General features: G+C 38.4%; 2 protein-coding genes across 7 annotated transcripts; both read left to right on the top strand.

Moving 5' to 3' along the window:
* Positions 1-129,638: 129,638 nt before the first annotated feature.
* On the top strand, positions 129,639-148,085 carry HTATIP2 (HIV-1 Tat interactive protein 2). Of its 4 annotated transcripts, none has more exons than XM_010388225.1 (6): positions 129,639-129,697; positions 130,187-130,382; positions 132,038-132,145; positions 141,277-141,414; positions 146,488-146,549; positions 147,288-148,085. In XM_010388225.1, exons 2-6 carry the CDS (start codon positions 130,188-130,190, stop codon positions 147,511-147,513), a joined length of 729 nt encoding a protein of 242 aa, XP_010386527.1. In that variant the 5' UTR covers positions 129,639-129,697; position 130,187; the 3' UTR covers positions 147,514-148,085. The 4 variants fall into 4 exon arrangements, with proteins under 4 accessions (XP_010386527.1, XP_010386535.1, XP_010386522.1 ...); XM_010388233.1 differs by having other exon boundaries at positions 129,649-129,745; XM_010388220.2 differs by having other exon boundaries at positions 129,691-129,862.
* A 3,800-nt stretch (positions 148,086-151,885) lies between these two features.
* Positions 151,886-287,699, top strand: PRMT3 (protein arginine methyltransferase 3). Of its 3 annotated transcripts, XM_010388252.1 has the most exons (16): positions 151,886-152,096; positions 152,344-152,479; positions 154,038-154,120; positions 156,486-156,535; positions 157,157-157,259; positions 160,051-160,210; positions 161,819-161,963; positions 167,181-167,246; positions 175,434-175,555; positions 195,498-195,597; positions 228,254-228,332; positions 239,279-239,466; positions 242,083-242,169; positions 271,901-271,951; positions 272,149-272,236; positions 286,682-287,699. In XM_010388252.1, exons 1-16 carry the CDS (start codon positions 152,069-152,071, stop codon positions 286,789-286,791), a joined length of 1,596 nt encoding a protein of 531 aa, XP_010386554.1. In that variant the 5' UTR covers positions 151,886-152,068; the 3' UTR covers positions 286,792-287,699. The 3 variants fall into 3 exon arrangements, 2 of the variants coding, with proteins under 2 accessions (XP_010386554.1, XP_030773385.1); XR_004053540.1 differs by lacking the exons at positions 151,886-152,096; positions 286,682-287,699 and adding an exon at positions 266,185-266,356 and having other exon boundaries at positions 152,350-152,609; positions 272,149-272,209; XM_030917525.1 differs by lacking the exon at positions 151,886-152,096 and having other exon boundaries at positions 152,350-152,609.
* Positions 287,700-288,358: the final 659 nt, after the last annotated feature.

Genomic DNA, 288,358 nt, shown 5'->3' with positions numbered 1-288,358 from the left:
ATATGAATAAGCCACAACTTGTTTATTCATTCTCCTGATGAAACATCATTTGAATTGTTTCCAGTTTGAGGCTGTTAGGAATGAAGTGGCTATGAGTCTTCATGTACAAGGGTTGTTTTTTCTTTTCAATCTTGGACATACATTTTTATTGAGTAAACATCTAAGAGTAGAAATGTTGTGTTTTATGTAAAGCATATGTTCAAGTTTGTAAGATACTGCCAAATTGTTTTCCAAAGTGGTTGTATTACCTACAGTGTATGAGTTTCAGTTGCTCCACATTCTCATCAGGAGTTGGTATCTGATTATGGCTTTAATTTGCATTTCCCTGATTATGAATGATGACCAGCTTTTCTTGTGCTTTTTGGCTGACAAAGTATGTGAGTACAAATTGGATGTTTATCTATGTCTTTTTGTGAAGTGACTGTTCAAATCTTTTGTCCATTTAAAAAACATTTATTCTAAACACAAGTTCTTTGTCAGATATCTGTATTGTGAGTATTTTTTCCAAGTAAGGGGCTTGCTTTTTTTTCCCCTAATAGTGTGTCTTGAGGAGCAGAGTTTTTCATTTCGAGGAAATCCAATTTGTCAATATTTTTCTCTGTGATTAGTGCTTTTCTATCATATTTAACAAAATTTTGCTTATCTCAAGGCAGTGAAGATTTTCTTCTATGTTTTCTTCTATAAGTTTTATAGTTTTATTTTTTATATTTAGGTCTATGATCCATTTGGAGTTTATTTTTGTATATGGTGAGAGCTGGTGGTTAAGGTTCATTATTTTCTCTCATAGGGATATCCAGTTGTTCAGTATTACACTTTTAGTTAAAATGACTTTCCTTGGGGCCGGGTACAGTGGCTCACGCCTGTAATCCCAGCACTTTGGGAGGCCAAGGCGGGCGGATCACAACGTCAGGAGATCAAGACCATCAATTAACTGTGATGTTAGCAAAAGGTTTGTAGAGATGCCCTTTATCAGATAGAGGAAGTTAACCCTTATTCTTAGTTTGTTAGAGTTCTTTTTCATGAATGTGTGTTGAATTTGGTCCTGTATCTTGCATTTTGTTTTCTTTGTGTTTCAATGGTTCTTTTATATGTTTTTTTTTCCCTTCTCTTGTTTTGTTTTTGACTGAGTATTTTTTAGTATTACATTTTATCTCAGCCATTGGCTTATTAGCTATACCTTTTGTTATTGGTTATGTCATGATTTACAATATGCATTTTTAACTTCTCACAGTTACTAAATTATATATAAGTTAATAATGTTATCATAGGTTAATAGTATTCTATTGTTTCACATAAACTATAAAAATCGTTACCATTTCTAATACTCTTCATTTCTTCATGTGGACCTAAATTTCCATCTAGTATTGTTTTTCTTCAACCTAAACCACTTTCTTTAACATTTCTTGTGGTGCAGTTCTACCAATTATTTCAATTCTTCTTTGTCTAAAAATGTTTTCATTTTGTCTTTATTTTTGAAGTATATTTTAGCCAGATATGGATAAAATAGTATAGTTATGCCTATAGAACAGAATAGAATACAGATTTAGATAGGTCTAAATATTGAATTGAATATAGCTTTATTTACAGATATAAAGTCATTTCTTTTCCTTTTAGCATTAAAAAAACTCACTTTATTATCTTTTGACTTGCATTGTTTATACTAGAAATTAGTAATAATTCCTATCTTCATTCATCTGTCTATGTATTATGTCCTCTTCCCTCTCTGGCTGCTTTTAAGATAGTTTCTTTATTATTGGTTTTCAGCAATTTTATTAAGATATGCTTTGGTGTGTGTTTTTGTGTTTATCCTTCTTGAAATTTATTGTGTTTTATGAATCTATGGTTGATGGTTTTCATTAAATTGGGAAAATATCCAGTAATTAATTCATCAAATTGTATCCTTTCCTATCTCCCATTTCCTTTCCTTCCAGAGTCCAATTGCCACTTAATGTTTTTCCATAGTTTATGGAGGCTCTGTTAAATTTTCAAGCCTTTCACTTTAGTGCGGATAGTTTCTGATGCAATGTTAAGTTCATTAACCTTTTATTCTGCAGTATCTAATCTTCTATTAAACCCATCCAGTATGTTTTTTATTTCAGAAGTTATATTTTTAAGATTTAGAATTTCCTTTTGTTTTATTTTTATAATGTCCATCTGTCTCCTCATTGTGTTCATGTTTTCCTTTAAATCCTTGAACATATTTGTAATAGGTATTTAAAGTTCTTTTTTACTCCTTCCATCATTTCTCTTATATCTGGGTCTGTTCTAGTGAGTTAGTTTTGTACCAATTATGGGTCACATTATCCTGCTTCTTTGTAGGCCAGTAATTTTAAAATTATATTCTGGACAACGTGAATGCTAAATATTTGAGTCTGGATTTTGTTGTCTTCCTTTAAAGCGTGTTTAGTTTTGAGTTTTATTATTATAGATAATTTTCTGTAGATCAGATTTATCCTGTAAAGACTTAAAAAAATCTTTATTAGGGTGGGACTAGAAACCTCTTTACTCTTAGGCTAACTTAACCCTATAGTTCATTATACATTAGATTATAGTACCATATTATACCAGATTATAATATCTTATTTTTACTGTACTTTTTCAATTTTTAGATACACAAATACCACTATATTACAGTTGTATATGGTAGTCAATACAGTGACATGCAGTACAGGTTGGTAGCCTAGGAGCAATAGGCTATTCCATATCACCTAAGTGTGTAGTAGGCTATACCATCTAGGCTTATATAAGTACAGTCTATGATGTTTGTACAATGAAAAATTGTCTAATACATTTCTCAGAATGTGTCTCTATCATTAAGAGATACATGACTGTACTTTGAAGCTGTGGTCTTCGTGGGGTCTCTGTGAAATATTCTTGATATTCTGTCAGGTCCATTTCTCTGGAGAAACTCAAATGTCTCCGATCCCTGTGCAAGCTCCTATAATTTTTCAGCTTATAACACTCTAGCAGTGGTCCTTTGCCTGATTTTGTGAAGTCTCACTCTACGCATGTCAGCTTAATATTCCATCAGAGACTCTTAGGACCCCATGCAGATTTATAGCACTCTTCCACCAAGTAGCTTTCTGCTTTCCAGTGCTGTTCCCCATAAACTTTTGTTGTCTCAGCCTCACTGAGATCTGGCCTCCGTCACCTCTGTTAAGTGAGGCTACTGTACTCTGCTTGTGCTCTTCCTAACTGAGGTTAGGAAGGGCCAGGTATTTTTATTGACTCCAATTTTGCAACTGAGGATGAGAGGTGCTGACAATGCCTCTTAACTGAGCAACTTAGAAGGGGCACTGAGGAGCAGATAGAGAAGCACGGGGAAATGTTGCAATTCCTTTTCCCTGATCCACCCATGGGATTGAGGCTGCATTCAGAAAATGGGCAGGAGGTATATTCCTTTGGCCCCGCCCCAAGAAGGACCAATCTCATTAACCCTGGAAGAATAACCAGGCTCCCTGGGCACTCTGAGAGACGCTGTCTCAGAGGTTATGTGATCATTATTTTCAGCTTGGAGAAGAAACCATCTTTAAAGCACTCACTTCCCCTGAAAATATTTTTTTATTTCTGATCTACAGATGAGGGTGAACCAAAGCTTTAGGGTTAATGGCTCTGAGTATATCAAGATAAAGATGGTTCATTAAGCATTATAATAATGACCACACATCAAGTGTTTACTATATGGCAGGCTTGTGCCAAGTGTGTTACTTGCATTATTTCATTCAGTCTCTTTATAAAACAACCCAATGAGGTGAGAACTATCCCTATTCCTAGCTTACAAATGAAAAAAACTGAAGTTCAAAAGGGGATAAGAGGGGCAAATGTTAATCTTCTTTAAGATAAATGAGAATGAGGAAGATGCTGAGAGGTGCCTTTCTGACTGGAGAGAAATGCTGACTTAGGATGCTGTGCCACCACAAGCACATTGCTTGACCTCTCTGGGCATCAATTTCTTAATATGCCAAGTGAGAGAACTATATTAGATAATCCCTTCTGAACAACTTTCTATATTTCAATATCCTCCTCTTTCCATAAAATCAGATCCTAAACATTTCTCAATTTCCTACCTTATAATTCTTAATTTACCTGCCACCAGAGGGCTCTGTGCAGGGGAGTTTTCACGCAACATAGGTTTTCCTCAGATTTGAAGCCTGGCCTCTATAGAATAGGCTCTCAAGAAAAAAAATCTGTTGATATAAGTAGGAGACCAGGTGATGTAGTGGTGGAGGAATAAAAAATCAGGGTTCTGGGTTCTCATTCCTCTGCCAAGTGGCTGTCAGATGCGTCACACAGCCTCTTTGGGCTTCCATAACTCTTCCTGTAAAATGGAAATAATGGAGTTATTAGGAGAAATGAAATAGTATCAGATATTTAAAAGCATCTTGAAATGTATAAAATACTGCATAAATATGACAGGTAAAGAAATACATCGATGAAAACCAAGACTTTTTTCTTTAACTCATTTGTCCATTACCCATTTTTGTACTGTCTCCCCAACACCCTAACATCATACGGTTATTACCGAGGACCCCTAAATGTGTTTGCCAACACAGTGAGGGCTGCTTTCCTTCCTAGATATTAATGCAGAGGCAGTTTTTATCCTGGTTAACACAATTCTAGGTAGGGGTGGTGGTGCTTATGGATTGGCCAGCAGTTGTATATCATGATTGGGGCTGAGATCTGGGATGTATCGAAATTCAAATTTATGCTATGATGGGGAAATTACATATGCCCTTGGAGGTGGTTACTTTCAGTCCCTGGCATTTATCACCACCCCGCCCAACCAGTCAAGAACTTGCTCCTCTCTCTGAGGAAACCAGGGGATTTGCTCTGAGAACACCAATTGGTCAGGACCTTCACTGTCCATTGATAAACCACATGCTCTGGCCAGGCGCATTGGATCACACCTGTAATCCCAGCACTTTGGAAGGCCAAGGTGGGCAGATCACGAGGTCAGGAGTTTGAGACCAGCCTGACCAACATGGTGAAACCCCGTCTCTACTAAACATACAAAAATTAACTGGGCGTGGTGGTACATGCCTGTAATCCCAGCTACTTGGGAGGCTGGAACAGGATAATCGCTTTAACCCGGGAGGTGGAGGTTGCAGTGAGCCAAGATCGCACCATTACACTCTAGCCTGGCGACCGAGTGGGGACTCTAACTCAAAAAAGAAAAAAAAAAAAAAAAAAGATTAAAAAAACACATATTCCTCAGTGGCACCTCTTACTGCTTTTCCAGTTAACAAGAAATGGTAGTCTTGGAATTTAGAAATACTTAACTCATAAATATGGCTTTTGTACATAAATATGGCTTCTGTACTTTCTAGTCCAAGAATTTAGACCTCTACATTTTTGCTGTGTTGAAATATATTCTGCTAAGATTATGTTATCTTCTTCCTCTTCTAGGATGTCTCACAATTGTTGTCAAATTAACCTTTGGGCTGAGCGCAGTGGCTCACGCCTGTAATTCCAGCACTTTGTGAGGCTGAGGCGGGCTGATCACCTGAGATCAAGGGTTCAGGACCAGCCTGGTCAACATGGCAAAACCCTATCTCTACTAAAAATACAAAAATTAGCCGGGCGTCAAGGCAGACACCTGCAATCCCAGCTACTTGGGAGGCTGAGGTAGGAGAATTGCTTGAACCCAGAAGGTGGAGGTTGCAGTGAGCCGAGATTGTGCCACTGCGCTTCGACCTGGGAGACAGAGATGCCATCTCAAAAAAAAAAAAAAAAAAAAAAAAAAATTAAAATTTTATAAATAAATTAACCTTTAGCGTCATATTATTCTTGGATTCCAAAACCTCCAGTGGAAGGTTTCTTGCTTTCCATAGAATTCAGCCAAACTCCTCCAGGCCTCTTACCTTTCCAGCCCCCACTGTTCTCACATAGGAAGCCAGCACTACTATTCAGCCTGAAGTGCTCCCTGGCTTCTGTGTATAGTCTAGTGTCCTGCTCCTGAAGTTGCCTCTGCCAGCTGTGTTTTCCCATTCCCCCCTCCGTATGACCAAGTCCTGCCCTTCTTCAAGGCATAGTTTAAATGCCATCCTCTTTATGGAGTGAGTTCTTCCACTTCTAAACTTTCTGCTTTGTGCTCTAGGGAACTATGACTTTCTTCCTCTAGTGGCTCATTTATCTTGGTATTCCCACGATATCAGCAAATTATGTGTCCCCTATAAATATGGGTTAGACAACATGAATGAATGGAATTTAATCTAAGGGGTCTTTTAGGGAGTATCCCATCTGAATACGTGTTTATCCAAAATTTAAAATTTCTTTTCCTTTCAAGGTGGCGATTTGTGGCCATTTCTGCTGTCCCAGGTCTCTGGCTGACCCTTTACTGAGGTCTGTGCTTACTCTTGCTAACTTTTTACATTTCTCCATATTAAATTTACAGCTTATATCAAGCCCGCTTGTTTAAATTTTTTTCTGTTCCCACTGTTCTCATGTTCCTTCACAATGTATGCAATTACATGAGCTGCCTTTGAAAGCAAGATTAGATTTTAAATCTTGTGATTAACCTTTCACATTGCAAGACACCCAGCTCCAAGTTTCTTGAGCAATTTTCTTGTTTTGTTGTGAACTAATTTCTCTGTTTCATCTCTCCTGTTGTGTGTTACTTTGCAACTTGATTCTTGGCTGCATAGGCCCTGTTGGGAGAATTTTTTGTCTTGCTTCATTTCACCAAATGACTCTTCTGCACAAAACCAAACAAATCTGTAAATGTGGAAAACACTATGTGAATCTGCCAGAGTACTGAAGAGGCTATCAAATTTGCAAAGGTTTTGTTATTTTTATATTTTGCATACAAGATCTTAGAAGAGGAAGTTTTTAAAATTTACTGAGAATACAAATTACATATATTTACGTATAGAAAATTTTCTAGAAAACAACTTAGCTTTAAACTGGAACATTAAATTGGTAGTCTTTTTGAACCTATAAAATGCTGCGTTTTAGGACTACATTTGTTAAGTATTTTTATCAAAATTTTTTAATTAAAGAAACTATTTTGAGTGTAGAAGAGCACTTTAGCATTTTAGAGTTCAATAGAAAATTATTTTGCCAGTTACCCAGGAAAAATAGAGAAAGTTTGTATTTTAAAATATTCGCAAAATACATTCCTTCAGGAAATAATTTATGGCTGGTCTTATAAGTAAATAAGATATTTGATACATCAAAGTATTTTATTAAGGTAATTTCTAACAATACTTGATTTCCTGGAAGTTAAAATAAAAACTAACATGAATAAATAATAAGTATTTAGACCAATGAAAGAGATGTGTTTATAGTAATTGGTTATAGACAACATCCTAGGCATGAAATTAATTCAATCCCAATCTGAAAACCCTGATAGTATTAAAATGGATGTTTAATGTGTTATTAGTTAATGATATTTCATCTGAAGACCTTATCAAGTTGCACACAGCAAAGCTCTTGTCATTATTTTTTACTCTCCCAAAGTGACACTTTAATGAAATGTGTCAGCACACCAGTGTTAGGATACGTTTCATTAATACCCAGCACTTTTGTTCTATTCTTTACATTTGGAAACAGATTTAAGTATTAAGTGCCTCTAATGTCTGCAGCCAGGGAATCCTTTCCGAATTTGTAACAGTGACCAGAACAGACCGCATTACACTCTCCAAATGGTGCGGTTTTGCATTTGAATGTCTGAATTATCCTGGTTTCTTAGAGACGACCACAACACCAACATCTTAAATCCTCAAAATACTGTCCGCTTCATTGAATGCTCGTGATCTAAGCATATGTGTAATTATTCTGTAATTCTCCCCAAAATGTGATTCCTTGGAAATGCATACTAGGTTTCCCCTATTGTAAATCCAATGACTATTTCTTTGTGGCCACTTCTTTAAATACGGTAACAAGCAAGTCTGTGTGTCTGGGTGAACCGCCTTGATAATGATGATTTCTTCCCAAGCTCTCCTTGGGACACCCATCAGGGGAAATATGCCTTTCATTTGTTTAAGGGTAGAGACCATGGTCACAAAAAGACCATTTAAGATAGTATACATTACAACTAGAGGATTTCTTGCCAGAAATGGGCCTAATGTCACTCACAATAGCCTTAGAAATAGCCTTAGATAGTTTAGAATTTGCAAATGTTACCAGAACCAGCTGTGGTAATCCACGACTGCATATAGATTTTAGAGAAGAATAGAATCCCGTGCCTCTTAAAACAGCTTTGGATGTGGTCAACCGTGGAAAATTAAAACATACACTTTAAAAACTGACAGCTGGAAAGAAAAAAAGGGAGGAGACAGTAGAAAGGAGACTTAGGGTAGTATATTAACCTCAGTTTTATTTTAAAGTTTTGCACATTCTTTGGGAAAACTCATTGATGGCAACTTTCCCAGGAAACAGCCTAAGTGTACAGTGATTACAAAGTGTAAGTGAGATCCTGCGTGTGAAGTCCTTTGCAAATTGTTAATGCACCATTCAAATGTTTCTGGGCTGTTGTTATTACAACCTATCATTAACTCCAGTATGAGTTGTTTAATTTGGCCTTTAAGTTTAGCAAAGTGTAGTGGGTCTATGGGTGTTTACTGATAAACGCAAACAACTACGGAGTAGGAGTAAAGGAAAGTCAGCTTTCAGGGAAGTCAGCTTGCAGGGTCATAGCTAGGCTGTGGATAATTTGATGATCACTCTGAAGCAGGTGTTTGCATTGAGTAATTCCTCGTCTTAACATAATTTTGCAAATCGCTTGGCTTTTACAGCCCATATCGCTCCCACAGCACCATTTCTAATGGTAGCTTTAAAAATGATTTCAGCATCAAGTGAGCTTGAAGTTTTCAAGTCCATCTGTTTACTTGTTTGTTTTTTGGTGACTGTAGTTTTAGAAATTTGGAATCTGGGAGAAAATGCTGTGACAAGAGGAAAAATCAGTCTTATCAATCATTTAAAAGAAAGATTGTATGTTAAAGTTTGGATGAGGGGAAATATTTTAAATTTTTTCAAAAACACACAAGCAACAAGTGAAGAAATGAAAACATTGGCAGAGGGAAGATAGCAGCTGCTAGGAAGAGAAGCAGCCTCAATGTTTAGAGATATGTCCTCCATACTTGCCACTCTCTCATGAGTGATACCTTGGCTGAGTTTCCATTTACTCTCCATTTGAGTTTAGAAAATACCACTTTTAAGTTGGAAAGTGATGTTAGAAATCTAAAAGAAATGAAAGAAATAACTTAAAAAACCTGGGAACCACTCTGTTGCTTGGAGATTTGGTTCTCTTCCCAAGGAAAGACTGATATATATAAATAAGCAAAGGATGTCTGCATTTTTTATGCCTATTTTTTAAAGTACTGTCCTGTATCATTTATCTAGACATCATTTATTTGCCAATCTAAAAAGAAAATAAACTTAACGAGGATTCTGAGTAACCAAAATATATGTCCCTAAGTCTGCTCACCAATTTTATGACCCTCAGTTCTCACTCAGAACCTACTTACTCTTATATTACAAATGCTTCTAACAAACATGAGTATCTGCTTCCCCCGCACATACAGATTAGAAGCAGCATAGCAGATGGGAAACAAATAAACAGAAGATCTCGGACATACTGGGAGCAGCAAGAAATAAGAGCTGACAGCTTGATTGTGCAGGCAGAGACAGAAAATCCATATAAAGCAAACATAAAACTATAAAAGCTTAGCGGTCTAGAGCAGTTCAGGGTTTTACCAATTTACCAATCCCAGAAGGTCTCACTGTATTATAGCACAGAATAAAAACTGTTGCTTATAATTTTGAGTCATCAAGAAACTGTTAAATGTTACTGTGTGCCTGACCTTCAAAAGGTATATTTAGAATAATTTTCGCTGAAATGTGTTAAAGTTAAGATAAAAGTCATTGGGCTTAAGGGAGCTCATCTTTAGGTGTTTAGAAATTTGGATTTATGTGGAGATCATTTCTTTCCCCATAATGCCAAATTGGTGCGTGAAAATTGCCCGTGCTTTGAGGACATAGCCAAATGTTCTTACTCAAATGGAATCTTATAACTAGAATTCTTTCTGTAGTGAGACAGCTGTTAAAACGAGGGAAGCTACACTAAATGAGAATCAGAAGAGTTTCATACCCTCCGCTCTACTGCTGAAATGCCAGGTGATGGGGACAGTCAGCCACTCTCTGATTCTCAGTTTCCTCATCTATTCATGGGGTTTACAGACCCCATCCAGTTTCACAAACTATAATTTTTTAAAAAAAATAGTAGCTCAGTGAATTATAGGTGATTCTCTCTGTGCTTAATACAGAGCTGAACCACACAGACTACCTTCCATTTTATGGGGATTAGAGGGACTAATCTCAAAGTTTGCCCTCATCAGCATCCTGCTGAGACATTCTTAAATAACTCTAAAAGGAGCCTACAGTGTTAATGACCTTTATCTCTTAGTGGCGAGAAGAGAGGAGATTTTAACTTCTGTCTTTATGCTTTTCTTGTATTTTCAACATTTCTAAAAGAAATATGCATTACTTTTGAAAAATATCCATAAAAGCTACATTTAAAATATAGACACGAAAGAACAAAACTTGAGACTTAAGGGCTTCCAAATGCTAGGTCTTAAAGCAAAGTAGGTTTGAACTATTACTAGAAGGTGGATAGTGCTGCCTCCCAGAAGCAGGACATCCACTCTGAGAGATAGCTCTACAACCATTATTTCTGCTACACGCAGATCTCTCAAAATCAGTGGCAGTTTTTCAGACTTGAAGAATAAAGGTAGTATCTGCTGGTAAATCAGGAGAATATGGCATTGAAAGAAAAATCCCCAAACAACTATTTGTAACGCTGGGCTCCTGACTGCACTCTGTCTTCTAGAATGTTATGGGAAAATATCCTCCTTGCCAGAAGTAATCTCACTGTGATTTGTCAACTGGCAGCTGATAAGGAAGGAGCATTTTTCTAAACTTTGAATCTCTGGCTACTATCCCAAGGATCATTTTCCTGTACAATTGTTATAAAATCTGCAGCCTGCAAAAAACCTGTCTAAAAATATTGGAGAGATAGAAAATGATCCAGCAGGCTGAGGAAGCTCTGAATGTTTAATGTTCTGGGGCAACTGGCTACCCGGATACTGCCAGCAATTTGGAAACAGGTCGATTGTGACTCAGGAAAATGGGCCTGGCCTGGGCAGCCCCAACTTGGCAACAGCTTGTGGGGAGTAAATCCTCTCACTGAAGGTTTTGCTTAATCTGAATAAATTCAATTTCAAAATCTGCCCTTGATCTAAGCCCCTTAATCTGCTGCAAAGGACTAAGGACCTTCAGGGTCAATGCCAATAACAAAAGATAGAAAAAAATCACCCTTTCTCATATCTCACTGCTGTATTCTATAAGCTGTTAACTCACTGCAAAAAAAAAAAAAATTTTTTTTTTCTTTCAATAAAGTTGTCTTTGGAGAATCCCTGCCCTTTATTTTAAAGGTGACATTCAGTACTTCCTTTCTGAATGTTCAACATGTTTAGTAGAAGGAATGCTGGACACAATGTTAGGAGACCTGTGTTATAGTCCTGAATGTAGTACCACCAGTGGATTTCGGCAAAGCAATTGCTTTGGACTTCCAGACATATTTTTCTCTTAACTGTGGTCTTTGCAAGACGTGTTTGCAGAAGTGCTTTTTCCAAGGGTAAAATGAATATGAGTAAATAAGCTTGGGAAACATACCAGACTACATGCCTACTTGGACATTCACAGCATGCATTAGCATACTAAAGGCTCTGAGAAGTCCTGTAGTAGGGAAACTTTTTCAAATGTTTTCAACCCAGTGTTTTCCAAACTTCCTTGCTAAACCATGAAGCTTCTTTTGTGTGGTAATTCCTACTGTGAAACTAGCATCCTACAAACATATTCTGACAATGCCTGGGCTGGCAATGCCTGTGGTCTTGCATCTGGTCTACATTTTGGCAGTTATATGATTCTACAGTATATATATTTAATAGAAGACATGATCAAGATCTTTTACATTGCTGATGGCTTAAAGTTGGGGAGATACAATTAATTCATTGGATTATAGGATCCAAAACTACTCAGCATTAGTGTTAGTTTATTGTAGTGCTGTAACAAATTATATAGACATGGTGGCTTAAAACTACAGAAATGTATTCTCTCATAGTACTAGAAACTGGAAACTGAAGTCAATTGCACTGGGCCAAAATCAAGGTGTCAGCAAGGCTGTACTCCCTCTGGAGGCTCCATGGGAAAATCTCTTCCTTGTCTCTTCCAGCTTCTGGTACCTGTTGGCATTCCTTGATTTATGACAGCCTGATTCCAACATGTGCCTCCCTGGTCACATCGCCCACACCTCTTCTTTCTGTGTGCCAAATCTCCTGCTGCCTCCCCCTTATAAGACATTCGTGATGGCATTTAATTCCCACCCAGATAATCTAGGGTGATCTCTTCATCACATGATCCTTAAATTAATCACATCTGTAAAGACTCTTTTCCAAATTAGATAACATTACAGGTTCCAGGAATTAGGTCCTGATATCTTTGGGTTGCCATTATTCAGCCTACTACAGCAGTCTAAAGCCAGGAGTTGGATCTGACAAAGTTAAATATTTCAGGCATAAATGTGAAGTCCTGTACTTGGGCAAGATAAAACAAAAAAAAGGACAGGTATGGCTAGAAGATGTACCTGATTTTTTTTTTTAACTATTTATTGATACCGAGTTGTGCCAGGCACTGAACTGGGGACCTTAGCAGTACCATGATTGAAAAAGATGCAAGTGAATGAATCACTAGGATTGTGCGGTCATCTATCTATAAAAATGCAATATGATGTAGAGTTATTACCCAAGTTCCAGTTGTAATAAAAGGCCCCTTGCACAGGCCATAAAAGCAATGTTACATAATAGTTATGAATTCAGTTCAGGGTATGAATCCCAACGCTATCATTTAACAACTGTATAAACCTAGGCAAGTTATTTATTCTTCTTGGCCTTAGATTTCTCATCTGTAAAATGGAGATAATAATAGGACCCACCTCATAGAATTGTTATGAAAATTAAGTGAGATAGGACTTTTTAAAAACTTAGCACAGGGGGGGTGCAGTGGTTCACACCTGAAATCCCAGCACTTTGGGAGCCTGAGGCAGGGCTGTAGTCACTTCTGTGGTCCTGAGATCACTCCTGTGGTCAGGAGTTCCAGACCCGCCTGACCAACATGGTGAAACCCTATCTGTACTAAAAATGCAAAATTAGCCAGGCATGGTGGCACATGCCTGCAGTCCCAGCTACTTGGGAGGCTTAGGCAGGGGAATCGCTTAAACCTGGGAGATGGAGGTTGTAGTGAGCCTGGGCGACAAGAGCGAAACTCTGTTTCGAAAAAAAAAAAAAAAATCTTAGCACAATGCCTGGCTAATAGTAAATGCTTAATATATCTTGGCTATTATGGCAATGATCACAATTATAGGGTTAGAGATTCTGGGAGACCCCCAAAGGAGTAGGAGCGATATGATAGCAATCAGCAGTCTGAACCATGGCGTGTGAGAATTACTGAAGGAAGTGAGGGCCTAGAGATCCATCTTCAAATCCACAAAGCATCATCATGAGGAAGAGCAAGCTGGCTTGTTCTGCATGGCTGCAGGGAGCTGACCTGGGATCCATTTGTAGAAGGTACAGGGGCTCAATCAAAGGAGAGTCTGAGTCTATAGCAGTGGATTAGATTTCTTCAGAAAGTGAGTTTCTCATCACAGAGAGAATTCAAGCAGAGATGAGGCAGCTGATGGTCAGGAAGACTATGGAGTCCATTTCTCACCTCAGAATCGGCTTTATTATCTATCTTCCCCAATAGAACTTCTGCCCCATGAGAGACCACATGGCCTGTTTAATGAGTGTCCACAAAATACATAGTGAGTGTCCAAAAATGAGTGAATGAATGAATGAATGAATAGTGAGCACTAAAGAACTACAGTGCGGTAGGATTCAATTAAACTAAGTTTAGGGAAGATTTGAGGGTTAGCCTGTGCCAGGCATAGTGCCAGGCACAGTCTGAAACTAAACACGTGATGGTAAGTGCTAAGTAGGTCAACAGAAGTGAGCACAAAATGCCATAGAAGACACGGGAAGAAGTGGTTTATTCTACCTGGTTCCTGGGGATAGAGAGGGTATAACATTTTCACTGGGTCTAAAAGGATGAATGAGGTTTTACCTTTGGCAAAATCAAGGAAGGAGAGTGGAGCTGAGAGCACAGTTGAGGCAGAGGGAATTCCATGGGCAAAGGCATGGAGGTGTGAAGAACAAGCCAGATTTGGGAGAAGGCAAGACAGTCTAGATCTGGAACAGGTGGCAGGTGTTGACTAGAGATGGAGCTGGCAGCACAGGATATAATCAGATTATGAAATGCCTTGGAAGGTACACTGAGAAGCATAATCTTCATATTGATGGCAGTAGGGAGGCCTGGAAAGTTTGGGAGCAAGAGACTCTTGTGGAAACTTTGTGACAACCTGCTGAATCACAATTGTGGAGGTAGGATTGATTTGGTAACAAAGGGCTTCCTGCCTCAACATTTCTACCATCAGTCTGCCACAGCCTCTGAAACGCATTCTAGGATCACTCCTAGAAATGAAGAAACATGCAAATATATAATTCTGTGATTCAGTGTAGCAATGTGTTACCCTTGACACCCATTGGCCATAAGCATGGGACAGGATTTCTCAACCTTTGCGATGCTGACATTATTTCTTGTAGGAACTGTCCTGTGCATTGTAGGATGTTTAGCAGCATCCTTAGCCTCTATCTACTAGGTACCAGTCACATTGCCCCCTATCCCCCAGCTGTGATGACCAAAAATGTCTCCAGACATTCCCAAATGGCCCTTGGGGCAAAATTGCCCCAGTGAGAACCACTGATATGAAGCAATTCGTCATATCATCTGGGGGCATCAGAAGACCAGCAGCTCCTCATTCAGTTCCTTAGGTAGGGTGTAACTTCCCTCACCATTTACATTTCTTGACTTAAGATTTAAGCTCTGCTTGACTCTCTGGTCACACTGAGCTGTTTTTCAGCTTCTCATTGTTCTAGCTTTCTCATTGAAAATGAATCATTTCCAGGATGTGAATGCTTGCATTCGTGGAGAAATTGATAGCTCTTATCTGGAACTGTGAATAGTGTGTTGATGCATATGTCTTCTGTGGGCCACTCTGTACAGGAACAAACTGGCTATGATATAGGGAAGCAAATGTTTGGTATGGTGCTTTGTATACTTTAGTACACCTCTAGGTGAGGCATACTCTCCAATTTACTGTGGTATCAGGGTCTAATACCCGTCTAGTTCACACATCGATATTGCCTGCCCTGGCTGCTGTAAGCACCTGAATTAATGGCCCATGCTTTAGACATAGAAGTACTCATCCAAGTGGAATAATCTATCCCCAATTTATTCACCAATAGAAAATGGTGCTGTTGAAGGTGGAAGATGGGATAGTTATGTGGACAATTTTATTTGTATTTCTACTGTGAGGTCAACCATTATAGACTCCAACTATAATTTATTTATTTTCTCCCCTAGCTAGGCAGCTTGGAACTGAATGGAAAGTGTTCTTTCCCTCCTCACATTAGCTCCTGCTCATTTCCATGTGAAGTCTTACCTCTGAGTTTAGGGGACTGAGTGAGTATCATAAGATGAACCCAGGTGCCCTCATATGATTTGAGTGACCTGTTATTTGAAGACTCCTCAAATCCTTTCTTAGATATCTTACTTTGTAACAATGAATTCTTGATAAATTCACTTTTATCAGTTCTTTGGGAAAATAAGGGGCTCACTAGGTTGGGCCTTAATTTGATAGGAGACATTCAGTGAATAAAAGCTAAAACACTACCCATTTCCAGTGGTATAGTCTATGCAGACTCTTACTAGATTAAAATAGTCCTATCAATTGTTTATTACCTCAATAGCAGTTCTTAAGGGATTTGATAAATAGCTTAACTTTCACATCCTCATAGAAACCTCCTCTGTTACCTTCTATGGCATTTCATTTGTTCTGTTCTAAGGACCCTTTTCACATTACTGCCTTTCTTGGTATAAGGAACAATTTCTCCCTCTAGAGTGTAAGTGCTTTAAAGCCTAATATATTATATATATATTTCTGTGTCTCCACTGTGTCCAACATAGTACAAAGATGCACAAAGATACACAGGAGATACTAAAAATGTTTTCCTTGGGTGAATGTATTTATGACTTGAATTTGAGAGAAGAGCAAGTACTGCAGGTTTTAAAAATATATATTTTTAAAAGAAAATTAAGAAAACTTGGAGGGGCAAAGAAAACATAAGTTATCTATACTGCCATTGCTGACAACCACTGTAAATACTTCAATATGTCTCAGTTGTTTTTCTTTGTTTGAGATATATTTAGGGAATATATTTCACTGTAACGTTACAATACTTAATAAGATACAAACTTAAATGTAAGTTTGGGTCAGGCGCAGTGGTTCATGCCTGTAATCCAAGCAATTAGGGAGGCCAAGGCAGGCAGATCCCTTGAGGTCAGGAGTTGGAGACCAGCCTGGCCAACATGGTAAAACCCTGTCTCCACTAAAAATACAAAAATTAATTGAGCCTGGTGGCATGAACCTGTAATCCCAGCTACTCGGGAGGCTGAGTCAGGAGAATCGCTTGAACCCGGGAGGCAGAGGTTACAGTAAGCCGAGATCACATCACTGCTCTCCAGCCTGGGCAGCAGAGTAAGACTCAAAAAAAAAAAGTGAAAAAGTGAATTTGTATCTTGCTTTATTTTTATTCTTTACAACATAATAAGAGCATCTACTAAGTCATTAAATATTTTTCCAAAACACCATAGTGAATGGCCACACAGTATCTCATTGATGGCTAGATAACGATTTATTCATGGATATCGGATTGGTTTTAATGGGGGCTATTATAAACAGTGTTTTTATGGATGTCCTTATGTAAAATATAGGATACATATTTTGATATGTTTTTAGAAATAAAATTCCTGTGCCAAAAGTTATGAATTTTTTAAACATTTTAATATACATGTCTTTTGATATATATGTCTGAGATTCCCTTTCATTTTTTTCCATAGGCATCCAAAACAGTAATATATTAGAAGGCATTTTATTCACAATATAGAAGATCAATTTATGAGCAGCAGCAGCACTAGAAGTATTGTAATAAATAATAATGACATCTCTACAAGTTAAAGCTTAGAAAGTGCTTTCACATTCACTTACCTCCTTTAGTACTCAAGTAGATATTATTTCCATCTTACACATGAAAATAACTAAAGCTTGGGAAGGTTAAATGACTTGTTTGTTCAAGTTCACACACCTCCTCAGAGGTCTTTTATGTATTTTTGACTGCACCAAGAGGGCTAAAGACAAAAATGAAGAGGAGGTGGGGAAATGGAGGGACAAATGTAATGAACCACTGGAGGTTATAAATATAACCTCAAAGAACAGCGTGGAGGATTTTGTGAATAGGTCAATAAAAATTTTAATGGAACTTGAGGTGTACATTTAAGTTCTACGAAGATTTCACAAAGGTGGTCCCTTAAGCTCCTATACCTCTGAATTATTTTCTAAAATATCTTGATAAACTTGTACCTTTGTGGGCTCTGATTTTGTGTGGTTGGAGATAATGTTCAAAGCTGGAGGTGATTTTATCATTGAGGAAACTTGTTTTAGATACCCAGAGAATGTCAGGGTTATAAGGAATTTTAGAGATCATCTTCTCCAACTCCTTCATACAAACTAAGAGATGAGAATAACTCATTCAAGCTCACACAGAGATTCAGTGTCAGGGTTGAGGATACTTGAGCAATACAATGTAAATCCAGACAAAGTATAGGAAGGAACCAGGTTAAAATAGAGCAAAGCAATTATTTTTAGTTCTGGACCAAAGGAAGTCTTAATTTATTTAATATAAATGCTTTTGTATTACATCCAAATACAATCTCAGTTTACAAGTAACACAAGGAAACATTCATGGAAATCCCTCAAATAAATTTTCCTGTTTTTGTTATATTTTTTGCATTTTGTGAAGAAATGTATTCAATGGGATCGTATGAGTCATATGAATAAGAAAATAGAATCATGAAGTAGGAGGCATTTTATTAAGGTGTAAATAAATCTGATCAGGTATTTCTGAGCCTCGTTGATTCACAAAATCACTTGGGGTACTTTTTGAAATACAGATTCTCAGAACCCCACCCCGGAGATTCTGATTCAGTAGATACAATGAACTTGACTATCTGCTCCCAAGTTTGCTTGAAAAAAAACCCCAAAGTATGCAAGCCTTTTCAATTTTAATGGAATCCTTGAAAATAAGATTGTGTATTCTTAAGAATTCTTAATACATGGAATACGGAATGATTCTTTTTTTCAAATATCAAAGTCAAGTGACCATACCTGCTTAAAAAATAATTTGAGGAGTTAAACTTCTAAATGTGTGTCCAAATTGACCTCATACTTAGAAATGTCTGAAAAAATTAAGTTAGGGAGGCAGTAATAGTCAATACATGGATTTTCTGTTGTGTAAATGTTTATACAGATGTTGTAAGTGAGACTTTTCAAAAAACTCCTTAGGTTGCTGACAGCGGACAACTTTGCATATGTGTGTTAACAGGAGAATGTGCTGTGTTTCAAATGAATGGGGAAGCGGGTCTAAATGACTTTCAGATTAGCTGGAACAGATGGAAGGGTCACAGTTGAACAACTTGACACGCCGGCATAAAGGCATCGTTGAAGTGCAGTTCATTGCCTCTGACAGATACTGTCAATCAACCCTGGTTTTCTCTCAGTTAACCAACAGCCTGGACCTTTAAAGATTTAAAAAAGAATTTTTAAAAAAGTATCTTGGAGCAAGAACTTATTTCAGCACTTAACCCCATCTCAGACTAAGTTTAGAAACAGAGCACTGGATTGTAGACATTTTGGAAACTAATACGATATAAACTTGACATTAAGGGCTGTCACTCACAAATATAAAAAGTTCAGCCACATTATGTCTTTAGAGGGTCCTGTTATCACACTAATTAGAACACTGTGCAGAATTTCAGAATGAAGAAAATGCTATTTTTTTAAACTGTCCAACTTGAATTTTGATCAGCTGTTATCAGAAAGACATGTCCAAGCAAGTATTAAAATGTACCACATTTAAGTTTTGTTTTTTTTTCCCTGGGCCAACTTGATGTGTGGCCTAGAAAATGTATTTGTAACTCGACGTGTGTTCAACACTTATATGTGGCCCAAATGATAAAAAGTCAATTAACCAGGTTCTTGTCCATTGCAAGCTACTCTTCAAGAAGGTGGGGCTGGAGGTTTGGCTTTGCCCCCTTCAGACCACTAGGGGACCTTTGAAAGTCTGAAGACCCGTCCAGAATCAGCCTAAGGTGGACTCTACAGAAACCAACTGTTTGCTTTCCTGCTTCAACACAGTTGATTGATTCAAATTGACATCCTGGTTCCTGTATGCTTCTATATAGGTTGCTAGAAGACTGGAATGCTGGAAATTTCAGAAAGGGGGTTGGTATTTGCACTTCTCAATCAGGGAGGGATGCTGAATCTTAATCATTGGCTGCCTGTGGATCTAACTGTTTAACCTGAGAGTGCTCATGGGTCCAGGGATGCTAATTTTTAGAAGCATAGGGAATCTTGGACAACATGAGTCATCACTGCGTGGTTCACCCTATAGCCTGATCTCCTTCCTTGAGGCTTACATTGTGGCTTGAAAAACAGAAGCATCTTGCTGATGGGATTTCTGTGGCAATGGTGGTATTTTATATCCTAAAGGCATTTTCATAGGACCATAGATTGTAGCAAAGCTTTGGAGGGTGGAATGCTTGACCTCTTAACTCTGTGCTTACCCATGTCATGGCCTCACTATTTCCTCCTCAATGATGCCCCATCTTAGAACGCTGTCTCACTCACAGTCTAGAAGAGGAAGCCCAAAGAACTGCATGACTCCAGCCTGGTCACAACTGCTTAGACTCATGGGGACACAAAGCCCCAACTTAGCCAATTAAAGTCTCTCTCACAGGAGTTTGAAATTTAGGCTGAGAGAGCCAGTTAGTTTTGGTCATGGAGTAGTAGGTATGTTGGGTGGTCAACATGGTTCTCCAAAGCAAGTAGAATTTGGGGAAAAAATAAACTAAAAGCTTGGCAGAGGAAGCTGACCTGTAAAGAGGAAAAGTCGATTACACAAGGAGAAAGGAGCCAAGGTAAGAGATGCCCATGGCTCCAGGCAGAGGGAAAAATATAAATATTCTTTCTGTTCTCACAAGACCCTGCTCTACATTGAATAGTTGGGTTATAGGCAATTCACCTTTATCCGCACACTAAACTCACTTTTACCTAAGTTAATTTCACAGAGTTTTTATTCTTTATAAACTAAGATTCTGACCCGAACACCATGGAATTTTCATTTATTTCTTTAATGTGAAATATATATTAAGCATCTACTATGTGGCTGGCATTGTGCCAGCCTCTGGGGAAACCACAAGGAATAAAGAGCAGGATATACTCCTGAGGAGTCTACAGTTCACGCCAGCATCGCATGCATTCCCACCACCACCTCCACTGCCGCCTCCAAGCTGCTTATGAGATTTCTGCGGAGCATAGGGAAAGAAACCAAAGTCGTCCTCCCCTCCATCCTCTCTTCCTTTTTTCATCCATTTCTTTAGTAACCTGCCCTCTAGGTGTCAAAATGCACTGACTATGGGTGACTGCAAGGTGGCTCTTTTCCTCATTGTTTGTTCCCTGCCTCTCCATCTTAAAACATCTTTCCCCAAGTCCAATTTTTATAGATTCCCACTAAGAAATAGCTGTATATTAATTGATGACTATAGTTTAATGTGGTGTTTATATTACTTACATATTCCTAAAGCAAGAAAAAGCCCCCTCCCCCACCAAACTTAGTGGCTTAAAACAACAGTGATCATTTATTTTGCTCGTGAATCTGCAATTAGAGCAGAACTTGTTAGGAACAACTCCATCTATGATTCTATGATTCCAGTGGCATTAGCTGGGACAGCTTAACTCAGGACTAGAAGATACACTTTCAAAATGGCTCATTTACTTGGCTGGCAAGTTGATGCTGGTTGTCAGCTGGGTTTGGGCCTGGAGCCCTCATTTCTCTCTACATGGACCTCTGCACTAACTACTTGAGCTTCCTTACAACATGGTGTTGGGTTCCAAGAGCAAATGTCCCTACTTAGCTATGTAAGATAGTGTGGCAAAGTGTATTTTCCAAAGATAGACACCGTAATATCCACTTGTATGATCTAGCCTTGGAAGTCACATGGTGCCATTTCCACCGTACTGCATTGGGCAATACAATTATTAAGAGCTACCCAGTCTCAATGGGAGAGGACATAGACTCCACCTCTTATCTGAGAAATAGCAAGGTTCTAGAAGAGCATGTGGTATGGGGGATATTATGGCGTCTACCTTTGGAAAATATACTTTGCCATAATATCTTCTCTAGTTAAATAGCATTTTAATCTTGGCTCTATTTTAATTAGGGCTCATCTAAGAAAGACAAGGACACCAAAACCAGCAAAAGTTAAAAGGGATTTTCAAAAGAAGGCAAGGATATCTCCCAGTAACAATATATAGGAAATATAGTTCAGCCTTGTAGGAACTCTGTTGTCCTCTGTCTCAGGAGCCATGGTGGCCTGTGACACCGCATCTCTCTTTGCATTTGGTTCAGCCTCTCACAGGCTGCATCATCAACATTCCTGAGGTTGGGAATGGCTGCCCAGAACAGCTTCCACATAGCCTTTCTATACAAGTGCCCCTACCCCTCTAATGTCTCAATATCTCTTGTTCAAAATAGATAAATAAATGATTCGACCTAATCTACGGATTGTTACCCTGGGTCAGAGGCCTAGCCCTATTTCCATTAGCCCTATTCCCATCACTGTGATGAGTACTGCCATGTCATGCTATATGAACATGACTTCCCAGCAGGGGACAGAGGAGGAGATACTGCCAAAGATGGAGGTGGTGGTCGGGTATGCAGAGTTGGAGAATGAAGTGGTTAAGTGTGTCAGGTCAGCATCTTTCTGTGAGTATTAAATCATTTAATATAAGTAGGGCTTTAAAAACAGATGTTAGCATGTAGAAATGTTAAATAAGCATTCAGTATTTTTAGGTTTTGTTTTTTTAGGCAGTTATCCAAAACATAATCACTCCTCTGTCTTTTCCCCAATGACTAAATAATATAAGCATTTTGGATACCCTGACTGGAACATGAGAGGAAATATTCTGGGACAAAAGTAAACTTAGAATTAACACTGAATGATTTCCATAAAAATAGTTGTTTTCATACTGAAAACAACTGCAAAAGTAATCTAGGAAGAAAAGATAATGAGCAAAATCATGCTTATTCCCTTGTTTAGCATGTGTTCAAAATTTAAAAAGTATTAAATTGAATATATATTAATATAAAAATTAATTCACAAGGAAGAATTAATAGTCAAAGATTTCTGTGCATCAACTAACCAAGGGTGAATACACCTAAAGCTGAAATTAGGTAAACTATAAAGAAAAATTGAGAGATAAAATTATTGGGAAAGATATTGGTATCATTTTCTTATATCAACCAGGCAAAAAATCTGTAGAATAAAATTAGAAAAATGTATATAACAAAACTTTTTAAGCAACCATGGGTCTTATAAAATATTGAAAATACACTAGGCTGCCAAGAAAAGCTCAACACATTCCAAATAGCTTTAAGTGCTCTATACAATTTTAATGTAAGTTTTATATGCAGTTTAAAATACTCTCCTAAAAAATCATTGGGTTAAAAAAAAAAAAAAAACCCTCCAACTAATGACTATTTAGAAAGAGGTGTAAATGAAAACACTGCATATCAAACTCTATTAGATGTGGAAAAGTACCAAGCAAGACTAATGATCTTAAAGGGGTCAGCTTTTAAACACAACCAATAATTACATGAAACATTATGTTTAAGAATAAATGAAAGAGGCCAGGCATGGTGGCTAACACCTACAATCCCAGCACTTTGTGGGCAGAGGTGGGAGGATTTCTTGAGCCCAGGAGTTGGAGATCAGCCCAAGCAACATAGGGAAACACTGTCTCTACAAAAATAAAAAATAAAAAATTCTGGGTATGGGGCACATACCTGTGGTCCCAGCTACTTGGAGTCTGAAGCAGGAGGATCACGTTGGCCTGGGAGGTAGAGGCTGCAGTGAGCCATGATCCCACCACTGCACTCTGGCCTGGACAACAGAGTGAGACCCTGTCTCAAATAAATAAATAAAAAATAAACAAAAGAGTATATACACAAGAGAATTGAAAACCTAAATTCACACAAAAATTTGTACACAAATGTTCATAGCAGTATTATTCATAATAGCCAAAAAGTAGAAACAAAATAATAATATCCATTTATATGAATATGCAACATTTCATTTATCCACTCACAATGAATGGATAATCATTTTTATGGGTCAACTAACCAGAAACTATAAAGAAAAATTGAAAGACACAATTACTGTGAAATATATTGATATCATATTCTTTTTTGTTTTGTTTTTTTTTTTTGAGACGGAGTCTCGCTCAGTTGCCCAGGCTGGAGTGCAGTGGTGCGATCTCGGCTCACTGCAAGCTCCGCCTCCCAGATTCATGCCATTCTCCTGCCTCAGCCTCCCAAGTAGCTGGGACTACAGGCGCCCGCCACCACGCCCAGCTAATTTTTTGCGTTTTTAGTAGAGACGGGGTTTCACTATGTTAGCCGGGATGGTCTTGATCTCCTGACCTCGTGATCCGCCTGCCTCAGCCTCCAAAAGTGCTGGGATTACAGGCGTTAGCCACCGCACCCAGCCGATATCATATTCTTAAACAGACAAAAAGAACACAAAAGATGAATCATGATGAATGGATAAATAAAATGCTATATATTGACATAAATGGATATTATTCACCCACAAAAAGAATGAAGTACTAATACACGCTATAACAAGGATGAACCTTGGAAACATTACGCTAAAGTGAAAGAAGCCAGATGCAAAAGGCTGCATGCTGAATGATTTCATTTATATGTCCAGAATAGGCAAATCCGTGGAGACAGACAGTAGATTAGGAATGGCCAGAGGCTGGGTGGGGCAGTGAGGAAAGAGAAATGACTGCTAATAGGTATGGAGTTTCTTTATGGAGTGATGAAAATATGGAATTAGATAGTAGCAATGGTTATGCAATATTGTGACTATACTAAAAACCACTGAACTGCATACTCTAAAAGGGCGAATTTTTTGGCATGTGAATTGTATTTCACTAAAAACTATGCCAAAAAAAAGAAAATGCAGAGGAAAGAACAAACAAGAGTGAAAAAGGAAGGTGTGCAGGCCATTAAGCTGTGGTCTTCAACTCCAACCCCATCCTTTTATACCTGCCGTGTGGTGCTGAGGCTGGGAAACTGCAAGCCACATCCTCCTTTGCTAGCTAGGTGCCAATTAGGAGGGATTAGAGGGGAACTGGGAAGTGGAAGAGGAAGAGGGATATGCTTCTGTGGTTTGCTTGCTGTTCCTCTTTATACCACCCTGGCAACAGTTCTTGACCATGGCAGCAACATTGGTTCCAGCATCCTGATGCTTTCCACAATGTCCCCTCAAAAGATGCTAGCAACAGCCAGAGAGCAGGCCCTCCTCCTCAGAGACTGGGCCCTGACTTTACAGGCTCTCTTCTCCAAGATTCAGATTCTAAAAGCCCAAGCTCTGTCCTTTGTTTCCCCAGGGGTGGGAGCTGTTTCCAGTATTTACTAGTTCTGTATTACCTGAGTCCCCTTTCAATTTTCAGCGCTCTGATCGTTATTTCACTCATTCCTTATGTTACATTTTCTCTGGCCACATAACTGCTATGGTTTCTGTTTTCCTGATAGGATATGGATGGATACAGATGGAAATAACAAAGATGGAAACAGAAATCACCAAATTAGAGAGCAGAGAGACTGAATTTACAGATAGACCCTAGTAGTTCTTTAATAAAATTAAGAGACAGAACTCTGGAAAATCGTATTTTGAAAGGGGCAGGGAATTTATATGTTTTGAAGTACAGGAAAAGATGAAGATATGGCCAACTTATCTTATAAATTAAGCATAGTATGTTCAAATTTAGTCCCCAAAAATATAGCCAGGTTCCTAATGACATTTTGTGGAACACACTTCCACATTAGGGAACTCTGTTCCATTAACAAATAGGACTTGAATAATGTGTCTATGGTCAAATAAATGTGGGAAATTCTCACACTGTATCTTCCCCTTGAAGATTGACAATATACATTTGCATATTAAAGGATCTGAGGAACTCTGCAATAAAGAAACACCTTAAATGAATTTACCCAAATTTTTCTAAATCTGTTTGACTTTGGCAGATACCCTGAGACACCTACACATGGAAACACTACCGTAAATCATCTTCTTTCTTAATATGGATAGACGAGTCTGAAGTAAAATGTTAATATGTAGAATTCAACAGTACATTATGACCAAGTAAGATATATAACAGAAATGCAAGAGCAGTTTACTATAAGGAAATATACAAATAAAATATATCATGGCAGAAGGTCACATAATTAAATAATTATTTCAACCAATGGGTAATGAAAAGGTGCTGGATAAAATTCAGCACTTATTTCTGATTAAAATTCCTGGAATATTAGGAATAGATTAATGTTTCCTCAATCTAATAAAAGCATATGCATCAAATTAACAGTCATATTGAGTCAGATTTAATGAAAATTAGTTTTATTGTAATATTAGGCTAAAAGCAAAATTTAAATAAAATTTAGACAATAGAGAAAATAAGTAAATTATGGCATAACCATACAATGTTATCTTTTGTAGTCACTGAATATCATTTTTTTTATTGTGGTAAAATATACATAACCTAATGTGCCATCACCACCATTATCTAGATCCAGAATATTTTAATCACTCCAAAAGGAAACCCCATATCCATTAAGCAGTTACTCCTTTCCCCTCACCCCTTATCTACTGGCAGCAATTAATCTACTTTTTGTCTACGGATTTGCCTATTCTGGACATTTCTTATGTAGCGAATCACACAATGTGTGATCCTTGGTGTCTGGCTTCTTTCACTTAACATAATGTTTTTAAGTTTTATCCATGTAGTAGCATGTGTCAGTACTCCCTTCCCTTTTATGACTGAACAATATGGTATTCCATTGTATGTCTATACGGCATTTTGTCTGTCCTTTCATCAGCTGATAGATAATTAGGTCGTTGGCTGGGTGCAGTGGCTCATGCCTATAATCCCAGCACTTTGGGAGACCAAGGCAGGTGGATCATTTGAGGTCAGGAGTTAGAGACCAGCCTGGCCAACATGGCGAAACCCCGTCTCTACTAAAAATACAAAAATTAGCCAGGCATGGTAGCATGCACCTGTAGTCCCAGCTACTCAGGAGGCTGAGGCAGGAGAATGGTTTGAACCTAGGAGGCAGAGGTTGCAGTGAGCCGAGATAGCGCCACTGCACTCCAGCCTGGGCAACAGAGTGAGACTCGGTCTCAAAAAAAAAAAAGTTAATTAGGTTGTTTACACATTTTGGCTGTTGTGAGTAGTGCTGTTATGAAGATTCATGTATACATTTTTGCCTGAACAAATATCATTTTTGACAAATCTGATATAGAAAAATTGCAAAATACTGTATAACATGAGAAAAGCTTACAAAATTATAATTGCAGTAGGATTCAATTTTATATTCTAATATATAAAAACTGGATGAATTAAAAAATCTCTAAAACATTCACAGTAATAATCAGTGAGTCACATAACTGTGAATGATTTATTTTATGTATCATTTTACATTTTTCAAAATTTTTATAATTAAAAATTATTTGTAACAATGAAAGCAACTGATTTAAAAACAGTGCTAGGGAAATGAGAAAATAGAGATAGTATCACCTGTTCTTTTGGGGACCATGACTGAGACAGGAGATGATAGGTGATGTGGTACCCATGGTGGATGAAGAATGGCAGAGTTTTTTAAAAAAAACAGGTAATTTTAGCATATTTATAATTTGCATGAAAGGACTCGGGAAAGGATTAAAAGGTTATAATATAGGGGAGAAAGAAAGGTACAGGTTCCTGATCTTAGAGAAATCAGAAAAAGGGGTGACCAAGGATGCAGATTAAAGGATTAGCCTTAGGACAGGGAAGAATATAAATATTTCTCTTAGATTTAGAAGTTATTTTGGTGAAGATGCAGGCAGGTGGAGATGAGGTATAAAGTATAATGAAAAACTTGATGGATTTCATACCTAATAGACCTAATATTCTTAATGAAACAAGTTAAGCCAAATGTTGGAAAGAATAGAATGGATTTGTGTTGTAAGCTTCAGAAAAAATAGTGTTAAAAAAGACAAAATTACAACAAATCTAACTTTGCAGACCTTAGTTGACTTTTATTTGTGATTTTAGACTCAATTACAGTCCAGATCAAAAGTAGTTCAGAATGCTCTGCCCTACCACATGTGCAGGTTATATTTATTGACAGAGAAAAGAAAGTGATATACAGAAAATGGAAGTTGGGGTATAGAGACAGCTTAGTTGGTTAAAGCTGGTGTTTGCCTTAATTTAACCTGGTTTGAACAGTTGGCTGCCTATCGTTGACTGAAGCTCAGCTACTGTGATTGGCTGAACCTCAGCTATTTGATATAAAGTCAAATTCCTAAATTAGGTTTTCAGTTTGTTTACATACTAAGTTAGGTTGCAGTTCTTTACTTAGGACTCATACTGAAGCTTCTAAAGCCCAAATTTAGTTTGATTTAGCACTTGTTATAAGTTGAAATGAGCAAGGTAAATAACCAGGAGCACACAGATTTCTGCAATACTCTATCTGCTGTTTATTGCCTTCATTGTATTCTAAAATTCATTATTCCTGTTTCCTTCCCTCCCTCCCTTCCTTCCTTCCTTCCTTCCTTCCTTCCTTCCTCCCTCCCTCCCTCCCTCCCTCCCTCCCTCTCTCTCTCTTTCTTTCTTTCTTTTCTTGCTCTGTTGTCCAGGCTGGAATGCAGCGGCACAGTCACGGCTCACTGCAACCTCCACCTTGCTCTGTTGCCCAGGCTGGAATGCAGTGGCACGATCATGGCTCACTGCCACCTCCACCTCCTGGGTTTGAGCGATTCTCCTTCCTCAGCCTCCTGAGTAGCTGGCATTACAGGTGGTGTGTGCCACCATACCTGAATGATTTTTGTATTTTTAGTAGAGATGGGGTTTCACCATGTTGGCCAGACTGGTCTTGAACTCCTGACCTCAGGTGAGCCACCCACCTCAGCCTCCCAAAGTGCAGGGATTATAGGCGTGAGCCACCACACCTGGCCATGTTTGGTTTCTTTAAGAAAACTTTCCTCTAAGCAGATTTTTTTCTTGTTGCCAATTTGATCCTGTTTTATAGATCAATAGCTTTTAGAGGTTATTGACAATACAAATTGTAGACGTTCCTACAATTTTCCTTTGTTTCTCATTCCTCATACTAACCCTCTTTTGAATTGCTGAATATTTTTATGTATCCAGGGGATTCTCTCTTTTTGTTTATCATTACAATGTGATGTGTTTATTTTATTTGTTGAGTATCGAGGTTCTGTGATTATATCTGACCTTTATATAGCTCTTTAAACTCGGATAAAGGGGAAAGTGAACACCTCAGATTTGGTGTAGTTTTATTTTTTGAATCAGAATTAGGTTTGGTTGTATCAAAGATATGAAATAATACTATTTTAAATGGAACAGAAACAAATTTCTAGAGATTAAAAATCCAGAGAGAATCAACCTGGAGCTGGTAAGGCAGCCCTTTTCAAGCTGTCAGGGTGCAGGCTCCCTCTAGCTTTTTGCTTTGCCATCATAAGGGTGTGTTCCTTATTCCCCTGGTCCATGATAGAGTTCCAGTCATCATATCCACATTCCAAGGGGCAGGGTGAAGGAAAGGGGGAAGAAGGGACTAAGGGAAGCTTATGGAAGCTGCCATATTGTACTTTCACTTGCATCCTATTGGCCAGAATTTAGTCACATGGCTGAATCCTACCTGCAGGGAAGGCTGGGAAACACACTTTTTATTCTAAGCAGTTGTGTGCTCCACTAAACAGTTCACTACTTAGAAAGAGGCATAGAATGGCTCTGAGGGGAAACCAGCAGTCTGTCACTCTCATGGATCATGGAGAAGGAAAGGGCTACAAGAAGTGTCAAAGCCAGAGTATTTACCTTTGTGTATGAGTTGTTTCTTCCTTGGAATTGATTGTCTGAATTAACTGTGCCCCCATTCTCTTCTCTAACTTGCAGAGCTGCTCTTGCCAGGGACCACCTGTGGCCAATGTCTGCATACTTTGACAGACTATCCATCAGTGCTGGGTACAGCCTGTGGCAACAGGATCCCTAATTCCTTTAGGATTATAGCACGCTGCCTCTTTAGAGTCTTTAGGAGGCTTGAAATGTGTCCTTTCACTGATTTCCTGCCCCCGCCCTCCCCCAACAAAATGCTGCAAACTACAGATTGTTATGTGGGTCTCACTGGGATTTCTTCCATTTACAGCTCAGACAGTGTTATTTCCCCATACAGTGTATTGGTAGTCCCTCTGCCAATTCGGTACTGCCTGTGCTATAATCTGCAGAAATTCCGCAAAATTGCTGGCACGTGAGTTTCCGGGGATAAGGTGGATTTTTAACTCCACACAGTTGATTTTCTTTGATAATTTTAGTGGAAATTTTGTTGAGGCAGGGAACATCAAGCATTAGGTCTATGATCACAGTCTTCACCAGAATCCATTCTTTGTCTTTCTTATGGTGTCATAGATTGCAACTTAGCATATCACCTCCACAATTAGGCTACAAACAAAGTTGAAATATTAATGTGCATAAGGTTTTTAAAGGATTGGAATCACTTTATCCACGAATTTCCAGAAGAGATAAACACCAGTGTGCTTAGAGAAGTTTGGTTATCTAGGATCATAAACTAACCTTAAGGAAAGGGGAATTTTTATAAGAATGTGTGTAAACTGGCCTGGCGTGGTGGCTCACACCTGTAATCCCAGCACTTTGGGAGGCCAGTGCGGGCGGATCACGAGGTCAGGAGATCGAGACCATCCTGGCTAACACGGTGAAACCCCGTCTCTACTAAAAATACAAAAAATTTGCGGGGTGTGCTGGCGGGCGCCTGTAGTCCCAGCTACTTGCCAGGCTGAGGCGGGAGAATGGCGCGAACCCGAGAGGCGGAGCTTGCAGTAAGCCGAGATCCCGCCACTGCACTCCAGCCTGGGTGACAGAGCAAAACTCCGTCTAAAAACAAAACAAAAAAAACACATAAACTGAATCTGGATCCAGAAAACCACCAGTACAAATGGTAGGGTGCAGCTACTCTCTCAGCCTCTCTAGGGGCCATGCAGTTTCTCATAATGATGTTTTTGCTTTTGTCCGTGTTTGATCCAGTCCTCAAGCCCTCTGTCAACTGGCCTCCTCCTGACTTCCCCATGACCCCAACTAAAGTCTCCAGCAACAGGTCTGCTTGGCTCTAGCAACTGTCTCTTTTCTTTTCAAATTCCCGAAAGAACAATCTCATTGTCTGATTGTTCCAGCTCAACTTTGTAAGCTAGGTAGGGGTGTTTGTTTATGTGTTTGTTTTTGATATAGGGTCTTTATCTGTTGCCCAGGCTGGAATGCAATGGCCATGATCATAACTCATTGCAACCTCAAACTCTTGGGTTCAAGTGATCTTCCTTCCTCACCCTCTTGAGTAGCGAGGATGATAGGTGTGCACCACCATGACTGGCTAATTGTTGACATTTTGTTTGTAGAGACAAGGTCTTGCTATATTTCCCTGACTGGTCTCCAACTCCTGGACTGAAGTGATCCTCCTGTCTGGGCTCCCCAAAGCTCTTGGATTATAGGCAGGAGCTACCACATTCAGCCACAAGGAAGCATTTAAGAATAAATTACAGATTACCGGACAGGCTGCTCTCAAGTCTGAGGCCACCCCATTTCACATCAGCTGAGGTGTAGGGCACTGTGAGAAAAAGCCTGTGGTATGTAACTTGGCTGAGAAGCAGATGCTGTAGCTCTCACTGGGTTTGTCTGCAGTTAGCTTTAACCTAGCTTGTGTCTAGGAATGCTCCATGTTCACTGACTCTCTCTAGTCAACAAGAATAAATGCCAGACTCCTTAGCCAAGCATCTAAGGTTTTACACTCTTAAATGTGCCCACCTTTCCAATCTTGCCTCCCACTCTTACCCTCTTTGTTAGCCTCACTTACCTATTTAGATTGACCAAAAACCCACCTTGGATATTCCTCCCCCTAAGCCTTTGCTCATGCTATACCTGCCTTGCACTTGCTGACCCCTGCCATCCTTCAAAGGCTGGCTGAAATTGCTCTTTTTATACCAATACTAGCTACTGTTATTAAGCATCTGCCATATACCAGGTATTCTCCTAGGTAATCTTACTGAATTCCCTCTATTTACCTTTCAAAGTGGGTACCGTTGCTCACATTCTGCAGGTGGGAAACTGGAGGCTTGGAGAGGTTAAATTATTTACCCAAATTCCCATAGGGAATAAGTGCCAAAGTTAGGATTCTGAACTCAGGGCTTGTCTGACTTGACAGTCTATACTTTTTCTGACACCATGCTTAGTCATGAAGACTTTCCTGATGACTTATACCCATGGTGACTTGCCCTCTTTTGAAGAGTACTTGGTGTCTCTTCTGAATGGCTAATTTGTCATTTAATCAATGATTACTTATAATACAAATTGTCTTTTGTGATATAGACCTTCCTTTGGGATGTAGACCTTCTTTCCCCAGCTAAACTCTAGGCTAGTGATTCTCAGTGAAGGTGGTACTGCCCCTAGGAGACATTGTAGAAATTTATATGTGTAGAGAGATTGCTCATCACATTGACTGGGTAGAACCTATGTCATTTACCCAGCAGGAGTAGTGCACAGGACAGCCCCAGGCAACAACGAATCATCCCACAACTCGTTAGAACTTCTGATGTCCCACTAGATATCCAAAATTAAAAACCTGTTTATAATTATCCAAGGCTCAAACCAAATACTATTTTACATATAGACACTAAATAATTTTTGCATAGCTTAAACTGACACAGAGAACTTTCCAGGAAAGGAACTGACATTGCTAACAAAATTTTGAAAGACAATTATACTTTGTTTAGTTTGGTCTTTAAAGGGCCAAGAGTTTTTCACTATTGCAGAAAATTACACCCACCAATGGCAACACTGCTTGTGGCATTTGAGTCTCCCACAAAATATAGCTATGTCAGTTTGCTTTTATAGCTATTGCATTTACGATGATTATATGTATAGACAAAAATTGCTGACCTCTCATAACTATTAGAGTAAGTTTCCTCAAGCACTTACGTATTGAAATATATTCTGTTTTATTATAAATTATTTTCCTTATGTTTCTCCTTTAAATTACTGATAGGGCATCACACTGCTTTTTTGAAATCACGTATGTAGGTAGGTTATATCACATATGATAATATAGAGAGGTAATTTCAATGTAGTAGCAAATTAAACGATGCTATTGGAAGGAGAGGGCTGGGAAGCAGGGCTCTTATTCCTAGGAGAGTAAGGACCAAGTCTCATGTTGGTTTGACTTCTCAGAACTCCTAGTGTAACTTTCTGCCCTCTGGAAAGAGGTAAACATTTGTGGTACTTAACCAAGAACAGGAAGGCCACACTAAACAGGCCTGCTGACTGCTAAGGCTATGGGTAACGAAGACCCCTTTCTCCGAGTTCATTCTTATTTGAGAACTTGATGTGTATGTGCCAAGCTGTTGGCTCCTGAACATGCGCCTTGATCCCACATTTCCTTGCTTTGATTGTTTCTCCACCTGAGAGCTCCCTTCCTCCCCCGGCCAAGCTCAGCAAGGACAAATCCACTTTATCTTATAAGATGCAACTCAAGAGGACTTTCATGACCCTATCCTCTCTCCTTCCTACACTTCAAAATTGAACTGATCTCTCTTCTTCTGGACACCCACAGTATTTTATCTGCACCCCTTTTGGGGCATAGTGTCTTCAAAAAAAAAAAAGGAAAACAAAATATGTATTAGAGTTTTTTTGTATATAGTCCCATTATCCCACCTAGACAGTGAGTTCTTTGCCCTGGGGATCTGTTCCTGACTCATTTTTATATCCCCACACCTAAACAGGACTGGGCACAGAGTAGATGCTCAATAAATAGTCGCCGAAGAATAAGTGGTTACTGAAAAGCAGTCCTGCTGTATGAAACTTGGAGGAGAGATGTTTCAGAGGAATGGATTCTTCCGGGTGAGTTAGAATTGGGGCAGAATTTCCTCTGAATAGCCCACTATGTGTCTACCTGGGATATTTTGAAGAGTTGAATTGTAAGTAATAAGGAGGAATTAGTGTCTCCTTCAAGAAGCCAGTTTAGAAAGATCTGAATGACAGTAGGTAAATGATAACTTCAGAGGGTAAGGACTGGCCCTAAGGGGCTCCTAAGAATCTGATAAGTCAGAAGAATAATGTAAGAAAAATGTAATAATTATATATCATAAAATCTACTGGGAACTATGCCAAATATGTTACATACATTATCTATTTTAACCTTTGGAGAAAAAGCCTTTGAGATAGGTTATTAGTAGCTATATTATATATGTGTGTGATATGTGTATGTGTGTGTGTGTGTGTGTATCTATATATAATTTTTTTTTTTTTTTGAGACAGAGTCTCACTCTGTTGCCCAAGCTGGAGTACAGTGGCATGATATCACCTCACTGCAACCTCCACCAGGTTCATGCTATTCTCCTGCCTCAGCCTCCTGAGTAGCTGGGATTACAGGCACCCGCCACCACACCCAGCTAATTTTTTGTATTTTTAGTAGAGACAGGGTTTCACCATATTGGCCAGGCTGGTCTCGACTCCTGACCTTGTGATCCACCTGCCTTAGCCTCTCAAAGTCCTGGGATTATAGGCAGCTCTGTTATATTTTATAGATGAGAAAACTGTACCTCAGAAAGTCAAGTGAGTGGGGAGCCAGATTCAAATCCAGCTTGGCAGAACCCTGAAGCCCATGCTCTTCTATGACATCCTGACAAGCATGCCCTGGAGTCTTTTTGCCCTGTAGGGAGGCCCTTCTGTTTTTAAAACCAAAAGAGACAGACTTGAACCACAAACAGAGGGGTTTTTTTCTTCATAGAAAAAGATGCCTCCTGCAACCAAAATAAACCCATAAGAAGAGCAGGAAGCAGACCAGAGTCGCTGGGAGTTGGCCCTCACCTGCAGAAGAAAGCACAGAGATTCTTCCTGGGGACTGATGGTCTGCTTTTTTCTCTCTTGTTTTCAAAAGAGGCTTGGCTGTCAGGCTTTGATTCAGAACAGGAGTGCATTCAGAAGCATCCTCTGGTGAGGCTGGGAAGCTGTTCACATCCCCGGAAAATTCAGTGGGAGAAAAAGTTTATGGAAGCGAGTAGGAGTTTATTCAACAGTGTCTGAGGCCTTTCAGAGCCATGAGTGAGTGTCTATAAAGGGGCAGTCAAGCATAGGCTGGGAATTATCTCTGTTGGGTGCCTACCTGTGACAGGCCCTCAAGAGCTGCTAAGAGGCTCATTCAGTGCCCAAGGGACAATGGCCAGTGGGACAAACAATTCGAAGGAGTCTATCATTCTGGTGGTGTTATCTTTAGCACTGAATAAAACCGGAGTTCCCCCTTTCTGCCTCCTAGTCAGCACCATTTTTAGGAGCCAGTGGTACTTTTCAACTCTCTTTCACTATTTTTCAACAGGTTCACAAGGGCACGAAGTGCAGTATATAAAAAGAGGATAATGACTTGACTTCAGTGCAGGAAAAGGCCCAATGAACAGAGCAGCCAAGCTTGCCGGGACTAGAATAGATGAAAGTTTGGAGAAGAGTCGAGAAGAAATGGCATTGTCTGAATGGAGAAACTCCCCGTTTTACATACAGTACTTCTGAGATGCTAAAGTAGACTTTCTGAAGTTCAAAGTTTAAAGAAGAAAGAGTCAACTTTGAACAGTTCTGAGTGAGAAACTGGAATAATGGTAGGCAGCCTTCTGAACTATTCACAGTTGTCTAGTGTGTGCCTTCACTACACGGACACTGATGCATTAGCTTTCTCCTCAGGGCTGGCTTCGTGGGAGTGTAATCCGTGCAGTCACACAGGAGCTCATCCTTAAAGAGGTTCTCCTGCACCAGGTCTAACACTCTGCATAGCCATCTTAAAATTCTTAATGATTTTTGAACAGGATATCCCCACGTTCTCAGTTTGCATCAGGCCCAGCAAATTATGCAGCCAGTCCTGGGTTAGAAAGACAAAGAGCTGTCACTTTATACAGTCCCAGACACCAGGACTTTGCTGTGTCAGAATTGTATGAGGAGTTAAGAATGTAATTTACATTGTATAAACCTTCAAACTACACAGATACATCTGTTTTTGTTTATTTGTTTTGTTTGCATTTTCACTTCATGTCTTGTTCCTGTTACAGGGAGAGAAGTGCTGCATTTTTTGTTTTTATTGCTTAATGCATGCTATTTTAAGATTTCTCAAGAAGACAGCAGTCCCTGTCCAAAACTGTGTCTGTGTTCTGTGGTTAATTCTATTCTCCATATTCTACATGGAATTCCTGATTCAGGATTCCCTCATGTGATTCCATGACCTGAGAGCCTCAGGAGCAAATGAATCCCTTATTGAAGTCAAGAAAGAATTGGATGATCTTGGGGAGATTTTTTCCTTCATCTGCTGGGTAAGGAGAAGAACAAAAGAGAGGTCGGCTTTCCTGTCTCTCAGAGAACAGAGATCATAATGTCTGCTGTTTCGTAAACCCACTCACAGTGCCCGTGTTAGTGACAGCCAGAAGACGACATTCACGAAAGTAGACCAGAGATTCAGCTTAGCACTGTGGGCAGTGTCTCCTCCATGAACTGGGATTGGAAATGTGTCATATTAAACCCGGAGTGGGACAAAGGGCATACCTTAGATGATGCCTTGCTTTAAATAAAAACAATGTCTTAATGACACTTTACCCAACTGACTCTGGAAAGTAATTCCCTGCCCAAGGATGGAAGAGATACATCATGCCAAACTGTATGATGTGTAAACTTTCCATCCTTTCAAGTTTTTCTAATTCTAAGAAGAAATTATGATTAACAGTAATAACGACCACAAATATAGGAAACATACTGGGATAATGATCACAAATAGAGCTTGAAATCCTGATTCCTGCATTTCTAACTGTGACCACAGGCAATTTCCTAACTTCACTGGTCTATAGTTGCTTCAACTCAAAAACAATGGAGATACTAAGGCCCAAGGTTTTTGTTGTGCTCAGAGTTGACTAACGTATGCCTTAGATGGCCAAGCACTCTCCTATGTGAAAGCAGATAATGTTGTTAAAGGCAGCTCTCAGCTTTCCACACTTATTTGAACACAGAGCCCTTCCCACCTCTACCCCCTCCCTCCCATCTTCTCTTCCAGCTTTGGCCTCTCAGTCTTACTGTGCCTTGGGAGCGCATCTGGGGCCCACAGCTGGAATGTCCGGGCTGCTTCCGGGAGGTGGACCCTCAGTCTCAGGCGGGTTCTGGAGGACCCACTCCCAACCCCAACACCCAGTCACCTTCGTGGGGTGATCGTCCCAATGACTGTCACTCCCTCACCACCGGAGTGTTACCTCACAGATGGAGGACCTAGCCTGTGGGAAAGAAGAGACCATGACTTATCGGAACATATGGTTTCTTAATTCAAGTTAAAATGTCTGAACCCTGTTGCATCTGGTGCCATTTTAGTTTGTTAAAAATGCCACACAAGGCTGTGACTAAAGGGGAAGAAATGGAGAAAAATACAGTTATTACACACTCAAGAGCCGGGTTTTGCGGCTCATTACCCAGTGGCCTCCGTGACTAATTAGGTTTTGTCACTGTTGCCGGGTCATTATGCCTTAATTTTTTTGCATAGTTATTCAGCCGTCACTTGAGGAAAAATGAAGTAGAGAAATACCCTTCTCTGTCTCCCCTGCTCTGAATCATTCAGGCTAAAAAACTCTCCAGGCAGAGAGTACCCGAAACTGATGAAATGATCATTTTGCCACAATGGAACAAAGAAGTGTTAGTGGATTAAAGAGGTGCTTCTTTATCTGATGGCAAAGACCTCATTGAGCTGCAGAGGGCACAATTCAGTGGGGGAGATCATTAACTTTGAAGTCAGTCATCCAAAGATAATGTTTGTCCCTTTGCTTCCTTTGTTGCCCAACTGGCCTTAGCAACATCTATTTTTTTTACTCATCCTTGAAAAACTGGGGAAAAAATGCATAATAAAATAAAGCCCATAGGTCTTCTACGGGCCGGAGGCCTAGGTTAATTTTTGCTGGCTGCAAAGGAAATTGAAGACACCATAGTATTAGCACAGTGGGGCTTGTGTTGGGTCTGGGATAGTAAAAGGACCCATGGTGAGAGGGGAGACATTGGTGTCAATCATGGGGTGGGACACCACAATGGCCGGTAATTGGCGTGGGTCCACCTTCTACGTCTGTCCTGCTGAGCCTGCAGCCCCCAGCCCACTCTTGAGCCCCATCGCTAACAAGTAAACAATTTATCAGGGTTAGATCTCCTGCGGGTTGCCCCATCACACGCTCCATTCAGCCCTAGCACCCCCACAACCCCCGTGCCAGCCCCACCACACACACAAAAATTTACGCACACCGTGCAATTTGGGGCAGACGCACCATGTAACAACAAATTTACAACAGGCCTACCATGAAAATGGCTGTGTCAATATAGCTGCAAACTGGGTAGCAGAGCAGCTGTGTCGGCCCAGAACTGGTGGGCCCCAGAGGGTGTCAGGAGCAGAGGGTCACAGGCATTGGATCATATCAGAGCTGATTATGACCCCTGCATCTTCGACACAAGAACTCACACAAATGTTCGCTAGAATCAATCAATGTCTTATAAGTAGCCTAGCCGTTTTAATGTCATTCTCTGGATTTGTTTATTCTGAACTTTGTTATTGAATGGGTTGTGGCTCTTCAGGAACCAGAATATTCCTAAATAATGGGCTTGCTGGAGACCCTGCTCTGGAGAGTGAAAATCCTGTGATGAGGATTTTGAAGGAATTGGCTATTGTATAGAAAACAGGGCAGTAGACTCTTGGCTCTGGAAGATCTGTTGGAGACACTACTAGCTCTGACTCTTTCACCAGTTGCGTGATCTTGCTCAAGTTCCTCAGTTCCTCACCTGATTGCAGATCGAATGAGCTTTGTTAGAATTACATATAAAGAGGAAAGTAACTTATTAAATATCTCTTATGTGCCATGCTTTATTTCATTTAATCCTACAGCAACAACAAGGAAGGGAATGTTGTCATCTACCTTTTATAGATCAGGAAAATAAGGCTTCAAAAAGGAAAAGGAATCGGAGATACCTGAAATGAAAGTTAGAACGAAGTCTGTCTACTGACTTGTTGGCTCTGTTGTTCCACGCAATTTCATCAGGAACAAAATACTCTTAGATAATTTTAAATACTCAATCTCATATTCAGATTGATAAGGTATAATTCTGTCTTTTGGAAGACGTATCTTTAAAGGGTTGGAATGGGAAGGAAAATTTCTGTGAGATGGGCAGAGCTTTAAAACTATGAGGCTTTTTTGTTAGTTTCTCAGTTTCCACCATTCTGTTATTGCCTTTCACTGTAAGATTTTTATCCAATCCAAGACACCCTCCATTATTAGACATGCCTTTATTTTATGTGCTACTGATTTCAGAGTGCTATTAATTACGGGATTATCCCTATTTGAGAGGTATTACAATGTAGAAAGTTGTACATTTTAGAATCAAATGTATGTACCTGGATCTCAGCATCATAAGGCTGCTGTATTTTTCCAGGTTCTTGGAAAAAGCAATGGCTTTGTTTGCTGTTTCTCATTTCTTTCTCAAGTGCCAGGGGTCTGGGCAAATCAGTACTTAGCAAGTGGCTGGGACATAGTAGCCACTGAATAAATATTGAAAGACTATATGAATGAAGTTTCTGACGTCTTTCCTGAAGGAAAGCAGAAGCTTTACTTTATGGAAGAGTATTTTCTCTCCTGTCCAGGTCTCTAGGTCATATTTACACTTGTTTATACATGTTGATACCCTCACCTTGGGGTGAAAGAGGTCTGGCCAGGTGGCCCCCCTTTAGGTGTTACAGTAGAAAGTGTGGCTGATGCTGGTTTGCTCTGCGGATGGGGTCTGTGTGGGGTGGCTTGCTGAGCTCAGGGTGGAGGAAGGGAGCGGGAGTAATAATCCCCCCAGGCAGGAGTCTCAGCACCATTGTTCTCCCTTGAACCCGAGACAAAGGAGCAATTTTATGCTAATCAGTGTACATGAAATAAGCTTTTTTATTTTTTTCTTTCTACAAATTCTACTTCTTTCACTTGGAGACACGATAAATGAGGGGAGTCTATACAGCCACATTCCTCGGCTGAGGCACACAGCCAGTGGGGCGATATCAGGAAAGAGTGCAGCAGTGGAGAGCTGGACAGAGCCTGTCGGACCTGCTCATCTCTTCAACGTGAAGCCCTGCACATTTCTGGGCAGTGTTGGAGTGGGCTGTGTTTGAGGAAATGAAACTAACGTATTGCAGGGGAGAGAAAAACTTTCTCTCTATCCTCTGAAGGTTTGAGAACTGAGTCTATGAAATAAACTGAAAGTAGATAGATTAACAGGAAAAAAATCATTTTAATTACATGCATAACCATGGGAGTCCCACAAAATATGAGACTCAAAGAAGGGTCAGATGACTGAAGTTTCTGTAGCATCCTGAGTTACAGAAAGAAATAGAGGCTTTGGGTTTGTGGGTTCAGAGAGTGGCAGACAGCACAAGTTATGGGAAGGTGAGGGGAGGAATTGTACAGTGAATAAAAGTTGTCTTGTTATGCAGCTGATGTCTCTCTCAGGTAATATACATTATCTCCCAGCAGCCCTCTTCCTGATACAGATACTTCAATAATGTAGATTTCCGTTCTAGATGTAAATTTCCTTTACAGAAGGACAGCGTTTTAGAGCTACTCCTATGTGTGCAGTTTCTTAGAATAACCAGTTCAGAATATGCCAAAGAATTGCTAAATCAAACTACATTTGGGCTTTAGAAGCCTCTGTACAAGTCCTGTGTAACTAACCGCAACCTAACTTAGCACATAAACCAACAGAAAACCTAACTTAGGAATTTGCCTTTGTAACAGCGAGTCTCAGCCAATTATAGCAGCCGAATTTGAGCCTGGGGCAGGTGGCCAACTGTTCAAACTAGGTTCAGTTAAATGCAGAGATTTAACCAACTGACTGTCTCTATACCTTATTTTTGTTTTCTGCATGTCATTTCATTTCCTCTGACTATAAATATAACCCGCATATATGGTGGAATGAAGCATTCTGAACCATTTTTCTGTTTGTTTTAGAGATGGGGGTCTTGCTGTGTTGCCCAGGCTGGAATGCAGTTGCTATTCACAGCCACAATCATAGCGCACTGCACCCTTGAACTCCTGGGCTCAAGTGATCCTCCCACCTCAGTCTCCTGAGTAGCTGGGACTACAGGTGCACACCACCATACCTGGCTTCTGAACCATTTTTGATGTAAAATGTTGCCCAATTCTAGAATTGCAAATAGAAGCCAATTAAGATCTGCAAAACTAGTGTGAAAAGAAAAACTTTAAACAAATTAAATTTAACAGAGTTTAATTGAGCAAAGAATTCTTGAATGAGCAGCCCCCCAAACCAGAACAGGTTCAGAGCAACTCTGGTGCTGCTGTGTGGTTGGAGAGGGTTTATGTATGGGAAAAGGAAAGTGACATAAAGGAAACAGAAGTGAGGTACAGAAATAGCCAGATTGGTTACACCTCAGTCTTTGCCTTATTTAAACATGGTTTAAACAGTTGGCTGCAGTTTTGCTGCAGTGTGAGAGGCAAGGGTGATCTTTCTCTGAGGTCATTTCCAGAAGACCCAATCTCTGGGTTCTAGATCATGATGGTCCTCTGCTGATGGATCATGAAAAGCTTTCTTTACCTTGTAACAATACACTTTGGCATAATGCATTAAAACTTGCAGCATTTAGTCATATGGGAGTTTAAGAGCAGGAGATACATGAGGTTCTATTATTAGGGGCATAAGCCTACCAGTGACTATTTATAAAAGATTAACTTTTAGTTTCCACTGGAAGTAGATCTGATTGTCATCAGTCTGCAATACCTTTGACCAAGGCAATCCAGTTGATTCAATTAGCCTTACCTAATGCCATTGTATCTATAATATCTTATTTAACTGTCCTGCAATTTGTCCAGTGAAACAAGTACCTTTATTGTTAGAGATTTTTCCAGGAATGTCCTATGAGGGAATCACACTTTCTGATAATCTATTAGCTACTGTTATAGCACCAGCCTTCTTCCATGGGAAAGCTTCTATATTGATACTTAAAAGGATATAAATCCTCTTAAATTGATATTTAAATATCCTCTTAAATATCAATTTTATTTCTCCAGGTACATAACACTGTTTATTAAATGGGTTATCATAGGTAATTTAACTTGGATATGGAATTTACTCAAATTATCTATCTTAACAATTTCAGTACTGGCTGATTTAGCACGAAAATCTGGCAAAGTATTTCCTTGGTATATAACTAATTATTGTTCTGCTTGGTTAGCAGTTTTATAAACCAGGCAGTTTCTTTATTAGAGTTCCAGGAATTCTTACCCAGTCCAAATGATATGATCCTAAAGTTATCAAAAACCTCTATTCAGCAGTGCTTCTCAGGGTCCTTTCCATCCTTTCCATGAACTTCCTTGAAGACACAACACTCTAGGATTTTACTTGCTTGCAACGAACTTTCAGGCAATGCATCAGAATTCGGCAATTAACTGTGGAAATGTCTTAGAATGGTCATGATTAAAGACACAGTTGACAAGAAAATTTGGTTATTTCTGTGGCCTACAATAATTTAACATAATACCCATAGTTATGACTGGTAACATATAAAGATCTACTAGAATTTTAGGAATGTCATGCAATTTTGAAACATGTTAATAACATATTCATAAAAATGTAACTTGAAGAAGGTTAAACATCATTTGTTATTTGACAAGGTTTCCCATATAATTTAACATATCTAATAAGCCTATTTATTATCTCTTTTAGATGCTGCAGGGGCCCTCCGTTAGTTAGTTTAAGGTGAAAAGCCTTAATTCTGATTTTGAAATTTGATTTTTGGAAGCCTGTAAAATATATCAAAAGTTTAAAACACTTAATCAAAACAGAGGCTGGGGGTGGTGGCTCACGCCTGTAATCCCGGCACTCTGGGAGGCCGAAGCAGGTGGATCATTTGAGGTCAGGAGTAGGAGACCAGCCTGACCCACATTGTGAAACCTTGTCTCTACTAAAAATAGAAAAATTAGCTGGACATGGTGCACACCTGTAGTCCCAGCTACTCAGGAGGCTGAGGCAGGAGAATCACTTGAGCGCAGAAAGTGGAGACTGTAGTGAGCTGAGATTGCACCACTGTACTCCAGCTTGGGTGACAGGAGTGAAACCCTTTCTCAAAAAAAAAAAAAAAATCACAGGTCACTGTAAAATAAAAGTCATTCACTTAGCCAAAGACATAATCAATGATTTTAAAAAAAAAAAGCAAAAACCTTTATTCTTTGATAAAGAGGAGACTCAGTTTTCCAAAAAAATCAAAAGACTTAATAAAAACAGTATGAGATGGAATCTCCCCCTTCCCCCCTTTTTTGTGGTTTATACAAATGTGAATGAAAGTATTTCACTGTCTCTTCTTAATACTACATAAACTTTTTTAAAAGTAAAAGCCAAATTTTACTTTTGTATTAATGTGTTATTAATACTAAAGCTAATTTTAATAAAACCTTATAAATATATCATCCAATCTCAGTCAACTTTTTTTTTTTTTTTCCAGAGAGTTTAGGTAATTGTTTATTGTCCCAATTGTACTCTGGTTGAATTGTAACTCAACTTCAGGACTGAATAAATCTTGCACTTCTTCTTCTTTTTTTTTTTTAATTATACTTTAAGTTCTAGGGTACATGTGCACAACGTGCAGGTTTGTTACATATGTATACATGTGCCATGTTGGTGTGCTGCACCCATTAACTCGTCATTTACATTAGGTATATCTCCTAATGCTAGCCCTTCCCTTTCCCCCCTCCCTACAATAGGCCACGGTGCGTGATGTTCCCCTTCCTGTGTCCAAGTGATCTCATTGTTCAGTTCCCACCTGTGAGTGAGAACATACGGCGTTTGGTTTTCTGTTCTTGCAGTAGTTTGCTGAGAATGACGGTTTCCAGCTGCATCCATGTCCCCACAAAGGACGTGAACTCATCCTTTTTTTATGGCTGCATAGTATTCCATGGTGCGTATGTGCCACATTTTCTTAATCCAGTCTGTCACTGATGGACATTTGGGTTGATTCCAAGTCTTTGCTATTGTGAATAGTGCTGCAATAAACATACGTGTGCATGTGTCTTTATAGCAGCATGATTTATAATCCTTTGGGTATATACCCAGTAATGGGATGGCTGGGTCAAATGGTATTTCTAGTTCTAGATCCTTGAGGAATCACCAACTGTTTTCCACAATGGTTGAACTAGTTTACAGTCCCACCAACAGTGTAAAAGTATTCATATTTCTCCACATCCTCTCCAGCACCTGTTGTTTCCTGACTTTTTAATGATTGCCATTCTAACTGGTGTGAGATGGTATCTCATTGTGGTTTTGATTTGCATTTCTCTGATGGCAAGTGATGATGAGCATTTTTTCATGTGTCTGTTGGCTGTATGAATGTCTTCTTTTGAGAAGTGTCTGTTCATATCCTTTGCCCACTTTTTGATGGGATTGTTTGTTTTATTCTTGTAAATTTGTTTGAGTTCTTTGTAGGTTCTGGATATCAGCCCTTTGTCAGACTGAGTAGATTGCAAAAATGTTCTCCCATTCTGTAGGTTGCCTGTTCACTCTGATGGTAGTTTCTTTTGCTGTGCAGAAGCTCTTTAGTTTAATTAGATCCCATAAGTCAGCTTTTAACCACGTAAGATTTTCATAAACCTGTTATAATTTCTTACAAGATTTTTCTTTTTTAAGCTTTTTATATTTTAGTTTTATTTATATATTTTTTTATTTTTGAAATTAAAAATTACCTTTAAATAACTTTTAAACTGGACAAAATTATTTTTTTAACAAACACACATTTTTATTCCTTTACAACTTTCCTCACCAAAAACATATTTTATTTTTATATACTTTGTGTACAGAATTTTAAAGTATCTAGTAGTTTGAATTATATATATTAACTGCAATTTTAACTCTAGAAACCCAAATTTCTAGTGAAAACCTAGGATTTAAGTTTGAATTATTTTATATTATTATTTATAGATAAAAACCATGTTACATATTTTTAAAAAGATATGCTTTCTCAATTTTTTTATTAACAGATCTAAATATATTTAGCTTTTGTATACTACATAAAAATAAAATGCCAAAGTATATACACTTAAACGTATGTTTAATAATGAATGTTTCAGCCGGGCATGGTGGCTCATGCCTGTAATCCCACATTTTGGGAGGCAGAGGCAGGTGGATCATTTGAGGTGAGGAGTTCGAGACCAGCCTGATCAACATGGTGAAATCTCATCTCTACTAAATACAAAAAAAATTAGGCAGATGTGGTGGTGCGTGCCTGTAATCTCAGCTACTCTGGAAGCTGAGGCAGGAGAATCACTTGAACCTGGGAGACTAAGGTTGCACAGAGCCAAGATTGCACCACTGCACTCCAGCCTGGGCAACAGAGTGAAACTCTGTCTCAAAAAATAATATAATAATTAATGTTTCAGTATTTTAACTTAGAAATGACTCAAACACTATATGATTATTACTTAATTTAATTTATTAAATTGATTTAACATGACTAAGATTTTAAGTTACTAAAGAGTTTTGAAACTATGACATAGATAACCTCCCTAATGTCTTTCCCAGTTTTCCTGGGTCCCAAGTAACCACATGGCACCCAGAAGAGCTATGAAGGGTGGGGCCCTTCTATGTCCTGAATTTACACTCCAGATGCAGAGCTCAGGACAGAGAACACAGTGGTGAAGAGGATGCTTGGAGGATCCAACCAATCCCAAAATGGCCAGGAGGCAAAGCTGGACCAGGGAGGATAGGGCCATATGGGGCTTGGCTCTGCCTTGCAGCTGGTGATCCAACTGTTGAGACTATCTCCCTAGGCCTCTGCATAGTCACCTGTCCAGACCTCAAAAATCTAGAGGCTCAAACCTAAGACAACTCACAGTAAGATGTGTGCAAGGCTTTAGGAGAGCCTAGCCCAACTCTTACAGCTTTAGCTCACAGACAAGTCAAACAAGTGTCACAAATATTATAGAAATATCAGTTTTATGACCTCAAAACATGTAGCTGAGACAGAATAAACCTGTCTGACCAGTAGACTCAGGCAAAAATGTCTCAGTTATGCTTAACTGACAATTTTGAAGCCTTTTATATTTTATTTTGCTAACAATTTGAAAACTATCTTCATTTACCAAAGATTATCACATACATATAGCATATATAGATGTATAGATATACAGACATACCAACAATGATTTTTGAATGGATTTCTTAAAGTACAGTGTTGTTCATTTGGAACATTCCACTATAATTTTAAATTAGCTTTAGTAAGATTTTGCCATTTTATAAGCATTTGCTACTTTCAGGGTCTAATACTTATATGCATATAGGTAGATGTAGCCAGAAGATGGAGTACTCAGTTTTTCAGAAACTAAAAATCTCATTTTTACATCGAATCTTGGCTTTGACTCTTGGATCCCCTTTTGATCAACTTAGTCAATGATTTTTTTCCCTACCTAAAGCATGCAACAAAAGGAAAAAAAGGGGATAGAACACAGACATCTCTGCAAATTTTTGAAAGCTGAAGTCCACACCTCCTGCAGTACTGACATTTGCTGCCAGTTTCTGTCTATAAACCAGTCAGACATCTAAACCCTCTATCTGGATCCAGGCCAGTTAATTATCAGATTCGATCAAATCCTGGACCCAGTCCAGTTTCAGTCTTGACTTCTGAACCAAGTTTGGATGAAAAATTTGCTCAAACAAACTTGGATAGCCCAAAACACAAAGCCATGGAGCTTCAGAATCCAAGAGAGAACTTATCCATGATCTCCAGTTGCCATGAGAGAGCAGTGGACACAAGAGGCCTGGCATGTACCTCATTTGGCCACTTGATGCTTTTGGGGGTCACTGAAAGCTCTGCTTCTAACAGTACTTCTGACATCATCTGTTAAAACACAAACAAAGAAACAAAAAACAAACTTAAATTGAATTTAACAGTTTCATTGAGCAAAGGATTCATGAATTGGGTAGCCTGTCTCCCTGAATCAGAGTGACTTTTGCACTGCCATGTGGTTGGAAAGGATTTGTGGACAGAAAAAGGAAAGTGACATACAGAAAACAGAAGTGAGATACAGGCTGGGTGTGGTGGCTCACTCCTGTAATCCCAGCACTTTAGGAGACCAAGGTGGGCAGATCACCAGAGATCAGGAGTTCAAAACCAACTTGGCCAACATGGTAAACACCATCTCTACTGAAAATACAAAAATTAGCCAGGCGTGGTGGCTCACGTCTGTAGTCCCAGCTACTCAGGAGGCTGAGGCAGGAGAATCGCTTGAACCTAGGAGGCGTGTGTTGCAGTGAGCCAAGATCGTGCCACTGCACACCAGCTTGGGCCCCAGAGTGAGACTCCGTCTCCAAAATAAATAAATAAACAATAAACAAACAAACAAACAGGTGGCTGCTAGGCTCTCCTAAAGCCTTGCACACATCTTACTTACAGAAACAGCCAGATTGGTTACAGCTCAACCTCTCCCTTATTTGAACACAGCTTGAACAGTTGGCCACTTCTGACTGCCCAAAACTTGGTGATTGGTACAAGTATAGGTGACTCTCTGTTTACACATCCAGTTAGGTTACAGTTCACTATATATGGGTAAATCTCTAGGCGAAACATAAAACATGTAAGGAGGCAGCTTTAGGCTAAACTTAATTTAATGATAGATTTGTTGTAATTCTGTCTTTTAACAGAAGTATATTTTGGGGTGGCATATTCTGGTCTTCTATAGTCAAATTCTGGGGTGGTGTGTCCTGAACCTACCAATACTCACCTATTTGAGGAGAGGATGATCCATATGGAGGGTACAGGGAAAACTGACTCCAGAATCAGGGGCAAAGGCAAATAAAAGAGCCTTCATTAACCAGACCTACCCAATGCAACTATAGGTGAATGCTTCCAGAATAAGGCAAAACACACATACTCTGGTGAGCATTTTCAGTCCTTCACAAGGTATCCCCAACCTCCTTAGATTTCCTACAAACCTCCTAGGCCCTGTGCTCCTGCCAAGCAGGCTATGATCTCACTAGATTCCATGCTGTTGACTTTGCTATCACTATGTTTGGCCTTTTCATTCATTAATGTGATGTTTCCCTTCTTTCAACTCCTACAGCACTATCTTAGAGTTTGTTTTTTTTGCTGTGCCTTATGCTATGGTCATTTTGTGCCACTTCATTTATAGAGTTTAGAATTTCCCAATAGTTGAGGGGCTGCGGAGCAAGATGGCCGAATAGGAACAGCTCCAGTCTTCAACTCCCAGCGCGAGCGACACAGAAGACCGGTGATTTCTGCATTTTCAACTGAGGTACTGGGGTCATCTCACTAGGGAGTGCCGGACAATCGGTGCTGGTCAGCTGCTGCAGCCTGACCAGCGAGAGCTGAAGCAGGGTGAGGCATCGCCTCACCTGGAAGCGCAAGGGGGAAGGGAATCCGTTTTCCTAGCCAGGGGAACTGAGACACACAACACCTGGAAAATCGGGTAACTCCCACCCCAATACTGCGCTTTAAACTGGCACACCAGGAGAATATATCCCACACCTGGCAGGGAGGGTCCCACGCCCACGGAGCCTCCCTCACTGCTAACACAGCAGTCTGCCGCGATCTATCCGCAAGGCAGCAGCGAGGCTGGGGGAGGGGTGCCCGCCATTGCTGAGACTTAAGTAAGTAAACAAAGCCGCTGGGAAGCTCGAACTGGGTGGAGCTCACAGCAGCTCAAGGAAGCCTGCCTGTCTCTGTAGTCTCCACCTCTGGGGACAGCGCACAGCTGAAGACCAACAGGGGAAGCAGCGGGGGCCGGTGCAGACGCGAACGACTCTGTCTGACAGCTTTGGGGAGAGCCGTGGATCTCCCAACGCAGAGGTTGAGATCTGAGAACGGACAGACTGCCTGCTCAGGTGGGTCCCTGACCCCTGAGTAGCCTAACTGGGAGACATCCCCCACTAGGGGCAGTCTGACACCCCACACCTCACAGGGTGGAGTACACCCCCGAGAGGAAGCTTCCAAAGTAAGAATCAGACAGGTACACTCGCTGTTCAGCAATATTCTATCTTCGGCAACCTCTGCTGCTGATACCCAGGCAAACAGGGTCTGGAGTGGACCTCAAGCAATCTCCAACAGACCAACAGACAGTCCTTCTGACTGTCAGAAGGAAAACTATCAAACAGGAAGGACACCTATACCAAAACCCCATCAGTACGTCACCATCATCAAAGACCAGAGACAGATAAAACCACAAAGATGGGGAAGAAGCAGGGCAGAAAAGCTGGAAATTCAAAAAATAAGAGCACATCTCCCCCTGCAAAGGAGCGCAGCCCATCACCAGCAATGGATCAAAGCTGGTCAGAGAATGACTTTGACGAGATGAGAGAAGAAGGCTTCAGTCCATCAAACTTCTCAGAGCTAAAGGAGGAATTACGTACCCAGCGCAAAGAAACTAAAAATCTTGAAAAAAGAGTGGAAGAATTGACAGCTAGACTAATTAATGCAGAGAAGATCATAAACGAAATGACAGAGATGAAAACCATGACACAAGAAATACGTGACAAATGCACAAGCTTCAGTAACCGACTCGATCAACTGGAAGAAAGAGTATCAGCGATTGAGGATCAAATGAATGAAATGAAGCAAGAAGAGAAACCAAAAGAAAAAAGAAGAAAAAGAAATGAACAAAGCCTGCAAGAAGTACGGGATTATGTAAAAAGACCAAATCTACGTCTGATTGGGGTGCCTGAAAGTGAGGGGGAAAATGGAACCAAGTTGGAAAACACTCTTCAGGATATCATCCAGGAGAACTTCCCCAACCTAGTAGGGCAGGCCAACATTCAAATTCAAGAAATACAGAGAACGCCACAAAGATATTCCTCGAGAAGAGCAACTCCAAGACACATAATTGCCAGATTCACCAAAGTTGAAATGAAGGAAAAAATCTTAAGGGCAGCCAGAGAGAAAGGTCGGGTTACCCACAAAGGGAAGCCCACCAGACTAACAGCAGTTCTCTCGGCAGAAACTCTACAAGCCAGAAGACAGTGGGGGCCAATATTCAATGTGCTTAAAGAAAAGAATTTTCAACCCAGAATTTCATATCCAGCCAAACTAAGTTTCATCAGTGAAGGAGAAATAAAATCCTTTACAGATAAGCAAATGCTTAGAGATTTTGTCACCACCAGGCCTGCCTTACAAGAGACCCTGAAGGAAGCCCTAAACATGGAAAGGAACAACCGGTACCAGCCATTGCAAAAACATGCCAAAATGTAAAGACCATCGAGGCTAGGAAGAAACTGCATCAACTAACGAGCAAAATAACCAGTTAATATCATAATGACAGGATCAAGTTCACACATAACAATATTGACCTTAAATGTAAATGGACTAAATGCTCCAATTAAAAGACACAGACTGGCAAACTGGATAAAGAGTCAAGACCCATCAGTCTGCTGTATTCAGGAGACCCATCTCACATGCAGAGACATACATAGGCTCAAAATAAAGGGATGGAGGAAGATCTGCCAAGTAAATGGAGAACAAAAAAAAGCAGGGGTTGCAATCCTAGTCTCTGATAAAACAGACTTTAAACCATCAAAGATCAAAAGAGACAAAGAAGGCCATTACATAATGGTAAAGGGATCAATTCAACAGGAAGAGCTAACTCTCCTAAATATATATGCACCCAATACAGGAGCACCCAGATTCATAAAGCAAGTCCTTAGAGACTTACAAAGAGACTTAGACTCCCATACAATAATAATGGGAGACTTCAACACTCCACTGTCAACATTAGACAGATCAACGAGACAGAAAGTTAACAAGGATATCCAGGAATTGAACTCATCTCTGCACCAAGCGGGCCTAATAGACATCTATAGAGCTCTCCACCCCAAATCAACAGAATATACATTCTTCTCAGCACCACATCGCACTTATTCCAAAATTGACCACATAATTGGAAGTAAAGCACTCCTCAGCAAATGTAAAAGAACAGAAATTATAACAAACTGTCTCTCAGACCACAGTGCAATCAAACTAGAACTCAGGACTAAGAAACTCAATCAAAACTGCTCAACTACATGGAAACTGAACAACCTGCTCCTGAATGACTACTGGATACATAACGAAATGAAAGCAGAAATAAAGATATTCCTTGAAACCAATGAGAACAAAGATACAACATACCAGAATCTCTGGGACACATTTAAAGCAGTGTGTAGAGGGAAATTTATAGCACTAAATGCCCACAAGAGAAAGCAGGAAAGATCTAAAATTGACACTCTAACATCACAATTAAAAGAACTAGAGAGGCAAGAGCAAACACATTCAAAAGCTAGCAGAAGGCAAGAAATAACTAAGATCAGAGCAGAACTGAAGGAGATAGAGACACAAAAAACCCTCCAAAAAATCAATGAATCCAGGAGTTGGTTTTTTGAAAAGATCAACAAAATTGACAGACCGCTAGCAAGACTAATAAAGAAGAAAAGAGAGAGGAATCAAATAGACACAATAAAAAATGATAAAGGGTCTATCACCACCAACCCCACAGAAATACAAACTACCATCAGAGAATACTATAAACACCTCTACGCAAATCAACTAGAAAATCTAGAAGAAATGGATAATTTCCTGGACACTTACACTCTCCCAAGACTAAACCAGGAAGAAGTTGAATCCCTGAATAGACCAATAGCAGGCTCTGAAATTGAGGCAACAATTAATAGCCTACCCACCAAAAAAAGTCCAGGACCAGATGGATTCACAGCTGAATTCTACCAGAGGTACAAGGAGGAGCTGGTACCATTCCTTCTGAAACTATTCCAATCAATAGAAAAAGAGGGAATCCTCCCTAACTCATTTTATGAGGCCAACATCATCCTGATACCAAAGCCTGGCAGAGACACAACAAAAAAAGAGAATTTTAGACCAATATCCCTGATGAACATCGATGCAAAAATTCTCAATAAAATACTGGCAAACCGGATTCAGCAGCACATCAAAAAGCTTATCCACCATGATCAAGTGGGCTTCATCCCTGGGATGCAAGGCTGGTTCAACATTCACAAATCAATAAACGTAATCCAGCATATAAACAGAACCAAAGACAAGAACCACATGATTATCTCAATAGATGCAGAAAAGGCTTGTTGACAAAATTCAACAGCCCTTCATGCTAAAAACACTCAATAAATTCGGTATTGATGGAACGTACCTCAAAATAATAAGAGCTATTTATGACAAACCCATAGCTAATATCATTCTGAATGGGCAAAAACTGGAAAAATTCCCTTTGAAAACTGGCACAAGACAGGGGTGCCCTCTCTCACCACTCCTATTCAACATAGTCTTGGAAGTTCTGGCTAGGGCAATCAGGCAAGAGAAAGAAATCAAGGGTATCCAGTTAGGAAAAGAAGAAGTCAAATTGTCCCTGTTTGCAGATGACATGATTGTATATTTAGAAAACCCCATTGTCTCAGCCCAAAATCTCCTTAAGCTGATAAGCAACTTCAGCAAAGTCTCAGGATACAAAATTAATGTGCAAAAATCACAAGCATTCTTATACACCAGTAAAAGACAAGCAGAGAGCCAAATCAGGAATGAACTTCCATTCACAATTGCTTCAAAGAGAATCAAATACCTAGGAATCCAGCTTACAAGGGATGTAAAGGACCTCTTCAAGGAGAACTACAAACCACTGCTCAGTGAAATCAAAGAGGACACAAACAAATGGAAGAACATACCATGCTCATGGATAGGAAGAATCAATATCGTGAAAATGGCCATACTGCCCAAGGTTATTTATAGATTCAATGCCATCCCCATCAAGCTACCAATGAGTTTCTTCACAGAATTGGAAAAAACGGCTTTAAAGTTCATATGGAACCAAAAAAGAGCCTGCATTGCCAAGACAATCCTAAGTCAAAAGGACAAAGCTGGAGGCGTCACGCTACCTGACTTCAAACTATACTACAAGGCTACAGTAACCAAAACAGCATGGTACTGGTACCAAAACAGAGATATAGACCAATAGAACAGAACAGAGTCCTCAGAAATAATACCACATATCTACAGCCATCTGATCTTTGACAAACCTGAGAGAAACAAGAAATGGGGAAAGGATTCCCTATTTAATAAATGGTGCTGGGAAAATTGGCTAGCCATAAGTAGAAAGCTGAAACTGGATCCTTTCCTTACCCCTTATACGAAGATTAATTCAAGATGGATTAGAGACTTAAATGTTAGACCTAATACCATAAAAACCCTAGAAGAAAATCTAGGTAGTACCATTCAGGACATAGGCATGGGCAAGGACTTCATGTCTAAAACACTAAAAGCAACGGCAGCAAAGCCAAAATTGACAAATGGGATCTAATTAAACTAAAGAGCTTTTGCACAGCAAAAGAAACTACCATCAGAGTGAACAGGCAACCTACAGAATGGGAGAAAATTTTTGCAACCTACTCATCTGACAAAGGGCTAATATCCAGAATCTACAAAGAACTCAAACAAATATACGAGAAAAAAACAAACAACCCCATCAAAAAGTGGGCAAAGGATATGAACAGACATTTCTCAAAAGAAGACATTCATACAGCCAACAGACACATGAAAAAATGCTCATCATCACTGGCCATCAGAGAAATGCAAATCAAAACCACGATGAGATACCATCTCACACCAGTTAGAATGGCAATCATTAAGAAGTCAGGAGACAACAGGTGTTGGAGAGGATGTGGAGAAATAGGAACACTTTTACACTGTTGGTGGGATTGTAAACTAGTTCAACCATTATGGAAAACAGTATGGCAATTCCTCAAGGATCTAGAACTAGATGTACCATATGACCCAGCCATCCCACTACTGGGTATATACCCAAAGGATTATAAATTATTCTACTACAAAGACACATGCACACGTATGTTTATTGCGGCACTATTCACAATAGCAAAGACTTGGAATCAACCCAAATGTCCATCTGTGACAGACTGGATTAAGAAAATGTGGCACATATACACCATGGAATACTATGCAGCCATAAAAAAGGATGAGTTTGCGTCCTTTGTAGGGACATGGATGGAGCTGGAAACCATCATTCTTAGCAAACTATCAGAAGAAGAGAAAACCAAACACCGCATGTTCTCACTCATAGGTGGGAACTGAACAATGAGATCACTTGGACTCGGGAAGGGGAACATCACACACTGGGGCCTATCATGGGGAGGGGGGAGAGGGGAGGGATTGCATTGGGGAGTTATACATGATATAAATGATGAATTGATGGGTGCTGACTAGTTGATGGGTGCAGCACACCAACATGGCACAAATATACATATGTAACAAACCTGCACGTTATGCACATGTACCCTAGAACTTAAAGTATAATAAAAAAAAAAAAAAAAAAAAAGAATTTCCCAATAGTTGCAATAACCCCGTGGCCTGCAAAGGACTACCTCAGGGAAATGGAACCCCAGCTAGGTGAGACACTAGACAGATACAGGTGTAGACACTTAGAAGTACAGTTCACCAGCTGAACACAGAACAATTTTTATAACTTTCTTAAAATAAGAAAGAGCATACTTAATGTTTATACATTTTTGTTTTTACAGTTATGTTTATACACTTTTTATGTAATATTTTTACATTAATGTTTATATATTTTTATATATAGCTCTATTCTTAGATTTTTGTTCTCCATAGTGGTTGCACTAATTTACACTCCCACCAACAGTGTACAAGGGTTCCCTTTTCTCCTCATCCACACCAGCATTTGTTATTGCCAGTCTTTTGGATAAAAGCCATTTTAACTGGGATGTGAAGATATCTCATTGTAGTTTTGATTTGCATTTCTCTGATAATCAGTGATGTTGAGCACCTTTTCATATATCTGTTTGCTATTCGTATGTCTTCTTTTGAGAAATGTCTATTCAGATGTTTTGCCCATTTTTAATTGGATTATTAGATTTTTTTTTTTCCTATAGAGTTGTTTGACCTCCTTCTTTATTCTGATTATTAATCTCTTGTCAGATGGGTAGTTTGCAGATATTTTCTCCTATTCTGTGGGTCATCTCTTCACTTTGTTGATTGTTTCTTTGCTGTAGAGAAGCTTTTTAACTTGATGTGATCCCATTTGTCCATTTTTGCTGTGGATGCCTGTGTTTGTGGGTTACTACTCAAGAAATTATTGCCCACTCCCAAGTCCTGGAGAGTTCCCCAAAGTTTTTTTATTAGTAGTTTTATAGTCTGAGGTCTTAGATTTAAGTCTTTAATCTATTTGGATTTGAATTTTGTATATTGTGACAAAAAGGGGTCTAGTTACCTATGTGCAACAAGAACATTCCCATAGTCATAGCAGGAGAGAGGCAAGTGTTAACAGAAAAAAATGAACTTTAACATATTTTAAAGAAGTTTATTCTGAGCTAATATGAGTGACCACAGCCCAGGGAAAACACAAGAAGCCTCACGTAAGCAGTCCCAAGGTGGTTGGATTATAGTTGCTTTTATACACTTTAGGGAGGCAAGAGTTACAGGCAAAGACAAATCAGTACATGGATGGTATATATTGGTGTGGCCCCAAAAGGCAGGATATCTTGAAGTGAGGGCTTACAGATTAAGGTAGATTCAGACATTCTTTAATTTACAATTAGTTAAAGGAGTAAGCCTCTGTCTAAAACTTGGAGTCAGCAGAAAGGGTTGTTTTAAGTAAAGACAAGGATCCTATGTAAGAAGATTGATGACCTACAGGCATCAATTTAACCCTTGCCTCGTATGGCCTCAGGTCATGTATACTTTGGTATCTTATTGCCACAAAGAATCTGTTCTGTCAGTCTTATGATCTCTATTTTAATATTAATGCTGGTCAGTGTGTCTAAACTCCAAAAGGAAGGGGGTATAATGAGGTGTGTTCAACCTCTCTTCCTTCCAGTCATGGCCAGGAATTCAGTTTTTATTTTTTTATTGGATGCCCTTGGCTAAGAAGGGATCCCATCAATCTGTAGGGGGCTTAGGATTTAATTTTTAGTTTACATGAGCGTCTTTCCCTAGTAGTCGTATATCCCTGAGCTTTATCTAGGCTCTTATTTTACCTCTTAGAACTTCAGTTTTCTCATCTACAACAGGAATAATAATACCAGCCAAAGCTAACACAATGTAAAATTATTGTGAGGCTCAAGTGAAATGTAAATTGTCATTTTCTCATCATGTCTCTGTCTGTCTACCAACTGTCTCTAGATTCTCAGAATCACAAGTTAATTGATGATTGAAGCTCTATAAGCTCTGAAAATGAGAAAATAGGCTTAATCTCCAATTTAGACTCTCTATGACACCTAAATGTGGTGAAAAATGAAATTAAGTGGAATATCTGTTTTGCTCATGCGGGACTTGATACTCATATATTTCAAAACATCCTGATGTGTTTTTGATTCCCCCCCCCCCCCCCGCCCCAGATTTCAGCTGAATGCTGAATAGGCCTGGTCTGAGCTTTGGTTTGGAAATTAAGCCCTACTAATTAACATTTGCCTAATCCCCGCTGTGGTTCCAGGGTTGTGTTTTCAAAAAAAGTGAAAAACAGCTAATTAATAGTGCTTTGATATGAGATTCCAGACATCCAGAGTTTTCCCCCTATCTCAGAATCTTTGGTGGTGCAGAGACAAAGCACTTAAGAGATTAATGTTTCAATACCATGTTTCACCCTTTGTTGTGCAAAAGGGAAGGTTTTGATTCTTTTACCAAGGATGGAAACCTCTTTCCTCAGGAAAGGCACTCAACCAAGACCACCTCTTATTGCATTAATTTGAACAATTTTACTTTGGACAGTCTCCTTTTTGCAATTTTTAAAAGTAGAACAAAGTCGTTTTGAAATTGATATTTCCTATTTATGCAGTTTGTTACTTGCTCGATGGATCCATGTCCTTAATCCATCAAAATAGACAAAGTGATTCCCCACTCAATTGACTCATGGAATTTGTAATAACAAATTAAGTATTTGAAGTGAGCCAGCTTTGGAAAAGGAATTCTAAAATAGTTAAGCCATAAACTATAGTGTATACATGAAGTTTTCATTTGTGAATTTGTATCTTTATGTATTTGTGAAATTAAGTCAACAAACATGTATTGAAAACTTTCCATCTGATAGGTACTAAGTGAATAAAATATAGTCCTTGCCATTAAGGAGAGTTTTTACATGCTGAATACAGACTGTTCTCTTACTTCCCCACTCCTTTTTTTTTCTAACTGCTTCCTTTTTTTCTCTCTGAATCTCATCAGTGTTGTCTCAAAAGTGAAACAAACCCAGCCTGTGTTAGCTGGGCTCAAGACTGAAGTACCAAAGATTAGCTAACCTGCTGATGTGATTACTTACTGTGAGGGAGAAAAAGTAACAAGCATTGGTGTTTCTGGATTCATTCATCTATAAGAAAAATTCTTTCCCGGCAATGCAAAGATGAAAACATTTATAATATCTCAGTGTATCAAATATTAATGGCATAAATTCATACAAATGTTTTTCTGTTTAACTCAACTGATATTTATTGAGTGCCTACTAGCTCTTGAGTGATTACAATTGCATGGTTTTATTGTTTTCTTCTTTCACAAAGGCAGTGGACATTGAGTGATGAATAACACATATAGTTCATGCCAACATACCTGGATATCCAGCCTACACAACACTAATCATATGTATATTTGGAAGGCATTGCGCATAATTTATTTCATATTGGCAGTATGTCTGGATTATTGATTTGTTTCTTTTTTGAATCAGATAAGCAAAACAGAAAGTAAAACAAAACAATAACAAAAATAAACAACAAAAGAAGGGCGATTTTGTGATTCAAAAATTGTAATGTGCCCTGGAAGCCATTCTGCCCTAAGAACGCTGCTACAAATGTGATATTGATGATATATTCATTATGTGGTTTCCAATGTTGCTAAAATGCCTGCCTCTGGGTATCTGTTCCCTATGTAATTGATCTTTGAAATCCTTCCATTGTGAAAATTATATAGTTCTATTTCTGTTCAATTATCAAGTTTAAATGAAGAACTACTTTATTGTGGAACTGCATTTGTAAGGGAAAAATCTTAATTTTGACATTTGATACTACAGAGTCTACTGCAGTAATTGGTTAATTTCTTCTCCTGGTGACAATGGCAGTGTGACCTTCCAATTAAGGGCCATTCATTCCGGTTCTTACAGCAAATTGATATTGTTATCACAGAATTAAAATGTTGTGTTCTTATGTTTTCTACTACCTCCTCCTGCCTCTCTGCAAATGCCTTGACCGTCTGGATTTCATAAACTTTCTTGAAGCTCTTTCCATGACTAAGAATTGTAGTCCCTATTGCAATTGCATCCAAGGAACATCTGCTCAGAGAAGCCAGTCAATATTGTGGAAAAGTTCAAAGAATGTAGATCATTACTAGTGTCAGCTTTACAAACAGGAGGTAATGGCATTAAAGGGAATGGTCATAATACCCAACAATAGTAACCTCATTAACCAGTGATTTATCATGATGAAAAGACCTGTTTAACCTTTGGTCTCCACAAGCTTTCTCCTTTTAACAAAAAGGTCTATTATTTCGACTTGTCAGGAGATAATTTGTGAGTTGTTAAAGGACAGATTCAATTACTCTTAAGACAATTATATGGAAACTGTACTCACTGCAAGGTGCCTACACAACAATTTTTGTTTTCCTCAGTCATCTTCCTGGAAACAACAAAAAAACATGAGTTTGGTGACTTTTGTCCCAAAAGCAATTGTAATTGTGCCGTCTTATGGCCCTGCTGTTGATGTTTGATTACAAATTTGGCTTTCTTTGAAACTTCTAAGGGAGTTTTGAGTTAAATGAGTTCATTGGCATTTAAGGCAATGTGTCAAGCTCCTCTGTCAATTCTATTACCAGTGATGAGGGACTGTTGCAGTATCTATTACCAGTGATGAGGGACTACTGCAGTATCAACTGACTCACACACTATGGGGGAATACAGTAATAGGTCAGGCAGTGTTCTGCATTCCATAAGCTTGTGGACTTCTGTTAGGATGTTCTCGCAGCTTGTACCTTTTAGAGCTCTTTTAAGAGTTTATGAAAGACTGCATTTTTGCAGGTCTCCTGGTTGGGTCTGGCAATGGCTGGGAAACTACTTCTCTCATGCTAAGGAATCTGATCTCAAATAACATCAGAATAATAGGAGAAAAAATAGAAAACACTTTATATTTTGGGTTGGTCAGATTGCTTGGAATTATTGACTCTCCTGAGTCTCTCTGGTCCAAACTGAGGAAGGATAGAAACTATAACATCTGTGCCACTCCAGATTCTTTAGAGCAGAAACTGTCAATTGTGACAAATTGAACCCAATTGTACAGAGGCTTTTGTGAGGTAGACAAACGTCTATCAGGGTCTCAACAAACCACCAAACTCAGTTCGCTTGTGCCTTCTCTCTAATTTACACCCTGGATCCCTGAGGTGAGAGACCCTGCCATTTGATTATCTGACCACAGTAAATAAGACCAACTGGAGGACTTTTAACTGAAGGGAGTTTAGAAAGAATCTAGCTTCCTGAATGTGATGACAGGCATTGAAGTTGCTTGCTCGCATGGTTTTATTACTGACACAGGGGTATAAGAGATGTTTGAAATAAGGTCATCCTTCATAAGACTTGTATTCAGGGGTAAACCTGAGCCCCAGATTTTGGTTGTAAGTTAAATCTTTTATGCTATCTTTAAGAAAACGTGTTGCTTTTATTTATGTCATCCAAATATCAAATATCTTGCATGTTGCTTTGAATAGTTTCAAGCTGTCATCCTGCCTCAGCTTCCTGAGTAGCTGGAATTACAGGCATCTGCCACCACACGTGGCCTGAATTTTTATTCTTAAAGACTAATTTCAGATGCTTATTCTAGTACTTTCTTGAGGAACACCATTACTCACTATCTCACTATCTGAGTTTAGTGAGTTTAGTTGCTTGCAACATTTTTTATCTTTGTTTTAAAAAATTATCTTTTCCAGAAACCCAGTAAGTTATTTCTGATTTCATTAGGTGAGAAAGAGTGAATAATATCCAGTTTTAATAAATATTTTTACCTGATTATATTATTACATGGATTTAATTAAAAGAAAGAAATTTAGAGTCTTGAAAGACCTCCAGATCTAAGTAATTAAACAAAATAATAGTGAAGGAGGAGAAGGACCTCACAGAAAATCCATTCTTAAACTGCCATTACTAGGTTAATCAGCTTATTTTTGAGTGCTATATACTTTCTCACTTCCACAGAAGTTCAGAGGCACCTTACATAAAGGTGCAAGACAGATAAAGAGAAACATCACAGGATAGGAAGGGTTAAGTAATTGTGAACCAGAGAAAAGTGTTTGGCTTAAACCAAACAGGGATATGTGATAAATCATGTATCTCCCATTTTATGTTAAATGTAGTTATATAGGTTTATGAGGAAAGTAAGACCTTTTCCTGAAAAAACATTCTAGAAGGATGTTCTTGATAAATGGTTGGGTTTTAAACTATTTGCTCCAAAATGAAAAGCCTTCAGATCATTATTTCTTAAGGTCCAAGGTTTCACATTTTAGCAAAAGAAAAGCCTGGAAATTAGATCTCTGCATAAACCTTGCATTCCAATATTTGAAAATATCAACAAGCTACAGGAAATTAATGCCATGTCTATTATCTTACTTCAAAAAATCTCTAAATGTAAGTATTTTTATGTTACCTAAATACATAAAATTGTAAGCTAAAAAGCTAAGACAATGGAAGAAACGATGGTGTATCAGAATCAAGCTAATTATCTGATTGACTGTGACTGTTTTGCAGACAGTGGTTCAGTCCTTTAGGAGTGAAGGTACTACCCTGCTGGGATAACAGTTTCAAGTGGGCAGTGAAAACTTTAACTAGTAGGGGTTGGGCACGGTGGCTCATGCCTATAATCCTAGCACTTTGGGAGGCTAAGGTGGGAGAATCACTTGAGGCCAGGAATTCGAGACCAGCCTGGCCAACATGGTGAAACCCTGTTTGTACTAAAAAATACAAATATTGGTCGGGCGTGGTGGCACATGCCTGTAATCTCAGCTACTTGGGAGGTGGAGGCTGCAGTGAGCCAAGATAGCACCACTGCACACTCCAGCCTGGGCAACAAGAGCGAAACTCCATCTAAAACAAACAAACAAACAAAAATCTTTACCTAATAGGAATAAAAATCTTGAGGAATTTGGGGTTTTGGATGGTTGGATAAAATAAATGCTTAGTTTTCTGAAATTTAAGGAAGAAGCTGTTAATTTTCATGATGTGGGTATAAAACCTCTCTAGTATTTCTGGCACCACTTTATTACACAAGAAGGAAAACACAATTGAATGTTTCATGATAGTTATAGATCCTTCTGACCTTGGGACCGTCATTTTGAGAGCAATTCTTATTATAAGGTAAGCTATAAATCCTTGTGGGCACAGATGACCTTGTTCATCTTCCCTACTATAGGGCTGGGCAGGGACCTTATGCAGCCCAGTCACCTGTAACTGTTTGCTAGTTTAGAAGGAAGTGCCCAAAATTGGCAAAAATGACTAGTGGAAAGAGACTTCTCTGTGCACTGGCCCTGGCAACCACCCTTGAGCACTGTTTGTTTCTTAGGAACAAAAGTTAGGATTTTAAAACTGGAAGGAACTTCATGTTGAAGTTTGATGTGGCCAATCACACTCTCTTTCCTCCAGTTTCAGAAAAAGTTGAGAATTAGCTACAGATTGCCAATAGAGCTATATTGGAGAATTTATCTTATATTTTAAACCATTGGAATTTCTAAAATTGTTACCTTATAGAGAGGAGATTGGGTCTGAAGAATGGACAGTCAATCCAATTGCAAGGGAAATAACTAACACACAAACTCTCTCTCTCTCTCTGTCACACACACACACACACACACACACATACACATTCGCACGAACCTCTAGACTTGTCTCTAGAACAATGCTTCTAGAGACTTCTAGAAGCTATCTATATCAAAGGACTAGATTTTTAAAATTTCCAATCCATAGCATACCTATAAATTTTCCAAACGCAGTAAATATGAATTACTAGACAAATGAAGAAAGAAAAGACATGTAGAACACAAATGTTAATGTTTATTATATTAAACACATATAAAATTATATTTCAATTAATATAATAAAATAAGAGCTGCATGCAGTGGTATGCACCTGTGGTCACAGCGACTCAGATGGCTAAGGCAGGAGGATTACATGAGCCTAGGAGTTCGCGGCCAGCTGAGCCACATAGACTCCCATCACTAAACAAACAAAAACCAAATCACATAGATAAAAGCAAAGAATTACAAAGCTGTATATACATTTCATTGTAAATGTGCATATAGGCAATTAAAATGTAAAATTACTATTATACTCACAACTTTTTGCCACTTGTAAATCAGAACAAAATTTAAAATTATGAGTAAAATAGCAATTCCCCACATTTAACACCTATTGCATGCTTTGCATGAACATTATGTATATCTATGTTATTTTTATAAGTCAGGTTTTTGGAGGTATAACTTATATTTATTATAATTTATATTATAATTTGCCAGCAAATCCACCCCTTTTAGGTGCACAGTTTGACAAGTACAAATACGTAAACTCATGTAACCCAATCAAGATATAGTATATTTCAACATCCCAGAAATTTCCATTGTGCTCTCTTGCAATTAAACCATTTTCACTACTACTAGCCTCTGGCAACCAGATCTAATTTCTGATAGTATGATTTTTTTCTTTCCCCAAATGACATATAAGTGGAACCAAATACAATGAAGCTATTTGTGTCTGGCTTTTTTCATTTGCCATAATGCTTTTAAGACTTAGCCATGTTGTTGCATGTATCCATAGCTCATTAGTTTTCATTGCTGAGAAGTATGTCATTTGTATGGGGTATAATACAATCTGTTTATTGTGTCTATAGTTTTGGATAATTACGAATACAACTGCTGTAAACATTCACATATTTTGTGTGGACAAATTTTTTTGTAGCTCTTGAGTGAGCTCTGAGAAGAATTTACATCTTCATAACAATCAGCCTTATTGAGAGACAAGCAGGGTCTTACCATTTACTCATGTTTTCACTTATGTTCTTCAGTAAAGTTTTTTTGTTTTGTTTTGTTTTGTTTCTTGAGACAGAGTCTCACTTTGTCGCCCAGGCTGGAGTGCTGTGGTGCAATCTCCGCTCACTGCAACCTCTGCCTCCCGGTTCAAGCGATTCTTCTGCCTCAGCCTCCCAAGTAGCTGGGATTACAGGCATGCACAACCACGTCCGGCTAATTTTTGTGTTTTTAGTAGAGACAGGTTTTTACTGTGTTGGTCAGGTAGTTTCAAACTCCTGACCTCCTGACCTCAAGTGATCTGCCTGCCTGGGCCTCCCAAAGTACTAGGATTACAGGTGTGAGCCACTGCGCCCAGCCAAATTTTATAGCTCTTTAATAGGTTCTCTATGTTTTGGGTTATGCAAAGAATTATGTTGTTGTTGTTGTTGTTATTTTTACTGCTGGCACCTGTTTTTTCATTATATTTTCCAACTGATTACTATTTTTCTGTGATATTGTATTTATAGATTTTTATTTAAAACTAGAAAAATAAGTATTCTAATTAGTTTCCAAAGTATTTGAGCTTATTTTGGGGGGGAGGTTTCCTAATAGATAGTTATATAATCTGTAAATAATTATAAAATAGGTAGTTATATAATCTGTAAATAATTATAACTTTATCTCTACTTTTCTGATTTTTATACCTCATTTCTTTGATATTTCATTATTTAGAAGGATTTTGGTTGATAATTTTAGGCATTTCCTCATAACATTACATTTTAGACATTATTACTTTTTTCATTTATTGAGGCATTTTAAAATCAGGAATAGATGCCAATAGATTACCTTATGTTGAACATTTAAAAAATTCTGAAGGCCAGGTGTGGTGGCTCACACCTGTAATCCAACACTTTGGGAGGCAGATCATCTGAGGTTGGGAGTTCAAGACCAGCCTGACCAATATGAAGAAACACAGTCTCTACTAAAAATACAAAATTAGCCAGGCGTGGTGGTGCATGCCTATAATTCCAGCTATTCAGGAGGCTGAGGCAGGAGAATCACTTGAACCTGGGAGGTGGAGTTTGTGGTGAGCCGAGATCATGCCATTGCACTCCAGCCTGGGCAACAAGAGTGAGGCTCCATCTCAAAAAAAAAAAAAAAAAAAAAAAAAAAAAAAAAAAAAAAAAAAAAAAAAAAAAATTCTGAATAAACTCTATTTGGCTATACTACATAATTATTTTTAAATAATGCTCAAATAGGTTTGCTAATATTTGATATATTTGTATCTATAATTATAATTCTGGAGTTTAATTGATATCATTGTTAAGGTATGTTATCAATTTTGGGCTATTCTCAGCTGAGAAACTGGGAAACTCTTCATCCTTTTCTATTGTCTAGAAAACTTTAACTGCATAAGCATACTTGTTGCTTAAAAGATGGGCTTCACTCATCTATATGCTGGTTTTCTTTCAAGACTTTTACAAACATATCAGCCAAAATATTTTTTTAAATCAGATTTATTGATTCAAGTACTTGGAATGGAAAACATCAGGTTTATTGAGTTATGATTTAAATAGAGTGAAATTGACCCTCTTTTCATATATACTTCAATGAGTTTTGCTACGTATGTGCAGTCAGGTAGCCACCAACCAATTAAGATATAAAATAATCCAATATTCCCCCAAGAGTTATTTCAGGGTACCCCTTGGTAACTCTGAGCCTGTTCCTGTAGTTTTTCCTTTTTTTGTAATGTCATGTAAATGGAGCCACACAGTTTGGTTCCACAGTCTTTTGTATCTGACTTTTTTGACTTAGCATAATGCTTTTCAGAATCATACATGTTATTACACGTATCAGTAGTTTATTTCTTCTCATTATTGAGTGGTATTTCATTGTATGGATATAGCAAAATTCATTTATCTGTTTACCAGTTAATGGACATTTGGGTTACTTTCAGTCTTGGGCAATTATGAATAAAGTTACTATAAACATTTATGAACAGATTTTGTCTCTCTATATATTTTCATTCCTCTTGGATAAATGTTAGTTGGTGTTGTTCTTTTTAAAGTTGTTCTAGCTATTTGGGGGCCTTGATTTTCTGTACACATTTTAAAATACAGTATACATTTTGTTTAAAATATTATTTTTAAAATATACTTATATATTTCTATATTATTTATATATAATTTTTATAAAGTATTATTACAAGTAATAATACTTATTTAAAATAAATCATACATTTTAAAATAAGCTTGTGATTTCTACAAAATATCCTGGTATTTTGGTTGGAATTGATTGAAATCTATAGATCAATTTGGGCAGAATTGACATCCAATATCAATCCATTAATATAGTATATCTCTCTATTTATTAAGTCCTCTTTAATTTCTCTCTTCAATGTTTTGTAATTTTCATTATACAAATTTTGCACAGATTCAGTTAGATTTATTCCTATGTTTTAGAAGCTATTGTAAATAGCATTTAAAAACTTCAACTTTCTGACTGTTCACTGTTAATATGTAGAAGTATAATTGATTTTGGTATATTGAGTTTTTATCCTGAAATTATCCTAAACTCACTTATTATTTCTAGTAGCATTTTAAATAGTTTTTTTTTTTAAATTTTGTATATTGGTGATTATAAATCTTCTAATACAGAGAGTTTTATTTTTTCCTTTCCAATTGTATGCCCTTTTTATCTTGACTTATTGCATTGGCTATAATCTTTAATGCAATGTTAAATAGTAGTAGTGAGAACAAACATCCTTGCCTTCCTCTTGATTTTAAAGGGGAAAGAATTCAGTCTTTTACCACAAAGTAAGATACCAGTATAGGTTTTCATAGATGTCCTTTATAAGGTTAAGGAAGTTCCTTTCTATTCCTAGCTTGCTGAAAGTTTTATCATCAATTAATGTTGGATTTTGTCAAATGCTTTTCTGCATCAATTTTTTTTTTTTTGTATTTTTTGGTAGAGACAGGGTTTCACCATGTTGGCCAGGCTGGTCTTGAACTCCTGACCTCAAGTGATCCACCCGCCTTGGCCTCCCAAAGTGCTGGGATTACAGGCATGAGCCACTGCGTCCGGCCTTCTGCATCTATTGAGATGAGCATGGGATTTTTCTTTTTTGGTCCTTTGACATGATTGTTTATATTGATTGATGTTCATATGTTGACTCAACTTTGGCTTCGTAGGATAAACTCTATTTGGTCGTGATATGTCATCATTTATATATTGATGAATTCAACTTAATAAATATTTTGTTAAAGATTTTTATTTACTATTCATGAGAAATATTACATTGTTTTATTTTCTTATAATGTTTTACTGTGGTTTTGCTGTCAAGGTAATGCTGACCTCATAAAATGACTTAGGATATATTTCTTTCTCTTCTATTTTCTGGAAGAGTTTATTTAGGATTGGCATCATTTCTTTTTACATGTTTGGTAGAATTCACCAGTGAACTCCTCCGGCCCTGAAGTGTTCTTTGTGAGAAGGTTTCAAATAATGAATTGAATTGCTGTAATAAATAAAGGACAATTCAAATTGTATTTCTTCTTGAGTAGTTTTTGTCTTTCAAAAAAGTCTATACATCTACCTAAGATTTCAAATTCATTGGCATAAAGATATTCACAATATTATTTTATCTTCTAATTTATGTAGTATGTATATTAATATTCTCTTTCATTACTGATTTAATAACTTCTGTCTTCCCTCTTTTTTCCTTGATCAGCCTGTCTAGAAGTTTATCAATGTTATTGACCTTTTCAAGGAAACAACTTTTAACTTCAAAAATTTTTCTCCTTCATTTTCTATTTTAAATTTTATTGATTTTTTTTTCCTCTTTATTATTTCCTTCATTTTGCTTGACTTCTTGCTTTGGTTTGCATTTGATTTTTATTTCTTCTTCTTTTTTTTAAGTTTCTTTTCTTTCCTTTTTTTTTTTTTTTTGAGACAGAGTCTTGCTCTGTCACCCAGGCTGGAGTGCAGTGACGCAATTTTGGCTCATTGCAAGCTCTGCCTACCGAGTTCACACCATTCTCCTGCCTCAGCCTCCCGAGTAGCTGGGACTACAAGCACCCACCAGGTTAATTTTTTTTTTTTTTTTTTTTTGTATTTTTAGTAGAGATGGGGTTTCACCATGTTAGCCAGGATGGTCTCGATCTCCTGACCTCATGATCTGCCTGCCTTAAAGGGGAATCTTAGATTATTGATTAAAGGACTTACTTTTCTAATACAAACATATAATGCTATACATTCTCCTCTAAGCTACATCAAGAGTTTTAAAATAAGCTTGCTTTATGATTAATTTATCTAGCATGGATTGAATTGATGTATTTTTAAATGCTTAGTGACAGTGTCTGCATTACTTATCTTGGATCAGTAATAAACATTTTGGTCAACAGATCACATGTTTAGTATCTCTGCATTAGAAGATGTGACCAGGGGGCTGGGCGCAGTGGCTCATGCCTATAATCCCAGCACTTTGGGAGGCTGAGGCTGGTGGATCACTTGAGGTCAGGAGTTTGATAGCAGCCTGGCCAACATGGTGAAACCTTGTCTCTACTAAAAATACAAAAATTAACAGGGCATGGTGGCATACACCTGTAATCCCAGCTACTCGAGAGGCTGAGGCAGGAGAATCACTTGAACCTGGGAGGTGGAGATCGCAGTGAGCCAAGATCACACCACTGCACTTCAGCCTGGGCAACAGAGTGAGACTCCATGGGACCAGGGTTTTGATCCAGCTTTGCTCATCATATGGATGAAGATGTATAGGCTGGAGGGAGAATATTGTATCTGTGACCACTCAGGCAGCCAACCAGAAAGAGAAGAGCAGGCCCTTAAAACTGCAAACTTTAACACCCCACATGGTGTGTTAGAGAGGTGGATCCACAGGATAGGGCTCTAGTCCTCTCCCACCTTAGAAAGGAGTCAAGATGAGGAAGAGTTAAATAAAGTGCCTTTTTAATACCAAAAAGAGAGTAGGAATTCCTATTCCACGAACCTGCTTGAACATGAATAAGGAGAAAAGAAAACAAGGGTTCCATTCTCCTTTTTTTTTTTTTTTTTTTTTTGGCTGCCTTACCTAGGCTGGCGTGCAGTGGCATGGTCACAGCTCACTACAGCCTCAATCTCCGAGGCTTAAGCAATCCTCTCACCTCAGCCTCCCAAGTAGCTGGGACTACAATCATGTGCCACCACGCCCTGCTAATTTTTTTGTTTTTAGTAGAGATGAGGTCTCACTATTTTGCCCAGGCTGGTCTCAAACTCCTGGGCTCAAGTGATCCTCCCTTCTCAGCCTCCCAAAATGTTGGAATTACAGGTGTGAGCCACCATGCTCAGCTGTTACCATTACCTTTCCCAATTTACACACCTTAGAGATAAAATAATTTACTACAATTTCATAACTAAGGCTTGCAATGCTTAAGCGATATGCCTAAGCTCAATCAGCTGGTTAGTATTAGAACATAGAAAGTTACCTGACTCTTTCTCAAATGTACTCTTTCCAGAGTGTTAAGATTGAATCATTTCCCCCTTGCCTTTTAGCTTATAACTAAAGTATAGAGGTGTGGTGTGCTGTGTGTGTGTGTGTGTGTGTGTGTGTGTGTGTGTGTGTGTGTGTATAGAGAGAGAGGTAGATTTTAATTACTTAAAATTTTTGATTAATCAACTTCTGGTTAATAGAGATAGTTGTCATATCAAAGATTTCTGTTTTAAGAAATAGAAATTTTAATGTAACATGTTGTTAATAGTGAGTTATGTCAAAGGCAGTTAACTTTGGAGCCACGTCTGTCTGATTCAAAACTCTGTGCTCTTTTTACTTTGTCTCATTTCTTCTCACATGTGAGTACAAGCCTCAAATCATAAAGGGACTTACTTTTGCCTCCCAAAGGCTTACTTTTCTTGCTGTTTTTCCAATTGCATGATACCTGCCCCCAGAGTACTGACCCTAGGACATAGGGCTCTTAACTAACTGCCCTTCATACAAGAGGAATGAAGGCTTTCATGGAGTTGAGGTCTGTTTGAAGCAGAAACTAGTGTTGAAAGAGCAGTTGCTCCTCATACTAAATTGTCCCAAGAGCAAGAAGTGAGCCTGCTCTCTCTCCTTCCAGCCAGCCGCCCATCTCTGTTACACACCCCCTTTACCAAGGCAAAGGGTTGTGTGTCTATCTGCATATTCATTAAAATGCACCAAGTCTCAGAACTGGCTTTCTCTCCCCCCATTCTACTGCCTGACAAAGGATTTGTCACAAAAGACCTTCTTCCCAGTTTGTAAAACAGTTGTGTAAAACTCGGACTGTAAAGTCACAGTTGACTGCTTTAATGTGGAACAGCTGGGAGGGTGTAGACACACTGGCAGGTTGAGACAGGGACTGGGAATGGTCCCCCATTCTGCACAGGGTCGACTTAGTCACACCACCTGCTGCCCCTATTATTTCAAGAGCAAACCAGTCATGACAGCCTCAACAGACGGACACACGGCACCAGACGGTGCAAGGGAAGTTAAGAAAAGACAAATTAAGTGATCAATAAAGATAAGGGACCTGCTCAGCAGTAAATGGTGCTGACAGACCAGACAAAACATGAAGCAAAAGGGCATTTGATAATGTGGGGTGTGCGAAGCTTAGCGTCAACCTTCATAGTATTGACATTTCAGAGACCACTGGGACCTTGGCAGTGGATTTTCCTAGCTGGGCTGACTTGAGTTGTAGGTGGTTGCCTTCATCTTTCCATTGAACTCAGAGAAGGGTCCAGGGCCCAGCTCGGAAGTGTAGTAAGCCATGTACATGGAGGAGGTCACCACTGGCATTGCCCCAGGCCAAACTAGACAGTGCACGTGGGTGAAATCCAAGGTCTAAGATCCACAAAGCTACCTTTCTTTTGATGTTATGAGGGGCATTCATTTGCTGAACATTAATTCATTTATTCATTCCATCTAATCTTTAATGAGTGTCTATTATGGACATAGGCATAGTGCCAGACCCTAAGGGAGATGGGGGTATGGTGGTTTTGTCAGTGGTGATGGTACAAAAATGAAGTAATTTTTCTGGAAGATATTGCAGACTCATAGAGAGCCCATCCCACCCCAACACCTCCCCACCTCAAAACCATTTTAGATACAATGTCTTAAACACCCATAGTGTACGGATATACAACATGCTAGAGAATGACCAAGTCTGCTTTAAGAAGTCAAGAACATTTTTACAGAGGAGTCTAGCAAGGAGAAAGTTCAATGAAAGACATTTCTGGCAGAAGAAGCAGCATAGAAAAACAGAGATGTGGCAAATTTGCTTTTCTTTCCCAGATCTGGATCTCAGAGTTCTCAAAGCTACAGGCTACCCAAGGGTGAGTTATTTGAACAGTAAAGTTTTATTCATGTAAACAGGATATTAAGAAAGTAAAAATTCAAATTAATTTTTTGAGATAAAAATCTAATACGTCCAAGAAATTTGGGGCTTTTGTCTAGGGCTGCTTCAGATTCTGTCCCTAGATCCTCCTGGGATTTGTGCTTTTGCTTCTCTGCCATTGGTAGAAACATTTGAGACTTGTATATGAGATATCCAGTTTGGTGCACCTGGAAAATAAGGTACATAAAGACAGAGTTGGGATGGGCAGGAAAAGAGAGTGGGAAAAAGGCTGGTCAGAAAGGCCACAGTCAGGATGGGAAGGGCCCCGAGACTTCCTACCTAGATAGGACTTTACAATGTACAGAGTACTTTTACAGAATCATTTCAATTGAGCCTCATTATAATCCTGCCAAGGACTTTGAAATGGGGATAACACGAGCACATCAGTGGAATGTGTTGTTTAATATTTGAATTTAAGAAAGGTTCTTTGACTAGAGCAAGAAGAATGGATTTGATGGGAAGAAGAGAGAAACTAAAATTTCTCTAAAATTTTCTTTGAAAGTGCCTACAATACACCAAACAGTTGAACATTCATTATTTTATTTAAAGTTAGCTCTACGTGACAGAAAACTTAAAATATTAGTTTAAATAAGGTTGATTATTTTTAATCATTCACAGAAGATGTTAAAAGGTAGTTGTTACAGGGCTACTATGGGGACCCCACTATCTCAGGGTTTTGGCCTGTTTCCAGCTATTCGATTGTGCCCAGGGACCAAGCTCCAGGCATCATACCTTTGTTCTGAGAAACAGGAAAGAATTCAAGAAGGGCCATGACAAATTCCCAATTGTATCTCACTGGCCAATACTTAATCATGAGGTCACCACTGGAAAGCTGAGAAATATAGTCTTCTAACCAAGGAGCAATATGCCCAGATAAAAAGGAAAAGAATGAATATGAGTGTGGACAATTAGAAATTTGGTCACAGAATTATTATGTAAATAAGGAAGCAGTTCAGAGATTTAAATAATTTGTCACAAGTCACAAAACTAGAAAACTGACCTGGGCTTAATTCTAGTCCTTCCTAAATCCAAATTCAATGATACTTCTATTACGATGCTCCACCTGGACATGGCACTGTGGGGCTAGGGGGTGAGAGTGGGTAAGGAATGATAAACTTCAAGCTGAAAAAGTAGGAGTACATTGAGTAACATAATAAAGATCAGAATTAATGAAAAAGAATAATAGTAAACTACCACTTGTTGAACCTTGACCATATACAAGGCTTTATTCTATATGAGCTCATTAATTCTCCCAAATTTGGAAGATAGTTATCATGAGTTCTTATTTACAGATGGGGAAACTAAGACTCAGAGCAGTTAAACAATTTACCCAAGTATGATTTTCTCTTTGTGCTCTATTTTTATGGTATTCTCTCTTTCTCTCAATGTACCACTAGAAAATAATGAATTTTACTTACCTACAGTTTTTCTAAAATATTACCGTCATTAATTTCGAGTTGAAAATAACTTTAGCCCTTACTATTCAATTTCTCTGTAGCTGTTGGTGGGGACACTAAAGTACAGGCATATTTCAACAACAACAATGACAACAGTATGGACAATGACAACATAGTGGACACGAGTCTTCAGCCTTGTATCCCAATGCCAAGCCTACCTCCACCCACCTTTTTCCATGATCCCTGTCAAGGGAAGAAGAATTGCTAATCTGAATAATGACAATCTAAAACACTGAGTGAGTTATGGTTACCAAAAGGCAGTATCACTGTGTTAAACAGCCTTTCCATTTCTTCCTAGCTCTGTGTGGTGAGCAAACCTAGACAAAGCCTGGCACATCAAAGGGGCCAGCCATCTCCTTTTCTTCCTCCTCCTTGTCCACCACTACCTCCTCCTCCTGTCCTTGTCTTTTTTTCTCTCTCTCTCTCGCTCTTCCTCCCTTAAGGAGGTCAACATGCCCACTTGTCCTTCCTCTTCTCTTGGACAACCTGGTCAACCTGGAGGACAACCTGGTCAACATGCCCACTTGTCCTTCCTCTTCTCTTGGACCAGTTTCCTTCATGAATCCATCAGAGAGGAGGCAATTCTGAGATTTCCACTTTAAAGAAGAATGTGAAGGCCCTGCTTTGTCCTCAAGTTAAAACTCTGAGTTCCCCCACAGCTTTTCCAGAACTTAGAAAAGGGTGTATAAGCAGCTGAATGCCAAAATGGAACCTAAATTTCCATTCTGTTCATGTTCCTATGTGTTTAGCTCCTTCAGTAGGAAAGGTGATTGCAGGGCAGGATTTGGGAATGCCTGGGTTTTCCTCACTCTGACACTATCAATTCATCTTTCACCAAAAAGAAGCATTCTCCCTGTGCCAGGCACTATGCTCAGCACTTTATGTGCAGAATCTCACATAGTTCTCATAATAGCCATCTGAGGAAGCTGCTATTATTATGGATGAGGAAATTGAGATTCACAGGGTGAAGGACTTGCCCAAGGTAACACAACTAGTAAGAGGCAGTTCATCAAAACTGAGGTCTGTCCAACTCCAACTCTTGCTTTTTCTGATGGCTGATACTGGATCCCCTCCACTGTACAAAAAGAGACTCCATGTGCCAATCTCACCTTGACCAGGAACTATGACAATCCTAAATTACGGAGATGATCCCCAGTTTTTCTAAAGTTGTTCTCATAGTGACCATCCTAGTCCTTGATTAACGCTTTGCATCTGTGAGCTGATTACTCATCAAGCCAGCTATCGAATGATTTCCTTTTATGAACTGGACTATACATCTAGTCCTGAGAAGGCCATGGTACATTAGTGTTGCTGTATCAGCTTAAGAGGCATACCACATCCAAAATGATTTCAGCAAACAACTGGAAGTGTTATGGCAAGACATGGAATGCACCAGGGGCAGCCATCATATGCTTCATTTGGCAGTTCTGCCTTCATCTAATCAGTGTCTGGAGATCTTCAACAATTTCTGGAGATCTTTTCCCTCCTAATGTGTTAAATGCTTATATAAATAAGAGAGACATTGGGGCATCATGGAAAAGCCTAGAGCTGGAGATATTGGTCCTAGTGCAGGCTCTTCATACTAGCTGTGTGACCTCCTGATGCTTCACTTCTCTGCACATCAGTGTCTTCAGCTGCTTCATAGGCATGACAAAAACATGAAGCTCCCATGAGTTAATAACGTATATGAGTGTGTTATAAAATTACCAAACAACTGTTATCTGTAATGTTTTCCACACTCTATGAACTTTTCAAGAAAAGAGACACTATTTACATGTAACCAGGGAGAATAACATCTACCCTACTAAATCCTTCTAAGAACTTAAGAAAATACACTTATGAAGCACCCAGCATGGTGCCTACATAAATAGGTGGTAAAAAAGTATTAAATCTTTCCCACCTAACTCTTTGGTTTTGGGTCCCCATGTCAGCACATGCTAAACATTAGTAAATATCGAGGAAGACAGTACAACATATGAGTGAATGATGATAATAATAGCAGTCACAAACACACTGTTTTCCACTGTGTGCAGACTCTGTGCCAGGCAGCATTCTAAGTGCTTTCTGGAGAGCCATTCATTTAACCCTCATAACCACCCTCTGACTAAGGTACTATTATTATCCCTGTTTTACAAATAAAGAAACAGAGACAGGAGTTTGTTAACTTTCCCAAGGCATTGCAGCTAAAAACTAGCAAAACCAAGATTTGAACATACACTATCTGGCTCCAGAGTTAAGTGAATAGAACCCAGATAATGTATTCAGTTGCAAATGTCCTTTTTTTTTTTTGCAGCTACTGCTATCAAGAGGCAGAATCTGTTTTTCCACCTCTTGAGCTTGGGCTTGTCTTGTGACTTGCTTTGGTCAACAGAATGCAAGGGAATGACTGTGAGTTCTGAGCCTAGACCTCAGCAATCTCGCAGCTTCTGCTCTCTTGAAATACTGCCACCATATGAGCACGTCTTCATTAGCCTCCTTGAGATGACATGAAGAGAGATCCAGCTGTCCTACCCATTCCTGCTGAGGCCCAGACCTGTGCGTGGGGCCTTCCTAGATCACCCAGCCAAGCCAGTCCAGAACAGCGTAACATCCCTGCTCAACCACAGGATTATGAAAAGTAATAGAATGATTGTTGTTCTAAAACACTAAGTTTGGAGTGGTTTGTTATGTAGCAAGCGATCAGATCAGGGGCCAATCTGCTCAGGGGCTATGTGTCCATGGATAGGCTGCTTAGTCCTCTGGAGCCTCCATTTCATTATCTATGAATGACAATATTTATTCCCACTTCCCAGGATACTGAATGTTACTTGCTCTATGGTAAGTAGGTCCTCAAAAAATGTGAAATTCCTTCTTTATGAAGAGTATGTTACCTAAAGATAAGCTTGAGAGGAATGCAAAGTGGCTGGAAGATCAGTTTGCAGATCAGGATTACAAAAATTTAGGAACATGATAGGTCACAAATACTTGGAATAGGTAAGTAGATATATTGAATTTTTTTACTAAGAAGGGATATAGAATGCAGTTTGCACGGATGGAGTTAGGGACCTGTTCTTAAGATTCCAGTAATCTCTAGTTCTAAGAATCATTACATGAGCCGGGATAAAACTTTCTCCTATTCTCTTTTCCTCACTATCTTTACAACTACATTGCCTTTCATGCCCACTGGTAATGCTGAGCTGTGGTTGAAATCTTGCAGGCTTTGTTAGTGGGCCTCTTTCTAACCCCAACTTAAGCACAGCAGAGTAGAGGATCAAAAATGTTAGCTGAATTGAACAATAAGCACAGGGGATTCCATTGCTTTTACTAAAAGTATTAACAGGAGCAGAAAAAAGTCATTATAATAAAAAAGGCAGAGAGAGATAGAAATGGAAAAGTTTTGTTTTAATGATTGGTAAAACACACATAAATATTCTCATGAGATTGTTATTGCATTATTGCTAGTGTTTTTATTTGTTTGTTTGTTTTTTGGCTTGCTTGGTTTTGTTTGTTTTGTTTTTAAACATTTCATCTCAGTTTCACTATGGGAAACTTTTTACAATGACCAGTATTGCTGTTTTTCTTTCTATTCCCTCTGGGAGTCTCATTAGAATTCTATAATCTTGCTCAATGATTTCACTACAAACCTCACAAATGACCCAACTCTGAAACTCAAGAGTTGCATGTGGTGGGTGTTTTAATTTGTTTCTTCACTAAAGACATTTAAAAACATAAACCAAATTAAAATGAAATATTTCAGCAAGTGATAAAAATACTTGCACAGTTTCACATCAGAAATTTTTGGTGGGAGAAGGGGAGCTGTGGCTTTTAATGAAGCAAATTGAAAACATAAAATAAACCTTCACGGAACGTAAGTGACCTGAAATATTCTATGCTTCCGTAATATCCTTATGGAAGGAAGATAAAATTTCCAAATCCACATTTTCCCTGTATATTCCCTGGCTTCAAGCTTAGGCCACGTTTTTCTTCACTCTTTGCTGGTTCCAGTACTCATCTCCGGGCTTTGCAAACCCAGCCCTGCTGATGAATAAACATCGTTGTGTCTGTGGCGCCCCATACACTTTGGAGACAATGTTCAGCTTCAAAGTTTTCAGAATTGCCCAGTCCGGTTTTGTTAACAACATTAGTGGGACCGCATTGTCGGGGTGAGGGGTGAGACAATGGCGCATCTCTTGCATCATCAAACACAAGGAGCTCTGTCTCCAGCTGTACAAACAACACAGGAAATGGATTTTTTCTTCGTGTTATTTTTTGTCTATTAAAATTATGCAAACCCGGCAAATACAACAATTGCTTTGTTAAGTCTCCGAAATGTCTAACCATTCATTTCTCAAATAAGGAGCCTGCGGTGCGTTTGATGCTGAGGACTGTTAATCCCAAATGTGGAAAACTAATAAAATAATCAAAAAAGGCCTCAGAAGTGTTTATAAATTTCAATTATCTTTTGCTTTCTATCCCAGGATTGGAATAGACGGGATGAGGTTGCCTTCAAGTAGTACTTGAGTCAGGGCTGCATTTTCTCCTCCCTGGGCCCCTAGTCACCGATGTCTCTTCTTTGAGGCTGAATCGCCTTAGCGGGACTGGTGTTCGGAGGTGCTCAGGGCTAGAGGAGACAAAGCAGGCCTGCTTCACAAAGGCAAGGGAGCCAAAGAAAGCAAAATTGAATCTCTAGCACCCTGCTCCTGAGTAAACAGACAAAACTAATGGGTCTGCCATTTCTCCTCCCATCCAATTACTGGGCTCCAGTAGAGAGAATATGGCAACATCAGCTCACACAAATTCTAATACTCTTAATCCCTTCCATACATATAAACCTCACATCCACCCACATGACTTCATTACCAAAGCCACCCAGGCAGGCAGTGTGAAGGAATGGGCCCGCCAGCTGCAAAGACCTGCCTTCTTCAAGTTTTAATCAGCTAATGAGGGACATGCAAATGAAAAGCTTATGGGATTATTGCTTGTCGGACAGCAGTGCACCCCTAGTGATGGAGGACTAATACAGGTGTTAGCGAACGGGTTATTAGGCCCTGCCTAATTTAGGCCTATTCATGCTGCGCTTGCACTCTTAGCCTGGACATTTGTCCTCACCCTGGGGGCCAGCAGGAGCCATCTTTAGGCCTGTGGTAGGTCTGACATGAGCTCCTCGCTAAAAGATACAAAGTAATAAATCCGGCCATTGGGTGTTTAGGCATACACAGCAACATGAGAGTGGCCTCGCTGTAGGGGCTTTCTTTCTCTCCCCACATGGGGAAGGGCCTGAGAAACTGCTGTGGAGCAGTGAGCGGGCATTGTATCCAATATTAGTCACCACTCGCTGCTGCCTCTGCAGCCTGCACCAGGAACGCTATCTGGGAGTTGCACCTAGCCCCTCAACTTTTTTTTTCTTGTGGCCTGAGGCAAGTACTTACTTACAAAGGATTCCTATCTGTGGAATGTGCTGCTGAAGAGAAGGTCAGAGAGAGACTGGCTGGCTGCAACTGAGCAATTGTTTTTGGAGAGGTCACTACCAGGCAGGTCGGATCCCCAGCTCCACCAGCCCAAAGCCCAAAACCAGCCTACTCCCCTTCTCTGCAATTCTGAAATCCTCAAAGATCAGAAAAGCCAAAGAGGTTGTTTTTTCATAACTCATTTAACAGCAAAACCTTACATGAAGCTACTTATAACCTATCTCATTAAGTATAAGTATTTATGTATTTTATTGCATGAATGTTATTAATATGTCTGATTTTGAGGTGCTTATAATATCAATATATACCATACACTAGATAAAACACACAGTTTTATCTAAATTATGGTATATACTTGATGTTATTCTAAAAATTTGCTTTAAAAATCTGAATCCTAAAACATATCTGACCCAAGTTTTTCAGGAAAGGAGTTAGAAAACTGAATAATCAGTTAACCCAAAGGTAATCATGCACCAGAGGAACATTTCACCAAAACACTACATTATTATCTCTACCAAAATAATTTTCTGATGACTAGCATACTGGTAATCAGTACAGGTTAACTATTCCTAGTCATCAAGTTACCTTAAAAAGCAAAATAGTAGTCAGAAGTTAAAAGGTAAGCATAGAATATTTTGAACAACCAATAACAATAGCTAGTATTCGTAAAGTATTTCCTATGTGCCATGTTTTGCAAACACTGAGTTGTTTAGCACACACAAAAACCTCTGAAGCCGGCACTATCATAATTCCCATTTCATAAACAAAGGAACCAAGACTAAGAGGTAACTGCCTACTATTCTCAAAGTATTTTGAGGGATATTTAATCCACACTTAAGTAAGATATAATAAATTATAACTACCCCAGAATAGAATTGTTTATTCTAGTAACTAGAACACATTCACTTTTCCTCTCCCCTTCAGATGACGTAGCAGAAACTGGCCAAGTATTACCAGAAACTTCTGTTTCTGAAAGTTATTTTGCCTCACTATTTCCTCAAATGGGTCAGTTACCTATTTCTGTTTTCTTTTCTATTATCCTCACCTTCTTGAGAATAGAGCCTTTCATCATTTCACCTTTACCATCTTGTGGAGCTTTCTACCTTCTTCCTTTCTCATTTGTGTTACATGTGTGCCTTTCTATAAAATATCTTGAGGTTAGAATTCCAGACTTAATTTATTCTCATAAGCAACTAGTACAAGGCTTGACACTATGGGATGTATTCAAAACATATTTAATGAACCTCTGCTATATATCAGATTCTAGGAAGATAGAATACATGAAGAAATAGTTGATGTAGAAGAAATCGAGACCATCCTGGCCAACATGGTGAAACCCTGTCTCTACTAAAAATACAAAAATTAGCTTGGTGTGGTGGCACGTGCCTGTAGTCCCAGCTACTTGGGAGGCTGAGGCAGGAGGATCGCTTGAACTTGAGAGGTGGAATTTGCAGTGAGCCAAGATAGTGCCACTGCACTCCAGCCTGGTGACAGAGCAAGACTCCGTCTCAAAAAAAAAAAAAAGAAAGAAAAAGTTTATTGAACTAATTTACTGTTCTCATTGATAGACATGTGTTAATCTGTTTAATTCTCCCCCAAATGCCTGGAAGGATAAGCTAATGTGATCTCTACTTTGATCGTAAAGCCCAAAGAAGAGGCCTCAATTGCCCGGTGATACAGCTAGCATGTGGCAAAATTGAGATGAGAACTCAGGTGATTTCATGCCAAAGTATCTATGCTGAAATTTGCTGTTTTGCCACTCCGCAAGAAATAGTCTCTTGAGACGTTCTCCCACTGGTGGGTAAAACTGACTTGTAAAATAAGTATGGCTCAATGTAATCAATGTTAGAATGTTAGAACACTGAGAACACAAAGGCAAGATTGACTCTTCCTAGAGAGCCTGGGAAACCATCCTGGAGGGGGTAGCATCAATAGGTTGACTTATTCATTTTCTCTTGTTTATTTAACAAATATTTAGTAAATGCCTATATGTGACAAACACAATGGAAGATGCTAATTCACAAAGAAGTAAAGACATAGATAGTGGTATGTTGGTAGATGTTTAACAATAAGCTTTTCAGAAGAAAAAAAAAAAAACCCTGATGTGTAATGCCTGCTGATTTCTATAAACACTTCCACCGTGGCTGATGCCAGACAGCCAATGTGACATCAATAGCCTTGCAAAAATCACTGAAAAATTAACAAGTTCTTGCAAGCCACTATGAGCTGACTCTGGCATGCCACTGGACATAGGCCTTGCCTCCATAACACTTACAGTCTAGGGCAGTAGTTCTCATAGGGTGTCTGTGAGGTTAACACTATTTTCAAAACATTATACTAAGGTGTTCTTTGCCTTTTTTCACTGTGTTGACATTTACACAGTTGGTGCAAAAGCAATGGCAGGTGACACTGGAGCCTTAGCATGAATCAAGGCATGGCACTCCTAGCACAATCTTTGTGTTCTTCACCACCACACAGTTGCAGGAAAATTAAAAATCCCAGATTATCTTGAGAATGGCTTTGATGAAACAGCAAAAAAAAATATTAATTTTATTAAATGTTGACCCTTGAATACATGTCTTTATTAATATTCTATGTGATTACTTGGGAAATGCATATAACATACTTCTTCAAACATGATAATCACCTCAAGGTAAAGCACTGTGGGATTGCTCAGGTTCTGAGCTGAAATAGCACTAGCTGCTTTTTCATGAAACTTTTTTATTTCAAAGAGCAAACTGTGCTTATTCAGACTTGGGTACTGGACAGACATTTTCCTGCAAATGAATGAAGTGGGCCTGGTCACTTCAGGGGAAACAGCTGAGATTATTTGTTGCCAACAATAAAATTTGAAATTTCAAAGCAAAAATTAAAATCTTAGAAGTGTATGTATCCTCCATCATGAGTTTGACATCTCCCAATATAATGACTTTTCTTTTTAGATTAGTGAAGATATTAAAGAAAGTGATGTTTTGGTGTTGCATGATGAAATGTGTCAACGTTTGAAAGATCCGCATAACTCAGTGAACCAGTGTTTTCCAAATGACCAGTGCATGGTCTCACAAAATCAGGCACAGGTAAAAGATCCATTCAGATGCCAGATAGAGCAACAAATTTTAACATGAGAGAGTATGAAAATTTCATTGAAATGGTTTCAAATTACATATTGTGACTAACCTTTAAGAAATCAGCACTTGTCAAGCTAGGGTATAATGGCAAAGAATACAATCCAATTATCTGAAATGGTTATTAAAACACATTTTCTCCCCAACTACATATCTGTGAGGATGATTTTCTTCATGTACTTCAGCCAAAACCACATATTCCAACAAACTGAATGCAGAGGTAGCTATGAAAATCCAGCTGTCTTCTACTTAGACACTAAAAGGATTTACGAAAATGTAAAATAATGCCACTCTTCTTACCTAATATGTTTTCTTTTGAAAAATGGTTATTTTTCATAAAAATGTTGTCTTTGTTAATATATAATGCATTTATATTCTTTTTAATGAATTAAATATTTTTTAAACTTCAGTTATAATTTGTAATACTGCAAATATCAAGAGATATAATTATCATAAGCAGAATCCTCTGGAGTTCTTTATAATTTTAAAGTGTACAGGGATTTTGAAACCAAAAAGTTTGGAAACTACTGATGTAGTAGGATATTATTCTTTGTCTTGAAGAATGAGTAAGAGTTTGCTTAATGAAGGTGATGTGAAGGGGAAGCTAGGCAGGGTATGTAAGCCAGGAGGGCACGTGCTTTCGTTACCATAAGAAGGTCAGCTTGGCTGGACCTGCGATTCTGTGGGGCAGCAAGGGAGAAGGGCAAGGGATAGCTTGTGAAGCTGGGATGCCTTGTCTGCTTTGCCTGGCTAGGAGTTTCTGTTTATTTAGTGGGCATCTGGAAGCCACAGGAAGTTTTTAAGTAGGGTCATGATCTGATCTGATCTGCAATTTAGAATGAAGACTCTGGTTGCTGGGGTCTGGAGCATATATATCCTGGGACTGAAGGCTGATGTGTTAGAGCCCAGCTCCGGGAGTTTTGTTTAGCTGGCACTGTGTTTGGAAAGTTGTAATTATTCCAGGTCCAACTACTCCCCATTCATACACTCCCCCTGATTCCCACATTTATGTTGCCTTCCTACTCCTTATGAGGGTGCAAACTTGAAAACACTGCAAAAGAAAATGGTGAGATCCTCACCAGAGAGTACTCTCTTGATTAGGGAAAACTGGGGACTTATCAGCACCTCTGTGAGGTCCTCTTTGGCCTGAGGGCCTTTGAAATGTTGGTGATCTTTGGCACAAACAGAAAGAAAAGAAGTGTGTGTAATGCAAAATCGGGCTTAGAGAATTTTAGATCTTTCTAATTTTTAGATTTCATTTACTTTTAGTGAAAACACACTGCTACATGTTTTGACCTGACTTTCTACAAACTATCACTTTTGGAAAATAGCAAATCTACACCCCCATTATCATAAGGGATAGCTATTATCTTCTGGGGAAAATCATATGATGAGTTAGACTTTAAGAGTTAGACTTTAAAAAGTGTAACTCTTGGCCAGGTGTGGTGGCTCATGCCTGTAAGGCAAACACTTTGCGAGGCCCAGGCGGGTGGATCACTTGAGGTCAGGAATTCGAGACCAGCCTGGCCAACATGGCAAAACCCTGTCTCTACTAAAAACACAAAAATTCACCAGGCACGGTAGCACACACTGTAATCCCAGCTACTAGAGAGGCTGAGGCAAGAGAATTGCTTGAACCCAGAGAGTGAAGGTTGCAGTGAGCCAAGATCGCACCACTGCACTCCAGCCTGGGTGACAGAGTGAGACTCTGTCTCAAAAAAAAAAAAAAAAAAAAAAAAAAAAAAAAAAACCATTCTTTTTAAAAAGTGTTATTCTTATTTACTTCCCAAGGAATATTGCAACATAATAAGCCTTTTTAAATAAAAGGAAAAAAAAAAATTACCTTTAATCCCCCAGCCCACCCCCACACAGTTTTTTTTTTGTGTGTTTGTGTGTTTAATGATCTCTTTCAGTCTTGACCCACAAGTAGACATAATGATTACATGTTGTCATCATAGCATAGAAATCATTTTCTATTCTACCCTTGCTTTTTATTAAGGTAAGGAGAAAAATAAACACAACTGGGTTCCTGCTGACTACCAGAGACTGCTAGATGTTGTTACATAGCTTGTCTTATTAATTCTTATGATTACCAAATAAAGTGGGCATTATACAGAATTTTACAGAGAAGTTGAGTGACATAATAAGAGATTAGGCTATTACTAATTGGTTATTGGGGTAATTCAGCTCATGAAGGACCAAGGAAGGAGTCAAACCAGCTTTCTCTGGCAACAAAATCCCTTCCTACTACCCTTGTATTTTCCCCATGTTGTTTCATCGCCTCCGTTGCAATAAGCTGTCTGGCTTCATAGTACTTTGGTACATTACAATCTTCCTGAAAACAAGAACTGGGTCTTACTTGTCCCCAAAACCAGTACAGTGTCTGGCAGTCATAGATATTTAATGAGTGTTTGTTGAATAGATACAGCCCCTGCATCTGCCCTTTTTTCAACGTCCTGAAAAGCTCACGACTAAGGAGGAGCTCCTCCTGGCTTTTCTTCCTTCTCATCCTTGCTTACTTTACTTGACAAAATTTGATCCAACTTCTACTACATGTTGTGTCCTTGGCTAGGTATAAGGAAACAAAGACAAAAAGCCCCTGCTGCAACTCAGCAGGAGGTCATGGTCTAGCAAGGAGGCAGGCAGGACACCGGGAGGGAAGGGCTTGGAAGCATCTATCTGCAGGGAGGAGCAACTAGCCTGGCCTGGGCTGTGGGGTCACCTGGGATGGTTCTCCAGGAGAAAATGACTTTGTTCCAACTTCTACAGATAGCATCTAAACCCTAGCTAGCCATCTTTTGAGTATATGTGCTTGGTTACAAGAGGCCTAAAATGAGAAGGATTTTACAGAGCTGAAGATTGATGTTTCAGGCTGGGCATGGTGGCTCATGCCTGTCATCCCAGCACTTTGGGAAGCCGAGGTGAGCAGATCACTTCAGGCCAGGAGTTTGAGACCAGTCCAGACAACATGGCAAAACCCCATCTGTACTAAAAACACAGAAAAATGTAGCTGGGTGTGGTGGCACATGCCTATAATCCCAGCACAGGCAGTTTGGGAAGCTGAGACGGGAGGATCACTTGAGCCCAGGAGTTTGAGACCAGCCTGGGCGATATAGTGAGACTTCATCTGTACAAAAACATTTAAAAATTGCAGAGCACGGTGGTGTGCACCTGTTGTCTCAGCTACTTGGGAGATTGAGATGGAAAGATAGCTTGAGCCTAGGAGGTTGAGGTTGCAGTGAGCCGAGATCACACCACTGCACCCCTGCCTTGGCAACAAAGAGAGACCATGTCTCAAAAAAAAAAAAAAAAAAAAAAGACTGGTGTTTCAGGCTTGTCCTTGCTTTCATGGCATTTTATTTTATCTTATGCAGAAGGTATGTATGAAACTCAGATTTTTGTTTTGTATACTATATCATTTAAATCCATTAAAGCATATTGCTATATGTGTAATTTCTCAGTAAAGTGAATAATTGCTACCCTCTCCCTCCCAAACTTACCTTTTATCCTGTTCCAAACACCTATTTTTCTAAATTCTGTAATTTATAGGCTTTAGTCTCACGTACAATGACTTTGCTTTCTAAAATTATCTTGCCTGTCATTGCAGAATGAAGGTAAATCCTTATTTGATGGATTGGCATCTGTTTCTTAGGGATTTGCTCATATGATCCTTTGTATTCTATCTATGCCAACATCTTCAGAATTTAGAAAGATGATATGAGAGTTCTGGCACTAGATAAAATTCAGCAGAGGTCTTTTCACAGTGTATCATATAAACATCTAAAGAAATGCTTTTCTCTCTCTTCGAAAATGCCATTTTCCAGGTCTGTGATCTAGTTGCTATGGAATTCCATCTTTGGATAACAACATAGCCAAAAGCCAGTGCTTGTGTACCTTGCAACTTGATAGGAGAAAATTTTTCTGGCCTTGGAGTGCATGGGGACAGGTGTCCAGTTACACTTCTTCCCCCGGACTCTAAAATCATCTCCCACTTCTTGCCTTGCCCTAGCCTAAGCTTTACTAGAGAATTCATTTTCTCTGAAAAATAAAAAATAAAAAATAAAAATTATTAGGTTGAAAGTAATGGCAAAGACCGCAGTTACTTTTGCACCAATCCATCGAAGTATTGAGATGCCAGGTTGCCAGACAACCATATGTACTTCTTGGTGGTTCTGGTTGGTCTTTGGAAGAGTAATTCCAAATGAAAGTTATTGAGCACAGAGTCTTACATATGATATAGGTTCTCAGAACACAAAATAGGTTTCAATCTATAACTGTCTCCTTGAAATAGAAAGAAAACTTTTTTACTTTTTTGATTCCCTTGAAGAAGAGAGGACCCAACTGGATTTCTCAAATTCTTCCATACAAAAGTCTGTTTTTGTTCCCTAAATACTTTTGCTGTTGGAAATAAAGAACTCAGCTGACTAAGTCCTTCAGCAAATGTTCTAAATACTTAATTTGGGCCAACACCTTGTCCTGGGATTGGCCTGTTAACCTTTCACCCTTTACCCAGCCTGCCATGGGGAAGTGATCCTCTTAGTATCCTCTCCAGGCAAGGCCCACAACATGGGATGCTTAAGTCTATTTAACCTGGGGATTTGGGGAGGCAGCTTTTCCACGCTACATTGTTCATCACTGCCATTTGTTTTCTGTAGTTCCTCCCAATTAACTAGCCAAGGCTTTGAAAACCATGTGATTTTAATGCCTTGTAGTCCATTTCTCTGTTCCCAGTGGAGAGAAACAGAAGCAGGTTCATGACATTTTACAAGGTATTATCATGTTTACATATTCACACATATTGTATAAAGAAATAGTATCCCACATATTATGACATATGTGAATAATAACAGCAGACATCTGTAACACCCTTTAGATAGATGAACTGTGTTACAATTTCTGTAGCTTGTCACAACAAACCCAGGGAGTAGGTGTCAATTATCAACACCCAGTTTAGAGATGAGAAGACTGAAGTTGAAGAAAGTAAAGGACATCTCCAAAATAGCTCAGTTAGGTAAAACTAACTTATTGCTTGTTTTAATTTTTTTTCCATTTGAGTAATAAGCTTTTTAATTTAAATAATTTGACTTTTTACTCAATTCTTTTTTATCAAAACATGACAACTAACTAAGGCAAGTAAAGACTTATCACAAGTCTACTGTTCTCACAGTATAGGATTGGCACAACATAGAAAAAAACTTTTTAAGTAAATGAAACAATGGAGCCAAATAGAAAATCTAAAGATCGCGTGCAAGTGAGAACTTAAAATATGAGATATGGCATTATAATTCAATACAAATAGATGGTGCATTATAGAAATGGTACTGGCTCTCCACCTGGAAGAAAAAAATTCCCTAACTCGTATCCTATGTAAAACTTACAGATTGATAAAGTATTTCAGTGTTTTAAAGATAAAATTAAAAATTTAGAAAAATATTTGTAGAAACATTTTATGTGAGAGACCTTCTTAATCTAGACAGGAAACCTAGAAGCCATGAAGGAATAGAAGTGTGTGTGTGTGTGTGTTTTTTAATATGGCAGAATATGCAATGACAAAATCAAAGTGGTAGCCTAGAAAAAAATATGAAATATATGACAAATGAAAACAATATCTGTACTATGCTAGGTTCTCCTACAAATTTTAAAAGGCAAACTATAGAACTGGATAAATAACATAAACAAGAAACATAAGAGGAAATCTAAAAGCCCTAAAACACATGAAAAGAGACTTAACCTCAGTAGTGAGGGAGATGCCAAATGTAGTAATGATATGGTACCATTTTATGCCATCAAATTGGCCAAAACCAAAAATAGCAATACCATTGTTAACTGGAGAAGATACTAGGTTTTATCCATTTTAAAGGCCTAAATGCACCACATTTAATCATTTGAGCATCTCAGAAGGCAAGAATCATAAAATCATAAAATGTAAGTGTCTGAATGGATTACAAAGTTCTAGTCCATTCATGCAGTTTTTCTAGCTAGAAAAACTGTGACCTGGAGAAGTTTTATGATGTTTTACTCAGGCCACATGGCAAGAAGGCTCAGCTGACATCATCACATCCAAAGGATTGTCTTAGCATCTTTTTACCAACTTACTTTTTTGTGCCTTAAAAAGGAATTAAGTTCAAGCAGAATTTGCTTTGCTTTGACAGAAAAAAATACTCTTAATCCCAAACACAACACAAAGACGTCTTTCAGAAATTTACTCATGTGTTGAGCATGAATCAATTATTGCAATGACAAATGCAAATTTCCCTGAAAAAATGTGTCATCTGTTGGACCAATTCATAGATGAATCTTTACTGCACAGTGTTCATGAGCTTGTGCAAGTCTTATGCAACCCAGTGAAATCAATAGTAACAGCAACAACAACAAAAAAAACCTACAAAGTATCTGAGGTCTGACAATAAAAAGAAAGGCTATGAACCACAGGCTCTGCCTTTCCACTGATCTCTGTTTGGGGGAATTGTTTTGGGAGGAAGAAGTGGTATTTTGTTTTTAGTATGATGACAATAACGATCCCTTCCATCCCTTGAAAACGCCTTCAGAGTTTTCAAAACGGTGTCACGTACATTCTCACTTTGATCCTCACAACAGCCCTGTGATAGAGGCTTGCAGTTTTCTAAGAAACTCCACTCATGTTTTTCAACTGATCTTCTCTTTTCTTTCAGGCATATTGCCACTCAAGGAGCTGTAAGTCTCAAGTGCAAAGAGTCAGAATAATTCACAAAGATAAACATAATGGTCAAGTTCTTCTAAAGGAGCTGTGTGTGTGTGTGTGTGTGTGTGTATGAGAGAGACAGAATGTATTCCTGTGAAGGATAAAGAAATAACAACTAAATAATGTGAGAGTTGGTTGGTAGAGAATAAGAATTCCAGTAGTGTATGGGAATAGAATATCTATAGCAAGTGGATGTACTACTGTTTTAAATTTTCCGATTATATGCTCCTCTTAATATAAGGCTAAAGACATTGTAGCTTCAATTTTTGAAAATTGTGATGTTTGTCGTAATGGTGGTAATTGTTGTTGAATAGTTTTCTCAAAAACCAGTGTCACCAGCTATGGGATAACATTTGAGACAATATAGGACACAATTCTGAGATTATTTTTTTCCTCTGTCTTTTTCTCTAGCCAGTCATTGTCAGCAGGCCTGGATTTGTGACACTTTAGTAAGAATGCTAACAAAATGAGAACTGTGTCAGCTTCTTCAACGATTTTTGTGAAAACATCAAAGGCTCCATCCTGTGGCCCTCTAGAGAGGATGGACTTTATGCATTGTACTGCTAGGACATGCCTCGTATAATCAACAATGTGTTTACTTAGCAGCCCTCCCTCATTGATTCAGTGGAAAAAATACAAACAGGGAATAAAAATGAAGAATTTCTCATTTCAGATGGTACTGCATCTTGGACTCTGAATTCTTGAGAAATTTATTTGTTATAACCTCAAGCCTCTTGTGAGAGTGAAAACTGACTTACGTAGATAAACTGCTGGCCTGGAAAGCAATCTGATTGTTTGAAAACATTGATCTTTCTTTTGCTCAAAAGCACTTCCTGGGTTGTATGTATGCCTCTTATGGGTAATGGTGTGTATTTAATTTAATAGGTAGACATTATAGGAATTTTGACTTGGCTTTATGCTTTGTTTTCACATGTAAAATAATACGGATAATGAAGACATCGTGTAGCTGAAATTACCTAGACCAGCACTGCAATGATAAAAATGTTGCTTCCACTGACTGCAACTAAAACCTTAGACAAAATGCATAAAGCAACTCTCAGAGGATTCTGGAAGGTACACTGCCTAAAGAACTCCGTACTTGAACGACAAACCAGCTGTGAATTTCCTGGGTTGCTTTTCCTTCTTGTACCTCCTGTCTCAGGCTCCAGGGAAGCCTGAAACCTAGAATTACAAGTGGTTATGGACAGAAAAAGCTTGAGAAAAGCCCACACTCTCTAGCCAGAGGACCGGCAAGATGCAGGGGAGTGCTGCAATATGAAGGTCTTTTGACTTTTTCTGGCCCACTCCAGGTAAGAGTCAGCAAGGAAACAGCAAACCTGTTCTCCCTACCAGTGGCAGCAGCAGCACTGAAAGTAACCCTTTGGCTGGGCGCAGTGGCTCACACCTGTAATCCCAGCACCTTGGGAGGCCGAGGAGGTAGGATCACTTGAAGTGAGGAATTCGAAACCAGCCTGCCCATCATAGCAAGATGTCTTCTCTACAAAAATTAGCTAGGTGCAGGGGTGGGTGCCTGTAATCTAAGCTACTTGGGAAGCTGAGGCAGGAGGATCTCTTCAGCCCAGGAGTTCAAAGCTGCAGTGAGTTTCCTTCCTTCCTTCCTTCCTTCCTTCCTTCCTTCCTTCCTTCCTGCCTGCCTGCCTGCCTGCCTGCCTGCCTGCCTGCCTGCCTCTCTGCCTCTCTTTCTCTCTTTTTGAGGTAGAGTTTCACTCTTGTTGCCCAGGCTGGAGTGCAATGGTGCGATCTCAGTTCACTGCAACCTCTGCCTCCCAGAGGTGATTCTCCTGCCTCAGCCTCCCAAGTAGCTGGGATTATAGGCATGCACCACCACGCCCAGCTAATTTGATATTTTTAGTAGAGACGGAGTTTCACTATGTTGGTCAGGCTGGTTTCAAACTCCTAACCTCAGGTGATCCATTGGCCTCAGCCTCCCAAAATGCTGGGATTAACAGGCGTGAGCCACCGCGCCTGCCAATGCAGTGAATTATGACTGGGCCACTGCATAGCAGCCTGGGTGACAAAGCACGAGGGAAGGAAGGAAGGAAGGAAGGAAGGAAGGAAGGAAGGAAGGAAGGAAGGAGGGAAGGAGGGAAGGAGGGAAGGAGGGAAGGAGGGAAGGAGGGAAGGAGGGAGGAGGGAGGGAGGGAGGGAGGGAGGGAGGGAGGGAGGGAGGGAAGGAGGGAGGGAAGGAAGGAGAAAAAGAGAAAGAAAGGGAGAAAAAGAAAGAGAGAGAGAGAGAAGAGTAGAGGAGAAAGAAAAGAAAGAAAGAAGAAAGGATGGAAGGAGAGAGGGAAAAAAGTGACCTCTGTTGGGTAAAGGCCTTGGGCAGAACCCACCCTAGCAATGAAAGGTGTCAACCTAAATAACAGAGAGAGGCTGTCTAAGAGAAAAAGTATTTATTTAAGAATAAAACATTGCAATGGGAATACACATGCCATAGTAAACTGTGCATATTCAGGGAGGTAAAGGAAGACAAAAGTTTTTATTTGTTTGTTTTTGAGACACTCTGTCGCCCAGGCTGGAGTGCAGTGGCGCAGTCTCGGCTCACTGCAACCTCTGCCTCCTGAGTTCAAGCAATTCTCCTGCCTCAGCCTCCTGAGTAGCTGGGATTATAGGCACCCACCACGAGGCCCAGCTAAGTTTTGTATTTTTAGTAGAAATGGGGTTTCACCATGTTGGCCAGGCCAGTCTCAAACTCTTCACCTCAGGTGATCCACCCATCTCGGCCTCCCAAAGTGCTGGGATTACAGACGTGAGCCCTTGCCTGGCAGACAAAAGTTTCTATTTTTTTATTTTTTATTTTTTATTATACTTTAAGTTCTGGGATACATGTGCAGAACATGCAGGTTTGTTACATAGATATACATGTGCCATGGTGGTTTGCTGCACCCATCAACCCGTCATCTACATTAGGTATTTCTCCTAATGCTACCCCTCCCCTAGCTCCCCACCCCCCGACAGACCCCACTGTGTGATGTCCCCCTCCCTGTGTCCATGTGTTCTCATTGTTCAACTCCCACTTATGAGTGAGAACATGTGGTGTTTGGTTTTCTGTTCCTGTGTTAGTTTGCTGAGAATGATGGTTTCCAGCTTCATCCATGTCCCTGCAAAGGACATGAACTCATTCTTTTTTATTGCTGCATAGTATTCCATGGTGTATATGTACCACATTTTCTTTATCCAGTCTATCATTGATGGGGATTTGGGTTGGTTCCAAGTCTTTGCTATTGTGAATAGTGCTTCCATAAACATACGTGTGCATGTGTCTTTATAGTAGAATGATTTATTTTATTATTTTGTCTTTATTTTTATTATTATTTTTTGAGACAGAGTCTTGCTCTGTCACCCAGGCTGGAGTGCAGTGGTGTAATCTCAGCTCACTGCAACCTCTGCCTCCCAGGTTCATGCAATTCTCCTGCCCCAGTCTCCTGAGTGGCTGGGATTGCAGTCATGTGCCACCATGCCTGGCTAATTTTTTGTTATTTTTAGTAGAGACAGGGTTTCACTGTGTTGGCCAGGATTGTCTCGATCTCCTGACCTCATGATCTGCCTGCCTCAGCCTCCCAGAGTGCTGGGATTACAGGTTTGAACCACCTTGCCCCGCCATAGTAGAATGATTTATAATCCTTTGGGTATATGTCCAGTAATGGGTCTGCTGGGTCAAATGGTATTTCTGGTTCTAGATCCTTGAGGAATCGCCACACTGTCTTCCACAATGGTTGAAGTAATTTACACTCCCACCAACAGTGTAAAAGTGTTCCTATTTCTCCACATCCTCTCCAGCATCTGTTGTTTCCTGACTTTTTAATGATCACCATTCTAACTGGTGTAAGATGGTATCTCATTGTGGTTTTGATTTGCATTTCTCTAGTGACCAGTGATGATGAGCTTTTTTTCATATGTTTCTTGGCCTCATAAATGTCTTGAGAAGCAGACAAAAGTTTTTAAAGGAAAGAAAGGAGGAGGATTACATAACTGTTTGGAAATAATTATCCTTGGCTATGAAGATCAGTAACAAGGGTGAGTCCAATCCAAGGTTGGACAGGCAGTTGCTGGGCAGATGTCCTTGCAGAAGTATTTTTTTGGTGTAAGGTTATGATGACCTTTGTGCAAGGTTGTGGTTTTTGTAGTTTTTTTCATTATCAGGCATACAAGTAAGAATCCACTCTTCATGGCTTTCTCTGGCTCTATTTGTCAGGGTTTTCTTAACATTATTGACTCCATTTTTATTCTGACAACTTTCACAGGGGGCATGCCTTCCCCAGCATAGGCATGGTGGAGGTGGCCATTACAGGGCTGAGTCCTTTTGAGTCTCCTACATGCTCCAGATGAGAGCATTAGCAACAGAGGGGAATTGTTGAGATACCCTTTCTGCTGTGGTCAGTGATTCAAGATGGTTGTATCTTCCCTGAGTTGAGAAGGCTGAATCCTTTACCCCACCCTATAGTGCCAACAAAGGAAAAAGATGGAATACAGAGCAGAAAATACTTTTAGAATTTGGGCATAATCTTGGAACTAGGGAAGCCTGACCTTCCTTATTTTCCCAAACATCTATGCCGTGTACTCCCTATCTGACCCTATTGCAGGGAGCCCTCCACTGGGATGCAGCCTGGAGGCAAGAGAATATCAGCTGTGTTTTACCTCTCAGACTATTGTTTTGCTCAGCAGAGGCTAAGAAGCACTTAATGATCAGAGTGGGGAAAGGTTAGCATGGCAAGACTGTTGCTAAGAGACAGAAACCCCAAGGCTGGACTCTACATTCAAGAATCATAAACCAGATATCTGGCTTTGGACATTAGCCCACCATCCCTGACACCTGACATAATGCTAACAGTCTAGCATCTGACTTGAAGTTTTAAGGGTTGGTATTTCCAGAGAAGCCCCAAGCTTGCAAAATAACATCTTGTAATTGATCACCTTCTTTTGCCATCCCTAGACACTAGAACTCAAACCAACAGAAGGAGAACTGCGAAAGCAGCATAGTCTTCAGAATAAGAATTTCCCCAGAATATCCCTCCCAGGAATGACCATGAAGGCAAAGGACAAAGAGGTTTCTGTCATTTGCAACTTAAAAACCTTGACTAATACAAACAGAACTTGGGTTCTCTCTTTTCCTGGCTAGGCTGTTTCAAGAAGCCTTGGGTACATATCCCACCCATACCTGCACAACCTGGAGATCCCCTCCATGGATCATCCTTCTAAATCTACCCCAGTCCCAAGGGAAGAATTGAAAGCAGAGTAGAAGGGAGACCTTATTTCCTTTGGACTCAGCTGACATCTTGGTGCTCTGAGCTTGACCTGACACCTTTCTCCCACCCTAAGAAATACTCTAGCTTTGATAAACTTCATCACCACTGATGGCATTTTCATTATTATCTGTTAAAATGAAGATTTGAACTAGATGAGTGTTCGACTTTTTTCCAGATTCCTCTGGGGTATGGAACGTGTGCATCTCTTTAACAGAAGTGCCCCTATTTGAGGAACTAGGACATCTGAATTGGGTTCTCTAATTCCCCGGCACAGGACTCTGCATATAGTAGGTTTCTTAGTGACTATTCCACTGATTGGTAATCTGGGTCAGCCAACACAGTTAAACCTTTCTCCACATAGGTCCATTTTGCCTTACTATTCTTGCCTTGGGCTGTTGTAGTCTTTTGATGAAGGTCTTAAATTAACAAGCTCATTTTACATCTAGAACTAAGACAACCCTTCCTCTTCTCCCCATTCTAAATGAGAGCAATTTCATCCCTATCACTCTAAGATCCCTTGCCTCCAAAAGCTCAGATACCAATTAGCCTCCAGTGGAGATTAATAAACAATACAATAATGACAGATAAAAAGACTAATTCTTTGGCCAAGAGAATCATTTTAATTAATTTAATCCTAGCTGAAAGATCAGCTGTGCTCAGGCCTGCTCACCAGCAGGGCCCATTTATCCCAGTCTGCCCCTGCCTTGAAAGCCAGGGTGTGCTTGGGAGCCAGCACTTAAGCAACAATGAGAAACAGATTGTACTGTCAGGCTTCATTAAAGGTCATCATTAGTATTCCAATTTGAAGACTGTCGCTCTAGCTCAACCTTTTACCAATTCTTCACTGGCACATTGTGAAGTTTGGTTCAGCTGTGAAACGTAAAAATTCTCCCTGGGCTCCCTGGTGGCAGAGGATGGGTATCATTTGATGCCTGTCGCTCTGCAGCTTAAAGGGTAAGTCCCCAGGGAAGTGACGGTCCCGGGATTCTATTTGAAAATCAAGACATGTGCAGCTGCCTGGGATTCAGATATTTGCAAGGAATGGAACTTTCTAGGACTCAGCCATAGCAGTCAGAAATAGGATGGCTTTGTCATCTTCCCCAGAAGCTTATTTCAACTTGCAAAAGAGCTGAAAAGGATTTTTTAGTGGAAGCCTAGCTAGGGACAAACAGGAATCATCATCAAAGTGGGAAATTGTTCTGGGCCAAAGGCTCAACAGAAGGACCAGCAACTACCCTGATATCATTTAAAGCCAACAACCCTCAGAGCACAATTCCTGCTGGCATTAGGGAGACAGTTTTCAGCCTACTCTGCACAGGATAAGAAATTTTAATTTGCTTTTTCTACAAACTGTCAATTTTAGCTACTTTTCCTTTGCTGATGCAATTTTTGTTTTTGTTTGTGCAAGGAGGTAAATTTTTACACACTTTTAATCTTTTTTCCTCGTAAGTAGACCAACAGCCTAGTCTTTTGTGTCTGTTTTGGAATTAGGTCATCTCTGCTGGGTATACTCCACCACCACTCTTTTCTGACTTATTCCTGTTGGGTCTTTTTGGGTTGTTATTCTTTCAACTCCCATCATGCTTGCCTCATACTTCATTTGGTGCCAGGTCATGCTGTTTCTTTTAAGAACTGATGTCTGTTTTGCACTGGATTCTAATCTCCAAATGAATATGCACCCAGGATCAATCTCTTTCTTTCCTTCCTTCCTTCCTTCCTTCCTTCCTTCCTTCCTTCCTTCCTTCCTTCCTTCCTTCCTTCCTTCCTTTCCTTACTTCCTCTTTCCTCCTTTTTTCTTCCCCTCCTTCCCTCCCTCTCCTCCCTCCCTCCCTCCCTCCCTCCCTCCCTTCCTTCCTTCCTTCTTTCCTTCCTTCCTCCTTGTTTTCCTTCCCCCTCTCTCTCTTGCTTCCTTCCTTCTTTCTCTTCCTCTTCTTCTCTTCCTTCTTCTTTCTCTCCTTCTTCTCTCTCCTTCTTTCTTTTTTCACTTTGTCATTGTCCAAGTTGGTAAGCAATGTCTAGAAAAGATAAAATATTCATAGAAAATAAATGAAAAAATTGCGTGTTAACCACACACTACCTTATAAACCCCAAACACCTGATACCCAGAGTGATATGTCACTAATGACAAGGTCTCAATGGGAGGGCATTTTAACAAAATCAAGAAGAAAACTAATTTTTAATCCAATTGTGTTTCTAAATGAGCCAAGTTAAGACTAAATGTACTTTGCTGCAGTAGTTTCTGTTTGTTTCCTGAAACTGTGTATTTTGAATGGTCTAGTGTCAAGCTAGATAAAAGGATAAAATCTTACCCACCATTCACAGATCCACTGGTGAACTGCACCCTGTTCTTCCAAGCTCTGCCCAGGTCAGTGTTTCCTTATGGCTTTCTTTGACTCCCTGCTACTCCCCAGTTAAAAGCAATGGCAGCCTCATCTGTGTCCTGTAGCTCTAAAGGTATAAAAAAATTGCTATCTTGGATAATAACAATTTTAACATGTTATTCTAGTTGCTTGTGTAGGGGCCAAAGGAAAACTTCCTCATCACCTTCTGAAAGTTCACTGAAAATCATAGACAAAGGCAGATATAAAGGAGAAAAGGCATAGAAATTTATTTGATCATAGTTTTACATGACATGGGAGCCTTCAGAATAAAGACCCAAAGGTAAAAAGGAATGGCCCATTTTTATTCTTAAGTTCAATGAAGTGTAGATAGCCCTGTAGAAATATGATCGGCAAAAAGGGTATGTTTGAATACTAATGGACCGAGTAGGCAAACCCAGCAAGGTGAGTCTTTCTAGATTATTCTTGGCCTCTCTGTGCAGCTTTCCTTCCTCCCAGGTATGGGGCGGGACTGTCTGTGGAATGGGAGTCTTATGACCTATGCTTAATTAAGGTTGGTCAGATGATTTCCTTATGGCCAGTTTTTACACAGAAGAAAAGAGAGAAAATTAGAGTAATATTTTTAGGTTTTATGGCTGGCTCTGGGGAAAAGGGTTCTGGTTTCCATGAGCTGCCTTGGGGAACAGGGATTCTAGTTTCTATGGCTGGCCTTGGGGTAGAATGAGAGGCCAGGGCAGGAGAAAGTAAGAGAGAGCTACTTCTGAGATCTTCATTTTGGGGTGTAGTTTTATGAGCCCCAGCATTTGCTTATACCCTCCATGCAAGGATAGTTTTTTGTAGTTCTTTCTTTCTTTTTTTTTTTTTTAATTCATGTATCCCTAGCACATGGCCTATTACAGGAAGAACATTCAATAAAGACTGATTCCAAGAAATTATAACCACCACATGTTCCTATGCCCTTAATCCTCTGGGGACTGTAAATTCTAGAGGCCAAACTGTAGGTGTGGCCATACCTGTGCATGGTTCCTGCTGCCTAAACTTCCAGATCTTTCATGCTTCCTTCCGTGTCTCCAAATGCTGTTCCTCAGCTGCTTGTCAATTCTGTGAGCACCTAATATTTATATAATAAATTCTTTTCTCTTTTTTGAGATGGAGTCTCTCTCTGTCACCCAGGCTGGAGTGCAGTGACGTGATTTTGGCTCACTGCAACCTCTGCCTCACGGGTTCAAGCAATTCTCCTACCTTAGCCTCCTGAGTAGCTGGGTCTACAGGCACTCACCACCACACCCAGCTAATTTTTTGTATTTTTAGTAGAGATGGGGTTTTACCATGTTAGCCAGGATGGTCTCGATCTCCTGACCTCATGATCTGCCCGCCTGGGCCTCCCAAAGTGCCGGGAATACAGGTGTGAGCCACCGCGCCCAGCCCTAATAAATTAATTTTTCCCTAATATAGCCAGAGTCTGTTTTTGTTGCTGTGATAAAAAATCCTAATGGTTCACCTTCCACCTGCCTCTCCCTCTATAGATTCTGCTGAGAAGACAGTGGTGTACATGTCAAGTGTCTGAAAGGAGGCACACAGGAAAGAGGGACTTGAGCTAAACACTGTGTTTATAGAGTCTCAGACCTGAATTTCCCTTTGAGTGCCTCCAGTATAAGAATGAAGGGACTTGGGTTTTACCAAGTAGTTAGCTAATGCCCTATAATCATTGGCTTGTGACTGAAAAACCTGGAATAAACAATGTCCTCTCAGCTTCTTCCTCTTTCTGGGCTATCCAATGATTCCCCATCTTTAACATGCCTAACAGTCACCTGGAATCGTGTCAACAGATTTCTGGACACCCACTCCCAGTCCCATACTCCAAAATTCTGATTTAAGAGGAGATTCTGATAAGGGTGATAAATGCTTTGAAAAACACTAGAAGTCAGCCTGCGGATAAAGCCATTATACAAAAAATAAATAAATAAATAAAGGAAAAGCTAGAGAAATTCATAAACAGAGATATAGAGCTCTCATGAAACTGTGTCTAAAGACCGATCCTCTATGGATTTACAAAGAGAAGACATTCCTTGTATTTATTTAAGCCAAACTTAAAATTGGTTGTCTGTTACTTACAACTGAAAGCTTATAACTGATAGGAAAATGCCTTCATTTTATACATCATATGATTAGATAATCACAGCCAATCTCTGAAGACAGTTTTTGTTGCATCCCCATTTTACAGATGGTGACACCAGCTGAAAAAGCAGGACCTTTGCCTGAAACAAGCATAATTTATAGTCAGATCTGTAGAGGTAGGTCTTGTCAGGGTATAGTGACCCTCCATTAAGGAAAATGGGATACCCCTATTCTTACTGGATTTCTGTTCTACTACCTTCTCGAAGCCTTTACTGAAAACTGGGCCCACCCTAATATTCCCTATGTGGCTACCAAGTGTAAACAGATTTAGTGTCACAAATGTGTAATTTTTTTTTTTTTTTTTGAGACGGAGTCTCGCTCTGCCGCCCAGGCTGGAGTGTGGTGGCCGGATCTCGGCTCACTGCAAGCTCCGCCTCCCGGGTTTACGCCATTCTCCTGCCTCAGCTTCCCCGGTACTATAGGCGCCCGCCACGTCGCCCGGCTAGTTTTTTTGTATTTTTTAGTAGAGACGGGGTTTGACCGGGTTAGCTAAGATGGTCTCGATCTCCTGACCTCGTGATCCGCCCGTCTCGGCTTCCCAAAGTGCTGGGATTACAGGCTTGAGCCACCGCGCCCGGTACAAATGTGTAATTTAATTGTTCTTGAAGAGCTTGATGTTTCATTATTTTTTCTCTACTGTGAGTTCCTCAAAGACGAACACCACATCTTGATTCTCTCACATTCCTCTAGAAGGCACTCAATCAATAATAGCTAATAATAATAATAATAGCTGACTGAATTAAAACAAAAGGACAGGCAAACCTGGGGTAGAATAAACTATGGTTTATTCATATGTATAACTGGGTTCCAGTAGTTTCTGACACTTAGTTTGTGCTCAACACATTTTTGCCAAATAAATGAATATCAGTTGAGCCTTTCTGATACAATGAGACTCCATACCCATGACATTGGAAAATGGGCTTTTCAGGAAATACTAAAAAACAAACAACAGGATAATGTAGCATCTCATCTTGCCTTCAAAGAATATGGTTTTGAAATTGGTAACAATTCAAAGATTTTTGCTGGACATTCTTAACTGCAGGGCCAGTAGCACTAACCATAAAGGTGGATAATCCCAACTTTCACATAACTGAAGATCATCATTGCTGCCTTGTTGTACAGTACAGAGCTAAAATTACAGTATATTCAATGAAAGTTACAGCATATTCAGACACAGGTTAGGGCCCATATGTCAAAAGGATTTTTTAAATTAAGGAATCCAACCACTGCTGCAAACAAAAGATTCAGATTTTAAATTTTGTAATTTGTGCCTGCCATTTTTTAATATTAATAATTAAACAATCTTATATGCTTTCTAGGTCATAAAAATCCAAAAATCTGCCTTTAATTTGGCTTTTCAACATGACATGGTAGAGCAGAAAGCAATTGCTCTTAGGCTAGAACACCCGATTCAATTTCTGGCTCCAACACTTGCCTGGTATGGCCTTTATGCAGGTCATAAACCTCTGAGATTCCCTTCCTCTTCTGTAAAATGGGAATAACAGTGAAACTCACTCCACAGAGTCATTGTGAATGTACAATTACACAATATATGATGCAAAAGTATTTTACGGTTGGGGGTGGTGGGCCTGTAATCCCAGCACTTTGGGAGGCCAAAGCAGAAGGATCACTTGAGCCCAGGAGTTCAAGACCAACCTGGGCAACATAGTGAGACCCCATCTCTACAGAAAAATTTAAAATTGGCTGGGCTTTGTGGCATGCATCTGTAGTTCCAGCTACTTGGGGGGCTGAGGTGGGAAGATTGTTTGAGACCAGCAGGTTGAGGCTGCAGTGAGCAGTAATGTACCACTACACTTAGCCTAGGTAACACAGAGAGAGACCCTGCCTCAAAAGAACAAAACAAAACAACAAAACCAACAAGTACTTCGTATATTAAATATATCATTTAAGGTGATTTAGGTTGCAAGTAAGAGAAAATCCATTTCAAAGTAGCTTAAATATGCAGAAAATGTGTTGGCTTTCATACTTGATAAGCCCTGAGATGGTTTAGACTCCACCTCTTTTCTCCACACACCTCTCCACCCTGCTCTTCAGTGTGGGTGAACTTATCATCAGGTGGGCTTCAGGCATAGTCTTAAGATAGCTGGCAGCAGAAGACTGGGCTTTCTCCTTCACATCCTGGAAAAGAGGATGCTTTCCACATCTTTCAAACACAGGTCTGAGTTTCACTGTGCTTGGACCAATCCTGAATAATGTCAAAGAAGTAAGGATCAACCAGATTGATTGAGAGAAATCAGAGCCCACCCCAGGACAAAAGTATAATGTCTGTAACGCCCAAAGTGTATGGATGCTAGGCAATGAGTGATGGTTTTCCAAAGGAAAGTTAGAATGACAAAAAGGAAACAAATGAGGAGTAGGTGCAAATCTCCACTCCACTGCATAAATGGTACAGCTTTGTATTCTGATGGATGTTAGTATCACAGCTGAGTTTGGATACACACTTTTTACAACTGTGTTTTTAATCTCCCTTACAGTTTTGCCTTAAGATATTTAAGTGGTTGAACTTATGACATTTACTTCCTTACTTTTTGTTGCCACTTCTCAAATTACTGAGATTATTCCAATGATGTAAGTCATATTACACATTCCATTTGTAATATATGGAAGAACTTAGAAAACTGCACTATACAAATGGCAGATACTCTCCTTGCTTCTTTGATTTCAATGGTCTTTTGAGTTGGGGAGGCTGACAACCATGTTAGGATCAGATGATTCTCTATATAGTCAAGTTCCTTGCAAACTAGATTTATTCATAAAGGATATGCCTTATAGTTTCCAAGAAAAACTGCTTAGCCCAGTCCTCATAAAACAATGTAGCCTCAGGATTTTCTGAAACAGGTGGTTCACTGGCTCTTAATAGAATAGCACTAGCCATTTTTGCAACAGCTTAATTTATATGACTTAACAGTTCACAATATGCTTAAAAAGAATCTAAGCGATGGATAGATGTTGAAATTTTTTAGATGTTAGGCCTGGGGATCAGACCCCTGCGTGAGTGGTATGTCTAATGTAAACTGAAAACAATCATAATCAGAATTCATAGCAAAATAAATACTTAAGACCTAAAGTTTTACTTATTTCTATGCTTCCTAAATATCATAAAACTTAAGATAAAAGTCTGCATCTTTACAGTTATTATATGTTTTTACATATCTTTGTTCATTTGATTCTCACAACTTCCTCTGAGATATATTAGTGAAGAATTACTAGCTTCACTGTTCCAATAAGGAAACTGAACCCTAGAAAGGATTAAGGAGTTGCCAAAGGTCAAATAGGAAGTATCAAATCCAGGTCTTTTGCTTCCAAGTTCATTGCACTTTCTACAACAGCACGGTGTACACATTTGGAAGTTTGTGGGGACTACTACAGAAATATCAGATTCACTTTGGGCTCTGGGAAAGAACTTAAACATCTGTGTTAGTAAACTCTTGAAATCAATTAGTAAGATTCAGCCGGGCGTGGTGGCTCATGCCTGAAATCCCAGCACTTTGGGAGGCCAAGGCAGGCGGATCACTTGAGGTCAAGAGTTCAAGACCAGCCTGGCCAACACAGTGAAACCCCTGTCTCTACTAAAAGTACAAAACCTAGTCAGACGTGATGGCACATGCCTGTAGTCCCAGCTATTCAGGAGGCTGAGGCAGGTGAGTCGCTTGAACCTGGGAGGTGGAGGTTACAGAGAGCCGAGATCGTGTCACTGCACTCCAGCCTGGGCAACAAAGTGAGACCTTCGTCTTAAAAAAAAGACAATAAAAAAAAAAATAGAGTCTTCATCTCTGGTGAGTTTTACAAGATCAGAAGAGTCTCCAGCTTAATCTGGGCAGACACTACAGGAAGAGCTAAAAAAGACTCGAAGGTCTCTCCAACACTGAAATTCCAGAACTCTGGAATCCATAATTGAAGGGCAGATAATCATTCCAAGATCTTTGAATACATTGTCAAAAATGACTTACCCATCTTCAAGCATCTGTTTTTGACAACTAGCATGTTTTGCCAACCATTAGGTCTGCTTTTAAAACATGACTACAAACAGGACTAATATTCTCTGGCAGTTTATGTTGCCCAGAGAAAGAGAGTAATACCAACCAAAGGAATTCATGTTGACCTTGTTGGAAGGGTATGATCTCCTCCTTGTAATTTCAAGGGAAAGAGCCATCCAATTTTAAATTGAGGAATCTGGTTTGCAGATGAAGTCATTCATGTGGCCACTGGCCACAGTTGTCCAACTGATTACCATTTGTCTCTTTGGATTGCAGTAGATTTGATACAAATCATTAGTTAGAAAAGTAGAAACTAATCAAGCTTTCCTAGATAAAACACATTTTTGTTCTTTGTTTTATATTCCTTTAGCTATAGTCCTTGCATCTCAGATACTTGCAGTATGAATTTCACTACAAAAGTACAATACATTTAAGAGAATAATTTTGATATCCATTTTATGGATTACCATATCATATGGATTATGGATATTTTTATAATTATGATATCCAGAGCATTAGAAAAAAGAATGATGCTTTTGTTATAAGCAGTGCTAATTAAAGCAGATACTTTCAAAGTTACTGTGGAAGAGTGAATCATCATCTCCAACATAACATGCATTTATGGGGGTGACTTTTTATTGGATCAGCATAATAAAAAAACTGTTGCCAAGTTATATTACCTTCAAATAAATGCTTGTGTATTGGACTTTTTTCTTAATAAGTATACACAATTATTTAACATAATAAGCACATGTTATTTTAAAATGCAATTAGTATATTTTCATTTTATTTTATTTATTTACATGTAGCTGGATTTGTACCAAAAAAGGATAGGAGGCAGAATGCTATATTTTAATTTAAATGTAAGATTTTTAAAATGTATGTTAATAGACTATGCCAGGTCAACAAAAGAAACTTAAAATGTTAGCCCCTAACTTCACTCTCCTCTTCCTGTTTATGTACAATTTGAGGATAGACTTAAGTTCTTCAACTTTCAATTCCCTAATAGATTTTTGTTTTAGACTGAATTAGTCCATGCCAATAGTGGTGATCAAAATTTTTCTGAACATGCAGAATACTGCTACTTGTATTAAATGTTACATTCTCACACAATCACTTCCAGTGGAGTTGGGAGCTTCAGTGACTCTCCAGTCCTCGGTGTTCTTTTCTTTAAACCTTTAACAGCCAATATTTATTTTCTGAGTGCTTCATCTGCAGCCTTGCAATTTATTATGATTGACATTATGGCAGGGTGACTGTTGGATCACCAGGTGAATTCTTTTCAATTAAGGCTTGGCAGTCTTGTCAATTGTAAAAATAAGGGCTGTTATTATTATGGTTACTGTTGTTATTGGATCAGGTACTGAGATTTGACAAGAAAAATGGGTTTATAAATTCTTGGCTTGCTAGTCTCTACTCATAAATCTTTCTTTAACATCTTAACACGTAACAGGACATTTTCATTTGCTATGGCTCCACAGAACACTAATTTCTATATTTGAATGAGTTATACTGATTTCCATAGTCATTAAATGATTTTCAGCAGGAGAATAAATGTGGCAGAACTAAACTAATTACACTTTTCACACTTGAGGATGAAAATGAACTGTCTGCTATTGTCATCACATTGTGTATTACCTGTCTTGTTCAGAAATGGCAAGCATTATGAAAATAGTTTGGTGATAATAGTAATCAATTATCAAATAGTTATCAATTATTAACTATCAAATTAACAATTATCACTAATAGTTACCAATTATGGTACTGCTATTATGTCCCAAGAGCTTACCATAAATTGTCTCATTTAATCTTCCCAAGAATAATATGTCCCAAGATATCCACTTTACAAATAAAGAAATTGAGGCTCATATTGATGAATATTCATCAATATTCAGCTACTAAATAGCCAAGCTGGGATTAAAATGTGGTTCTGTCTGCCTTCATAGTTTGTGCTCTTGAGTTTAAGAGTAACACAGCATAAAACCAAGATCTGCAATCCAAATATTCTAATAATCCTAAATGGTCTATTAAGAATACAACATTTATTTACTCTTGCTTTAAAAAATATAAAAAGTTACTTCTAAACATTATGAAGAATCAAACAGGCAAATCCAGAATCTGGATCTTTCTTGAATGTACAGTGGCATCAGAAAAAGTATGAGGGCAATGGAAAGGGTGACTATTGTTCTATCTAGATTAAAAAAGAAAAGAAATAAAACAACCAAATACAATTTATGGACCTTGTTTGGTTACTGACTAAAACAAAACTAGAAAATGATATTTTGGAGACAACTGCAATTATTAGAATATGAATTGGATATTTTAAAATAACAAGAAATTTTATTGAGAGTGAGAATGGCCCTATATTTATGTAAAATAGAAAAATCTCCGTGCCTTTCAGGAATGCAAACTGAACTAGGTAGGGGCAAAATAACATGATGTCTGAGATCTGCTTTAAAATACTTCCAAAAAAAAGTTAGAGAAAAGAAGAAAGGTGAGATGAAACACAGGTGGTGAACTCTTGCTCATTATTTTGTCTGGGTGATGGGCATGAGAATTCAATATACAATTCTTGCTACTTTCGTGTATATTTCAATTTTTCCTAGTAAAAGCACTGAAAAAAACCTACTTGCAAGTATTTTGTTGATGGCCTCGTAAATAGCTGTTATAGTTCTTATCTCAAGGTTTTGAATTTTAATGTAATGCTTAGGTCCAAGTGTTAGGATTTCAAGCAGTCGGGGTCGAAATATTTAGCGTTACACTGCCCTCTTGCGCTTTCCACAGAGTTTACGGCTTGATGCAAATCCCCTCACTGCCTTCCTCCCACCTAATCTTTCCTCTTCCACTTCAACAGTTGAGTTTGCCCGCTAGTTTTAAATTTAAATGGAGGTTTTAGAAGGCTCTTAGCAGATAATAGTGTCTTTGTCCACACTGGAATCCTGAATGCTTCCTCCCCTGCACTCAAGATTTGCTCCCCTTCATTGCTCTCTCTTAACAGCAAATTGCATAAAAGTGGTAAAAAAGACCCAAAAGCAGCCAGTTGCCAAGGGTCCATATGTTTGAAAGGGAAACTCCAACATTTATCAAGCTGAGAAGTTAACTGTGTTCTGGCAATCTATTTTTTTAATTATTCAATTATGAATTCACAGTTACAAATAATTAATGGATGTTAGTAAGATCTCCTGAGAGGAACATTTGATGCATGGCCAAAGTGATGAAAGACCCACTCAAAAGTGTCCTTAAAATGACTTAAACAGGTAAAATGTTTTAAAACTCTAAGAAATTCTTTAAGATAAAAAATAATACCAAAGGATGGGAAAAGACTTCCCCATCAAAGTAAAAACAAATAACCAATTATTATAAAACCAATAATTGAGAAAATCAAGTTTTCTTTATCAAACTGTTATTTTGACCAATCTGTTCTATGAGCCAACTAATTTCAACCGGATTTCTTTCTTCCAAATCATATTTGGTTAAATTGCTTTCAATTTGCATTCAGTCATATCCTATGCTACCCACAAAGTCAATAAATATAAGGGATTCAGGCATCAAAATTAGATTTTTAACCTCTTTTACCCAGAAATGGTATGAATCCAATTTATACTTTCTCTTAAATATCCTGTTTGGTTTTTCAGTCTTCTCATAGCCATATAATTTGATTCTCACAAAAAGCTGGGAGATAAACGGGTCTGAATTATTATTCCTGTCTTATGTCCAAGGAAATGGAGGTACGATGATGTAAAAGGCTCTGCCTAAGGCCACAGAGCTAGTAAGTGGCAAAGCTAGGATGAGACGTCAGATCTCTCAGGCTCCTCTGCTGGGGCCACTTCCACCACAACAGTGCCAAGAATGTAGACCCTGCTTTGCTCTTAGGAAAGGAGCCTAGAACAGGGTTTGAGAACATTCACATTCAGTTTCAAGGCACTAACCAGATGCTCTCAGATCCTGCTGTGGAAGCTGAGAGAAACAAGCGAGTTTTAAGAGTGCAGTTGACATCTCTATCTGTTAACATGCGTGCATACCTGCCTGCATGTGTGTATGTGTGACCAAGTGCATTTAGCCTCTACAATGTGAAGATATGGAAGATATAAAAAGGATTTTGACCACTATTATCAAGCGTGTAACATTCTCAAGTATTCTTTTGCTCTCCAAGTTGTCCAGTATAGTCAAGGAAAGCTAATCTACTTTTGTTCATTCACTCATGAAAGAAATATTATTTAATGCCTTTGGTGATTAGGTACTGTTCTAGGTGTTAGGGATGCAATGGTGAACAAAACAAAGTTCCTGTCTTCATAGAATGTTCATTCTAGTAAGACAGCTGGCAAGTAATATAGCACAATATGTAACTGAGTGATAAATTTTGGTGGCTCCGACTATGGTGACCCTGACCAATACCCAGTGAAAGGAGATATCAATGAAAGTTTGAATGGATAGAAACGTGCTACTCTTACACAGAGCGACAACCAACCAAGGTCATATTTTTTAAAGCATGTATTACATTAGGGAATAGTTGTGTCACTTCTGGGAATACTAGTTTTATAAGAAAAGCCTGAAACTGGATTCAAATTCTGATTGTTCCGTTTACAAATTATGTGATCTCAGATGAGTTATTTCATGGTTTTTACACTGTTTCCCCAAAATAGTAGTGCCTATCTCATTTCTACTTAATAGAGCTATTATGAGAGTTAAAAGATAAAACAGATAGGACATGGAAAGCACTTAGCACTGAAATAGACACAAAGTAAGAAATTAATAAATATACCTGCCATGTCAGGTTGGATTACTTCTGTTGCAAGAGATCGCAATGAGAAAAGAATTTACTGGCCTGCATAATCATAGCAAACAAGGCCTTAGGACCCAATTTCTCTCCCTGTTTGTTGACTATGCTTTACTTCAGCTCTGCCTTCACTCCTTGACAGATCTTCCCAAGGTGGCATGATGGCTTACATGAGATAATGGAGTTCAGGATGCCTACCCCAAAGACACATTACCCCAAAATATAGGACCTTGGCATATTGAATATTTTTAAGCTGAAATAATTTGAGAAACAGTAGGAGGAACTCTCTGACTTGCCCTTGCCCTTCTATCCTGAAGCAGGTTATAGACCCTCAGATGAGAGGTACCTTCCTCTATACTTGGAGGAAAGGAGTATCCATATTCCTAAAGATGAAGGGACACCCAAAGAAATATGAATGAACAGGTCTTGCTAAGTTTCCCCCAGTTTGTTACTCTTAGCTCATACCCTTTGACCTATCATATTTTTCCACAACTTTCCTAACTTTCCATGACTTTTCAAACCTAGCATAAAAACCCTCAGGTTTGGTCAGGAGCAGTGGCTCACTCCTATAATCCAGCACTTTGGGAGGTCGAGGTGGGTGGATCACTTTGAGGTCAGGAGCTCAAGACTGGTCAACATGGTGAAACCACGTCTCCACTAAAAATACAAAAAAAAAAAAAATAGCCGGGCATGGTGGCAGGTGCCTGTAATCCCAGCTACTCAGGAGGCTGAGGCAGGAAAATCACTTGAACGTGGAAGGCAGAGGTTACAGTGAACCGAGACTGTGCCACTGCACTCCAGTCTGAGCAACAGAGCGAGACTCCATCTTAAAACAGAACAAAACAAAACAAAACAAAACAAAACAAAACAAAAAATGCTCAGGTTTAACCACTTCTGGTCTTAATTTCCTTGTAAAGTCTCCCTTGTCACATAAAATTTACATTAAATAAATTTGTATGCTTTTCTCTTCTTAATCTGCCTTTTGTTACAGAGGCCCCAGCTGAGAACTTAGAAGGGTAGAAAGAAAAGATATTTTTCCTCCCCTACAGTTTCTGGTGACCAGAAAGGGACGGCTGGATACCTCACTCTCTTCAGATCCTACTGACGGGATCCTGGGAAACTGACAAAAGCCAGAAAAAGGTAAGCATTCTCCCAAAGTCGGCTTTCTCAGATCTCTGTTTGTAGCACCCAGTTAAGAGAGGAAGGTAAAAAATTTCTCCTTGTGACTTTTTCTTTTCCATATTCATATTTGCAGAAGAAAAACTTGGAAACATTAGTTCTTTGGATTATGATTCTTGCGCATTTGACTAACTTGGTTTTGAGGTACATCTTGTTTACTGATTCTTTCCATGCCGGAGACAGCTACTGCTTTCCTAGTTATCTCATTTTGCATCCTGAGAGCTTGGCTTGGCTTTCTGCCTGCCAGGGAAATGTGCAGACAGTCAACCATCAGGTTGTTGGCCCTGAGAATATGGCCCGATGGAAATGCAGGTTGCACCTCATTCTCCGCTAATGTTCTACTGACTGTTGCCAGCCCCAGGAAGGGCCATCTAAGTCTTTCTTGTGGCTATCTTTGGGAGTGGTCAGGATCTTGAAAGGCTGCCTTTTTTGCACTCTCTTTGAAGATGGGTCTTGCGTCCACAGTTAAGCCATAAAAGTCTTATTGGTTTCAAGTCATAAAAGGCTTATCGGCTTTTGTTTTCAGTCACTTGAAATAGATACCTTCAGTTTCGAAAAAATTATTTTAAAAAGAAGTTCAATATTGCCAGAGATATTTACTGTTTGTCCCGGCTAAAACTTGATAATAAGATATTTGAAAGAATTTTTTTTTTAAAGATCTATGGTCAGAAATTGGCCTAATTGGAAGCTGATATTCAGGGCCTAATGGAACCAATTTTGCTTAAGTCTTCTCTGTTTTCTCTATTTAATCCTGCTCTTCCCGTGGGAACTTCTCAGTTCACTGAAATCCCTTTCTCAAGCCCCTGTTGACTAGATGTCCACCTCTTTCTTGTTGGCACAATTTTGCTGAAGATAATTTGGAACTCCATTGGCTCCTTGGGGAAACTTAAGATCTCTCAAAACTGGCCCCTCTGAGATTTCTTCCTTCCCTTTGCTTGTGCTCCTCCTTCATCCTTTTGCCACGTTCAATCCTCCATTTAGTTTCCTGAATCCTTTGATATTTCCTCCTTCAAGCTTCTACCTCCTCCATTCTTCCGTCCATCTCTGCCAGACCTTTTTCTACCCCAGCCCTTCAGTCACTTAAACCTTTAGCTCCTCTACTCTCAAGAGACTCGAGGGCCCCCAAAAGCAAGTATCTGAGGCTGAAAAGGAAAAAGCCTAATTGGAAATGTCTATTTTATCCATTCACATTTGCTTTGAAAATATCCAGATTAGAGTCAGGAGTAGTGACACATACCTGAAATCCCAGCTACTTGGGAGGTTGAGGTGGGAGGATGGCTTGAGGCTAGGAGTTCAATACCAGCTTGGGCAACATAGTAGATTCCATCTCTTGAAACACACATACACACACACACACACACACACGCACACAGATAACTGCTAGATGTCTCCTAGTCATTGCCTAGAATGTAGTTCACAGCCTGTATAAGATTACATGTCAGGGCAAATGAGAATTTAAAAATATTTTTCCACAAATATTGGCTAAAAAAATTCCTGGGGGTGTGGCCAAGACGGCCAAGTAGAAGCAGTGGCAATCGGAGGTTCCCATTGAAAAGAACCATAATAGCGTGCAAATCCTGCACCAGCAACTGAGGTTCTCTCATTAGAACTGACTAGGTGGCTAGCATGACCCACAGAGAGGAAGGAAGAGCAGTGTGATGCAGCAGCCCACCTTAGAGCCACAGGGGGCAGGGGAGCAGCCATCCCCCAGCCAAGGGAGGTGGTGAGCGAGTGTGCTACCCATCGGGGAAACAGTGCTTTTTCCACAGAACTGTGCAACCCACAGATCGGAAGATCCCACTCGTGAACCCATGTCACCGAGGCCTAAGGTTCCAACCATGGAGCCATGCAGATTCTCAACAGCCAGTAAGCTAGAATCTGCTTAAGCTTGCTGAGTTCTTGCAGGGCGAGGCAGCCAGCACCACAGCTGCGGCTGCCTGCTATCTAAACCCTTTGAGCTCCTTGAGGGAGGGGCAGCAGCCAGCACTGGGACTGATAACTGCCTAACACACTAAGCTCCCTGGGCAGGAGTAGGACGGCAGCCATCTCTATAGCTCCAGGCTGCGCCTCTCTCCCACCCCCCACTCACCCAGCTTCCTGGAACCAGGGAGGCAGGACGGCTTGCTCCCAAGAGGTGTCCCCTACAACGCAACACACCGGCTGAAGCAGACTATAGCTAGACCGCCTTTTCAGGCCTGACCCTGACCCATTCCTCCTCACTGGGCGGAGCCTCCCTGCAGGAACTCCAGCAGCTCCAGCCAGGGTCTCAGAGACAGAACTCTGATCTCCCTGGGCCTAAGCCCCTATGGGGAGGCTTGGCCACAGTCTCTGCAGACCAGCAGACTTAACCTTTCCTCCTGCTAGTTCCGAGGAATCCTGGCAGCCCAGGTGAGTGGGTTTCTCCCCAGAGAAGCACACTCCCTCCACCAAGGGACAGTCAAAGTGCTTCATTAAAAGGGTCCTGTTCCCCTTGCCACCCAACTCGGTGAGACACTCCAATAAGGGTTGTCAAACACCCTATACAGGAGCAGTCCTACTGGCATCAGGTTGGTGCCTCTCGAGGTCAGCGATCCCAGAGGAAGGAGCAGGCACCCATCTTTGCTGTTCTCCAGCCTTGTTGAGTGACATCTCCAGGCATGGGAGCGAACCAGATGAATAGGACCTGAAGTGAACCCCTAGTAAACTGCAGCCGCCCTACAGAAGAGGGAATCGACCATTGAAAGGAAAACAAACAGAAAGCCATAACAGCATCAACAACATAAAAAAGTCCCCACGAAAACTCCATCCAAGGATCAGCAGCCTCAAAGATCAAAATTAGACAAACTCATGAAGACGAGAAAGAATCAATGAAAAAACACTGAAAACCCAAAAGGCCAGAGTGCCTCTTCTCCAAATGGTTGCAACACCTCTCCAGTAAGGGTACAGAATTGGACAGAGGATGAGATGGATGAATTGACAGAAGTAGGCTTCAGAAGATGGGTAATAACAAGCTGATGAGCTAAAGAAGCATGTTCTAACCCAATGCAAAGAAGCTAAGAACCTTGATAAAAGGTTAGAGGAGCTTCTAACTAGAATAACCAGTTTAGAGAGGAACACAAATGACCTGACGGAGCTGAAAACCCCAGCATGAGAACTTCATGGAGCATACACAAGTATCAATAGCCAAATCAACCCAGTGGAAGAAAGGATATCAAAGTTTGAAGAACACCTTGCTGAAATAAGGCATACAGACAAGATTAGAGAAAAAGATGAAAAGGAACAACGCCTCCAAGAAATATAGGACTATGTAAAAGGACCAAACCTACAATTGATTGGAGTACCTGAAGGCGACAGGAGAATGAAAACAAGCTAGAAAATACACTTCAGGATATTATCCAGGAGAACTTCCCCAATCTAGCAAGACAGGCCAATATTCAAATTCAGGAAATACAGAGAACACCACTCAGATACTCCATGAGAAGATCAACCCCAAGACACATAATCAGCAGATTCTCCAAAGTCGAAATGAAGGAAAAAATGTTAAGGGTAGCCAGAGAGAAAGGCCAGGTCACCTACAAAGGGAAGCCCATCGGACTAACAGTGGATGTCTCAACAGAAACCCTACAAGCCAGAAGAGAGTAGGGGCCAGTATTCAACATTCTTAAAGATAAGAATTTTCAACCCAGAATTTCATAGCCAGCCAAACTAAGCTTCATAAACAAAGGAGAAACAAAATCCTTTCCAGATAAGCAAATGCAGAAGAATTTCATCACCACCAGTCCTGCCTTTCAGGAACTCCTCAATGAAGCACTAAATATGGAAAGGAAAAACCAGTACCAACCACTGCAAAACACACCAAAATATAAAGACCAATGACACTATGAAGAAACTACATCAGCTAGTGTGCAAAATAACCAGATAGCATCATGATGACAGGATCAAATTCACACGTAACAATATTAACCTTAAATGTAAATGAGCTAAATGCCCCAATCAAAAGACATAGACTGGCAAATTGGATAATGAGTCAAGACCCGTTGGTGCTGAGAAGACCCATCTCACTTGCAAAGACACACATAGACTCAAAATAATGGGATGGAGGAAAATTTACCAAGCAAATCCTAGTCTCTGGCAAAACAGACTTTAAACCAACAAAGATCAAAAAAGACAAAGAAAGGCATTACATAATGGTAAAGCGATCAATTCAACAAGAAAAGCTAACTATCCTAAATATATATCCACCCAATACAGGAGCACCCAGATTCATAAAGCAAGCTCTTAGAGACCTACAAAGAGACTTAGACTCCCACACAGTAATAGTGGGAAACTTTAACACTGCCCTGTCAATATTAGATCAATGAGACAGAAAATTAACAAGGATATTCAGGACTTTAACTCAGCTTTGAAACAAATGGACCTAATAGACATCAACAGAACCTTCCACCCCAAATCAACAGAATATACATTCTTCTCAGTGCTACATGGCACTTATTCTAAAATTGACCACATAATTGGAAGTAAAACACTCTGCAGCAAAAGCAAAAGAACTGAAACCATAACAGTCTCTCAGACCACAGGGCAATCAAATTAGAATTTAGGATTAGGAAGCTCACTCAAAACCACACAATTACATGGAAATTGAATAATATGACTCCTGAGTGAATAATGAAATTAAGGCAGAAATCAAGAAGTTCTTTGAAACCAATGAGAACAAAGAGACAACATACCAGAATCTCTGGGACACAGCTAAAGCAGTGTTAAGAGGGAAATTTATAGCTTTAAATGCCCACATCAGAAAGTGAGAAGGATCTCAAATCAACACCTTAACAACGCAATGAACCATGGTGAAGTTGAATCCCTGAATAGACCAATAACAAGTTCTGAAATTGAAGCAATAATTAATAGTCTACCAACTAAGAAAAGCCCAGGACCAGACGGATTCACAGCCAAATTCTACCAGAGGTACAAAGAGGAGCTGGTACCATTCCTTCTGAAACTATTCCAAACAATTGAAAAGGAGGGACTCCTTCCCAATTCATTTTATGAAGCCAGCATCATCCTGATACCTAAATCTGGCAGAGACACACACACACACAAAAGAAAAGAAAACGTCAGGCCAATATCCCTGAGAAATATCAATATAAAAATCCTCAATAAAATACTGGCAAACTGAATCCAGCACAATCAAGTCAACTTCATCTCTGGGATGCAAGGCTGATTCAACATACATAAATCAATAAACGTAATCCATCACATAACAAAACCAGTGACAAAAACCACATGATTATCTCAATAGATGTAGAAAAGGCCTTTGATAAAATTCAACATCCCTTCATATTAAAAACTCTCAATAAACTAGGTATTGATGGAACATATCTCAAAATAATAAGAGCTACTTATGCCAAAACCACAGGTAATATCATATTGATTGGGTAAAAGCTGGAAGCATTCCATTGGAAAACCAGTACAAAACAAGGGTGCCTTCTCTCACCATTCCTATTCAACATAGTATTGGAAGTTCTGGCAAGGGCAATCAGGCAAGAGAAAGAAATAAAGGGTGTTCAAGTAGGAAGAGAGGCAGTAAAATTGTCTCTGTTTGTAGATGACACTGATTGTATATTTAGAAAACCCCATCGTCTCAGCCCCAAAACTCCTTAAGCTGATAAGCAACTTCAGCAAAGTCTCAGTCTCAAAATCCATGTGCAGAAATCACAAGCATTGCTATACACCAACAATAGACAAGCAGAGAGCCAAATCATGAATGAACTCCCATTCACAATTGCTACAAAGAAAATAAAATACCTAGGAATACAGCTAACAAGGGATGAGAAGGACCTCTTCAAGGAGAACTACAAACACTGCTTAAGGAAATAAAAGAGGACACAAGCAAATGGAAAAACATTCCATCCTTACGGAAAGGAAGAATCAATATTGTGAAGATGGCCATACTGCCCAAAGTAATTTATAGATTCAATGCTATTCCCATCAAACCACCACTGACATTCTTCACAGAATTAGAGAAAACTACTTTAAAGTTCATATGGAATCAAAGAAGAGCCCATATAGCCAAGACAATCCTGAGCAAACAGAAGGAAGCTGGAGGCATCATGCTACCTGACTTCAAACTATACTACAAGGCTACAGTAACCAAAACAGCAGGTACTGGTACCAAAACAGATATATAGACTAATAGAACAGAACAGAGACCTCAGAAATACCACCACACATCTACAACCATCTGATCTTCAACAAACCTGACAAAAACAAGCAACAGGGAAAGGATTTCCTATTCGATAAATGGTCCTGGGAAAACTGGCTAGCCACATGCAGAAAACTGAAACTGGGCCCCTTCCTTACACCATATACAAAAATTAACTTGGGATGGACTAAAGACTCACATGTAAAACACAAAACCATAAAAACCATAGAAAAAAACCTAGGCAATACCATTCAGCATATTGGCATAGGCAAAGACTTCATGACGAAAATGCCAAAAGCCATTGCAACAAAAGCCAAAATTGACAAATGGGATCTAATTAAACTAAAGAGCTTCTGCACAGCAAAAGAAACTATCATCAAAGTGAACAGGCAACTTACAGAATGGGAGAACATTTTTGCAATCTACCTATCTGACAAAGGTCTGATATCCAGAATCTATAAGAAACTTAAACAAATTTATAAGAAACAACCCCATCAAAAAGCAGGTAAAGGATATGAACAGACACTTCTCAAAAGAAAACATTTATGCGGTCAAAAAATTATGAAAAAATGCTCAACATCATTGATCATTAGAGAAATGCAAATCAAAACCACAGTGAGATACCATCTCACACCAGTCAGAATGGCAATTATTAAAAAGTCAAGAAACAATGGATGCTGGCGAGGCTGTGGAGAAATAGAAAAACTTTTACACTGTTGGTGGGATGTAAATTAGTTCAACCATTGTGGAAAACAGTGTGGCAATTGCTCAAGGACCTAGAACCAGAAATATCATTTCACCCAGCAGTCCCATTACTGGGTATATACCCAAAGAAATATAAATCATTCTACTGTAAAGACACATCCACATGTATGTTTATTGCAGCACCATTTACAATAGCAAAGACATGGAACCAACCCAAATGCTCATCAATGATAGACCGGATAAAGAAAATGTGGTACATATGTACCATGGAATATTATGCAGCCATAGAAAGGAATGAGATCATGTCCTTTGCAGGGACGTGGATGAAGCATGAAGCTGGAAGCTATCATCCTCAGCAAAGTAACACAGAAACAGAAACCAGCACTACATGTTCTCACTCATAAGTAGGAGCTGAACAATAAGAACACATGGACACAGGGAGGGGAACAACACACACCAGGGCCTTTTGAGGGGTGGCGGGCAAGGGGAGGGAATCTACAGGACAGGTCGATAGGTGCAGCAAACCACCATGGCACATGTATACCTATGTAACAAACCTGCACGTTCTGCACATGCATCCTGGAACTTAAAATAAAATAAACTAAAATAAATTCCTTCAGCCATCATTGTGTAGGTAATCTTAACTTATTCCATCTGCTGAAAACATAATTTGCATTACAAAAATAAGGCAAAAATGAGAATCAACTCTTTGGTAAATTAGCGAATTTTGTGTTTCCGTGTTTATATCCAGCTCATGGCTAACATTTAGAATGAAAGCGATAAAATCTTTTTGAATCTGTACGTATGTTTACATATGTATGTATGTGTCTGGCATGTAATGTTATGTACGTGTGATATTTTTCTAGCTCTGAATGGTATTTCCAAAATTAATTTGTAAAAGAGCTCTATTTAATCGGCTTTAAAAAACACTCATGTAAATTATGTATTCTCTCAGAAATACAGGAACTAACTCAAATGATTTTCAAGTTCATGTGCCTTGGGTAATCTTTGGTAAATAAAAATATTGTTGGTTTAGTTAAAGAAAATAAATATGCCTTTAGAGTTGTCAGCATTAAATATAATGCAGACATGTTTTCTACCTAGCTTTTCTAGTCAAACAAGCTTTAGTTATCTTTACTAGATTAGTTAAGATTATAAGACTATAAATCCAACCTCAGAACAAAATGTACAATAGAAATGAATTGCTTGATGTATATCAAGTACAGCAGTAAAATTTTAAAAAGCTGTATGTTTAACTTCTTAGGTTCTTTGCTCCTGTGATATTTTTGATATTTTTGATATTTGCCTGATTTGTCAGCAAAAACAAAAAATAATTTGAGGTAGTGGTTGGCTTTGTTTAATATCTCATGAAATTTTCATGAGCAATTCAAGCATAATTACTAAGAACAAGTAAATTAATGTAAGTGGGATAAAAATTTATAAATGAACTTTTCAGCAATAATTATGATTTATAAATTATGATTTATAATATGTCCACTTAAAAATAGTTTCCACTTTTCTTGATAATTTGAAATGTTAAAGCGTTAGTAAGTTAAGTTAAATTATGAGTATTCATTGAATATCTAGATCATTTCTAAATAAGATAAAACAATGGAACATTAATTGCTGAATATAGATTTCAGTTTGTATACTTCTGGCATCTTGTTTTTATGCAGTATAGAGAATCTAAATATATTTGAGTCTGCTAATAAATATGAGAAATTGTACTGTGAGGAAACAGCATATACCTATAAGAAACGTGAGATAAGGCTGGCACGGTGGCTCACGCCTGTAATCCCAGCATTTTGGGAGGCTGAGGTGGGAGGATTGCTTGAGCCCAGAAGGTTGAGGCTGCAGTGAGCAGTGATTGTGCCATTGTACTCCAGGCTGGGCAACAGAGCAAGACCCTGTCTCAAAAAAAAAAAAAAAAAAAAAGAAAGAAAGAAAGAAAAAGAATGTTAGTGTCATAAATGTATGATGCAACATTAAAATGACGGTTTTTTGGATTATTGGTCTGATCTTAAAATGAAATTGTAAAATGGCTTTTCTTTACCTTTTAAGTAACCTGCCTAGAAAACAAAGATTTGCGTCTTATCAAAATAATTTCCCGTGCTTCATGTTGTCTTTTCAGTTCTTGCAGGCCCAGGAACTTCATAATATTGGGGAACCTTAAGAAAATAGGAATTTGCCTAAATCTACAGAGACTGCAGGCGAGGTCTGATGGCAAGTCCCTGGCATGGTTTCCTAGCCTTAAGAGGCTTTTAAAAGTCTAATCTGAGATTTTTTATGCAGTTTTAGCAAAGTGAACTAAAAGAAAGGGACCTATGTGGTCAATCACTATTCTTGCTGCAGTGATGTCAACAATCAGACCAAGTTTAATGAGACTAGGCTTCTTTTGCAAACAAATTAGTTTTACTTTGATTATCTTTTATAGAAATGGAGGTGATTTTAGAGAGAAAAATTATGTTTCAATGGAAATCTGTAGCACAGCTCTGTGGGTATTCCATTTTTTTAGTCTTGTTCATTTCTTCAAGGTTTTGTTATCTACCTATAAACTGAGTCCTAAATCTTCTCATTTCCTCCAATAGTTGTCTACAACTCTTCAAATTAATGTTTCACATTTTTCTCTAGCCTCCTAAAATGGCACCACTGAGAGCTAAAACCTGACTACTCATATTTTTATTGGGACTGTCTTTAACCATCTTTTTGGGTCTTTATTTCCTAATGAAGGCTTCCATGTCACATAAAAGATAACATACATTCGCATGATGTTCTCTTGTTAATCTGTCATTGGTTACAAGGGCTTCAGCTAAGAACTTAGAAGGATAGAAGGAAAGGATGGTTTTCCTCTCTCCATAGACAAATATCCTCAGAGCTCCAGCTCCAGTAGGGAAGACAGTGCATCTCTTTTCATAGTCACAGTCAAATAGGAATTATGTTACATGAGGTCTGATTGAGTAATGTGCCTAACCCTAAAACAATCACTGTTGTCGGGGAAGGAAATGTTCAGACTGGCTAAAGTGAATCATAGGCCCAGCCTTAGAGATGAAGGTAGAATTGCTGCTAGAGTCACCTGCAGGATGGGGAATGGGAAGGGGTGGGTCACAAGGGAAATATGAATCGATACTGGGTAAAAAAGTACAACCGTCCACTACAAGTGTTGTCACTAATTTATGTAAAAATAAACACTAATAGATGACACAGCACAAAATTTGCATGAATTTTTAAGAAAATATATTTTCATAAAAATTTATTTTTGCCTTCCCCAAGCTCCAAAAATATGTTTGCACTTTTCCCTACTATAAGGAGTGTTTCAATATATTTACTCAATATTTATTGAGCATCCACTAAGTGCCAGGCACTAATCTAGGTGGCAGGAATATAGTAATGAACCAAACAGATACGACTCCTGTCTTCATGGAGTTTGCTTTCTAATGGGATGTTCACCCGCATGCACCCAAGCTTCTGCTCACAATCTGAGATAATTGAATAGGGCGCTCATTCCTCAGCTCTTTTCCCCGACTTTCTGTTAAACTGGGAGAAAAATGTGTTTCTTAGCTCAGCTCTTCTTATGTCATTGCTGAGAGGGACTTTTAGCCTCAAGGGACGTTCCATGTCTTTTCCTCCTCGCTGTCTGCCTTACAGTCTCTAGACTCTTCTTCCTCCCTAGAAGGGAGGGATCTAGGCTGTGTTTTTATTTCTAGGCTCTTTGGTCCCCAGCTGCCACCTTGAAGTTTGAGGTATGAGGGGGTGCCCTTCCTTTGTGTGAGTACAGCCTGCATAGTCTTTCTGGGTGTCATTTGTTTGGTTTGGTGGGAAGGATGATTATAAAATCTGAAATTACTTGGCCATCTTTTCTTGAAAGCCTAGGGTTTGTAGCTGGCTGGAGTGTATGTTTTTTTGTTTGTTTCATTGGTTTGGTTTTGTTTTTTTACCACACCCTAGTATGGAAGAACTGAGCACTGACTTTGTGTGATGTTGATAGTTTTATGTACATTACCTCATTTAATTCTCTCAACAGCATCAAGAGGCTGCTGAGGCTCATTATTCCCTTTTATAGGATTGGAAAGGTTAAGAACTTTTCCATCTTACACAGCTAGCAAGTGGCAAACTTTCATTTTCTCATTTATAAGATGAGAGAGTTAGAGCAGGTATTATTTCCTTTCCAGCTCTGTGGTAGTTTGAATTTATGATTGCAGTTGTAATTCTAAAAATGTGTAGTACCTGAACAAGAACTAATAGCAGGCCAGGCACGGTGGCTCAGGCCTGTAATCCCAGCAGTTTGGGAGGGCCAAGGTGGGAAGATTGCTTGAGTAAAGGAGTTCCAGACCAGCCAGGGCAACATAGTGAGACCCTGTCTCTATTAAAAAAAAATTAGCTGGGCATGACGGTGCCACCTATGGTCCCAGCTATGCCAGAGGCTAAGGTGGGAGGGTCCCTTGAACCTGGGAAGTTGAGGTTGTGGTAAGCCATGATCAAACCACTGCACTCCAGCCTGGGCCGTAGAGCAATACCCTGTCTCGAGGAAAAAAAAAAAGGCCAGGCACGGTGGCTCATGCCTGTAATCCCAGCACTTTGGGAGGCCGAGGCGGGGGGGGGGGGGGGTCACTTGAGGTCAGGAGTTCGAGACCAGCCTGGCCAGCATGGTGAAATCCTGTCTGTACTAAAAATACAAAAAATTAGCCGTGCGTGATGGCACATGCCTGTAATCCCAGCACTTTGGGAGGCCAAGGCGGGAGGATCACCTGAGATCAGGAGTTTAACAACAGCCTGGCCAACATGGTGAAACCCCATCTCTACTAAAAATACAAAATCGAGCCAGGCGTGGTGGCTCATGCCTGTAATCCCAGCTACTCAGGAGGCTGAGGCAGGAGAATCGCTTGAACCTGGGAGCCTGAGGTTGCAGTGAGCTGAGATCAAGCCACTGCACTCCAGCCTGGGCGACAGAGAGAGACTGTCTCAAAATAAAAAGTAATAATAATAGAGACTGCACTCTTAAATATCACACAATTCCAAGCACTTTATATGGATTATCTAATTTAATCTTCACACCACCCAGTGAGGTTGGTACTGTTATCATCCCATTTCACAGATGAGGAAAGTAGGGCACAAGGAAGTTAATCGCCAGAAAGTGAAAGAACTGGGAACTGAACTCAGCTGTCTTCCTCCAAAGCCTTTGTGCTTAACTATTACAGATACTTCCTCTGAAGAGATTAATAGATGAAGAGGTGAAGAGGATAAGGAGAGTTTCAAATAGGGAAAAATAAGGTATTATGAAATTTTAACTTCTGATGTTTCAATGAAAATTTGTGGGTACATTTTGTCTTTCTACCCATAGCGTTTAACACACAACTGGGCACCCAACCAGTAAATGTTAATTTATTTAATTAATCCATCACTAGCAACTTCTTTCCCTCCTGCATTCTCCAAAACTGCTTACTTGTTTTAGCTTTTTCACTTGTGAACTATCCCACCCCCCAACTCAGCCAAGTTTATTGGCTAATAAAATATACTTATACTTACATACCAATAAACTTATGCTCATAATAAAATATTAGCCAATAAACTTACTCTCATAGTCATTCCATTTTTTAAAAAAGTCAGGAGAACTAATAGTAAGCATTTCCACCTTCTCTGGCTCCCTCTTGTGCTTCCTAGCTGCAACTGTCAAGACTGTGGATGTTTCCAGGAGTGCAGGACGGTGAAGCTGAATCTGGATTTATGTTTTGCGTTGTACGCACAAACCTTTTTAGACTAAACTTGTTTTTCTTCCCTGCATGTTACTCTAATCAGTGCTTATGTCAGGAATTGTAAAATATCTGTTGACCTGGGTTTCCTAGGCTGAAATTTTCCGTATCCATTTGAAGACCCTTCAGCTCCTTCTCCTGAAGACTCACACAATCTATGAAATGCATTTTTGGAAGTATGTCTCCCTGTCTGACCGTGTTATTTGATAAGACTGTTCTCATTGCATTCTCTCTCTCTCCCTCTTTCCCTCTCCCTCCCCTCCTCCATCTGCCCACTTCCTCCTTTCTGAGGCCAAGGCTCTGAATTCCTTGAGGATTTAAAACTGCCAAAAATTCCCTTTGGAAGAACAAAATATAGCCATTGTCCTTCCACTTCCTCCCTCCAAGCAGTGCTGCTTGTTCTTAAATGTCTTGCAGAGCTGTTTGTTCATTTCTTAGTAAAACAAGCGTTTTGATTTTTCAGGTTTACTGTGTGTGTACCACAGGACTGTTACACGAGGCCATGGGAAACTAGCAGAGGCTCAGGAAGTAAATGTAGTTAAGTGACAGATCCTACATTGTCTTGGAATCACCCTTCTTTCTGATGGCTAAATCTTCCTTATGGGGTGAAACTTTTCGTTCCTGGATCTTTCCTTTCTTTGGAGGCATTATTTCCCAAGAAGTTCCTCAGACCCCAGCAAATAGACTTTGGGTGTCCTGTCCCAGTGACTGGATAAACAGGCTCAGATATTTCAAATTCTTAGTTAGACTTAAACTGGAATTTGTATTATATTTACATAAAACTGACTAATCAGTGATAATATTAAAATTATTAATAATAATGGCTTTCTTTTAGTGCTTGATATGTACTAAATACACTGAGCACCTCACATCCCATGACTCACTTAATTTTCACAAGTCCCCTACTAAGTAAGTAATGTTATAATCCTCATGTTACAGAAAAGGAAATCCTCATGTTACAGAAAAGGAAACTGAGGGTTAGAGAGGTTACTTGCTTTGAGAGACACTATAGCTTTAAGAGAATCTGTTTGATGTGGTTGTTTAAGCCAGAGCACTGCAATTCAAATGCTGGCTCTCCTACTTTCTTTTTTTTTTTTTTTTTTTTTTTTTTGAGGCGGAGTCTCGCTCTGTCGCCCGGACTGGAGTGCAGTGGCCAGATCTCAGCTCACTGCAAGCTCTGCCTCCCGGGTTTACGCCATTCTCCTGCCTCAGCCTCCTGAGTAGCTGGGACTACAGGCGCCCGCCACCTCGCCCGGCTAGTTTTTGTATTTTTAGTAGAGACGGGGTTTCACCGTGTTAGCCAGGATGGTCTCGATCTCCTGACCTCGTGATCCGCCCGTCTCGGCCTCCCAAAGTGCTGGGATTACAGGCTTGAGCCACCGTGCCCGGCCGGCTCTCCTACTTTCTAACTGAGTGACTTGCAGTGAGCTGCTTCACCTCTTGGTGCCTCAGCTCCCTTATCTGTAATAATCATAATTCCTGATTTATAAGGATGTTCATAATTTTTTTTTTTAAAGGAGGAGGGTCGAAACACAGTTCGCTTCAGGCCTCTATATGATCTTTCTAAGGTGAAGACTATGTTCATTCTCTTTATGGATATTGTATCCTAATACCACATCCTTCCACAGTGAATTTCTCCTTTAACTGGGCAGCAGTGTGACTCAAGGAGCTTTAAAAAGTGCTGTTCCTTGCCGGGTGTGGTGGCTCACGCCTGTAATCCCAGCACATTGGGAAGCTGAGACTGGTGGATTTCCTGAGGTCAGGAGTTTGAGACCAGTCTGGTCACATGGTGAAACCCTATCTCTACTAAAAATACAAAAAAATTAGGCAGGCGTGGTGGCATGTGCCTGTAATCCCAGCTACTCAGGAGGCTGAGGCAGGAGAATCACTTGAACCAGGGAAGCAGAGGTTGCAGTGAGCGGAGATCACACCACTGCACTCCAGCCTGGGTGACACAGCGAGACTCCATCTCAAAGGAAAAAACAAAAACAAAAACAAAACCTGCTGTTCTTGATTCAGTAGGTCTAGGGCAAACTCAGGCATCTTTATTTTTCAGAAGCTTCAAGGGATGTCCATGTGTAATCAGAATTGCAAATTGCTGCCATGTGGCCATGTGGTATACTGCCACAGCACACTACCAGTGCCGTGTGGTATCTAATTTGAACTTTGCCATAAACCTATGCAATAAGCAGGTTTTGCCATTACCTTCAACTTATAGATAAGGAGACTAAAACTAAGGGCTTGATCAAATGTACACAGCTAGTCAGTGTATAAACTGGGGCCTATACCTGAGTCATATAACTCAAAAACATGCTCTTTCCATGTGGTTGCAGAACAAGATTAATTTTTTTAAAAAACAAGGTATTTCGTATGTATTACTTCCTCCTCTTTCCTGCAGTGACTACTTCGGTCCATATTTTCATCCCATAGGTTACTTTGGCAACAGCTTTCACCAGAAGCCCTCTCCTATCTTTATCTCTTCCCTGAACACTACCTTCAGCTTAATCATTAACCATTAAGTGCCGTGTTCATCAAGTAACTCTTCTGTTTAAAACTGACCAATATTCGACCTGTTTACCAACTATATTAGTCCATTATCATGTTGCTAATAGACATACCCAAGACTGGGTAATTTACAAAGGAAAGAGGTTTAATTGACTCACAGTTCAGCATGGCTGGGGAGGCCTCAGGAAACTTACAATCATGGTGGAAGGGGAAGAAAATACATCCTTCTTCACACGGTGGCAGGAGAGAGAAGAATGAGAGCTGAGCAAAGGGGGAAACCCCTATAAAACCATGAGACCTTGTGAGAACTTACTATCATGAGAATAGCATGGGGGAAACTGCCCCCATGATTTAATTACCTTCCATGTGGGGATTATGGGAACTACAATTCAAGATGAGATTTGGGTGGGAACACAGCCAAACCATGTCATCATCTGTAGTGGGTTGAATGGTGGCCCCCAAAAAGACATGTCCTCATCCTAACCTCTGCAACCTATGAGCATGACCTTATTTGGAAAAAGGGTCTTTGTAGATGTAATTAAGTTAAGGATATTCACATGAGGTCATTCTGGATCATCTGGGCAGGCCCTAAATCCAATGACAAGTGTCCTTGTAAGAGACAAAAGACACAGACACCAGAAGAGAAGACCAAGTGAAGACAGAAGCAGAGATGGGAGTTTTCCAGCCACAACCCGAGGAACGCCTGGAGCCATCAAAAGCAGGAAGAGGCAAGGGAGCATTCTCCCCTAGAACCTGCAGAGGGAACATGGTCCTGCTGACACTTCAATTTCAGACTTCTGGGAGAGTAAGTTTCTGTTGTTGTAAGTCACCCAGTGTGTGGTCATTTGTTACAGCAGCCTTAGGAAACTAATACACCAGCTCATCACCTCTTTTTGACTTTCAGGGACCATGACATCTGTGGTTTCCCTGCTAATCCAGCCCTGGTCTTGCATAAATCCTCTGCTCATCTGGTTGTTCCTTCACTGTCTCCTCCCTGGGACCCTCAGGTCTCCTTGTGTGCCTTCCCTCATGTTGCCTCCTCATCAGAAAGAAGACATGCCCTCTCAACAGAGTCTCCCTTCAGAAGGGAACTGGCTTTTGAGGTGGCATGATACTGGGGGAGGACATGATCTCTAGGGACATGGTGGTGGGGTAGGCAGGGTGCTCTTTGCCAGTCAGTTCCTTGACATGTTTTCTAATTTTTTTACTGGCCTCAACCCTTCCTTTTGTTGCCTGCATTAAAGAGTGTGTCTAAGACCCACTACTTGCACAAGTCTTGCTACATTCTTGGGTGTTATCCATAAAGTATATTTGACTAGTTGACCTGTTACTCTCCTAGGTCTCATGCATAAGGTATGGTGAAATCTACCCATGAAAACATTTTTCTTAAGCACCTACTAAGTGCCAAACACTGCCCCAAAGCTGTAGCTGTAGCAGTGAGATAGATGCAGTGGCTGACCTCACAGAGCAGAGTCTTCTTGTTTTGATAAATACTATGCTTATCTAGTTGGACTTGACTAAGGTCACACAGCTACTAAGTGGGTGGCCAGGATTCAAATCTACTTTTGTCTGACTGCAACGTTGCTTTCTACCACATCATGTGTATCAGTTTGAGTCCTGGCAAGAAACAGAGAATGTGTTCCAACAGAGTAACTGAGGGAGAAGTTAGTGAAAGATTATTTACAAGGAAGCAGGAAGGGTTAAAGAAAACCCAACAAGGAATGGTGCTGTGTCCCAATGCCAGCAACAGCGGGGAGTCATTTCTACTCCTAAGTCTAAAAGGTTGAGGCAAGGAGGTGGTTACTGGAACCTGGAGAGAGTGCCTGTAGCTGTCAGGGAGGCTGTCAGACAGGAGTGAGGCTCTTGGGTTGAGGAATAGCAATCTCACAGCAGGGATTCAGTGGAATAAAGCCCCTAACCCCATACTCCTCCTCTGCTACAATTTCCTGCTGGTGACTCTTATCACCAAGGTAGCTGATAGGTCAAGGAGGACAAGGTAGACTGGATGATGCAGGCCTTAGAGGTCAGCTGTGGAGTCACAAAAAAGGATACAGAGAGTGGAAAGTGGATCTGGAGGGGCAAATGAAAAATGTGCCTGTAATCCCAGCACTTGGGAGGCTGACACAAATGATCACTTGAACTCGGGAGTTCAAGACCAGCCTGGGAAACATGACAAAACCCTGTTTCTGGAGAGAAAAAAAAAAAAAGCCAGGCATGATGGTGCGTGTCTGTAGTCTCAGCCACATGGGAGGCTGTGGGAGCTTGAACCAGGGAGGCAGATGTTGCAAAGAGCTGAGATTGTGCCATTGCCCTCCAGCCTGGGTGACAGAGCAAGATCATGTCTCACAAAAGAAAGAAAAAAGAAAAATGCCCAACATACCAGTGTTTTCCAAACTTTACTCCTTCAGATACTATTTTCATGAATTTACCATATCCCATGTTTACTATACACTCAACTGTACTTAATATTTTATGAAAATTTCCTCTTTGTTTATGTTAAATGTACTACTAGTAGCAGGTACTAATAAATGTATTAATAGTAATTAAGGTGATATTTCACTACCTTGAATAGAAGAAAACCGTAAAAAATAAATCTAATAAAATCAAGTTTGCTAAATTTTAAAACCTAAAATTTAACAATAATTATAAATGATAATGTATCTTATGATGTCCTTCACAGGCAGGTCCCTACCTGCTTCTCTAGTCTCCCCTCCCCTTCCCTACCTCTGTCCTATGCTTCCATCCCTCCATTTCAAGCATATTGGTTTTTGGCTCTTCAAAACCAGCTATACTTCTACCTACCACAGTGCTTTTACATAGGTTATTCATTTGGTATATATCAGTAAGAGGACATACCCATGAGTGCTAGGGATCCTGAAGAATTCAACAAGTACCGTGCTATCAGCTAAAAATAAGAAGAATTATGCTTTCCTGAATACATTCTAGAATAACACAGGTAGCATTCATGATTTTGTTATTGATCTGGATATCCAGGTTCTTGTCCTGGCACCAAAGTTTAATCCCAAGATCTTAGATGATATATTTAATAAATGTGTGACTCAGTTTCTCCATTTTTAAAAACAATTAGCTATCAAGAACATGATAGATATACTAAATCACCTACCTAAACTGTCGAATGCAATTCATGGCTGTATTTGTTATGTGAGAGCAGAAAATTACAATACTTTCTTTCAGACACCTACCTTTACCAAATCTGACCTTTCATGTGCCCGACCAGATATCTTAGTCATGCTACAATTATTTAAAGCTCTCATTTGTGAAAAAAAAAAAATTATCCAGCATTCATATTTATGAATAAATGAGATAAATGGGGAACAAGGATGACCACTTTAGATGCTATTTAACATCCATTCTCTTTTCTTTCTATAATAGTGACCGCTACTTTCCTTGGGAACTTTACCTCCTTCCCTACTCCCAGACATGTGGGAAGAGATAGCCCCACCCAGCTTCATTCCCAGAGTCACAGTGACAGTCAGGAGGTTTAATCAGAACTAAGGAGATACAGCTGGGGACTTCTGCGTACAATTATGCTCTTTCTGCTGGACGTGAATCTAGGAGGATGTACTTGATAGCTTCAATCATCCATTCTCCCCATTTCTCCACCTTACTGTATGTCCTGAAGAAAACTGGTCTGCACAGTATAAGTTCCCTCTAGCTTCTGGTTGAATTTAGACAATGAAGAGTATGAGCAAGAGTACAGCCTTTGGGTCATCTTTACAGGGTCTGAGAGTAAGACTGACATGAAGGAAAGTAGAGCCATGGTTGGGAGAGGGACTGGGTCCTGGCCCCATTGGCTGACTGGCTGATTCTGGTCACATCCACTGATTCTTTAGTTACATGAGCCAGGACATTTCCTTTTTTTTTTGTTTTTGTTTTTGTTTTTGTTTTCCTCAAAACATTTTGAGTTTGGGGCTTCAAACACATGAAACAGTCTTAATGAAGGTATAACTAAGAATATAGCTCTGAAGTGAAGATGCATGGATCTCTGATCCTGAGGACTCTAAATCTGACCTAAATACAGTTCCAGTCTCCATAAGGCCCCATCCTACAGCAGATCCTGTTTTGAGATTTCTCTGAGATTCTGTCTCTCTTATACATGATGTGTAGCCTTACAATATTCACCATCTTTACTCAAGTTAATGTGAGTCAGTCTGTTCCTTGGAGCAAAGTGAATGTAATGAAACAGTTCCCATCTTACAGATAGGGAAACGGAGGCCAAGATACATGAAGAGACTTCATGAAAGGCAAACCTGAATGTGGCAGGCAGGTCTCTGGCCACGGATCTTTCCCTGTTACTTCCGTTTCCTTATGTCCCCTTTCCCTCTTTCCCTATGCTTTCCGCTTCCCCTTTGCCCTGAATTTTTGTGGTCCGGTTGCTCTAGGAGGGTAGGTCTTGTCACATTATCTCAGCACCTGCATGAGAAGGTTCCAGCTGTCAGAGAAGGAAAGGCATGGACTTGTTTTTCTCTGAGTTTCCTTCTATTTCTGTATGCTCATTTGGCATTCAGCACGTGCTACTCTATGAAAGTTTGGGGGATATTTTATAATGTTGTTGAACTTTATTTAGCTTCCCAAGTATTTATGACTTGCCTTCAAGATGAGAGTGAGTTTAGCTGGTGTCCCTGATTCATCTTGGAAAAATCTATAGTACCTAGCACAGTATCTGGCTCGCATTAGATAATCAGTAAATATCCATTGACAAGATTGACTAAAAGAATCTTACATTAGGCAAAACACTGGCTAAGCTGCTGTAACAAAATTACAGTGGCTTCAACATGACAAAAGTTTATTTTTCTGTCACTGCCCAGAGGCGTGCAGGCAGTCTAGGGTGGGTAGGCAGCTCTGTTCTATGAAAGTCATCCAAGGACACCTTGCCCTGCTATCCTCTAGAGAGTGTCTTTCTCCTCATGGTCAGAGCTGGTTCACCAGTACATTCACATTCTGGCCTAAGGAAAGGGGGAAAGGGAAAGTGAAGGGAAAGAAGGTAACTTCCTTATAAAGATGTGATTCAAATTTGCACATATTACCTCTGCTTGCTTCTCATTGGCTATATCACTGTCACGTGCTCATGCTAGCTTGCAAGTGATACCAGGAAATATAAAATCTGAATGGGCAGCCACATGTTCTAATAAACCTATGGACCATATTGCTAAAAGAAAGGCAAGGATGGGCATGATGGCTCATACCGGTAACCACAGTACTTTGGGAGGCCAAGGCAGGAGTATGGCTCCAAGCCAGGAATTCAAGACCTGCCTGAGCAACATGGAGAGATCTTGCCTCTACAGAAAACTTTAAAAAATTAGTTGGGCATGGTGGTGTACACATGTGGTCCCAGCTACTCAGGAGGCTGAGGCAGGAGGATCACTTGAGCCCAGGAGGTCAAGGCATGATAGTGCCACTGTACTCCAGCCTGGGTGACAAAGAAAAAGAGAAAGAGAGATGAGAGATAAGGAGCTATTTGACCCTGATCAAAACTAAAAGACTGATGATACCAAGTGGGTGAAAATATAATGTAAAATGGCACATCTATCTTACAGAATTCTTTGATCATTCTTCTCCTAGGTATCTACTGAAAAGTAATAAAAACATATGTCCATAAGTAGTTGGGCATGGTGGCTCATGCCTGTAATCCCAGTACTTTGGGAGGCCGAGGTGGGTGGATCACCTGAAATCAGGAGTCCAAGACTAGCCTGGCCAACATGGCGAAACCCCGACTCTACTAAAAATACAAAAATTAACCAGGCATGTTGGTGTGTGCCTGTAATCCCAGCTATTCGGGAGGCTGAGGCAAGAGAAAAGTTTGAACCCAGGAGGTGGAGGTTGTGGTGAGCCAAGATCGTGCCATTGCACTCCAGCCTGGGCAACAGAGCAAGACTCTATCTTGCTCTGTTGTGTACATACACACACACGTATATATATATGTATGTATATATCCACATATGTATATGTATATATACATATGTACATATAAGGTATATATGCACATATGTATATACATTACATATGTATATATGGGGTGTGTGTATGTGTGTATATATGTGTATATATATGTGTGTGTGTGTATATATATGTCCAAGAGTAATGAAAACATGTTACTGAAGAAAGACTGGTCCAATAATGTTCATAGAAGCCTTACTCATAATTAGCCAAAAAGTAGAAACAAACCAAATGTCCATCAACAGAAGAATGTTTAAACATGTTGTGGGATATTCATACTGGAATACTGGAAGGCTACTCAGCAATAAAAAGGAATGAGTTCCTGATACATGAAACAACCAGGGCTGATTTACTCATTTGGCATAGTAGGCACAGTTCTGGGGCCTGTGAAAATAAACTTGTAGGTGGAAGAAAATGTTTGAGGTGGAAGAAATTGTCATGTTCATCTTTATAGCAACATAGTCATAAGACATAATTTTTGATTATATAAATAGTGTGTGTGCATAAAATGAAGGGGCTCATGAAGTGCTTAGGGCCCACAGAAATCATAATGCAGCCCTACAAACAAGAATAAATATTAAAATATGTGTTAAGCCAAACACCTGAGACACGAAAGAGTACATGCTGTACTCTTAAATAGAATTCGACAACAGGCAAAACTATGTTGATAGTGACCAGAAAGTGACTGCCTCCGGAGTGGGGAGAGACTGTCAAGAAGGGAATGAAGGCACTTTCAGGAATGGCAGACATGCTCTATATCTTGTTTTTGGTGGTGGTTATTTAGGTGTATATACAATCTTCTGAAATCGTGGAACAGAACCTTTAGGATCTGTACATTTTAATGTATATTAATTATGCCACAATTTTAAACAAACAAAAGGGGAAGAATAGACAGTAGGGTAGGGTACAATGAATAATTTCTGTGACAGATTTGATAAATGAATTACTAGGACAGTGTTTGCTGACAAGGTTTAACATTGCATTCTTGTAGAAAAGCTTTAGGAACTCAAAGGGAAGAGTCCAGGTGCTGTGACAGGCCAGTGGGGAATGAACCACACTGCTCTGTATCAATCAAGCTTTTTTATTGCCAATAACAGAATATATCTGGTAAGCTTACACAGCACAGGAATGTATCAGAAGAATAACAGGAAGTACTGTGTTCACAACAGTCTCTGAAAACAGACAGGAATTAAGGCAGGAATTTAAGACAAGATCAGACCATCAGATGGTGGGTGGATCATATGATGCCATAATCCTGTACCCTTGCCCCAACAAACCAACATATATCTCAGGCCTTCACTGCATCTTTTCATTACTCCTCCAAAACTGAAAACCTATGTGTGAGCCTCTGGTTGGCTGAGCCTAAGCAAAGCCTACATATAAAAACGCCCATGGAGATGGAAGAGGGAAAGTGTTTCATTGGCTTCTAGATGGGAGGTGGGGCCCCCAAATGACCAATGTTCCCAACACAACCTGAACAATCTGAAATTATTCAGATTTCTGCTTGTCATTCTAACCTCTGTTCAGGACTTCCAAGATCCAGGACAGGCAGAGTGTAGATAGCTGTGTTCCAAACCACTGATCTGGTTTAGCAAGCCTGAATCACAGGCGTGGAAGGTCACCCGGGTTCAACCATCTAGAAGACCGAATTAGGCCAGGACCTGGGCAGGGAGACCAGTTATGCTGGGGAGATATGATGAGAGCTTGAATTACATGGGAGAAATATTTGTAAGGCAGATGGGATAACAGGACTTGATGAGTCTGTAGTGTGGAAAGGCTAGGAAAAAAGGAATCAAAGGAGATAGTCTGGTTTCTGACTTGACAGGGCGGAAGGAGGTGTGTTTGTGTGTGCATATGTGTGTGTATGTGTATGTAGGGATAGTGACACCCAAGAGAGGCTAGGAATAGGTTTGTTTTATTCCTATTTGGGGTGGTTGGGTGGGCAGGGTTAAGTTTTTGACATGGTGAATTTGAGATGATAGCCAATATACAATTGACATTCCAGTTTGGGTGACCATTGAAGATCAAGTCTGGCAAGTCTATTAGCTGAGCGCGGCAGGTGAGGGAAAACGCGGGGAGAGTGTCCTGCAGATTCCTGACTTAGGAAGGGTCGCGGCTCCGCGCACGTGCTCTCAGAGTCACCTTCCCCGCGCCTGTGAAGGTGCAGGGAGTTTGTCCTCAGGTCCCGCCCCTGTGGGCGGGGCGAGGCAGCGTCGCAGCGAGGCCACCCGGAAGACCAAGCCGGGTAGGCACTGGCTCCGTCGCCTCCAACGCCCCGGGCTGACAAGGGAAGGTGGGATGCTCTGATGGCCGGGCCTGCGGCGCTGAGCGCAGCGGCGGCGGCGGCTGCTCTGGTGGCCGCCTTGCTCCTGCTGCGTCGTGAGGACCCGGGGCCGGGGGCTAGCCCCAGGTAACCCCTCCGCGTATGGGACCGAGCTGGGCCCGGTCTCCTGGCCGGGCCAGGGATACCGTGGGGGATGCCCAGTGGTGCCAGCAGCTTGTGGCATCTGGGCTCACCCTCCAGCTCGGGCCCCTTCCGATGGGTCTGCTGGCTCAGGTACGGGGGATGGCCCGGGAGCCGCGCCCCGCACGTGAGTCAGCACTTTCCCCAGGGCCTAGACTGCGGAGAACAATATCCTCTTCCCGAACAGATAAACAGCCCTTGTTCCTCGGGGTAAAGACGGGCAGTCCCCTGACACCCTAAGACAGGCACCTGTCGATGTTATTTCCTCAGCATGGCCGAAACAGAAGCACTGTCCAAGCTTCGAGAAGACTTCAAGATGCAGAATAAATCTGTCTTTATTTTGGGCGCCAGCGGAGAAACCGGCAGAGCGCTCTTAAAGGAAATCCTGGAGCAGGGCCTATTTTCCAAAGTCACGCTCATTGGCCGGAGGAAGCTCACCTTAAACGAGGAAGCATATAAAAATGTGGTGGGTATTTGAGCTGGGGCTCAAATGGACCCCCAGTGATTCTGCGAGGTGAACATAGTTCACGCCTAAAGGCTAAATACTGCCCTGCCAGTAGTGGGGGTAGTGAGAGGCCATCAAAATTTGGCCAAGATTGGTGTGTGAGGGTCCCTCCCAGAAGTCCGACTCCTGGATTGTAGCCCAGGTGTGCCTCCCTCCTGCTCATTGTGTGTTCTTGGGCAAAGCCCTTCTCTCCATCTGCAACCCTATAAAGCTGGATCTGACTTGTAATGGGGGTGGGGGCTGGTGAGACAGATGAGCACTGTTTTCAGGGTCATACAAGCTGGCTTTTAGAGGCAGCCCTGGTGACCTTGAGAATTTTCTCAGCCACTTTGCTGATTTTGTCAACCTGCGCACTTCACACTAATATTGTCAGGGATTCTGAAATTGCTTTGCAGAGTGAGAAAGGTCTATGGCAGTGAAAGGTGGGGTTATTCACTTACAAGAATTTGCCCTGCCTGACTTCCCAGACTTGTGTCTGTAAATTGAATATTCCCTTCACTCTAAGTTAAACCTTTTTTTTTGTTTTGTTTTTGTTTTTTTTTTTTTTGAGACAGAGTCTCACTCTGTCACCCAGGCTGAAGTGCAGTGGCGCGATCTCGGCTCACTACAAGCTCTGCCTCCTGGGTTCAAGCGATTCTCCTGCCTCAGCCTCCCAAGTAGCTGGGACTATAGGCACCCACCACCACACCCGGCTAATTTTTTTTTTTTTTTTTTTAATTTTTAGTAGAGATGGGGTTTCACCATGTTAGCCAGGATGGTCTCGATCTCCTGACCTCGTCATCCGCCCGCCTCGGCCTCCCAAAGTGCTGGGATTACAATGAAACCCTATTTGTCTTTAGTGTCATAGGCAGTGCCAGAAAAATTCTTTTCAGAGTTGACGGTAAGGATGGAAACCAACATTTTATCTGAATTCCTGCATGACAGGAATTTATCATGCTTTCTTTTTAAAGTTACACAGCAAACTTAAAAGGTTAGATGGAGGTTCTTAAACTTCTGTGTGCATGAGAATTACGGTGGGTGCTTGTTAAAAGTGCAGATTCTGATTCAGAGCTATTGGCATGGGATGTAGGAATATGCCTTTTTGTCAAGCACTCCCTGACTAATTATAATGCAGATGGTTCATGGATTGGATTGAAGGAAAGAGATACCCCATTTTACAGCTGAAAAAAAAAAAAAAAAAAAAAAAAGCTGTAGTGTCTGATGAATAACTTGCCCACAATTACATGCCTAGTGAGTAGCAAGCCCAAGATTTGCAGGTAGGTCTTCTTTAAGATGCCAAACGCCATCTCTTCCCCTCACATCATACCTCAGTGGTCTCCTTGCTGGAAAGCTACACACAGTTCTTTTATTTTTCCAGCGAGAGATTATAATTGAGCCTGACTTCAGAAATCTGGATCACCCCTAGTCCTCTTATATAGACTGTGGACATATGTGTGTGTTGTTGATTTTCAATTGAGGCTGGTGGCTTTTTGGTTGGAGAAAAGGAATTTGTAAAATTTGATGTTAAGTGGACAAGCCTATCAGTAATGTTCTGTAACTTAGTCTTTAAATCTAGGGGGATTTTTGGTCTGTTGTGTAAATAACACGAAACTACATACAACTGTGCCCTTGCCTAGAACCAAGAAGTGGTGGACTTTGAAAAGTTGGAGGACTACGCTTCTGCCTTTCAAGGTCATGATGTTGGATTCTGTTGCCTGGGTACCACCAGAGCGAAAGCCGGGGCGGTAAGGAAGGCATATGCTCTTTTCCCCTTTTGCTGGCCAGTAACATCAAGGATTCTTTTCTTGCTCACTCTTTTTCTTTGTGCCTGTTGCAATGCTTAAATGTGAATAAGCCCTTATTGTTTAAGATTCTATACGCTGCACTAACCTTTGCTATCCTTTTCATAATACTGATAAGTTCATCTTTCAAAGTAATCCTTGAGTTCAGGCCCCAGTGCTGGAGACATCGTAAGTATTTACATGATTTTGCCTATTGTGAATATCGCTATCACTACATCCCCTGACTAAGGGAAACCATGATGTCTGAGTAAAACTAATTGGTTTATGCTGTTAACAATTAGCTTTTTTTCTCCTTAACAAATGTTTTAAATTTGAAATGTTCTCTCTCACTTGAGTGATTTGCTGCAACCTATTTTCATGTCAAGCTTTAAACTTCTGGAATAGAACATCAGAACACAGGCACGATTCAACCAGCCTCCAGCGATGATTCAGCCTTCAGTGATGATTCAACCCCAGTGATGATTCAGTCTTTACTGACGCAAAACTCTTTTAACACACATTTTCTTTTTAATGGTGTTCTAAATTGAGTCAGCTCCTGTCCAGAAGTCATAGTTTACTGCATAGTTAGAAGTCAGAGCTGACTACATGGATTCTGGGCAAATGTTAATGCAGGTACATCTTATTTAATTTATACTTTGCCTATAGTTTATGCCTCTGGCAGAATTTACATACTGGAGCTGAACAAACTTGCACATTCTGCATATGTATCCCAGAACTTAAAGTAAAATTTAAAAATATATAATAATAAATACATAAATAAAACAGAAGTGAAAAAAGTAAATAAATATATAAAGTCGGTTAGCCCAGGCGCAGTGGTTCATGCCTGTAATCCCAGAAGAAAAAAAAAAAAAAAAAAAAAAAAAAAAAATATATATATATATATATATATATATGACTATGACTCTGCCGTGGGTACTCTCCTTAGGTTTATAAGCCAGGCCCTTTCACCTGAATCAAGGGAGCATATAGTGAAGAACTATTCATTTATACCAACCGAGTAGTTAGATTCAGATGTATTTCTCTGGGCCTCCTTGTGATGCAAAGAGTAATTCTATGTGTGCTTTCAATCAAGATGTATTTCCATATCTTCTGCAGTTCTGCATATCTATCCTGGAACACGGCTGGGATTTGAGTTCTGTGATGGGAACTATGGATTACAGAGAAGTTTGACTTTCCCAGGAAATGGCACATTATCTCCCCTAGAAAGGGTCATGTTCCTGCTTAACAGTGGGTGCAGTCTTTTCTGTCCCAAGCACAGTCACAAGCGGTGTGCCCTCCAAAAGCATTGAAAAACTTTTGTTCCAGGACACTGCAGGTTTGTCTCAAGTGCCAACCTGGTTTTGGTGGTGAGTCAGCAAAACAAAATGCTGCATTAGGCATAGAAGGGTTGATTTTCATGACATAAGGCAAATCTCATTATAGGGTGTGCCAGGGAAAAGTCTAAACTGCTTTTTGTGTTCAGACTGGGTAATGCAATTTTAATCAAAGGAATTGTGTGTCTTTACTATCCAGAATTTTCTTTTTTAATGGGGTTGGTTCTCTACCTCTCAGGCTATTCAATGCCTTTTGTTCTCCTTTAAAATCAATTTGGAAAGATAAAAGTAATTAACTAGTAAGCGAGAATAGACTAATGAGCCTAGACTATTCACCTAACTTAGAAATGAATTAAGACTTAAATGATTTAAGAGGTTAGTGGTGGAAAACAAGCTGGCACTTATACCAGAAAAGTGTTTTTTGTTTGGGGGGGCTTTAAAAAAAAACCAATTTGGACTAGGTACAATATAAAGTTGGGAGGTTGTGATAACTTTAGCCAACATGAAAGAGGTGACAGTTTGTAAGTGGCTAAGTAATGATAGTGTTTTAAGTGGGGGTTGTAGATTTCCAAGCTCATCCCAGCTGGTGTTCTGGGTCAGCAGCCCTTTTTGTAGAAAAGAGTTTGCTGGGTGGTTTATCGTATAAGTACTACAAAGCTAGTGGCAAACCTAGTGTGCTTCACTAGGGATTTTGTAACTGGAACCCCATATGTTGCCTTAGCAATATGGGTTTCCAGCAGAGAAACTTCAAGAAATTCAGCGTTTTTGTCTCAGTATTGAGATCCTCTGAGTAGGTGGTGGCTTATTTCCCTATGATGTTCAGTGTATTAGTTTGCTAGGGCTGCCATAACCCAAGTAGCTTAAACAACAGAAATATATTGTCTCACAGTTCTAGAGGCTAGAAGTCTGAGATCCAGGTCTCAACAGGCTGGTCAGTGCTCTGAGGCTGAGCCCTTGAGTTTCAAGGCTCTCTCCTTGTCTTGTAGCTGGTAGCCTTCTCTTTGTGTCTGTTTACGTGGTGTTTTCCCTGAATACCTGTGTCTATGTCCACATTTCTCCTTTTTATAAGAACACTAGTCATACTGGATTAGGGACCACCCTATTTAGTATGATCTCAACTAATTACATCTGCAATGAACTTATTTCCAAATAAGGTCATATTCTGAGGTATTGGGGGTTAGGAGTTCAACATACGCATTTTGGGGGGATATAATCCAACTCACAAAATTCAGTCTACTCAGGTTTCTATTGACACTGGTTCTAGGAAAAGGTCTATTACCTTTCTTCAGCTGTTTGGAAGGCTATTTCCTTTAGCAGTAGCTGGGTAGATGCTAATTTTCCTTTTCATATTAACAGAACATAGTTGTTCAATCAATGTACTGGCTCCCCGACTTGGCCCTGATCCAGATCTACTGGATCAGAATCTCTGAATTTGGAAGCTTGGAATCTGTCTTTTTAGCAGGCTCCTTGGGAGATCCTGATGCAGTCAACCCTGTCCTTGTTGAACCTGCTTTCAAGAGGCAGTGGGGTGTATTAATTCTCCTCACTTGCTGGTTTTCTGGGTACTGTGGTCTTAGATAACCTTCATCTTGCTTTACTGAGTAACTTGTTTGCTAGTGAAGATTGAAATAGTCTTCAAAAACCAGATCTGTATTGTCCTGGAGTGAAGCATAAAAACTTACAGATGCCAGTAAGAATAGTTCATTTCCCCTTATTTGTATCAAAAGAAGGATTTGATTAGTGAATTCAAGGTGGTTCGATGTGGTTTCACCTTTTCATTTGTCTCTTCACCTGGTAGTAGTAGGTTCCAGAAGTCCAGATTCCTGTTTTCTGTTGAGTGGATGATGTCATTAATGTGATTAATGTGGTCACTGTGACATTTATTAGGCATCTCATGGCCCATCTCATTAGAATCTCATGGCTTCTGATTCGAATGATCTGCTCTTCTAATTCAGAGGTTTGCACTACAGTCTGTGGGCCAAATATAGCCTGCCACCTGTTTTTGTACAGCCTGTAAGCTAAGAATGTCTTTATATTTTTAAATGGTTAAAAAATTCAAAAGAATAATGTCATACCATGTGAAAATATGAAAACTTCAAATTTTAGCCTTTATACATAAAGTAGTGTTGGGACACAGCCATGCTCATTACTTTATGTATTCTCTGTGGCTGCTTTTGTGCTATTAATATAATGGCAGAGCTATATAGTTGCAACAGAGGCCTGCAAAGCTAAAAATAGTTACTGTCTGATCCCTTACAGGAAAAGGTTACCCACCCTTGTTCTAATCTCTGTTATTTTATTTGATGTCTAGGAGGTGGCTTGTGAAGTGGCGAGGTCCTAGCTGGTTCAAGGGACCTAGATCATAGGCCTTGTTTGGATGCCAAGTAGCTATGGAGTCTGGAGTTTGCTGGTTAGCTTTTGGAGGCCACTGCCTCCTTGTCTGTCAGAGGGAGGTGACCAGTGAACCCACTTTCCTACTGCAAAATTCTTAAACATTTTTCCTTTTGTTTTTGAGACAGAGTCTCATCCCATCACCCAGGCTGGAGTGCAGATGTATGATTTCAGCTCACTGTAGCAATGCGATTTCGGTCACTGCAGCCTCAACCTACCCAGCTCAAGCAATCCTCCCACCTCTGCCTCCAAAGCAGCTGGGACCATAGGCACGCACCACCATGACTGGCTAATTTTTGTATTTTTTTTTTTTTTTTTTTTTCTGTAGAGACAGGGTTTTGCCATGCTTCCCACCCAGGCTGGTCTTGAACTCCTGGGTTCAAGTGATCTGCTTGCCTCGGCCTCCCAAAGTGCTGGGATTACCATGAGCCACTGCACCCGGCCTGCAAAATTCTTTGACTCTATGAAACACAGAAGAAAGAATGCCCCAATTGGAAAACATTTTCAAGAACATGTAGATTGACCCCAGAATCCTCACTATCTGCTTGATTTTATTTATCCAGAGCTCCTTCTCTAACCAAGATCTTTCTCCTGTCATTGAACATCAAATATAGAGATGCCAGGACACAAACAAAAGGTGCCTCAGATTATACCATTTGGTGTTTGTCAGCATCTTTGTTTTCTGATCTAATTTATAGGGTTGGGTTGAAAAGGGAGTGAAGGAGAAAGAACCTGAAGCAGAAATATGGCTGAGTGGGACCTTTACAGAATGATAGACCCACCCTTCTTGGAAAAAGATCCCCATGATTTACTTTTTTAGTAAATGAATTAATTTTTTAGAGACAGAGTCTCACTGTATTGCCAAGGCTAGACTCAAATTCCTGGGATCAAGAGATCTTCCTGCCTCAGCCTCGTGAGTTGCTGGGACCACAGACCATCGTGCCTGGCCCCATGACCTTCTTGAGTCGTTTAAATGTGCTCACTTGTCCTATCAGTCAGCACTGAAATACTATACCTTGTTAGGATGAGTTGTTCTGAAGCCAGAGTGTTGTTTTTAGTTTTTAGGCACTGGTAAAGAAGAAATACTTAGTAGCTTTGGATTTTAGACTTAAGAGTCGTTGGAGAATTTGTTGCCTTTGATGTTGTGGAGCGTATGAGGGTATCTCTACTGAGCATAGTATGCTGTGTTTATTCTTTTTGAGAGGGTGCTGGGAAAGGACTTTATAGTGGCAACTTATTTAATTAATTCCTTTTTCTAGAAGGGACTCAGATTCCTAGCTTAGAGCAGGACACACTGGCTATGGAATCATAAAGACAGAATGACATGTGGACTTAATACTCTCAGAAGAGACGTCTGTCCACATGGTTAGGGAAACTAGTACAGTTTTTATAAAAATTGTGTTTCTGAGATATGAAGTAGCTTGTTTTAGTTATTTTTTCTGTTGTTTTTTAAATCAAGCTATTGGAAAACAACAAAGGGCATGAATAAGATTTTTAGAGATCGCTTCTTTCATCTGTAAATAGAATCTTCCTCACTCCAGAGAAAATTGGTGTGTGATACCTCCTAGTCAGTCATCAGGACCCACGCTTCAGTTTGATTTTTAAGTCTTTGAAAGATGTTGACCCTTTTGCTTTTGAGTTTCATTCAACAGCTAAAAGGACACGCCATCAGGGTGACGGAAGTGAAATTCAAAATTTAGTGCGCTTGGAAAAACGCGTATTTATAATCAGCTTGAAGGCTCAGAGGATTTGTGAAATTGTTTTGGATTAACAGCCATTGATTGCTAATAAAACAATATTTAGCTTTGTCCAGAGAACAGCAATGGAGAAAGGTATGGGCATCTTTTCAACAGGCCCCATTGAGCAGGGATGATGGGCTAAGTGTGGGGGTCTCTGCAGCAGCGTGGGTGCTCGTCCTTCAAGGAGCGGTTGTCTGTTGTTAGCGAGGCGGGTGAAAGGAAGGACGCCAGAGTCTGATGGCTGGGGTAGTATTGATGTGCCTTAGCTGACTAATCAGATTGAAAAAGTCCCATGGTATTTATGTCACTTTAATTTTCATCAAACAATTGGAGACGACAGCACTCTATTAAGGAGAGGTTGATCCAGAACTAAAGCCAAATAAATTAGGGTCTCAGTTTAATCAAATTATCCTTTTACTGGCTCTGGATTAAGTGAGAGAGACAGCGTCGGTCCGGAGACTTGTGATTGGCTGAATCTTTCCCTTATTTTTAAAGAAACGGATGAAAGAAAAAGTATTTTAGCAGACGACTATAATAATCCCTCCAATCAATCTTGCTAAAACAACAACAACAACAAAAAACTGAATTTATTTCACTAGTCAACTGTGTCATTTTGTTGTGACTAACTAACCTGTCATTAAAATCAGAGTTCTGGTGAACTGGCATGAGGGGAAGAAACAGATGTGGAAGAAAAATTTAGTGTTTTAGAATTTTTCTATGTAGTTTTGGGCTGTTTCTCTTGGCACACTTTCAGCACATCTAAAGTCTCAATTTGGAGATGGCTCTGAGGGTAATCACCTCTCTTAGGATGTGCTGCTGTATTAAAATTGGTTTGCTTTACACTGATTTTTAAAGCAACAGCATGAATTTGAGTCTGTATATAGACAGCTTGGCAAGTCCGTTGTTTAGGATTGAATGTCAAAGTATACAACAAAAAGTATACAAAAGGAGATGGTGATGACTCGTGAGTAAAGAGGTAAGTTTATATTACCCATAAACTAAGGTAGAAAAAGTAAGGCAGAAAAATTACACTGTCCACCAGGTGGAGGATATAGTTAAAAATGTACTTGTGAGTGATGGGAAAGGAGGATGAGGAAGGCTTTTATGGTAATGGTTATGTTCTATTTCTTGATCTGGGAACTGGTGGCAGAGCATGTTCAGTTTATGAAAATTGATTGAGCTCATGGCTGGGCACAGTGGCTCACACCTGTAATCCTGGCACCGTGAAAAGTCAAGGCAGGAAAATTTATTGAGCTCTATACTTATGTTTACTTTTATGATACACTTCCATGCAAAGTTAAAAAATCTGCATGGGCCTATTGTTTTAAAATTGAAGTCTATATTAGTTTCCTATTGCTGCTTTAGTAAATTCCTCAAATTTAGCAGCCTAAGACAATACAAATTTATCATCTTAGAAGTCTGACATGGGTTTCCCTGAGATGAAATCAAGGTGTTGACAGAGCTGCATTCCTTTCTGGGAGGCTGTAGGAGAGAAACCATTTCCATACCTTTTTCAGCTTCTAGAGGCTTCCCCCATTCCTTGGCCTGTGGTCCCCTATCCATCCTCAAGGCCAGCAACGTGGTAGCCAAGCCCTTTTTACGTTGCATCATTCCAACGTCCTCTTCTGCCTCGCTCTTTTACGTTTAAGGGCCCTTGTGATTACATTGGGCCCATGTGGATAATTCAGACTAATCTCTCTGTTTCAAAGTCAGCTATTAGCACCCTAATTCTAAACACTGAATTTCTAAAACACTGAATTTCTCTTCCACATCTATTTCTACCCCTCATGCCAGTTCACTAGAACTCTGATTTTAATAATGGGTTCATTACAACAAAATTACACAGTTGATTAGTGAAATAAATTCAGTTTTTTTTTTTTGTTGTTGTTGTTGTTGTTTTAGCATGATTCATCTTGCTTCTGCCTAAATACCATTTGCGATGGAATTCCCCCTTGTCATGTAACCTTATATATTCACAAAGATTAGGACGTGGGCATCTCTGAGGGACCATTATTCTGCCTACCATAATTACGGATTAGTCATTTTCATCAGCAAGAGAGTAGGTGATAAAAAGGAACATGGGTACAGCAAAAAGAGCACTGCTCAGAGTCCAGAATCTACAGTCTGCTCTCAGCTCTCCCACTTCCCAGCTAGCAGTTCACCTGCCCACTGGACCTTGGCTCCCCTCTACATCATGAGGGGACTGGATGTGATATTTCCTAAGGTACCTTTTAACATTCTATGAAAGATACACATTGCCCTACCAAATAGAATATTTAGAATCAGTAACTACTGCGGAGCAAATTTTTAATTAAAAAAAAAATCAGGCCGGGCGTGGTGGCTCACGTCTGTAATCCCAGCACTTTGGAAGGCCGAGGCAGGCAGATCATCTGATGTAAGGAGTTCAAGACCAGCCTGGCTAACGCAATGAAACCCTGTTTCTACTAAAATACAAAAAATTAGCCAGACACGGTGGCGTGTGTCTATAATCCCAGCTACTTGGGAAGCTGAGATAGGAGAATTGCTTGAACTCAGGAGGCAGAGGTTGTGGTAAGTGGAGCTCACGCCACTGCCCTCCAGCCTGGACGACAGAGCAAGACTCCGTCTCAATCAATAAATCAATCACTGGGGCAGTAGTCCAGTCTTCAGATTTGGAATTCCTACTACTCTAAGACCTCATTCTGTAATTGTGACTACCTATGAAGTTCAGCTTCAATAGACTTTAGACTTCTCTTCAGCTGTCTTGGGTTTGAAGATGCCAGAATTTATAGTGGTCTCAAGAGACTATTACTCCATGGAATTCCCTTTTCTGGGTAAAGGTGCATGTTTTTCAGTTAGGCCCTGGAAGTGAGTCTATATTTTGTTATTTGTGTCATTCTCTTCCCTCCCCCTTTTATTGCCACTTAGTTCTGTTTTTTTTCTGACCGGATTTACCTTTTCTCTGCTTTCATTGGATTTTTGTTCATTCAGTTTTAGAGCATCTACCATATGCTGGACATGTGCTGATGCTGAGAGATGAATTAAGAAGAAAGACCCAGCCACCGCCCTCACTGGACTGAATCTAGCTAGATTGGGTGTCTCCAAACATTTTTGATTAGAGACCCATTAATAAAAAATTTGAGGATGCATACCTTACTAATATGTGAGGTACATTGTAAAGCATACACGAAAATTGGGAATTAAATAGACTTTGTCCTCTTAGTGCCTGGGGAGTGTCCTCACCCATACTCGGAGACCCTACCACATTAGAATTGACAGAAAACAGAGAGGAGTGTAAAGTTGTAAAGTTATTAAGACAAAACAAAAAAAGTCTGGCTTAAAAGTAGTTTCTCAGCCTGATCTTATTGTTTCCTTTGTTCTTTGCAGATTTGTTTGGTGTCTGTGTTTCAGTGTCATTGTCCTTGTTTCCTTATTGCAGTCCAGCCTTGCTGCTAAAGCTGGTATGTCTATCCAGAGGACCAGACCTGGATCCTTTCCCAGGGTCTAAGCCTGACTTTCATGTATTGCTTGGACACATTTTATTTAAATCTCTATCCCTCCAGGCCTCCCAGCCTGCTACCCAAGCCAAGTAGTAATCTTGAAGATGAACTTGCTGCTTTTTGGAAATAACTCATGTTCTTTTCCCCTTTAGGAGGGATTTGTTCGTGTTGACCGAGATTATGTGCTGAAGTCTGCAGAGCTGGCAAAAGCTGGAGGGTGCAAACATTTCAACTTGGTATCCTCTAAAGGAGCTGATAAATCAAGCAATTTTTTATATCTACAAGTTAAGGTTTGTGCAAGTTTCTGTCTTTCATACACTTTGGAGAAGCCTACCTATTTGGCAGTACTAAAGAATATAAAATATTATATAATACAAAAAACATCAATACATCATATTATGCATTTGTATGGCTATGGGACTGCAGGAATATATTTAGTAAACAGGAATGATTTGAAAAATAATTTCCAATGTCTTCCTATTAATTATCCAGCAATAAATTGAATGAGATATGGTGTCTCCAGCCTTGACTGTCAGCATGGCAACTTAGCATTGGAAGAGACTTGGAGGCAATGATTCTTAAACTTTTCTGTCATTTTCTCCAATGATTGCGAGGAAAGAAGAGCTTTTATTTGTCTAGAGATTTGGAGACATCTATCCTGAAGCAGTATTCTAGTTACAAGACAGGAGTGCAGTGGCATGATCTTGGCTCACTGTAGCCTCTTTCCCCCCAAGTAGCTGGGACTACAGGCATGAGCCACCATGCTTGGCTAATTTTTGTATTTTTGGTAGAGATGGGGTTTCGCCATGTTGCCCAGGCTGGTCTCAAACACCTGAGTTCAAGCGATCCGCCCATCTCAGCCTCCCAAAGTGCTGGGATTACAGGTGGGAGCCACTGTGTCTGGCCTCAACTTTCTTAAAAGTCTTACGTTTTATCTTTAAAAAATTTATGCACATTTTGCTATTCTTAGTGCTATACATATCCCTGTTTATTTTAATTTAAAAAGTTTCTATTAACCTACCTTTAAGTTAAATTGATGCTGCTGGAAGATAGGCATGGCTTTGTCTTTGTGTGCCTCCCAGTGCACCCCAGGTGCCCACAGTTTAAACAGCAGAGCCACAGAGGTCATTCAGTCATAGACTTTTCCTATGTGAAGTCCCTTTATAGAAGTTCATCTCGCTTCTGCTTAAATATCTCCAGCACTACAGAGATTACTATCTTATTAGCCAACTTTTTCTATTTTGGGTCAGATCTACTTGTCCAAAAGTCTTTACTTTGAAGTGAAATTTATTGCTTTGTAAATGCTAATTGTTATCAGTTCCGCCTTTTAAAATAACAAAAACAAGTCCAGTCTTTCTTTTGCATTGTAGTTTTTAAGACGTTTGGAGATTATGGCCTCCTTAATCGTATGTTTCCCAGGCATCACACCTTTAAGACCTTGCACCATTCTTTATAGGTTCCTGTGTCTAGCTCCTTCATGACTGCATCACTTTGCTGAGGGTGAACTTTGCAGTGATATTATACTGGAACTGCAGTGGGAGTACTATTCACGCTCTGGACACTATGTGTTTTTAAAAATAAGATATAAGATTGTAACTATTTTACCAAACATCCTTATTATGTTATTGGCCCATGATCAGCCTGTAATAATAAAAATTTCCAGATTTTTTTCACATGGCTTATAGCTGAGCCATATCTCACCTATCCTAAAATAGTATTTTGAACCAGATGAAGATCAGTGAGCCACCAATGAAATTACATGAAGAATGGGAAAGTTTCCACTTAATTGTCAGAGTTTAGAACAATTCTTAAAAGGAAAAAAGTCTGGTTTTCTTTTTTTTAAGAGTCAAAGTCTTGCTCTGTCACCCAGGTTGAAGTTCAGTGGCATGGTCACAGATCACTACAACCTCAAATTCCTGGGCTCAAGCGATCTCCAGTCTAAACCTCCCAAGTAGCTGGGACTACAGGCATGAGGCACCAGGCCCAACTTGTTTTTCAAAATACTAACACATGTGGGTTCTGAGAAAGGTTATCAAATAGGATTTTTGCTCTCATTAGCAAGATCAACATTTATACCTTTTAGGAAAGAAAATATACGTAAGATATTTCCTCGTTGTTAAAGATAAAGGCATTACTACTGACTCATTGGGTTATAATAATGATTCAACCAGATTTTTTAAAAAATAGCTAACATTAAATGATCCAGGCAGTGTTCTGAGGGCTTTTATGTGCATTTGTGTGGAAACAGGTACTGTGATATTAAGACCACCAGCTGTTGACTGGGCACAGTGGCTCACGCCTGTAATTCCAGCACTTTGGGAGGCCGAAATGGGAAGATTACTTGAGGCTGAGAGTTTGAAACCCGTCTGGGAAACATGGCAAAACCCTGTCTGTACTAAAAATACAAAAATTAACTGGCACAGTGGCATATGCCTTTAATCCCAGCTACTCGGGAGGCTGAGGCAGGAGAATTGCATGAACCCAGGAGGCAGAAGCTGCAGTGAACCGAGATCACACCACTGCACTCCAGCATGGGGACAGAGTGAGACTCTGTCTCAAAAACAAAACAAAAAATAACAACAAAAAGAACACCAGCTGTTAAGCGGCAAAGCTAGAGTTTGAATCGAGGCTGTATGATTCCAAGGCCTATGCCGCTAGCCATTATGTAATGAATAGCCTTTGTCACTAATACATGCAAAAGGGACCCAGCAGAGATTGGACCATGACAGAGCCTCAGCAAATATTAAGGCCAATACAACAGAAAGACACTTCTGATTTCACTGCAATTGGCCTGTATTACCTGCAGTCTGGGATTATGAATTAGATTAATAAAGGACAGAAATGACAACCAAATGATCCGGCCCAGAATGACGCTGAACGATATGTAATTGCTTTTACAATTTGGAAAGATTCTTTCCGAAATAATCCTTCAACTACTGTGTGTAACATTCCTAGTATTTATTGCTTATTTTCTCAGTCTCCATGTGTGTATGAACTCCCCCCTCCCACCCAATTTTAGAAACTCCTTTATTCTTTAGGAACATTTATTCTACTCAATGAAGTTTCCATTGCATTCATTCATGGTGGGCCAGCTCTGGGGGCCTGGATCAATCATGTGCTTTATGGGCACTATGCTGGTGGTGTGGGAAGACGTGTCAGGATGTGGAGCCCAGAGTACTGGATGGGTCTCAAGTCCTTTGTTCTTAGGGTTGATAAGCTTTGGTTTCCTCATCTGTTCAGGGTGAAGGTACACTTTCCAGACATGTGACATTTTATTATTGGGTATCATCCTTGACCTCAAGGAGTTTGTAATCTGCTTATACTAGGGGATTCCCAAAGACACCACCAAGTTTGGTAATTCACTAGAAAGTTTCATAGGACTCAGGATATAGTCATACTCACAGCTAAAACTTATCTCATTGAAAGGATATAGAGCAAAATCTGCAAAGGGAAAATGTGTGTGGGGTGAAGTCTGGAGGAAAGTAGGTACGAGCTTCCAAGAGGCCTCCCCATAGAGCTTGCACAGGATGTGCTTAATTTCTCCAGCGATGAATGTTTTCTGCCAGAGAAACTCATCTGAACCTAGGAATGCAGGGTCTTTATGGGAGCCAGTTACATAGGCACATTGGCCTACCAAAATTGCAGCCCCCCAGAAGAAAGGGAAGTTTTCAGCATAAACCACATTGTTTGTACAGACAGTTTAGACATAGTACATTACCCTTATCAGATAGGGAATGGTGGAAACACACCCAAAATCCAAGTTTGCAAGCACAAGCCAGGGGCCAACCTTGCAACAGGCCTTTCTAAGGATAGCAGTCTCAGCCTGCTATGGTATCTCTTTTATGCACTTGCTAATAGAGACAAAACAAATCTTTTAAAAAGCTAAGAAATGTGTGTCCACATAAAAACTTGTGTATGACTGTTCATAGCAGCATTATTTACAATGGCCAAAGAACGAGAACAACCTAGATGGCCATCGACTGATGAATAGATGAATAAAATGAGATATATTCATGCAATAGAATATTATTCAGCTATAAAAAGAAATGATACACACTACAACATGGGTGAACCTTGAAAATATTATGCTAAGTGTGAGGAAACAGTCACAAAAGGCCATAACTTATATGATTCCCTTTATATGAAATGTCCAGAATAGGCAAATCCATGGAGATAGAAGGTAGACTAGTGGTTGACTAGGTCCCCAGAGACTAGGGTATGGGGAGTGACTGCTAATGATATGGGATTTCTTTTCAGGATGATGAAATATTTTAAAACTTAGATTGTGATGAACGTTGCACAGTTCTGTGTATATACTAAAAACCACCTATTAAAAAAAAAAGAATGGCCAAGCACGGTGGCTTACGCCTGTAATTCCAGCACTTTGGGAGGCTTAGGTGGGTGGATCACTTGAGGTCTGGAGTTCGAGACCAGCCTGGCCAACATGGTGAAACCCCATCACTACTAAAAATACAAAAATTAGCCAGGCATAATGGCGGATGCCTGTAATCCCAGCTACTCGGGAGGCTGAGGCAGGAGAATCGCTTGAACCCAGGAGGTGGAGGTTGCAGTGAGACGAGATCACACCCTTGCACTCCAGCCTGGGCAACATGGTGAGACTCCATCACAAAATAAATACATTAATTAATTAATTAATTAATTTAAAAATTAAAAAAAGAAAAAGAAATTTAAAAATAGCTACTTAAACATCTGCGATGAGACAGGTTAAGTGCCAGTTAGGTGGTACACAGAGGCCAAGAAGGAGGCATGCATGACTGTGTGGTAGTTCACAGGCCTTTGGAAGTGCCTGTGGGCTGAGCTCTTCAGGCACTTTGTTTCCAGAGATGCCTGCCATGAAAATGCATGCTTTATTTAACAAATTAGGTTTAAAGCATCATCTAGATATAATCTGTCTTGAAATTTTGTGGGGTTTAAGAAGTGAGTAATATGGTGGGTCTATGGTTTTCTGACCCTCTGGAACTACCTATAAACCAAAAAAAGGTTAGTGTCTGCCAGCGTGCAACATGAATTCTGTACTAAAGAGAGGATATTCTTTTATGGTTGTACTAACATATTACTTACCCTCTCTGAATCTGTTTTAATATTAATAAAGTGAGAGGACTGACTATACAGCCATTCCCTCATTTAGTGGATCTTTTAAATGCAAGACTACGTATCAGGATTAAATGATCTCTTCCTTAATTTCCCAGACTCCTTGGAACCTGAAATTCTAGATAAGGATATTTTGAGTATTGAGACCTGCAAAAGCAGATTACCTTCAAAACCACAAATTATTCTCTCTTAAACTTCACACAGGTGAGCTGGTCTTGATTAAATATTAAAAATGTGGTTTTTCTTAATAGGGAGAAGTGGAAGCCAAGGTTGAAGAATTAAAATTTGATCGTTACTCTGTATTTAGGCCTGGGTAAGTATAGTATTTATACTGAATGAGAGTATGCCACTGTAGGTTAATCCCTAGATGCTAATTTTTCATTTGGAAAAGCTGACAACTGAAATATCTAAGATATGAAAGACATTGGCTAGACATGTATTGCTTCTCTGAAGGACACACCTTTTTGCTTAGAAAGAAAGGGTAGATGTTGGGGCCCGCTCCAGAATAGTCCAGAATTTCCTAGACAGCATTTGCTGCCTTCTTAAATCCTCTTCATGCACCAAATAAAACATTAAATCTACTCTGTTAGTCTGCTCGGGTTGCCATAACAGGATACCACACGGGTTGGGTGGCTTAAACAACAGAAATGTATTTTCACACAGTCTGAAGATTGGAAGTCCAAGATCAAGGTGCCGTCAGGGTTGGTGTCTGGTGAGGCCTCTTTTCCTGGCTGGCAGACAGGCCACCTTCTGGCAGTGTCCTCACATGGCCTTTCTTCTTTATGTATGCAGAGAGAGAGACCTCTGATGTCTCTTCCTCTTATGAGGACCCCAGTCCCATCACACTAGTCCTGTTCCATCCTTAAGACCTCATTTAACTTTAATTACTTCTCTTAGTGCCTTATCTTCAAATAGAGATACATTGGGGGTTAGGGCTTCAACATTAGAATTTTGAGGGGATATAGTTTGGTCCATAATGCCCACTGTGGTCTCAGTGCAATTTACCACCTCTTCCTCTGCTTTTCTTTTTTTTTTTTTTTTTTAATTTTAGAGTTCTGTTATGTGATAGGCAAGAGTCTCGCCCAGGTGAATGGTTGGTTAGAAAGTTCTTTGGCTCCTTACCAGAATCTTGGGCTAGTGGGCAATCTGTGCCCTTGGTGACTGTGGTTAGAGCAATGCTGAACAATGTGGTGAGACCAAGCGACAAGCAGATGGAACTGCTGGAGAACAAGGCCATCCATGACCTGGGGAAAGCACATGGCTCTCTCAAGCCATGACCACACTGGAGAAATGGTTTTTATTGTCAGCCTTAACACCCATCACCAAATCAATAATTTCAGGGTCTAAAAAAAGTCCGCATATTTTAGCTTTGTTGTTTTACTATCCTCAGGCATCCATTCCAATCAAGAAATGATGGTGCTCTGAATCAGTGGTTCAGAGCCTGGTTATACATATAGATCCTCAGCGAGCTTTGGAAAAATAAAGATGTTAGCCGTATCTCAAACTTGAATCAAAATTTCTGGGGTGTGGGCAGAATAATCTGTAATTTTCTTTGTTTATACTTCCCCTGATGCCACTGGTTCTGATGCCACTGGTTGGGGGGCCTGCTTTGAAATGCTTGTCTGCAGAGTCACAGCAGCCGGGAAAACCTTGTGACCATGCAAATGAGCTCTGCTCTAAAATTGTTGACATTCACATCTCTGAGTTACAAAAGTGCTAATTCACTACATGTAATTGTGTAAGTAAACATTGTGCCTTTACTACTTCTTTATGTAATAGAAATTATATACCTAAGCTTATATAATACATGGGGAGGATTAAATAAAGGAATAAAGATAAATTGACAACTTCTGGGTGCCTCTTAGATTGCTTGAAAATGCCCACGTAGTAGTGGTAATATGCAGCATTTCAGCCTATGGGGTGATATAATAGCAGCTAATATTTACCAAATGCTTGCTAAGTACCAGTCTTTACATGTGTTACCTGTGCTTTAAACCCTTTATAAACCATCCTTATAAAGTGATACTATCATGATCTTCATATCTTAGATGGGGAAATGAGATTACTGTGGTTAAGTGCCTTGCTCAAGAGTCCAAAGCTGAAGAACTGAAGCAAAGAAATGGCAGAGTCAGGATTCTAACCCAGGTCTGCCTGATCCCACAGATTCCATAGATGGTGTTTTTAAGCACCCTGCAAGAGCACTCCGTTCCTGTGTATTTCCAGGTAGTTCCAGTTGATGGTTACTACGTGTTGTGGATGAACAAAATTGAAATATTTGGGTTTCTCCTTTGTTGCAGTGATTAATCACTGCAGTGATAATCACACAGCCAGTAAAATTCTATGCCACCAAACTTTAAAGTGCGCTCATGCTGCTGCACTTTAAAAATTAAGGCAAAGGAAGATGCAGAAGGAAGGGTCAAAGCCAAGAGGCGCACACATTGCTAATTTCCATCATGGAACAAAAGATGTTAGTGTCACTTAACATCTGCACCAGGGAAGCAAAGTGATTCGAGTGATTCAGTCAATTTTTCCAAGGCCTACTCTATGCCAAGTACATTTCAAGCTTCAGTATACACTGGAGGATACAGGCCATTCCCTTTAATTTGGGGTGTATATCCTTAGAAGGGAGTAGACATTCCCAATGTCAGTCACCCAAAAAAGAGGCATATTTTAGGGCAGGGTGGGATCTTGAAATGTGAGCTTTAGAAGGAAATGAAATATCTTCCTCCTGCCAGGTGGGGTTCCCTGGGAGCTGAACTTGGAAGAGCCCAAGTATGTTGTTTTGGTGGGGAGAAAGCATGGGCTGAGGATATTTTGAGGCCTCTGGGCTCTGAAAGCAGCTAAATCCAGTGACCTGTTTTAAGTTATTCTCCTTATATTATTTCCTTACTAAAAAACCTTCGAGCAGGTTTCATTCAACATGTTATTCTGGTCTCAGTAGTGATGTGGGATGATGAGGAAGGGCCTGTGTTCACCTTTGGAGTAGAGAGAAAAGCAGCCCTCTCTTGAGCTCTGCATTGTGGTGAGGTAACGAACTAAGGAACAAGACTCTGGCCCAATCGCTCCTCCACAATGGGTGTTAACTTGTTTTATTGACAGCATTGAATGGACTGGGTGTTCCATTTAGTACTAAGGGATTCAGGAAGTTTTCCACCAAATGTGACACAGACAGAAAAAATTTATGTTGGAAGGATGAAGGGAAATGTTGGATGGGACCAGGTAATCCAAAGTGTTGAATTCATTAATTCATTCAGCAAATGCTTATTCAGTGCCTCCTATGTGCCACTGAACACATAGGCACTGGGGATGCATCCATGAGCAATGACTCCAACTCAAGACAGCCAGCAGCTATTCTGGCAATGTCCTAGGTTGTAAGAAAACTTCACAAGTAATATTTGTGCTGGGCGCGGTGGATCACACCTGTAATTTCAGGACTTTGGGAAGCCGAGGTGGGTGGATCACTTGAGGTCAGGAGTTCAAGACCAGCCTGACCAACATGGTGAAACCCTGTCACTACTAAAAATATAAAAATTAGCCAGGCATGGTGGTGAGCGCCTGTAATCCCAGCTACTCAGGAGGCTGAGGCAGGAGAATCGCTTGAACCTGGGAGGTGGAGGTTGCAGTGGGACAGGATTGCACCATTGCACTCCAGCCTGGGCGACCGAGCGAGACTCTGTCTCAAAGAAAAACAAAAACAAAAACTAGTATTTAATGGATTCTGTCTTCTAGGAATTTACAATTAAAGGAGAGAAGTATATTTAGAAGTGCATTTAGCATTAATATAAGGCATCATTTTTATTCAGTGAATACATTCAGTATCTATTAATACTATTGGCCAGGCCACATATTATTTGCCAGAGAAATGAAAGTAAAGAGACATGGCCCTTACTTACCCTTACTGTGCAGTGCTGTGGCGTATCACCAAAAAAGAAAGAAAAAAAATCAAGTAAACAAATGGTGGGTGCTAAGAAACTAACAAGATACTCCTGAAATAATGGTGGAAACTATTTTAGAAATGGCCTGAGGAAAGTGTTGCTGGTTGAAACCAAAGGGACTTAACCCACTTGTAGAGCATTCAATGATTAGCGGTAAACAAAAGGCTTAAGGGTGGGACCTAAGGTGAAGGGTTCCATTGGAAAGAGGCAGGATTATGCAGGGCCTGATAGGCCAATTAGATAAACTCTGCTAGAGCCTGGGGGACTCCCTCCTAAGAAAGAATTCTGGGCCAGGCGGTGGCTCACGGGCAGGTGATCACCTGAGCTCAGGAGTTCGAGACCAGCCTGACCAACATGGAGAAACCCAGTCTGTACTAAAAATTCAAAATCAGCCGGGCGTGACGGCGCACGCCTGTAATCCCAGCTACTCGGGAGGCTGAGGCAGGAGAATTGCTTGAACCCGGGAGGTGGAGGTTGCGGTAAGCCTGAGATCGCGCCATTGCACTCCATCCTGGGCAACAAGAGCGAAACTCCATCTTAAAAAAAAAAAAAAAAAAGATTCTATGGTTTGAATAGATATTAGGAAAGGAAGAAAGGGAAGTGGCATGAGACAGGCAGGGGAACATTCGTATTCTTCCCCACACAGCAGCCAGAATTTTACTTTCTCAACACATCTGAGAGCATCACTCCCTGGCTTAAACAGTTCAACCATTTTCCATTGTTTAGGACAAAGTTAACACTTATGTCTGAGCACTTTACATGTATTATCTCGTTTTATCCTTACTGTAGTCCTGAGGTTAGTGCAGGGTTTTTTTTTTTTTTTAAGATGAAGTCTTGCCCTGTTGCCCAGGCTGGAGTGCAATGACACAGTCTCGGCTCACTACAAGGTCCGCCTCCCGGGCTCAAGCAATTCTCCTGCCTCACCCTCCCAAGTAGCTGGGATTACAGGCACATGCCACCACACCCAGTTAATTTTTGTATTTTTAGTAGCGACAAGGGTTCACCATGTTGGCCAGGCTGGTCTCGAACTGCTGACCTCAGGTGATCTGACCGCTTCAGCGTCTCAAAGTGCTGGGACTACAGACATGAGCCACCGTGCCCGGCCCAAGTGCGGTTACTATCCTTGTTTTGTATTTGATGAAACCGAGGCAGAGAGAGGCAGAGAGAGAGAGTAACTTGCCCAAGATCCTAATGACAAAGTGACATGGGTAGGATTCAAACACAGTAGGCTGCCTCTAGAGTTCACTTTCTCACTTAACCAAAGATTAAAATCCATTTTGGGGGGTTTGACGTCTATCTGTCCCTGCAGTAGACCCACCCTGGCCCATGCAGTTCGTTCCCTCTCGCTAGCTGCACCCCCTCCAGGACCTGGGAGCCCAGAAACCAGCCGAGCCTTCAGCGTTTCGCCTCCTCCGCCACCAGAGGGCCTTACGGGCCGATCGCCCTTCCGCTAACCGCTCATCCCAGGAGAAAGGGGCGCACAGAGGACAGGATGCCAACAGCAAAACCGCTGCGACGTCTCTCTGCCTCAGGGCTCAGAGCAGCGGGCCGGGACCTCCCACTAACGCCTACCGCAACCCAAGGAGGAGACAAAAGCCACCTCTTGGGCTGCAACATTAACCGTCATCAGCGCGCCTCCTCATCGCGCACTGCGTCAACCCTGCGGCGGGAGGAGGCGGAGCCCGCGTTGTCGCCCCGCCCCCACCTCACGTGACCCACACGGCGCCTCGAGGCCGGAAGCGCGCGCGTTCCGACGTTCCCGGCTGTCTGCGAAGTTCCCGGAGATCCGATCCCGCCGCGGGCTCGCGCTTGTGCTCGCGCTCCGGCCGCTGTGCGCGCTCGTTGCCCATCCTCGTCCCCGCCCCTAGACACGCCGGGCTCTCGGGGCACCACAGCCATGTGCTCGTTAGCGTCAGGCGCTACCGGTGGGTACCCTGGCCCCTCAGCACCCGGCTCGCCCAGCCCCAGGCCGTGCCGCTGTGGGGCCGGTGGAAGACCCTCCGGGACACGGGTCCGGCCCGGGCGGGGTGGGGGGCTCGCAGGGAAAACGGAGGAGGTGCTGAGTGAGGGCCGCGGGTGGACGGGGCGGGGGAGAGCCCATCCTCACCTGCTCCTGGAGCCCCCGGGCCGCACTGGTGTCCGAGGCCGATCTGATTGTTGTGCGTGTGTTAGGCGGCCGGGGCGCTGTGGAGGATGAGGAGGACCTGCCAGAACTGTCGGACAGCGGGGACGAGGCTGCCTGGGAGGATGAGGACGATGCTGATCTCCCCCACGACAAGCAACAGACCCCCTGCCTGTTCTGTAACAGGTTCGTCCACCTCAGCGCCTGGCCCCTGCCCTAGTGTGCCCAGGCGCGTGGGTCTGTGTGCCCAGGAACGACTTCGGGCAGGAGGCGAGCCAGAGTGGCCTGTCTTTGAATTCTGGAACACTGGTCTGGGGTGAGAGCTTGTGGAGAAGGAGGACCCTCAGTAGTAGAGAGTGGGAACCGTGAACTGGAAGGCTGGTTGTGCTACCAGCTTTTGACTAGTAGTGCATTGAATCTGTGGTTCCCTAATCGTGTCGCTTGAGACGCTGAAAAAACAAAATGATACTGAACTCTGCACCTGAATGATTCTAAATCAGGGATGGGGTCTAGGAATATTCTGTTTTATGAGAACAAGATCAGAAGTAACAGTGAAGTTACTAACGAGTTACTAAATGAGTAACAAATTTGGGAGCCACACTAAACTAGATAATCCCTACGAAGCCTTCCAGCTTTACCTTGCTAATTATTTGAGAAGTAGGGAGCTTCTCAGGTGAAACATTTCTGTTACATTTGAGCGGTTTACATAGCCTAAGAAGGAAGTTCACCTTCTTTAAGTAGGATTTTTCACTTAGAGAAAAAGAGACTGCAGTATCAATAATTTGCTCAAGGTCACAAAGCTGTGGTGTGCTTATTTCCAAACTCACATTCCTGCCACTTAAAATTCTGCCTATTAGTCTTGGGAAGCTTTGGCTGCTGTCCTAGGCAAATAGGCAGGAAAGAGGCCCGGCTGGCATTGGCCAGTGTTACTTTAATACATTTTCCAGTGTTCTCTGTATCTGGGCGTGGTGCTGATTGGTGGTGTGTTAGTGTTCTCATCTGTAGCCCCATTGGGTAGACAGAATGCCTGTATATATTCTAGTTGTCATACAGTATTTATTGAGCACCAGTGGTGCAGTGGCTGTGATAGCCTCCAAATAACCTATCTTGGTAAAGCTGAAAACTAATGCTCCACATGTGTAAGGAATATAGATAAGGTATGCAGCTTCTCTGCTGTGTATTCCTGTTTAAGTGTCCTTCAGATTTGCATGCCACATAATAAAGAGGCTTGATCCTCACAGTGTCTATAATGCAAGTACTTCGGGAACACTACAAGATCACTTTTGAAATAAGGCACTTTGGGAGTATGCCAGCTGTAAAATTACATTTTATGCTTTATTTCTAAAAGCAGTTTGAGCTGTGCCAGTTCAAAGCCTCTAAAAGCAGAGTTGACACTTAGAGGAGAAAAAAAATCTCAAGTAGAGAAATTGTGTGACTTGAGAGAAACAGACTCTATCAAAGGGAACTCTCTTAAAAGCTTGTTGATAAAATCAGTGACATTATTTGACAAATAAATTCACCTTGACGTTTAAAGGATAATTGGTTTTAGGTGTAAAATGGGACTCAGAAGTACTAATTCCCTTTAGAAATGCTGGGTTCCCTTCCTTTCAGATACAAGTCTGTTTTAATTGGAAATAAAACTAGAAACCAGCAGAGTGAAAAAAAAAAAGTGTATATGTAACATGAAATCAGTATTTAGACTTCTTGGGGGACTATTCCATGAAGCTGTTGCTTAATTTTTCAGGTTGTTCACATCTGCGGAAGAAACATTTTCACACTGTAAGTCTGAGCATCAATTTAATATTGACAGCATGGTTCATAAACATGGTGAGTGTTTTTTAGAATAAAGGCAATTTAAGTTGTGAAATTTGGCCAAGTATGGAGGCTCACGCCTGTCATCCCAGCACTTTGGGAGGCTGAGGTGGGTGGATCACTTTAGGTCGGGAGTTCAAGACCAGCCTGGCCAACATGGTGAAACCCCATCTCTACTAAAATACAAAAATTATCTGGGTGTGGTGATGCACACCTGTAATCCCAGCTACTCAGAAGACTGAGGCAGGTGAGTTGCTTAAACCCGGTAGGTGGAGGTAGCAGCGAGCTGAGATGGCATCACTGCACTGCAGCCTGGGTGACAGAGTGAGACTCTTCTCAAAAAAAAAAAAAAAAAAAAAAAAAAAAAAAAAAAAAAAAAACGGTTGTGAAATATAAGTTCAGATTTTATAGTTTTTCAGACCCTTTTCTGTATGAGTTTAATATGGCAAATCATACAGCAACATCTTATCTTGTGGAAGTGGAGTTTTTTTGACAAGCGATCCTTGAGAAAAGATGAATAAGTCACTCTTCTAGACAAGATTCACTATATTTAAGCTTATATTAGCTTTTCAACTAAAAACAAAAACAGATTTGGCATGTGATTACATTTTTACATTTTATGTGATTACATATTAGTTTTAGGGAGAGCAAGTGTAGATGTAGGACTTGAAAAAGGAGGCAGTTCATTTGAAAAAAGACGACTTAATCAGCTCGAAGCATGACATGAACTTCACGCCCACGAGACTGAGTTTTATACAAAGTTTGGTAGAGACTGGAAAAAGACTGATGAAATTAAGGTTAATATGCAAAATACTCAGGTGATGTTTCTGTTGAAACTTTTATTTAAACACAGTTGCCTTACGATTAAGGCCTTCCACTTCTTTAAATGGATATAGAAGAGGTATACTACAATAAAATTAAATAGGCCAGGTGCGGTGGCTCACGCCTGTGATTCCAGCACTTTGGGAGGCCAAGGTGGGTGGATCACAAGGTCAGGAGATCGAGACCATCCTGGCTAACCCAGTGAAACCCCGACTCTACTAAAAATACAAAAAATTAGCCAGACATGGTGGCAGGTGCCTGTAGTCCCAGCTACTTGGGAGGCTGAGGCAGGAGAATCACTTGAACCCGGGAGGCAGAGGTTAGAGTGAGCTGAGATCATGCCACTGCACTCCAGCCTGGGCGACAGACTGAGACTCCGTCTCAAAAAAAAAAAAAAACAACAATACAGAATAGGTGTTTTGGTCCCTATATTTGTTGACAACTAAGAAGGGACATTATTGAAGAATAGCAAATACTAACAGATGTTTCAGTGTCAGATAAATACGTGGTATCACATGTTCATAAATCATAAATTCAGGTGCAAATACTTTTGTAAGGCATAAATGACAGCCTCATTTTTTAATGCTTTTTGTTTTTGTTTTTGTTTTTTCTGAGACAGAGTCTCGCTCTTATTGCCCAGGCTGGAGTACAATAGCGCGATCTTGGCTCACCGCAACCTCCGCCTCCTGGGTTCAAGTGATTCTCCTCCCTCAGCCTCCTGCGTAGTTGAGATTATAGGTATGCGCCACCACACTGGCTAATTTTGTATTTTTAGTAAAGACAGGGTTTCTCCATGTTGGTCAGGCTGGTCTCGAACTCCCGACCTCAGGTGATCCACCCGTCTTGGCCTCCCAAAGTGCTGGGATTACAGGCATGAGCCACTGTGCCCAGCCTTAATGTTTTTAATGTTGCATTTCTAAAGTATTAGACTCATACTTGAGATAGAATTATGTTTTGTTTTGTTTTTTTCACTTACCAATATAGGGGGTTTGTATACTATTAAAGCTTTCTCATAACAGTTTTATGACAAATAATTGGTTGGTTGGATATATTACTGCTTTCCTTTGTTTTAAATGCTGCTTAATTTCTGGAAAGATATGAGAACCAGATAACAAGCCTGATTGGGTTTGCATCATTTAACTTCATGTAGAAGCTAGTATACACCATGTCCTGGCAAAATTATAATTTGATACACACCATAAAAATTAGGGATTTAAAACTTTCAGCTCTGATATCAATTGCCAAATACTTGGTAAAATGTCGGACCTAATTTTCCAGATTTGTATTATTCTGACAAAGGAGGAGCAGAATTTTAAAAATCAATTTCTCTTTTTTTTGGAAATACTACAAAAGCTTTAATTTGTCTTCTGTGGCTGCTTCTCAATACAGAAGTATCATCGTATTACTACTTCTAATTCTTAATAAAACTCAAAATATAAGTACAAAATTAGGGGTCAGAAGTATTTTATTGTTTAATCAGAGAAGTCTTTCTAGAACGGGTCAGTTAAACAAAACTCCTTATGTTAAAATAGGTGAATTATCTTTTTTCCCCCTTTAGGACTTGAATTTTATGGATACATTAAGCTAATAAATTTTATTAGACTTAAGGTAAGTTGACAGCTTAATTTATAATTTTGTTTAGAAATTAAAGAAATGCTACAGTGACTGTCAGTGTACTGATTATTTAAAAGAATATGAGGAACTGCATTAAATGTGGTACTCATTATATTGGGGAATCATGGACATTAGGAACTAGCACAGCAGAAAGCACCATGTAAATGTCTACCATAACTAACAAATATTATTTTCACTGCATCTAAGAGATGAATCCGTGTATGTGAAAAACTAATTCAGTGTCAGATAAAGGGAAATACTGATGGACAGGATCTGTAAAATCAGAAATAATTTCTAATGTGATTTTAAGTATTTTGGTTGCTCTTTTTTCTGTTTTTTCCAAATACTTTGTGTTTTTTTGTCCTACTTAAATGAATGTTTAATGACACGACAACACTTTCCCCAAATCCAAACAGTAAGAAAAACTCTACATTGAAACTACTGATTAAGCAATCATCCAGCAAGTTAATGAAATGACAGGCGTGTGCAGACTTTTTAGAGACATACTGATTTTGTGTAATGCAAACATGATTTCCTTTGTTTAATTCTAGTTTTTACTAAGGAGATTTTGTGATTATGTATAATGAAAAAACATGAAATTAATTTTATATCCAGAATCCTACAGTTGAGTACATGAATTCCATATACAACCCAGTGCCTTGGGAGAAAGAAGAGTATTTGAAGCCAGTATTAGAAGATGACCTTTTACTTCAATTTGGTAAGATGAACATAAGTGTATCTACTTTAATTAACATAAGGCCATTTGTTATGGCAAAATGGAGGTAAAGTGTTTTAGGAAAAGACATGCTTTTTAAAATTCTCTAAATGCCTCATCAGGTAGTTGGTTTCAATGGAAAAGTTAAGTTGCTTAAAAACTAATAGTCTGCCAGGCGCGGTGTCTCATACATGTAATCCCAGCACTTTGGGAGGCTACGGGCAGATCACAAGGTCAGGAGATCGAGACTATCCTGGCTAACACAGTGAGACCCCATCTTTACTAAAAATACAAAAAGTTAGCCGGGCATGGTGGCGGGCACCTGTAGTCCCAGCTACTGGGAGGCTGAGGCAGGAGAATCTCTTGAACCTGGGATACAGGTGACAGAGCAAGACTCTATCTAAAAAAACCAAATACTCTGTGATCAAAGGATTGTCTGTTTTTGCCTTTAATTGCTTCATTTATTTTGGAGCTCTTATGTGAGGTTTATACACATTTATAATTGTTATATTTTACTGAAATATTAGCCAACTTTTGCAGTAATTCTTCTCTGCCTGAAAGAAGTATCCAGGTGATTTGAACATCCTGAGACAGAAGGTAGACGTGGAAATTCGTCTTTCTGAATATGGTTTAGGCCTTGAATTCTAGCAAATTGTAGTTAGGAATCTTAATATTTACTAAATCCTTTCTCTTTTTCAAATCTCTAAGTTTAATCTTTAATATATAATTATCTGCATATTCTTAACATTAAAAAGTTTTTATTATGACAATTTTTATTGCAGCAGAAAGCAAAACAGAAACTGACCAGTTTGAAGAATTTTGAAATCAAAATACAAAATGAGGTTTGTAGTAGGAAGTAGAAAACACAGTATACCAGCCTTATATAATTTAGAAATATTTTGTTGTGCTCATTAATTTTTGGTGAATTAGATAGTGAATGAATGCAGTTTTTAAACCTCAGTGACTCAATATTCTACCAGCGTGATTAGAAGTTAGTGACACCCTGCACTGCTTTTATAACAAGAATTCAACTTAGGCTGTAACCTCTTATAGTATTATGCATTCGTTAGGCTTAGCTGTTTTGTCCTAACTCTGAAGAAGTGTCTTCACAGCTGAAAAATGAATAGGAATGTTTACAAAGTCACATTTCTTCCAGTGCTATCCTGAGGGGAAAATGTAATATTTGCACTACTTACTGCCTTAAGTTGATCTGAAAGTTAGACCAGTAAATGGACATTGATTTTGTGAAATTCACAAACTACATATATTAACTTATCTTTGCAGAGAAGTGAAATTAAAATTAAATATAGTGAAATTAAAATTAAATCAATAATTTAAAAATACTAGGAATTAGGATATTTAATAATATCAGCAATAAGACTTTAGTGTATAGGTTTCACTCCACCTTGCCCAGGATGAAAAATTAGTTTGTGGAATTCTTTACACACTGTCCTTAGGAATGTTTTTTTTCCTCCAGTTTATTCAGGTATAATTGATAAGTGAAAATTTTGTACATTTCAAGTATACAATATGACGATTTGATATGCATATACATTGTGAAGTGATTACTGTAACCAAGCTGATTAACATCATCACCTCACATTCCATTTTTTATTTTTGTGTTGAGAACAGCTAAGATCTACTGTCTGCAAATTTCACATATACAGTGCAGCATTTTTAACTATAGTCACTTTACCATAGGCAGATGCCCATAACTTACTCGTATTGTAGCTGAAAGTGTGTACACTTTGACCAACATCTCCTCATTTCCACCACCATTTCACTTTCTGCTTCTGTGAGTTTTTTTTTAATTCCACACAAAAGTGAGATCACACAGTGTTTGTCTGTTTGTGTCTGTCTTATTTTGCTTCACATAATGTCCTCCACGTTCATTCATATTGTCATATGGCAGGATTTCCCTTAAGCAATATCTGAATTTAATACCTGCTACAATAAGAACACAGGCTAGGAGGTGGCTTTGTGTAATGGCAAGAACATGGGCTGAGTTTAAATCTTAGTTCTTCCATAAACAGATATATAACGTTGGGATAGTCACTTAATTTCCCTGAAATTTATTTTTTCCATGCCTCAAATAGGGATAAATACATCTTAACTGTGTTTTGAGAATAAAACGAGATGTAATAATGTACTTGAAAGGTACCTGCTGATCAATAAATATTAGGTTTTTTCTTTCTACTTTTTTCTTTCTTCCTGGATTTGGTTGAGTATAATTAATATTTAAATATATGTTCAGTTGAGACAACTAATGAAAAACTTAGACTGACAGCATGCTCTTTGAATTCAAATTGAAATAGTTTAGATGATAAATATTTATTATTATTACTTTTAAGACCGAATCTCACTGTATTGCCCAGGTTGGAGTACAGTGGTGTGATCTCGGCTCACTGCAGTCTCCACTTCTGAGGTTCAAGCAATTCTCCTGCCTCAGCCTCCCAAGTAGCTGGGACCACAGGCCCGCACCACCAGGCCTGGCTAATTTTTTGTATTTTTTTTTTTTTTTTTTGTAGAGACAAGGTTTCACCAAACTGGCCAGGCTGGTCTTGATCACTGTTGGCCTCAAGTGATCTGCCTGCCTCGGCCTTGCAAAATGCTGGGATTACAGGCGTTAGCCACTGTGCAAAGCCAAGATGATTAATATTCAATTAAAACTACTTTCACTAATCTTTCTCAATTGGCCACATAGTAGAAACTTAGGGCATATTTATTCCTAACATATTTATACTTGTTTTGTTGTTATAAGATGGCCTGATAATAATGTCCATTATTTCTTTAGATGTGGAAGATCTTTATGAACCGGTGTCAGTACCCTTCTCATACCCCAATGGACTCAGTGAAAATATATCTGTTGTTGAAAAATTGAAACGTATGGAAGCCAGGGCACTGTCTGCTGAAGCCGCATTGGCTAGAGCACGTGAGGATCTGCAAAAAATGAAGTAATTTATCAATCTTGCAAAATTAATTGTTTAGATCTCCAAAATAATACAATCAATGGCAAAGTAGAATATAGAACATTTCATATACAGGAAAGTACAATGTAGATATTTTATCTTCATACAGTTAAAGATATGTAGCATTTTTATACATTATGGATATCGTTAATTAATATAAAGTCTTATGGTTTTACCTATTCTGATATGTTCTGACAAATGTTGTCCTCATGAATGTTTTTGTTCTTTATTGCCTTCCTTTCAGTTTTCCTGTTTGCAGTTGATTTCTCCATTTTACTTTTTCTATCTTAGTTTTTTAAAGTGGAAGGATTAATCTTTTTGAGGTTTGGGGAAAATACAGGGTTGAAGTTTTTATTTTTAAAGAATCAAAATGTAGGCCGCGGTGGGTCACATCTGTAATCTCAGCACTTTGGGAGGCCAAGGCGGGTGGATCATGAGGTCAGGAGTTTGAGACCAGTCTGGCCAACATGGTGAAACCCCATTTCTACTAAATATACAAAAATTAGCTGGGGTGTGGTGGTGCACGCCTGTAATCCCAGCTACTTGGGAGGCTGAGACGGGAGAATTGCTTGAATCCAGGAAGTGGAGGTTACCGTGAGCCAAGATCATGCCACTGTACTTCAACCTGGGCAACAGAGCAAGACTTTGTCTTGTGTGTGGGGGGTGGGTGCGGGAAGAATCAAAATGTAATTATGGTATAGTATGAACCCAGAAAACCAGATACACAGTGACAGTTTTTCCCAGTGAATAAATTAGCATTGTACTGGTGTAGTACTTTTCAAAGTTTAATGTGCATAGGAATCAACTGGGATCCTGTTAAAATGTAAATTCTGATTCAGGAGATTGAGAATAGGGCCTGAGATTCTGCATTTCTAACAAGTATACCTCACAGTCCTTCCTGTTGGATTTGTAAGCTGTTTGCTGTTGCCTGAGTACCCATTTGATGATTTGCCAGAATGTATGTTCAGTGGGAAAGATAGTAGAACCAATTGTAGTTCCTCTTCTCTGTTTCAGAATTTTTATGCTAGGTAACAAGCAACCAACACCAACTTTACCTTTTGCCCCTTTGGACTTCTCCCTTTTGTATACCTTATGGATTCCTAATATGTCATGATCTGAGAGGGATCTGAGTTTTAGAGCTGGAGTGGGTGGTGTTGGTGTATATAAATAATTATCTATTTGGGTCTACTTTCTGCTTATATAACACTCCCAAGAAGTAATATGGTTTTAAAGAATATTAATAGAGCTGAAATACATGACATTGATCCAGTTGCTAAAAAAGGATTTTAAAACAATAGAAATAATAGAGGATAATAAAAGTAATATGCTTATTTTGTTCAGTTAAAAGACATAAAGAGGATTATCTGCAGTTGGCATTGCTTTTGTGGTTTGTAGGAGTGCATAAAATTGTTTTTGAATATTGCCATTGCTTCAGATCCAGCAGGGGGAGCTTTCAGTTCTTCAAGGTAGAATGTGATTTAGAAGGCTCATCACACTATACTGCCTCCTCTTTCCTCTTCTTCAACCTCTAGCCTTTCCTTTATTCATGGTCCAATAAACCTGTCTCAAGGGTGTATTTCAAATTGATTACAGACAATTTGCTCAGGATTTTGTGATGAACGCAGATGTCAGAACCTGCTCGTCATCTACTAGTATCATTGCGGACCTCCAGGAGGATGAGGACGGTGTTTATTTCAGCTCATACGGGCATTATGGGATACATGAAGAAATGCTAAAGGTTAGAAAAGAACACAAATGTGCCAAATCCATACTAAAGGAAAAATAGAACAGGTTCTTTCTTAATATATATGTACCCTGTAGGAGACCTCCTTTTTTTGGGTGGGGAGAGCTGCTTTTTAAACACCTCTTTGGTGCTTGATAGCTCATCTTGGGTTGAAAGTATTGCAAGACTGGGCACGGTGGCACATGCCTGTAATACCAGCACTTTGGGAGTCCAAGGCAGGAGGATTGCTTGAGCTCGGGAGTTCAAGACCAGCCTGGGCAATGTAGTAAGACCCTGTCTACAAAAAAAAAAAAAAAGAAAGAAGGTAAAAAGATTACAGAGGCATCAGTCATTTGTACATTCCATTTAAAATCATTATTAATCTTTTTATGAAATCACTTTTTCCTTAAAATATTGGAAAAACTTGACAATTTTAGTCTTCTTAAGGGCAACTATTAAATAGGAACAATTAGATGGATTAAATTATATATTTACCTTTTAATGTATATAGGAAATGATTAATTTCAGTGTTTTAAATAGCCATACTGACTTTTGTTTGGGCCAATAATAACTCTTTGATATAAAGTTTAATTATAAATCTCACAATTATTATGGTAACTTTTTTACCATTGAAATCATTGACATACAGGAGTATTTCCTGAATTGGTCAAATTAGATACAGTCATGCACTGCATACTAATGTTTCAGTCAATCAGACTGATGTGATGGTGCCGCCGTGAGACTATAATGCCATATTTTTACTGTACCTTTTCTATGTTTAGATATGCTTAGATACAAAAATACCATTGTGTTATAGTTGCCTACAGTATTCAGTACAGTGACATGCTGTACAGGTTTGTAGCCTAGGGGTAATAGGCTATCTTACAGAGCCTAGGTGTGTAGTAGGCTATATACCATCTCCATTTGTGAAGTATGCTCTGTGAGGTCCACACAACACATTTCTCAGAAGCATCCCTAGCATTAAGCAACATGTGACTGTATTTAAATCTGGCTGGTTTTAATTTTTATAATGGTAATATCCATGTAAGATAAAAGTTGATTTCTATCTATACTTGATAATTATACATTTTATTAAGTGTTATAGATTGTAAAATAGGAAGATGTAATTTTTAGTTCAGTGAAATTTAGAATATCTACGTAGAGTAAAATAAATGTTGGAACATAAACATTGAAAGTTTAGATGTTTATCTCTGAATTTTGGATGCCACCATTACCTATGCTTAAAACCAACAAACAAAATATCCCTTTCTAAATCCTTCCTCCGGAGATTGTTTTATTTTATGGTTTCCCTGAAGCACAGGCATTTAAGCTAACCAGGGATATTTGGCAACATGTATATATTTTGTTGATTCGGTTTTGCCGGATCACAGAATAGAAGTTTGGTAATTGATAATTGTACTTATGTGGGGTCTTTTAAAACATTGTCATGTCATTACTAATTACATGTCGTGGTTGTGCTTTTTGTTGTCACTTGGGTAATGGCATAGCATTATAAATAATAGATATCTTATTCTAAGTAATACATTATTTTGAGTTTCAGTGAATTTGTTGAAAAATTGACTTGCTTCATTTTCTTTATTAATTTTTTTATTATGTTTAGAATATTTTCTTTAAAGAAGTTTATCTAGGGCCATGTTTGTCATTTTAAATCACCCCATTAAATACCATAAGCTTTCATTCCTTCAGTATGGAAATTGTGTTGGGCTTTTCAGACAGGTTAAAGGTTACTGAAACTTTCAGTAGAGTGTTGAGCGTTGTGAGTACAATCATCAGGGAAATTCAGTTTGAGTACTGACCATTTACAAATCTTTATCCTGGACACTTGTATCTATATGTCAGTAACCGTAAGATTTCGCACCTGGTCTGGTACCTTTAACTCCTTTAGATGTACATATAGATTTAAGAAGTTCCAACTGGAAGTTTCCAGTGTCACCTTTTCCCTTTGAGAGAATCACTTAAATATCATTCTGTGTGCCTTAGCTTCCTTTAGTTCTTGTGCAGTGTAATTTCCTCCCCTTGGAAATGATTCTATTAAATGTCTATAGGACATATGGATAGTTGATTCAAAAAGAACTGTTTATACATTTGCATTTTGCCAAGTTATGTGCTGTGAATGAATGTGAAGCATGCCTTATATCACAGCTTTATTTCTCGTTTCTTATCAGAATGATTCTTAGCACACATAAACGGTTCAAGGTATATTACCACTAGAATCTTAGCTAATTTTTGTAACTCACTTAAAATTGAGAAATCATATTTACAGGACATATTTTTGTGGTTGGAATCGGCCTTGTTTTTAGAGAGTATAATTCGGGTTTTTTGTTGCTTGGCTTCATGTCTTTTCATGACACTATTTTTGGTACATGTTTTGATTATAATTTAAAAAAAATAGCTTGTGATCTTATTTCTTTAGATAAGATGAAGATACCTTTTTTGAATTCCAGAGATATAATTGATAAAGGGTTAAATTACATGAACTTTCAAAATTCCTTGCCACTTTATCTTTTTGAAGAAGAGTCATCGTTGACTAATACTGTAAATCCGAAATGCATCAATCTTCTTTGTTTTAAGATCAACATTATTCATTCTGTTGTACATTTATCACAGATCATAGTGCCCTTTAGTAAAGTGAAATTTTAGTAATTTTTCTTTGCTGCATTCTCTTTATTGTATCTGCCCCTGTCTCATGCACTACCAAGTGAGCACTACCACCTTTATGAGCTTGTAAATTAAAAACATACTATTGCTTGTATATGTAAAATTTATAGTATATAACTTTTTTCTTTACCTTCATTCTTTTTTTTATATTTGCAGGAACAATTTCTTGATACCTTACTAGTCTTAAAATATTATCTTGCTCCAAAGTATTGGAGCAGTAATTTTGTTATTTTATTTTTCTTAGTTTCAAGGTTGATATAAAAATTTTTTTAAATTTCTGTTTATTGTTTTGTATTGACATGTTAGCCTTTGTTAGAATACATTTTTAGAAATGGTTATAGGCCGGGCGCGGTGGCTCAAGCCTGTAATCCCAGCACTTTGGGAGGCCGAGACGGGCGGATCACGAGGTCAGGAGATCGAGACCATCCTGGCTAACACGGTGAAACCCCGTCTCTACTAAAAAATACAAAAATCTAGCCGGGCGAGGTGGCGGGCGCCTGTAGTCCCAGCTACTCGGAGGCTGAGGCAGGAGAATGGCGTAAACCCGGGAGGCGGAGCTTGCAGTGAGCTGAGATCCGGCCACTGCACTCCAGCCCGGGCGACAGAGCGAGACTCCGTCTCAAAAAAAAAAAAAAAAAAAAAAAAAAGAAATGGTTATAAAGGCTACTCTTTTGTTTGCTTACATTTTCTTATTTATTGGATTTTTTTTTTCAAACATTCAGTGACTAAATTGAAGCTCTGCTATATACAGGGCACTATGTTTTGTATACTTTGGATTTCATTACACCAGCATGAGCATACAAACAAAAACAAATGAATATATTGAAAGAGCCAGAATGAAAGACTGTAATTTAGTTGAGTAGCAGTGCATGGCGTTAGGACAGCAGTTGGAATTCTATTGATTAAGTGGAGGTAGTGGTGAGGCAGTATGATTAGTGAGAGCTTTCTGACTGCATTCCTGACTGATGTTCACCCTGTGTAAGTTTTGTTGTTTCTGCAAAAATCACTGGCTATAGTATCAGAGGAATATAAAATTTGTAAAAATGTATGAAATGGTATGCTTTGAAAAAAGTTTTAAAATTAGATAATTAGTTTATATATACATTTATTTATCTTAGTAATTCTTAAAATAACTTCAGGAGAAGATTTAATAAGCCTAATTTTAAAATTTTTTTTGTAAAGCAGTGAGAAGTAATCAGAAAACATGGAATTAATTGTGGACAATTCCCTTTTTAGGTCTAGTACTTAAGTAAAACAACTTGCCCTTTAAGATCTCCTTTTATGCTTTAAAAAAAGTCTCAATTGGCATAAAAATGTTTTGGGGGTATGATTTGTATAAAATTTTGATATTGTAGCAATTGGTGTAATATTTTCTTTTCACCCTGATGTGAAACTTAAAACTAGAATTCCCATTCCGTGATACTTATTTTTATCACAGTCATATTGTACTAACTTGACAGCAGAGCCCCTAACTGCTTAATTTGCAGTCACTATGTGTTTCAACCTAGGGAATCAACTCTATTCATGAACCAGCATAAATGTTAGAGTTACGTGCTTGCCTTGGTCACAAGGTTATATGAGACTCCAGAGTGTAGGAGCCTTATAATGTGGGCTGCAGGGCTCAAATGATTTACTTTTAGGCTTACAGGCTTTTAAACATCATTTGCTACTACAGAAATTTTTACAAGCAAAACAGGAATGTAAATCAGATAGGTGCTGATCAATGACTTTCTTTGAAAAACATAACCAGTTTAGTGTAATTTTTCGTATGTAGCTGCAACGTTTGCATTTATTTATTTTTATCTCCTTTCTTCTTTTGTTTTTGTTTTTGAGATGGAATTTTTGCTCTTGTGGCCCAGGCTGGAAGTGCAATGGTGCGATCTCAGCTCACCGCAACCTCCGCCTCCCGGTTCAAGTGATAAATTTTGTATTTTTGGTAGAGACAGGGTTACTCCGTGTTGGTCAGACTGGTCTCAAACTCCCGGCCTCAGGTGATCTGCCCGCCTCAGCCTCCCAAAGTGCTGGGATTACAGGTGTGAGCCTCCGAACCCAGCCCCTTACTTTTATTTCTATTTTTTTTGGAGACAGGGTCTTACTTTGTTGCCCAGCCTGGTCTCAGACTCCTAGCTTCAAGTGAGTATTTCAGGCATGAGCCACTGCACTTGGCTTCTCCCTTATTTTAATATAGCTGTAGTGCAGAGAATCAGGCTGTAGTTTCCAGGCCCTGTGGAAAGGAGAAAACATATTCATCTTTTATTAGCTTCAATTATCACTCTAAGTCTTATGGTGATAATGCATGTAAAGAGAAAAATGTACACATTTTTAAGAACTTGGGTCTTATTTGAGTTTCAGTCTTCGTAAAATATTTTCTTTGTGTGTTGTTGCTATTTCTATTCTTTTTTGTTTTCTTAGGAAAAAAAAAAGCTTGGCATCCCAGGTATAAAAGCTGCTATGGAAACTAGCAATGTGTGATAAAATGGCAAATATCACCCTTAAAAAATTTATTTGTTTAGACTGTCCTATAAACACAGCTTTTTCGTCTCTCCACCCTAGGACAAAATACGAACAGAAAGCTACCGAGATTTCATATACCAGAATCCACATATCTTCAAAGACAAGGTAAGTAGCATAGGTTATAGAATTATACATTTCATGTTGTTCTTGGGCAGTAGAAATCCTCTCGTGGGTCATCATTGTGATAGCAATTGATTTAACACCTTCTGTCTTTATTTCACGGAAGACTTTTATGATGCTGCTCTGTGGTGCAGAGTACTGATAACAGAAATGCTGATTGCTGCTGTCATTCAATATGCTCTTTTTAAAAATTGTAAGTTATTAATTATGACATAGCTTAGTTATAATGACATAGCTTAGTTAAATTTTGCTTATTCAGATAATTTTGCTTAAACCATATTTTTTGTTTATAGTTATTCCTATGAATTTTAAATGTATCAGATAAGCCCCATGTCATAGCACACTTTTAATTATTACTCTAGTTTGTGTTCAGTAATGGAAAATTAATGAGTTTAAGAACATTAAGAATTAGGGTTCACTATTGTAATGTAGTATTTATTTTATATGCTTTCTTTTAATACTTTACCCCATTAAGAGATACTTTGTATTTTACAATTAGTTTTAATATTGGCTTAAGTTATTTAAAAAATGATCTTATACTCTGCGTGTGCATATGCCTGTGTGTTTGAAATTTGTGTTTTTTGGCTTTTCTTCCTTACACATTTTGTTTTTTCATTTTTTCTTTATTTTCCCTCTCTCTTTTCCACTCTGCCTTTTCCTCCCTTTCTACATTGGGATGGTTACTTAAAAGTTCAGATTTTCTGTTTGTTCTTACTGATGGGAAATTAATCCCCTAATTTAATCAGGAATATTATGATCTTTGCCGTTTACATACCTTTCCTTGGGAATTTTTTCCCACTCTTTTTACTTTGAGAACATGTATGTTGATAATGTATCAGGTTCTTATAATTCGGCTTTCATCTCTCTAAGATTATTTCATGAGCTTTACATGATATGGCAGCAGTAACAACCTTTATGTTTTAAAAATCCTTTTTCCTGATTTTTGTTTGGAATATAATCTGGATTAACTTTTCATTTTCCATACCTCTTTTTTAAGAGCAGTGTTTCACTTGTGAGTTGGCTGAATTGGACAGAATTTATATGGTGCTCTGATCTCTTTGGACAAAGCATTGCACCTCATGAAAAGTTATAATTGTTTGTTTGTGCTGATTCCCACCAGAGATAAATAAATGATTTCATTTAAAAATTATGGTTGATCAGTTTTTTATATTTAAGTTTTTTGTATGCTTTTTATATGTTACTATAGTGGAGACTTTTCATGGTGTTTTTTTTTGGGGGGGACGGATTCTTACTCTGTCACCCAGGCTGGAGTGCGGTGGTGCGATTTTGGCTCACTGCAACCTCTGCCTCCCGGGTTCAAGCGATTCTCCTGCGTCAGCCTCCCCAGTAGCTGGCACTACAGGCACACGACACCACTCCCAGCTAATTTTTGTATTTTTAATAGAGATGGGGTTTCACCATGTTGGTTAGGATGGTCTTGATCTCTTGACCTTGTGATCCGCCTGCCTCAGCCTCCCAAAGTGCTGGGATTACAGGCGTGAGCCACTGCACCCGGCCCTTCATAGTTTTTGTATTTGCAAAACAAGTGCTGGAAAGTTTATTTAATGTTTGTCTAAAAACCACTTTGTTTCCAATGAAGCAGATTATGTTACTGTTAACGACGTTGCTTTATATTTCTAGTTAGATTATGCCCAGATTTTTATTTTATTTTTTCCTTAATATGTAAACATGAGAATCACTAATCCTGGCTAGTCTGGAACCAGTTATATAATTTTGGGCAAGTGGTGAATCTCTTTGGGCCTAACCTGTAAGGTGATTGTAAAAATTCCTTCTGATAAATTCTGTGGGTTTTGTTACGGTGAAAGCATCATCATTGTCTTTCTTTGAGCCATCTTCTCTTAATACTTGATGATAGGAATACCAGAGGAGCTTGTTAAGAGAGTAAATTAGAATGTTCCTTCAGTATGCTTCTGAATGGAGTTGTCTTATAATAGGTAAGTAAATACTGAAAAGGCTCAAGTATTAGTAATCATAAGATTAATCATCAAGATATTAAATATTGTTATTAAAATTTTTTTCCTTCCCTTCTCTCTCCATCCCTTCCCAGCCTCCTTTTTTTCCTTCTTTTTTAATATTGTTCCAATTCACAAAGCTCTTGTGGAGACCATATGGTTTCTCAGATTAATTTAACTTTGGGTGGTATTTAATTGTGTTGTCACCCACTCATAATTAATTTCTGTTTGTAGTTTATTGAAGAAATTCCCAGTTAGGTGCCTTCTTTATGCTTCTGGTTGTTATCTACAGTTACAATTCATTCAGTTTTTTAAGAAAAAAAATGAATCAAATTTCCTCATCATTTTATAAAATAATGTTCATTTTATTTCTACCTCTTTGATTCTATCAAATTTTAGCTTATCTGCCTGATCACCTAATTCTAAGCTAGTGTAATAAATAACTAACATACAATTAAAAATACAGACTTTAGAAGCAGGTTAACCTGTGTTTGAATGCAGACCCTACAATTTACTAGCTGTGTGACCTTTGACCTGTTTCTTTGCCACTCTGAAGCTCACATTTGTCATTTGTAGAATGAGGATTAAATAAGGATTTCATACACATACGCATATATGCATTTGTATATACATTGCATCTGAATGTGTATATGGATAGTCTTACAAAAAAACACATACTCTAATTGGAGTATACTAAACATATCCTTCTATACTTTCTTCACTCAGCAGCTTTTCTTGGAGAAATTCCTTACTATCTTTTTACCCCCATGTTTTTTCTTTTGGTAAAATAAACATGATATGAAATTTGCCATCTTAGCTATCCCTAAGTGTATAGATCAGTGGTATTAAATACATTTATAATGTCATGCAGCCATCACCACTTCCATCTCCAGAACTCTTCATCTTGTAAAACTGAAACCATTCTCATTAAACCGTTAATTCCCCGTTCTCCCTTCTTCCCAGCCCTTGGCAGTCGCTATTCTACTTTCTGTCTCTATGATTTTGACTACTTATATACATCATATATGTGGAATCTTACAGTACAGTCATTCCCTCAGTATCTGTGAGGGGTTGGTTCCAGGACACTCTTAATACCAGCATCCACAAATGCTCATTTACCTGATATAAAATGGTGTAGTGTTTGCATATAACCCATGCACATCTTCCTGTATACTTTAAATCGTCTCCAGATTACTTGCAATACCTAATACAATGTAAGTGCTATATAAATAGTTGTTATATTGTATTGTTTAGGCAACAATGACAAGAGAAAGAAGACTTCATGTTCAGTACAGATGCAATTTTTTTTTTCCAGAATGTTTTCGATTAGCAGTTGCTTGACTCCCTGGTTGGGGAATCCAGGGATACAAAGGGCTGACTGTATTTCCTTTTGTAACGGGCTTATTGCACTTAGCATAATGTCCTCAAGTTTTGACCTTGTTGTAGCAAATGTCAGAATTTTTTTCATTTTTAAGACTCAATAATCCATTGTATGTATGTACATTTTGCTTATTCATTCATTCATCTGTCCAGATATTTGGGTTACTTCTATATTAAAGCTATTGTGAATATTGCTGCTATTAACATAGGTATACAGGTATCTCTTAGAGGCCCTGCTTTTAATTATTTTGGGTATATACCCAGGAATGAAGTTCCTGGGTCACATAGTAATTCCATTTTTAATTCCTTGAGGAAGCACCGTGCTGTTTTTCACAGTGGGTGTACCATTTTGTATTCCCACCAGCAGTGCACAAGGGTTCCAATTTCTCCATATCCTTAGCAGTACTTGTTGTTTTCTAGTTTTTTGATAATAGCTGTCCTCGTTGGTGTGAAGTGATATTTGTTTTGATTTGCATTTTTCTAATGATTAGTGATTTTGAGCATCTTTTCATTAATATTCTTTTAATGGTTCATATATCCAATGTAAGAATGTCCATAAGTTGTTTCAGTTTTTATATTAGAAACTGCTTCATATAAACTATTAAAAATATTTATATATATATGGGAGTATAATTATAAGGTAATTTTTTAGCACTGGACCCTCTAGGTCATATAGAGTATATACCATGTATGGTGTCACCAGTTGTGCTGCCAGCTTGTCTTTGGTACACAGCAAGGAAGCGTTGATCTTCCCAGACACTGTCACCAAAGCACTTTTAACAAACTTCTAAATTCCACACTAATCTTTTATGTTTAATTTTTTAGTTTTGTAGATGTTTTATTTTAATGAGAGTTTCCGGAAACTTATTACACATGGTTCTATTGTATATATTTTCATTTTTGCCATACAATATTTCAAGTTGAGGTACTGTAACTGTACTAGATACATATATACTATATAGTATACTGTTTTCTTGCTATTTTGGTTAATACATTTTATTTGGAACTTTTAAAAAAATTCTTTTTGTTTGCAGTGATATGTATCGATTGCATGTTAAAATAAAATTCTTAATGTTTATAAAAGTAATTATGTTAAAATGTATACTCACCCAGACAGGCCATGTGTTCAAGAACAGTCAAATTCCCACTGAAGCCATCTGGATGTAGGATAGGAAGCACAAAGTAGTAACCTTTCAACAACTTTATTTCTTCAGTGGATATCAGGCTGTTTAGATTATCTCTCTTCTGGAGTCAATACTAATAAATTATATTTTCAATATATAATGGAAACAGCCAGTCATGGTGGCTCCCGCCTGTAATCCCAGCACTTTGGGAGGCCAAGGTGGGTGGATCACTTGAGGGCAGGAGTTTGAGACCAGCCTGGCCAACATGGTGAAACCCCGTTTCTACTAAAAATATAAAAATTAGCCAGATGTGGTGGAGGACGCCTGTAATCCCAGCTACTTGGGAGGCTGAGGCAGGAGAATCACTTAAACCCGCGAGGTGGAGGTTGCATTGAGCTGAGATTGTGCCACTGCACTCCAGCCTGGGCAACAGAGTGAGACTCTGTCTCAAAAATGAAAAAAATAAAGATATAATGGAAGGAAAACTCTACTTATAATAGTAGTACAGAAGATAAAATGCACAGAAGTAAACAACTAGAAATATATGCAGGACTTACATAAAAAAAGATTTTTAAAAGAACAGCTAAAGTACCTAACAGACAATTTAAACAAATTGAAAGTCATACCAGGTTCTTAAATAGGAAAACTCAAAATTGTTTTCCCTAAATTTTAGCTCAGTTCTCATAAAAATGCTAACACTTTTAAACCTAGACAAACCAATTATCTTGTTTATATGGAAAAATAAATATAAAAAGTTTTCCAGAAACTTTGTGGAAAAATATTTGCAGTGAGTGTGGACCAGACTTACTTGACATTAAATCATTTTATAAAGCTTCAGTAACTAAAATAATTCCTGGCACATGAATATATAGATTAACAGAACAGATTTAAAATTCACTTCTAAATGCAAATATACACAAATATTTAAATGACTGTTAAAGGTCACATACCAAGTCAGTGGGGGAAACCTTGTTTAATAACTGATATTGTGACAAGTGGCCAACCATTTGAACAAAACATTGGAACCATGCCTCATAGTGTGTACCATGGTTTAAAAACAAACTGTGTTAATGAAACTGTGAATGTACTAGAAGGAAATGGGTGAAGATGAAATGCAATGAAATGGGAAGACTGGGGAAGGCTTATCTAATTATGATGAAAGTCCTGGAGATATTATAGAAAAGATTAATAAGTTTAATTGTAGGTTAAGAATTCCTGTGTAGCAAAAATCACTGTAAGTAGAATCAAAAGACAAAAATACATGCTGTGAGAAAACATAGCATGTCATATTACAGAGGGCTAATCTTAATTTACAAAGAACTCTTATCTGCTAAGACAGATTGATAAGAAAAGGACTAGCAACTGAGTGGGAAAAATGGAGAGAGGATGTAAATCAGTAGTTCACATAAAATTACAGACGGCTCTACAATACATGGAATGATGCTAAATCTCCTAAGAGAAATGCATATTAAAACTAGATCAACATATCATTATTTTGTGATTGCCAGATGGGTAGACATCCAAAAGTTTGATTATGTGTCCATAGGCTAGTCTCACCTGTGAGGAAATTGGTACTAATACATTGCTCTTTGGAGTCTTCATTAGCAGGATTGCCCTGTGAGATCAATTTGGTTACGTCTAGCAGAATTACAAATATGTACTCTTTGACACAGTGTTTTCACTTCTAGGAATATATTCTTTAGATTTACTAATTCATGGGAATGGGCTTCGATATAAGGTTATTTTCAGCATTTATTGCCCTAGTAAGATTTCGGGAACACCTAAAATGTTCATCAGAGAACTGGATTTTGATACAGCCATAGTGTGGAATCCTGTACAGCTACATAAAAGAAAGGAGCTCTAGAAATTGATATGGAGAGATCTCTAAATTATATTGTTAAAAAAATATATATGTAACACAGTGGGTATAATATGCTATCATTTGTGTAAAAGAAGGAAAAACATGTATTGAATTGTAATATGCATAAAAATTTTTTTAAAGCATAGGAAATATACCTGATAGTTAAACCATAATTCTGTTGCCTAGTGAGAAAAAAAATTGGTGTACAGTATCATCGATTCTTAACTCTAGTTTTATTTTTCTTAGCGTAGTTTCTCATTACTCAGAGGAAAATCCAAGGCACTCTGTGATCTGACCCCTTCCTTCACCTCCAAGTGACCTCTTTCTGAACCCAGTTCAGCCACACTGGCCATCTTGGCTTTGCCTGGAATGTTGTGTCTTGCATTTAATATCCTCCTGACTAAAATGCTCTTCTCCTAGATCTTTGCATGACACCCTCCTTTATTCAGTTCTCTGCTCACATGTATCAGAGAGGTATTCTCAGACCTAACTAGAATGGTAAAAGAGTATATCTTCTCTCCCCTGCTCTAACCTCTACTCTACTTGATTTTTCTTACTACTTGACCTTATTTTATATTCTTTGTCTCTCTCACAAGATTGTATGTGCCGTTAAGACAGGGATTTGGTCTTGTTTGTTGCTGTAACTCCATCACTGAAATCAATTCCTGGTATATAGTAATGCTTAGTGAATACTTACAGTATGAGGGCACTGAAATAATTTCCTATTTTGGGACAAATATATATGATTTTTTAGGCCATTGATAGTGAAAGATTTAAAGCACTAGTTTTCAGTAATTTCACAGAGTAGTGTACCTAGAAGGATTTTGCTAAATGTGTTTCCTTGGTGACTTGTTTTTGTTTTTACTATGAACTAAGCAGGCTTCATTATATTCCAGGGAAAACCATATTAAATTCTTGATTTAAATAATTGCTCCCCACTTACCCCCAATAGCATCTTAAAACTTTTGGTTCTAATAAATATTTTTCTTTCACCAAGAATTAAGTTTGCAACTTAAACTCTCAAGTTACTGAATTTTGACAGCTAACTTGTTTTCATTGCACTTTCTTGTTAAAATGGGCTGAATATTTGATTTTGGGAGTGGGAAGGATGTAGTGATATTCCGTATCCTTGATTACTTTATAACCCTTTTCAAATTGTATTGGGTCAAGCCATCCTGCTTAAATTAATTCCTGCCACTCAAACTTGAAGAAATTTATTTCTGTTAAAATGTAGAATTACTGAGCCTAAAATAGAATACACATACAATAGGGAAATTGAAAACAATAATTCTCTCTTAAATCTGTAGTTTTTTTTATATAAAATCTCTTAAATTAAGCATTGTTGGGTCTGATTACAATAGACTATAACCAACTATACTGTTATTAATTTAAAACAACTCATAGTAATGATATCTTCAGTTTTCCCAAATAGAAATTACCGTATTTGCTTAGTTTAATTTTTTTTTTTTTTTTTTTTTTGAGATGGAGTTTCTCTCTTGTTGCCCAGGCTGGAGTGCAATGGCGTGATCTTGGCTCACCGCAACCTCCACCTCCCAGGTTCAAGAGATTCTCCTGCCTCAGCCTTCCGAGTAGCTGGGATTACAGGCATGCGCCACCATGCCCAGCTAATTTTGTCTCAAACTCCTGACCTGAGGTTATCTGCCCGCCTCGGCCTCCCAAAGTGCTGGGATGACAGGCGTGAGCCACCGCACCTAGCCAGTTTAAAGTTTATATTGTGATCTTTTCCTAGCCAGAAAGATCGTAATATATGAATAGAATTTAATATAGAGACCTTTTTGGTAACATCTCTTTTTTTTTTTTTTAATTACCCCAGGTAGTTTTGGATGTTGGGTGTGGAACTGGAATTCTCTCTATGTTTGCTGCTAAAGCTGGGGCGAAGAAGGTTCTTGGAGTTGATCAATCCGAAATACTTTACCAGGCAATGGATATTATAAGGTACATATATTTTAAGCCTTCATTTAAGTTTATTTTAAAATTTAATGATTATTTAACAGATTTTCTTGTCTTTAGTAGCTATCTAAGGCAGACTAATGACATTTGTCTTTCAGTAAAAATTCACTCCAGAATAATAAGATTTTAAGTTGAATTGAGCTAGACACATTTGAACTATGGTGCTGAATAATCTTTTCACAGTTCATATTGATGAGGATTATTTTTATATAGTTCTCTGGCTTTCTGACTATGGCTATAAATATGCTAATTCTAATAATGTAAAATTAAAAACTTGATACTTAGGGTAATACTGACAGGACTCCCTACTTACTAATATATTTATTATATGTTAGTAGTATTTTCTTTAGCAAATATCAATTATACTAAAGACTAAGAGTTATTTGTCTTTTTCTTTTGTGACAACACTAGTCCATGTACCTCCTTCAAATTAAGTAAATTCCAAAGTTGCTAAAAACAAGGCAGAGTGGATTTAGTTTATTAGCCCCTAAAACTTTTATTCTCTAAAACTCTCTGTCTTTTGAGTATTTAGCTGGGTTGATTTTACAGTTGGCTTATGACCTAGTAAGAAGGCCTTTATTTGAAATCCAGCTGACACAACTGAATTTCTTTCCCTATGTGCTTAACAAAAGCACCTTACATTTGGAACTTAGGAGTCATTTCCAGAATACGTAATCAATAGGAGTCTTCTCATAGCAACTTTTAAGTGATTCTTCAACTTACACTGCTGTTCCACTGTTAAGATTGATTAATGTTAGCCAGGCATGGTGGCTCATGTCTGTAATCCCAGCACTTTGGGAGGCTGAGGTGAAAGGATTGCTTGAGCCCAGGAGTTCACTCTGTCCTCTATAAAATATGTTTTAAAATTAGCCAGGCATGGTGGTGCATGCCTGTAATCCCACCTACTTGGGAGACTGAGACAGGAGGATTGATTGACCTGGGGAGGTGGAGGCTGCAGCGAGCCATGATCGTGCCACCACACTTCAGCTTGGGTAACAGAGCAAGACACTTTCTCCAAAAAAAAATTTAAAGATTTGATTAATGTTGATCTTTTCTGATTAGTTAAAAAATTTAAATATGATTATATAAAATATTTAAAGTTTAGATTTTATTTTGTAACTAGAAGGATAGTGTTATGGTTAGAAGAACAAGTTTGAATCAAGCTTGGGATGGAGTCCTCACTCTACCATTTAACCGGTACTTGGAACTTGAGTTAAAGTACATCTAACGTGTTAGAAATCTCAGTTGTTTCACTGTCAAACGAAACTTACAAGTTTCGTTTGTGGTTGTAAGTAAGATGCATAAGTTATAAGTAATACGTATATATAAATCAGTTTGGCCTGTTGCCCAGCACATAGTAAATATTTTGAGATGCATAAGTTATAAGTAAGATATACATATAAATCAGTTTGGCCTATTGCCCGCCACATGTTAAATATTTGGAGCATTAGCTATGGTTATTATTAACAAATACCAAATCAGTGTTAATGGAAAAATTGCCCTGAACTTGTTAGGTTTTTCGTAGATAATGGTTTGTGGTTGTGATTTTTGTATTGGAATATATATATACACACACACACATGTATGTTGCAATTGCAATTATAGAATTGCACATACTTATATATCGATAGATATCTAGTCAAGCCTTTTCTAGTTCTTATGATACCATTAAGTACAGCATGATCATTTTGGGGGTTCCATAGAAAGTACCCTCAATTGCTTATTCATTGCCATCCAAACAAATATGAGAAACACTGTCCCAAAGAAGAGATTGTTTTAGAAGAATTCTCAAAATTTTATTGTTGATAGTAAAATTATGATGAGCTATTTCTACTAGAATTTCTAGTCTTATGACAGCTCTTTCTATTAGAATTTCAAGTATATTTATGAATTAGTCAGTTTTTTTTTCCTATAGCATGGGACTAGATGTGCTCTCCTTTTAATTTCTTAACTCTATGAAAGAAATGGAAAGGAATTATAATACACTGTTTCATTTTATTTTACAGAAGTCCTGATTCCCATTGTCTTTGTAGAAACATGTTTATAAATGAATATACCTAAAATTCATCATTTATAATATTAATATTTAGTGCTAGGGTATACGGTGTCCAAGCTTCTTAGTAAAATATTTTAAATGTTTCTGATATATACATTTAACATTCAATTACTTAAAATAATGAGGAAAATGTTTTCTGACAAATTATTGCTAGAGGGAAATTAATTTTCAGTCCTTTTTTTTTTGCAGTTGTCTAAACACTTCATGATATATTTTGATCTAGAGTTACAGTTTTGGAGGAACAAGACAGTGGAATTAAGCGTGTTTCTGATATATTGATGAGCTCCTAGCAAAAACAATTGCTTAAAAAAATTATATTTTATGATTTTTCAAAATAAATGGTAAACTAGTCTGTGTAAATCTTTTAATTTAATACCAGTATTAAAAACCTTGAAACTATTTTAAAATATTATCGAAAGATATTCACAGTAATTCTATCCAGATTTAAGAATAATTTTTTTCTGCCCACATAATCCTAAATATTTTTATTAGTTAGAAGACCTTCTAAAGTATATTTGTCACCAGTGCAGAGCCCAGAATGGTTTGGGATTAAGTCTTTGTTTTTAAAGTCTCCGGGAAAGCTACCAACTTACTTTTAATCAAAGGATGGGTGTCAATTTGCATTTATTAGTATTTTTTCTGTTAAGATAGCGTCTTCAACATCAGTGGGCAAAAGCAGAAATGTGAAAGAAATATGTCCCTGATTCAGCAAGTGACATCTGCAGTCACAAAGGAGTGCTTTTCCATGTACTCAAAGACAATAATAAATTGCTCCTCCCATCTCATCTTTAGGTCTTTCACCTATAAAGCCAGAGCTAACAGAATGTCTCTTTAGCAATACTTACAGGATTCGATACAAACATGTTTTTGATATTTAACTTAAAGTTAACTCAGCTTTGTAAGCACATAACTAAAAGTATTTTAACAAGATTTTTATATGATAATAATGAGATTAAAACCCAGCAATCTAGCGTAATAGCTTTTCATTAAAATTACTAGGGTTCAAGATACTTAAGACCCAAAATTTGAGCTCTGTCAGTTTCTCAGGATGGAATAGGTAGAGATATGTGACTTATTTGGATAAGGATCCTCTGTCTAATCATTGAGTCAAAGTACTTGTCTTCAGTCTTTTCTGTGTGTATTTTTGGACAGAGTTTGATCATTTCGTCAACCAAATTTTTGAATTTCGAACACTAATTTTAATGTAGTGAAGTAGGAAGCGAATATGTCAAACTATTCTTTGCTGTGTCAAATATTTTATGCTTACCAGTGTTTATCCTCTCAATCTTGTAAAGTGTCATTTTTGTAAGATTTCCTGCTAGTTCCAAAGTGTTATCTAAAATCTTTGCTTGAGTGTCAGATGTAGTTATAGGAAGGAAGCATAGATAAAAAGTGCAATGAAGAAATCAAAATCAGTTTCACTACTGCAAATAATTATTTTCTTGCTGTAATGTTAGCACTCAGAGAAGTAGCATTTGTGACCAAGATTACTACCAAGCATGAAGAGTGTAATAAAATGACTAAACCTTAAGTTTATATTCAATTAAAGTACCAATTTAGCTAAGTGAACATTTTGCATAGAGCACATATTTACTATAAATAAGCTTTTGCAAAAAATAATCACATTTTTAAAAATAATTTTAAAACATTGCACATGAGAGCATATACCTAGAAGCTTAGTGAGGAAAAGTTTTATTATACAACAGGTTCACAGTTGATTCAGAGGGAACAGCCATGTATTGTGACTTTGTGGTAATGGATTTTTAACAAAACAAATGGTATCCACATAAGACTTTTTTTTTTCCCTAATTATCTGTAAAGCTCCTGCATATGTTCCCCCTTTGTACAGTGTGGAAATTGAACAAGTAGATGTATTTAAAGGACTAAAGAAGCAGGCTTATTATCTCACGGCTTTTAGTACTAATGACCAGGATTGTACTCTAGTTGCTTGTTGAATACCTTGTCATTCAATTCCTAGTTTTCTTTTCAGATGGAAACTATCAAAGGCTGTAGTTGTTATTATCAAGATCCAGTGATATTTGTGTAAAGCTTTGTCTTACCTCATGCTAGATGGCCATGTTTAAGATTCATTATAGACATTATTTTTGCCAGTCATTACCAGAGTCATGGTCATCAGAGCAGAGGCAAGCATTTGTTCACCAGATACATTTTGCGAAAGTATGAATTTTTTAAAATCTCTTCACAAAACTCTTGAGCGGTTATGTAGTCTGAACTGCCCCCCCGCCCCGCCTTTGCTTTGAAGTATCAGAGTTATTCCTGAGAATTTCTTAACAGGATTTTTGAAATTTTCAGCTGTACACGACAGTAGAGAGAATGATATGAATTCCTGTGTGCCTGTCACCTGTGTCTACATTTATCAATTTTTTTACCATCTTTTTTTATCCATTTCCCTCCCACCTTTTTGTTTTGTTTTTGTTTTTGTTAGAGTATTTTGAAGTAAAACTTATACATTATATCAGTAAATGTGTCCTAATACATTTGAGTGTTAGTGCATGAGAACATTTATTGAAAATGACTTAGCACTCAATCTTTAGATACCCCAATTTAATAATAAAATTACTGACATTAATTTAGTTTATTGACTCTCCTTTGGTGCAGGTATAACTGAATCTCTTTTGATGTAGATTATTATACCTATTATAGAGATTAAGAGGCTGAGCATGGTGGCATGTGCCTGAGTCAGGAGAATCACTTGAGACTAGGAGTTTGCAGCTACTAGTGTGCTAGAATTGCACCTGTGAATACCCAGCATACTATAGCCTGGGCAACATAGTGAGACTGTGTCTCTATAGTGGGGTCAGAATTAGTTCCCAGGCAACCTGACTCCATAGCTTATCCTCATAGCCAGTTTGCAATTCCTTATCTCCATGGAACTACTTACAAGGTATGTATTGGTTATATTCAGTAGTTTGCTTTACTTAAAAACCTATAGATAGTTTGAAAAGCAGGGCTTTTTGTTTTGGATAAACCAACATTGTACTGTTTCTTCAGAAATGTTCTTTGCTTTTTTTATATTGTGAAAAGGTAGTTATTTTTATAGTGTTCATATGCGTCTCCTTTGTCTTCCTTTTGAAATTTTAAAATTTGGAGTGAAATACCTTCTATTCCTTTGTGAATGTACTTCTAAAAGAATATGTACGAAAGTTATTGTTAATATCCCCACAGTTTACTGACTCATTGTTCTAACCAGTTGAGGATACCACATAGCATGCTCATCTCAGCATCCAGACATGACTTGAGTTCTAATTTTTCTTTCACTAATTAGCTTTATAATAATGGGCAAATTACACAACCCCTTTAAGCCCTGATTTCTTCATTTATAAAATGAGGTTGTCAAGCCTGTAATCCCCGCACTTTGGGAGGCCGAGACGGGCGGATCACGAGGTCAGGAGATCGAGACCATCCTGGCTAACACGGTGAAACCCCGTCTCTACTAAAAATACAAAAAAACTAGCCGGGCAAGTTGGCGGGCGCCTGTAGTCCCAGCTACTCTGGAGGCTGAGGCAGGAGAATGGCGTAAACCTGGGAGGCGGAGCTTGCAGTGAGCTGACATCTGGCTACTGCACTCTAGCCCGGGCGACAGAGCAAGACTTCGTCTCAAAAATAAATAAATAAATAAAATAAAATAAAATGAGGTTGATAGAGTCTCATAAGATTGTTATAGGAATTGCATCCATTATGGTGCTTTGCAAAATGGCTGGCCCTGTAACTGCTTACGAAATGTTAGCAGTAATGATAATCATGTTAATTATTAGTAGTGGTCATATGCTTGGCTTGGCATCAATGTCTCAAATAATATTTTATGTTTGGGTGGTTATGTTTCATTTAGGACATTTATTGCAGCTATCTTGTCAAAATGTGACTCACTTTTTTGTCTTCTTTCTATTTCACAATCTCTATTCTCTTATACCATAAAATGTCAAACTTTAGTCATACTCTGTACTCACTTACCTCTCTTGAACTCTGTTCTCAACTTCTCTGATACTTGTCTATTCTTGCTTATTGGAGCTTTCTGTAACATCAGTCAGTGAAAATTAGCAGGCTCTAAGTTGTCCTTATCCCTTCTGAGGCCCTTTTCTCTGTCAGAAGTCTATATACAGCAGAATATCTTCTGTTAAACTCCACAAGCCTACATCTATAAAAGGCACTTTAAATTCTAAAAGATAGATATTTTTAAAATATACAGTCTTTTATTCTTTCAAACACATGCAACTTAACAGTTCTTGGATTATGTTTAAAATAATTTTTGGCTAGGCATGGTGGCTTAAACACTTGTAATCCCAGCACTTTGGTAGGCTGAGGTAGGAGGATCCCTTGAGACCAGGAGTTCAAGACCAACCTGGGCAAGATAGCAAGAACTGTCTTTACCAAAAAAATAATAAATACTACTACTAACAATTTTTATCTCCTTTTTATTTAAAAAGGTGATCTAGCATTTCTAAAGAAATGAGTTTAGAATAGGATACATTTTGGTTATTATTGTAAACTGACAGTGTATTAGGCTTTAAGGATTAGGCTGGCTCTTCTGAGGTTGCAGACGTGAATAAAACAATATAGATTTTCTGAGATGTTATGTTAGTAAGGGCAAATAGGTCTTAAAGTGAGATGTGGAAGAGAATGAGAAATTGTTTCTTATTCTTGCTATCATACTTTGGACTCTGCAGTGAAAGATCATTTCAGCAACATAAACTTACCTAAGGATAGCAAAGCTATTTAGTTGCCAGACAATTGTATACTGTGTTTATTACCCTCGGGAAGCACAGGTAGCTTCTGTTTAATATTTTTACCATTGTCTTGGCTGCCTTTGGTTTCTCATTGACACAGCTAGGGAATAGCTCAGTTATTCAGACTTTCAGATGTTACTGCAGAAGAGTTTTTAGAAGGTTGATCCATCATATGGCCACAATGCAGTACACTCAATCTCAGTATGACATTAAAGGTGCAATCTTTTATATTGCCTGTATCTAGAATACTGTTAGAAAGGAAACGTTAAGGAAAGTCCAGAGAATATTTTGATTTATTGTCATGTTTATGTAGGTGTCCTTCTCTAGACATGAGGACAGGAGATTTATCCTCATCTTTTTATCCCTAACACCTAACAAAGTGTCTGATACACATAATAGATGCTTAGTTAAGGTTTTTGAGTAGAAGTAAAGTATCTTAAGGTAATGATTTTAAAGATGGTGGTGGTGGTGGGGTGTGTGTGTGTGTGTCTGTGTGTGTGTGTGTATTTTGGAAAAGGATTACAAAATACACCAGCAAAAATTCTTGAAATAAGGGATGCTACTTCATATTTTGTTTCTAAATTTAATAGAAATAACAGAAATGTGAATTAAAGCCAAAGAGAAATTTGAACCACTGATGAGGCTAAAATAGTTTTTCAAAAAATTTGTTCTTCAAAAGCCATAGAACTCTGGTGAAGGTCATGAAGGTGATCAAGACACCTTACAGGGAAATTAAATTTATTTCCTTTCCTAGTATACCCCGAAGCCCCCTTCATTTCTGATTCACCCCAGTGGTTCTCTCTTTATGGGGTACATTCCATGACCACCCACTAGTTCAGTGATTTACTGGAAGAACTCACACAATTCAGTATAAAGCTGTACTCACAGCTAAGATTACAGAAAAGGGTATAGGGCAGAAACAGCAGGAAAAAGATACCCACAGGCAAAGAGGTCACAGGCAGACTTCCAAGGTATCTCTCTCTTTTTACACAAGAGTTACACAAGAGATTTACTCCCCAACTTCATACCTCAGAGGCACAAGTGAGATGTCTCTACCTAGGGAAATTTGCTTGAGTCTTAGAGACTGTAGTTCTTAAAGCTAGTGGGTCAAGTAGGCATGTTTCCACCATGTGACCAGCCATGGTATATACCCAAACCAGGTAACCAGTGTGCGTGATGAATCTTTATGTTTACTTTAAACATGTCGTCAACTTGCTTCATCTAAACCTACTGCTTCAGGTAAATGGAGTATCATCATTATTCTGCAATCATATGAGTGATCTAGGCATTCTTGTTCTTAGAGTTTGATCAAGAATTTTTGCCATGGCTATAGAGATCTAAGCAAGAACTGAGTAAAACAAAACAGATCTGCTACATTCACTCATTTTTTCCAAGTTGTAAACTTGGCCTTCATACTTGACATTTTCTTCCCCTTTACTCAACATACCTGTTGGAGACAGAGTCCTGTTGAGTATCCTTAATGTTTCTCAAATGTGTCTCTCGTCTATCCATGATGTTTCTCATGCGTTACTTTACATTCTTAGATCTCTCACCTGAATTAATGCATCTGCACTTAACTGGACCAGTTGTTTGTCTTTGCCTCCCACCACTCTCATCTGTTCTCTGTAGTGCAGCCAGACTGATTTCCTCACTTGATTCTCCTCTACTTTAAATAAAAAGGAAGAAAGTGGGGGGAAAAGATATTTTTGTATTGGGAAGATGAAAGAGGATAAATTACATGTGATTCTACTATCAGAGACCACTATCAACATTTTGGTATATTTCTTGCCACTCTCAAAAGCCTTAGGTCACAAAGATGAAATCCGTAGAAATGTAAACTTTACCGAAATATCAGCTCCCCGTGGTGCGGCAGAAATTTTTCTTTTTTTCATTCATTGATGTGTCCCAATTACCAGGAAGGGGACCCAGCATATCCTAGGCATTCAGTGTAAGTACTTATTCGATGAATGAATGAATTAATCAGTTTTTAAGATTCAGGACATTATATATTCAAAGCCAGGTAAATCATTATCACCAAAGCCTGCAACCCCATTGTTTCCGATAGATTCCAGATGACTATTTTTATCTTTTTTCACTTTATTAGAACTGAGTTGTTGCTAATTTCAAACAATAAATGTCCTCAGTGTTAGTAATTCCACAGCTACACATTTGTAAATAAAGATGATACATTTGGGAGGGAGCAGCTCATAGAATAGCTTTGTTATGGTTCCAGGTCTATGTCCCATACCTTCCTGGTAGTTCATTCCTTGTGGGATGTGTGTAAATCTGCCTCCAGCTTCATATGTTTAAGAATTCTTGCTTTTTGTTGACATTTATGAATGAAGGACTAGATATTTTAATAAAAGTAACTGGTATAGGTTTTATCTCTGAGGGGAAAAGGTGGAGACTGGTCAGTTTACTAGTTGCCCCAGTAATGTTTTAGTCCCTTTATCACTCCCACGTTGTATACCTCTTGACTCCAGTGGTTTGTGTTGTGAAGAATGGCTCCACCTCCACTATCATGCTCTTTGATGTGTGCACTGAGTACTAGGTCTTTCTTCACAGATTTACCAATATAATTTCATTCCCCTTTTTCTCTCAACTAAATTATGAGATTCTTTGGTTCTTTGGTATTCCCTTCCAAAATCTCCATGTATTTATCCGCGTCTTACATTTTATATTATTGTCATTTCACTGTGCTTAGGGAGCAAAAGAGAAATAAATATGTATACATCGATGATATATTGAAATGAAAGTAAATAAATAGTATATATTGTATCTTTTATATCTATTAGGATATTCCCTTCTTCTCCCCCTTAAGCTATCATCCATATATTCTAGGTGAACTTTACATGTGTTTTATCACTAACTTTAAATGCATTTGATTAGGTATTCATTGTATGAACTCACATGTACTTTCTGTTGCTTGCTTGTCTGTCTCCCCACTAGACCATCTTCTTCCTTAGAACATAGACCATATCTTGGCCGGGGGGAGTGGCTCAAGCCTGTAATCCCAGCACTTTGGGAGGCCGAGACGGGCGGATCACGAGGTCAGGAGATCGAGACCATCCTGGCTAACCCAGTGAAACCCCGTCTCTACTGAAAAATACAAAAAACTAGCTGGGCGAGGTGGCGGGCACCTGTAGTCCCAGCTACTCAGGAGGCTGAGGCAGGAGAATGGTGTAAACCCGGAAGGCGGAGCTTGCAGTGAGCTGAGATCCGGCCACTGCACTCCAGCCTGGGCGACAGAGCGAGACTCCTCCGTCTCAAAAAAAAAAAAAAGAACATAGACCATATCTTTTACCTAAATCATGTAGGGAAAACGTAGATTGAAAATTTAATCCCGTATTTCTTGTTCCAAAGATCCTGAAATGACTCTTCATTATCTTTAAGTAAAATCTAGACTTAAAGATAAGTCTTAGCATTACCTCTAAATATCCCCCAACTATGTCACTGTATACTATCTCTTGTTGCTCTAGTCATACTAAACTGTTCAAAGTTCTTTAAATTTGCTTCTCTCTCTCTCTGTCACGCACACACACACGAGGCAGTTGTGCACACACACAACCCTCCTCTACCCATACCCATACACATCTTTGTGTATACTGTGTCCTTTCCTGGCTAAGCTCAGATGTCACTTACATAAAGATTTATCATATGAGCTTCCATAGTCCCCAATCCTGTTTACTATTCCGTCTCTCTTAGACCATACCCTTAAGTGCATGGACTGTGTCTTTTATCTCTGTATGCTTCGTACAAGATAATTAATCATGATGATGTCCCTGTATCATGAAGTGAAAGTTAAATTGCTACTTTTAAGATAGGAAATAAGATAGGAACGTATGTGTTCTAACAAAATTTCCCCTCAGAAAAAGTTGATAATTTCATTTTTATTGGATTATTTAAGAGAATTACTTAAAGATATCCTTTTTATTACCTTGTCGTATTTCTTTACATTAGAATCATGCTAGTTTTTCAGTAGGTGTTTCCAAAGATAAAGATTCATTTGGCTTATACTGAAGTAGGGTTTAGTGAGTAGCCACTTGAGAAAACTAAGTAAAATCTGTATATTTTTTTCACGAATGGAAAAAATCAGGTGGTGATTAACAGTCTTATGAAAGGTTATCTGTGTCGATGATATCTGTTTTAATACAAAACTGATGGGAATTATAAGGCTTTCTCTTTTTTCCTGTGTTTTCCCTTAAATCATAATCTTTCTTATTATAGTCATATTTGAACAACAAATAATTACTGATGCAAATAGGATTATGACTTGTAGCAGACAGTAAACAGGCCTAGCAGATGGTCTCTTACAGAACACAGATCTTGTTTCAGCATAACCATTCTGGAGATATTTTTAAGCAGTGGGAACATTTTTCTCTTTTAAAAGAAGCTTGCCTTCAGTTTTCTTTGAAGTGTTTGTCATTGGTAAAGCTTTAATGAGTATTTCGGTAAGCAACAAGCAACTATAGCAATTTCATCAGAATTTTATTAAATACTGTTTTAAAAAAAACTCATAAGCATTTCTTTAAAACTTTTTGTATGAAATATAACATGTAAAATGAGTACATAAAACATCAATAAACATCAATAAACATGTTTAATATGCATAAGTATCCATAAATAACAAATGAAATTAAACATATAGTAACCATTACCCAGGCCAAGAGAACTTTGCCACCAATTCAGAATCCCACCCACCTCCACTGCTCTTTCTCAATCAGATGGGCTACTATGAATAATTTTATTATGATCTGGTTTTACATGTGCCCTGGTGCACACATCTAGGGGGTGTATACTTACAAGTAGAACTGTGGTCCTTAGGGTATACATATCTTCAGATTTCCTAGATATTGCCAGACTATTTTCCAACGTAGTTATACCAGTTTATCTTATACATATAGTATATAGCAGTTCCGGTTGGTATTATCCACCTTTAAAAAATGTTTCCAATCATTTGTGTAGCAGTATCTCATTGCAATTTTAATTTTTGTTTCTTTGATTACTAATGAAAGTGAGCACCTTTTCATGTGATTGTTAGCCATTTGGATTTCCTTTTTCTGTGAAATATTTGTTTATGCCTTTTGCTCAGGTTTCTTTTGAGTTGTGTCTTGTTTGTGTATTTGTAGGCAATCTATATATATATTTTGGATTTGAACTGTTGATAAGTTTTATGTAATGCGAAAGTCTTCTCTCATTCATGTTTGCCTTTTCACCCTCTTTGTAATATCTCTCGATGAATTGAAATTCTCAGTTTTCATATGGCAACATTCTTATTTATAGTTGCCACTGTTTGTGAGTTGAGTAAGGAATCTGTACCTTCAGTGAGGTTATAGAGGTATATATTCTTGTCAATGCTTTATAATTGTGCTTTTTACACTTAGGCATTGATTTTTGTATATGGTATGAAGTGGTGGTCCAGTTTTGTTCCTTTTCTTGATACTGTATTTAGATGACCCAGTTGTCCTGGTCCCATTCATTAATCTTTGTTACTTATATTATCATTTTTATCAAGAATCAAACATCATTATATGAGGCCTGTATAACTTTTTTTTTTTTTTTTTTTTTTTTTTTTTTTGAGACGGAGTCTTGCTCTGTCGCCCAGGCTGGAGTGCAGTGGCCAGATCTCAGCTCACTGCAAGCTCCGCCTCCCGGGTTTACACCATTCTCCTGCCTCAGCCTCCGGAGTAGCTGGGACTACAGGCGCCCGCCACCTCCCCCGGCTAGTTTTTTTTTTGTATTTTTAGTAGAGACGGGGTTTCACCGTGTTAGCCAGGATGGTCTCGATCTCCTGACCTCGTGATCCGCCCGTCTCAGCCTCCCAAAGTGCTGGGATTACAGGCTTGAGCCACCGCGCCCGGCTTAACCTTTATACTAAAACTCCACTAAGGCAGTAGGACCGAAAATCACAAGTCACTCATTCATTAATGCAAATGCAAGAATCCTAATAAAAATATTGGAAAACTGGGCCAGGCACAGTGGCTCACGCCTATAATTCCAACACTTTGGGAGGTCAAGGTGGGTGGATTACTTTAGGCCAGGAGTTCGAGACCAGCCTGAGCAACATGGCGAAACCCTATCTCTACTAAAAGTACAAAAGTTAGCCCGGCATGGTTGCACATGCCTGTAATCCCGGCTACTTGGGAGGCTGAGGCAGGAGAATCACTTGAACCCTGGAAGCAGAGGTTGCAGTGAGCTGAGATCATGCCACTGCACTCTAGCCTGGGTGACAGAGCAAGACTGTGTCTCAAAAATAAAGGAAAACTGAGCAATAAATTGGGAAGTAAAGTTTATTCTAGGAATGGTTAAATATGAGAAAATCAGAAAAATCTATTGAGTGTGTCTCAAGAGATGCAGTATAAAAGTGTGATAAAATTTAGTATCCATTCAGTGTATCTATGTATTTAAAACCGTTAGCAAACTAGAGTTAGAAAGCAGTGTCCCAATATGATAAAGAACAGGGTGTGGACGAGTACCTGTCAGTGCCCTGTTAGGAACCAGGCCACACAGCAGGAGGTGAGCAGTGGGTGAGTGAACATTATCGCCTGAGCACCGCCTCCTGTCAGATCAACAGGGGCGTTAGATTTTCACGGAGTGCAAATGCTAACGCTGTTGTGAACTGCATATGCGAGGGATCTAGGTTGTGCATTCCTTACAAGAATCTAATACCTGATGATCTGAGGTGGCAGTTTCATCCCAAAACCATCTCCCACCCGCAGGTCCATGGAAAGATTGTCTTCCATGAAACTGGTCCCTGGTGCCAAAAAGATTGGGGACTGCCGCTACAGAGTATCTATAAAAACAAAACCTACAGCCAGTATCTTGATGAAGCAGTGAAAGCATTCTCTTTAAGTTCAGGAATAGGACAAGGATGCCTTTCATCACCTCTTCTATCCAACACCATAAAGGAGATCCTAGCCAATGCACTAATATGATCAAAAGAAAAGTGTAAGAATAGGGTATGAAGAAACAAAACTGTTTTTATGATGTTTGTGTATGTTTATGAATACAGACATTAGAAAGAAGCTATAAACAAATTACGATAAAAGTATCAAGATGCTGAATACATAATTAATCAGAGTTTATTATTATTTTGGTTTGTTTGTTTGTTTGAGACAGGGTCTTACTTTGTCATCCAGGCTGGGGTGCAGTGGCAAAATCATGTCTTATTGCAGCCTTGACCTCCCAGGCCCAAGTGATCCTCCCACCTTGCCTCTCAAGTAGCTGGGACCACAGGCCCATGCCACCATACCTGCCTAATTTGTTTATTTTTTGTAGAGACAAGTTCTTCCTATGTTGCCTAGGCTGGTCTGGAACTCCTGGGCTCAAGCAGTCCTCCCATCTTGGCCTCTCAAGGTGCTAGTATTATAGGCAGGAGCTACCACGCCTGGCCTATTGTTAATATTTTTAACCTCCTCCCAGACAATGCAAGGACATTAAGTCACTTTAAATGGAAAATTCACCCTGGGGATGAACATCTCCCAATAAATGTTGGCTGTGAATCATGGGTCAGCTGTTTTAATTTCTTCCTCCCCACCATCTTCTGACCTTGATCATTATCTCCTTTCCATATATTTCTCAGGTGTCTTTTTGTTTTATTGCTTTCTGCAATCACTTATGCAAAGAATAAGTCTCTAAAAACCCTTAATGACCACCAGGATTTGACCTGTCCTCTATCAAGGTTGTTAATAATTTCTTCGTAGAACCCTCATCTAATTTCTCTTTTTTACATCGTTTTTCAAAAACCATTGAGTCCTTCTCAATGAGCTGGGTTTTTTTTTTCCCTTGTCCTTTCTTTCCTCTCATTGATTTTCCTTTTCCTTTCTATGTTAAAAACTTTATGTGGGCCTCATGCTTGTTAACTGAGCCAGTCAATCAGGTAGTGCCTCCTGAATATTCTCTTGGCCTCCTAATTGTAAGATTACATAAAGTATATGAGAATGGAGAGTTGCTAATTTCTACATACATTGTCACCTCTGTCCATAGCATTAAATTTTATTGTTATAAAGCCAATCTAAGTTCATTTGTACTCCTAGCATGCCTACTCCTCCTTCAGAAGGACTGTTTGCTTTATATGTGGGGAAGAGAGTATGGCAGTTACCTCCCTTGGGGTAGGTATGCTGCAATCCTGCTTTTACTCACTGTACCAGATTGGTTGTCATACCACCTGGAAGAATCTCTTCACAGCCACTTGGGGATCAATCATCAATCCAGTTACCCCTTCTACTCAGCAGTATATGAAGTAAGTGATGTGTTTCCCTGTTTGTTAATTCTGAGAATTTATGCCAGTAGTAAATGTTGAGAGTTTATGCCACTAGTGAATCACCAGGATTTTCTGGTATTTCTCCGTAAAACAGTTTCTTTTCTTTTTTACTGAATACTCTCAGAACATAGTAGTCCCCAAAACTTGTTCTCTAGCTGTTTGCATTGTCTTTGTGGCAACTCATAGTTTTAAGTTCATTACTTTCCTAGTGAATACTTCATCTTTCCAGGTAGATGTAAAAGCATAAGAAGGTCTTTCAGTGAAAGGAAAAACTCTCTTGCCACCATTTCCTCTTTGAAAGGACTGACATTTATTAGAAACTAGTAACAGCCAGAGAATGGGATTTTTCACTATCTTCCCCTCTGCATACTATTCCCTATCAGTCCACTAGCTAGTTCTCTAAATCTTGCCATTTCCTACCAAGGTTAGGTAGGCAAACATCCTAGGATTCAATCCTCTGCCAGTTTTTTTTTTTTAATTCCTTTTTCTGGCTAAAGAAATTCTTTAGCCTTTGTGACTCATGGGTCTGCAAGAGAGTCCTGCACACAGCACCATTCTGAGCTAACATAGTTTCAAGTCAGACACACATGAACCTGATTACCCAATATTACCGAGAGAGATTGCCCAGTTTTAAACTTTATTAATAATTTCAAAGGTACAGGCAATCAGGAGACTCAGAAGAAGTAGGGATTAATCTGGCACATAGAGCGAGGCTTCTTACTGTGTGAATTGATAACCCATCCACCCCATTTGCAGACCTTTTCTACTCTGGGCCAGAGATCGTGTAGCTCATATAGGGAAGGAAGGACTAAAGCAGCTGCTTTTAATATCCCAAATCTCTTAGTCTGGACTTCCTGATTTCCTCTATTATATGGGTAAGATCTCTGGTTCATGTGAGTTAGATTTGACACACTGATCTATATATTGACTCACTACATATATCCATTTGCTTTTCTCATTTCTTCCTTTTTCCCTGACCATCTAGGACCAGTTTTCTTCCTGAACTAATTTTTTAGTATTTCCTTCATTGTACATTTATGTCAGTAGCCAAACAGAATGTTGTTTGTTGGTCTGAAATGTATTTTGCCTATAATTCTGGGAGATATTTTTCTGTACATACAGAATTCTTCATTGGCAGTAATACTGTAGTACAGGAGTTGGTAAACCTCAGTCCATGGGCCAGCTACCTGTTTTTGTAAGTAAAGCTGGAACACAGCTGGGCCTTTTTGTTTATATATTGTCTATTGCCTCTTTCACACAGCAATAGCAGTTGAATAGTTGCAACAGAGATCATATGTCCTGCAAGTCTAAAATATTTTTACTTCGGCAGTTTAAGAAAAGGTTTACCTGGTTTATTGGTGATATTCTACTATCTATGGCTTTCATTGTTGCTATTAAGAAGTCACCTATCAGAACAATTGTTATTCCATTGAAGACAATTTGCCTTTGTTGATTTTTTGCCTCTGATTTAAGTATTAAAGATTTTTAAAAATTTAGTCTTGAGATTCATTGGATTACTTTTGTCTGTGGCTTAAGGCTTTTTATCAATTCCAAAAAATTCTCTTGATCCCAGGAGTTTGAGGTTACAGTAAGCCATGATCATGCAACTGCACCCAAGCCTGAGTGACAGAGTGAGACACTCCCTTAAAAAAAAAAAAGGCCAGGCGCGGTGGCTCACGCCTGTAATCCCAGCACTTTGGGAAGCCGAGGCGGGTGGATCACGAGGTTAGGAGATCGAGACCATTCTGGCTGACACGGTGAAACCCTATCTCTACTAAAAATACAAAAAATTAGCCAGGTGTGGTGGTGGGCGCCTATAGTCCCAGCTACTCGGGAGGCTGAGGCAGGAGAATGACATGAACCCGGGAGGCAGAGCTTGCAGTGAGTCAATATCGCGCCACTGCACTCCAGCATGGGTGACAGTGCAAGACTCCATCTCAGAAAAAAAAAAAAAAAAAAAAAAAAATTGATATGGGAGTGCAAATGATCAAGAATAGCCAGAAGGATTTTTAAAAAGAATAAACTTCAAGGATGTACACTATCAAATTTCTTGGCTGAATTTAAAGCTATAGTAATCAAGAAAGTGTTATATTGGCATAAGAATAGACATCTAAATTTGGGGGGCAGAATTGAAAGTCCAGAAATAAATCTATACATACATGGTTGTTTTTGACAAAGATATCAAAGTAATTCCATAAGTTAGTGATAGTTTTCCCAACAACGTTGAAACTATTGCTGTTGATAGTCTGTCGAACAAAGTTTTTTCAACACTGTATCAATAGTTATTGATATGGGGGAAAAATGAACAAGGTACATATGGGAAAATTAACTGAAATGAAAACAGAAGCATTTAAGGAGAAAACATAGGTGAAGTATTTGGTATAGGCACAGATTGCTTAGATATGTCCCCAAAAGCATGAACCATAAAAGAACAAAATGATAAGTTGGTCTTTATCAAAGTTAAAAACTTTAGCTCTTCAAAATATACCATTTAAAAAATTAAGAACCAAGCCACAGTATGGCAGAATTATTCACTGTACATAAATCTGACAATTTGTATCCAGAATATGTAAAGAACTCTTACAATTCTGTAATAAGAATACAGTTGGGCTGAGCATGGTAGCTCATGCCTGCAATCCCAGCACTTTGGGAGGTTGAGGCAGGTGGAGTGTTTGAGCCCAGGAGTTTGAGACCAGCCACAACGTAGAGAAACCCCATCTCTATAAAGAACCACAAATATTAGCCAGGCATGGTGTCACACACCTGTAGTCCCAGCTACTCAGGAGTCTGAGGTGAGAGGATCACTTGAGCTTGGGAGAGGTTGAGGCTGCAGTGAGCTGTGATTGCACCACCACATTCTAACCTGGGCAACAGAGTGAGACTCTGTCTTTTTTTTTTTTTTTTTTTTTTTTTGAGACAGAGTCTTGCTTTGTCGCCGGGGCTGGAGTGCAGTGGCTGGATCTCAGTTCACTGCAAGCTCCGCCTCCCGGGTTTACGCCATTCTCCTGCCTCAGCCTCCCGTGTAGCTGGGACTACAGGCGCCCGCCACCTCGCCCAGCTAGTTTTTTGTATTTTTAGTAGAGACGGGGTTTCACAGTGTTAGCCAGGATGGTCTCGATCTCCTGACCTTGTGATCCGCCCGTCTTGGCCTCCCAAAGTGCTGGGATTACAGGCTTGAGCCACCGCACCCGGCCGAGACTCTGTCTTTAAAAAAAAAAAAAAGAAAGAAAATTCAACTGACCTGATGTTTTAAATGGACAAAAGATTCAAACAAAAGAAGACTTGGGAATATGGCAAGCAAGCCTAGCAAAAATGCTTGATCATTAGGAAAATGCAGTTTATAACCACAATGAATTCTTTCTACACAGTGAAAGTTTCAAAGATCAACAATAGTGAAGCAAGGATGTGAAGCAACAGGAATGCACATGTATTACTTAAAATGTCAAATAGTTTATATGCTTTGTAAAACAAGTTGGCAGTTTGTTTAAAAAGTTAGATATATACTACCATTTGATGGAGCAATTCTGCTTATACACAGATGTTTATAGCAGCTTTATTCATTATGATCCAAAGCTAGAAGCAATCCAGAATTACATACACAGGTGAATGTATAAACAAAATTGTGATTTATCCATGTGGTAGAATACTACCCAGCAGTAGCAAGGAACAAACAAACTAATATACACAAAAGCATACGTGAAACTGAAAATGTGTCATGCTTATCGAAGGAAGCCAGGCACAAAAAGAAGCAATACGATTCTGTTAGCATGAAACTCTATAAAATACAACTCTAATATATAATGAAAGAAAGAAAATCAGTGGTTGCTTGTGGATGGGGAGGTTTTCTCAGAATGGGCACTAATCTTTGCGGGAAGAGGAAATGTTCCATATATTGATGGTGGTGGTCAACAAAATATCTGTTTTTCAGAATTTAACAAAATTAACCTAAAATGAATGCATTGAATTGTATATAAATAATACCCAATGAAGTTAAGGAGGGACAATTTCTTTGATGGAGGAAAAAAATCCTCTGTAGTTAAAATGTACATTCTGAGAATTCAGAATTTATTAATCAGATATAAACTTAACCAGCAGCTTACATTCACCTTTCTGAAATTAACTGTTGTTTCATATTACAAAAGAAGGGGAGGTTGAAAATATTGCTAATCTTATTCGCAAGTATATAAAAACATCTAATGATTGCCACTGGTCAAGGTTAAATAATTTTTTATAGTGATAGGATTTCAGGTTTTATGTAACACTTAATGTTTTGTTGTTGATAGTGTCATTACTGTTTATAGATACATGTGTAGCTTTCACAAGTATTTGATCCTCTTAATAGCCGTGAAGTGAATAGGGTCAGTATTCTCTTTTACACCTGAGCAGCACAGGCTCAATGAAATTACTTAAAATGTTGGTGAAGATCACATAGCTGACAAATGCCAGAGAATCTGAGGGTTAAATTAGGGGCTTGGGGCTTCAAATTCTCTCAGCCTTATGACAGACACACTATTTCCCTTTAAACCATACTTTTGTATGTCTTATATGTCTGTGTTCACCTTTGTGTTGTTTTTTGTTTTAAAGACATGTAACTTCATTGACATGTTATTCTTGATAAAATTTGGATTTCTTTTCAAACTCAAGTTTTAAATATTGGTTCACTGTATTGTCATATTAACCAGAAACATTTTTGGGCATTCATGGAGTAACCATAAAATAATTATAGTGTCCAAAGAACAACTAAACTTTGATTGAAATACTTTTTTGTCCCACAAAACGAGTTGTTGGCAAAAAATTATGTAATATGACTAGCTTTCAGAATCTGTTCAACCTACTAATCTAATTCATTATGATAATTTTCAGACTAAATAAACTTGAAGATACTATTACACTAATTAAAGGAAAGATTGAAGAAGTTCATCTTCCTGTAGAAAAAGTGGATGTTATTATATCTGAGTGGATGGTGAGTGTTTACAGAAAAAGCTACTTTCATTGGTAAAATGAAAAAACTTTTTTAAAGTAATGAATAAGATAATAGTTTTCCTGAATTTAATTATATTTGATACATGGCAGAATGGTGACATTATTTTTTAAATAGCTACATTAGATACTGTAGTGTGTAATTTTAAAAAATAGCTACAGTCTTCTTATGGTAGTTTATTCTGAAATGGCGCTTATTTATTGGCTATTCATAATCTTTAAAAAGTGATAAATTATCTTTTTTATCTTAAAAATCCTAATAAATTATTTTTCTACTTTCTAAGTTTTAGATATCTAAGTGTTTGCCTGAAAGCCTTCAGGGACTAGTAAGAACTTATTAGGACTGTTTCATCAAAATTAACGTAATACTGCCACCGTTATCATACTGAATGTCCTATCTTTCTAATCTGTTGGGCCAAGTAATCAATGTCCATTATCACATAAAATAGAATTTATTGCTGTTATTGAAATAATAAAAGGAAGGTATGTTACATAGCTTCATAATTTGCTGTTGAAATCTTGAGTCAAGACAGAATATTTATTTTTAAATATATGAAAAATAGAATTAATGGAGGCTGGGTATGGTAACTCACACCTGTAATCCCAGCACTTTCGGAGACTGAGGCAGGTGGATCACCTGAGGTCAGGAGTTTGAAACCAGCCTGGCCAACATGATGAAACCCCATCTCTACTAAAAATACAAAAATGCCAGGCATGGGGGCAGGCACCTGTAATCCCAGCTACTTGGGAGGCTGAGGCAGGAGAATGGCTTGAACCCAGGAGCTAGAGTTTGCAGTGAACCAAGATCACACCACTGCACTCCAACCTGGGCAATAGAGCGAGACTCCACCTCAAAAAAAAAAAATTGTATTTGACAGCTGATTTTACTTACTGATATGTCAATTTGACAGAAATAAACTGGATAGTATTTCTAATAAAGATTTTTAAATTATTTTGAAATTTTTTTTCCTTAAAGTTCTATTTGGTAGATATACTTTCATAAAATAAATTTATCAAAAAATTTTAAAACAATGAGTTTTGCTTTATTTTTTAAATAAATTTTGAATAAACATAGTTATAATCCTGGTGAAATAGACATTTCAAGGAACTTTTGGAATATTCAGATTTAATGTAGTAGTGTAGGGAGTTCCATTCTAGAGCTGATGACAGTCACAGTTGTTGACAGTTACAATTTTGTATGTGAAACAGTATGCTGATTTTTTTTTAATGCTAAGATTGGCCTTAAACAACCTTTAGTGACAATATTAATATTCTCACACCAAAGAATTTGTATCAGCACTCTGATTTCTCATGAATTGAAAGAGTAGATATGAATTAAAAATGTAACATTTCTTTAAAGACTTGAAAAGATGCTTCCGAGAAAGCACATTTGAGGCATATACTTGACAAGAATTTTAAATAGTTTATGCTGTATATTTTACTCTTCTTGGAAAATGCATCTTTTAAATTACTCCAAAATAGACTTTATAGGCAAACCAAAAGAAAGACTTGTCCAAACTTCCTGTTACCTCAGTTGAACATTATTATATATCTGATTACAATAACTAATGGGATAGTTCTTGCTCTGCCTAGCAGAATTATACTTCGATATTGACGTTCTAGGATTTTTCACTTCCAAATCTGAAAGATGATCTAGAGTTATTAATATGCAATTGATACCTTAGAACCAGCTGGTTTAATAACTGCAGTTAGCTGGATTGAGTGAATTCATGAGATTGTCTTTATGGTGTGAACTTTGAAAGTTGTACTGTTGAAAGTTGTACTGGAATCCATTTTGTACCCTTCTGCTTTCTTCTGTACTAAGGAGGGCTAACCCTGCAGGCTGCCTTTCCGAAGCTCCAATGATGGCTGACTTCTACTGAGTTTGGGGAACCCAATGGGAAACACTAGAAACACTAAATCTCCCAAAATTTAAGAAAGGGAGAAGCCAGGGCATTTCTTCCCTTCTTTATCTCTAGTGTGTTGCTGGCAAAAGCTGTTTCTTTTGTGGTTCCACTTCCCACCGGACAGGCATGCTGTAATTCCAGCATCCACTGTGCAACCCCAGCCCTGGGTTCTTGTAGCAGTAGCCTAGGAATTATAAACTTGTGGGCATTATAAAGTCTGGTTGTCTCACTCTCTTGATGACTTCTCATATCTTTTATCCTCTGTGTAAGTGACTTTTGACATTAATTTTCCTCTATTTTAGACAGCTTTTGTGGTTTCTCTTTTCCTAGTTTGTACTTGTAACTCAGCAGTCCCCAGACTTCTTGGCACCAGGGACCAGTTTCATGGAAGACAGTTTTCCCATGGATTGGGGGATAGGGATGGGATGGTTTCAGGATAAAATTATTCCATCTTACATCATTAGATTCTCATAAGGAGCATACAGTCTAGATTCCTCACATGCACAGTTCACAATAGGGTTCACGCTCCTATGAGAATCTAATGCCACTGCTGATGTGACAGGAGGCAGAGCTCAGGTGGTAGTCCTGGCCTGCTACTTACCTCTTGCTGCGCAGTCCAGTTCCTAACAGGCCATGGACCAGTACCCGTCCATGGCCTGGGGGTTGGGGACTCTTGCTCTAACTGAAATAAAGAACACCTTTCACTTTAGAGCATTGGTTGGGTAAGATCTCTCCCTTCTTCAGGAAGGCAGTCATTGGAGTCGCTGGAGCCTGAGATGAAAGGAGCCAGTTGTTTGGAAGCCAAGATGCTTGGAAGCCAGTAATGAAAAACAAATCAGTGTGTCCAGGAAGGGATAACTAAGAACTTTTCTTCTTCCTCGCCACAAAGGTGTTACTTTTAAGCATTTGCGTTATCTCACTGTCTGCCTTTCCTTGTTTTAAGTGAGTTGAAATCTAGCAACTATTTTAAGTGCTCTAGGTGGGGCATTGGACACTGAACTTATGACAGTCAGTTCTGGATGGCCTTATTTCTCTAGTGAAATTTGCATTTAAGGCCTTAAGAAGGCTTGTGCTGAATTATTTTCAATCATCTTTGTGGACTGGAAATATCATTTATGGTATCTTCTAAATCCTACAAGTCCCTAAATTTATTTAGTACTTTCATTAGGATTTTTGATTTGAGAAACTGGAAAACATTAATTACATAATTAAAGGGCAAGTATGCTTTCCAAAATTTATCCTCCATATTTCAGGCACATTGGCTGAAACAGTAGGCAAATGGTAAACAACTATTTTAAATCTGTAGCCACATTTTCATGAACCAGCATTTTAAACTTAAATTGCATAGACGCCTGTCTTTGTTTTTTTTTTTACATACAACATAGTAAGGATGCAAAAATCTAGAATGAACCATGGTTAAGCGTTTTTTTTTTCTCTTTTTACAAGTATTTCCAACAAGGAAAGACAAAAATGGAATATACCCTCCAGAATTGGGCACAGATGTTTAATGGACGTGTAATCCAGTATAGCAATGTAGAAATCATATATTGCAGAGATGTACATCTGTTTTCTTCTTCTGTGGTCCACTAACTATTCCATGGCTGAATCTAAATATGTTTTTAGTCTGCACCTGTTCATGAATTTTTGTCTTTATTTTGGAAGATTTTTCTAGATAAGACTAATTTTAAAAGCTAAATTATTGCTGTTAGCATGTTATTTAATAAACGATCACTTGGCTTTTATTAACAAATTTCCAGTTTTAGGCTTGCCTTTAATTTTATATTTTCATTTTTGTTTTTATTTAAGAGAAGTTTTCTTTTTATTTTATATATTTAAGGTGTACAACATGATGTTTTTATTTACACAGTGAAATTATTACTGCTGTCACATTAATATGTCCATCATCTCACATACTTACCTGTCTTCGTGTATGTAATAAGAGCACCTAAAATCTATTCTCTTAAGAAATGTTTCATATACAATACAATATTACTAACTATAGACCTCATGCTCTACATTTTCATTTTCATCAGATGGAATTTCTGTTTGACAAAATTGTTTCAGTTAAATGTAAACAGTTTAATCCCCGGAAGATGTTAGTACGTATTGCCTTTTGTGTATGTGTCCTCATTTTTTACATTTTAGTCTACCAATAGAAGTTCTTGTTTTGAGAGCTGTTCTTTATTGCTTCTTATTTCTGACTGCGTAATAAAACTGTTCAAAATAAGCATCCCTAATTCTGACCCAGTAAGCCAAATTGACTCATTTGGTGTTGCTGTGTTTCCTCTCTGTTTTCAGCGTGACTTTGCAAGGACATAGAGTAAGTCCACAGGGCTTAGCATTAGTAAATGACGGAATGTGAATTGTAAGAGAACGTTCCCAGACAGAAATTCACTGGCCTCAGACTTTTATAATTTTATGTACAGCACATTAAAGACATGGAGTTAGTATATGACAGGGTTAAGAATGTTGCTCCATAGGCAAACTACCTCCATTCTTGGGCGTGTTACCTCTCTATGCCGCAGTTTCCTTCTCTATAAAATGAAAATAACAGTATTACCTACTTCATAAGGTTTTTTGTGAGGATTAAATGAGTCAATACGTGCAAATTTCTTAGAACAGTTTCTGGCACATAAGATCTCAATAATTTAGCTATTCAGTTTTGAAAGTTATACAAACTTTTAAGTACTCTGTAACTCATGAGCGAGCTACCACACTAGCTAATTCAATAAAAGTTGAAAATAATCATATACATGAAATAAAGAATATTAATTCTTGGAGGAAGAACATTCTTAGGGCTTCTCCCTTGCTTATAGCCCTTTGTAAAAGCAGAAGACTTTCTCTTTCCATGTCTAGCATTTACTAATTGACTGACTGTGGTTGGTGTGCAGAAGTATGAAAGTAAACTGATGGATGTGAGTGACTGGGATTTGGGGTATTCTTGGTATTTTTCCTAATGTTAGTTGAATCAACATGTATTTTATGTATATTTCAAGCATAATTCTCAGTTTGCTGCCTTGGAAACAATTTTTAGGCAGTGCTGACAATGCCTAATAATTTTAGATAAAATATAAAATTCCCATTCCACAGTACTATTTTCTAGTACTGTTAAGTGTTTACAGGGAGATATTTATAGTACTTGAACAATGAAAGAAAAATTGTGGTTCGTATTTTTTCATAGATATGCTAACATCTGAATCAAGAAAAAAACGAAAACAAAGAGAATAGAACTGTAATTAAGAATACGTCCCTTGTGTATAATTATTTTGGTCTTATAATCTATATTTTTGTTCTTGTCTATGCTCTTAACCACTTCCTAGCCTTTCTTTTATTCAATCTTCAGTAAGTTATAAAGTATTCTAATCATGGTTGTTAAAAGGTTAAGTTATTCAGGAACACGAATCAATTGCCCTCATAAACATTTTTCAGGTAATCCCTCAGAGAACACAAAATGTTTGTTAATTTTGATTTTAAACTCTAAAATTCTGTTACAACTTAAAAATATTTTGTCAGTAATACCGTTTACTTCTCCCTGGGAGTAAAAGTAAACCCTTCAAATTTACAGCTTGCATTTGTAGACACACAAGCATTTATTATAAATACAAATTATCTTCTGTAAACTGTATATTGTGTATATACGCCCCCCCCCTTTTTTTTTTTTGTCCATTCAACTCTTAGTAGACACTTAGGTTGATTCTATATCTTGGCTATTGTGAATAGTGCTGTTGTAAACGTGGGAGTGCAGACACCTCTTTGACGTACTGATTTCCTTTCCTTTGAATATGTAGTGTGATTGCTGGATCATATAATAGTTCTATTTTTAGTTTTTTGAGGAACCTCTATATTCTTTTTCATAATGGCTGTACTAATGTATATTCTTACCAACAGTGTATATGAATTCCCCTTCTCTGCATCCTTGCATCCTTTTTTTGTCTTTTTGATAACAGCCGTTCTAACTGGCATGAAATAATATCACATTATAATTTCAGTTTGCATTTCCCTGATGATTAGTAATGTTGAGCATTTTTTAATGTACCTGCTGGCCTTTTATATGTCTTCTTTTGAGAGATGTCTATTCAGTTTATTTGCCCATTTTTGATCAGATTATTTGGGTTTTTGCTGTTGAGTTCTTTATATATTCTGGATATTAATCTCTTGCTGGATAAATAATTTATAAATATTTTCTCCCACTCTACAGATTGTCTCTTTATCGTTTTCTTTGCTGTGCAGAAACTTTAATTTTAGTGGCTTTTTTTTTTACTTTCAGATCTGGGGGTACCTGTACAGGTTTGTTATTTAGGTAATAACTCATGCCTTGGGGGTTTGTTATACAAATTATTCATCACCTAGGTACTAAGCCTAGTACCCAATAGTTATTTTCTTTTCTTTTATTTTTTTTCAGACAGAGTCTCGCTCTGTCGCCCAGGCTGGAGTGCAGTGGTGCTGATCGCGGCTCACTGTAAGCTCCGCCTCCCAGGTTCACGCCATTCTCCTGCCTCAGCCCCCCAAGTAGCTGGGACTACAGGCGCCTGCCACCATGACCGGCTAAATTTTTGTATTTTTCATAGAGACGGGGTTTCAATTGAGACCAGGATGGTCTCAATCTCCTGACCTCGTGATCCTCCCACCTCGTCCTCCCAAAGTGCTGGGATTACAGGCGTGAGCCACCGCGCCCAGCCCCCAGTAGTTTTTTTTTGTTTGTTTTTGTTTTTTACTCCTCTCCCTCCTCCCAACCTCTACCCTCAAGGACACCCCAGTGTCTGTTGTTCCCTTCTTGTATTCATGAGTTCTCATCATTTAACTCCCACTTGTAAGTGAGAATATGCGGTATTTGGTTTTCTGTTCCTGCATTAGTTTGCTAAAGATAATGGCCTCCAGCTCCATCCATGTTCCCACAAAAGACACGAGCTCGTTCTTTTTTATGGCTGCATCGTATTCCATGGCGTATCTGTGCCACATTCTCTTTATCCACTCTGTCGCTGATGGGCGTTTAGGTTGGTTCCAATTCCGTATCTTTGCTATTGTGAATAATGCTGCAATGAATATTCACATACATCTTGCTCTTTATGGTAGAATGATTTTTATTTCTCTGGGTATATACCCAGTAATGGAATTGTTGGATCAAACGGTAGTTCTGTTTTTTTGTTTTGTTTTGTTTTGTTTTTGAGATAGGGTCTCCCTCTGTCTCCCAGGCTGGAGTGCAGTGGCGCGATCTTGTCTCACTGCAACCTCCGCCCCCCAGGTTCAAGCAGTTCTCCAACCTCGGCCTCCCAAATAGCTGGGACTACAGATGTGTGCCACCATGCTGGCTAATTTTTGTATATTTGGTAGAGACGAGGTTTCACCAAGTTGGCTAGGCTGGTCTCGAACTGCTGACTTCAAGTGATCTGTCCATCTCGGCTTCCCAAAGTGCTGGGATTATAGGTGTGCACCACCGCACCTGGCCTGGTAGTTCTCTTTTTAGCTCTTTGAGGAATCACCATACTGCTTTCCACAATGTTTGAACTAATCTACGCTCAGACAGTGTGTAAGTGTTCCCTTTTCGCTTCGATCTTGCCAGCACTCTTATTTTTTGACTTTTTTTTTTTGAGACGGAGTCTCGCTCTGTTGCCCAGAGTGTAGCTGGAGTGTAGTAGCTCAGTCTCAGCTCACTGCAAACTCCGCCTCCTGGATTCACGCCATTCTCCTGCCTCAGCCTCCCGAGTAGCTGGGACTACAGGCACCCACCACCGCGCCCGGCTAATTTTTTGTATTTTTTTAGTAGAGACAGGGTTTCACTGTGTTGGCCAGGATGGTCTCGATCTGACCTCATGATCCGCCCGCCTCGGCCTCCCAAAGTGCTGGGATTACAGGCATGAACCACCGCACCCGTCCTACTTTTTGACTTTTTAATAATAGCCATTCTGACTGCTGTGAGATGGTATCTCATTGTGATTTTGATGTTCATTTCTCTAATGATCAGTGATATTGAGCTTTTCTTCATATGCTTGTTAGCCACATGCATGTCCTCTTTAGAAAAGTGTCTCTTCATGTCCTTTGCCCACCTTTTAATGGGGTTGTTTGCTTTTTCTATAAATTTGTTTAAATTCCTTATAGATGCTGTTTATTAGACCTTTGTCAGATGCATAGTGTGCAAATGTTTTCTCACATTCTATAGGTTGCCTGTTTATTCTGTTGATGGTTTCTTTTGCTGTGCAGAATCTCTTTAGTTTAATTAAACCCCATTTGTCAATTTTTGCTTTTGCTGAAATTGCTTTTGGCGTCTTTGTCATGAAATCACTGCCTGTTCCTGTGTCCAGGATGGTATTGCCTAGGTTGTGTTTTGGAGTTTTTATAGTTTTGGGTTTTACATTTAAGTCTTCAATTCATCTTGAGTTGATTTTTGTATATGTTATAAGGAAGGGGTCTAATTTCAATCTTCTGCATATGGCTAGGCAGTTATCCCAGCACCATTTAGTGAATAGAGAGTCCTTTCCTTGTTGCTTGTTTTTGTCAGCTTTGTTGAAGATTAGATTGTGATCTTCAATCTGATTGAAGGTTGTGGGTGTGTATCTTTATTTCTGGGCCTGCTGTTCTGTTCCATTGGTCTATGTGTCTGTTTTTGTACCAGTACTGTGCTGTTTTTTATTACTGTAGCCCTGTGGTATAGTTTGAACTCAGGAAATGTGATATCTCCAGTTTTGTTCTTTTTACTTAGGATTGCCTTGGTTATTTGAGCTGTTTTTTGGTTCCATGTAAATTTTAAAATAGAAGAATGTCAGTGGTAGTTTGATAGGAATAGCGTTGAATCTATATATGACTTTGGGCAGTGTAACCATTTTAATGATATTGATCCTACTCATCAGCATGGGATTTTTTTGTAGAAGCTATTTAATTTGGTATAATCCCATTTGTCTATTTTTGCTTTTGTTATTTGTGCTTTTGAGATCATCTCCACAAAGTCTTTGCCCAGACCAATGTCCTGAAGCATTTCCTGATGTTTTCTTCTATTAGTTTAATAATTTAAGATCTTGGCTGGGTGCAGTAGCTCACGCCTATAATCCTAGCACTTTGGGAGGCTGAGGGGGGCCAATCACGAGGTCAGGAGATCGAGACCATCCTGGCTAACACAGTGAAACCCTGTCTCTACTAAAAATACAAAAAATTAGCCGGGCATGGTGGCAGGCGCCTGTAGTCCCAGCTACTTGGGAGACTGAGGCAGGAGAATGGCGTGAACCCAGGAGGCGGAGCTTGCAGTGAGCCGAGATTGCGCCACCGCACTCCAGCCTGGGCGACAGAGCAAAACTCTCTCTCAAAAAAATAAAAATAAAAATAAACAATTTCAGTTCTTACATTTAAATCTTTAATCCATTTTTAGTTGATTTGTTTATTTATCTATTTATTTATTTTCTGTCACCCAGGCTGAAGTGCCCTGGCACCGGCTCAGCTCACCGCAACCTCTGCCCCCTGGGCTCAAGCAATCCTTCCACCCCAGTCTCCTGAGGAGTTGGGACTACAGGTGTGCACCATTATACCCAGCTAATTTTTGTGTTTTTAGTAGAGATGGCGTTTTGCCATATTGCCCAGGCTGGTCTTGAACTCCTGGGCTTAAGCGAGCCACCTCCCTCAGCCTCCCAAACTATTGAAGAGAGTGTCCCTTCTCCAATGAATGTTTTTGGTACCTTTGCCAAAAATCAGTTGGCTGTAAATGTATGAATTTATTTCTGGGTTCTCCAATATGTTCTTTTGGTCTATGTGTCTGCTTTTATGACAATATCATGCTGTTTTGGTTACTGTAGCTTGTTGACATCAGGTATTGTGATACCCCCAGCTTTGCTCTTTTTGCTCAGGATCACTTTGGCTATTCAGGATCTTTTGTGGTTTCATACAAGTTTTAGGGTTGTTTATTTCTATGAAGAATGTCATTGTTATTTTGATAGGAATTACACTGAATCTGTAAATCACTTTGGCCAGTATGGTTATTTCAACAGTATTAATTCTTCCAATTCATGAGCATGGGATGAGTTTCCATTTTTGGTCTGTTCTCTTCAATTTCTTTCATTAGTATTTTGTAGTTTTCATTGTAGAGATCTTTCAACTCTTTGTTTAAACTTATCCCTAAGTATTTTATTTTACTGTAGTTATGTAAATGGCATTGCTTTCTTGATTTCTTTATTACTTCCCCTTGGTATAGAAGTGCTACTATTTTTGTATATTGATTTTGTATCATGCAGCTTTACTGAATCTGTTTGTCAGTTCCAAGAGGTTTTTAGATTTTCTGTGTAAGATCGTGTCGTCTTCAAACAGGAACAATTTGTCACCCTTCTTTCCAATTTGGATGTCCTTTATTTCTTTCTCTTGCCTGATTGCTCTGGCTAGTGTTATGTTGAATAAAAGTGGTGAAAGTGTACATCCTTGTCTTATTCCATTTCTTAGAGGAAATGGTTTGAACTTGTCCCCATTCAGTATGTTGTTGGTTGTGGTTTTGTCATTGATGGCCTTTATTGTGTTGAGGTATGTTCCTTCTATGCCTAACTTGTTGAGAGTATTTATCATGAAGTGATGTTGAATTTTATCAGATGCTTTTTCAGTGTCTTTTGAGATGATCATATGGCTTTTGTCCTTCATTTTGTTGAAGTATCATGTTTATTGATTTGTGTACATTTTGTCATCCTTACATCTCTGGGATAAATCCCACTTGATCATGGCAAGTGATCTTCTGATGTGCCACAGGATTTAGTTTGCTAGTATTTTGTTAAGGACTTTTGCATCTGTGTTCATCTGGGATATTGGCCTGCAGTTCCTTTTTGCTGGTGTCTTTAACTGATCTGTGTAATGCTAACCTCGTAGAATGGGTTTGGAAGAAATCCCCACTCTTGATTTTCTGGAAGAGTTTGAGAGTAGTCGCTGTTAGTTCTTTAAATGTCTGGTACAATTTAACAGTGAAGGCATCAGGTCCTGAATTTTTCTTTGATAGACTTTTTACTACAGATTCAATCTAGTTACTTGTGTTCTGTTCAGATTTTCTATTCCTGGTTCAATCTTGGTAGGTTGTATGTGTCCAGGAATGTATCCATTTCCTCTAGGTTTTCCAGTTTGTTAGCATATGGTTGTTCATCATAGTCTCTAATAAACCTTTGCATTTCTATGGTATCTGTTTTAATGTCTATTTCTGATTTTATTTATTTTGATGTTTTCTCTCTTCTTGGTTAGTCTAGCTAATGGTTTGTCAATTTTGCTTATCTTTTTTAAAAACCAAGTTTTCTTATTGATCTTTTCTATTTTTTAAGTCTCAGTTTTGTTCAATTCTGCTCTGACCTTTATTATTTCTTTCCTTCTACTTTGTTTTTCTAGTTTTTTGAGATGCATCATTAGGTTTTGTATTGGAAATCATTGAACTTTTTTTGATGTAGACATCTGGTGGAGCAATGGCCTTTTCCAGACTTCCTAGTGTTCCAAAGGGAAAGACTTCTACCTGTAGATGAGTTTTAGCGTTCCAGTTGGGAATGGTGTGGTGACTCTGTTTCCAGGTAGATGCAATGGTACAGCCTCTACGCAGCTTCTTGACCTGTGTTCAACATCAGCAATAATATGAGTTACTCAGTGGTATAGGCTGTAGAAGTCTGTGGCAGTGGGGGCAGCAGCGTAGTTTTTAAGGTACTCAGTTGCAACAGTTTGGGAGATCCTCCTGTTTTCATTTTTCCTACAATAGGAAGACTTAGCTGACCCTGCTGTTAGGTCTGACATGGTCTATAAGCAGCAGTAGTGGTGCTTGGAGCTGCATTGGGGCCACAGTACTGCCATCAGAGTCCCATGAACCTATTGGCACCTGGGTCTTGGAGTGCCGATTCACCCTCTGTGGCAGAGTTGGATGTAAGTTTCCCACAAGAACCAGGATCTGTGACAATGATCACCCTCCCGCAGCTCGGAACCAGACGGCTCAGTTGTAACTGTGGTTTTACCCTTGGAGTTCAAGCCACAGCACTGGCCTGACCCTGGGGTAGCAGGGATGTTCTGGAGGTTTGGGCTTGGGGGAGCAGGGTACACTGTATAGTAGTGACTCTAGACACTAGGATGGTGGGTGTTGGCTGTATCCCAGACTCTGTGAGGCTGGATGCAGCAGCAGCAGGTACCCCAGAATGGTGGAACTCAGCTGTCATTTGGGCCCTAAGGGCAGCTGGTGGCCTAAAGGCAGAGTGATGACTCTACTTCCCAAGGAAAGGGGTGTCTCTGAAGCTCGGACTCGTGGGGGTTAATCTAGCTTCAGGCAAGCAGGGTACTAGAGTTGTTGTGTAAGGTGGGGTGTCTCAGCTCAGCCACTGCTCTTGTTTCCCTGGGATGCAGGATACTGCATCAGCTCAGCCCTGGGATGCACAGATACTTAGCTTAGCCAGGTCACTGATTCACCAGAGGGTGATATGCCACCTCACCATAGGCCTGTGGGGCATTACTGTTCTGGGTGGCCCGGGCACCATTTCTCATGATACTGGGTACTACTTCAGCTTAGGTACTGGGGTCATGGCTTCTCTGGGCAGCCGAAGGCACCATTTCCTGGGATGCAGGGCACTGCTTCAACCCTGATGGCAGAGCAGTGTTACTGCTCTGAGTGGCCCTAGTACTCTTCCCAGGAGGCAGTATACTGCTGCAGCTCCAGCTCGAGGGGGTGGGGAGAGGGGTAGGTGGAGTGCCTCCACCTCTGCTTGACCCTACGTGTAAGGGTGTAACAGCTGCTCACAGCTCTGCCTGGGGAAGTTGGACCACCAGACTGGGGTGGTTCAGCAGCTTAGCCTTAGAGATGAAGGGGAGCGGTGGCTACTAGTCCCAGAAGCAAGATACACTTCAGCCATAGTTTCAGTTCCAAGATGACAGTAGCCACATAGGCCACTGGGGGCAGGACACAGTGTCAGTGTCTCTTGGGAGAGCACGGCTTTTTGGACCCCAAGCAGCTCCCTCAGCTGGCATATTGCCTATTAGGACTGCAGGTGACCCCAGTGGTGAGGTCTGTAGATGTCCAGTGTGTTGATGGAGGTTGCTGGGATCCTCTTGCTTACCTCCTTGCCATAGGGAGAAGTTCCTCCTGATTCCCACTTGATCCTGGCTGGGGTTTGGGGTTGTAGGAGACTGGTATTTTCTTTCATTCTCCATGTGGCCATCCTGAGTTTTTGTGCTCACCAGGCTTTCTGTTACTCCACTGATGTCTCCAGAGCTCTCCCTGGGTTATTTTCATTAACATAGTTGTATATTTCATTGTTCTTGCTGTCTTTGTGAAAGGGACAAGTGCTAGTGGCTTCTAGTCAGCCCTTGCTGATATCACTCTCCAAAGCCACCAATTTTAATATACATTGCTGTTTCAAAAATCGTAGTATTGGGGGAGGTGTCCATTTTAGAATTGATGAAATACTGTAAATAAGTGGAGATCATATTACCATGTTTGAAATTTGGAAGACATTGTAAAGATGTCAGTTCTCTTCATATTAGTCTGTAGATTTAATGCAATCCAGTAAAAATCCCAACCATGTTTATGTGGAGTTTGAAAAATCAGCTTTTTAGGTAAATGAAAAAGAAGCCCAAAAGCAGCCTGTATACTTTTAAGAGAATAAGGTGGGAGGACGTGGTGTACTAGATATCAAGCTATAAAGTATAATACAGCAATTAAAATAGTGTTTGACTTGTGCAAAGACTGACAAACAGACCTGTGTAACCCATACTAATAAGGTCACTTGATTTATGGTAAAGGTGGTATTACAGAGTAGTGAGGAAAGGATGATGCTGAAACAACTGAATATCTTTACTAGGGAAAATAAAAAGAAATAAGGCTTCTACTTCATAGAAAACGAAATCAGTTCCAAGTGGAGTAAAGTTCTACATGGAAAAAGAGCCTTAGGAGAGAATAAAAGGGGGATACATTTATGACTTTGGATAGAGAAAATTTCTTAGTCAAAACCCCCAAAATACTAATGTTAAGAGAAAAGATAGTGGCTCACTTTTGTAATCCCAGGAGTTTGATTGGCTGAGGCAGGAGGATGGTTTAAGCCCAGAAATTCAAGACTGCATGAGCTGTGATTGCACCACTGCACTCCATCCTGGGCAACAGAGCGAGATGCTGACTCTTAAAAAGAGAGAGAGAGAGAGAGCCGGGTGCGGTGGCTCACGCCTGTAATCCCAGCACTTTGGGAGGTTGAGGCAGATGGATCATGAGGTCAGGAGATCAAGATCATCCTGGCTAATTCAGTGAAACTCTGTCTCTACTAAAAATACAAAAAAAAGGAGAAGGGGAGAGAGAGAAAGAAAAAATAAATTGGACTACATCAAAATTAAGAGATTCTGTCATAAAAATACACATTTAAGAGCATGAAAAGCAGTAACAGTCATTCTGGATGTCTTTTATGTACAGCGATGATGAATAAATTGATATGCTTTTATCCAAATGGTTAGTATTCTACTATATGTTAAAATAGTAATATTAATTTTTCTTGAATTTTACAAAGAAAAAATTTGGAATGATATTGAAGATTCACTGAGTACTTACTATGTCCCAAGCACTGGTTACTGCTGTGTTTGGCTTTTTACTTATCCTTTATTGGATATGTGGTTTGCAAATATTTTCTCCCACTCTGTGGCAGGTCCTTTTGTCCTTTTAACAGAGTCTTTCATAAAGCAAAAGTTTTTAATATTGATAAAGTCTAATTTATCAATTATTTTTATAGATCATGCCTTTGGTATCAAGTCTAAAATTTCTTAATCTGTAGTTTCACCTCTCCCTTTTTTTTTCTTGTCTCTTGTGTTCCTTTAACGAACCCTAGTAGTCCTCAATATAATATCTGAATTACAGGTTGATATATTGTAGTAATACACAGAAAATATCAAATAAGTATGTTTATGATTCAGAGTTTACTTTCTGGTACTAGAAGATACTTTATGGTCATTTTATACTGCCTAAACTTGGAATCAAAGAATCCTGCTCTTTCTTTGGAAAATGATATGTAAAGACCATCATCTAGGTTCCTACAGATCAGATGTTATTAACTTTTTAAATATAAAAAGTCACAAATCTACACTCATATTTTCAATGTAAGATTATGGAATTTTTACTTGAAGTCTTTGATTTTATACTTGCATCTCTTTACTTCTATGCAGAAAACCTTGGTTCCTAAGATAATAATTGCTTTATCATATAGCCTATATGATATATCATATAGTTTCAGATTTTTTTTTTTTTGAGACGGAGTTTTGCTCTTTTGCCCAGGCTAGAGTAAAGTGGCGTGATCTTGGCTCACTGCAACCTCTGCCCCCCAGGTTCCAGTGATCCTTCTGCCTCAACCTCCCTAGTAGCTGGGATTAGAGGCGCCTGCCACCACGCCCTGGCAAATTTTTGTATTTTTAGTAAAGATGGGGTTTTGCCATGTTGGCAGGGCTGGTCTTGAACTCCTGACCTCAGGTGATCTGCCCACCTCAGCCTCCCAAAGTGCTGGGATTACAGGTTTGGGCCACCGCACCCAGCCAGTTTCAGAGATTTAACACCAATTTTACTACTAAACAATAAGACTTCTAAATACAGCTTAAAATTTGTTTATATTTTCTTTTCTTATAGAATATATCTCATGAGAAATGTACAGTCAAAATATTGGTTTTTTTTTAAAGTCACTTGTCACTATTTTCTCCTTTTATGTTACTAACGTGACACACAACCAGATTTCAGTATTTTCTTTTTTTCAGTTTTGGGGATGATTGCTTCTTTTTCCCTTGTTTAGTTTAATTTTCTGTTTTACTTACGCAAAAAATTACTAATTTTTAGTAATTTTTATGTACTTTTTTTAATTTTTAAATTATTTATTTATTTATTTATTTATTTTTATTATACTTCAAGTTCTAGGGTACATGTGCATAACGTGCAGGTTTGTTACATATGTATACTTGTGTCATGTTGGTGTGCTGCACCCATCAACTCGTCAGCACCCATCAATTCGTCATTTATATCAGGTATAACTCCCAATGCAGTCCCTCCCCCCTCCCCCCTCCCCATGATAGGCCCCGATGTGTGATGTACCCCTTCCCGAGTCCAAGTGATCTCATTGTTCAGTTCCCACCTATGAGTGAGAACACGCGGTGTTTGGTTTTCTGTTCTTGTGATAGTTTGCTAAGAATGATGGCTTCCAGCTGCATCCATGTCCCTACAAAGGATGCAAACTCATCCTTTTTTATGGCTGCATAATATTCCATGGTGTATATGTGCCACATTTTCTTAATCCAGTCTGTCACAGATGGACATTTGGGTTGATTCCAAGTCTTTGCTATTGTGAATAGTGCTGCAATACACATACGTGTGCATGTGTCTTTATAGCAGCATGACTTATAATCCTTTGGGTATATACCCAGTAGTGGGATGGCTGGGTCATATGGTACATCTGGTTCTAGATCGTTGAGGAATCGCCATACTGTTTTCCATAATGGTTGAACTAGTTTACAATCCCACCAACAGTGTAAAAGTGTTCCTATTTCTCCACATCCTCTCCAACACCTGTTGTTTCCTGACTTCTTAATGATTGCCATTCTAACTGGTGTGAGATGGTATCTCATTGTGGTTTTGATTTGCATTTCTCTGATGGCCAGTGATGATGAGCATTTTTTCATGTGTCTGTTGGCTGTATGAATGTCTTCTTTTGAGAAATGTCTGTTCATATCCTTTGCCCACTTTTTGATGGGGTTGTTTGTTTTTTTCTTGTAAATTTGTTTGAGTTCTTTGTAGATTCTGGATATTAGCCCTTTGTCAGATGAGTAGATTGCAAAAATGTTCTCCCATTCTGTAGGTTGCCTGTTCACTCTGATGGTAGTTTCTTTTGCTGTGCAGAAGCTCTTTAGTTTAATCAGATCCCATTTGTCAATTTTGGCTTTTGCTGCCATTGCTTTTGGTGTTTTAGACATGAAGTCCTTGCCCATGCCTATGTCCTGAATGGTACTACCTACGTTTTCTTCTAGGGTTTTTATGGTATTAGGTCTAACATTTAAGTCTCTAATCCATCTTGAATTAATTTTCATATAAGGAGTAAGGAAAGGATCCAGTTTCAGCTTTCTACTTATGGCTAGCCAATTTTCCCAGCACCATTTATTAAATAGGGAGTCCTTTCCCCATTTCTTGTTTCTCTCAGGTTTGTCAAAGATCAGATGGCTGTAGATGTGTGATATTGTTTCTGAGGACTCTGTTCTGTTCCATTGGTCTATATCTCTGTTTTGGTACCAGTACCATGCTGTTTTGGTTACTGTAGCCTTGTAGTATAGTTTGAAGTCAGGTAGCATGATGCCTCCAGCTTTGTTCTTTTGACTTAGGATTGTCTTGGCAATGCGGGCTCTTTTTTGGTTCCATATGAATTTTAAAGCCGTTTTTTCCAGTTCTGTGAAGAAACTCATTGGTAGCTTGATGGGGATGGCATTGAATCTATAAATAACCTTGGGCAGTATGGCCATTTTCACAATATTGATTCTTCCTATCCATGAGCATGGTATGTTCTTCCATTTGTTAGTGTCGTCTTTGATTTCACTGAGCAGTGGTTTGTAGTTCTCCTTGAAGAGGTCCTTTACATCCCTTGTAAGTTGGATTCCTAGGTATTTTATTCTCTTTGAAGCAATTGTGAATGGAAGTTCATTCATGATTTGGCTCTCAGTCTGTTACTGGTGTATAAGAATGCTTGTGATTTTTGCACATTGATTTTGTATCCTGAGACTTTGCTGAAGTTGCTTATCAGCTTAAGGAGATTTTGGGCTGAGACAATGGGGTTTTCTAAATATACAATCATGTCATCTGCAAACAGGGACAATTTGACTTCTTCTTTTCCTAACTGGATACCCTTGATTTCTTTCTGTTGCCTGATTGCCCTAGCCAAAACTTCCAACACTATGTTGAATAGGAGTGGTGAGAGAGGGCATCCCTGTCTTGTGACAGTTTTCAAAGGGAATTTTTCCAGTTTTTGCCCATTCAGTATGATATTGGCTGTGGGTTTGTCATAAATAGCTCTTATTATTTTGAGGTACATTCCATCAATACCGAATTCATTGAGCGTTTTTAGCATGAAGGGCTGTTGAATTTTGTCAACAAGCCTTTTCTGCATCTATTGAGATAATCATGTGGTTCTTGTCTTTGATTCTGTTTATATGCTGGATTACGTTTTTTTCTTGTGTCTCTGCCAGGCTTTGGTATCAGGATGATGTTGGCCTCATAAAATGAGTTAGGGAGGATTCCCTCTTTTTCTATTGATTGGAATAGTTTCAGAAGGAATGGTACCAGCTCCTCCTTGTACCTCTGGTAGAATTCAGCTGTGAATCCATCTGGTCCTGGGCTTTTTTTGGTTGGTAGGCTATTAATTATTGCCTCAATTTCAGAGCCTGCTATTGGTCTATTCAGGGATTCAACTTCTTCCTGGTTTAGTCTTGGAAGAGTGTAAGTGTCCAGGAAATTATCCATTTCTTCTAGATTTTCTAGTTGATTTGCGTAGAGGTGTTTATAGTATTCTCTGATGGCAGTTTGTATTTCTGTGGGGTCGGTGGTGATATCCCCTTTATCATTTTTTATTGCGTCTATTTGATTCTTCTCTCTTTTCTTCTTTATTAGTCTTGCTAGCGGTCTGTCAATTTTGTTGATCTTTTCAAAAAACCAACTCCTGGATTCATTGATTTTTTGGAGGGTTTTTTGTGTGTCTATCTCCTTCAGTTCTGCTCTGATCTTAGTTATTTCTTGCCTTCTGCTAGCTTTTGAATGTGTTTGCTCTTGCTTCTCCAGTTCTTTTAATTGTAATGTTAGAGTGTCAATTTTAGATCTTTCCTGCTTTCTCTTGTGGGCATTTAGTGCTATAAATTTCCCTCTACACACAGCTTTAAATGTGTCCCTGAGATTCTGGTATGTTGTATCTTTGTTCTCATTGGTTTCAAAGAACATCTTTATTTCTGCCTTCATTTCATTATGTACCCAGTAGTCATTCAGGAGCAGGTTGTTCAGTTTACATGTAGTTGAGCGGTTTTGATTGAGTTTCTTAGTCCTGAGTTCTAGTTTGATTGCACTGTGGTCTGAGAGACAGTTTGTTATGATTTCTGTTCTTTTACATTTGCTAAGGAGTGCTTTACTTCCAATTATGTGGTCAATTTTGGAATAAGTGCGATGTGGTGCTGAGAAGAATGTATATTCTGTTGATTTGGGGTGGAGAATTCTATAGATGTCTATTAGGTCCGCTTGGTGCAGAGATGAGTTCAATTCCTGGATATCCTTGTTAACTTTCTGTCTCGTTGATCTGTCTAATGTTGACAGTGGAGTGTTGAAGTCTCCCATTATTATTGTATGGGAGTCTAAGTCTCTTTGTAAGTCTCTAAGGACTTGCTTTATGAATCTGGGTGCTCCTGTATTGGGTGCATATATATTTAGGAGAGTTAGCTCTTCCTGTTGAATTGATCCCTTTATCATTATGTAATGGCCTTCTTTGTCTCTTTTGATCTTTGATGGTTTAAAGTCTGTTTTATCAGAGACTAGGATTGCAAGCCCTGCTTTTTTTTGTTCTCCCTTTGTTTGGTAGATCTTCCTCCATCCCTTTATTTTGAGCCTATGTATGTCTCTGCATGTGAGATGGGTCTCCTGAATACAGCAGACTGATGGGTCTTGACTCTTTATCCAGTTTGCCAGTCTGTGTCTTTTAATTGGAGCATTTAGTCCATTAACATTTAAGGTTAATATTGTTATGTGTGAACTTGATCCTGCCATTATGATATTAACTGGTTATTTTGCTCGTTAGTTGATGCAGTTTCTTCCTAGCCTCGATGGTCTTTACATTTTGGCATGTTTTTGCAATGGCTGGTACCGGTTGTTCCTTTCCATGTTTAGGGCTTCCTTCAGGGTCTCTTGTAAGGCAGGCCTGGTGGTGACAAAATCTCTAAGCATTTGCTTATCTGTAAAGGATTTTATTTCTCCTTCACTGATGAAACTTAGTTTGGCTGGATATGAAATTCTGGGTTTAAAATTCTTTCCTTTAAGAATGTTGAATATTGGCCCCCGCTCTCTTCTGGCTTGTAGAGTTTCTGCCGAGAGATCTGCTGTTAGTCTGATGGGCTTCCCTTTGTGGGTAACCCGACCTTTCTCTCTGGCTGCCCTTAAGATTTTTTCCTTCATTTCAACTTTGGTGAATCTGGCAATTATGTGTCTTGGAGTTGCTCTTCTGGAGGAGTATCTTTGTGGCGTTCTCTGTATTTCCTGAATTTGAATGTTGGCCTGCCCTACTAGGTTGGGGAAGTTCTCCTGGATGATATCCCGAAGAGTGTTTTCCAACTTGGTTCCATTTTCCCCCTCACTTTCAGGCACCCCAATCAGACGTAGATTTGGTCTTTTTACATAATCCCATACTTCTTGCAGGCTTTGTTCATTTCTTTTTCTTCTTTTTTCTTTTGGTTTCTCTTCTGGCTTCATTTCATTCATTTGATCCTCAATCGCTGATACTCTTTCTTCCAGTTGATCGAGTCGGTTACTGAAGCTTGTGCATTTGTCACGTATTTCTCGTATCATGGTTTTCATCTCTGTCATTTCATTTATGACCTTCTCTGCATTAATTATTCTAGCTATCAATTCTTCGACTCTTTTTTCAAGATTTTTAGTTTCTTTGCGCTGGGTATGTAATTCCTCCTTTAGCTCTGAGAAGTTTGATGGACTGAAGCCTTCTTCTCTCATCTCGTCAAAGTCATTCTCTGACCAGCTTTGATCCGTTGCTGGCGATGAGCTGCACTCCTTTGCAGAGGGAGATGTGCTCTTATTTTTTGAATTTCCAGCTTTTCTGCCCTGCTTCTTCCCCATCTTTGTGGTTTTATCTGCCTCTGGTCTTTGGTGATGGTGACGTACTGATGGGATTTTGGTATAGGTGTTCTTCCTGTTTGATAGTTTTCCTTGTAATAGTCAGGACCCTCAGCTGTAGGTCTGTTGGAGATTGCTTGAGGTCCACTCCAGATCCTGTTTGCCTGGGTATCAGCAGCAGAGGTTGCAGAAGATAGAATATTGCTGAACAGCGAGTGTACCTGTCTGATTCTTACTTTGGAAGCTTCCTCTCAGGGGTGTACTCCACCCTGTGAGGTGTGGGGTGTCAGACTGCCCCTAGTGGGGGATGTCTCCCAGTTAGGCTACTCAGGGGTCAGGGACCCACTTGAGCAGGCAGTCTGTCCCTTCTCAGATCTCAACCTCCGTGTTGGGAGATCCACTGCTCTCTTCAAAGCTGTCAGACAGATTCGTTCGGGTCTGCACAGGCCTCTGCTGCTTCCCCTGTTGTTTTTTAGCTGTGCCCTGTCCCCAGAGGTGGAGTCTACAGAGACAGGCAGGTTTCCTTGAGCTGCTGTGAGCTCCACCCAGTTCGAGCTTCCCAGCGGCTTTGTTTACCTACTTAAGCCTCAGCAATGGCAGGCGCCCCTCCCCCAGCCTTGCTGCTGCCTTGCGGTTAGATCGCAGACTGCTGTGCTAGCAATGAGGGAGGCTCCGTGGCCGTGGGACCCTCCCGAACAGGTGTGGGTATAATCTCCTGGTGTGCCCGTTTGCTTAAAGCACAGTATTGGGGTGGGAATTACCCGATTTTCCAGGTGTTGTGTGTCTCAGTTCGCCTGGCTAGGAAACGGGATTCTCTTCCCCCCTTGTGCTTCCCAGGTGAGGCAATGCCTTGCCCTGCTTCAGCTCTCGCTGGTCGGGCTGCAGCAGCTGACCAGCACCGATTGTCCGGCACTCCCCATTGAGATGACCCCAATACCTCAGTTGAAAATGCAGAAAGCACCGGTCTTCTGTGTCGCTCGCACTGGGAGTTGGAGACTGGAGCTGTTCCTATTCGGCCATCTTGCCTACTATATCTTTATGTACATTTTAAGATAACAGGAGATTCTGTTTCTTCTTCTATTATCTTCCTTTGTGGATAGATGACCATTTTCTTTTTATCTTTGGGGTTATTTTGAAAGTATTAGATATGTATGTATTCACCCTTATGCAAAAGTTAGCGTATTCGAGATATTGTTCTATACTTTGCTTTTATTCAACTAAAATTCTATCTCAGAAATCACTTCATTATTCTATAGAAATATTTCTCATTCCTTTTTACACACATGCACACCAACTTTCCTAGACATGTATTTGATTAATTCTGCACACCCCCCTGACCTGAACTAATAATATTCAAGTATATTTCAAATATAAGGTTTTTATTCTTGTGTAGAATAAATTGTATAGATAATTACATTCTACATAATTCATGCTCATTTGAATTTTACCCATTCTTTTGTTATTACAAATAATATTGAATATTCTTGTACATGTGTAATGTCATTTTATATTGCTAGAGGTGAGATTGATATGTCAAAGGGTTAATGAGGGCTGGGCATGGTGGCTTATACCTGTAATCCCAGCACTTTGGGAGGCCAAGACAGGAAGATTGCTTGAGGCCAGTTCTGGAGGGATGGAGAAAGGGAGGGAGAGGGCAGTGTTACTGGTTATTGCCAAATTCTCCTCAGTACTGTGTACCATTTGACTTTCTTACCAACAGTGGAATGAGAATACCCATGTTTCCGCAGTCTTACCAAAGAGTGTGTCGAAGGGTCACTTTTAAATTATTGACTTTAGGTTTTTCCTGCCACCCAGGCATTGTAAATCAGAGTTGTATGTTTGGGGCCTGTCTTATGCGTGTTGGAGACAGGGTGGAGTTAGGGAGGAAGTATGTGTTTGACTACTCAACACCAAGGTTCTAAACTGAATTGGGGAAATGGGTGACAGCAAATGGGATTGTAAATTCACATTTGCTGTGTAGGTACATTTGTTTGTCCCAGCTCTGTTATTTAGGGCGATTTCTTCTTAGAGTTCTCACTTTAGTTGAACTTTGGGCTTTGTTTCCTGTTTCCTCCATGTTCATTGACTAGGTTTAGCAAATGCTCTCAAGGCGAAAGCCAGCTTACTGATGCATCTAATAAGATGTTCTTTTTTTCCTCCTAGCATATTTTTTGTATTTAGAGTGTCAGTAGCTCCTAAAATACATTGTTGCTGGAAACAGAATGAGATCTTGTTCTTTATAGACTGAATCATTCTGTCAGTAACTATTTCCTATAGCCTCAAAAGTCTGTAAGTATTCTAGAATCACTGTGTCTTAGTCCATTTGTGCTGCTATAACAGAATACCTGAGACTGGGTAATTTATAAACAAGGAAATTTATTTCTCACAGTTCTAGAGGCTGCAAGTTCAAGGTCAGAGTTCTGGCAGGTTGAATGTCCAGTGAGAGCTAAATCTCTGCTTCCAAGATGGTGCCTTGTTGCTGTATCCTCACATGGCGGAAGGAATAGAAGGGAATGAACCTACTTCCTCAAGTTCTTTTTTAAGGACCCCAATCCCTTCCAAGCCCTCATGACTTAATCACCTCCTGAAGACTCCACCTTTAAATACTATCACATTGGTGATTAAGTTTTAACGTATTTTGGGAAACACACTCAGACCATAGCTCACACTGTTACTATGTAATACTATAATTGTCTTTAATAAAAGTGCTTGGGGCCGGGCACAGTGGCTCATGCCTGTAATCCCAGCACTTTGGGGGACTAAGGCGAGTGGATCACTTGAGGTTGGGAGTTCAAGACTAGCCTGTCTGACATGGTAAAACCCTGTCTCCACTAAAAATAAAAAAATTAGCCAGCCATGGTGGCATGCACCTGTAATCCCAGCTACTCAGGAAGCTGAGGCAGGAGACTGACTTGAACCAGAGAGGCTGAGGTTGTAGTAAGCCAAGATCACGCCACTGCACTCCAGCCTGGGCAACAGAGGGAGAGACTGTTACTTTTCTTTTTCTTTTTTGGGAGAGAGGGTCTTGCTCTGTTGCCCAGGCTGGGGTACAGTGGCACAAACATGGCTCACTGCGGCCTTGACCTGGGCTCAAGCTATCCTCCTGCCTCAGTCTCTGGAGTAGCTGGGACTACTGGCATGAGCCACAATGCCCAGCTAATCTTTCCATTTTTTTGTAAAAATGGGGTCTCCCTGTGTTGCTCAGGGTGGTCTCAAACTCATGGGTTCAAAGGATCCTCACTCCTCAGCCTTGCAGGTGTTGAGATTACAGGCATAAGCCACCATGCCTGGCCAACATTAATTAGTTTTGAGAGTGGAATATCCAGTTATCATTATGAATTTTTTCACCCACCTTGGGGGATTGTGAATATTGTTTTAGAAACTGTTTTTGTGGGTCTCGTATAAGACCCACACATGCCTTTGGAAATAGTTTTAGATATTCACTTTTTCTTTTGGTAGACTTGCTTATTGGACAGTTTTCTGCAGTCTGAGGAATAGGGCCAATTTGACTGTCAGTCTTTTGTTGATTAAGTGAGAGTGCCAGTCTAGTGGGAGAAAAAACTAATACAAGTTTTTTAAACTTTAGAATATGCAGAGGAAATTATTTCTTGTGCTAAGTTATGTTCTCCAGAAGTCCACAGCACTAAAAAAGTGGGAATTGTATGTTGGAAGGTGAGAGAAGTGGAAGACAGTAGTCTTGCAGAACAGTAGCAAGCATATAATAGAGACCTAGTAAGTGGCAGTTATTGCCATGATTCTTCTTGCATGGAAGGTGGTGATCAAGTTAAATAATAGGTAAATTAGGAGCTTCTCTGACAGATATTTGTGATTAATATATGTAAGATTCTATTGTCATTTTTTGACTGTGTGATATATAGATATTATAAATTTTATCCTTTTTTTTTTTTTTGATCTTTAACCCTATTACTCAGGACCCACCCCTCGTCCCCAACAAAATCTGTTACCAGTTTCTAGTATATCCTTCTTAAAATATTTCACTCTATTATAAACATGTATGTATATTTCTACCCCTTGGCATACTCATTCACTTAACAGATAGTGTGGCTACTACGTACCTGGCACTCTTCTAGGTGGGATAAAGCAGTGAATCTCATATTCAGTGTAAGGTATGCCTAGTCTACATATTGTTCTGTACCTTGCTTTTTTCATCAATAATAAGTTTCCCTCTAATGACTGCTATAGCTGCATCCCACAAATTTATTCAATTCAAAATACATCCTTGTGATTTCTGCTTTGGTCCATGGATTATTTAGAAGCATGTTTAATTTCTAAATGTTAAGAAATTTAAAAAATATCCTTGTTATTAATTTCTAATTTAATTTGGTTGTGATAAGAGAACACGCTCTATATGCTATCATTCCTTTAAATTTGTTCAGACTTGCTTTATGGCCCAGCATATGGTCTCTCTTACTGAATGTTCCACACTGATTTAGAATGAAGTACTCTGTTATTGTTGGAGTGTTACATAATTGCCATTTGAGTCAAGTTGGTTGACTGTATTGTTCAGGTCTTTTAAATCCTTATTTATTTTGTCTGTTAATTCTGTCAATTACTGAAAGAAGAAGAATGAGATTTCTACCTGTAGTTCAGGGTTGTCTCTCTCTCTTCAGTTCTGTCAGGTTTTGCTTCAGGTATTTTTATGTGGTTATTAGGTGCATACACATTAGGTTTTTAATGTGTTACTGATAGTTTGGCTTCTTTATCATTATGAAATATTGTTCTTTGTCCCTGATAATGTTTTTAATAATTGTAATTTTCTTATGGTTAATGTTTAAATGTTATGGGTTTTCCCACCCTTTTTCTTTAAATATAAAAACATAGATAGGTTAAAAGTGGATTTCTTCTGTATAACACTTTCTTGATTTTTCCTTTTCTCAACCTCTCTAGCAGTCTCTTCCTGTAATCTTAATGTCTTTTTAAAAAAAATCAGTTTCACTTTTTCTTTCAAAATACAGTATGAAAAACTATTGTCTTTTTAGCTTGTGATTATTTGCCATTTTCTTTTTTAAAATTTTATATACAAATAGTGTATAACAATGATAAAAAATTCGCAAGATATGCAAGTTTATATTGAAGGGTTACTCTCCTTCCCTTCCTATACCCCTACTATTATATTCCATCTACAGAGGCAATGATTTTGTCTAATTGTGAACTGTTCCACACATGCTATAACCATTTATAAGCAGATATGAATGTGTTCTTTTTGCTTGCACCCACATTATTGTATATTATATATGCTAGTTATGTAAATCTTCTTTGTATAACTTTTTTAGCTGTGAAATGTACCATACACAGAAAATTACATAAACTTACAGGTACAGTGTAACAAATAGTTATATAATGAACACCTGTGTGATCATCAGCCAGATGAAAATATAGAAAGAAGACATCCAGATATCATTTCTCAGTTACAACTCCCTACCCGAGAGGTAACCACTCTCCTGACCTTTATAATAATCATTTCCTTGCTTTTCTTTTTGCTGTTACTACTTATACTTATATCCCTAAACAGTGTAGTTTATATTTACCAGTTTTTGAAATTTATATAAATGGAGCAAAACATATCTTTTTCTTTTTTAAATATTTGTTTTGCTTTCTTCACTCAGTCATGTTCATAACATTAATTTATATTGCCTATAAGGATAATTTATTTTCATTTCTATAGATGTTATTGTATGAATGTACCATAAGAAAACACATGGTAGGAAAGTGTTTTTTAAATTTTACTGTTGGTGGGCGCTGGATCATTTCCAGTTTATTATCATGCAAATAATAGTGCTATAGTGTGCTTGTACGTGTGTGCTCTTATACTTAAGCACTTGTGTCTAGGTATACAATTAGGAGTAGAGTTGCTGGATCACAGGATATGCTGCTCTTACATGTTAATGGATAATTCCGAAGTACTGTACTTTTCCAAAGTACTGCAGTAAAATTTTATTTCATGCCTCCATAGACTTCTCAACCCTGGGGATTGTGTGACTGCTAATCTGGTAGTCATGTAGTAGTTTTCCATTGTGTTTGAATTACTAATGAATGAATATATTTTTTGTCTTATGAATTGTATGTAATTATTTTGCCCATTTTTCTTTTGGGTTGCATACTCTTTTTTTTTAACAATTGATATTCTTCATTGGAGATGGAAAATATACAAATGTGTATATGTGTGTGGGTGGCCAATATCTTTTCAGACTCTGTAACTTCATTGTTTTTATGAGCAGAGATTCTGGGATTTAACATAGTCAAATGTATTGGTCTTTATGGTCAGTACTTTTTTCACAGGAACATGAAAATATTCTCCATAAGCTCTATACCTTTCCCTTTTACATTTAGGTTTTTACTCCACTCATACAATTGTGGGAATAAAAATTGTTGTAGTCTTTCTGTGGGCAGTTTGATGATACATATCAATATTTTGAATGTGCATATCCTTTAATCCAAGAATTCTACTTTAAGAAATTTATCTTGGCCAAATACATTAAACATTGTACAAAGATGTCTATGTGTGTATATGTAGATGCCAACACATTTCTTACTCATTCTATGGCAAATAAGTGCAAAGGGTAAAGGTTTCCCTGTTGAGTGTTGTCATCAGCCGCCTGTATTTTGCCAAGTGCGTAACAGTGTAATATAATCTTTATCAGTCACTGTGGAGCTGTAAGGAAAGTATCTTACCCAAAAGGATTTGATATAATTACTTTGAAAACTCTCATGTAATTTCTTTATCACATTTATTATAAATTAGGTGGATATTATTAGCACATTTTAAGATGGAAGGGTCAAGTGATAGACTGCAGAATCATTGAAAAAACTTTGCGGTAAAAATGTTTAATATCTAGGGCTATTATAACAGTGAAATAAATAGAGATTGTATTGAATTCTGTAAGACCTTAAGTTTGGTACTTTTTTTTTAAGCAGAGAACACAGTAGATTAGGAAAGAATGCTTATTTATTTGCATTTTGGATACCTCTAAAACAGTGGTTTTCAATGGAGTGGAAGAGGGGACAATTTCGCACTCCTGGGGATATTTGAGATATGGGCAATCTCTGGAAACATTTTAGATTGTTATAATTTGGGACTGTGGGTTGGGTGGGGACAATGGTGCCAGTGGGTAGAGGCCAGGAATGCTGCTAAACATCCTTCAGTGGACAGGAAAGCCCCGACAAATTTATCTGGCCCAAAATGTCATTAGTATCAATATCGAGAAACCCTGCTTTAGAATGATTGTTTCTATGCGTTGATAATAAGTTAGCCTCTAATTTGGGTCGCATTATAAAGGTACCTGACCTGGTATGGGGAATCAAGGAAGATTTTCTTGGAGAGGTGACATTGTGACAATATATTTTGTTACATGAATATGTCATAGAAGATATCATAACCAACCTGCATTTAACTAATTCACCGAATTTGTGATGTTCTGTGTTCTTTTTATATAACACATTGCTAGGTTCCTGTGGCTCTCTCTGAACACGTAAAGCCACCTTCAGCATGCTGCTACTGTTCTGCTTCTGTCAGTTGTGTTGTTTACCAAGAGCTTAGTGTGTTTGTTTGCCTGCTTATTTATGTAAAATTAGTTAAATATGAACACAAACGATTGATAAGATTATATAAAGGATATAGTTGGTTTTTTTCTATGCAAACGAAAGTGACTGCTTTGGAAAAACTCAGGAAGGAGAAAACTGAAAAAAAGCTGTAGAATGGAGTGAGTAAAATTGTTTTACTCATAAACAACTGTAAATTGTTTGTAAACAAATTGTTTTACTTAGTCCATTCCACAGTGTTTTTCTTTTTCTTTTTTTTTTTTTTTTTTGGTGGTTTTTTTTGTGTGTGTGTTGTCTCCTCCTAGTTTGAAGAGTAGGAGTAGGAAGGTGGAAATCATGGAATTCACGGAGGATTCTCCACTTGGCAAGTGCTCATAGATTTTTTTTTTCTTCTATTTAACCAAACCTGGAAATTACCTAAAATCTATGAATGTGGTTTAGATAGGGAAGATGATGAGGATTCCAATCAGTGGGTATGTCCTCAAAGAATGCTGGCAAACAAATCTGTATGTTGTTACTTAAAATGTCTTGTTTCCCATTAACAACTGACTGCCAGCTCCAATCACGTAAAAAAATTCTATCTACAGTGAATGTTACAGAATTTGAGAGTAATACTGGAAAAAATGTTATCAACCACTTATTATGATTCAGAGATATACTACATAGAAATTATGATTAGATTATATAGGCTTGTCTATTTGTTACAGGTAATCTTTTATCTTTAAACATTTCAGATTATTGATTCTTTGTCATCCTTCAGATTAACTCTTCCATTTTATTTGTAACTCTCCCTTGCCTCACCTTTTTTTTAATAGTTAAATTTTGCCTAAAGTTGTATCAGTAATTCAGTTATTTGAACTACAAAAAGTTAGAAAGGCACCTTATACTGAAGGTATCAAAAGTTTCATTTATCACTAATGTATCTAATCCAAGAAGATATCATGAGCAGCCATTTTAAAAATAAGATTCCCACTTCAATGAATGAGGTTAATATTCTAGTCCCTGATTTAATTCCATATGTTCCTTTACAGTAACCATTAAAGTATAAATGCAGTATTTAATTTTTTAAAAAGTAAATGTTACTATTGAAAGAAGAATGCCCATGAGCATCATGGGAGAAAATATCAGGCATAATTCTCCTTCCAGATGGCACTGCTACAGGTGAGGCAGCAGCCTGTGAAATTACAGTCTGAATTACACTGCAGATGAGTGGGGCATTTGGACCAAAGCCTTCTGGTATCAGTAATAAATGACTTGGTTCAGAACCAAGGACGATTCCCAGGAATTTAAAGGCTGTTGTATCACATAGGGAGCCTATCGTAAAATGAAGTTTAGCAAAGGGGAAAGTTGAGAGAAAGGACAATGACCATTAGCAAAACATATATGAATCTTTTCATCTGCTAATATTTTTAACTGGATATCTTATCTCATGAATGTCTTATTCTATATATATTCTAGTATGTGCATTGATTTTTCCAAACTAATATTTTCACAACGAATGGTGGCTCAGAGCCAGCTGCCAACTGAGATACTACGCTGAAATGATCGCACACCTGTTGTAAATTCTAATCTTGTTTAATATGGTCTATGAAAAATTTTTCATTTTTGGGATGCTTGAATCCTTAATTACAAATGTAGTATAATACACATACTAAATCTTATTTTCAATTAGGCAAATCAATTTAAGAGGCAACATACAAGGGTGATTCAGAACTTGTGTAGTGAGGTCAAGGTTCAAATTCTGTCTCATTCACTCCCCAATTTATGTGACTGAACTATTATTTTAGATCTCAACATAAATAAATTAAATTGGAATAACAATAAATGGTGCTTTGGGGAAGAATTAAATGAAATAATTTTTATAGAGGCATTACAATGAATTTTAATGATTATCACCACCATTATTTGTCAGTTTTAATTTTAGAAAACAAAATATCATTTTAAAATAACATTTTAATTTGTACCACAAAAAATAACAAAAAGCAAGCAGTTTCATTTTAACAAATATATTACATATAGTATTAATAACTTTTATTCATTTATTCATTTTAAAGTTATATATTGAGTTCCTACTATCTACCAGACACATTTTCAGCCTTCAGGAATACAGCTTCAAACAATATGACAAAATCCTTGATCTTGGAGCTGATAGTTTTTAAGGAGACAAAAACAAAAATAAATAGTATTTTAATTCATACGTGCTATGATGAAATACAAAGCAGGATAAATAAATGGAACTTGATGAAAGAAAAAGAAAGAATATTTTATGTAGGAACATCAGAGAAATTCTTTTTGATGAGGTAACAGCAGAGCTGAAAGATAGAGCTAGAATACTAGAAAACAATTTGACAATGAAAATCAGTACAAACTTTTTTGGGCTTTTGTCCAAAAAGGATTGGACTGTAATTAATACTTAATTTGTACTAAAATGTCAATTTTATTTAAGTTTTAAAACACAGCAATCTTGCAAATAGTGTCCATTTTTTTCACCAAATCTATTAATAGGTTTTACCAGCCAATCTTTTCCTCATAAGATAAATAGATGCCTTCCATTTAATAATTCCTTGGCATAAATTATAATTCACTATAAGCAACAGTTGAATGCCTATTTATAAGCATTTGTGTGCATAATCTGCATGGATATGTCAGATTGGTAAAGATTTCTTAGTTGAATCCCGTAAGTCCCTTGTTCTTTGAATACATAGATAATATTAATGGGGAACTAACTTGTAAGAATTTTACATGTTACTGAAGTACTCTATACAGAAAAACAAGTTTCTGTCAAAGCCTTAAGTTTCCTAAAGTAACATATTGATAAACAAGCTTTGTTCCTAAGCCTTTGTTTAATAGGCAGTTATTTTTGTATCAATGAATTAGTGTGTTGGGAGGAATAGGTCAATACCAATGTAGAGTTGCCGGCAATTCAGTTCCGTTCCTTCGTAAGTGATTCAAGCATGAGAGCTGTATTTTCTTTAAATTAAAATTGCTGTTAATCTCTTGTGAAGATTACCCATTCTGGGTTTGCAGGTTTTTCTTATTCTAGAGAAACCTTTAAAATATTTTTTGTTAATGTGGTTAAAGAATATTTATAGTTGCCCCACTGGTCATTTATTTGTGCACAGAACAAATGAGTGAATGAGAACAGTTTTGATATAGAATGCTAAAGTAAAGGTAAAATTCATGTTGGTTCACCCTAAGCAATAAACTGTGCTATGTGCTGAGCACTTGGCTTTCCCTGCTGCATAGGGCTGTTGGGGGGTTGGACCCTAGAAGGAGAAAGACTGACTGAAACTGATAGTGATTTCTCAGTCATGATTATTTGTCATTTGTTTAATAAACTGTGAAGCACAGTATTAGAATGTAGTGTATTTGTGGCACCAATAGTGGCAAATTCTTTTTTCATTTGTACTGTATCATTATCCTTTCTTGGTAGGGGATTCATTATCATACTGTAAATTCAGTAGGTTTATGAATTATATTTCCATAAACACTAGTTCTGCAAGGTGTTGATAGCTGTTAAATAGAAAAAAAGGTCTGTAGTCAGAAAGTAGGTAATATTTGGTTAAAATATGTTCAGCAGTTCTGTTTACCATAACAACTGCTTAGAACTTTTAGTGTGCTTGTGCGCATTATGAATCTCTAATAGGAGGATATAGCAGCTGGCGTTTCTTAAACCTTTTTGACTAAGGATCCCTCCCCTTTCTTGTTTCTGTTTATTTTATTTTATTTTATTTCGTTTTATTTTTTATACCTAAAAGAAAGTCACTATACAGGAAATTATTTGGGAAATGGTTTTCTAGACTAGAGTTTCTCAACCTTAGCACTATTGACATTTTGGGCCAGGTCATTCTTTCTTGTGAGAAGCTGTCCTGTGCATTGTAGGATGTTTACCAACATACCTTGGCTCTACCCAGTAGATGCCAGTAGCATCTCCTTCATCGCCCACCCCTAGTTACAACAATCAAAAATTACTCAGACATTGCCACATGTTCCCCAGCGGGCAAAATCAAGTGGAGAACCACTGCTCTAGATGGATGTTGAATCATTCCAGAGAGTTATGGGGCTTGTTAATAATTTCTTTCCAAACTTTTTTTTAATGAGGAAGAAAGAGTAGTCTGGAAAGTAGAATCATAGGTAAAGAACATGCAGTATATTCTACCACAATAAACTTTCTGAGTTCACTTTATAAGCTGGCCTGATTTTCCAATAACTTTTACTGCAAAAAAATAGTGTCAGATTTTGCAGAATATTATTACATCTATGGCAGAAACAAAAAACTATTTTGTAATTAAAAGAGCAGCACCTATGTTTAAATTGACCTGCTTATGACAGTATTGCACATTTCTAAACTTTTTTTCCCCCTTTTTTTTATGCAGGGCTATTTTCTTCTGTTTGAGTCTATGTTAGATTCTGTCCTTTATGCAAAGAACAAATACTTGGCAAAAGGAGGCTCGGGTGAGTAGAAAATTCTGGTTAATAATCTAATTTTAGTCTAGCAGAACCAAATGAACCTTTGGATTTCAAATAAACTATGCATGGCCGAGGAAGTTCCTGATAGAGACGAAAGATGTTTCCGTTAAAGGAAACTTTAAGACATTTGTTTACTGTATTGTTGAAAGTAGAATATTATATGAGATATGGAGGACTCCAAGGTAATAGTATTCTCAAGAATGCTTTTATTAAAAGGTCCTTTTAATAAATATCTAAAGACTACGTTTTGGAAGCTTTTTGATATTCAAACTCAAATCTAACAAACTCCTTTCTATTTTTAATCCTCATGTCATTTAGTTCCCTTTTTTCCCAATGGCATGTTTCAGTCTAAGTTGGAGATTATTCATGGCTTCACTAAATATGAAAACCCGACCTCTCTGTGATTTTCTGAGAACATTTTAAGTAGTGACTAGTTTCTAATACGTTTTAAAAATACAGCATACCCAATCCACATATAAAGGGACCCTAATAAATTTGGAAGGCTTTCTTTTCATGTCTCTGGAAAACATTTAATCATATTAACTCTGCATACTCAGAGTGAGATTCTGTTTTTACAGACCTTCTGCTGTGAGCAATTGTGTACATACAAAATAATTGTCTTTCAGGACAGGGATTATGTTTGTTTAGCTTTAACTCTTAAATGAGCTCCACAGCTTCTAGGATGTAGATGGAGCATCATACATGTTTATTGAATTGAATCATTTAAAGAATCATTAAAACTGAATTGAACAACATGTTCCTCCTACACTTACCTCCCTGCATCTTACCTTTCTCAAAGTTTCAGAATCAGCAAGTGGTTTCCATGGTCAGAATACAGTTGGTAAAACTGTCACATGAAAGGGGTAGGCATTTCAAACTAGTGATGCAAAGGACTTGACCATAGTTGTGCCTCCTACCATCCATGTTCTATGAAATTACTTTGGCAGTTTTGGTACAGTGAAAAATCAGTAAGACCAGCCCAGTGCGGTGGCTCATGCCTGTAATCCCAGCACTCTGGCAGGCCGAGGTAGGCGAATCACCTGAGGTCAGGAGTTCAAGACCAGCCTGACCAATATGGTGAAACCCCATCTCTACTAAAAAAAAAAAAAAAAAATCAAAAAATTAGCTGGGCGTAGTGGCGGGTGCCTGTAGTCCCAGGTACTTGGGAGGCTGAGACAGGAGAATTGCTTGAACCCAGGAGGCGGAGGTTGCAGTGAGAGGAGATCCTGCCACTGCACTCCAGCCTGGGTGACAGAGCCAGACTCTGTCTTAAAAAAAAAAAAAAAAAAAAAGTAAGGCCAAAACATAAGTACAGAGAAAATTCACCAGAACAAGAGAGTTCTTTTTATAATAGCACTTAAATGGATTGCCTTTCTTTTTCAAAATGTGCCCATTTTGTCACTTTATTTTCTGCAGCCATTTCAAGATATGTTACCAATCTCTGTCATGAACCCGACTAGAATTTTTAGATATGTTTTACCCTGCAACAATTGGCTGCAACTTTCTATGATTGCAGCAGCTTTGTTTTTTTTAATGAGTACTACAGGTTGAATATCCCTTATCTAAAATGGTTGGGACTTGCAGTGTTTCAGATTTTGTGTTTTGGGGGGTTTTGGAGTACAGTTCTTTGCATTATACTTACTGATTGAGCATCCTTATCTGAAAATCTGAAATCTGAAACGCTCCAATGAACATTTCCTTTGGGTTCATGTCAGTGCTCAAAAAGTTTTAGAACATAGAGCATTTCAGATTTCAGATTTTCAGATTAGGGATACATAAACTGTAACATTTAATGACTTAAAAACAACATTATCCATCATTTGTTGACCATCTACTGGCTGCCAGAAGATATACTCTACCTTCATTTACATTACTAGACATAATCCTCACAATAGCCCTTTGAGATTTTAGAAAGTCTCCTAAAAGTGTCCTGGATGACACATATTAAGTGGCCAAACCATTATTTTTTTTAAACTCACATCTGCCAGCCTCCAATATTCATGTTCTTTTTACTAAGCCTTGTTTCCCTACTAAAATGTATTTTTTAAATGTGGTTATTGCCTTGATGTTCTAGGGAAGATCCAAGTAACTGTTTCCAGACCCGCCTGACTTGATCTTATTGAGGAACTGACAGCAAGTTAATACATTTAAATTGAATTCTCACTGAAATTCATTAAGAACGTACAGTAATGTGAACAATGACAGAGCTATTTCTTATCATCAGAAGGATAAAGTGGAGGCTTATATATCTAGCTCTTTCTATACTTTTATATAGCTAATATTAGTGTTAAGATAATACAGAAGTATATTTAAGAGAGGTCAGCATTTAACTCCTTAAGCAGTGCTGTTGAATGTTACTTGTTAACAGAATCAAGAGAAAGAAAGAAAATTCAGAAAAGAGTAACACACAATAGTTTAGTCTATTTGTGTTTTTGAGTACGTTTTAATGAATATCACCGGTCATTTAAATGCTCATTGCTTTATTGCGAAAGCAAAGTTTTCCTTTATGTTTTTCTGAAGGAAAGATTTACCAAGTAATTAGTAGTGTGAAGATTATAGAAAGGATGAATGCATTATGAGAGAGGGAGAATATTGAAGGCCCATACAAATGTGATGAGACCACAATTTATTTTTGCATGAGTTTAAGTTCAGTTTATGTCTCACCATACATATTATGGTGAGCAGTAAAGGCTTTATAAAGCACAGGCAATAACTTGGATGTTCATCTACCCCATTATCAATCAAGCAATTCCACTGTATTAGAGTTATATATTTACTACCCTTACTTCTAAGAAAAGTAATTTTGTAAAGTTCATGAAAGCAGGTTTACTAGCAATGATTTCTACTATTTTTAGCTAATATTTATTAAGCACTAATTGTGTGTCAGGAATTGTAATGTTTTACATGCAGCCAACAAGAAATGAGGAGGAAAAGTAGGAAAATATTGTTTATGGCCAACGGGTATTTTTACAACTACAATTAAGACTAAAATAAATGTATATTTTAGGATGGCAACATAGAATATAAATGTTTTATATGCTAACAGTGTCAAATACTCCATCTCACAAAAATTGGAAAGGGAATGCAGACAGCAGGTAGAAGTGTTCACATTTTAATTACTTTATCTTTAATAATAGAAACAAGGAATATTATTTAAAGCTGACGGATCAAGTAGTAGAATTATTAAGTACATTTAGCACTACAAAGTTAACATAAAATTGAGTGATGAGGTTGGTGGTGGCAGATCCTGTCTATGTCTCTTGACCATGGTGGTGATTGCATAACTGTGTGACTTTATCAAAGCACATGTAAATATATACCAAAAAGAGTGAGTTTTGCTGCATATAAATTATACTTCAGAAAAGCGACTTTTAAAAGCAGCTGAAGTAGCAATTCCCACCTTCTTTGGGTCAAATGAATTATTACATGATTTGATTCCTAATTTTTCTGAAAAATACTTTTCTTTAAAACCATGTACTAACTCTATGCTCACCTCTGTACTTGTTATTAGTATTATCAGTGCAACTCTTGAACATACAGAAAAAAATTGGTGTGAAGAAAAGAGAAGGCCCAAGAGGGTGTGAGAAAAAGAAAAGGGAAGGGAAATGATAAGGAAATATACTAATTTTATTATTGCTTAAGGTAGGAGTTTAGTAAATAGTGTTGAAAAGAGAGAACTAAAGGTATTATACTAAGGTTATACTTATAAAAGTTAGCTACTACAACAAAAATACAAAGATCTTTCTAAATATAAGGATTAATACTTCGGGAAAAAAATCAAAAGACCACGTAGTGAACAATTTCTTAAAAAAATTTATAGATACAGAAAAAATAACAGAAAATGGTAGCATCAGGAACATAAAACTGTTTCTTATATCAATAAGTGTAAATAGGCTAAATTTACCCATTAAAAGAAAAAGAATTTCAGATTGGTTTGCCGAAGAAAGCCCAATTCTGTGCACTTTGTAGAGCCACACCTAAAACAAAAAAATTCAGAGAAGTTAAAATGTAAAGAATAAAGACATTCAGGTAAATGCAAACAAAATGCAAACAGCTGTCATGATATTGATACCAGACAAGGGGGAATCAGGGCCAAAATATTATATAATCAATCATATTAATGGGAGTAGGGCTAAAGAGCAAAATCATGGGCCCTCTTTCATAGATAGCCAGGTGTGGTGGCGTGCACCTGTAGTCCTAGCTACTTGGGAGGCTGAGGTGGGAGGATCGCTTGAGCCCAGGAATTCAAGATTACAGTGAGCTATGATTGTACCACTGTACTCCAGCCTAGATGACAGAGACCCTGTCTACCAGAAAAAAAAAAAAAAAAAAAAAAAAAAGGATAAAATTAAGTTTACATAGAAAAATAAACAATGACAAGGAAGACCGAAATAGAAGGGTACAGGATGGGGAGTAGCAGAAGGAATAGTGCTACCAAATATTAAAACACATTATAAAGCCTTAATAATTAAAACAGTATATTATTGGTTCTTGAATGGAGAGATGCGTTGAAGAGAATGGTATAGACCTAACTATATGTGGCATTTCATGTAATTGAAATGATTTACTGTAGCAAATTCTATTGAGACAGTTGTATAAAAAAAAAAGTTTAATCCACACTATAAAATTGTACACTGAATTTCAAATAATCAAAGATTAAATGCTAAAAATACTAGAAGGAAACATAAGGTTTATAAACTTGGGGGATGGGAGTCTTTCTAAATAAGAACTTAAATTCAGAAACCCTGAAAGAAACATTGTAAATCTAATTGCATCTATAAATTTCTAAATGGCAGAATATGCTATAAGCAAAGTCACAAGAACAACTACATACTGAAAATAATTTTTCAATGTCTGTCACAACAAAAAGCTAATCTCTCCCACATATAAGTAGATTATATAAATAAATAGACTACAAACCCAATAGAAAATTGGACAAATAATTGAACGGTGGCTCACAAAAAAAGGAAATACAGATGACTCTTAAACATGTGCTCAGTCTCTGTCATACTAAGAAAAATGTCTTAAGAAATCTTTGCTTTACTCAAGGTCACACAGAATTTTCCTGTGTTTCCTTCTTGGAGTTTCAGTTTTTACATTTATGTCTATGATTTATTTCAAATTAATTTTTGTGTATAGGTGTGAGGTAAATTTAGATATTAATATTTTCTAGCACCCTTAATTGAAATGCTATTCTTTCCCGTGAATTGCTTGCCATATCTTGAAAATTAATTGACCGTATTCATGTAAGTCTATTTCTGTGTTCTTTTCATTTGATCTTTAAGGCTGTCTTTTCACCAGTACCATACTGTCTTAGTTACTGTAACTTTATACTGAGTCTTGGTCAGGTAAGGACAGTCTCCCCATTTTGATCTTTTTAAAAATTGCTTTGATAGTTCGGTCATGTGGCAGGGGGGAGTTTAAAATAAATGTTAAAATCTGGCTATTTCTGCTTAAAAAAAGAGACTGCTAGAATTATGAAGGGATTGGATTGAATGACTATATCAATTTGGGAATGATCAACATTTTAATATTGAGTTTTCCAGTTCATGAGCATAATGTATCTTTTCATTTTTAAGTTGTCTTTTTAATTTATTTTTTGTTAATGGAGTCTGTCTGTGTCACCCAGGCTAGAGTGCAGTGTCACGATCTTGGCCCACTGCAACCTTTGCCTCCTGGGTTCAAGCAATTCTCCTGCCTAGCCTCTCGAGAAGCTGGAATTACAGGCGCCTGCCACCATGTCCAGCTAATTCTTTGTATTTTTAGTGGAGATGGGCTTTCAACATGGTGGCCAGGCTTGTCTTGATCTCTTCACCTTGCTTGCTTGCTTTCCTTTTGTGTTTTTGTTCTGTTTTTTGCCTTGTCATCTCATTCCTTTGTTCAGAGCAAAATAAGCTTAAATGTTACCATTTTCCTTACTTTGCCCTGAAATTTTATGTATCTCTCCACTCTTTTCAACCCCCTTTCTCCTTCTCTTCCAACAAGTACCGTTTACCTTAGGAATGTGGGGTTCCTCTTTCCTTTTCTTCCATTTGAAAAGCATTAAAATGTGGAATCATGCATAGTGGAAAGCATATGGATTTCACAATTAGACCTTAAGGTGAATCTCTGCTACATCAGCTGACTAGTTATCTGGTTAGTTGAAGAAGACCAGGTATTTGGGCAGGTTACTCTCTGCCCAAGTTGCTCTCTGAATTTAAGTTTTTTTAATTTATAAAACGAAGATTATAATCCAACTTTGTAAAATTATTCAAAAGTCTAAATGAGATGCTTGACACAAAGTAGTTGCTTAATAAATATAAATTCCCAGTCTGAGTTACAACTGGTGCACATGAGATTAGCATTAGGTTTATACTTTATAAAAGTTAATGAAATGAATTTAAGCATTGTGGTATTAACACTTACCTTTTATTCAGCACTTCACATTTTCTACACGTTAACATAGATTATCTCAATATAAGCCACTAGCATTGGTTCATAGTGCTTAAAGGATTCCTTTAGTATTTTCATAACTGTCTACTTCCTCATCTTCAGATCTGCTTTTTTCACATTTATTAGTTTGAGTTTGTTTAGTAATAGAGCGGTAATATCATTTTCTATTTTTCAGCGTGTAATTTTTCAAAGCATATTACAGCTATATGTTAGCCTTAGCTAAGCTTTAGTGGGTCTACTCATTATTTATACGTTAATGATGGGGAAATGAGTCCAATTTCCAAATAAATACTACTTTTTAAAGATACCTTTATTATATAAACTAGAAACTAATTTTTAAAACTCATCTAATTTCCATTTGACTTTCTAGTACATTTTCTTTTATGCATACCAAGCATTTTTGCTACCATTGTTATTTCACTAAAATCTTCATATATATTGTGGAAAAAAGTGGTTTATTTTGACTTATATATTATCTCCTTTGTTTTAAATCTTTTTACTCTGTGGTTATTTATACAAACAGTGATACAAAATTCCTAGTGTTTACTAGAAATTGTTTCTTTATGCACCTCTATCTTATCCTTTAGTGTCCAAAAGTTTATGAGGCATTTCTAAGGGATAAAGGATTTCCCATTTTTATCTATTCACCATGTGAGCTGTTCTAGTGACAAATGAATTCTGGGCAGTGAATTGAGAAGGACACAGATGTCAAAGCCATGAATTTATAAATGGTCTGTTAAGAGGGTGCTTTTGTCCAATCAGCGCTTTGTAAATTTCACCTACAAGAAGAAATAATTATTCAATTATAGCTTCTATCTGACCAAAATCAAATGACAAATGTGTCAGAATGCGAAGGTAAAGGGTTAGTCAGGATTCTGGCAGGTGGTCCAAGATTTTAGCCAGCTGTGAGGAGGTGGATATAGAACCAAATTGACCTATAACACTGATTACATATCCTTATGAATATTCATAGATCTTACTAACCGAAAGATTAAAAATAATTTTATTTCCAAATTCTAGCAGTATAAAAACTGTGCTTTTCTGTATGTTTGTGAAAGACAAATAATTTGAAAAATACACAACACCCCAAAATAAAATCATGTTCTTCTTTAGTTTCTCTTCTAATTACCAACATATTCAAAATTGTTTTATTACTTGTAATAAGTTACGATTTTTTCTTATGAAGAAGTTATCTTTATTTTTATAGTGTCACTAATATTATTAATAGAGAACCAGAGATACGTAACATTTTTCAGTAAAAGGCCATATAGTAAATGTTTTTCAGTTTTATAGGCCATATAGCCCCTGTCCCAGCTATTCAACTCTGCCACTGTAGTGCAGTGTGGCCATAGACAACATGTAAACAAATGAATGTGGTAGTGTTACAGCTAAACTTTATATATTAATACAAAAACTGGCAGCAGCCTGGATTTGACTATGGACCACAGTCTGCTGACCCTGATAGACTGGTGGCATTTTAAAACTTTAGTAAGATTTTAAAATATATTCTAAAATAGCAGAACTGTATGAACTATGTTAAGTATCTTGAATGTCTGTGCACTGCACAACTCCAGAGGATATTCAGTTCCCATGAATTATGTAGTGTGAATGGCACTCAGACCATATGGTGGCCCTGATAATAACCTCCCTCCATTTCTGCTAATTTATGTCAAGGGTATCTGTATCTAGCCTGCTCCCTGTTTTGAAGATAAAGTTTTATTGAAACACAGCCATGCTTATTTGTTTACATATTGTCTGTGGCTGCTTTCACACCAACAATAGCAGAAAGCAGTAGTTTCAACAAAATTCAGTTTTGTCGACAAAACCTAAACTGGTAACTTCACAAAAAATGTTTCCTACCACCTGACTATACCCTTACTATGTTCCTCTTTAATGATGAAATGACAGGGCATAATGTGGGAAAGCTTCTATAATTATTCAGTCCAACAAAGGATATATCAGGAAGTTAGCCACATACCTAACGTTGCTTCCAAATTCTTATTTTTTTATTCAGTGTTTCTCATCTTAAGGATCTGGTTCAGGAAACTAAATATACTTCCTTATGGCTGATCTTCTTACTGAGTTAACATTTTCAATAACAAATCAGTTACTTTGAAGAATTTGTATAAGTCAAGAATTTAAACACAATCCAGAGGCTTTACTTGTTTGTGGAGGAAGGGGAGAGTTTGCATGGCCATGGACTCTGTTCTGGTGCAGCTGGCATACCTCCCTCACATGCCTATCAGGGAAGACTTGAGAAACTTCTTGTCAGTGACTTAGTACTAGGTAGTTTTTTCTGAGTATCTCACAAGTTAGATTTGGAAGCAGGTGCTTTGATGCCAGTAGATCTTATCATGGGCTTTATTTGGAGAATAATTTAGTGCTGCTATTAGTGAATAATAAAATTGCTAAGGCTGTGGAAATAAATGTTTGGAAGGAGAGGGTAATTTTTCTACTATTTACACCTGAAAGCTAGTTAATACTCATGGTTTTGTTTGTTTGTTTGTTTGTTTGTGCTGCGTTTCTTTGGTACATTTATACTTGTTTCAGTTTGCTGATATGGGAACATGTGATTTATATTGTTAATTCTTGAGTACCCTAAAAGTTGATATTTGAGATATTGGAAAGACAAAGTTAATTTTGTTATTTCTTTACTTGTTATTAGTGGAGAGTTTCTCCTTAACTCATGTAACACTTACTTTCTTGGTTCTCTTCCTTTTGTAGCCCCAGCTTCTTGGTCAAGTTCCTTGAATTCTAGTATTCATTATCCACTCTCCCTAGGTCTCGTGAACTCCTGTTACTTATCTTTCATTTATATGCCTATGGTCTCCAAATGTATGTCTTCAACTTAGATAACCTCTTTTGAATTTCAGACCTTTGTATTCAGACATTTTTATCTGTCTCTTAAGCACTAAATGCTCCTGTTCCTTTTGAATCTCCCCATAGTTATGTCCTATTATAATATATACCGTCACAATCTGTGCTGTTACTGAAGCTAAATGCTGTCATCCTTGACCTTTTCCCCCACAGCCAGTCAGTCTCAAAGTCCTCTGAGTTCTACTTCATAAATATCCCTTGAATACGTCTCATCCTTTCCCTTCCCACAGCAATATCCTAGTTCAGATCACCTGGTTTATTTTAACGATCTCTTAATTTGTCTCAGTTTTCATCTTAGACTCTCCCATTATTCTCCACATTGCTTTCTAGGTGATTCATCTAAAATCAAAATCTAGTCATGTTGCTACCCTATGTAAAATTTTTTACTGGATTATCATTATTCTTAGAATAAAGTCCAATTTACTCATTTGGTTTACTCAGCATGTAGTCTTTGGTCTCTACTTAACTTTCTAGACTTTTGTCTATTTCTCTCTAAATTAGATTGTATATGGGCCATCCCATCTCTTGTGACCCTTTATCCACACTGCTGCTCACTTTGCCTAGAATACGCTTTCCCTCCCCACTCCCAACTCACTGGGCTTCAGTTCTTATCTTATATATTATCCCTTCTCCCCTGCCCCAGCCAAGTCTGAATTAGCTAGTTTTGCCATGAGCTCCCTTAGTACCTTGTATGCTCTCACTCTTAGTATTTATTACCTCACAAATAACTGTGCATTTCTTCCTCAAAAATTATCTAAATATAAGTTTATTGAGGGCAGTGATATGTGTCCATAGTCTGTAAATTAGACTGGCACATATGTCTGGCACATACTTTATGCTTATAAATACTTTTCTATTAAATGAGAGTAATATGAAGTGGTCTTCTGTATAACGATAAAATCCTATTACATGATTTTCTTACATGCTACATATCTTTTTAAATGATTTGTCCTTTTCTACATGTAAAGATCTAGTACCTTTTACGTTAGCACACTTTAAGTTTTAATATCAATAAATATGTTTATTTCAGGATTGTTTAATTATATGATCCTATTTTAATTCAGACCCTATCATTGGAATCCCTGTTTTAATCTTATCATCATGATAATGGGTATCTGGTTTTTTGTTTTGTTTTGTTTTGTTTTTTTGAGATGGAGTCTCGCTGTGTCTCCCAGACTGGAGTGCAATGGTGCGATCTCGGCTCACTGCAAGCTCTGCCTCCCTGGTTCACGCCATTCTCCTGCCTCAGCCTCCCGAGTAACTGGGACTACAGGTGCCCGCCACCACGCCCAGCTAATTTTTTGTATTTTTAGTAGAGACAGGGTTTCACCATGTTAGCCAGGATGGTCTCGATATCATGACCTCGTGATCCACCCACCTCGGCCTCCCAAAGTGCTGGGATTACAGGCGTGAGCCACCACGCCCAGCCAATAATGGGCATCTGTTTTTAAAAGAGGCTACAAGATGAAGCATGGTTGTTTTTCCTGATCTATACCTTCATTAATCTCCCATTGCTAGTAATCCTTACTGATAGATTTGATATTTATATTTAGCCTTTAAAAATATATATTCCATAAGAAAAGGAGATAATGCTTAATTTTGGGGCATTTTATTTGTTACAGTCTACCCTGACATTTGCACTATCAGCCTTGTAGCAGTGAGTGATGTGAATAAACATGCTGATAGAATTGCTTTTTGGGATGATGTCTATGGCTTCAAGATGTCCTGCATGAAGAAAGCAGTTATTCCAGAAGCTGTTGTGGAAGTTTTAGATCCGAAGACTCTTATTTCAGAACCTTGTGGTATTAAGGTAGGTGTTTTGCCAACTTTATTTTTTATAATGGCATTGCTATTTTTCTTAGTTCAGCATTTGAAATTAATACATTGATTTTATATGTGGGCTTTCAAAACAGTACTTTTCCCATTGTAGTCAGTCTAAAACAAATTGAGGTCATAATGTTTACCAGTTGACTATATCATCTCTCTGGAATCACTTCTGTATATATTAAAACTCCTTACACTCAGTTTTACAGTCCTTCAAATCTAACTCTGAACCAGTTAATAATTTATATTTACTTTGGCTTAATCAAGGTAAAAAGTCCTGCTGTATTATTAGTTCTTCTTCATCACCCCCTCCTAGCCTTATTTTAGCTTTTCATTTATAGCCAGATTTTTCATTCGTGTCATATGTTCCACACAGTTTAACTTCTCTCATTCAGATTTCTTCCAGTGTTTTCAGGTGAATTACATATAGTGAATTTGCCCATGAAACGAAAGCCCTACTATGTTCAGATTTCTCAGTTAATTACTTTTGTATTTTGTCAACTTATTTTTTGCCATGTTAATCTCTTGTTTTATTGTGAATTTTTCTATGTTGAATTTACATGGGTTCACTAATAACTTTACAGCAAAAAATAATACTGCTTAACTCCTTAATTTGTCTGTTTCAACTAGATAATCAAATCTAGAGCAGTATGTTCAGTGTTAGGTTCAGGATATTGTCTTTTTTTTTTTTTTTTTGTCTCTTGAAACAGAGTCTCGCTGTCACCCAGGCTGGAGTGCAGTGGTGCGATCTCAGCTCACTGCAATCTCTCTGCCTCCCAGGTTCAAGCGGTTCCCCTGCCTCAGCCTCCCGAGTAGTTAGGACTATAGGCATGCACCACCATGCCTGGCTAATTTTTTGTATTTTAGTAGAGATGGGGTTTCACCATGTTGGCCAGGATGGTCTCGATCTCCTGACCTTGTGATCCGCCTGTCTCGGCCTCCCAAAGTGCTGTCTTCTCTTTTTAATCATGCTGTTACTTTCTATAGCATCAATATTTCTTCTCTGTACAAAGTATTTAGTACATATTTAATTTTCTTAAATGGATACAGCATTAAAAGTTAGTATAGAGTAATAAACGTGAAGTTTCTTAACAAGAGCAGGCTGATTAAAAGTGCGTTCAGCTTTTAAGAAAAACAGTTTGCTTGATGGTTATAAGACTGTTCAGTGCTCTGGTACACTGATAGTAAAGGGTTTATTTGGGCTCTTTGGCTCAGGATAGGAGTGTACAGTTATGACCAAGTAAGCCTTAAAGTTGAGCAGAAAGAGTTGGTGGAGGTTGCTGATTTCTCTCTCTAGTGATCTCTGCTTAATGCAAAAACTACTATCAATAAATGGTTGAGATAGAAAAATTTAGAACTGAAAACGAGGTGTTAAAAAGTGTATGTACTCCTTTTTTTTTTTTAACATTTATTTACATTTATTTAAGTAAATAGTTTGTTCTGTGTTCTCCAGTCCTCCCACAAACACATTGTGCTGTTAAAATTTTTTCTCAAATTGTTTTCAATAGTGTCTCAGGTGTGTGGTTACATTAATTGTATTCACTGGGTTATGATCTTCTCCTGACTGGTCAGCTGATGACGGTCTTTACAGCACATTTCTGATTAGACTCCTGTAGTTGAAAGGTGATTCCATCCCTTCTCCAAAGTGTAACAGAGGAGAATTTGAAAAAGGCAGAATGGGAAAATAAAGATAATTTGCTATTTTTTTCTCCGGGTTGAATCTCCATAGTTTTGCTCTTTTGTTTGAATTGTGTGGTTTCTCCTCATATCTAACAAAACCTATCTTAAAATACAATTATAGACATGAATTTTAAAACAACTGTCTTTTCATTAGCCTGTGTTTTCTTTTTTTTTTTTTTTGAGACAGAGTCTCGGTCTGTCGCCTGCCCGGGCTGGAGTGCAGTGATCGGATCTCGGCTCACTGCAAGCTCCGCCTCCCGGGTTCACGTCATTCTCCTACCTCAGCCTCCCGAGTAGCTGGAACTACAGGCGCCGGCCACCTTGCCCTGCTAGTGTTTTGTATTTTTTTAGTAGAGACGGGGTTTCACTGGGTTAGCCAGGATGGTCTCGATCTGCTGACCTCGTGATCCGCCCGTCTCGGCCTCCCAAAGTGCTGGTATTATAGGCTTGAGCCACCGCGCCCGGCCAAGCCTGTGTTTTCAAGTTGGCAGTTCCTATAAATGTATTGACTGTTATCACACATTATTTATAGCAATTGTGGTGGGTGTACCATACACGATAGGCAAAATGTTAGGTGAAACACAGGAAAACATTTTTTATTTGGAAGTACTTATTTTAGTGTGTCAGGAAAACTTTAGCACATTAGAGCTATGATTTGATAAATACTGTTGTTTACAAAGAGTCTAAGTTAAATGAATTTAAGGAAAAATTAACAAAATGATAGTACTAGTTACTCCTTAAACTTATAAATAATTCCAAAAACTAGCATGTAGTTAAAGTTTGCAAAACATTGGTTTCTAATAATCATTTGTGCATAAAAGAAGTAGTGTTTGTCTGGGTTGTTTTTGTTGTTTTGTTTTTTGGGGCTTTTTTTTTGGACTATTTTTACTAAGCTCTTTCTTCACTCCTTTTTAATGGGTAGCATATAGATTGCCATACAACATCTATCTCAGATTTGGAGTTTTCATCAGATTTTACCCTGAAAATCACAAAGACATCCATGTGCACGGTAAGCTATTTTTTTCTGCTTTTACAAATTTCACTAGCAGTGCAGTTGATTGGCAGGCTAATCAGTTTAATTACCAGGCTTGTGATAAATGAAAACGACTATTGCCTCTGACAGTCTACCATTGCCTTTGCTAGGCCATTGAACAGATCCAATTAATAGGTCAGTAAACTTCAAAAAAGTTTAATTCAGTAGAAAAGGTATTAGGAAACCCTGTTTACATAATGATTTTTCTTTATAGAGTCTTCATCATTTCCTATCACGTGATTAGTCAAGAGTACTCAACTTTATCTTTAAAGACCAAAGTTCATACCGTATTCCTCCCTTTAACTCTTAACATTTAATTTAGATGGAAGATATGTTTATTTGGTAGAATATTTTATATTTATGTATGAAAAAATTATAGAATTGCTATTGAGTTAACTTTCAAAAATCTCATAGTTACCTTTCTTTCAAAAATCTAATAATAAATCTAATAATAATTTAATGGTCTAATAGAAAAAAATCCTTTGGAAACGTTAGGGAGATCTGGGTTCATATGTGGTTCTACCACTTATTTCATTGTTCAAGTTACCTAAGTAATCTGTACTTCAGACTATTTAATTGCTTTAAGAAAAATGGGGATAATTATATTTCGATGACTTATTACATGCATTAATGAGATATATGTGAAAGCACCTACAATATAGCCAGAAACATTAATTATTAAAATATAAAAAATTTTCCCCTCAATTTATAAATGTTTGTTAAGATAACATTTACTGCTGTCAGGAGACTCAAATTGTTCATAAGATGTGCTCCTTTATAGTATGAATATATAGGTGGTATTAACATGAATATTTATATTATTTTTAAAATACATGGTTTTTAAAACTATGTCATCAGAAGTTACCATTTTTATGGAAAACTGTATTGTCAGAATCTGTAAAATAGATTATAAGTCATGTTAACATTGAGTCCTCTGCCTGATTCTTTTAAATATTTGGTTGAGATTGATATACACAAGACTTCATGTCTTCTTTACAGTCATTTCAGTTCATTTTGATTCAGCGATTGTTTTATATTCAATAAGTTTAACAATGTACTTTGATGTTTTGAGGGCTTCTTCTTTTAGTTGAAGTTGGCTTTATAATTTTTTAAAGTTTAAATATCCAGATTCCAGATTTGTGACTTTGGAGCACTCATCAGTCATTTATTTAATTAACAAAAAGCAAAATTTGATTCTTTGTATTTCCCATGCATTTTCTAATTCTGCTTTTTAGTAATTATTTTTGTCAATTGAAATTAGGCTAAAGACTAACTCCTAGACTTCCCTCTGTTTTGATATTAGTAATACATGAGAGTTGAAAAAAGACCATCTTGACTGATGAAAATTGATCAATCATCTATAAAGGAATTCCTAGATATAAATGGTCATATCACCAGTATTAAGTATATATTTCACATATATATTCAGTGACTATCACATGAATCAAAATAGAGCAGATGTGAAATTCTAGTGAAGATGTCAAAAACTGTTGTGCATATTTGTGAACTCTATATAGATAGAAAAGTTTATTGACTTTCATTGAAATGTTCTTTTTTTTCTAGTTTATTGGTCAGGGTTCTTAGTTTTAGACAACTGAATTTAGATCAGTTGTTTAAACTGAGAGATTTATTAGAGGGAATACAGTAGTTTCCAGATACATTGGGAGAGCAAAAGGAACAGACTGTATTTTGAACTTCTAGAAACTTCTAGAACCACACCTTTAAACTGGCCTGCTACAGAGCTGCCTGTTTTAAATCGCCTACCAATGTAGGTTCTATTTACCCTAATTCCCCTGGCCCAGTCCGTGTTAGCCACCACTGACAACCCCACATGAATGAAACCCTTTACTACCATCCTGGTTCCTGGTCTTCTGTCCTCCCAACCCATGTAGGTCCATTTCCTCCTTTCAAATCTTCATTCAGCATATCTGCTTGGTGAATCTAGGTCATTTGGGGCCCTAGCTGTCAGTAAGTTTTGGAAAGTAGTTTTAGCTACAGTTTTATACTACAGATCTGGAGTTTCATAACACATATATGGAATTGTTTTCTATTTCCTAGTATTTAGGATAGAGTACAAGAAGGTTTGTATTAAATGAAACTGTATCTTTCAGTCATCTTAGTTTTATTCTGTATACTTAAAAGAGTAAAAAGAAACAAAACAAGAAAAAAACTGGTAAAGTCTATTTAATTCAGAGATTGTAACTGAACTTTTAATATTGAAGAATCAAAGTGTCAAGTAGTTACTTTCTGCATTTGTCCCTGCACAAAGTTCCATAAGAAAAGTGAATTTTAAGTAAACTGTTATATCTCTGTAAAGTACCTTTTATTTAGATTTGCATTTTTAGTCTCACCTTGCCTGAATTGTGTTTATGAAAAAGTTTGTTTGGAAATTAGATGAGCCTGAGGTTTGCAAAGAAGGTGGCAGGTTGGAGTGGAGTTTTAGGTGTCTAGTCACTGCTGAATAACCTAGTTCCATAATTCACCTCAGGAAGAATGTATTGTTACAAACCGTTTATTGGATGCGTGCCAGGTACTGAAGAGAAAATATTTTAGTAGTTAGCATTGAATGTTAACTCTTCTGATGTTATCCTTTCAAATTTAGTTAATATTATCAGAGGAAGATAACTTATATCAACAGTCATTGAACACTTGAATGTCAGATAATGTGCTGATCACTTTAAAAGCATTATTTAGTTCTCGTAATAACCATTTGAGATGAGTACTCATATTATTCCCATCTTACTGGTGAAGGAAAAAATTGCTATGTTTTACTTGTGAAATACAATCTCCTTACTCTTTTCTGACCTGAAAAACCTTCTTGGTGGGATTGTAGAAACTATTAAAAGAACATAGAGAAACTTTTGAATAAGATCTCAAGGGGTAGAAGAAAGCGGGCTTCGTGTTGCATTTGAAACAGATTTAACAGTGTTTATTTTTGGCAAATAATCCAGCAGTTGGAATGAAGAGGGAAAGAGAATATGTATAATCAGAATTCACTCTTCTTAGAGACAGGCCTCACAGATTCATGTGATGAAATCAGTACCGTAGTTCATCCTCTTTGTAGCAGATAGGAGGTAGATCTTTGAAGTTTTCCTTATAAGTCAGAGTAAGCTTATACTTGTTTGGTTAAGCATCTATGTTTCTTGGAAACCTCCTTCCCAGCATGCTTACTCTAACGCGAGCTTGAGCTTGACATAAGTAAGATTTTGTGGCCTTTTTTTTTTTTTTTTTTTTTTTGAGACGGAGTCTCGCTCTGTCGCCCGGGTTGGAGTGCAGTGGCGGGATCTCAGCTCACTGCAAGCTCCGCCTCCCGGGTTTACGCCATTCTCCTGCCTCAGCCTCCTGAGTAGCTGGGACTACAGGCGCCCGCCACCTCTCCCGGCTAGTTTTTTGTATTTTTTAGTAGAGACGGGGTTTCACCGGGTTAGCCAGGATGGTCTCGATCTCCTGACCTCGTGATCCGCCCGTCTCGGCCTCCCGAAGTGCTGGTATTACAGGCTTGAGCCACCGCGCCCGGCGGCCTAATGCTTTTATTAGGTGTTCATTATTTGTGAATCTTAACCATCCACCCATATTTACTTCGATTCTCTTGCTCTTTGAGGTGGTGTCAACTCCTTACCCTCCCTCCTACGGACCTATCCACCTGGAGCTTATTATGCAAGCATGGCCTCTTTGAATGGATTAGTTGCCCAGCTTCTGTGGGAATAATCTATAACAAAAGTATTAAAAAGGATGAGTGCCTAATTGGAACCTTGTTTCCCCTTTATAGTTAGAAGAATTAGTGAAGATATTGAAAGTTTTTTAAAAGCCTAGTAAAGGAATAAATAACTTTGGGGAATAAGAGGAAGAGATTGGACTTTTTTAGATAAAAGAAGAAAGTATCTGAATTTGTACTGCTAAGTACAAACCTTCAGATATATTAAATGCTGCTCTGGTGTTGAAACTTGAATGCTCAGCTGCTAATTAAGGTGGAGAATTTCTCTATTGTAGTTAGCCCAGTTTAAATATATGTATATGTATAACATTTTTTTTTTTTTTCCTTTTTTGAGACAGGGTCTCACTCTGTTGCCCAGGCTGGAGTGCAGTGGCATAATCTCAGCCTACTGCAACCTCCACCTTCTGGGTTCAAGCGATCCTCTTGGCTCAGCCTCCCTAGTAGCTGGGACTGCAGACGTGTACCACCACAGCTAATTTTTGTATTTTTAGTAGAGACAGGGTTTCACTGTGTTGGCTGTGCTGGTCTCGAGCTCCTGTCCTCAGATGATCTGCCTGCCTCAGCCTCTCAAGGTGCTGGGATTACAGGCGTGAGCCACTCTGTGCCTGGTCATACCATTTATTTATTAATGAGATTCTAAATTTGTGGCCCAATTTAAAAGTTAGAGGAAATTGGATTTTACAAAGTTACAAGATGCTAAGAACACCCCTTTTGTATTTTAATAGCATGTATGCTATAGACTGATAATACTTTTATATAGCTTCTTGATTAGAACCTTTCATGAAAAACATTTTCTTCTGCAGTCTTCTCCACCACCAAATACACACATCCCCATATGCCACAGATGAAGTTTCATGGCATTTTAATGTTTTACATTAACAGACTTTATATTTTAGGAATTTAACATGCATGTGATATTTATATGTAAATGTCTTGAATCTTGATTGCCTATAAAGATTGAAGGATACTTTTTCAATGAATACTGGTATCACATACATAGCAATTTTCTGAGCATTTCTTACTTTATTCTAGGATATTTTTGACAGTTTAGATAAAATTGTCATTGCTTTTACAATAGAGATGAACGTTTAGTTGGCTCCTGACATTTCATCTGTCATATCAGCCTCCTTAGCCAAAAATGAACAATAAAGTCAATTATTTTTGTGGAAAGTTTATAGGTGTTCAAAAGCAAAAGCGGTGAGACTATAAAATTTAGAACTCATGTTTTATCTTGTGAGTCCTAGTTTATTTATAATGTCATTTGTGTAATATTTTTACTCTGCATGCCAAGTGACATTTATATTTGCATCTGTGTGTCTATAAGCTACTTAAAGGTATAGAAAAGTATGTTCGTTCATAATTGTAAGTATACATTAAATGATTTTTAGTAATGCTTATTACAGAACAAATGAGTTGTTTACCTTAAAAATGAAAATAGTTAAGATGGATTTATCAGATTACATGCTTACACACAAATACAGGTTGAGTATCCCTTATACAAAATGCTTGGGCCCAGAAGTGTTTCAGATTTAGAAATTTTTTGGATTTTGGAATATTTCCTTTTCCAGTTATGCATTCCTAATGCAAAAATCTGAAATCCAAAAGCATTTCCTTTGAGCATCATGTCATCACCCAAAGTTTTAGATTTTGGAGCATTTCAGGTTTTCAGATTATGGGTATTTGACCTGTAAAGGTTTTTATTTGATATATCACCTCTTAATAGTTTTAATACCTTAATTTCAGCATTTTTTTTCTTTTATTCTCCTTTTCTATTAGCATGGACCAGCATGACTGGTATAGCAATTTTCAGTTTGCACATTCCTTAACATGTTTATAAATGTCATTTAAGAATGTTTTTCCTAGGAATTTTTCCTTGTTAAACATGTGAATTTAAAAAGAAGCAGACTTTTTTTTATACAGTCATACATCACTTAATGATGGGGATATATGTGAAGAAATGTATCATTAGGCAGTCTTGTCATTGTGCAAATATTATAGAATATACTTATAAAAACCTAGATTATATAGCCTACTATACACCTAGGCTATATGGTATAGCCTATTGCTCCTAAGTTACAAACCTGTACAGCATGTTACTATATTTACAACTATAGGCAGTTATAACACAGTGGTATTTATATATCTAAACATAGAAAAGGTACAGTAAAAATATGGTATAATTTTTTCTTCAACTTTTCAATTCTGGGGTTCATGTGCAGGATGTCCAGGTTTTTTCCATAGGTAAACGTGTGCCATGGTGGTTTGCTGTACAGATCATCCCCTCACCCAGGTAGTATGCCCAGTGTCCATTAGCTGTTCTTCCTGATGTTCTCCCTTCCTCAATCTCCTCCCTCTAAACAGGCCCTAGTATGTGTTGTTGCCTCCCCAGGTATCCATGTGTTGGCATTATTCAGCTCCCACTTATAAGTGAGAACATGTGGTGTTTGATTTTCTGTTCCTGTATTTGTTTGCTGAGGATAACAACTCCCAGCTCCATCCACGGCCCTGCAAAGGACATGATCTTGTTCCTTTTTAGGGCTGCATAGTATTCCGTGGTGTATATGTATATGTACTACATTTTCTTTATCCAGTCTCCCATTAATGGGCATTTAGGTTGATTCCATATCTTTGCCATCATGAATAGTGCTGCAGTGTACATGTGCATGTATCTTTATAATATAATTATTTATATTCCGTTGGATATGTACCCAGTAATGGGATTGCTAGGTCAAATGGTAGTTCTGCCTCTGGGTCTTTGAGGAATCACCACTGTCTTCCACAATGGTTAAACTAATTTACATTTCCACCAACCGTGTAAAAGTGTTCCTCCTCTACAACCTCACCAGCATCTGTTTTACTTTTTAATAATCACCATTCTGACTGGTATAAGATGGTATTTCCTTGTGGTTTTGCGTTTCTCTAATGATCAGTAATATTGAACTTTTTTTCCATATGTTTGTTGGCCACAAGTGAAGAAGTATTCCTGTCCTTTGCCCACTTTTTAATGGTTTTTCTTGTAAATTTGCGTTAGTTCCCAGTAGATTTTGAATATTAGACCTTTGTCAGATGGATTGCAAAAATCTCCCATTGTGTAGGTTGTCTGTTCATTCTGATGATAGTTTCTTTTGCTGTGCAGAAGCTCTTTAATTAGACCCCATTTGCCAATTTTTGCTTTTGTTGCAATTGCTTTCGGCATTTTTATCATGAAATCTTTGCCCATGCCTATGTCCTTAATAGTATTACCTAGATTTTCTTCTGGGGTTTTTATAGTTTGGGGTTTTACGTTTAAGTCTTTAATCCATTTTGAGTTAATTTTTGTATATGGTGTAAGGAAGGGGTCCAGTTTTAATTTTCTGCACATGGCTAGCCAGTTCTTCCAGCACCACTTTATAGAGACTCCTTTCCCCTTCGCATGTTTTTATCAGATTTTTTGACGATCAGATGATTGTAAGTGTGAAGTCTTATTTCTGAGCTCTCCATTCTGTTCCATTGGTCTATGTGTCTGTCCTTGTACCAGTACCATGCTGTTTTGGTTACTATAGCCATGTACTATAGTTTGCAGTTGGGTAGCATGATGCCTCCAGCTTTGTTCTTTTTGCTTAGGATCATCTTCACTATTCAGGCTTTTTGGTTCCACATGAATTTTAAAATAGTTTTTCTAATTCTGTGAAGAATGTCAATGGTAGTTTAATGGGAATAGCATTGAACCTGTACATTACTTTGGGAAGTAAGGCCATTTTCACAATATTGATTCTTCCTATCCCTGAGCATGGAATGTTTTTCCATTTGTTTGTGACCTCTCTTATTTCCTTGTGCAGTGGTTTGCAGTTCTCCTTGAAGAGGTCTTTGAGTTTCCTTGTTAGTGATATTCCTAGCTATTTTTTGTAGCAATTGTGAATGGGAGTTCATTCATGATTTGGCTCTCTGCTTGCCTGTTGTTGGTGTATAGGAATGCTAGTGATTTTTTGCTCGTTGATTTTGTATACTGAGACTTTGCTGAAGTTGCTTATCAGCTTAAGCTTTTGGGCTAAGATGATGGAGTTTTCTAGATACAGGATCATGTCATCTGCAAACAAAGATAATTTGACTTCCTCTCTTTCTATTTAAATATGCTATATTTCTTTCTCTTGCCTGATTACCCTGGCCAGGACTCCCAATACTATGTTGAATAGGAGTAGTGAGAGAGGGCATCCTTGTCTTGTGCTTGTTTTCAAGGGGAATGCTTCCAGCTGTTGCCCACTCAGTATGATATTGGCTGTGGGTTTGTCATAAATAGCTCTTATTATTTTGAGATATGTTCCACCAATACCTAGTTTATTTAGAGTGTTTAACATGAAGGGATGTTGAATTTTACTGAAGGCTTTTTCTGCATCTATTGAGATAATTGTGTGGTTTTTGTCATTGGTTGTGTTTTTGTGATGAATCACATTTATTGATTCCATATGTTCAACCAACTTTGCCTCCCAAGGATGAAGCCAACTTATTCGTGGTGGATAAGCTTTTTGATGTGCTGCTGAGTTCAGTTTGCCAGTATTTTGTTGAGGATTTTTGCATTGATGTTCATCAAGGATATTGGCCTGAAGTTTTCTTTTGTTGTTGTAGCTCTTCCAGGTTTTGGTATCAGGGTGATGCTGGCCTCATAGAACGAGTTAGGGAGGAGTCCCTCCTTTTCAATTTTCAATTATTTTGAATGGTTTCAGTAGAAGTAGAAGTGGTACCAGCTCCTCTTTGTACCTCTGGTAGAATTAGAATTCAGCTGTGAATCTATTCTGGTCCTGGGCTTTTTTTTTGTTGGTGGGAGGATGGGGCGTTGATAGGCTATTTATCACCACCTCAATTTCAGAGCTCATTATTGGTCTGTTCAGGGATTCAATTTCTTCCTGGCTCAGTCTTGGGAGGGTGTATATGCCAGGAATTTATCCATTTCTTCTAGGTTTTCTAGTTTACATACAGGTTTTTATAGTATTCTTTGATGGTTGGTTGTATTTCTGTGGAGACCATGGTAATTAATATTCCTTTACCATTCCTGATTGTATTTATTAGATTCTTCTATTCTTTATTATCTAGCTAGCAGTCTATTGTATTAATTTTTTCAAAAAACCAGCTCCTGGATTCATTGATGTTTTGAAGAGTTTTTTGTGTCTCCAGTTCTGCTCTAATCTTGGTTATTTCTTGCCTTCTGCTAGGTTGGGGTTTGTTTGCTTTTGGTTCTCTAGTGCTTTTAGTTGTGATGTTAGGATGTCGATTTAAGAACTTTCTAGCTTTTTGATGTGGGCATTTAGTGCTATATATTTCCCTCTTAAAACTGCATTAGCTGCATCACAGTGATATCTGGTATGTTGTCTCTTTGTTCTCACAAGTTTCAAAGAACTCCTTGCTTTCTGCCTTAATTCCACTTATTTACCCAGGAGTTATTAAGCAGCAGGTTGTTTAATTTCCATGTAGTTGTGTGGTTTTAAGTGAATTTAATTGTGCTGAAGTCTGAGAGACTGTTCTATCAGTTCTTTTGCATTTGCTGAGGAGTGTTTTACTTCTGGTTAACAGCTCCTGTAATGTTTTATCATGATTCTTAGCTTCTTTACATTGGGTTACAACATGCTCCTTTAGCTCAGCAAAGTTCGTTATTACCCACCTTCTGAAGCCTACTACTTCTGTCAATTCAGCCATCTCAGCCTCAGCCCAGTTCTGTGTCCTTGCTGGAGAGGTGTTGCAGTCATTTGGAGGAAATGAGGCACTGGTTTATTGAGTTTTTAGCATTTTTGTGTTGATCCGTTCTCATCTTTGAGGTTGTTAACCTTTGAATGGGGTTTTTGTCAGGTTTTTCATTGATGTTGTTTTCTGTTTTTAACAGTAGGGCTGCTGTGGGTCTATTCCAGGCCCTAGTTACCTCAGTTTCTCTCATACCAAGTGTCATACAGGGTTTGACCAGTGAAGGCTGCAAAACAGCAAAGATGGCAGCCTGCTCCTTCCTCTGGAAGCCCCATCCCTGCAGGGTACTGACCTGTTCCCAGCCTGAACTGCACCCCTAGGAGGTGGCTAGAGACCCCTGTTGGGAGGTCTCACCCAGGTAGACGGAATGGGATCAGGAATCTGCTTAAAGAAGAAGTCTGGCTCCTTTTTGGTAGTGCAGCTGCACAGTGTTGTGCGAGACCATTCCTTGTCCAGACTATCTGGACTCTCCAAAGCCGGCAGGCTGGAATAATCAAGTTGACAGAACTGCAGAGATGGCAGCCACCCCTCCCCCTGGGAATTTGGTCCTTCTCAGGCAAACCTGACTGGAATTCCAAGCCAGTGGGGCCCACAGAATGACACTACTTGCTTCCCGGATTCAGTTCCCCTCCTAAGAGTATGTAGGGACAGATCTCTGGCCTTGCCAGGAATCCTGGAGCCAAAGTATGCAAAACTCCTGAGTCTCTGTGTATGGCCCGGCAGCTGCTCTGCCAGGACTCTGTACAGGTCTGTGTATTGGACCTGTATATGTACAGGTTTTTATAGTATTCTTTGATGGTTGTTTGTATTTCTGTGGAGACTATGCTCAATACAGGTCTGTGTATTGATCCTGGTGGTGTGGCTTACAAAGGGATCTCCTAGCTGCAAAGATCCATGGGAGAGGTGTGGTTTCCTGGGCAGGATCGCACAGTCAGTCACCACTTCCCTTGACTGGGACTGAGTGTTCCTTTGGCTTTGTGCTGTTAGAATGCTTGTTCTTCAGTCCTGCAAGGAAAAAATCAGCATTTAGACAAAGTTCTCTCAGCAAGGCAATTTTACTTTCTGCAAAACGGTCGCTCCTTGCGGATAGAACAATGGCAAGAGCACACTTGAACAAAGGAGGGAAGCAATTCATGTATTTTACGCAGCTTGTCTTTGCTGCTATGTCTTGTTTACATTGGCTGGAGCCAGACCTCACAATCTAAACTAAAACCTAACTGGATAATAATTTAAAACTTTTCTAAATAGGTGAAAGCAATGGAAGGACAAAGGAAAAGAGGAAGTTATTTACTAAAGGACTTAGAAAAGTAATAACATTCTTAAGGCTGCGAGCTGGGACATGCCTGTGAGCACGTCTAGCACAACTATCTTGGTTAAGGTACAAGGACATAGAATGTACTACTTGCCTGTGAGCTACTTAGGATAGGGCTTAACAAAGAGTTATTAGCACAAAGCAAGGAGGTTTGAACAAAGTTAGTCTTTAAAAGAAATTATTTCTAACATTTATGATTATTATTATCCTTTAACAAGAAGGGAAACCTTGAAGAGGAAATGTTACTTTCTACAGTGCTGCTCCCGGTTGGGCCGTCACCCCACCCTGCTTTTCTTCTGTTTCTGTGGGTTGAGCTGTTTGCCCAGTCAGTCCCAATACGACAACCTGGATACTTCAGTTGAAGGTCCTGAATTCATTTGCTGCTTTCATTTGCTGAGTGCTGCAGACTGCAGCTGCTTCTAATTGGCCATCTTGGCCCCCTTAGTATTATAATCTTATGGGACCACCATTGTATATGCAGTCATTGACTGAAACATTGATATGTGGCACATGACTCTGTTTTTACTTAAAAACCTCTTAAAGTCCTTTATTTTGGATTCTATCAAACTTCATAAATTTGAGTAGTGTCATGAGAGATATTTAATGTCTTTTTATTTCTTTTGAGACCGAGTCTAGCTCTGTCTCCTGGGCTGGAGTGCAGAGGTGCGATCTCTGCTCACTGCCACCTCCACCTCCCAGGCTCAAGGAATTCTCCTGCCTCAGCCTCCCAGTTGCTGAGATTACAGGCACATGCCACCATGCCTGACTAATTTTTGTATTTTAGTAGAGATGGGATTTCACCATGTTGGCCAGGCTGGTCTCGAATTCCAGACTTCAGGTGATCCGCCCACCTCAGCCTCCCAAAGTGCTGGGATTACAGGCGTGAGCCACCGCGCCCACCTATTTAATGTCTTTTTAATAACCTTTTAAATCTTTACATTCACAGATTTAAACAAATATTAAATGCTGACTATGTGCCAAGTACTTGTCTATAAAGCAGGCACATAAAAACAAACAAAACATGGCCGGGCACTGTGACTCACACCTGTAATCCTAGCACTTTGGGAGGCCGAGGCGAGTGAATCACCCGAGGCCAAGAGCTCGAGATCAGCCTGGCCAACATGGTGAAATCTCATGTCTACTAAAAATACAAAAAATTAGCCGGGCGTGGTGGCAGGCGCCTGTAATCCCAGCTACTCGGAAGGCTGAGGCAGAAGAATTGCTTGAACCCAGGAGGCAGAGGTTGTGGTGAGTGGAGATCGCCCCATTGCACTCCAGTCTGTGCAATAGAGCAAAAACTCCATCTCAAAAACAAAACAAAACAAAACATATTCTCTGCCCTGGAAAGGCACTTAAATGAAAGGAGGCAAGTACTGTGAACATTTTAATATGAATGTAAAGATTTAAATATAGAGATATACAGAGTCTCTGGGTTTCTGGAGGAAAAATGTAGTTAATAAATTTTACAGCCAACATTCCATGAGGAAGTGAAAAACTTTGCCCCTCCCAAAATAAAGGAAAAGCTTGAAGTATGGTAGTCACTTCTTAAATTCCTTTTGAATAATTTGTTTTCACCTACTTTTAATTCACTATTTCTTTTTTGTATTCTTTCTGCTGTTCATTTTTAGCCAATAAATATTTTTATTTCAGATTTTTTTTAGTTGTACAATTTCTATTTTCATTTTATCTCTTGAACCAGTTTGATCCATCTTTTTATCTGAATTCCTTGACATTTATAATCGTTCTTTTAAGATGAATTTGCTTATTCCCCAAGTGCTCTGTGATTTTGCTTCTCTTCCCTTTTAAGGGTCACATTTTCCAGTTTGTTCTCATATTTTATGCTAAACATTGTGTAAAAGAATAATACAGACTAGAGTAGGTAATATTTTCCCTTAGAAGAATATCTCCTAGCTAGCTAGGAGGAAGGGTTGATCCCTTTTGATTTCCAGTTTCTTAAGCACAAGATCAAGTCCTTCCCTCTGGCCAAGTTCTTGGGAAGACCATCAAACTAAAGCCGAGTTTATGGTTTACTACAGTAAGGATGACCACTACATTGACAGTCTTAATAGAATCTCAGAGGAAGGATGTGAAAATATTTATGAAATTCTCAGCAGGTCTTTCAGTGTGTGCATTGGAGGGAAAAGGTCCTGATTAGGATTTGGCATGAGTTGAGAATTGGTAGACACATCTAGGGGTGGGCTTTAAATCCCAGCAGTTTTGGAGGCTGAGGCGGGCAGATCACCTGAGGTCAGGAGTTCAAAACCAGCCCGGTCTCTACTAAAAATACAAAAATTAGCCAGGCATGGTGGTGCATGTCTATAGTCCTAGCTACTCGGGATGCTGAAGCAGGAGAATTGCTTGAACCTGGGAGGTGAAGGTTGCAATGAGCCGACGTAGCACCACTGCACTCCAGCCTGGGTGACAGAGCAAGACAGTTTCAAAACAAAAACAAAACAAAAAAAGTGGAGTCTTACAGAGTAAACAGTGTAGTGAGTCATCTGTTCTTGAGAAGAGGGTATTTACTCTCCTGAGGATTCACTGATAAATCTGATGTTCAAATACATAGATTTTCTTGAGGTACTTGAAACAAATACCTTCTTCTTTCTAAGCAGTAGCTTCTGGAATAGCAGATAAATGAATAATAATGTCATATTAATAGAGATAGTGAACTGTGTGGCCACAGAAGGTTTTGGGTTAGGAGAAACCCCCCTCTCTTCCTGCTTTGCAGCACAACCACCAGCTTCTTCCACTCCAATAAGTAACATGAGGGAGAATTGGTTTGAAGAGAGGACCAGCTCTGCCTTTTGGTTTTCTCCATATTCCAGGGCACTATACTAGTGCACCAGTGCACTGGGCCTGGCTAGTGTTTCTTTGTCCCAGCACAGTTCTTGTGCCTATGGCATTTTTGCTACTTTACCCACTGCATGGGCCCTAGCATTGGGCAAATGCCCTCAGGTATGAAAGCTGCTGTTTTTGCTCAGCTAGGAAGAATTTATTCCTCTCTACAGACAGTATATTTAGACCTATTTGCATGTGAGACTCCTCTGTGGTTTTAATGAGAAATGTTTAGTCAGTCTAGTATTTTCTTTTTGTTATGTCAGAGTGAGGGTCTTTTGCAACCCTCTACATCCTAATTAGAAGTCATCCTTGGATAAATTGCTTTTTAAAGCCCAAACTGGAAAATAAATCTGGGCCTGCATATTTAGGATTTTAGAAAGTTTGGAAATAAAGTTAGGAAAGGTAAATGAAAGTAAACAAAAGTTAGTGAAGTAAAAGTAAATTTTATGTTACCTTTCAGTTCTTTGCTTTTTTCTTTGATGAGCTACTTGATAGGAGTTGAAGGCTGCAGCGAGCAATGATTGTACCACTGCACTCCAGACAGAGTGAGACCCTGTCTCTTTGAGAAAAAAAAAAAAAAAAAAAACTACTTGATAAATGATAGAGATATTTAAGAGGCACCAATATTTAGCTTTGGATGGAATCAAAACAAGTCTTTCAGTTATTCAGTTTTTTAAGGCTAATGCAATTGCTATTAAAAGAAACTTTAAAATGTTTACAATTCAAACCAGTGATCTCTTAGTCATATACTCTTTGTTTTCATTTTACTTTTTAATTAAGCTTTAAATTTTTCTAATGGCTTAAGAAAAAAACTTCAAGATTAGCCCATTTATTTGCAATTGTGTTCTTTAAATCTTCTTATAATGCTTCTGAAAAATCTCTGACAACAGAATCCTACTAGCTCTAAGCTTATTTCTAGGTATTAAATTAGCTGTTAGTACTTTTTGTTGTAAGTTGACCTAATTTTGACCTTGCAAACTAATCAGCTAACGAAACTAATTATTAAAACACATCTGTGCTGCTTAGAAATAGTAAGATTTGTCTTGAACTTGCATCATAGGTTTTAATGGGACATCTGGTATATATTTTAATAGGCTTCATTAAGTAAATTTTATGTCTTTGGGGAGAGCATTTCTCATTATGTGATCCCACCTCTGCAGTTGGTTTTAGGTTCCTCCTTGTGAATGACCATGTGGTCTAAAGTACGGTCCTGAACTTTCTACTCTTCTCTGAAATCTGAACCTTTGTGGCTGGGCTTAGATAGTGATGAGAACATTTACATGTCTTCGTTTATTCTCAGGAAATGTTCTTTGAGTAGTAGCACATGCTAGGAGCTGAGAGGCATTGGGAATGTAGTAACAAGCTAAAACCGATAGTTCCTCTATTCAGGAGGCATTAATAGTGGAAACATGATAAAATTCACCCTATTTTCAACGCCACCCCTCAGTGGAAAAAAAATTCACCCTATGGATATTAAATAATACTAAAGAATTATTGAAAATTTGGTTACGTGTGATAAGGGCATTCTAGTTATCTAAGAAAATGTCCATCTTTTTACAGATGCAAACTGAATTTGGAGGGAAGAAATGACATAATATAGGTTATTTGCTCAAGAGAATAGGTGAAGTATATGTGCCGAATATAGGTGATAGGTTCGTCAGAGGTTCTGTAATTGTGTATGTTTGAAATCTGTGATAGTAGGGTATTTTTTTAAAGAATCTCACAACAATAAGAAATGCCTAAGAGTGACGAGGCATAAGTACTGCACTGAGATAAAGATGTTTCTGTACATCTCAGCCACCTGCTGTAGTTACCAAAGCTGAATACATGTTTACCCTGTGTCTTAACTATTTCCCTCCTGGGTCCAGATACACACACAGAAATATGTTGATATGTTCACCAAAAAAAAAAAATGTTCAAGAATGTCCATTGCAGTCTTCTTCAGCCCCAAGCTAGAAAGTGTGATGGATAAATGTGGTATATTTATGGAATAAAATACAGCATTGAAAAAGATGAGCTTGCCAATACAGCACAACATGGATGAATTTCATGAACAAACAGTTGATTTAAAAAGTGGGGGAAGGCTGGGCACAGTGATTTACACCTATAATCCCAACATTTGGAAGGATCGCTTGAAGCCAGGAGTTTGAGATCCATCTGATCATTGACATCAGAATAGTGGTTACAATTTGTGGGGTGACTTTGACTGGAAAGGAGCATAAAAGAAGTCTCTGGAGTACTAGGAGTGGTCCATATCTTGATCTGGGTAGTGGTTATACAAGTGTGTTCACCTTGGAAAAGTTCACTGAGATGTATCCCAATGATTTGCTCACTTCTGTGTGTGTGTGTGTGTTCTATGTAAAACCAGTGGTTCTTGCATTAGCTAAAAATCTGTTTTTTTGCTTGTATGTAATACTTCAGTTGAAAAGTTGACCAAAGCCAAAAAATGTCTGTCTGGTGGTCAGTGATTTGATGGAGTTGAAAGAAGCCTAGCATGGCTGGGGCATGTAGATCATAGTGCTAAGAGATGGAAAGCACCTTGTGCTATTTGGCCATTTCAGTTGTGATGTTTTTTAAACAGTGTTGTGATAGAAGGGCCCTTTAGAAAGACTGTGGCTAGAATATAGAGAACAAAGAGGAGACCAGAGTGGATATGGGAGGCCAATGGGTAGGTTAATCTAGTAGCTCAGGCAATAATTTGCAGTGACTTACACAAAGGCAGTTTAAGTGGACTTGTTCATGAGTTATCTAAGAGAAAAAATTGACAGGATTTGAGAATGGGTTAGATAATGGGGAGTGAGGGCATAACTCCCATTGCTCTCAGTATCAGTGATGACTCCAAGGTTTCTTATACAATTTGAAAAATTATGGTCCTGTCTTTTTAAGTCAAAGAAAATTGGAAGAACAGATTCAGAGGTGAGGATCAGACACTCAATTATTAGTATGTTGAATTTCATACCTTTGAGTTAAGTAGTGATATCTAGTAGGGAATTGAAACACAGTCCTGTGACCTGTCTTGTCAAGTCATACTTGTGACATATTTGGCCCAGATACTTGAGAGTAGGAATCAAAGAACATTTTGTGGAAGACTTTTTGAAAATATCCACCAAAATATGCTGCTGACACTATTTAACAAAGCATTTTAAACAATCATAAAATTACATAAATTGCTCTTGAATGAGGATGTATTTTTTAACCTATGCTATTCCTTGAGGCTGTTGAATTCCAAAAGCTCATTTTTTAAAGCAAATCCAGTGGAGTAGCATCATATGCAGATATAATTTATGCAAATTAACTGCAAGCATTCAGGTTAAAAAAAAAAGAGTCTGAGAGAAATAATGGTTTCAGTAGTACAGATGATTCTGCCCTCCTTTTTAATTTTGAACATGTGCCCCAAAATGAGCATGAGGTGAGAAACACATCTGCTGTTTCTTTATATTTCTGTAGGATGAGCATCTTGCTAGACTGCATGTGATTGTCTTTATAAAAGTGTGTATTTTTAATACAATATGGCACTCACTATAAGCCATCTACTTCATCTGGAACCCAGCCAAAGAAACGGTGATTTGTACCATTGCTTAAAGAACGGGTTGTATTGAACTTACTGAGGGATAGTTTATATGTTAGTCTCCAAAATGACATCTTAAGAGATTTTCCAAGGTAATTTTGAGATTTTTCCCATGTGACTTATCCTCTGCAGAATATGAGTACTATAAAATAATGTCTTACTACTTTGTTTCAAAGGGATTCTGTCTAGTTCCAATATTTTCCATAATTGGTTGAAGTCCAGGTGCACCTTATGCATTGCTCTCAAAATTTACTTCCATTTGACTTTATCTTTCATTTTTGCAACCCTAGAGAGTCAACAGCCCTTGAAACTGAACCCCAGAGGATTTTAGCCTTTTTAAAATCTGTGTTTTTTTCAACCCATTCTTTGTGTTTAGCTTTTCTGTCTACTCTTTTATACTCTTTTTGGAAACGTTACCATTATGAAAAAATGTTTAGGAAGATACGTTTCCTGCTTTGGATAACTTTTAGGGATGTGTTTGTTGCCTAGAATAGTGGGAGGAATCATCTGTAATACTGAAATCGTATTTAAACCTAGTCAGAGAGAATGCAAAAGTTCACAAAATGAGGAACGCTGAAGTTGAGTAAAATAACCTGTCCATAGAGTTGGTAGAGATTCATGTGACTGATCCTCTTTTGAAAGCCATGCTGAAAATAATGCTTCTGCATTTCTGTAATTCATTATTTAAATTTCAGAGACATTAAAGAAATTGTAGTAGCATTTTAAAAGATTCTGATTCTAAAGCCTCCATTTGAGTGATATTATAAAAGGATTTGAACATCAAATTTTTCTAAAATACAATTTGAGTGGAATCTTAAAATTCTTAAGCTATATTAAAATCGTTTAATTCTAGATAGATATAGGTTTACACTTGAAATCAGCAATGTTGAAGGACAATAAATTGAGAAATAATCACACTCAAGCAGGACTAGAATATCTATCTGAAGTACAGCAATAAGCACAAAATAGTGTATTTATCAAATAATCAATACGAGTGGACTCTTGATTAACGATGTCAGAGGGGTTCTCCCTAGACTTATCACAGAGGCTGTCAATTAACATTATTAGATTGTGATAAGAAATGAGCTTGACCAGGTATTTTCCTTTTTGATTCAGCCAGTTACCCCTGGAGTAATGACCTATAAGGAAGTAATCTTCCCAGGTTCAGATTTATTTTAACTTAGGCACTGACAGAAACCATTGTGAATATTGGCATTAAGATCTTCTAAAAATCCTAAAGTACCTAATGTTTACAGACATCTTATGTAGATGTATGTATTAACAGGAGGAAATCAGTCCTTATGGAAAGACAAGTCAAAAATTAGAAAAATAAATTTGATATATATACCCGATGACTCAGAATATACCTTATAATATTTGCCAGATTTTTAGTTTCCAGCCTACATATCGGGTACGTAACAGAAGGGCTTACATGGTGACTTGGTAGCCATCTTTCTACCTTACTTTTCAAAAGGGCAAAAAAAAAAAACTATTCATTTCAGAAAACAGGGCATATCACATATTCTATGTGTCCCCCTTTTACTGTCTGTTAAATTGTTCTTTCAGTTTTCCATCTCTTAATTTATACTATTGAAGGGTTGTAAAGACAAGTAGCATTTGGTAGAACTTGGTCACCTAGACACAAAAATTAGTTTTAATAGGTATCAGTTTTAAACCTCTTCAGCAGTCATAAAACTAATTTTTTTGTTCTGCCTTGATTTGTAAATTCGGTGTATGTTTTGTTCAGATGAACAAATATATTCTTAAAATTAAAATATAATGTTTACTTATAACTGATAATTTGAGGAAATAGGAATGGAACATAGGGGCCTTTGCATGGATAGTTTTTGGGGAAGATTAGAAAGCAGCACGAAAAATGGAATATAAGGAGACGGTAGTCATTGATATCAAGCAGTGGAAAACCAATGATGTGTGAGGGAGCAGGAGGAGAGAAATCTAGAGAAGCAGTGGGCTGCATGCCTTTTTAAATGGCCAGAGGTTGAAAAAAAAAAAAAAATACTATGCAACATCACTTTTCATTCAAACATGTACTGAACCCTATGTGTGGGCTTCCGTACTAGGCACTATGAATACAACAAATAATCAAAATGTAATTTCGAGCCCTAAAGACTTTCATTGAGAAGGAGAGGCCAACATAAATGGAGAATTGTAGTGTAGTGCTCTATAATAGAATAGCAGAGGCATAGAAAAGACACCCTTAGCCTTGTATACTCTTCCTTTCCCTGATCATCCTTAAGGTTTTTACTTTAAGTGTGGCTTCTTCATGAAAGCTTTTCTAATACCATATGTATTGTATTAGCAGGAAGTGATTAATTGTACAGATGAGGGAATATTTGTCTGAAGTAGTTGCATCTGATATCAGTTTTTAATTGAAAATAGGAAGTTATAAGTTAAAGCATCATCATTTCCTTTTACCAAAGGTTGGGACAGGTTGACCATCTTTTTGTCATTTAACAAATAGTTTACTTAATAAATCATACTGATTTCCTGTAGTCCCTGAATATTCCAGGATATTTCATGCCTTTGTAACTCAGTGCAATTTCACCATTTAGATGGCATGCCCAGGCATGCTTAGGCAGTAAAGATACAGAGGTGAACAAAGAAATGATAAGACTGCCCTTAAGGGGCTATTAGGATCTACAAGTGAACAAAGACATTGAACAAAAAGTATTAGTTACTACAAGGAGTGCAGGAATATTTAATGGATGTATTATAACCTACTCTGGGATTAAAGAAGGCTGCCCAGAGGAAGTAATATTTAAACTGGGACATAACAAATGAGTTAGTTTAAGAATTGGGGCGGGTGTTACAGTGATATGGTTTGGCTGTGTCCCCACCCAGATCTCATCTTGAATTCCCATGTGTTGTGGGAGGGACCCAGTAAGAGGTAACTGAGACATAGGGGCAGGTCTTTCCTGCGCTGCTGTCATGAAAGTGAGTCTTACAAGATCTGATGTTTATTATAAGGGGGAGTTTTCATACACAAACTCTCTTTGCCTGCTGCCATCCATGTAAGACATGACTTGTTCCTCTTTGCCTTCCACCATGATTGTAAGACTTCCCCAGCCACGTGGAACTGCAAGTTCAATTAAACCTCTTTCTTTTGTAAATTGCCCAGTCTCTGGTTTGTCTTTATCATACAGGTAGGGGGCCTTAGGGAGGAAAAAGCAATACAGTGAATAATCTTCCTCCTTTATTGGTGAGCCACATAAAATGGAGAAACCCTTTTGCTGAAAACAGCTACAAATGCCAAAAAAATGTTAAATGCTATCTGTTTGAAGTTATCAAATAAGGAAGTACTTCTAAGCCAAGACTCAGAAAAGAAGGTAATCTGAAAAATGAGACTAACATTTGGGGCTACTTTTGTCCTATAGGCATTTACCAATTCAGAGGAAGGAGCTGAAAGACTGTAGCCCTTTTGATGTTGCTTACATGGGTAGGAATACAAAATGGGACCCTTACAGTTTTGCAGCACTTTGCATTGGGACCATAAAGACTGTGCCCAAGATAAGATATGAGAGAAGTAGAAATCTCAAACCCTGATATTAGATTAAGACCTCGGTTTGCTCATGCCCCCAGGTTCCCTGCAGAAACAAAAGATCTTTCTATAAGATTATTACAGGTTTCAAATTATTTTCACGAAGTTTTTCAAATATTAATGTTCAAAACATGTTCAGACATAATCAGTCACACAAGGACACAAAAACATGAATCAAGAACCAGTTGAAGCAGTAGACAATAAAAACAGAGCTCTAGGTGCTCCAGGAATTAGTTATAACAGACACAGATTTTGAAAAAACTATGCTTACTAAATTCAAAGAGAAAAGAAATTGCGAATTTTAACAAATGGAAACATTTTTAAAAATATGGTTTGGAAAAGAACAGACATTCTAAGACCAAATTAAATACGATTTGAGCAGCAGATCTTCACATATTAGTGTAGAGAAGATCTGCAAACTGGATTTTAGGGCAGAAGAAAATGTCCAGAAAGAAGCCTGGAGAGATGCAAGAATGAGACAGAGGGAAGGGCAAGAAATAACATGGATACAAGGAAAGGTCTAATTACATATACATGTAAATGGGCATCCCAGAGAAAAGGAGGATGAGAATGTTACAATATTTAAAGAGATGTTGGCTAAGAATTTTCCAAAACAGATGAAAGCAACAATTTAGTACAACATAACCTAAATAGTGTAATTTTAAAATTGGATCGAAATGTAGGTGTATATCTAAGAGAAGTGAAAACATGCCCACGCAAATGTTTATAGCAGCATTATTCGTAATAGCTAAGAAATGGAAGTAATTCAGATGTCCATCACCTACAGAATGGATAAATAAAATTTGGCATATTCATGCAATGGAATATTCAGCTATAAGAAAGAATGAAACATGATACAACATAGTTAACCCTTAAAAACATTATGCTAAGTGAAAGAAACCAGTCACAAAAGACCATCTCTTGTATGATTCCATTTAGATGAAATATCCAGAATAGGTATATCTGTAGACACAGACTGAACAAGAGGAGAATGGAAGATTTGGAGGAGATGAAATGTTTTAAAATTAGATTTAATGATGGTTACACAACTCTGAGTACACTAAAGAATGCTGAATTGTATAATTTAAATGGGTCAGTTTTTATAGTATGTGAATTATATCTCAGTTTAAAAGAGGGAAGAGAAATCCACACCTAGACATATCCTAGTAAAACTACAGAAACCAAAGAAAGATCTCAAAGTTGGTGGAGCTATGGTGCTGGAATTACCTTTAAAGAGGAGCTAAATAGACTAGTAGATAATTTCTGCAATTGGTGAATCTTCAAACTGAATACAGCTGTGAAACCCACGCCCAGATGAAGAAACAAAACATCTGAGCACCCTAGTAGTCCCCCTTGTACACCTACCTAATACAGAGCATCTATGCCCTGTATTAGCCAGGTGCACAAGAACAATGGAATTGGGGGAGCAGAGGAGAGGAACAATGAAATCAGAAGAAAAAAGACAAACAGAAGAAATTGTAATGATGACATTATCACTGTGATGCCAGAAAATAACTGCCAACCCTGAGTTTAACCCAACTAAGATATTTTTTAAGAATGAAACTAAACTTGGCTGGGCACAGTGACTCATGCCTGTAATCCCAGCACTTTGGCAGGGTAAGGCAGGTGGGTGGCTTGAGGTCAGGAGTTCGAGACCAGACTGGCCAACATGGTGAAACCTTGTCGCTACTAAAATTACAACAATTAGCCGAGCATCATGGCACACACCTCTAGTCCCAGATACTTGGGAGGCTGAGGCAGGAGAATCACTTGAACTCAGGAAGTGGAGGTTGCAGTGAACCGAGATTATACCTCTACACTCCAGCCTGGGCAATAGAGCAAGACTCCATCTCAAAAAAAAAAAAAAAGGAGAATGAAACTGAAATAAAGATATGTTCAGATAAGCAGAAAAGAAGAGAAAGAATTTGCCTAAAAAACCTGTGCCAAAGGAAGTACTGAGGGATATTCAGGCAAACAGCAAATGATCCCTGATGGAAGGCCAGAAATTCAGGAAGGAATAAAGGTGAACAAAAGTGGTAAGTATTTACATACCAGTAGTTCTCTTAGGTATATACCCAATGGCTGTGGTACATATATTCACAGAAACTGTTCAAGTGCCTGTCAGCAGTAAACTAAATTATATTGTCACATACACCTTACAGCCATGAAAATGAATCATCTGCAATAATGTAGACGAATTTCACAAACAATATTGAGGAAAATTAGCCAGATAGAAGGGACTACCTGATGTATGATTCTCTATATATTTAAGTATAGTAGGAAAAATGAATCTTTGCTTAAGAGTATTAAGATAGGTTGTTAGAGGCATAGGGTGCCTTGTAGAGTCTAGGTGCGTAAGGGGGACTACTAGGCTGCTGGGATGATCTGTTTCTTCATCTGGGTGTGGATTTCACAGCTGTGTTTAGTTTGAAAATTCAGCATGATATACACTTACACTGAATGTACATTATATATATTAAGCAGTTTTTAAAATGTGAAAAATCAGTAAATGTCAATGAATACTGGTTGTATAAAATAAGTTTGTGTTTATAGCTAGGAAGAAATGTAGAGCACTTAAGGCATGTGAGGTATCAATTAATGAAAGTATTCTTGTTACAGACTGAAGATGATTTTTGCCCCCCAAAACCACTTTAATAAGCAATTTTGAAATTACAAGGAAGCAATCCCAAATAAATTTAAAAGGAGTTTCAGTTATCTTGAAATATTCTAAGTAGATCAGAAATAAATTACATTGTGTTTTTCAATAAAAGTATTTTTAAAAATATTTTTAGACCTATTGTCTGTTTTACTACTTCCCATATTGCTTGGTCTATTTTTAAAAACCACTCAATCTGGCAGTATCTTGAGAAGTATATGGCACTTAATGTGTATTGTTCCCTAGAGGAATCATGAATGAAAAAAAAGGTGCAGATTTTTCTCTTGGGATACAATAGAAAATTAATTGAAAAAGGAAGAGTCCATAATTTAATGTATAGTTACAATTGGGGAAAAAAATCATAATATATAATTTTCATATTTGTTGATTATGTCTTCTTAAACACCAGTTATTACTAGCACAGTTCATTCTCTATATGTGGCAGCTCGTATAGCTTATGTTTGTATTTTCATCTGCTTGGTTTATATACAATGACCTAAGCTATAACAGTCATTTTTATGCATTGTCTGCTTACTCTTTTCTTTGCTTGCTTCAGACTCATCAGTTGGCTTTTGCATTCCATATTATGATTTTGAAAGAACTACTTCAACAAAAAATTGTATTTTTGTTATAGTGATTCTGCTGCATGGATTACAAGCACTCTATCTCCATGCTTGGATAAACTCCATCAAAAGCACATTATCCTCCTACTTCTGTGGCCAGCTGCCTAATTGTATCTGCTGTAACCACATGCTGTTGGAACATGATACCAATGAAGAACAGAAATGATAAATTACTCCCTGCAGGTGATAGTGATAATGATAATTTTTAATTTCCTTCTTCCTTATAAGGACTAGTCTGATCTTATTTCATTGGTTGCCGTCCTATTACATACACACAATGTGTCCTCTTTAAAGAAATAATCATCACACCAAAATATATGAGAAAGTCATTTGTTTTTATCCCAAATCATTGTTCTTCAAATGAGTGTATATTAAATGAATTGCATTTACCTTTATATAGCATAAACAAGCAAAACATGGCTTAAAACAGATTTTTTCCATGATTCATTTTACAAATGCCATGAGTTTTCTTTTTGTGAAATCCACAAAAAAATGAGTTCTGGAACTATTATATGCTGAGGAGTATTTAAGATGTACAGCAAAGCTACATGCTTGTATTTCCCTATGTGCATCAAAGTAATTGTGGAGGATTCTCACAAAATGTCGAGTGATCAAGCTATCCCAGAAATTCATCATGTGTATGTATTTTCCTTTCATTCTGTTTTCTTCTATCATTATTTTTGTTTTTTTTTTTAATTACTTACCACTCATTCTCCTTTCTCTCACTCTAAGGGACTTTTATAACTAAAACTTTTAGTTATAAGTTTTTCTGACTGTGGTATAATTCAGTGGAATTTTATTTAATCGTGACCTTGCCTTTGCAGATTAACCCAGCTCCTACAGATATATTTTAATGTTTTTCCCTCAGCAGTTCTCATTGCCCCGACAAGATATATATGTGAGACAAAGGAGAAATTTCTTCTGTAGTCAGCCTTCAAATCTCTGATCTTTTTCAAGCACATGTCAAGTTGTAGCTCTGGTTAGTTATTTATTGCCATTGCCTATTAGTCATTATTTCCTATGGTTATTCTTATATTTGAATGACTTCCACAGAGAGAATGTATATTCCTTGAAATTAACATTTAAAAGATGTAAAGATAGCCCGTCAAAGTGATGGTAGCAAGATGATCAAATTGTAATTGAAAATAGTGGCATGTTTATATTTTCCTGACAAAATAAATCATTTATTCCTAAATCAGCTGATATTTGGTTATATCATATGTAATAGCTTTGCAGAAATAAAAACACTAATCATAATTCATTTGGTTTTATATTATTGTTTCAAAATTGAAGTTTTTTTTCTTAATCTCTTAATTAAGCCTCAATGGTATGCAACTGTAGTTCCAGCTACTCAGCAGGCTTAAGCAGAGATCCCTTAAGCCCAGGAGTTTGAGTTCAGCCTGGGCACCATAGCAGGACTCCATCTCTAAAATTAAATAAAATTTTTAAAAAATAATCACACACAAAAGAAAAAAAACACAAACTCCTGTCTCTTTAAGGGGCATTCTAGATCATGTTGGTGTTTGAGGGTAAACACCCATTTTAAAACCAGAAATTCCCTTTGTTTTTTTCAGAGCAAGAATCTTCTACTTTCTCAGCTGTAGTTTAGTGCTGTCTAATGAATAGGTAGATTATCTGCACAAAGTTTGAATTTCAGGTGAATTCCTTCCTAACTTCTCTTCATGCTTCTGCTTTCTGTTTAATGTGTGCTGTGGAACTGAGTTAGTATTACTGTAAACCAAACCTCATTAGAAATGTGACTGTGCTAGAGGACTCAAAGATACTGTGATGCATTTCACATGGAGGCAATTTCAGATATTTGTCATAGATCCTTTCCGGTGCTTATAACCGAAGTTAACTATGTCTGTCATTTTTCTTTGTCTTAAAACTTATTTTTTGGTTACCCAGAACTTCCCAGTATTTCTTTCACTGTATTATTTAACGGCTGGAAATTTTTAACTGAAATTCATACACAGATTTGGAGATTGATTAATAACCATGTATGGCCGGACGTGGTGTCTCACACCTGTAATCCCAGCACTTTGGGAGCCCCCCCCCCCCAAGAAAAATGTGGGGAAAAATAAATCCTAGTAAGCTAATAAGAGCTTTTGTGAAAATTTGGGTTTAAACGCAGCTTTTGTAACATCTTCAGCTTCAGATATATGAAGAGAAACATTTCTAATTCTGATTTTAAAAAGACTGGCAATAAATATAACAGTTACAGAATTATAATTGCAGAAAGATGAGAGGCTGACACATGAGTTTAAAACAGAGTTTTAAAAGATACATTAAAAATTTTGAAAACAAAAAGATATTTTAGAACTATGGGTTTTCTGTTCTTGTTGTTCCAGGTTACCTTCTGGTAGCATTTCCCATCAACCTGAAGAAGTTCTTTTAAAATGTTTCTAAAGGAAGTCTATTGGCAATTAATTTCTTTACTTTTCCTTGACTTGAAAATGTCGTATTTTGCCTTCATTCATAAATGATGTTCTGTCTAGATGCAGAATTTTAAAACTTTCTCCATCAGTGTCTTTTTCTTTTCCATCTGGACCACCAATGTCACGTTAGATCTATGGGTCTCCAAGGTCCTATAACATGCATTTTATTGCAGTCTTTTTCCCTTCTTCAAATTGGATAATTTCTATTAATCTTCAAATTCACGGATTTTTTTTCCTGTCATCTCCATTCTGCTATTCAGCTCAGAAGTTTCAGTTAATATAATTTCCAATTAAAATTTTTTCATTTGGTTCTTTTTTATGGTTTGTTTCTCTGCTGAGAATGTCTAGTCTTTTGATTCATTCCATTGTGTTTTCTGTCCCTGTTGGAACATAGTTATAATTGCTGCTTTAAAGTTGTGCTTGATAGTTCGAGCATCTGGGTTATCTCAGAGATGGCTTGTCTTTTCTCTTGAGAGTCGTTCAGTTTTCCCGATTCTTTGTATGTTGAGTAATTTGAGATTGTACCTTACATGTTGTGCATGTTATGTTGTATAAACTGTGTATCTTGTTAGAATCTTAAGAATGTTGATGTCTGTTGTTAGCAGTCAGCCAGCCCAGTTAAGATCAGACCATAAGTTCTGTCTTAGTGTCCGAGCAGACAGTTGGCCAAGTCTCAGTCACATTCTCTAAGCTTTTGTTATGCTGTTTTGAGGCTCTCTTACACATACCTACTTTACGGATTAGTCTGAAACTTTTACAGATTTTTCAAATCTCAGTTCAGTTCTCTAGGCCTTTACTTGTTGGTTTTGGTTTTTTTTCCATGCATGTTTTATTCAGAGGTTAATCCTGAGACTTGCACCAGTGATTCCAATTTTAGTTCAATTCTCTAAGCTTTTGCTATGTGGGTTTGGGTCTCACCTGTAAATGCGTAATTTGGGGGTTAGGCTGAGACTTGGGCATTTTCTACATACAAAAGGAGATCTTTTCTAGCTCACTCCTCTCCATATTTGTCCCACATGTTCCATGCTTTTCAGAGTTAAAAATTATTAGTTCTGCCGGGCGCGGTGGCTCAAGCCTGTAATCCCAGCACTTTGAGAGGTCGAGACAGGTGGATCACGAGGTCAGGAGATCGAGACCATCCTGGCTAACACGGTGAAACCCCGTCTCTACTAAAAAAAAAATACAAAAAACTAGCCGGGCGAGGTGGCGGGTGCCTGTAATCCCAGCTACTCGGGAGGCTGAGGCAGGAGAATGGCTTAAGCCCGGGAGGCGGAGCTTGCAGTGAGCTGAGATCCAGCCAATGCACTCCAGCCTGGGTGACAGAGCGAGACTCTATCTCAAAAAAAAAAAAAAAATCATTAGTTCCATTCAACTTCAGTTAGTCAATGCTTTAATAAAGTATACTGACTATATAATGAAGCTAGCCATATTTGAGACTGAAGACAAAGTTTTCATTTGGCTAAAATGTATTGAAAACCTACTATGTAACATTGTATTGGGTAAGGGGCATAGAGGTGAGTTACACATACGCCCTGATCTTAAATAAATTGCAGTATAAGGCAAACTATAATATACTATCCTAACTAACATAATAGAATGTATAATAAACACATTTGCTCAGCAAATATTGTATCCTATGGGCCAGGTTACTGCTCTGGGCACTAAGAGTATAGTGGTGAACAAGACAGGCATACAGAAATAAATAAGAAAACAGCTGAACTGGTCTGTGAAGAGGCATCGTAAGTATCCAGAAATCAATTGTAAAAGGTTTTATTTAGAAATATTCTAATTAACCACATGGTTTTTATGATAATCTGTGGCTGAGTACTACATTGTTTTATAATTCTATTTGGCAGAATTATTAATAGTATTTTGATTCTCTCAGTATCTAAATTGCAATGAACCTCAAGGTTAAATATTGAATTTGGTTTGTACCTAATCCATATTAACCCTACAAGATCAATGTCACATTTTTAACAAAAGCAGCAGAGTACACAAATTAGCTTTACCATGATTTTTCAAAAACTTAGTGTCCTGTTTTTAACACTTTATAAGCTTAATATAGTGCCAGTTTTAAAAAATGATTAAGTCTAGCTAGTTCCAATAGTGAAAGAAAAAGGAATGGTATTTAAATTTAACCAAAAAACTCAAAATTATGTATTTACCTGAATATGTTAATTTCTTTAAGAGATCTTTTTGTAGGCTGGGTGCAGTGGCCCACACCTGTAATCCCAGCACTTTGGGAGGCCGAGGCGGGTGGATCACAAGGTCAGGAGTTTGAGACCAGCCTGACCAACATGATGAAATCCCATCTCTACTAAAAATACAAAAATTAGCCGGGTGTGGTGGGGCATTCCTGTAATCCCAGCTACTCAGGAGGCTGAGGCAGGAGAATCGCTTGAACACATGAGGCAGAGGTTGCAGTGAGCTGAGATCGCACCATTGCACTCTAGCCTGTGCAACAGAGCAAGACTCAATCTCAAAAAAAAAAAAAAAAAAAAAAAAAGATCTTTTGTACTATTTTTCTACTATCACAATAACCCTTAGGGCTCACTTTGGAGTTTCTCCTTTGAGTACTTGCTTAAACATAAAATTTGAGTACTATTGTTCATTTTTTCAGGAAAAAAAAATAGGTAACATTTTAAAAATCTTTATTTCGTCACAAAAATATTCATAGTACTTGACTTAAAAACAGATATACTAGACAAGAAATTAAATGAACTGGCTTTGTATAAAAGAGCATGTTTCAATTATTTATTGCTATATAATAATCCATTTCAAAACTCTGGCTTGAAGCCCAAACCATTTATATCTGTTTCCAATTCTGCAGTCCTGACTGGACTTAACTGACTAGTGCACCTGCTGGTCTTTCCTGGCATCTTTCATGCTGCTGCAGTTGTCTGAATGCTTGACTACAGCTGGAGAAGTCAAGGTGGCCTAACGCATGGGTGGACACTCAGTTGGCGAGTGAGGATCAGTGAGGGGCCAGCTGAGTCTCTCTTTCCATGTGTGTTTACCTTTCAGTGGTCTAGCATGATTATTTCTCTATTAAAACATACTGATTATTTGATTAGCCTTATTACCTTTATTATGTTGCTTCTGTGAGGAAAAGCCAAATTACATTACTTTGTTTTTACTTATAACATCTTTTCCAGGAAAAATATTGAGTTTAAGAGGTATTGAGTTTCTGAAATGGTTTCTCATTTGCCATGTCTTAAAAGACAATAATTAGTTATTACATAATGTAATTCATTTAGTAAGTATTTGTATTTCTTTTTTTAAAACATAGGCAATTGCGGGCTACTTTGATATATATTTTGAGAAGAATTGCCACAACAGGGTAAGTATCATGAGTTATCTCGTAAGAATTAATTATTACAGAAGTACATTATATTTTATTTTGTGCCCCAAGGTGTTTAATCATAAGCATTTTGCTGCTGTAAGCAGTCGGGGTTTGTGTTTGATGTTGTAGATTAATGTACCATGATATTAAAAATCTTGTACTTCATCAAATACTTTTGAACTTTACCAATTCAGGTCGTGTTCTCTACGGGCCCTCAGAGCACCAAAACACACTGGAAACAAACAGTATTTCTACTGGAAAAACCATTTTCAGTTAAAGCAGGTGAGAAAGAATAGTAAGGGGAAAAGTATCTTATTCATTCTGAAGTAAAAGATATTCATTCATTTTACAACCACTTTTTCTGTACACACTATATTTGCTTTTTGAGACAGAGTCTCACTGTCTCACCCACGCTGGAGTACAGTGATGTGATCTCAGCTCATTGCAACCTCCATCCCCTGGGTTCAAGCAGTTCTCCTGCCTCAGCCTCCTGAGTACTTTGGATTACAGGCACGCACCACCACACCCGGCTAAGTTTTGTATTTTTAGTAGAGATGGGGTTTCACCATGGTGGTCCCCAACTCCTGACCTCAAGTGATCCGCCTGCTTTGGCCTCCCAAAGTTCTGGGACTACAGGTGTGAGCCACTGCGCCTGGCCTGCACAATATATTTGAAGCAATATAACAGATGTTAAGAAAAGATGTTCTTAGAGTTTACCATCTACATACATTTTAGATGGCATATCATTTAATTAAAGACATAATTTAAGAAATTTTTTAATTTTAAGTCTAATTTCTGCCAACTAAAATAAATAAGATTACCTAGCTCTTAAAGTATCACAGAATAATTCAGAAAACTTTAAGCAATAATTAGTATTTTATAAGTTACAAATATAACTAAAAGAAAATATTTTCTTTCTCCAAGTGACTAAAGAGAGATATCACCAATAAAATAAAAGTTAAAGATAATTTCATTCAGTAGTTATTGTAGGCCAGGCACAGTGGCTTATGCCTGTAATAAGCCACTTTGGGAGGCCGAGGCAGGAGGATAACTTGAGGCCAGTTTTGGGTTTTGTATTTTCTTTTTTGAGACGGAGTTCCACTCTTGTTGCCTAGGCTGGAGTGCAATGGTACTGTCTCAGCTCACTGCAACCTCCACCTCCTGGGTTCAAGCAATTCTCCTGCCTTAGCCTCCAAGTAGCTGGGATTACAGGTGCCCGCTACCAGGTCCAGCTAATTTTTGTATTTTTAGTAGAGATGGGGTTTCACCACGTTGGCTAGGCTGGTCGCAAACTCCTGACCTCAGGTGATCTGCCCACCTCGGCCTTCCAAAGTGCTGGGATTACAGGCATGAGCCACCACACCCAGCTGAGGCCAGTTTAAGACCAGCCTAAGCAACATAGCAAGACCCTATCTCTACAAAACAATAAAAATTAGCTGGGCATAGTGGCACAAACCTGTAGTTTTAGCTGCTTGGAGGCTGAGGCAGGGGGCTCGCTTGAGTCTTCAGTGAGCTATGATCATACCGCTGCACTCCAGCCTGGGTGACAAAGCAAGACTGTCTCAAAAAAACAGAAAAAGTTACTTGCATTCAAAGTTTATTTGTCTTACCATTCTCTCCACTGTCTCCTCCCTGCCTATCCAAATATTATGCAGTATTCAAGGGCAAATCAGATTCTATTTTTTATTTTAAGAACTCATTGATTGTTCACTTATATTAGCACCTATAGTTCTGACATACCTATACATTTCACTCTAAAAGTTAGAGTTTCATTATGGGATTTAAAATTTTAAACTGCTTACTCCATGTAAGTCTTCTTGTACCACCTTCTCTGAAAACCTCCTGAGGGCGTGAAAGCTGAATGTATAACAAGCTTCACTGAAAAAAATCCAACTTCACCAATAACTCAGGGAAAGGCTAATTGAACCTATGAGATGCTGTTTCTTGTCCATCAATTGGGGGAAGAAAATACATAAAGTTTACCAATGTCAAGTGCTGCCAATAATGTAGCCAAATGCAACTTTCATCCCCTTTTGTTGGCTTTTAATTAGTAGAACTTTTAAGAACAGTTTGATACTATCAAGCTAAGTATAGATGTACCATCCCTACAGCCAAGCAATTTTTTCCTAGGCCTGTATTCTAAACAGTCTCTCCCACAACATATATAAAAATCTTTATAGCAGCATGGTTTGTAGAAGGGAAAAATTGGAAATAACCTTAATTGTCCACCAGCAGAAGATGGATAAGTAAAGGTAGTAGTTGCATAGAATAGTATCTAGAGCAGGTAAGTTATGTATGTATGTTTCTATCAAAAACAACATTGAAGCTGGGCATGGTGGTGCACACCTGTAGTCCCTGCTACTTAGGAGGCTGAGACCAGAAGTTCCCTTGAGCCCAGGAGTTTGAGGCTGCGGTGAGCTGTGATTGAGCCGCTTTACTCCAGCTGGGGCAACATAGCAAGACCCTGTCTCTTGTGGAGTTAAGGTAGGCGAGGCAACATTGAGCAAAAAAGAAAACTGCAGGATGAGTCTGACAAGATACCGTTTATGTGAACTTCTAAAACATGTAAAACAACCACACATACACATATCTAATACAAGTGTGAAACAACTCAGATTCAGCATAGTGGTTACCTCTGGGGAAGGATAGAAATAGGATTAGGGCAGGCTACAATTGGGGTGGCAGGGGGGTCAATGTCATATAAAAGACATATACAAGAAAACTTTGTAAAAAATTGGAGGAACTCTGATAGAATACTAAGACTTAAAGCTGAGTGGTGGGCTCTATATTACAGTTACCAGGTGGTTATCAATCTCCGTGTTAAATATTTCATAAATTCTACTATAGCTTCAAATTCACTGTTGATACATAAATTGAGTTTAATAGATGCAAATAAATACCAGATTGAAGCAGCACCTTGTCATTTTCTCACTTTGAAGTTGCAAGTGATATGGAAAGAAAACCTTGATGGTGTCATTTTCTGTCTGCAAAAAGCTTGAGCACAGCAGAACTGAAATGAGGAAAACCCAATGAGGTCCTTTTAGCCTCATTTTTGTTTCTCTGTAGCTCTGGTATTTGGATTGATGTTTGAAAACTTGAAAATGTTGCTTTTTTCTTCATTGTAGCCACTTTGTCATCTTAATACTAGAGTTTTAAAGGCAGTACTAGTTCATGTTTTAATTGTGAGGAAGATTTAAGATAGCATTTGAGTTTGATTCTCAAAATTTTCTCCTACTTCATTACAAAATATTGTTTAATGACTAGTGAAGTTTTGAAATCCTTACTATTCTTTACCCAGTAATCCTTAGAGTAACTGGTTTGTGCTTTGCTCTTAAGCATTTGTAGAATATTAGGAAGGAGTTGTGTGATGCAAATGTTGCCCGCTGGCACCACCTGTGTTTCTTTTACTACCGTGGTGTATGCTTTTGTATCTACATAGTAAGACCAATATGTCACAAAATATTAGAAACCCCTAAGAGGGTACAAGCTGAAGAAAGATTTTAAAAGGAAATGTTACAGTTGGAAAAGTAGTCATTCCTTAGTTATGGGAGTATAAAGAAAGGATCATGTAAGGTAACACTTTTTCTTAATCCTGCTAAGCCTTTGATGGTAGCGCTAATTAATAGACTGCTGGGAAGTTGCAGAGCAGAGTACTGAAGAGGGTAAGCTCATCAGAAAACAAGCTCAAAAAGATCTATAGGAAGACTCCTGGAGTTTTACACGAGTAAGATGTGTATATGTAGGATTAAATGCACAAGGTCAAGCAAAGTAGTTGGAGCAAATGTGTACCAAGGAGTTCTCAGTTCACACAGGGCTGCAAGGGGTTCACATTTCTAGCTTAAGGCTGTCTAGATCCTCCTTAGCAAATCTTAAAAACAAGCCTTGAAGGGAAAAGAACTCAAGTAACTCAGTAGCCACAAAGGAAATCAAAATGGATACATTCAATAATATAAAATTCTTAATGTCCAGCATTCAACCAAACATTGGGTGCAGGAAAATGTCTTGATAGGAAGAGACCCAGAAGTGATGAAATTAGCAGACAAGCATGTTGAAAAAATGTTGTAACTATGCTTATATGAACATAGCGAAGAGAATGTGAGAAGACACTTAAAGTGAAAATGTCATTTGATGGAATTAATGGCGGAAGAAAAGATCAGTGAACTTGAATACACAGCAATCAAATGTATTCAAAATAAAGCAAGGAGAGGAGAAACATTTAAAATAAAAATGAACATATCCACAGTACCCTATGGGAAAATACCAAGCACTCTATCCTAGTCCTTGGAAGAAACTGAGGGAGGAATAGGGTAAGGTGAGGCCATGCAACAGGAAGTATATTTGATACAAGCTACACATTGAAGAAACTTAGTTAACCTAAAGAAGGATAAACTCAAAACACCAAAACATATCAAACTAACAGTGATAACTTTTTTAAATTTTAACATAAGCCACAGTAAAAGGAAACATCATGTAGAGAAGGACAAAGACATAACCTTAGAATGTTCATCAAAAACTGGCCAGGCGTGATTGCTCCTGCCTGTAATCCTTGCACTTTGGGAGGCCGAGGCAGGTAGATTGCCTGAGCTCAGGAGTTCGAGAGAGGCCTGGGCAACGTGGCGAAATCCCATCTCTACTCAAAATACAAAAAATTAGCTGGACGTGGTGGCACGCACCTGTAATCCTGGCTATTCGGGAGGCTGAGGCATGAGAATTGCTTGGAACCGCGAGGCAGAGGTTGCAGTGAGCTGAGATTGCACCAACTGCACTCCAGCCAGGGTAACAGAGCAAGACTATCTAAAAAAAAAAAAAAAAGAATATTCATCAAAAACCATGTAAGCCAGATGATTAATTGAATGACATTTTGAAATATTGAAACTGGCAACCTAGATTCTGTATCTACAAGAAATATGTTCTTTAATGAAACTAAATGAAGACTTTTTCAGAAGAAAAATGCTGAACGAATTTATTTTCAGCAGACTGGAAATATAAGACATGTATTAAAGTAAGTTCAAGAGGAAATAAAATGTCACCAAATGGAAACTTGGATCTTAACAAAACAATGGCAAATGCCAGAAATGGTAAATGTGTGATCACATTAAAAAGCTTTATTTTTTCATTTCTTAATTTCTTAAATGATCATTGACTAAAGCAAAACGAATAATGTAGGTTTAAAACATATGGAGAAGTAAAATATATGGCAATGATAACCAAGGAAATTAATGAGAAAATAGAAATATTTAATGTATTGTGAAGTTTTTACACTGTATGTGAAGTTTGTTAAGTATGTACATTGTAAACCCTAAAGCAACAGCTAATAAATTTAAAATTTAACCACAAACTATAGCTAATAATTTAGTGGTGGAGACAGAATGAAATCCTGAAAAAAGTACTCAATTCAAAAGAAGATAGGGGCCAGGCATGGTGGTCCATGCCTGTAATCCCAGCACTTTGGGAGGCCAAGGCGGCAGGATCACTGAGACCAAGAGTTTGAGACCAGCCTGGGCAACAAAGCAAGACCCTGTCTCTAAAGAAAAAAAAAAAAAAGTTTTTTAATTAGCCAGGTGTGGTAGCATATAACTGTAGTCTGAGCTACACAGGAGGCTGAGGCAGGAGGATTGCTTGAGCCCAGGAGGTCCAGGCTGTGGTAAGCTATGATTGCATCACTATACTTCAGCCTGGGTGCAAAGCAAGACCCGGTCTCTAAAAAAAAAGTTAAATTTTTTTAAAGAAGATGGGGAAAAGGACACAAACAGATGAACAAATAAAAAACAAATGGTAAGGTGATAGACTTAAATTCAGACTTAAATAGACTGATAATTACATTAAACATGAAGGATCTGGACATGCCAATTAAAAAGCAGAAATAGACTGAATAGAACTAAATGCTGCCTCCAGGAAACACACTTTAAATATAAAGGCACTGAAATTCCAGTCCCAGGTAAGGTGATAATAACACATTCTATCCAATTTTTCCTGCCAAATATAGCCATAAAACCAGAATGCATGGAGCAGCTATTAAGATCTCTGAAAAGTAATAGCAAATAAATGGGAGGAGAAGACCAGAATTCTAAGTACCAGCAAACCTGTGCTAAATTTATGATGTTTTCCTCCAATATCCCCCAGCCTGGACTCCAGATAGCCTGAAACCTAGGCAGAGATCAGCACAGTGAGAGCTCCTGGAGGAGCAATGAATGATTGAACTTGTCATTTAAAAAAACAGTACCATTTACAGTGGCATCATGAAAAATTAAAACCTTAGGAATAAAATTAACGAAATATATGCAAAACTTGTACACTTAACTATAGAACATTGCTGAGAGAAATTAAAGAAAACCTAAATAAATGGAGAGATATATTCTGTGAATTGGAACACTTAATACTGTTACAGTGTTACTTCTTCATAGAAGAATTTCCTTTATTCAGTGCAATCTCAGTCAAAATCTGTAGAAATTAATGAGCTGATTCTAAAATTTATATAGAAATCAAAGTCCTAGAATAACCAAAATAATTGAGAAAAAACCACATTGGAATCTTTATACAGTGTTATTTCTAAACTTACCAAAAGGTTATATTAATCTAGGCAGTATAGTAGTGTTTATTATAGCCATTTAAGTCAATATAACAAATAATCCAGAAATAGACCTACTCTTGAATAATTAAATTTTTACAAAGGGGCAGTGCTGATTAATGGAGAAAGGGTGATCTTTTGAAATGGTGCTAGAACAAGTAAATATTTGTTTGAGAAAATAATGATTCTTCACACCATATCCAAAAACTAACATACATAAAAACTAAGTGGATCATAGATACAAATCTAAAATCTTAGAACTTTAAAACTTCTGGAAGAGATAATATTTGAGAGTTTGGGGTGGTTTATGAAACTAAGATAGTGGCAACATTCGAACACAATTTATGTAAGTAATGCCGTAAAGTTAGTTTTAAACTTCCCACTGGACAGTCAATATCTTCAGGATAAAATACAAACTCCTTACCATGGCCCTTTGCAATCTGATTCTCATTTTTCATCATTTCCAACCCCATCCTTTCACAACCCCAGGTAAGCTCATATACCCCAGTTATACAGATTGCTCATTTTTAAGCTAACTTTTCTTTTTCTTCTTGCTTTTGTTGAAGGTATTTTTCTACCTAGAAGGTTGTTTTGACCTCTTTCACTTGATAAATTCCGACTCACCCTTCATGGCATAGCTAATTTCTGTAAAATTTAAATGTCTTCAGAGCTGATTGTTCCCTTTCTTGATTTCCCAGATAAATTCATACATACATGTGTTACAACATCTCAGCATGCTGGGGTTCTAATAGAAGTTCAACATCTTAGTGTGCCTCCCTTGTTCCTTCTTGATGTGATGTAATATTTGACATATTCTGCTGAATAAATAAGTACAATAGTATATATTGTCATTGAAATCTAATTTTCTCCATCACCTTGGGTAACACTATGCCAAGGTCATCTAGTGTCCATATTTTGTTGGCTAATTTTGTCAACTCCAGTGTTATCAGAAATTTCATACTATTGCACTTGAGCAGGTTAGTATTCAAACTTACCTTGGTACAGCTTAAAAGAGTTCTCTATAGTTATATTTAAACTAAAAGTAGCTTTTGACTCAATGTACTATAAGATTTTTAGATAAAAATAGATGAAGCTGTGAGTCTCAATTGGAAAAATTACTTTATGTAAAGCTTATTTTAGTGTCCAAAAGGTAATATGACAAGATAAGTAAAATATTGTAAATGGAACTATAGAGTTATTTTGCCTGAGGACACTTAAAGTTTAAATTCAGGGTGGGTTTTCCCTTTACAATTCATGTACTGTTTTATTGTACAAACTTTTATTGTAAGTAAATATGGCAGTACTTTAAAATTCAAATCTTTTTAATGTGATTTGGCTTTGAAAATATAAAATCAGGCTATTTCTCTTTATTTATCCATACAGTACATAGTAAGCTTTTATATGATAGAGAATCTGGGAGTTTTTTCTTTCATTTTTCAACTCTAAGCTTTAACAGCAATTAATAATGATTTGTTGTGTTTTTCTTTCCTTTTTCTGGGGAAATGAAGCTTCATTGCTCCAGAAGAAATTAATTCTAAAAAATACAGTGTAACAATTAAAATGAAGTCATTTTTGTCTTGAAATACGGCACTGCTTTGTGTTATACTAACAGCCGTCTGCTGATGATAAAAAAACTAGTACATGCGGCTCAGCTCCAGAGTGTTCCTTCCAGCTCTCAACACAGTGCACACACTTAACAACAACAGTCATTTTATATCTATTTGACACTGATTAATTACTCTGATCCATTCTGGTATTATAGTCATTGCCTTGGCACTTTTGTTAGGTCTGAACAATAGAAGGGAGATCAGCAGTGTGAATTATACATTTATTACTGTGACCCTTCATGCTATTTAATTAACTTAAATGAGTGTGTGTGCACACCCTCATCTTTGAAATTATGGTTATGGAAAAAATTTACCTGTATTTCATTTTAAAAAATGAAAATCATAGTTATCAGCATCAGCTTATATACATACGACATTATGTTAATTTTTCAACTATCTATATTGATGCTTACGATGTTTTCTTTTGTGAAAAATTAACAGAAATATCCATTACTAATTCATTTTGACTGGGGCTTTTTGTTTCTAAACTGAGGAACACATAGAACTCTTATAGGTACATCCTTTGATCCTGAAATGAAGATGATAACCAGATTTATAAGCACCATGGAACATTTCTCTTTTGACTTACACTAAGGATTGAATAGGACTTTCATAAACAAGACAACTTACATATTTTAACACTCGAAAGGCAATGTAAATGAAAGAGTGCAACCGTCAGAGCAAATGCACTAAAAGGAAATATTTACTAGCAATACCTCATATACATTAATGAGAAAAGCCGTAAGGTAAATGCACCAGATTTTTTAGATGGTAGTTAAATAAATGAAATCGTACTTATCTCCTCTGATTTGAAATACAAATCAGAGCAATTTTAGTTTGGTTGTTGTTTTCATTTACTCTTTTATTGATGAAGATGGCAGGAATGTAACACTGGAATATATTTCATACCTTTTATGAAGAAATTATACTTCTGTTCATCCATCCTAAGGAATCAACTCAAAATTCAGATTTAAAAAATACTTGTTGCACAAAGAAATGAAAAATAACACTTTTTATTTTCTTTTCTTTCTTTAAACTCTTGCTTTATAGAATTTTTTTTTTTTAATTTCTTTTTTTTATAGTCACGTCTGTCAACCTTTTCCTTTTGGTTTCGGGCTTTGGTTTCAAACTTTAAAAGATTGTATCACTACTTTTGTACAATTTATTGAATCCTTTCCTTGGTGACTTAAAATGCGCCACTTTCTATGTATTGAATCTTATTTGATCTTCTGATTTCTCTACATTTCATTTGTCTATGTTTATTCCTAGGCACATTTTTAAACAAATAATTTACATGTAATTAAAATTCATACATTTTGATTGTACAGTTCAATGAGTTTTGAAAATTACATACACCACTGTGGAAATATAGATTATTTTCATCACTCCAAAAAGTTTCTCAATTCTCTGTATGGTCAGTCCCCAACCCTGATTCCCAGACCAAGACAGTCACTGATATGCTTTGTCATTATATTTATTACCTTTTTAGAATTTTTATCAACAGAATTATACGGAATGTACTCTAGCTTTCTTAGCTTTTTTTTTTTTTTTTTGTAGATTCATCTATCGTTAGGTTTTTCCTTTTTATTGCCAAATAATATTCCTTTGGCCATGCCACAATTTACTTAGGTATTCACCTGCTGCTAGACTTCTGGATTGCTTTCAGTTAGGGGCCATTAAGAATAAAGTTGCTACAAATATTAATGTAAAAGTCTTGGTGCAGACAGATGTTTTCATTTCTCTTGGGTAAATATCTAGAAGTGGAATTACTGGATCTTATGCTAAGTGTATATGTAACTTTCTAAGAAACTGGCAAATTTTTAGAAAAAGACTATACTTTTTCTAAAGTATAGTCTTTAAAGTATAGTCACGCTGGGCACGGTGGCTCATGCCTGTAATCCCAGCACTTTGTTAGGCTGAGGCAGGTGGATCACAGGTCAGGAGATCGAGACCATCCTGGCTAACACAGTGAAACCCCGTCTGTACTAAAAAATACAAAAAATTAGCTGGGCGTGGTGGCGGGCGCCTATAGTCCCAGCTACTCTGGTGGCTGAGGCAGGAGAATGGCGTGAACCCAGGAGGCGGAGCTTGCAGTGAGCCCAGATCATGCCACTGCAGTCCAGGCTGGGCAACAGAGCGAGACTCCATCTCAAAAAAAATAAATAAAATAAATAAAAAATGACTATAACTAACATTCCTAGGGCTAGCATTCCATTGCTGAATTCAGTTGTTCTACATCATTTTTAGCACTTATAAAAAAGATGCAGTATTTTAAGCCGTTTTATTGAGTATGTAGTTATAGCTGTGCTTGTAGTTTTCATTTGCCTGATGTGATGTTGAACATTGTTTCATATGTGTATTGGCCATTTTTATATCTTCCTGTGAGATTTCTGCTCAAATATTTTGCTTGATTTCAAATTGGGTGGTTTGTCATCTAATTGAGTTAAATTTAAAAGTTAATAATAGTTCATCTTTTCCCAAATATATATTCACTCGTTCCATCGTCATTTCTTAAAAAGACTATCCTTTTGATTTAATTGCCTTGGCTCCCTTGTCAAAAATTAATAGACTATATATATATAGATCTACTTCTGAGTTCTCATTTTCCCCCATGGACCTATATGTCTGTCCTTATGCCTTTAAGACAGACTGTATAAGATTGAAAACGAACAAGATGGCAAGATTTATACAAACAATTGTTTTGGCTATTCTGGGTCCTTTATATTGCCATATAAATTTTAAAATCAGGTCATTAATTTCTGGCCTTAAAAAGTCTGTTAGGATTTTGACTGGGATTTTGTTAAATCTATAGATTACTGAAAATTGACATCTTAACATTGAGTCTTTCACCCACAAGAGAGTGGGTCTCTCCATTTATGTGGACCACCGTTAGAATTGTTTCGTAGTTTATGTAAGTCAGACATGTATTGTTACATTTATCTCAAGTGTTGTATGCGTGTGTGTGTGTATGTGTGTGTGAGAGAGAGAAAGAGAGAGAGAGAATGAATGAGACTTGCTCTGTCTCCCAGGCTGGAGTGCAGTGGCGTGATCTCTGCTCACTGCAACTGCCACGTCCTGGGTTCAGGCTATTCTCATAGCCTCAGCCTCCCAGATAACTGAGACTACAGGGGTGTGCCACAACCACTGGCTAATTTTTGTATTTTTAGTAGAGACAGTTTTGCCATGTTGGCCAGGCTGGTCTCGAACTCCTGTCTCAAGTGATCCGTCCACCTTTGCCTCCCAGAGTGCTGGGATTACAGGCATGAAGCCACCACACCCAGCCTTTATGCTTTTTGGAAGCTGCTGTTTGTACTGTTACATAAATTATTCATTGCTAGTATGTAGAAATAGGATTTTTTATATCTTGATCCTAAATGATAAGACCTTGCTTAAACTTCAGTATGTAGTTCTAGTAGCCTTCTTTGCATATAGCTTCAGGATTTTCTATGTATAAAACCAGGTGGTATGCAAATGAACACTTTAATCCCCCGCTCCCCCAATCTATCCTTTTTCCCTCCACACTTTAATGTTCTGACTAGGACATCTAATAGAATACTTATTTTATGTTGGGTCTGTGGAGGTCATTTTGTTATTTTTGAATCTCAAGTGTCCATTGTTTGTCTTTTCATATGTGAACTACTTTATACCAGCGACTAAATTCAGTAATGTATGTAAGACATACTGCTTGTAAGTGAAAAGGAACTAGCAAGCCACTGTGTTGTAAAAATCAAGTTTGTGGAATCAGTGTTGGCAATTCAGTAACAGTAAGTTAAACTGATAACCAAGTTGGCAATTACTATTCTGTCTTGTATTTACAAAAACATTGTCTGTTTATCATAATGTGGCTGTTCTTTCTCAGTTTCGGTGTCAATAAGTAACTTTTAATTTAATTTTTAAATGTTGATTTAAAAAGAAGCAATAAAACAGCCAAAATAGAAAAGTCAAAATAGAAAAATCTTAAATGTGTTCAATATACTAATGATCTTTTATTTCTTCCCTAGGTTAATGCCTTAGATAAGAAAACATGTATCATTGTTCATTAGAGTTATTATAGAATAATAGTTACATTAACTTACATATCAATTGCGTTTATAAACAAGTGGCTAAATATTTTTACCAAAAAAAAAAAAAAAACACCCACAGGGCAGTAAAGTATAGGTCATTTCTTGTTCGTTATAGTATATTTAAAGCTATAAATCATGATTTTTTTAGATAGAGATAGAGAAGCACCAGAATATAGTTGAGCTTGGGTTCTGGAATCAAACTGCCTTGCTGAAAATCCTACTTCTTTCACTAGCTGGCAGATGACCTTGGGCAGATTACTTATCTTTTCTGAACTTCATCTGTGAGTCAGGAAAATGCACTTACCTCATAGCAATATTTTGTGACCATTAAGTGAGATAAATCATGTAAAGACCTTAGAATAGAGCCTAGTACAAAGTAGGTGTTGAATGAATATAAGCATAAATTACCTAATGATTAACTTAAACTCCATAAAGTTTGTAGAACTATGACTGGTAATCTTTATTATGTCCACTATTGGTGAACATGTCATATGAGATAGTTTTATGTCATTTTCTTAATAATACAGAGGAATAGGTCAAGTACAAAGGCTAAAGCCAAATATACACATTAACATATATACCTACACAAAAATTGTTATATTTTGTTGAATGGATTGCACCTTGGGCCACATTATTTCTTCTATTATTGAACTCCTTAATTTTGTGTTAAACTATGAGTCTCTCCTTTTTTGCAAAGATGTAGAGAATGATGTATCAGTAATGGAATCTTTATATTCTGAAAATAAATATATTAAGTGGTTTGTTTTACTTGTGTTATTTCACTACCATCTTGAAAAGCATTCAAATAATTTTCCTTGAATATGGGGAATTTGCATTTTTTAAATATGATATTGTAGTTTTACATAGATTTCCTGGGTCATTATATGGAGCCTCGTTGTGTCCATGCAGATGCTAAAGCTATTCCTGATACTATTTGGTGTTATCTTAATGTTATTTAAGCAAAGAATGGTGATCAACTACAACTTAGTGGTCTGTTTTTGCTATTTTTTAAACAGCTCTTTAAAATAAAGGAAAAATTAAATGAGAAGTATTTATAATTAGAAAAGTACATAAAAATTTGGAACATACAGAATTTAGGAAATCAGCCTTTGCACAGGTAATTTTTGTGTGTTCATTGTTTCACATGGCTACGTTGTTTCCCTTTTACAGCACCAGTGCATTAATGGCCAATGGCCTTGTCATGGGCCTCTACATTTTCCCAGCTATAATTTCCAGTTCCTCAGAATGCCATTCCTAAAGGTTCTGTGTATGTGTTTTCCTTAAATACCATTACATGTACATCCCTTAAGCCTGGTGAACCATGACTTTAGCCCTGGCCATGGGTAATTCATTAACTCTTGTGAAACCCTGCCTTTAACTGCCTTCCAACCATCCCCAGCGCTTAGCTCTAGCACACTTTATACACATGCCTATTGTGTAATTGTTAGCATAGCTTTTTCTTCACCCTGATCACAAACTCTTTGAGGGCAGGGACTATATCTTTTTTCTAGATGCCCAGAACGCACCATAGGGCCTCATATTCAGAAGTTCAGTAAAATGCTTCCATTGACCCTGCATGACCACAATAGTTTTACTCACTTTCACGAGGATTTGACACTGTGGTGTGTAGTTACTTCTCGCTTCATTCAAAAATTGAATGAATTTTTGATGAAATGAAACAGGGCTGGGCGCGGTGGCTCATGCCTGTAATCCCAGCACTTTGGGAGGCTGAGGTAGTGGGCGGATCACCTGAGGTCTGGAGTTCGAGATCAGCCTGGCCAAAATGGCAAAACCCTGTCTCTACTAAAAAATACAAAATTAGCAGAGCATGGTGGCACATGCCTGTAATCCCAGCTACTTGGGAGGCAGAGGCAGGAGAAATCACTTGAACACGGGAGGCGGGGGTTGCAGTGAACTGAGATTGTACCACTGCACTCCATCCTGGGCAACAGAGAGAGACTCTGTCTTAAAAAAATAATAAAAATAAAATAATGCTGCTCTAAAAAATGAATATTGGCTAGGCACAGTGGCTTACTCCTGTAATCCCAGCATTTTGGGAGGCCGAGGCGGGTGGATCACCTGAGGTCAGGAGTTCGAGACCAGCCTGGTCAACATGGTGAAATCCCATCTCTAGTAAAAATAAAAAATTAGCTGGGCATGGTGGCGTGTGCCTATAGTCCCAGCTACTTGGGAAGCTGAGGCAGGAGAATCTCTTCAACCCAGGAGGCGGAGGTTGCGGTGAGCCGAGATCACATCACTGCACTCCAGCCTGGGAGGTTGCAGTGAGCTGAGATCGTGCCACCGCACTCCAGCCTGGACGACAGAGTGAGACTCCGTCTCAAAAAGACAAAAAAAAAAAAAAGATTATTAACTTTAAATAAAATTTAAAAAGTGGTAAAACACAATAAAAAGAGGTGGTAGTTATACATTATTTGCTTTTCTGCTACACTGTATTCCTTGAATTCTTAACAATTTTTGCCTTTTACAGGTGAAGCCTTGAAAGGAAAGGTCACAGTTCACAAGAATAAGAAAGATCCACGTTCTCTCACCGTGACCCTCACATTGAATAATTCAACTCAAACTTACGGTCTCCAGTAAAAAAGCCATAAAAGCACACTACCTTGTTTTTAATGTGGGGTCGAGTGAGTCAGCAGGAGGGAGCTGCTTTCATGTGAGCAGACGGATGGATGATGGACGCTTCCCTAATGAGCCTCCTCAATAAGAGAAGTTCTTACTGTGGGAATCTGACATAGTTCAGCTGAGGAAGAGAATCAGCTGATCCTCGTGGTCTGCCATGTAATCATTTTCTTAGAAGTTTGCTCCACCAGATTTAACCACATATAACTCCCACCTTGAGTTTATCTATATGGAAAATCATTTACATCGGCCTGTATTTGGAAGAGAGATAGTCTTTTGTTTTTAATAAGTTTCTTACTATAAATTTTAAACAAATTGGTTATTGGGATGTTTTATTAAACTAATAACACAGGTAGTACATATTTTATTACGGACTCCTCGGAGGAGGAGTTTTTAATTACATTATTTGCTAGAAAATCAGGATGTAATAAAGATTAGTGTAAAAAATCTAAAATATGGAAAATAGCTTCAGCCTTCTTATATAAATCATATATGCAGACAGCCTAATTGATTAAGGTTCTCATTTTGTAGTTTCTTCCCTCTTTGTAACTATTCCTTAGCCTTACAGATTTTTAGTACTGCCCAGGAAATCTAATTTCAATACATTTATCCTAGGTTTCATGAAAGTTTTTAAAGATTGGGATAAATATGTACTTATTTACTAATGTATCATCTCTTTCAAACTAGATTTATGTGCAAAGGTTAAACATGTAACTGTTACTATACTTAGTACTCTATAAAGTTGTCATTTACAATTACTGATTCAATTTGAAATGTAGAATGAAAAAGCTTCAATAAAATGTAACAACTTATAAAATATTTTAAAAATATTTACATTATAAAAAGTTTCAATAAAATGTATCAAACAACATTATAAAATATTTCAGCTGGGCGTGGGGGCTCATACCTATAATCCCAGCATTTGGGAGGCCAAGGCAGGAAGATCACTTAAGGCCAGGAGTTTGAGACCAGCTTAGGCAACATAGTGAGACCAGGTCTGTACAAAAATTATTTTTAAATTAGCCAGGCATAGTGCTGCATGCCTGTAGTGTTAACTGCTTGGGAAGCTGTGGTGAGCAGATTGCTTGAGTCCAGGAGTTGGAAGCTACAGTAAGTCAAGATCGTGCCACTGCACTCCAGCCTGGGTGACAGAGAAAGACTCTCTAAAAAAGTTAATTACTTAAAAGTAAAAATAGGGCCAGGCATGGTGGTTCATGCCTAAAATCTCAGCACTTCAGGAGGCCAAGGCAGGAGGATTGTTTAAGGTCAGGAGTTCAAGGCCAGCCTGGGCAACACAGGGAGACTCCATTCTACAAAAAATTAGCCAGGTGTGGCACACACCTGTAGTCCCAGCTACTCTGGAGGCTAAGGCAGGAGGATCCCTTGAGCCCAGGAGGTGAAGGCCACAATGATCACACCACTGCATTCCAAGCCCGGGTGACAGTGTTAGGCCCCATCACTCATTTATCATAAACAGATAAGTTTCAACATATTAAGGCCTTTTGTAAAATCAGAAGCATTTAAAATA

Source organism: Rhinopithecus roxellana, chromosome 15 (assembly GCF_007565055.1).
Source record: "Rhinopithecus roxellana isolate Shanxi Qingling chromosome 15, ASM756505v1, whole genome shotgun sequence".
Taxonomy (NCBI): domain Eukaryota; kingdom Metazoa; phylum Chordata; class Mammalia; order Primates; family Cercopithecidae; genus Rhinopithecus; species Rhinopithecus roxellana.
Note: the sequence above shows the minus strand (reverse complement) of the source record. Positions and strands in the feature narration are given on the sequence as shown.

What these genes read in the sequence shown, in the direction of transcription:
- HTATIP2 (XM_010388220.2), top strand. Translation starts at nt 129,759, where the DNA reads ATGGCCGGGCCTGCGGCGCTGAGCGCAGCGGCGGCGGCGGCTGCTCTG. An exon ending in GGGCCGGGGGCTAGCCCCAG is followed by an intron (nt 129,863 to 130,186) that starts GTAACCCCTCCG and finishes TTATTTCCTCAG; the next exon opens with CATGGCCGAAACAGAAGCAC. An exon ending in TTTTATATCTACAAGTTAAG is followed by an intron (nt 141,415 to 146,487) that starts GTTTGTGCAAGT and finishes TTTTCTTAATAG; the next exon opens with GGAGAAGTGGAAGCCAAGGT.
- PRMT3 (XM_030917525.1), top strand. Translation starts at nt 152,365, where the DNA reads ATGAGGAGGACCTGCCAGAACTGTCGGACAGCGGGGACGAGGCTGCCT. An exon ending in TAAATTTTATTAGACTTAAG is followed by an intron (nt 156,536 to 157,156) that starts GTAAGTTGACAG and finishes TTTTATATCCAG; the next exon opens with AATCCTACAGTTGAGTACAT. An exon ending in CAGGCAATGGATATTATAAG is followed by an intron (nt 175,556 to 195,497) that starts GTACATATATTT and finishes GATAATTTTCAG; the next exon opens with ACTAAATAAACTTGAAGATA.